The sequence below is a fragment of the Mya arenaria genome, chromosome 1 (assembly GCF_026914265.1).
Source record: "Mya arenaria isolate MELC-2E11 chromosome 1, ASM2691426v1".
In the NCBI taxonomy this organism is placed as follows: domain Eukaryota; kingdom Metazoa; phylum Mollusca; class Bivalvia; order Myida; family Myidae; genus Mya; species Mya arenaria.
The window spans coordinates 51,086,063-51,332,968 of record NC_069122.1 but is presented as its reverse complement, the minus strand read 5'-3'; the positions used below and the strand labels follow the sequence as shown (position 1 = coordinate 51,332,968).

Below are 246,906 nucleotides of genomic sequence, written 5' to 3'. Positions count from 1 at the left end.
AACGAACGTTATAGAAAGTAGTATGTTATGACAATGTCATTAATGCACAACACAAAGTGAAATACTTAGAACAGGTAATTGATAATATTTGTTCAGGTGAATCATCTGCTAATGATACAATTAAGAAAGTGATTATAGAAGAATTATAGAAAATGCTAAGATTTCTGTACAGACAAAAGGATGTCCTGAATATTAACTTACGCCAACAATTACGTAACTCTATAATGCAATATGTTCTTGTTGTACTTTTGTTCTTCGTGGTATTTTGGTTTGCCTGCCGTGTTAAAATCAACACTCTTTGACCAGCTTAATTGCGTTCATTCCACGATAATGATATCAATCCCGCAATTCATTCCTTAAATGCCTTTAGCACGGAGTGCATATATATTTGCTCATGTGTGTCCTTCCGTCCGTACGTCCGAACGTGATTCCCTCTGTATGTGTATTGCGAACTTGTGTCATTCAAAACTCCAAAACTATTTGACCTAGAGTATTGAAACCTAAGGTGAAAGTTAAGTTAATAGGATTATGAAGTTGTGCACCTAGGGTTTCGTTTGCAGCATCACAAAGTAAGATGAGAGTTACTTCACTACTATTCCTAACAAGTAACATTTTCGAACTGATTGCTTGCAAATATGAGTGCCCAAATTAATTTCTATGGATAGACTTTCATTTTTGTTGGAAATAAACTAGAACTGCTATGAGCCTTTCCTGTGTCACGTTAGGCGAGTTGGTGTCATCCGTGACCTATGGACACAATTAGTTTTCATAGGTCTATAGCTATAACTCCTGTATCTATATAATGCATGGTCCGTGTCATGTTTTAAATCGTCAGAGTTGTCGAACATCCCCTGCTCCTGTTGGACAGACACACATGTGTGGATTTTGTAATTTCATCCTTCATTATCATGTGGTTATCTCCCTTTAACAGTTGAAGCGAAGCCACACATGATATGTATGCAAAAAACTTCCTATGATACTTTAAAATGCTGATCAATTGACACAATTGCAGATGAGAAACAATGTATTATTACATTTATTTGATCTCCAAACGGACTCCATTGGCTATTTCTTCTGAACTTGACTTTGGCGTTAGTACATGCATGCTAATGTGGCCTTTTCATATCATATAAACGCATAACCTTGTTTGCCCCATGGGATATTTTTATTCAACTCGAGTTTTATTCAGTTGATAACCACCATAGCCAGAAACTAACTATTTCATGGATTCCTTTTCGTACTACAGTATGAAGGTTTGGAATACTATTCCGGATAAAATACGAAATGCAAAAAAGTTAAACACATTTAAGCATAATTATAAAGTGCACCTCTTGAAATGTGCATAGGGTTAGTTTCAAAAAGGTATATCATCTTTTCATTACCTTAAAGATTGAAATAACTGCTGTTTTATAAATGTTTGTGTTTTATTGAGTGTCTGTCGGCGTGTACATGATGTATATTGAAATAATTGTTATGTTAATTAAACATGATTTGTACAGAATAATTATATTCAAAACATCAAAAGTTCTTGTATAGGAATGTATAAGTGCGATGCAGATGTTTTATGATTTACCAAATGCATTTTGTTTTTTGTTTGTTTGTTTGTCTTCATAGAAGGCCACATTGTAAATATGATGTTGTTATGGTTGAACCTGTAATTATGTCATAATGTGTTTATACCTTCTCTAAATAAAGATATTATTATTATTATTATTATTATTATTATTATTATTATTATTATTATTTATTGTCTTTGATATCCAGATCGACTATGGATATGTACGGATTTATTAGAATTGGACCTACCTATAAATGATGTGTTGCCGTCATTTATGAATAAGAGCAATATCATCTCTTGGTTTGAAGAGCCCTGTAATTCAATTAGTCACAGAAAGAATTGAATTCTTGCTAGCAATTATTATATAATGATAGCAACAAATAATTAAAAACATCTACAAATCTACTACAGCAGTCTTCGAATGATTTGAAGAGTTTGAAGAGGTTACTAATTATTCGAAGAAGTCTTTAAACATTTGAAGAGCTCTTCAAAGAATTGAGTTTATGTAGCTTTAATAGCGCAAACCCACTAGTGATGTACCGGTCAGTAGTGTTGTGCCGATGAACAATTAAAATCGACGATTGGTCGGAATAGCCTACGACGGCGACACTCGATAGTGAAATTTGAACAATCGATTATAGAAACAAGGGACGTAACCGCTACCGACTAATTTTATTTTTCTGGTTAATACTAGTTAATGTTGAAATGTTAAAGTGACCGTCTTATTAAAATTCAATAGCTACCCATGTATAACAAACATCAATTTTGACTGATAAACCTTTAACTTCTTACTAAATGATGCATTTATGGAACATATTAATTATTGATTACAAGATTGTAACCGTGTATTTAATAGCAGAAAGCGCAAAAATATTAAATGATTGGTGAATGCTATAAGATTTACTGTGGTCAACTATAGTCTCATAGGGTAGACATACCGTATGTTATGCGTATTTCTTTCAAATTCAACTTGGTATCATTCATAAGAACCATTGTTTTAGACTTTTTTTCATATTTTGGAATATTAAAACAATATCATTAATTGTGGTTAATCCTATTTTAGAATAAGAGTGCATCTTTAAGGTGTTACTATGTTAGGTTGTCTAGTCATATTTTTACTTAATCAGCAAGTCACTATAGTACCTTATTACAAATTGTATTTGTAATTTAGTTGCTAAAGGATTGGTTTTAAATTTCTCATGTTTTTGGTTTAAAAGTGGTTTTTAAAACATATGTTAACGTTTACTTCTTACCATGTAAGAATTTAGTTTTCTCAGTTTTCTGAAAGAAAATGTTCTTGTAAAGCATATAGAAAATTCATCTGCGTGTTACATACTTGTTACTGACTGATAATCATAAGAAAGAAAAAAGAAAAAAATGAATTGATAGCTTTCTTTGTTTTTATTTTACATATGTATACAATACTTAATGTAAGACAAACATTAGAGCCTGTGGTCTCATGTTTTGTAATAGTAACTTGTAAACACTAAAAGATAGTTGCGTTCTGAAAAATTAAATAATGTTATTTATACAAAAAAAAATGTACAAGCAATATTATAAGGGAACATTAGTGCTTAAAGTGGCGCATGTACTGTATACCTGTATGCATTTAATATGATGACCAAAGATAATTAAATAATGATCGATGATCGATTTCATAAACCGATTATCGATTGTAATTTTTCTGTTCGATTTTCAACACTACCGGACAGACCTGTGTTACTATGTACCGTGACGATTATCTCATCAATTCATTATTGAAAATAATAATTTATGGCCTTTTTTCTTTTGCACCGTTTTGACTAGCTACAATGACCTGAAAGAACAGGGGAAGTAACCAGAGCTAGAACTTCTGAAATAATTGGAGTGGAAAAAATAGAAGTGCTTACCTGTGCATATCATGATTGGTACGACTGTCATTGTAAACCAAACACTGATATTTAATGTTAGATGTATCAAGTTTAGAGACAAGTATAAATTTAACCTGTAAGTATTTTAATTTACTTTTTAAAAATTGACTGATTGACAATAATATTACATACATGATTACATAGATGATAGAAGGAGGGTTAAAACACAGTTACTTGGTATTTGGACTGCATTTTTTGGCCAGTCGAGCGATTGTTCCTTGGGGTGATCTCTTGGACGGAGAATCATAAAACAAAAGTGTTCTAGTACTCTATGATACACGTAATAAACAAATAATCAACTTTTGGTCGTTTATTTTTATACATTAAAAGATTATATATTTTGAAAATTTCATACATTCTTTATCATTCACAAGTTATGAAGGTTGGCAGATTTCGGGTTGAGACATATGTGTGGAAACGAGCTCAAATCTACAATAATTTTTCGATAAAACAACACTATACGTCGCATGCATGTTCAGAAGGAAGTTATCTCCAAGGTGCAATCGCTCAACAAGCACAAACTAGACGCGTGTTCTCTATTTTCTTTAATAATTCTGCCAAGAATACTGTTTATATACCGACTCACAGATCTTCGCCATTACTTTCGAGTATGCACATGATCCGAACCCGGCATGCACTTTGTGTCTCTACGCGCGGGCAGGTACCAGTCATGAGGTAAACATTACCCCGGTTCCCGTTCGCGCGTAAAGTTGAAAAGCGCATGCCGGGTCCGGCCGGTGTGCATGGTCAAAATTACTGGCGAAGATTTGTGAGTCGGTAAAAAAACAGTATTCTTGGCAGAGTTGTCAAAGAAAATTGCGATAACACTACTAGTTTGTGCTTGTTGAGCGATTGCATCTTGGAGATAACTTCCTTCTGAACATGCATGTGACGTATACAGTTGTTTTATCGAAAAAATTCTTGTAGATTTGAGCTCGTTTCCACTGTATGTCTCAACCCGAAATCGGCTAACCTTCATAACTTGTGAATGATAAAGATTGTATGGAATTGTAAAATATTTAATATGTAAAAATAAACGACAAAAAGTTGATTATATGTTTATTTGTGTATCGTAGAGTACTAAAACACATTTTTTATGATTCTCAATCCAAGAGATCACCCTAGGGACCAATCGCTCGACTGGCCAAAAAATGCAGTCCAAATACCAAGTAACTGTGGGTTAAAACTAGCTAAAGAACTTCAGCGAACACATTATATATTACCTTTTTGGATGTGTTTAATGTGTTGTAAACATCAAAAAAATATATATCAACATTAAAGTTATGGAAGCCAGAACTAGGTTAAAACTTCAACTGTTCAAAATGAAGTATTTATAATGCATAATAGCAATCGAGATGTTAATATGGAAGAATAGAGAACATGCATACAGTAGCAGTTATACATGATATGCAATATCAAAAGTTGTAACATTTCAAACTGGTATCCTTTCCGAGCCGTACTGGTATCATTATGCACCTGTCAGTTGTAACCATGCCCCCCCCCCCCCCCCCCCCCCCCCCCCCCGGTCTGTGGGTATACCGTGGATAGCGGAGGAAATGGGCCGTGTTTTTACCTTTCAGGTGGCTTGCAGTGCCGGGGGAATGCAGTGGTTTTGTCTTAGTGCTGAAAATAGCGGGGAATGGTCCTTACCTAGGGTCCCTGGGGTGCGAGGCATTTGGCAGGGATTTTACCAGCAGTTTGTTCCTGCAGGGCAGGGATTTTACTCTGGCTTGGCTGGATTGTAAGTCAAAGTTCCCGCAATTCCCCGGACCTGGGGGGCCGTGGTTACAATTAACTAGTGCATTACAAGCACATATATAGAGAATTATTCGTAGGCGCCGGAGCTGGGATGGCAGGGGAGGCAGTCCCCTTTATTTTGGCTGATTAAACCACTGGTGAAATCATATTTTTTGCTATTAAAGTATAGTTAAGATACAGCCAGGAAATTTATTGCCAATGTGTTAAGGGTGCAGTTGTCTGTGCCCATTGAAATGATTGCAATTAACAATATTATTATCGATATTGAATCAATCAGTGGTCATCAAAGATTAGTGGAGTCAAGTATAACAATGACAGAACCTGCAAACTGCAGATAACTGATTAAAAATATATCACATAAATTTGTCTTTAAGAGAAGATCAAAAAGGAACTATGTGTTTACTCAAAAACAGGTTGCAGCAGAAGCAGTAAAGTACAATATCATTTACATATTTCTATTTATAAACATGTCAGAGCCAAATCAACCTTGAAAGGAAAAGCAGTGTTAAGGTCATTCAATGCTCAGTGGTTGATTTACATTTTTGGCTCAACTGATAATGATCATTGGGTTAAAAACATACTTACGTATAATTTAAAGCTGTCAAAAAATAATCAAAGTAGTTGAAAAAATTGGTATAATCTACAGTTTTCGTTATTTTTAAATCTATTTCAAACAGTGACAAACTATTGTTGAGAGTCCTGAAATAGGGTTAAAATGTGTCTTTTCCTATATGTATGTTTTAAAAGAAAAGATGCTCAACAGGGATTTTCAGACTGATATTTTGTAGTTAATTAGCATATATACTAAGATATCCGTAAGTTCAGTATTATAGTATATAGGATGGGTAATAAATTAATAACGAAAATAATATTTATTATTTGCAAAAAAATAAAATTAGAAAAATTGTAATGAAATAGATTTCTTTGCTATCATAAAATTATATACAGTAAAAGTACTGCGGTCGCTCGAGAATAGGCGGTCCCTCGAGGTCGAAACGACTAGTTTATCAGCCTGAAAAACAAATTCAAAACACGTTTAAGATTACGTAGTGCTTGGTTCGATCAATATTTCGTAAGTGCTTGGTTCTAAAAATGATTGTAACATTATTTCGGAAACATACGTACGTTGCTGTGGAAACAAAACTTAGGGCATACCGATAGGTGTTCATGCAATGTTTTTAAATAGCTCTGTAAACGAAATTGCGTATATTAAGGACAACATTTAAAAATAAATGACAGTTCTTGCTTGGTTCTAAGATTTCCGAAGCACATTTCGCCTCGATTGAAAATTTGTGACACGCATTCCAAATAAACTACAGAACTGTCTAACAAAATAAAGGTACCAAATAACGGGGAAAATTGGGCGCTGGAACATGGTCAATGTTACGAAATTTAATTGTTTAATTATTGAGAGAAACTAAACAAAAATACACACCGTCTCACTGGGCGCTGCCATTTTTTAATGCTTGGTATCAAAACAATATACCACGTGATTACCGCCTCTGAAAATAATAAATAAAAAAAAATATAAATACATAAGAATTTGTGTGGAAATAAGTATTCTGGATAAAATAAGATTCATGTTGAAGATAAGATTTATGGTAAATATAAGATTCAACCTTTAAATAAGTATAATGAAGTCTTATGCATGTTAAAACAAAAAATGCTAATCTATTTTAAAAGATAGATGGTGATTTTAAAAGTGCATAATTGTGTCGTTAGCATATAACAACATTTTTTTTAAAGAATTGTGTGCAATTATCAGTATGAGCAGTATTCTGAATATCTCCACCTCCATTAATGATATTTTAGGAAGAGTATGTAAGTGTTTTGAAGGGCAGTGGGGAGGTTTGCCTCATGGCGGACATCAATGTTTCTTGAAAATTAGTTTATTTGGATACATGGTATTACTATACCAGTGTTCTGTGTGAATTTAAGACATTTTCCATAGATATTGTAATTGTATTAATTTATTTCTGCCACATTCCCTGAGATCTCCCTGCTGTGTTAAAGGGGCTGTACTCTGTATGATGAAATAGCGAAAAAAAAGAAAATTGTTGAAAACAGACATAAACTTGGTATCGATGTGTACTGATTCCTATATAATATAAATATGTATTATAAATAATTGAATACATACAATGAACTTAAGGTCACTTCTTGTATAGCTTGAATAAAATGGTACTTTGACTTGAACATTGTGGTCAGAGTTATTGCACTTGAATACTGGCAAAAACTGTCTTTACAGTGTCTGCTCTCGTAAAATTTGGCTCAACATACATTTACCACTTATCATCAAACTTGGTGACCTAAAATTAGAATGGGGTATTTTGTGACAGTTGGTGCTCTTGTTAATAATTGTTTAACATCCTTTCAAGGCAACAACAACGCTACCATGGCTGTGACATGCATGAAAGACATTAGCGCTTGTAAGGTTCCCTTGAAACGAAAACAACACGATATTAAATCGTTTAAAAAACATTTAATTCAAAATTTGAGAAAAAACAGCAGGTCAAAAACTATACATGTTTAAATGACAAAACGTAACTGAACACTAACAATAGTCTCTTTCGTTGTGGTCTACTTAATATTGTGTAACCTACATATTTACCGGTACTACCACTGTTCATATTTTACGCTTTACCAGATTCAGGGTTCGCACAGACTTGGATAGTACTTGAATTTCATGGCTGCTGGAAAAAAATCCTTAAATCTGCAAACTTTGTAACTCTTTAAAACTACTTGAATTTTTTTTTTGCCTTGAAAACTGTTTGAAAAGTGCTTGGTTTTTTTAAATGTCCTTAAATTTCCTTGTTCGGCTCCAAATAAAGTGTCCGTAGTAATAATAATCCATCTTTACAAAAAAGTTTGATCATAAATGATACTTTGCTAGGTTTTATAAATGTGTGTTATTTTCATAGTTCTTATTAAAGATAACAAGTCTTTGAAAATGAAAGAAAGGTCCTTGTAATATCCATGAATTGGTTGCCTTGGTTCAGCTGTATGCACCCTGTAATTACAATCGGCTTACAATCAATAATGGCTGACTGCTGACTGAAATAAATTGTTTTCATTAGTCAAAATATTATGTTGACCATTAAAGTGACACTCCTATTCAATATCAATAAATACACAAAGTCATGTATACATGTATAACAAACATCAATTTTGACTGATAAACCTTTGACTACTTACTAAATAATGCATATATCAACAATATTAATTACTGATACTAAGATTCTAACCCTGTATTAAATAGCAGAAAGCGCAAAAATATTAAATGATTGGAGAATGCTAAAAGATTAACTGTGGTCAACTAGTCTCATAAGGTAGAAATACCATGTTTGATGCTCATTTCTTTCAAATGAAACTCTGTATCTTTCATAAAACCATAATTGTTTTAGACATTTATTTACCCTTTTTGGAATATTTAAACAATATTATACATTGTGGTAAATTTTAGTTGGGAGTAAGAGTGCGTCTTTGAAGCAGATTTGAGCTGTCTTTACAATCCATCTAGATAAATTGGTATAAACTTAACTAGACTATTGGACTAACTGGAGTAAAATTTTAAACCAGGTAAGTCGGGTTGTTTACTCCCGAGGTACGTGTACCTACTCCCTCATATCCATTATGAAATTTCAATGAAGAAAAAGCAAGGTTTTAGTTTGAATAAGCAGCTTCTTTCATGAATGTAACCTGATACTTTAAAATCATATTGTGTATACAAAAACACTCTTATCTAAAACAGACCTTACTTCAACGTTGAATAATATGTAGCATGTAACTGGTATCATGTTTAAATCGATGAAGGACGTTTATTCTGCATATCAGCAGTAAAGAAAAGGTAATTTAGTACAAACACTGTAATTGCTTGTTAATTTACGATACATGCATGTTTTGTTTTTAAATTTGGGCATTAATTAGGTAAAGCTTTTGAAATCAAACAGCATATGACATGTAAATGTAGAATGCAGTCTTTGAAAATATTGCACATAAAGGGTACTTCAAGGTTACAAATAAAGTTAAGTGCGGAACTTCCTGGTTTAGATATTACTAAGTCTCTGGATAAAAGTAAATATTTCAAGACAGATTTGTGTGTTGTTTTATCTTGGCTATTATTTACACAAAAGTAAGTGACACAATATTGTCTTTTTGATACCATGGAATTATATGATGAAGTAACTTACTGCTTGTCAAAAACTGGGTCATATTATGATTTTTGATCATGTATAGACCGCTTAATCTATGATATATTTATTTATCTAGCCATTCTGGCTGTCACAGATAGGAATTTCGGACCACTGGGACATCATCGACAATAAATGATTAAGTAAAAACGCCCAGCTATTTAATTTTTTTATAGATGGATCAACTAACCCTGTATAGAAGTTATTGCGGCTGAACTGCACAAATTGTACCCTCTAACCTGTCAGGCATAGGACTGCTGTGGACAACTCTGCCCAGATGCTAATGCTATATTGGAATTATTTATTACATAAAAACATTCTTCTTTTCAGAAAGGCATAAGCCATGATTGATCTACCCCATTCTGGTCAGATGTCTAGCCTATCACCGTGTTGGATGTCTCTCTTTTCCAAAGCATAACATATCATCCTGGGAATTGACATAAAATAAAATGTTCTTTTTCATTTCCCATTCCAACTCAATAGCCATAATTTTGAGCTCTTGTACATGGGCCACATATCTGGCCTTCTGTGGATGTTATCGTATATTATCGAGAAATTGTCATAAAAATAAGCTAGACAGATCGGACGCACTCACACTTATAGCCACTTAAAATTAGCCATGTTATACATGTATGTAGCAAACATCAAATGCCTGTGTTTATGCACTAAATGAAAAAAATATATGTTTGAAAGTTATTTTGGACAAAAGATCTATTAACACATGTTAATCATTTCCTACAGATTGACCAATTTGACCTGAAACATAAGTGAACATAATTATGTGCCCAGGCCTTTGACTGCTATGAGCCGCGCAGTCTTTAAATCACACTGTTATAAAAATGAGCACAATATCATACCAACTGTTTCCTCTTGCAGCTAGACCCTACCATCACCTGACTCTTGATTCCACGACTTATATAAGCCATGTTTGAGCTACCCTCCCATCTGGGTCAGATGTCAGGCCTTGGACTGCTATGGACATCTCTCTCGGGGGCCTATGTGATCCGGGGAATCTACCAGGCAGTAGCAGGGTCTTCTACCAATCGGGACTTTGCTGGCGAGAAAGGCATCCTGAGATTTTCAAAACAGTTAGTGCGGTTTGGTTTTGTTCACATCCTACCTTATATTTGGCTCAATTGTAAAAAACTAGTTCTGGCTGTTATATATTTGACTTCATTTCAAACTTTGAAACAATAAAATTTGTATTTGGCTCAACATATTTGTTTATATTTTTAAATCCTACTAGTAGGTAGATTAATTAAGATTGTGATATATATATAGGTAGATTAATTAAGATTGTGACTTAATTATGTAGTGTTCATGTAATGCCTCTAGTTAATGAAGAAAATTAAGGAAATTCTTATTTATTGTTATATTTCTTTAAGAAAAAATGTCAATAGTCAAGATGTAATTATATTTCTGCTTTTCTAGCCCGATCCGTCGCCATTTTATCGGCCTTGGTATGAATGGGGCAATCTGCATTGCAGCCTACAACTCTTACTGTTTCGGTATCTCAGACTTTGGATGGCTTCAGGGTCTGTTAGACAAGGTTTCCAATCCTGGGGTTGTCACCACAGGTGAGAGGTTAATTTATACCATTGTGTTAGAATAATGCTTTGACAACCGTCAGGGGCAGTATTCCAGATTTTTTCCTCTCCCTCTCCTTAGATATGCTAATTTGTGATTCCTTTCAGTCTATTGGCCAGTAATTTTTACAGTGCAATCAAAACCTTCAGATTATACTCGTAAACTTAAGTAGGATCTTCCCTAAGTTTGTTATTTAATTCGGCCCTCAGGACTGACTAGGTCAGTGACACTGAGAAGTTGTTAATTAACTGTCAAATTTGATTTATAGTTTCATTGAGGATTGATATATCATGCATTGTTTGCAATCATAAAAATACTACCGCAGAACATAAGCTATTTAAAGTAACAATAAATGCCTAAAAATACTACCGCAGAACATAAGCTATTTAAAGTAACAATAAATGCCAATCTGCATTGATAAAATGGACGTATCAAAAATCGAGGTACTGTCATAGTCATGGGGTGGGCATATTTAAAAACAATACCTACATGAACAGCAAAGTCTTTAAATCTGGCTTATTAATATATTTGAGTTATGTCCCTTCATTGATTAAAAAAAACAATCACCAACAAGCATTAGAGTTTTTTATCTGGCGCTGTTGTTTTAACGTATTAATAATGATGATGAGATTGGTCACATTTAAAACTTATTTTGCACAATATTGTTTCTGTAACATTTTATTTTCATATTTTCAGACGAGATGTCCTGCCTGGTCGGCTGCAGTCTGCTGTTCACCCACACACTGTTACGCTGGTACCAGAGCGTCTACATCAACGTATTCAGTAGTTCATGTACTGTAGGCCTACTTGATTGGCTCGCACCCAATCTCTACACCCTATTGGCTGGTTTAACACTTGTCTCTGATGCTCCACCTCTGGAGGGAAAAGGCTTTGGTAAATGAAGGGAATTTATAGTCAATATGAATTTATAGTCAATAATGTAGTGTTTATACTTTCCTGTTTTTTGTAATTTTTGTAAACGTTAAAATGAATATTGTGTGTTTGAAGCTGGACTACTCATAGATTTAGGCGAGCTTTTCTTCTCACCCTGTTGTCACCGTTGGCATCTGCATCTGGTTAAAGTGTTTTAAGCAAGTACCATTCATTCAATTGACATTATACTTCACACATTTGTTCAGGGCCGTTCGGCAATTAAGTTAGACAACTCAATATGATCCTATATATATACAAATAATGGCCCTCTATTGACTTGGAAAGAAATCTTTAGCAAAATTGAGCACTGAGGAGGCAGTCCTGTTATTGAGAATTAAACACAACATTCATAAAAGTCATCAGATTGACCTTGGATTGTTGAATTAAATCAATAATAAGTTATTGATATATTTTGAAAGAGCTTATATAATGTTTGCCTGCTTATAAGACACAATTCAAGAAGGAAAATCGAAAACTTTATCCACAAGACTCATTTCCTGCCAATCATAACAACATGTTTCCTGGAAAACCCCAATCATATTGTTCATACCATACCAGGATATTCAGTTCCAGCTTGCAGTTTTACTTTGTTTTAAGTTTCTTTAATAACAAATCTGTTGCATCTACAGGCTAGTTCAGTACGTCTGCTTTATCATGGAGACATACATGTATGGTTGGAGTCAGATCCTACAAAAATGTACATCATATATCAGGATGACAAACTGCAGTACAAAATTGCTTAAATTGGAACCCAGTCTTATACACTTATACCAAATGTACTCAATATATTATTACTGATTTTTTTATGTTTTTCTGTCTACAGATGGGTTCAATATGTCTGTTCTATTCACCTTATGGGAATTGAACTGTTTGTTGTCATTTCATATCAAGAATATGATCTGAAATAACTAGTATTATAAAAGTTCTGCACAATCTTCATATAATAAATGATGTTTTTCCTTGTACAGGCTGGTTCAACACATCAACTCTATCGTGGAGGCATGCTGTTGGTGTGGCATTGTTCACTGCAGTCTCCATTCATGACAGCAAGCTGCAATACCAGCTGGCAAAACTGAGGAAAAATAGAAATGGTAAACCAATGATGATAATTTGTGTATTTACTGATAATTGGTATCATTAAAAAAACACCAACTTTTAGGAAAGAAAATTAGTTAATGAAAACTACGTTTTCTTTTCAAGCAGTCTAACTTGTGCAGAAAGTTTAGTCCTAAACTAAACCTAAAAGAAATTATACTTAAATGGCCCTTTTCCATTTTGCAAAAAAAAAAGAAAGAAATATTATCTTTATTGCTACATGTACTATGTAACTGATTTTCAGTCTTCTGTGTGATTCTTCATTATTTGTATATTTCAAAGAGGATACATAATACATTGTACTTGATAGTTTTGCAGTCCTTACTCCTTATGAAATCATAATTAAATTCAATGTCTCTGCAGGACATGTTGTCAGTGAGGACCATAAAATGCCGAAGGGAGGAATGTTTGACATTGTCTCCTCGCCACAGTTTCTCCATGAAATTGTCCTCCATGCTTCTATTGGTAAGTTTAAAATCGAAAACAATAATACCTTATAAATTTGAATATAAAATATTGCATACGAGGAATCATTGACGTTCCTTGTACAGATTGTAATACAACCATTACTTACTTTCTTACATATCACCAGTGTAATTTAACTTGACATTGACATCATTTTGCCCTTCTAATTCTAAACGTCCAACTTTTTGCCCAAAATGAATAAAATCTTCGTTTTATGGCAATGAATGAGCCTTATCATTATGATAAAAGAATCTTACAAGAGTTGCGCTGTTTAAGACAAAAAAATATGAAATTCATTGGAAAAGATGTGAAGCAAATCCTCATCAAAGGCTTGCATTATAAGCTTCCTTAATACTTGTGTCATAATTGTTTCAACTCAAGTAAGATCCTATACATGATTTTTTTTTAAATGTTAACTTTATCTTCTCATATTGTCTCATGCCAAAATGAGGTGGTCTCCTCAATACTGTTTCTCCTAAATATCTCATTCAAGCTTCCACGGGTAAGGTTAAACACAACAGCACCATATAGATTATCTGAATTTGGTATTATCGGGCAGGTCCATAAAAGAAAGGATGTGTCACTATATCTTCATATGTTGTCTCATGCCAACAAAGCGATGAATGTTTAGCCACACGTTCTATAGCAAACACTTTGACATGCTGCTGTTGTGAGTTTACATTAACAGACCCAAAGTGCACCAGACTAAAACTTTACAGCCAAAAAAATCCAGCGCTACAGTCTGTGGCCTTGTGCTATTTTTGCATTACAGATACAAGACTGAAGTTCAAGAATTTCCTTCAGGCCTTTGAATTCAATCACTCCACACACTTTACATAATGGCCTTTAGCAAACTGCTGTGCAAAACATTTGCAAACCGATATGAAGCAGAGTTACCTCCTCTTGTACTTAAACTTTTGTTAATAAATGTTTAGCACTTTGGAACCCTTGAATGGAATTGAAAGACACTTTGATTGATAGTAATGCAGTTTTAATCATGGGCAATTTTGTGCAAAGTTTTCTCTCCATGTACTAAGATTTTCTTGAAATAAAAAGTATATCTGAAGCAATACCAAGAATCTACTGAATGGAATTAAATAATACATGAAGAATTTATAGATGGCATGATAAGTTGTGCGCATCCTAGAAATTATCGGCACTTTCTTGCAGTTATCTCCACTAATAATTTTATTCAATATGTTTTATCCAATCAACAAGACTAATGATTACTGGGGTCTTGGAAAACAGAAGTCCGGGTACCAGAAATAATAAGGCCCTTCCTGTGCATCATCACTGCTAAATTCTCCTGTCTTTGTTTTAAGTACAGCTTTCACCCTGGACTCTATGACATACCAGCACCATTTGCTGTGTTACAACACCATCACCATTAGCCTGATTGTACGAGGCCATGGGAGACTGGAGTTATAATGGAAAACAAAAAGGAGGCCCTTCCTGTGCTTCTTCAGTTCTCAATTCCCGTACATTTCAGGTCTGACCCTGGGATTCACTCATCAGGACTGGTGGCTTTGTACCGGCTATATCACCATCAGCCAGATTGTGCGAGGCCTTGGAAGACAGGAGTGGTATCGGAAAAAATATGAGGACCTTCCTGCTGGTCGCAAGGCTGTTATTCCTTATCTGCTGTAGATAGGAGGCCCACATCGGGGCACTTTGCAAATCATGAAATGCCTTTTTTGTGACATTTTATTCATCAAAGCCTTATATTAGATTGAAGGACAAAATCCAGACTCCATATGCTTATAAGCTGTTAATTTATGTTTTTTTCCAATTAAATTGTTATGAAATGAATATTTTACAATATTTATGAAATGTCTATTTTGGAGAATTTGGTTTGTCTATGATAAATTGGGAGGATTTTGTCCATACCACCTTTTTTAAGGTTTGTAAAATGAACATGATGTGGTATGATATGAGAGAATAAAATCATAGAACACCATTAAGTATGTATGCATGTTTATGATTGAGTCTATTTTTAACCAGGTTTTCACATAGTGAAACCTGGTTATTTTGTTTTATATTTGTCGGACATATGCCTTTTATGAAATTCACTGAATTTCACATTGAAAAGAACAGATGTTGTTTAGATGGATGTAATTTGGTAAATTGGAAGTTTATTGCAGTATGCATTGATGGTTGGATTTTTTTTTTTTTTATTCATTTATTTTTTAAATAGTATTGAAATTCCGCAAAATTCCAGATGTTGTGAAAATTCCTTATTTGTATTAACATGTTTTTTTGTGTGTAAAATTCTTCTTTTTCTCTGGCATAATACTTATAATATAAGCCTAAAGTAAGTGCTGTGATTGTTGGATATGTTATTTAGATATTTTATAATGACCCCACAATTTATTTTGATAACCGACTATTTGTCGGTTCATTCATATTTTTCATGTTTTTTCTTAATAGCTATGATAAGTATTGTGAAATTTCACACATTACAGGTTCTCTGATTTTAAACCAATACTTGTAAACATACATGTTCATCTTTAATAAAATTCTTTTGATTAATCTTCACATATGGATAGTTTACTAATAAGAACTTTGTATATAATTAAATATCTCAAATTGAAATATCTCAAAGACAACAATAAATGTTCATGATCTAACACCATCACTTGACTGCATGGCCCATATTGGCAAAGTTATCCTATTTGACTTATAACATGCATAAGTTGCTCCCCCTGTCATGTTAGCTCTCAAAAAAATAAATTCCAACGTCAGTCCTGGAATGTTTGAAAGCTGAATTTCAAACAGAAAGTAACAATCAAAACCTTGTATTGTATAATTGTGAAAGTATGTATATTTTCTATGAAAATACTGATCATTTTAAATTTATGAAATCAGTTACTACATATACAAGACATGACAGACTTCTTGTGTGGACAGTTATTATAGAAATAGGTATAGTCATTAGAAATGCATGTTTAACATTATACTTGTACATCTCCTTACATATCATGAATTACATCACAGTTGTATACAACATTCAACACATAATATATGAATGCAAATATAATGTAATCAGACTGTATTATTAATTGTGTAAAAGCTTTATAATTTCTAATAAAGACTTAAAGGATCCGATCTTTTTTATGTTTTGTTGGTTTTTCCCCATTAAATAAATGTTCATGAAGAAACATTGAAATTGATAAGATGCTAAATCAGATAATAGCTGCCCTTGTTGATAACTTTGTTTAACAAGAGAACATTTGTATATTAAATTCATTGAAGTCACACCATGCATTTAATGATTTATTTGCCCAGTGTTGTCATTTGCTATGACAGCATCATATTCATTCTCGTTCACAGGAGTGATGATGCTTTGCTTTACATTTATCATTATCAAACCTCTAATGAATGAGAATGAATCATACCTGGCAGTGTCTGGTGTTTGTTTTGAAAATTCAATGATCAGTCGATGTCATTTTCACATTCAATGCCAATGCTCAGTTGATGTCATTTTCTAATAGGTATTATAAGGGGCTGTCTTATGAGCATAAGACCTAATATCTCGAGACGAAGAAATGTTGTTAAAATTGCGTTAAGATTACACATTTATCTTATTGATGTGTTATTTGCAAATTCAAACCAGCTGTGTTGTATTTGATCAATAAAACTCAGGCCTCGTATTACAGCCAAAAGGCCAGTCCTGAAATAATGTTCAGGCAGGATTTCCGGGCTGCCTTGGGGTGAAGGGGAAACGCCCTGGTAGGGGGACCAGGGGTGCTAAGCACTGTGTGGAAAACAATTTTTAGTAGCTTCAATTGCTTTATAAAAGCTCTCAGAGACTTCCAAGCTACGATATCCAAACCTAGTTTCCAAGTCATATTGACAGCTGAAGTTTACAGTAACAGGCAGGCTGACTATTGCTTTATAGTTGTGCTGTAACTAGGGCATCGAGTGCTCTTAAAACATAAATAGACAATGACTATCCTCAAAATTATACTTGATAATGTGAAATCTGAAACTCGGCATCTTCTGAAGTATTTTAGTAACACACAGGAGAAACAAAATGGTAGCTTTTATCTAAGATATCTAACAACATCATACTATGTAAAGAAATGCATGTTTAAACACCAAAACAATGCAATTCACTGAAAGTAGACCAGGCTTTGAAATTCAAATTGATGTTCATATTTTTTTTATCGCGACGTTCACTGTTCAACGTCAGCCAGAAGCATTTAATATCTTAATAAGTGTTCATCTGATACTGATGAATTGATATTCAAAACACTGGCTGGTAAGGAGAGCCAATGAAAACACTTCTTATAGACTAATCTGGTTGAGAAAGTTTATTTTGCTTCACTTGAAGTCTGTTTCAAGGATCATAGGGAAAGCTTTTATAGGGTACCCCTCACCCCCAAAGTTTCTCATCGGATTCGCACATATCATGGGACCTCAAGTAGGAAATCCAGCCTAGGCTGGAAAAATACCATGCCTGAAATCCTTTGTTTAAAAAAAAATATACCTAGGATTTACCAATTTTATAAAGTGCTGTCACAGGAATATGACAAATGTCCTCCCGCCCCCTCAAAAGGCCTTATTGGATAGATAAAAAACATTTTTATGAATATATATATATATACTAATCCATTATTCTAAAGTGAATGTCTGACCTTGTGACTTTGATTCTTCAAACAAACTTCAACACAGGTTATTTACTCATTACTGTACTTCATATTATCAACATCCACATGAGCTTTAAAACTTCTCTGAATCAATTGTCCTCAAATCTCTTGAGTATCGACAGGTAAAATGACCATGTAGCTGTTAAATGACCCCTCAAGCCTTTAAAAAAAACAGAAATCTGGTATAAAGCCAAAAATATTTTACCCCTGAAAGTGTGAGTTTTCAGGCCAACCAGCATACTAATGGAAACCATAGTGTTGTATTTTTTGTAACTTACGCTCGTCTGTAATTTCCAAATATCTTAGCCAGCCTTACATGCGAACATTTGGACCATGTTTCATTTGAATATCTTGAACGCTTTTTGAGTAATGACCAGTTGGTTTTTGCTTGTGGTTACGGAAGGTGACATCAAGACTACAACATATTTATTAAAAAGGCAAAAAAAATAAACCAAAAAGTAAGTTATCTATCAGACATGTATTTCTCTTTGACACGTTTATGTTTAATGACACAAAAATAATGTTTTGCAACAAACATGTAACACTATGACCATTTGTTTACAAACTTATGCAAATGCTGGAACTTGTATAACACAGGAAACAGCTAACGCATGTGATTAAGTTTGAATACAAAATGTACACATGGGTGGTTCAACATGAACAAAAAAGACAGATAGTGATAAATATTTCAGCTTGAAAAACAGTCTTAATAATGTGCCCTTCATTTTAATGTACAAAAAGCACTCTTATCATTATGGCATTTATTTGTCAGTTAAATGGACTGAGCGGGCAAGTGAACCAAGAAAGTGTGTAAGGTATATAGCATTATGGCATTTATTTGTCAGTTAAATGGACTGAGCGGGCAAGTGAACCAAGAAAGTGTGTAAGGTATATTCCTTTCCATGAAGTCATGACTTTACACTCAAGTTTACATGTAGTTCTATCACTGTGATGGCTGGATCCCCTGTTGGTAATGCTGTGGTGCACGCACCATAAGTTCTACGGCACTGTTGTAGAGGTCTAAGCCTGAAAAATATAGCAAAGTACATTTGCACATAATTTTACTTTGTGTATGTCACAAATTAAAACATGATACTTCTGCTTCTCATGTTTTCAAGTTCCCAAACATTGACAAATCCCAGCTTATTTCAAGTGTTATGCTTTTAAGAATTTCAGATTACAATTGCATTTACCAGAATCTTTGTCATTTTCACGTTTTCAACACAAAAAGTAGTGTTGGATCCAGGGCTTGTTTAAATTTGAAGTAACAGTCTTATGCTTATTACTGTTTGCTACCATTTGCATTCAGCGTCTAAACAACATATTTTCTGAAGTTCTGTGACATCTTGGTCAATATAGAAAACTTACTGAAGCTCTGTGAGTTCTCATCTGAGAAGCTGATGTAGTTTTGACACTGAATGCTGTTCCTTCCATCCACCTGTCCATGGACCTCAGTCAGACCAGCCACATACTCGCTCAGCTGAAATAGTTCTATAAGATTGCCAGATTCCACTAGTCTTTAGTAGGGATGCAAACGAATGGGAAAATTGATATTCGAATATTCGGTTATTCTTTCGATCGAATATTCGAATATTCGATTAACAAAATTAAATATTTAAGAAATGTAGTTAACTACTATTATTATTCTCTACATTTATAGCCGGGGCTTTTGCCATAGCCGGTACACGCGACGGACCCTGATAAATCCAACAAAAAGCAAAATATTTTGAACAAATAAAAAGCCAAATTAATTTCAATTCCACAGCATTCATATTTGCAAAAAAAACATGATCGTAAATTCCCGGTTGAATGTCGTGATCACCAACGGAGGGTCTTTCCGTAGGACGAGAGGCTCGTTCTGGGATTGATCTCTACTTAATATATCTATGTAAATCCAAACCTAATCGGGGATTAGTTCAGTAATAAAACGAAAATAACCCTGAATTTTGACTCATTTATTGTACAACATTATCCTAAAACGCTATACTATACAGTTACATTTCATCGCACGAGCGACATATTGAAACATGGAAGATAGTCTAGAGCACATAACTAGCACATGTCATTCATATTATTACGGCGATTTGAGCTATATTGCACAGCTTAATTGGCAGCCATGACACCACTTTGGCTGCTGTTTCCGTATATCTTTTATTGGCATGGTCATTAAAATTTACCGAAAATAATTGTTTGATGTCACTTGTTTAATAGCCATTTTTCGTAAATTTACGGGTACTGTTTATATAGTCGCCGACGATATGTCCCTTATTAACATGTGACACGTGTATAGTGTCATAGCGTTCACGCCCCTGGCATAAGGGATCAGTCGTTAAAAGACAAGTGAATAAATACAACAACACAGTCGTAGGCAAAAGGTTTATTTGTTATCAAACAAAAAACATCGAATATTCGAATACCGATTTTGACATTCGAATATCAAACGTTCGATCGAATATTCGAATATTCGTTTGCATCCCTAGTCTTTAGCCATGTTGTGGTTTACCCTTACACTCTGAGAAGAAGCAGGATAAGAATGTACATGGTAGAACTTTTACTTTGAAAATGATATTTTATTGTGTACAAAGCTTGTTAATTTCCAAGAGTTCCCAATTTGAGTCGAAATGACACAGTTTTTACAATCAGCTAGGCTCCACACCATGGTGAAAAACACCATGAAATTAGTAACTCAATCCAAGAGTGTGTTTTTCACTGAGGTTAGTTAAATATGAAACTTACAGGCTCTTGCATTTGAATTCTGACATCTTTTCCATCACTTGTTGTGAGGGTGAATGAAGTGCCATTGGTGTCAACCTAAAATAGAAAATTATATTTATAATCATCATGAAACAAACATGTTTCAAAAAGCCAAGGAAAGAATGTGTGTGGTTATAGATCAGTTAAATGACCAAAATAACCAAGAAACAAAATTGATCTGAATTTTATTCAATTGTATTTTTTTCTTTCTCTCGGATAAAAACAGATCTGCAATTATGATACATTCCTTCCTATACACAGAACTGCCAGCCGTGTTGATTTATTAACTTAAGCTTACTGAATGGAAATTAATTGCCTTAGCCTCATTTCCCATGATTCCACTCGTAAATGTAACTAAAAACATCCTAGATGGTGGAATACCGGCTATAAATATTGCCGAAAAAAAACCCCTGATAATACAATTCAGTATTTTTTATTCAATTCTAAAGGGGAATCAATTACCTTTTTTTGGGAAAATATGACTATTTTTGGGGAAAATTGGACGATTTTCGGCGAGGGGAAACAGCTGTTATTCGGCGGTAAATTTCACGAAAAAAAATCACTGACATTTTGTTTATGCATTTTTTTACAACCATCAGTAGTTATTAAATTAATATTTTGATAAATTCTTGACTAAATGAATACAAATCTTTATATTTGTATATTCACACCTCAACTTCCATTCCTTAAATGAACTGCCTTTTGGTAATTGCGTTTATCAATCGATGAACGCAACATCTTCGGATATGTTCAGATCGCAATTCATGGCATAACAATATACATGAACATTTTTGATCTTGTTATTGTTTGTATTGTGTCAGCAGGTGCCATAAAATATAAATAAACATTTTAAAAAGTGTAAAAGTATGATATGTTAAATGTATCATTGCCATAAGTGTTTCAATTTTACATTTAAAAGTGATTTCAAGTGGTTGATCTGTTATCGTGACGTCATATAATAAAATGTTTACGGTTACAGTCGGGTCGTTCCATTTACAGAATGGGTGAGAAATTTAACCTAGTGGTGCAACGATTCACTCTGATGCATCGAAAAAAAAAAATGGTTTTAAACTCGCCGATTCGATTCGATACAGAAACCCCAAAATTTTATTTGATCCGCATATTAAACATGCATGCTACAAAATGACCCGGTGTATCCGCATTCTCAACATGTCCACTTTTGTTACACTGCGTGCAATTGGTTAATAGTAAATCTGGCATCCAATCAATAATAGTTTCACTCTTACTAGCCTTGTAACATGGTGTCTCCCTCATTGAAAGATGCTCCTAAAAAACTAAAATCTCGAGTGAGGGCACACTTTCAGGCCCCGCGACTGATTGATACAAAAAGCAACATGTAAAATTTGTTTCGATGACATAAGTTATCCAAAGTACAGCTGTATAAAATTTAAGTCTGTCAAATCGTAAAATTCGACATGTACTGAAAAGCACCACACATTTATAACAGAAACTATCAATTGATAAAATTTAAATGAATTACAAAACCATGTCATGTTTAGTGATACATTTAAATATTATCAACATTTTCTGTAAGTACAGTACACTCCACGCGGAACTACCACTTTCTGTTTTCCTCGGCGGATTTCGGTCATCGCAGACACGACTTCCAATTGATCATAATCCTCTTTCCTCGTTTTTACTCGTTCACCCACCGAGGCTGATCAGTGGACCGTATAATTACAATCGCCGCGTTACTCGGAGGTAAAAACACCGCGAAACTCGGAGGAAAACCGATAAGAATCTGCCACTGTATCTAATTTTGTTTAATTTATTTGATAATTTTTGCTACACCCGTAATTGTTTATAAAAATAACTTATTTCGCGTACCTAAATTTCGGACACCCAAAGAACATCAATCGTAACTTTCACACTTACCAAGTTTCACAGACGAAAATTATTGATTTTCATCTTTTATCCTGGCTAGATTACCTAACCGTATAGTACACCACTGTGACAAGTTAATTAGTAAATACCCATCTTAAACGATGTATTGCATGTAGAAAGAGAAAGTGTGAAATATTTATTGGAGGATTAAATAAATAACAATGGCAATCAAGGGATTAAGAAAACAAAGACATGACATTTTTGTAAAACAAACTTTAAAACTTATAACACACTTATAGACTGTAAGAAGCAATTATGTATGTACAGTTATACTTACAGTTATACTTATTGAATCATCAATAAAAGTCAACACATTCAATCATATAGGTAACTAATTAATGTGATGAATTAAAGATGGAAATGCAATACTCCAGTTACATTCGAAAACACCACTCAGACACATTAATCCTGCATAACAATATACATGCTCTCCATGAGATCCTCGTGGGTAAAACTGTGAGTTATGTGACGTCACACAGAGTGACTGTTTGATCTGAAGCTGATAGAATGTGTTATTCATTTCAATGCATGTATAAAATGGTGTTTAATGGGATTTTAATGAACTTGGTAAAGGATTTACACTTATATGCGTAATAAATAAGTTCAGAACCATTGATAACTACGGATAAATTAATAAGTCAGGTAAAATGCAAATTAGACCGAAAAATATTCACACTTACAACTTTCTCAACACCTTCATTACTCCAATCTAATTTAAGTTCTCAACACCTTAATATAGTAAGAGAAAGATAACAATAACAAACACAAACGCACGCCATGGTATATCTTTTAATTACATAATGTGAAAAACAACAGTTGTTAGACGATGCTGATGAAAATTGATATGGAAATTTTCGATAATTGTTTTTAAAAAGAAACTTACTGTACTTTGAAAAATTAATTATCTAATTATTTAATACTGTTTTAACAGAAGCAATGTACTGTAGTAGCTATGCACAACAAGCGGAGTTCCGCGATTAGGTCAATAAATCGATACGAACACCGGCGCTACCGGCAATAAAACCCTCCATAGAAAATGATTAACTCGGTGCAACTCGGCGAAATTTAGCGAGGAAAAAGGTTGCATACTCGGCGGAAATCCGCGATAAATTAAAAACACCTCAGAGTCACCGAGGAAAGTGGTAGTTCCGCGTGGAGTGTACTGTATATACTGTTTTTTTTTTGTTATTTACCTTTGTAAACAGAATTTTGTTTATTAAAAAAAATTCTTGATGAAACACTATCCTAGTTTTTCATAATTGCAATGATTTAACAACCTTTAAATAAACAACTTAATATTTAATAGCAACAATAAGTAAAACATGAATCAAATAAAAAATAATCAAATCAACATGTTTGATATCAGATTCGAATGGACCTTTTAGTGAATTGTTGCAGCTCTATTAATCCAATTTATATTTGACAAGGAAAACTCATGCTCAATTTTTTCTTCGGTCAGGCTCTATTAATATTTATTTTTACGAGTACAGTAGCCAAAGCCTTTGATAGTAACTGGGATAGAGGGTCTTAGTCTAATAATCAAGCCATTGAGATCCACCAATAAAGAAAGCAACGCATCTCATCAAACCTATCAACATCAGGGCTGTTTATTATTGCAGTAATTATAATGATAAAAGTCCCATGGAGGGGCAGCCCTCTCAATATTGATAACACATTAAAAGCAGTCATTGTTTTGATTAACATATATATATATATATATATATTTTAATGTTTTTCTTTATTTGTTAACATTTTGACTTATTTACTATCTAAACATTAGATAAATTTTCAAAATTAAGTGATGTTTAACCTCAACACAGTTATTCCTTTATATTATTAGTTGTTAGGCTAACCCAACTCCAGCAGTGACGTAAGCGATCCAAGATGGTGGATAATGGTAAACAAGTATGACGTTATGAAATGTGAGAGGTGTTAAACATATATAACAATTAACTAAACAGTTTTATCACCTTTCCAACTATTATTTTATTTCACTGTTAAGAGCCTTGAGCCCACAGAAAAAAAGTTTATTGTTACTAAAAGCATATTGATTTTTCTTTAGTATTAGTGAAATTTAAAGAAGCTTGCACATATCCTGGCATAAATTCCTTTATCGTTTCTTAATACACCAATAGTCGGATCTCCATGATATATCCAAACAAAAAATAAACGTCGCGAAAATATGTAAAAATGACAATATTACGTCTTTCGCCATGCCCATCAAGCAGACGTTCTTTCCTTGGTAGCTAGGCAACATCGCTGCATTAACGCGTGTAGTCTGATGCTCATCCATTTTTAATTTACTACAAATATTACAAAAAAAAGTAGAATAAATCTATTTCAGCAAATTTGGCGGGATCAAGCGCTTACTGAGAGAGATTTTGGTAAATGTTAAAACGGCCAATTAAAAACGGTCATATTTGGCTCATTCGGAGCTCATGGCCGAGGAGTTCCGAATGATATTTGGCTATTGCGGTTAGAGACCACTAAACATCATTCCTTTATATTATACTGCAGTATGATGATTTGACCAAATTGCACGAGACATCACTGATTTAGAATTTCTAGTGTTTCACGACCCTCAATATCATATGTGGGAAAAAGTTACTTTTCTTATAAGAAATTCGTAACCCTTATGCATTCCATAAATTACGGACATAATCATGCATTCCCAATAACGCGGTGCACTTGAAATACTTAAACATAAATATCTGACTAGCTAGAATTTACCCGAATTATATGTGTTTCTCCTGCCACATGTCATATGGATAGTATGCCAGAGTATTTTTAACAATATATAGACGGATTTGGTGATATGGACTCTGAAATGTAACTCATTAGAAGTATTTTTTTAAACTTGTAAGGTTAGTTACATTGACGCCATTCTAGTTTGAACGACGATAGATCAAATGAATGTGCATTGATATGAAACTATATTTATCTATATCCGTAACATAACGTTGGTAAAATATTTGTGGAAAAAAATCTAATGGCTTAATGCTATGACTTGTTTTTAAGAGCGGACTGGAAATTATGAAAATATTGATCGTTTAAAAACTATATTCTAGGCACAAAATGATCGCAACACATATACGAGTAGTATATGAAAGTATCTCACACAATATATACATTTCATAAGAAGTTTCTGAAAGGTTCGTTACTATTTAATTACGAACCTTACACACTATACGTATAACCTCAAATTCTAAGAAATTCCACCACAGTTTACTTGTCAAATTAATTATACTTGGAGCAAGTATAAATCACCTAAGTAGTTCAATAATTTTGAACTATGAAGTGAAAATACTTTTTTGAAATATATGGTTTAACCCAAGTAACAATAGGATGTAAATATTTCGTATACAGCCAGTGAGCCATTTGCAATAAATCTAACACATATACCATGATAACTGATTTTGTCATTTATGTGAATAAAACGATATTGAAAAAATATGCATGTAATGTGTGTTTATTGGTATTTTAAGCATTTCAAACAAAAACGAACCTTACATTACTTTGGAAATCCTTAAGTATGCTTCCAATGACATAAAACACGTTACCATCTTTATTTCTAAGCGAATGAGTCTTTTTGTCACACAATGGTATAACCATGTCATGTGTTCAAAGCGAGAATAAAACAAAACAAGCAAGTCACTTTCGATTTGGTGTTACTTTCGGTATGGGCCAGATGGGGGAATTTTCTACACCTATACTTTCTGAAACGATTTACCTTTTGCCATGCTTTGCCATTTGTTCGTTGGGGCTTTCCGGTGATGTAGTTTGTTTTATATTCTATCCATTGATTTCATAATAAAATAGTAGTTTTTTTAATATGTATACTTCTTTAAGAAATCAAATGTTAAATAACGATGCTTCAACCTTTATACATGATGAAATCGACAATCTCTGAATCACTTAAAACTTGGTAAAATAATTTGTCTTAACTGTTACTGCGTTAGAGCCTGTATTGTCTGTACGTTTCCAAAAACATTCAAGAACTACTTTTATTTTACATTCTTCAATTTAAACATACATGTTATAAGGACATATTTATTATATTCTTTGTTTTGCATTCCTTCGACCCGGGTATATTTCATATTAGTTGGTCGGTAGTTTTGACTACTGCATCCCTCTAGTTCTCATTGTATTATCTTAATTTTGTTATTATATTTTTTTTTGTAGATGGAATTAGATATTATAGTTTACATATTATAATATTTCAACGTTGAAAAATTGTCGACATTTCGATGTTAAAACGACGTTGAAATACGGTCGATACCTAAATATTGAGGATGGTTGAAAAATGGTTGTCATATTGATGTTGTCATGACATTCGAATATAGATCGATATTCTGTTCTGATTATATTAATATTTCCACATTCAATTTTTTATAGAGAGCTATTCATGCTTGACGAGTAGACTTCTTTTTTTAGGCTGAATGGCCATCTACCGCAATATACATTTGCAAAAGAAATAAAAAATGAGCAGCTTTCATAAAGAATAGAGCCTTTTCCCTTCATGCATTAAAAACACAACCTTAATACATTATAAATGTTTTAAAAACCCTTATTTTGTGCTTATTTTGATAGCCAGCCTGGTTGTTGTAGCCATAGAGGAATTTTCAAGGACAAGAACCAGTGCTGGTAAAACTGTGGTCTCGTGTGGTTTTCCATACCGGCTCTCGGCAAGGATTTTCAAGAAAGGAATATCATCTCCAAGTAAGAAGAAATTCTAAGCATGTCTGGTGTGAATGCTTTCAAAATGCATCTGGGTACTCAATAAGATGAGATTTACCTTTGAGTTGTTAAAAACATTTATTAAGGTTGTGTTTTTAATGCATGAAGGGAAAAGGCTCATTATATAAATGTCCTACTATACATGATTTTGGCAAGTACAGTCTTAAACTTCCATTATAAAATGTAACGTGCATGTGTTCTATTGCTAACCACAAAAACATGGGTTTATTCCCTTAAAAGAGTACTTTCTTATGTCCTTTCTTAATAGATGCTAGTACTGTGTTTCCCAAGAAATGGAATTGGGAGAGACTGACCTTAAATTTTAACTGTCTTCACAAATTACATTTTAAACATAATCAAATGCCACAAGTAAATATATGGTTGAAACATCATGGTATGGTCAAATTCATAATAATCATAAGGCGTAAAAAATATATTGCCTTGAGAAATATATTTTATCATTTGGTTGATTTATATTTACACGAGTTTATTTCGCAACACAATTGGCAATTATTTATTACAGACTCATAATGTACATAAAACTTCTTTTAATTATTTGTAGCTCAGGATTTATGTTGGTTTAGGCCATTTTACATAACAAACAACACCAAGCCCTTTGGTTATAATAAACACCATATGTCAGAGCAAAAAACCTATACGTTACAAGATTAGACAGAAATAAACAAGTAATATAATATAAAAAGTAATGATATTCGGCTTCCAAACAGCAGTATCACAACATGTAGCACAAACATTTGATTGGAAACGCAATTAAGATACCACTTATTACATTTAAGGTAAGAATCTACGACTGCTTGTTTAAAATTATAAACCAGAAACTCCATGCTACTTAAAATATCTTTATTCATTGAACTTTTTTCGCGCAGTGTATCTTCCTCAAAGCGGGCCAAACGTATCAAGTTTTGCTCTACTTCACTCTCTTGGCCTGAGTTTTTTACACAATTGAAACGAATTTTGAAGGAGTTGAACCAAATTGACACCAATTTGTTTTCAATCTGATATCATTTAAGTTGAAATACCTATTTAAAGCAAGTTTAAAGTTTTAAAGGCCCATTAGTTGCAATATGGCTGTATTAAGTACTTTTACAGAAAACAATGGAATTTAAATTAGTTCCATTTTTGGTTTATTGGATGAATAATGTTAAATGTGAAACAAGGTGATTGAAATTGCATACCAAGCCAAAATGATGTAATTAATATAATAACAAATTGATATCGAAGTTGAATCTAATGTGCAGTTTCAGATGATAATAATGGATTATCATAAAAAGGTCCAATAGATACAATGGCTCCTTACATTGCGTTAAGTGCCGTAAAACTAAAGCTTCAAAGTGAATTATATAACTTGTTCCAAAAACAGTTTATGTCTTAAATTATGCTAATTTATTTAGAATCGAGATTCCAGACTGCTTGAAAGCTGATATATATATCTGCCTACAATTTAGACGCAACTTTTGTATAAATGCATTCAAATGTCAAACATATTAGTGAGCGTGCATACTTGTTTGTTTTCCTTTTTATGTTGCCACATGTTTAAAGTTTTAACAATTGTTTTAAATTATTTTAAATGCGATCAAAAACTGAAAAACAATCGCATACCTGCCGTTTAAGATCGAACAAAACTTTAAAAAAAGTTCAAAATATTCAAGTATTGTACTGATATGTAAAATATATGCACATGAATATATATTTTTGTAACGAAAATAAACATTTAATTGCAATTTAATGATTTTAACAGGCGTCACTGCAATAACAGTTTTAAATTAATGAACTGTAGCTTATCGTCACTTGAATTATAAAGTGTGTTCAACTAGTTAAATTATTAATTATTTTAGAACGTGATGAAAAGTTAAAAGGTTAAAACTTTATAATGCCTTAAAAAGCAATAGTAAACAACAGGGCCTATATTGAACCGCAACTTACACACATGCCAATATATGAATTCTTGATCATTTAGAAAAAAACACAAAGAAAATATTTACCTACGGATAGCCGTGGAACCTATATCGATGTTTCTTGCACCTTACTTTCTTCAAAATTTGACAGAATCTAAAATGTTTTAAAATCATTAATGATTTTAATAAAAATTAAACACATTCTCACAATATTTTAGTTATACAAGGAAAAGTACAGGGACAAGCCCAGAAGTCGATAATTCAAAAAAAGATCCCTGTTTATAGGCGTAAGGCAATTGCCAAAAACGACAATGAACTATAGACACGAACATATTAAGATCACAAACACAAACACAAACGCCACAAACAAACCCTACCCTCATCAAAATGGATTAACCGTTGAGTGATGGGATTACCGCCTTGGAACGGTTAGTGAAACAGGAGGTTAATGGAACACGAGTCAACTCGGGGCTTAAGCTAGTTAGTATGGCCTTTTACTTGTACCATCATACATCAATTATTATAAAATGATAATGTATAAAACCAGAGTTGTGCGCATTGCTTATCATGTCCTCGGGGTCTAACAAAATGTAAACAAAATATGATTTGTACTATATCTAGTTATGGGCGGATTCTATTAAACTGTCCATTTCTGCTTTGATTTACTTTCAGTACCCGGTATATAAAAACCAAATATGTGCATGTACTTTCTATTCATTTCTATTCATATCAATAGCGACCAGCAGCCTATTATAATTGTATAGAACTGTTTATTTTTCCAGTTTGGTCAAAGTTAGCCGAAATGTTTATTGATTGGTCACTATTTATACAATTATTAGTAAAAACCGATCAAAACATTTAAATGTATAAGCTATCCGAAAAATTGTCATTCATATATTCCCGTTTAGCCGAGTGTCTGCCAAAAATCGCCAAAAGACTCTAGTAGGGGAGATGTTTAGCACTTGAAATGAAAACAAACTATTTTAAACGACACGATGGAGGCGGGATGCGATCTATTTAAATGGTAGTGTGTTTTATTCTATTAATATTTTCAGTGAAGAACGTTTTCAAGTGCAGTCTTTTATTTAATGTATAAAGTGAAGACCTAGCTGAAATTTGATATGTCATATCTAGTGATTGAGCTATGAGCTCTTTGGGCTTGTGCAACGAAATGTGACATTGCTTTATTATGTGATTTTATTCAGAATATTCAATACTCGTTTCACACAGAAAATGAAACCCACAAAAACAAATCTGTTTTCAATGAGAATTTGCAAATCGCCGCATCAATGACAATAAACTGAGTCAACGTTTTGCTGAGTCGTTTAAAGCTGGAGTACCCATGAAAAATATGTTAACCAAAATTCTGTTCATGGCTTTTCCATGTACTTTGATATTAGTTTTTAAATAATTATAGACTTCACCTTATGTGAAACATATAACGCAATGACGTTGAAGGTTGAGCAAAATGATTTATAACACTTTATTCCACAGTTTAATCTCTTTAATCCCGAAAATAAATCCCGGAGAATCCTAATATATGGGGTTATTAGGAATAGGTGCATAGTAAAACAACGCTTTCTCTTAATTGGCTCATTAAACAAAATAATTTGATACCTCATGTCTGTTTTTATTCATGTTTAGTGATATCTCAATGTTAATTCACATGATAGCAATGAGTCTCAGCTCAGGTATCCTTATGATCATGTAAACATACACTATATTGCACATTGGTCGTCCGACTGTTACTGAGTATTACTTTAATTATCCAATGAATCCGTTCTGATGTGTGTTTAGGACGTTGCTAACTCATTTCGGCCAAAATGTATTTAACAATCATTCTATTTTATGGTTTATTGTTTCTTCGTTCAAGCTACAATGCTTTTGGGGTCCAGGATAATTTAAGTATTTAGAAATAAATATGAAAATTTTCAAGCGATCTCTGACGTCACTCTTTTCCCATAAAGTTCTGATAGGAGGCGCTGTTTTAGCGTTTTAATTGTTAAAGCTCGCCGCCAGCCGAGCGGTCATTGTTTGTAGTTTAAATTTAAAATCGCCGCGCCCCCTTTGTAAAGTTGTTTTATAATTTTTGCCTAACTGTTTTGTTTCTAAACAAGCGTTCAAAGAGACGAGACACAAACACACATTCAATTTCGGTTATTCAAAAAATATTGGTTAAAGTAAGAAAGCAGACGGTCCTACTTTCTTACTTTAACTAATATTTTTTGAATAACCGAAATTGAATGTGTGTTTGTGTCTCCTCTCGTTGAACGCTTGTCTAGGTTTAAAGGGACTGTACTCCGTATGATAAAATAGCGAAAAAAAGAAGAAAATTGTCGAAAACTGACATTAACTTGGTATCGATGAGTACAATGCATTATAACTTACTAACTGAAGTAATACACAGTTAACAATTATTTTTTTCGCAGTTTTTTCGTATTTTGCCATTAAAAAAAGATTACTAGGTATGTCTACCCAGTAGAATTCATTGCTAATGCGTGATTGGCTAGTCGATGTTATCACGTGATAATACCAAGCTAGGTAAATAGCTTAAATATTCCAACTGTTTAAAGTAAGCCTTCGGAGCACAGTGGATACAACACTGGAGTCCAATTTTGGCAACACCGGTTCGAACCCGGCCTCCGACTCGACTTTTTTACATTTATGTATTTTTTTTTACAATTATGATATCAAAGAGTAAATCAATTTATTAAATAATTGTCCTGAGATTCGTTACAGAAAAAAAAACATTTTTGTTGTGCCAATCTGGTGTACAGTCCCTCTAAGGACATGGCCCTACAAATGTATACATCCTGTGTGTTTGTGGATTCATAAAACATTATCAACTAAAATAATCATCCAAAATAACAAAAAGGGATATCATCGGCTTAAGAATAAGAAAATGGATGGCATGTTCTGAAAATCAACTCAAATTTGCAATGATATCACTTGCATAACTTAAGACGTGCAAAGTTTCTATTGGCCATTAAAACTGGCAGCTTGCCAGGCCGGGCCACATAAAATTACTTCCTTTGACGGTCGCCATTTCTTCGGACGGATTCATAGATGGTAGACACGGTAAGTCTTTAAGCATTTTTTTAATCTTGGCAGATTTCTGGTTTTTGAATGTTACGTCAATGTGGTTATACCACTGTAAATAAATAAACTGGTAAATGCGCTTTGTGCCTACACCGAGCTAAGTTTGTTCTTTACTATGGATTATTGAATTATGTATTTACAAACAAGATCTTTGTGGGGGGTCTAGATTTATGTGTTGGTGAGCTCTTTTTTTCCTTACAGTCATAAGGAGGATATATATGAATCGTTTGAAAGTGTATGCCTAGTAGAATAAGATAGGTCATGTTCGGTTAACATGCGTTAATTTTAATTGAGTTCAATAGTATGTTATGAAAAAACCCTGATGACAGTGATTTTGAATGTCTAATTTTTCAGAAAACTATTCGCTAAACCTATATTTTAAGGCTGCAACCACAATTATACTAGGCAGTTGTAGATTTATTTGGCTTGATTTATATATCTATCATATGTTATTCTATTGATGCCGGTTTGATATAACCACCAGGTATTTTTCTGTATTGCACATGTGAGTAGTCAATGATTGATTAAAATGCACTCCGCCGTCATAAAATGAGTCAGTTGTCGTTCTAGCTCGTGCGTTACTCTATGTGTTTCATAGCAGAAGGGTTTCCGCCCATCGTCTTAATATTGAAATACTTTATAATTAGCAGTAGTGTTAAACAATAATTAGTTTTGCCTCCTAGACATGTATGTTTAGGAAGATATTTTCATCCTCAAAGAGACATTATATTGTGAAAAATATGGGAACCCAAAGTAAACACCCTAGTACTCTGTTATATTAAATTTAATTCATAAGTTACTCGAAAGCCACAAGAGAGATCACCTAAGTTTACATTGTGTATACAGGCGACGCTATGGGAAAGATATTGGTTTCAAGCAGACGATTAATTCAGCATAAATGGTTAAATACAGTGCAGACAAAATGTATAAACACAACTCAATTCTACTTCGTCTTTAAATCTGTTTAACGATATTTCATATTTCAAACGCCAATAAATAAACAACACAAAAAAACTTAAATGCTTAAACGTTATTTCTTTAAATCACTTGCTCTTAATCAGCTGTTAATCATTTCTGGGTAATATTTCCATTTCACAAACTATGACTATTTCGAATTTTGCCGCGACTTTTAAGCACTGTTTCCACCTTGCATGTATGATTGTCATCAACGTTTATTTTCTGCAAAGCGCTTTCATAAAATATTGCCTGAATGTATTCACCTTGCCTCGATGTCTCAAAGTGGACAATGTCCCTCTGTGGTAACGTTTATGTACACGAAAAACATTACCTGAGTAGGTTTTATCACACGCTAAACGCAATTCTTCTAAGTGTCTTATGCGTACGTAGTTTCCGACTTAAGATTTCAACGGTCACACTTTAGGCGATGATTGATTTCCTTTGGGGTTTTGCGCAAGATATGGAGACAATTGCACCTTTACCTGGTTGATGGTCTTCATGTCGGCGGGTCTCACTCCAATAGTTCCATGATAATTATGGTTGTAACTATCTGTGATGTCTTGCAATACGGACCTATTGCTGTTTTGTTTTTGTTGGTAAAGAAGCGATAAAGTTTATGTTGAATGGTCATAATTGCAAGCTTTAACGTCGACACTTTTGTTTCATTCTCTGTCGGAAAGTTATGCATTCCTGCATTTCGCATGAGATTATAAACCAGTTTAGCTTTAAACTGTTGTCTTGTTAAACAGAATGGGAATACAAGTAGACTATGTCTTATCATACAAATTTACAAACACAAAGCACAGTCTTACCAGTTGGCGTTTCAACACAGTTTGTTCTTCAACATTCCAGAAGCAAGCACGTGTAGACAGACACCAAGCACACACTTTATGGTGATAGCGGTGGTGGTCATTTTGTGCTATTGTGCATCTAATAGTTTGTTAACTGCTACAGGTCTTTTTAGGCCAAATCTAAAAAAAATGAACATCTGTTATGTATAGATATGTACCGGGGTATATATAGTCATCTGTTAAACTACAGTGCTTTAGAACGTGTCCCAAAGCTATGATCACTAGTATAGAGATATATGGTCATTTGATAAACTACAGTGCTTTAGAACGTGTCCCAAAGCTATTATTACCAGTAATTACCAGTATAAAGATATATGGTCATTTGATAAACTACAGTGCTTTAGAACGTGTCCCCCCTCTATGACTACCAGTTTAAAGATATATGGTCATCTGATAAACTACAGTTCTTTAGAACGTGTCCCAAAGCTATTACTACCAGTATAAAGATATATGGTCATTTGATAAATTACAGTGCTTTAGAAAGTGTCCCAAAGCTTTGACTACCAGTATAAAGATATATGGTCATTTGATAAACTACAGTGCTTTAGAATGTGTCCCAAAGCTATTACTACCTGTATAAAGATATATGGTCATTTGATAAACTACAGTGCTTTAGAACGTGTCCCCGAGCTATGACTACCTGTATAAAGATATATGGTCATTTGATAAACTACAGTGCTTTAGAACGTGTCCCCCAGCTATGACTACCTGTTCAGATATATGGTCATTTGATAAACTATAGTGCTTTAGATTGTGTCCCCCTGCTATGACTACCAGTATGGAGATATATGGTCATATGATAAACTACAATGCTTCAGAACGTGCCCCAAAGCTATTACTACCAGTATAAAGATATATGGTCATTTCATAAACTACAGTGCTCTAGAACGTGTCCCCAAGCCGCGATCACCAGTATAAAGATATATCTCATTTAATAAACTACAGTGCTTTAGAACGTGAGCCCCAGCTATGACTTCAAGTATAAAGCCAATTGTCATTTGTTTAACTACACTGCTTTAGAACCTGTCGAGCATCTATGGTCTCAAGTAATTAGTCATTCTAAAATGCCGTCCAGGTTTTTTTTAATGATGGTTAGCCTAGTCCAGCTTAACCATCATTAAAAAAAGCCTTGACAGCATTTTAGAACGACTACTCAAGTAATAAAATAATTATATGGTCATTTATTAATCTATACTGCTTTTGAAATGTTTTTAAAGCAAAAAAAATCAGTGTTTTAACCTGTCAGTGTATCATGGGTACATACATCAGTAAAATGGATCACAGTGACCCCTTTGATGAATCTGAAGACAAAAATATTTTAGGTTTTTTTAGGTTAAATGTCACAAAATTTTGTAAAGGTCAAAATTCAGCTCATTCCCACCAAATCACTGTGAAATGGATGTACTTTGCTGAAAAATTTATTTGCAAGCATCAATAGTTAAATAATGCATAAAATTATGGAAATATTTAATACCGTCTTCCCAAAATTCTTCGTACTAGAGTCAGGCACAAATTATCTTGCATTTCCAGCTCCTGGATTTTCCTTAAAGCCTCTTCCAAGGTTTTACAAACCAGCATTTTTGTTCGCTGTGGTGTATTCATGTGTTTTACACAGATATCAATGACGTAATTGTGTAAGCACGCACCTGCCTAAATCCGTACTGTCGTTTATTAAAATTCATACTGTAATAAAGTATTTAATTTTTACGAACAAATCTCTGGAACATTTTGGCAAAAAGAATTTGTTTTAACTGAGACTGCGTAAAAGCCTGTACTGTATTGTCTGTACGTTTCAAATACATTAAAGAAATACTTTTATTTTACATACATCACTTTCAACACAATAAGGACCAGCTAGTAGATCCGGGACCATTTTTCCAAAGAATGATAAATCAATAAAATAAAAAACGCAATATTCAGCAGTTTTCTAAAGATGATAGTTTTATTTAGCAGTTAAACTTAATGACAGAACTCTTGGGGAATCTTAAATATGTTTGTAATAATTAAAACACTTCACTGGCAATCAGTTTAAACTTAGATCAACAAATACAAGCTAAAACACTACATTTGATTAGTGACCTTATTAAAACATTTGCGAACTACTTCTACTGATGTACCGGCATACATCCATGGTTGTTTTCGAGAAAAATGGCTGAGGAGCTCCGAATGCTGGTATCAATGTAAACATAATGGGCGTCGTCTGCTAGTGCTAGAAGAAAATTTAACGAACATTTTGGTAAAATAATTGACTGAAACTGTTGAAGAAAGCAGCCCAAAATAGCCCCACAGACAATCTAAGAATCGGGGGTTGGGGAGGGGGGGGGGGGAGTCATGCCCCCGAAATCCCCTACAATATTTTATCATTCTAAGGTTTATTTGAGCCTTGACAACTATGTAAGACTGTACTGTATGGCCTTATAGACAGAGCACTCGTCCGCCTATGAAGTCCTCATTTAAAAGAACAAACAAACAAAAAACAAACATTCGTTCTACAGACTGCATATCACTGAAGTTTCATGGGACCAAAAAATATGAGTTTTAAAAATAATGTGTTTAATTTGTAAGCGTTTACACGCTTATAATCGGAAGTACGATCATAATACGTATGTAAACTTGGTTGGAAATATGCAAATTAGCAAAACCCGGGTTATGTGTGAATAGAGAAGTAAGTGTATATAAAAACCAGTGGACCCCTTCAGGGTCAAGCATGCTTTTCTCTGAAGGGATCTGCTGGTGTTTGTTTGGCTCGTATGTTACAAAAGTCTCTCTATATAATTGACATATTACATACAGGTCCGTATGTATTTTTTTTTTGTGTGAGAGTGTTTTCATCTTTTCCCTTATGTATTCGGGGTTCTGTTTGAACTTTTGTTTCAGATAAACACTTTGTGAAATCGCAACATAGCTCGTGTGAAAGGGTTTCGCATTCCGGTGTAGCCTCGCATTATGTAAAGCTTTTCTAGAACTTTTTGTTTTACTGAATACCTGTGGACATCTGGACAATTAAAGTTTCCAATAAGTAAGATATTTTCCGTTTAGAATCTAGGGAAGTCGTAAGAAGAACACAAGCCATATAGAAAGGAGGGGTCATCAACGGAAAGTAGACCGTATAAATAAGTTTCCGTATGAAGTCCGGTTGCACGTGTTTAAACCTTTGAAATACACTTGTCAAGAATATTTTCCCACACACTTTATTCCTACCAAACTAATAAGGGCCATGTAAGATAACCCTCACAGTCGTTGAAATCGCATTCTTTTCTTATCAGTTATCCACTTTGAGTGTCATTTGAGCATATCTTTGAAATACCTATCAATCAAAACGTCCACCAAAATTAGCAGCCTTACAAACGTAACAGTCATGTAGTGTGTGTCAAAAGTTTAATGTTTTGGGCGTACAATAAACAAAAGAATTTAGAACAATACTATCATTGTGTGAATGCTTTGCAATAAGGTACAATATGACAATAGCCAGATTAACTTGAAGCATTTTAGAATGATTTCATTCCATTTGACTGGTATCAATGCGTCGCTTGATTGAAGAACGATTCTCTTAGCAGGAGGGAAATACATTCCTTTGCTGTGTGCGATAAAATCAAATGTTATTATGCATATTAATAAAGAATATCTGTAATCTACCGTGTGCACAACTTTGCAGGTGACAAGCAGTTTTGAAGAGCTCATTGTAGCAATAAATGGGATGATGAGAAAAATAAAAAATAAAAAAGTATTAGAGAAAATGCAGAATATATTAAAAGGAATATGGAGGAAATAAAACGTATTGCACTGCCAGTAAATGAAGTTCTTAAATCCATAGATTTTATAAAATCATTTCCTATGAAAAGGAGAGGTTGTTGCAATTGAAAGACACAATGAAGCCAACCAAAAATAGTATAGAAAAGGTCAGTGAATGATTTCGATGGTGTCATTTGTCATACACCTTTCCTGCACAAAACTCCCAAAAAAAGTAACTAAATATAAGAAACACATAGAACAACTTAACTATGAAGGTATTCAGTTTTCAGTAAAGATAAAAATATCCCAAAAATAGAAAGATGTAATGATATTAGATCCATGCAGTTAATTGTACCAATAAAAGTAGCCCGATTTATTCATTATATATTTTAAAGACTATAGATTCCAAAACTGGGACTGGTGATCTTTTATTAATAGAGCACAATAAAGTATCCCATTATGTATGAATAACATGCGACTCAGCAGATTCAACCTCCGCATCCAGGAGTTCCATCTATGGACCAAAAAAATATCAGTTCGGAAACCAATGCCCTTCTAGCAAACGTCTCCCTTAGTAACAGCTTATCTAGCTCCTATCAACTACGGACCTCCTTGGAAACCATTTACTTACTAAGCGACCCATTACTTCTTTTACATACCAAAGCCTTCCTTAACTACCTTAAGCTTCCTTACCAACCTATGGCTTCATTAACAATCAGTGACTTCCAGACAATTATTCCCTGATGTAAGCTTGAGACTAAATTTTAAGTAACGTTTGATAGCACACTTCACAGTTGTTTTAACGTTTAATCTCACATCTTAATCAAAGTGCTGAAAGCACTGATGGACTAAGGCTTCAATTAGGGGAATGTTGACAACTATTATACCAATTAATTTACGTGGCTGACGTATGATAACCAAAGTACACATAATTCTTTATTTTCAAACAGTGTGCATTATAATTTATAATGTTATTGCATTAGTTTTACCTATCTGAAAACACATACATCCATTAAAGCACTTAAGAGTGCTGAATGCAGCCATCGCGCCCTTTCCTAAATTTGCCACGAATTGGACGTGGAAAATGGGTAGCAGTTGGTTGAGTATTGGAACGGGTGGCACTTGGTGTAAAACGATGAAAAACTGAAGAAAATTGGACTTTGATCTAATTGTTCACCAACGTTTTCCACCAAATGCCACGTGGCAATATTTTTCACCAAATGCCACCCAAACGTGGCAGTTGGTGGAGTTTTGAAACGTTTTCCACCAAATGCCACGTGGCAATATTTTTCCCCAAATGCCACCCCAACATGGCAGTTGGTGGAGTATTGGAACATTTTCCACCAAATGCCACATGGCAGTTGGTGGATTTTTTTCACCAAATGCCACCCAAACGTGGCAGTTGGCGGAGTATTGGAACGTTTTCCACCAAATGCCATGTTTCAGTTGGTGGCAAATTTTTCACCAAATGCCACCTCAACGTACCAAATTTTCCATCAAATGCCACGTTCAGTTTCTTTGATCTTTTTTTCACACAATGCCACCCCAACGTGGCACTTGGTGTAAATTACGTGGCACTTGGTGGAAATAAAATCACTGGATTATGAAGTATGCATACAACAACCTAAGAACAAAAAAACAATCATTATTTGCAGTCATTTAGTTTCATGTGTACACACAATTACAAAGGATCACAGTTGATTGTGACCACCACCATCATCATAATCACCACTTCCACCACCACAATCATCATAATCACCACCACCACCACCACCACAATCATCATAATCACCATCACCACAATCATCATAAACCACAATCATCATAATCACCACCACCACCATTATCATAATCATCATCAATAGAACCACCAACATCATCATCATTATCAATAGAACCACCAACATCATAATCATCATCAATAGGACCAGCAACATGGTGAAGAGTAGTGGGACTATAGTTATAGTAGAAGTGGGAGAAATCCCCAAAAGTGGTATAACCAGTTAGTTTTAAATAGTAGCATAATTATGTAATAATGCTAAAACAGCAGCATGAACAGCAACTGAATGCTATTCTTATTCCATGATGATAATTAATGGTGAATTCGGCTGAGTTCCATCTTACAGAACTCTTGAGATTTTCTAAGACTTTTCACCAAATGCCACCCAAAAACATAACTAAGTTCAGTTTTTCACCAACTGCCATATGAAAAATTAACTAAGTCCAACTTTTTCACCAAGTGCCACATGAAAAAAACAACAGAGTTCAATTTTAGACCAAATGCCACCTCCAGATGGGTTGAAATTTCATGGCAGTTGGTGAAATTCTTGATATTCCACCAAACGCCACCCATTTTCCATCAAATGCCACCCAAATCCATGGCATTTGGTGGAAGTTGGTGGCAAATTTAGGGAAGGGTGCCTTTATTTAACTGACATTCAAGTTTTTTTAAATAAAAAATGTAATGAAACATAGATCCTCAAAAGTTGACAGTAACAATGAAGTTTCATAACTAAATTAATTGGAAAAGAACATTTTTAAGCTTACGTATTCAAATATATAGAAAAAAACTGGGCATTGGGCCAGGGCAAGATTCAACCAAATCTTCATAATAACGAGCTCGGTAAAGGGCCTCTTAATGATATTATAACGGGATGGCAACGAGTACCCGAGTACTCGATCGATCGTCTGAGTACTCGAGTACTAAATCACTACTCGAGTTCTCGGAAATATTTTAAAAAAATCTATAAAAATCACCAAATACACGATTTACAGACGAAGTGACAGATCTGGTTAATTGCCAAGAGGACAGAATACGGTCCCTCTAATCCCCGCTGTGTACACAATTGACACTAATAAATTAGTTGAGATTTGCAAACTGTCATCAAAGGGCCCCTATTTCCAATTAGCACTGATGTCTATTAGCGAAGTTTTGATAGCGGAACTTTCACCTACACAATTCTTTTGTTTAACAATTAGAGACCTTTCGCCAAACAATGGATGCTAACGAGCGAACGAGTAGCGACCGTTACGAGCATTGATTTCTTAATGGGCGTATTTTAACTATTTTTGTGATGATTATCACAATTGACTGGTTGATATCTGAAATCAAGAATTATGAATATTAATGAGGTAAACAACAATAATACAGTACTAATTGCAAAATGTATCACGCAATACAGGCAGTTTATAAGAATGTGACTTGCTGCGTCAAGGTAAATGACATACTGTCAGAATGGCTCAACATAAAACTAGGTTTAAGACAGGGGTGTATTTTGTCCCCAATTTTATTTAATTGATTTATGAAATTCTGATTTAAAGAATGATGAAATTGACCAATAATACGACAAACGCACAATATACGCCATGAACGATACATGTATACACGATCTTGTCTTTCCCAAATACGAATTCATTTTTTTCTGAGTAATCGAGTACCCGAGTACTCGATCGAAAGATTGTCCGAGTACTCGAGTACCAATTTTACTTCTCGTTGCCATCCCTAGATATTATACATCATTATATCATTATTATCTCCATCTTAATTTGTGTTTGGTTTTCCATTCTAATAAAATGTTACTATGATAACTAAGAGCTGCTGATGAATATTAGGCCCTGCCTACTGTCTTATGTTACTCTATTTACAGCTGGAGACTTTTGAACATAGCAAAGACGTGTTGACTGTCATGAGATGTATATCTTTATTAAAGTATGAAACATTTAAATCTGCACTCTCACAGATTGAACGTTTTAACAACTTTTTTATTTTTTGTCTTGGAACGAGCCAATTTTTGCAAAAATCCATGGAAACCAGTTATATAAGACCGCTGACAAAAAATAGATTGCAGATATTTATATTTAAGTTGAAAAAAGTTTAAAATGGTGTTTTATGCATTTTTCTTAAACTGTTAGTCACGGTTTAAGCCATAAAACATTAATTTTCGAATGGAAATATGATAATCCATGATCTGATTTTTTTGTCTTATAGCATTGGTTTGTAGATATTTATGCAAAATTTTGTTCTTTCCAAGACAAATAATAATAATAGTGCAGCTTTAAAAACACTGACCATCTAATTTCATAATTTGGTGTCAGAAGTAAATCACACTGATAGTGAGAATAGAATACCAAACATAATAATACTCTTTATTATATACCCATCATCAATCCACATGCAATACAGACTATCGCAAAATACGGTAGTCCGTATTCATCTCCAGTGCAATTCATCTCCAGTGCAATACTGCCGTATTCCACTCGTGATGTCACTTCATAACAAGTATGATTGCGCAATGTTAAAATGACGTCTTCAAACCAAAGAGTGCGTCTGTAAAATGACATTTATTACGAAAACATGTGGCTTTTCAGTGATCTAACCTGTAACGTATATAATAAAAGGGTTATTAGTTCTGCGTTTTGATCCGATATATCATTCAACTGTCATGGATTTTTGCAGATTTTGATTTCACTCGGCTTGCGCCAAGTGAAATCTGAATCTGCAAAAATCCACTCAGTCGAATACAACCTCCTGGATCAAAATGCTGTACTAATAACCCTTTTTATATAAAAAACCTGTCACCCCTTGGACAGAGCATCTTTAAACCACAGGGCCATACTTTCAACAATCTTTGTAAAAGACAACTACATGTATGTCAGACTGAACACAAAATGCTAAGGAAGAAGTTTGGAAAAATGAAGAATTATTTTCTTCGTCTTAATTTGTATGCATCAGATGGCTCAATAAATACAAAGGGTTAGCCATTCTTGTATTGTCCTCTGTAACTGTCCTGATGGCTCCATACCTCATTAGTTGCAAAAGGTTTTAGGTTCATGATCCTCCTGGTCCAATGTGTCATACAGAAAGATTAGAGTTTAAAAGTAAAATCAAGTAGCTTTCTTCTCTGGCACTCCAAATTAAATAGTACTCAGTCCAGAGTTTTTGCCCTCCAAACTTATCATTTTGATAAAGGTTACCCAGGGTCAGTGTTTATTATCATCTCTGTGAGTTATAAATACTGACTGCCCAGCTGGTATTCAATTTCTAACACATGTTTCTGAGAACCGAGCTGTACATCGTATTTTCACTTGTTTTTGTCGTTCAGAACATTTCCGAACGGATTTAGTATACTTTAAATATAGAAAAAATAATTTTATTGCATTTCTTTATTATTAGACACTTAAAATTCACATACAACATTGAACACTTTAAGGTTACATGGAATGACCATTTCAAGGCCAGAGTATGAAAAATACCCCATTTTTTCAATATTTCATTTCTTCTTTTTAAGTTTGTTTAATTATTTGTACTTTCTTTGAGACTCATATGCTATCAATATGGATTGCTAAAATTATCACACTCTTATTTCAGCTGTTACTTCGGAAGTTAACATGCACATTCCTCATTCTTATTCATGATTTTAAAAAATCGTAAATACGTGCAGTTTAAATGTTTTCTGACAGGATATAATTTTTAATACTCTTGAATTACTGCAACATAATATCGCTAGGATATCATTTTTTATTTCTCTTGAATTACTGCAACATAATATCGCTTAGTGAATAAGAGTTGTAATAAATAATGATATTGATATCTTACATGATTGAAATTAGCTTCATCTTTATGTCTAATGTTCTTTTCAACACAAGCTAATGGCATTTTATTTAAAAAGACAATATTATCAATTACCATATAAACGCATTCAAAATAGACCACAGATGCAAATATGCATACGTGGCATAAAAACGCAACAAATCGTAAAGAATAGATGATATAATTGTTTCATGATGTACTTCATACGGACAAAAAATACTATGCATTTCAAAATGCAGAATGTGAAAATGCAAATACAGTAAAACTGCGATCGCTCGAGGTCGCCAGGGACCGAGCCAAAACCTCGAGGGAACCGATGTTTCGAACGAACCGATTTTCAATTTTCCAGTTTGATATGAAATATCTTTCAGTGTATTTTAAGTTTAAAGTCGTCAAACAGACTGTTTACTAAGACACCGATTATGTGTTGCGTTGTGGAAATCGCTAATATGTTCAAAGGTTGACGTAAACTAAAGGCAAATCGCAAAAGAAAAACCAATAAATTAATAAATTAAAATGTTTATTTTGACAAAAAAGCACATTTTCGTAACAAGCAAAATTTGAATGACAGTCCATATTGAGGCATAAGTCAGATTTAAGTTTCGCAAAATCAAGGATTGTTGATTGGTGCATCTTGTCGGTTTCGCGAAACTGTTCAGTCGTAATGTGACGTGACAGCGTACAAAGCTTCTGAATATCACGGTCAGCATCGGCAGTGAATTCAAAGAACCTTCTGACCACATCTAAAGCGTTAACTTCTCGTCGTTAACTTCTCATAATTATCATCTCAAATGCCCATATCAACTAATATCGGTCATTCGTTAACAGTGAAAAACGTTTTTTCACACCTTATCGAATTGCCTTTCAACTGTCATTGCAATTTTACAACTTGCAAAAATTTTAACACCTAACAATTGTTTGTTTATTTTGGAACACGCGTTCGGGAAAAAGTGTGAAATTATGTCCTCGAGGGAGCCATAAGGTTTTGTGCACAATTTGTGTACTTGGGACCGAGGATATTGCTCGACTGCTCGACATAATTAGGTTTCGATGCAGCGTGGGTATATTTTATATGAAAATAGAAGGAAAAAAGTTCGGGACCAAACTCCGACCTCGAGGGAACGCCGGTTCTCGAACGACCGCTTGTTTGAGGGAACGCAGTTTCACTGTATGCCCTCTGCATCCTTATTGTGGTAACAAACAAGCCGACTCATGATCAAACAAGCCCAAGACGGGCTCAAACAAGCCCACAGACGGGCTCTAAAAAGTCAAGCCAGGGCTCATCCATCCTCATTATGGCTACCATCAACCTATCACTGTCACCACAGACAGATTATTCTCAAGTCCACTGTGTGTCCAAAAAACATTTGGTGTCAAACAAACAATAAAGGGGCTCGTGTCCAATAAACATTTGGTACCAAACAAACAATAAAGGGGCTCTATAAGGCTCTATATATGAAGTGCCCAATTGACAATAGTTTTGTAATACTAGTACGTGAGACTAAACGTTGTGAAAAGATATAGCATTGCTGCTTGGCCAAAATCCCACATGATAACGGTGATTTTAAAAACGGTATACCGGCGAAAATTCGTGCCAAGCTAGTTCAAGCCAACGGGGTTCAACTGTATTGATACGCAAAATTTCGGAACAATTAAATTATACAAGTCAACTTTAAATCAGCCGAACAGCTGGTTTCATGGTTCTTTCATCAACGCTCTTCATATGAGAACATTCACCTTGTGTTATTTTTTAAATGGTTGGCTGTTGTTATGAAAAAGAAATGCAACATTATTGCAGATTTCATAGGTACGATCTGGATCAGTCAACTATAATCTTCTGATTACGTTTTTTGACAAAAGAAAGCAAATGGGTAAATAAATATTTACATGGAAATACTATGGGTTATTGTTTATGGAAATACAATGCATGAAAATCAAAGTGATCTACGAAAGTATTGCTTAAAGGCCTGGGTTAATCCTTCTATAAGGGACCCCCCACAAAAAAAAGAAACAACAACAAAAGGAACAAAAGAACGTGTATTGTACACAATGTCTGTGTATTGATCTTATCTATATGCTTAATTGTCTTATCAGATATCTGATGTGAATATCCTGCTGTGCAGTTTTGGAGGCTTTATTATAGAAATGGACCCTAAATGGCCCTGAGCCAATACACAAATAAACAGGAAATTGGCCCCTTAACGGTGACATCAGTGCAATTAGCATGAGATACACAGCATGGGATTGTCATGCCAAACATTCCTTAAACTAGGTCTTTAAAAGTAACACTGGTAACTGCGCTACATTAACTACTAGTATCAGAGGGAATGCTTTTCTTTTAATCTTTGAACGGTTAGATGCGTTACCTTTTTTTAAAGGTACATTTACTTTGAATATATCCCCAATGTCAAGTTCACAATAAACCATTGGTCGCATTTTATTCAAAATCAAAACACATACAAAGTGTGTCGGTTGGTTATGCATACATAATAACCTCTTAATCAAGGAATTGAAACAGTAAGACACTTCTACATCCAACTCAGTTCAAAATAATCACAAATGCAGCTACATTTAAGTCCATCATGTGTCAAGCAAACACCTAAGCAGCATAACAATCGGTATTCTTAACCACAGAAGTTGTCTACACGAACCCTTCCAGGGTCTGACGATTCCTTTTGTTGATACAATCAAGCATATTCATAGATAAACAAACTTCAGAGGGTCTTAATGCAAGCCAGTCCAGTTCTACATTATTTTCATTATGCCTACAATAAAGCACATATTGAGCCAAACAAACGCATGACCTTGAAGTTAGGGGCACGGATCTTGAGCGCGACACATCCTTGTGCTATGGCGTTCACTTCTGCCAAAAAATCAGGACATGAGTGAGAAAGATATAGAATCGACAAAAATTGGACGGAGTGACCGACTGTTGTACGGACAGATGTGATAATTCCTAAATAATTCCCATCTGCCTGACTGTAAAGCGGGAATATAATGAATACACTGTTTTCTGTGACCATGATAACGTCAACAAATCAGGTGCATTGGTTTGTAAAAAAGTGCAAACAAAAACTGCAGCAAAGTTATACATATTACACCCATTATCAAACTCAAGAACCGAAAATAAAACATTGTGAGTTAATGTTTTAACTTTTAATTCTCCAATTTGTGTAGACGAATGGGGTGGTAAAATGCTCTAGAAGATTTTGTGTATATACTTTTTGTATGCAAGCATGTACGGTACCTCCTTTTAAAGAACGTTTTTAGGATTGAGCTTTAGCTCAAGACTTTTGTAATAGACCACAAAAATCAACTGAGTCCATGTGGAGTTGAAAATCATACTCGAAAGTACCTAATTTCAATGAAAAGCAGTCTCTGAAACATACCTGAAATAATGTTTGATTTACAAAATAAATTCATGTACGAGTTTGTAATATTTTGCGTATATTAACAGTAAAACACATGTATACACACAGAGATGAATGGGAAAACTCCCATAAACAGAAAAACTTCTTGAAGGTCTAGTGTTGAGCTAATTGTAACTGTATTGCTTAATACTTCTACAAATAAGATACTACAGGGGAGGACATTCAGATGTACAATTAATTCAGTGCGGGTTTCTCCCTTCTGTCTGCACTGTTCTAGAAGTGAGACTAGATAAATACAAGTATCATTGTATGTGAGAGTGAAGAACATATAACCTTTATAGTAACCATTAATATATAACCCAGATTTCGCAAACATATATTGGCGTTCATACTCCAACTTCTTGGTAAGTTGGGTCATTTTCCTCTGTACATGTATGTTTTTGTGTGTAAGTTTAAACAATATCTACCCTTGCGCGTGTAAGTCATATACTTCTGAACATTCTAATGATTCTTATTTCCATATAGTGCTGTTATGGATAATTGGTTTAAATATGTACATTTGTAAATAATTTGTTATACTCTTTTTTAAGCTGTGATCTGAATTGAAATAGTATTTTCTATACTTATATTATGCAATTGTGTTCACATTCTCTTAAAATTGTAGTTGATAGGCATAATAGAATAACACACTAGTATAAAAGTTTAGTTGAATCTGAATACCACCTTTTGCTATGATGCCCGTTTTATTCTACAGCATATAGAATACACCGAATAAGTATGGTGGCTGGGGTAGGTTGTGATTGGGTTTTGAGTGGTGAGTGAGTGGATGAGCGGGTGTGTTGGCATGTTGGATGGATGGACGGGCAGGTGTGAGAGTGAGCGAGGTAGTGCCACGCTCATCCATATGTTGTTGTGTTTTATCTTATTATCACATAAAGGGAATCATCGTTCAAACCGTTCAGCACTATCAGTGCTTTGATTATACATACAGTTAATTCATACAAAACTCAATGCGAACATACTGAAATTGGTCAGTACAAGAAACATCTGGGAATACACACAGTAAATAGCCCAGCAGGATGACATGCTAAGTGGTCATTTATTGACTGGTTCAATTTCATAGACTGATAAGCCCTTTTCTCAAAATGAAGAGTTCGGGAGGCAATTTCCCTGGACTGTACTGTAACATTTGGATTGCCTAGAATTTGTTTAATTCCCAGGCAACATAGGCAACATGTATCAGGCATTGCAGTACATATTTTTCACCCGGCTTTGTAGACCTAAAAAACTTTAAATAATTTCCCAACAGTTATTCATATAAGGTTGCTAAAACAGTGTTTGAATAATGCACCTGTCATTATTTTGCCCGCATGGGGGGGGGGCGGCAGGCTGACCCAGTGGAATTTGACATCTTGAAATGTTTGAAGTCCAAATCCCCACCCTAGAGACAAGCATTTTTGTCTAAATCCCCACCCTTGAGCCTGCTTGGTGCATCAAATGCCCCGGGGGTAGGGGAGAGGGTAAATATCTAAAAGATCAATAAATAAATAAAGCTGCTATCAGAAAAAACAATGAAAAAATATAAGTACAAAGGCACATCATTAGGAAAATAATGAATCCAGAGTAATGGGCCTTTGAAGTAAGGTAGGTATAGTCCCAATGAATATATATATGTATCAATTTCAGTTTAATAACTTTGATAGTATTCAAATGATTAGACTTGGAAGAAACGTCCTATTTTCCTAGAATAGTTTAGCTACAAAATAAACCCAGTAACCTAGTTTCTGACTCCACATGACCCAGTTTCTATAGGGATGGTAAGCATGCTGACCAAGTTTAATTACGATTGAACCATATCTGTGGCCTCTTAGAGTGCTAACACTAAAAGTTGAGGACACCAGACTTGCGAAGACAGACATTGACCGATCACAATAGCTTCGTGCTCAGGTGAGCTAAAAAGTTACAACACTTGAACTTCTTATTTCATTTTAACAATAAATTCAACACAAAAAGTCACTAAAAAGGCCATTCTTCCTCCTCCTGTGGCCAAACCTGGACACTTCCACATTTATACCTGAAATAGAGGGAATTTTATAATCTTTAAGGTTTCAAACTTGATTAAGTTTCATTTAAATTGGACCAAAAATGTTCTAAGATTTGACCTAGAGACTTAATTTTTGACCCCTCATGACCCAATTTCGAACATGATCTAGATTTCATAGAGATGAACATTCACACTAAGTTTCATGAAGAATGGGCCAAAAGTGTGGCCTCTAATGTGTTCACATTCTTTTTCTAACATTTGACCTTGTGACATAGTTTTTGACCCCGCATGACCCAGCTTTGAACTTGGCCGAGATTTCAGCCATACATTCTGACCAAGTTACATGAAGATTGGACAATCATAGCTCACCATGAACACAAAGCTACAAAAAAAACTCACAATCTGGTGCACTCTCCTCAAGAGCCTGGATAGGAGCCGGAGCCTGGATAGGAGCTTGAGCCTGGATAGGAGCTTAAGCCTGGATAGGAGCCGGAGCCTAGATAGGAGCTTGAGCCTTGATAGGAGCTTGAGCCTGGATTGTTTAATAATTTGGTAGCACAACTTAACAAAGATTTCCAACATATATTTTGATAGATAAAACAATACCGGTAGGTTGTTTTTAATTCTATTGGAACAAAAATGGTACTGAATTTTTTATTTTTTTTTGTTTTTGTTGAAAACACATTATTTTCTCAAAAATCTGCTAGTAGTCTATCAAACTAATCTTGCAATCATGGTGGGGAATCACATGATATGGAGACCACATGACATGGTATCGCAGCAATTGATAATCTGTCAGATTCAGGTGTCCACGTGAGAATTTTAGTCAATATCTTTTGTTTAACAGAAAGTATTTTGTTAAGAGTATAACTGACAGGACTTTCAGTAGCCACCAGTGACATTGTAAACAGCATTGTACTTTTTCAGGAGAATCCACCAATTTTAAGTTTAAAGGAATATAATGCGTTTGTGAGTAAAATTTCAATTACTGAATAAACAGATCGTGCTCATCTCCTTATGGAAGAAAATGGCTCATTTTCGCATTACTTTTCTTCAGAAATTATTTTTTCATCCAAACATACCTCCAATTATTACACTTGCGATTACATTAGCGCAATATATTTATAGTGTATTTCGAAGATTTTCTTTCATGTCTTCAAGAAATCCAATGCAAATTTTTACATCAGAATTTTACTGGATGTCATTGGAGTGAATACTCTTTCATTTCAAATAAAGTTTACAAATGCATAATGTGACTTTAAGATACCATGTTACGTGGTCACCATGCCAATGATTCCCCACCATGTCAATGATAAAATACACACATTTAGACCACAGAAGTGCAATAACCCATATGTTTTGTATGGCTTTCAGAAAAAAAGAGATTTTTTGGCCACAGACTCATTTAACAAAGCGGGAATCAATGAAATAGGATTACCAATTCTACTTTCATTTTTTGATGAATGCTTATTTTTAGAAGTTTTCTGCTGTAATCGTTTATATTTTACAGGTATAGTGAACGTTCTTTTGTGGATTTAGTATTATTAATACGACATATCGTGAGTTTCACGTGACACCTCTCAGACTCCCAAAATAAATGGGTCTAATTCGCGAAAACAGATGACAAACATGAAAACGGCTCGGCCCCATGCATATTATGTCTGGGTATAGGTGAAAATAAATGGAGAATGTAATCCCTGTATACCTTTGAATATTGTTCCTATTTTTGGGGCAATCTTCTCGCCCTATCCCACAATTTTCTCGACAGAAAAATTCGGTAGGTTATCCATCATGCATGCGCTGTCTGCTACTAGAAAAACACGAATAAAAATATCGCCGTCGTCTTTCGACTTTTCGCGGTTACTCCCCTTTTTTATTTTGTGGCGTCGAAATTCCCAATTCCCGGGATGTAAAAACCGGCCAAAGTCTATTTTCCGGGACCCGGATTCAATAAGTTTGCCAATTCCCGCCTTTCAGGAATGGTGTTCTGTCTAAAGCCCCGTGTATGCCCGCCGCCCCCACCGGGCGGGCAAAACAATGACAGGTGCATAATTCTGATATCTAGATGTGCCTTTAATTGCAGCTATTAGAACTCTAGTCATGATGTCAATTGAGCTGGTTAAGCCATACAGCAGTTCCTGGGTGTGGGGATTACTTCATTTACTTGAATAAACAAACAGTTCTTGCATTGGAAACTACAATGTATAAACATTCCCAGACTCCATCCAAGTTCTTATCTTATATCAACATATACTTGGGGCTATGTGTTATATCAATGAGAACTACCGGGTATAAATTATGTTCAATTTAGTGCCTTAATTTATTTATGATATTTGATTGCACATAAATATTTCTAAACACTACATGTTCTTTAAAACCAATATCATTAATATGTTATGTTAAACTATGATATAAACCATTGCCAATTTGGCAATTTGAATTTCTTTCTAGACAGCTGGACTTGTCTTCCAGTTAGTTTGAAAATCTCTTAAAGCTAAACTGAACAAGGCTGAAGCATAAAACCCTTAATACCATACCATATCATAATATCATAAGGGGTTTTAAAACATACAAGAACATTCTCACATTAGCCATTAGTTCTTATCTACAAACTTAAGTCAACATAATAATGTTTTACATAAATATTGCAATAAATAAAACATATTGCAATTACCTAGCAATCAAGTTTGATCGCCATAGGCCTGGATATGAGATTTCAACATTTTCTTGGCAAACAATAAATAATTATACTATTAAATAAGCAATCTTAACAATTTTCTCATTATTAACACAAGCCTGAAAATGGTATATTTCTGAATAATTCACATATTCTGAGTAAGATGGTTTTGAAGTTCAAACTAACATTTTGCTTGTTGTTTTATTTCATTATTCAATGATTTTGTAAACATTCATCAATGATAGTTGAAATGAAGAAAATCGTGCTTATCGTGCCTACCATAAGCATAACTTATACATTGTAAATATTGTCATTAAGGCAAGGCCTGCCAGCGAAGCCAGCCGATTGATACCCAACTGACCAATCAGTGTCCAAAATTGGCAGGGCTTATTAGTGGTTCATTGTAATCCACTATGACCGTCCACAATCTGCACTGATGATATTTTGTGATTCATTAGTATTAATTAATACTTCGAAATTGGTATCCCTTAGTGTTCAATGACAATCCCAAGCATACTTACTTGTTCACTTTTAAGTGCAAGACAGGTCAGTTTATATTTAATTATGATCTAATTTATTATAATGTAAGGTCACATATAGGATATATTGTGCTTATTAAAAATTACATTTTTTCAATCAAATGATGCAGTGTATTATTGAAATTTGATAACGAGTTTAAAATATGACAGGGACAATATAAGTGAGCAATTTTTGTGATTTTTAGCATCAAAATTTATGAATTATGTATTTTAACAGACAGCGCGAAAACATTTTTTCTTTACAGGATATTGCGACGGGTAAACACTGAAAATTTACCTGTCGTACCCAATTTTTACCTGTTGCAATGTTACAAACCGTATTCAGTTTATACATCAGGGTAAACCTTGATTTTAAGCCTCTTATTTAAATAAGTTTTGTAAAAATTCCCCATTTAAACAGATTTAGAACTTCTGGCTTAGATGTGTCCTACCATTATAAATTGCAAAAAAATATGACTTAAGATCCGAAATATTGATTTTTTTACCTGATGTTTAATCAGGTAAAAAAAATCAATATTTCGGATCTTAAGACATAATTTTTTTTCCTTCCTTGCCACCCAACAAAAGTCATATCTAGTTGTTCTACCAATGGAGCAGCGAGATCTTACTATTTTAATTCATCTTTGAATTAAAGATACAGTACGGTGATAAAATATAACAAATTGTAATACAAGTCAAACTCAGACACAACATTTATACAAAAACGAAAGTAAAGTTCTTGATATTGGTAGTGTTGTTTACAGGGTGTAAAGAGTCAAGGGCAGTAATGTCAGGTGTGTCCATACTTCCCGGTTCATTGTTTTGAGTGATAAACGTCCTCGATTCGGTGTGTATTACCACTGTTTTCTATATGTTTCATCGATAATTTTTAGAAACGACCTTGTGCACCGAATGAAGAGCAATTGCTCGTTTACGAAGACGTTTGTTTTAGATCAAAATAATGTCTGTATTAAAATATAAACGGTATTAGATAGTTGTTTTGAAGCAAAAATGCATTGAGTGAGTCGGGAAGCCTAGTAAGAAAGTGCATTGTTTTCACGAGATATTTTAATACAAACATTATTTTGATCTAAAACAAACGTCTTCGTAAACGAGCAATTGCTCTTCATTCGGTGCACAAAGGCGTTTCTAAAAATTATCGTTGAAACATATAGAAAACAGTGGTAATACTCACCGAATCAAGGACGTTTATCACTCAAAACAATGAACCGGGAAGCATGGACGCACCTGACATTTATAACTGCCCTTGAGAGTCTGTCAGCTCGGTATATTCATCATCATAATTTAATTAACATGATTTTGTCACCGTGTGACTTTCTCTTTCAAATTCTGTTGTAAAATTTATTGTTCTTTTCATGGTTACATCTTATTTTTCTATAATATTTACTTGCATAATTTCTTACAAAGACTTTTGTCAGTCATTCTAAGGCCAGAGTTTTTTATTTTTCGTTTTACGGATTTTTTTTCAAAAATAAGCGCCAGGAGGAGGGAATAAAATTAAGAAAAAGATGTCAAAAAATGAGCGTCGAGGAAAATAAATAAAAAGAAGATGGAGTTTCCGTATTTTTTTCTTTTTTTTGGAAAAAATTATAGAATGTATGTTTTGAAGTTGTGCACTCTTGTTTTGTACTCAATACTGCCTGTTATATGATAGATCTGTATAATAAATTCAAAACAAGATGTCATTTTCACAAGTAGCCACAATAATGCACCGGTCAATTGTAACCACGCCCCCTCCTCCCAGGTCCGGAGAATAGCGGGACTTTGATTTCCAGCCAATCCTTGGTAAAATCCCCACCATGCAGAGACAAAGTACTGGTCAAATCCCCGCCAAATTCCCCCGCACCTTGAGGTTAGGCCCTTTACCCACTATTTTCGGCGCAAAAACAAAACCACCGCATTCACTAGGCACTGTGGGGCCACATGGAAGGTAAAAACACGGCCCATTGCCTTCATTATCCCCTATATACCCAAGGACCTCGGGGGCCATGGTTACAATTGACTGGTGCATTATCTGGTGCATACTGCATGTTTAAGGAACTTTTTTTAACATTTGGATATTCATTTTACTCCCTAAGCGCCACAAGTCTACTGATTCACACCAATGAAAATATATTTTTCAACTGTAACTCCACAGTATTTAACACTGCACGGTTGAATAAAAATTACACATAAATTATTATATACATGTATGCATGATTTTAATATGAGCATCTACATACATGCCATATTTCTTAGAGGCTTCCCAGGGGATTTTGATATAACATCAGGGGATTTTTACGCGACGAAAATTTGCGCAATATATGCATTTATAATATAAGAATAAATACAAAAATACATCCAAAATTACAATAAATTTTGGACTTAGTCATCATGGTCCTTCATGGAATTTCACACTCATAATATTATTGATGTTTTCCACTGTCAACCTTAAACAAGTTTTAAAAAAATAAATAAATTCCAGGGGATATGGATACCCCGGCGGGAGACCAGGGGATGGGTAGAAATTCTGGGGGATTTTACGCCCGCAGGGGGATATGGCATGTATGCATCTATACTTATGTAGTGTTTTTAATAGTCACTGAAACTCGCAATAGCAAAACATAAGGCGTCTGGCATATTGTTTGTGTCTAAAATGTTGATTAGTATCATTTTGGGTCCGTTTATTGAGATAAACAACACATATGAAGAAATTTAATGTCTTGGAGGTACAAGAAAAGAAACAAGGTATGTAACTCAAACTTACCAGATTTCACAGTAGAGTCCATTTTTTATAGTTTCTTAATCAACATACAAACAATCCATTTTAAAATGGGTGACATGAAAAGAGGAGCCAATGCTCATTTAAATGGTATGCGATATGTTGGAATAACTTTATTGTCTTTAGACAAACAAGCCAAATCCAATGTCACATTCTCGTCTTTTTCTGTTGTCACTGTCAGAAACTGTACAGCAAATTTGAATTATCAGAGTATCCCCGTGTTAACCGGTCAACACACAGAAATATTTAAGAAATTTTATGCTTTGGTAAATAGAAAATACAATTCCGTTCCGAAATATCACAAAATGACAAACGCACTGATTTTATGAACAACAGTGTATCAGTCTTCAAACTAAATCCACTTTCGTAAAAGGCGGCCATTTTCTTTACAGGCGCTTAGATGATGATCATAAGCAAGTTTCAAGTTTTATTTTCATCATGGTATATAATATGCATGTGATATCACCACAATGTCACATATTTCAGTTGACATCATAAGCACGAACCGCCGGCTTCCGCCATCTTGGAAATTGTGCGCGATAGTTTTTGTTGTTGTGAAATTAGCATTACAGTAGGATAAATAACACTAAATTTTATTTTCTATCGGAGATCGAAAAAACAGGCGGCGGAAAAAATAAAAATAAAGTTAGGAATTTGAATCTTTTTCTTTTGTGGGTTTTGCAATATTTAGGTACTGGTTAGCGACCCCTTTTTGGCCGGAATTGGAGGTTTTTCCTACGTTACTTTTGACACAAGATAGCTATTACGATAAAACTTGACACTCAGAGAGGTTGGCTCTTCCGACAAAAACTGTGTAATTTGTTTTTGAAAATAGCTAGGGATTCCGAATATTCCCACGCGCAAAGTACCCCATAATTTCGCTAAAATAAGCACCCTACTGTACCAATTATTCGCCCACCCAATTAATTCTCTATTCTTACGATGTTTTTCACATATTTCTCTCTAAACTATATCTTCAAACATTTTTGTTTTATTTGACCAGTCTAGCCACCGTTTAAAACGACAATTGATCAATAAATATAACATGTTTACTATTACATACTGTTAATGTATGTGTAAAATGATACAACACCTACGTATACTCGGTAATTCTTCTCTTAGCAGAAAATATAAGAAGCTGCTGGGATTCCTTATTGAAACATTACCTACATAATGTATGCTTATTTATAGACTTCCGAAGAGGGACAACGCATGTCGGTACAAGAATGTAATGATTAATTCAAATTTGAGTTGCTTCCCTTCGACGAAAAACTCGGCGATAACTTCACCGATTTGAGGTTTTACCATTTGCCTTTTCAAAAATTGAACTTAAAAGCAGCAATTTATGGTATTTGAATAATTTATCACCGGCTTTATACTTTATAATGACAAATCAATATTGTCGTCTGATAGTGCAAGGTATAAGGAAAATTAAAAAATCCTTACATGGCCTCATGCAAGCGAGCGCGCGCGTGATGACGTCATCCCCGCGTGCAACTAACAAGGTTAGAAGTGTACACAGTGTTTATTTGGGTCGAATTCCATATACTACTTACATGTTAACGCAGAAAACAGCTGATATCTGTCGAAAGAGATGACGCAATAAAATGCCATACTAATTTGTGTAAAATATTTCGTTTTGACTGGTTTAAACTGGGTGGGCGAAAAGTGGTACGAGCGAATAATAGGTCGCTAACCAGTACGGCGCTCCCGTAAAACGAAAACTAAAAAAAACTCTGGCCTAATTGCAATTGAGTGTTTTGATATTTCTGATAAGATTTTTACTGTTTCCTCTTCTTAATTTTTATCAGTTTAATTATCTCAGAACGTAATCAGAAACCTTACTCTTTGAGACTTTGACACTTCTCAATTATCTCAGACTTAATCTTATTATAAATTTTACTTTTTGACAATAAATTATTTTTGAGTGACACTTCCTCAAATCTTCATTATCTTTTTATCACTTAATTTTCATTGGTAACTTCTACTCTTTAAGTTAGTATAAGTCTGCATATTTTACATTTAGAGAGATAGAGATGCATATAGAGTGAGAGATAAAAAGAAAGCTTAACTAGGAACTTTGTACTTCTTCTTTTACTAAGGAAATATCTTTGAACTTTTTTAAACATCTTAATTGGACTTGAGTTGTTAATCGAAGTAAACCATTAAACCCGATCTGAGCTTAAACTGTGACTCGCAGTTGTGCCAGCTAATTCCCGAATTAATGGCCAACTGCACGTGCCCCTTAGACAGGGTGGCTCGGGCTTGGTGACCACCCCTACTATACCGGAGTGTATATACTGGCCCGTTCCCGACCCTGCATGACTTAACCTGGGTGGGCGGTTCCAATTGCTTGGAACCACTTCGCCGAAAAAAATACATATATAATTTTGTCTGAACTTTTCCTTAAAATTCTATAGTATAAGAGTACAAGCTCAAATCGGAACCGTACATGCTTTTTCGGCTTTTACGGAAACATGTGCCAAACAGGGTTTGCAAATAGTGATACACGGATTAACATGCTGAATAATCATGATATAATAGTTAAAAATAACTCATTTATTGAGAAACTGAAAGTCAATTTTCCAAAAATTAAACGGTGCTGACTGTAATTATTCACCGGACACAGTGACCGACCAAAACAAAAGTTTCGTCGGTCAAAATGAAAATATACCAGACATGTCTGAACGTCCGACGGACATTCGCATTGTCTGTTTTAAAGGTATTCTCACATTGCTCACAGTTAACTTTGTACTGTTTTGTTTTTGTATGTCTCAAATTAAAGCATTGGCTTCACTTGTTGTTTATTGAATTCTCTTTGAAGCAGTCATTTTAGCCGGCTCTTAATGAAAACCCTGTCATTTCTTTGCTATGCCACCACAATGCGCGATAGGGAACTTTTTGAAAATTTTGATTTTCATTTTGTTCCCTAAACACCGCAAGTCGACTGATTCATACAAATCTCAAATAAATATTCTTCAATTCTAACTCCACAATAGTCAACACTGCTTTGTTAAATAAAAACTCAAAATTACACATGTAAATTATTTTACCAAATACCTTTCTCTTGTAACGTGCGCCGCCAACTAAGCAAACACCAGATAGCCGAGCTTTCTGGCGAAATGAAACAAACACCAACAGATCCCTTCAGGGAAAAGCATGCTCGACCCTGAAGGGGTCCACTGGTCTTTATATACACTAACTTCTCTATTCTCACATAGCCCGGGCTTTGCTAATTTGCATATTACCAACCAAGTTTACATCCAGTATGAACGTACTTCCGTTTATAACTGAATGTAATTATGAACGCACATCCGCCGCCTACAAGCGGACCATTACATTACTTTCCCCTCCGAGAAGACTCGTCCCGAGTCTTAGACTGGGAATCTGGGTAAGGCAACTTCACACTAACTTCTCTATTCTCACATAGCCCGGGCTTTGCTAATTTGCATATTACCAACCAAGTTTACATCCGGTATGAACGCACATCCGCCGCCTACAAGCGGACCGTTACACTCTTAAATATTCCACAAATTAATATCGATCTATCAAAAAAATATACAGCTAATATATATATCAACAAAGCATTGCCATTTCTGATTTTTGCTTTTACATTCTTGGTTAGGAAACAACAATTGGGATATGGACCCATAGAGTCGCCAGAACAAAAACCTTATGATTTTTAAGAGATGAAATCAAAATTGAGCAGGCAAGACAGTTTTACCAATGGCGATAGTCCACCTTAATGGCCGTCAACGAGTCTTTTGACGATTGTTTTTACGATGGCAGACTCGTGACGTCCACCATCCCAGTAAAAGGTAGCAAACGGTCCTTGCGCAGAGAATCCTCGCGGCCACAATTTTGAAATTCAAATTTCTACGAAAGTAGTATTGCCTTCTATTAAACACATTTTTATTTATGTCATTATGCCAAAACACATGTTCAGATATCATAAAACACTAACATGTGTCGATTGGTTATCAAGTATCCCGATATCTGTAAATCTGGGACAAATCTGACAGGTTGTGTACATGAATAACGGTATGTGTGACCCAGAATATATTTTTGTATTATTCAACATGAATGCATACTATTACTACATAAACTTTCGCCCGGTGTTAAATGGTAGAGAGTTGTAGCGTTACAGGGATACCAGTACACAGGAAATGTCAAAAAAAGTATCCCTGATCGCTCATTATTGTAGCTACCAATGGCGATGGTTTATCACAATATCATTGAACAAATACAAATACAATGAATGAAGTAAATATGTACTTATACTGAAAATGTTTCCGAAGATTTTTCTATGCACCATTAACCAGCCATCATATAAATAAGCCATGTTCTATACACATATTCATACATTTGGCTTCATTAAGATAGAAACTTTATGAATAAGTATGCGCATATTTGATATTTCTTTATCTTATCTCCATTTCGCAAAATTAAAATTACATGATTTGGTCGGGATCGAACAATCTTGTATTGCATGTAATTTTACGTGTCAAACTCTACTGGTACATGCTTTCAGTGTAAGATGAAAATAATCCGTATGATGGCGGTAATCATTCCATGGCGGCCTTATTGATAAAATTCTACAATAAAACACGTAAAAAATTCACATCATCCACATCCGGAAGTAATCATGTACTGATGACATGTCTGAATCATTCAGCCTCTCTGATCAGAGTCAATGAGGTCAATACGGTAGACGGGTACCCTAAGTTACTTTCTCAAAAATATAACGATATACAGGTACGCGTACCTGGCATATGGTTATTAGTTTACATTAATAGTATTTGAACAAATAATACCCAAAAACATGTTGTAACGTTATTTAAAAAAAAGTGCTAAGTGCCATGCAAAGAATAGTTAAATATTTAACATTGTATCGAAAAGAAAGTGTCACGGGGACATGCAAATTTGGTCCAAAAAAGAACAGATATCGACTTCTGTACCCAATTGTATTTATAAAACTGGTTAAAGGTTCGGTTCGTTCACAGTTATCCAAAATGTTTATTGATTGGTCAATATTTATCCAATAATAACTACTAGCCAATTAATTTGTTTTAAACAGCCAACTAGCCAAAAGATAACATGTGGACAATTTATCAGAGTTTTATACAATTGGCTGCTGAAGTAATTTTATGCAACAATGGCCATCTTTTTGATAAAAGAAATACATTCGATACAAAGGATAACAATAACGTTTTTAAAATCAACTTTCCTGATTTTACTACTTAGACCGCAAGCTTGATTCGGTTTACGTATTCTCGAGACATTTCGAATGCGCGACGGGCTCCGGGGTTAGCTGATACTGGTCTCTTTTTGGATAAAATAGAAAGAAGGTACCAATCTATCAATACAGAGTATTGAACGCTAAAGAATCAGCTGATAGTCGAGATTATGTCAATTTTCGCAAAACCGTTGTATATCATTTAATCATATTGATGGCTTTCATTTTTATACACACAACTTGAATACGTCATTCATTTTTATAGACTTGCTGTCATTTCTATGTTGTTATTTTGACATAATCCATCAAATACAAAGGCTGCTTGATAACTATTTCTCACGTTCCTGAATATTGAGTGCTCAGACCATGTACTACTTTGATTATTCGAATTCGCATTCGGAACTTCTTGGCCATGTTGAAAATCGCTGACGTACATCCAATCAAAATAAAGCGAATGGATACATTACGTCAGTGAGCCCCTGTATTCGCCCTGAAGATACAGTTTGATCGTTTGACTACTACGAACTATAGCACAAGTGCCCTAGTCCAAAAACGTTTTAGAGCAAATATTATAATTTATTCACCTCCATTTCAACGTTAAAGAATGGAATTTTCAACGTAGTTGTGCCTGCCTGGATTATGAAGTATAAATACCCACCCGATTGACTTGTTTAATCGTCTCGGTGTCTTACTCACTCATTTTGTTTACTCAATATTGCAAATTACCATTTAAAACAAGAGTTTTCAGGAATCTTGTTTCAACACTATATTTTTCTTTCAACCATCGACGGTCAGTATAATCAAGGCATTGCCACATTTAGAATTCTCTTTGCTTTAAATATGTTTTATGTGAATGTGTTTTAAGATCTCTAGAACTAATGAACCAGCAATAACATACGTTCTCTATAATGCTCAATGTTTGGATATATACTTAATGTACAAAGGTTATGTCAGACGTGTGAAATAATTTTGAAATTCAAAAGAACTGTAAAGAGGGTACGGGTATTTAACCATTTTCCATGCACCACGAGTTTATTTTCGGCGATTCTGCCGTTTACGGTTCTGCTGCTCAATCCAGCTTATTCAACAATGTTCCCTTGTGGTGAAAGCCATTTATGTTTTTTAAGTGCTAAGCACACACACTTGTTATTTGCACCTATATGAAGGGCTAGTACATTAGTTTTCAGTATTCATTTTCAATCGAATTAATAACCGAAATTGATAACAATTTGTACTTGCATAATAATAATATCGATACAAGTTAGAGTTATATTGTTCCGTCTTGTGATACGCTTGTTTAGAGTTACGAATATAGCGCGGCTCATTTATATATCCTATTTGTAATATAAATCACGGTGCACAAAATATAGTCAATGAGTTATTATCAATCATTCGAAGTCAACAAAGAATATCGCCCGCTTTAAGATCCATTTAAAATTGCAATGTAATCATTTCGTGCAAAACAACTTGAAGCGCAAACGTTTTATTGGCTAATGGGATTGGTAGTTTGCCAGGCCGCGGCCACATTATAAAACGCTATAAGACTCATATGCTGTCGTCATTTCTTCGGACGCATTCATATTTGAAAGACGAGGTAAGCCTTTTAACAATTGCTTTTAAATTGGCAGGTTTATGTTTATAAACATTATATCGTTTGGGTTATAGCGCTGTAATTAAATTAACTGGTAAATGTACTGTGTGCCTACACCGAACATAATATGGTCTATGATATGGATTATATGTATCTTCCATGGCTGAGAGTGTTAATGGTGACAATTGAAGCAAAAAGTAATTAATTAGCATTCTAAATATTGCCAGAAGATGGTTTCCATAATGCTACAGACGACAATCTCCAACAAGGGAGGTAATTACAATGTGATGACTATTTAAAAAGAGTTCGATACGGGTACTGGTTGTATCTTTGCCCGTGGGCAAGATAAGAATTTCTAGCATGGTTAATTTTTGGATCTACTTATCTGAGGTGGGAGAAAATTGTATCATTTAGCTTTTTTAGCTAATATCATATAGTATTCGAAAGTTGTTTTATGCATTCTCTTGTTTTTAATAATATTTAAATGAACTAAAACATTCCTTCTTGCGTTATATTTTGTTATATATATATATTTCTTATAACATTTGAAGGATAACATTTAAAACCAATGTTTATTCTAGTTTATGTATCGTTGTATCATCTTATTTTTCTGAAGGTAAAAATAAGGATAAAGAATCATTTTAAATATTGTTAGGGCAGCATATTTCAATATTAAATGCATTTAATAGTATACAATACTACTGTTTATAATTCTGCCTGCAGATAATAGAACGCGGTCTTTATGTTCATAATTCATATTCATTGACATAATGCAACAGGCAAATACTATTTCATAGTTTTGATTCTACTTCTTTGAGCATTGATCATATTTTAGGCCTTAATGCCTATGTGTTCCTATACTGAGCTTTTTATTTTCTATATACACAAATGACCCCCGTTCGTTATTCTATGGGAGTCATTATTTTTTTGTTACTCCAGTACAAGTTCCAATGCACATCCTTAAATTTAAAAGCCGTTTAAGTCAGACTACTTTCATGCCGGGTCATCTGTGCTCCTGTGCCCCAGTTGTCAACATCATTAAATGTTATTCGTTACAAAGGAAAAACAAGTGGAAACAAATTGCTGCCGCAATGACCTTTTTGTAAATTTGGGGATAATTTGCTAACAGGGGTCTGCGTTAAAGTTCGAAGATATGTTAACCCTAGGTCCCCATGCAAACAGTATATGTCATATACGTTCGGCCCTCAGTAGGGGCACAGGCTAAAATGTTTCGCCCCTAAGATACGCCCTGTCTAGCTTCAATTCATGGATCCGCCCCTGGTGTTTGGGGTCGTGAAAATAAGGAAATGGGTGTCACTTGGCGTGGAAATTGTCCAATTCTCTTTAAAATATATCGGAGCTTAAGTAGGTGGTTTGCAACCTTTTATCAGCGCAAACTGTGGTGGCACTAACTTACTAACCGGAGGATCAACGAAAATATCTACGTCCGTTTAGTAGCTGTTCCTGCCTCGTTTAACTTCTAAGGCATGCACTATAACCTATACTCAACGTCCAATGCCTGTTATCCACATGCTATCCTGCATGCTTATACTAGGATGTTTACTATCATATATCCAAGACATACTAGGATGTTCACTCAATCATATATTTCCGGACTAGCTAGTCGGTTAAACGTTCATTATATATATCCTAGCGTGGTTTTCTAAAGGAAACCCAAACTGATCACACTTCAACTTTTATGTAGTATAATATCCATATCATGAGAAGTATAATATGACGTACTCTGAAAATACAGAAATAACAATCATAAGCATAATATAAAGAATTAATGCATAGTAATTCATATATATTATCAATAGAAATAAATTAATGACTTCTAAATAAAATATAAGTCATAACAACTATCCAACTCAATTAAATAGTTTAGCTGAGATAATCTAGTGGCCGTGATCATTGCTAAAATACATAGAAAACTATAAAACACATAAAGCACAAAACTAACACAGCAACAATACATTTTACATACCGATTGTGGATCGGGTAGTCTATTTCTACAACTCACTCTCCGTTCTGCATCATCCAAACTGTGCCCGTGTTAGTCTGTCTGGTTGTAAAAATAAGAATGTGATAAGTGCACAGAAGAATGTGGTATCTTCATGCCAAGAATACACAATATACATCTATATGCCGCCATGTTGAATTGTAAAACAATGCAATAACTACAATTTAAATACAAACAACAATTCAACTGCAATCATAAAGAACTAGAAATAATGCCATGACTAACCTCTTGAAATGTCTTGAAAGTTACATCATATAAAATACATCAGCTGTGCCTACCAGTAGTGGCTACCAAAGAAGTCTGGTGAACAATGACCTCAAAATCCCTCCAAAAACTAAGCAAAGAACTGGTCACACCTGATGACCGCAAAAGGTCAAAGGTCATTATACACTCAATAATCATGAATGGGCAAAGGGAGATAACCACAATATTAAAACTTACATATGTTACACATATATCTAAGACAAGTTAGGATGTTCACTCGATCATATATCTAATACATATAAGGATGTTCACTCGATCATTTATCACAGACACACTACGATGTTCACTCAATCAAATATCTTAGATATATTAGGATGTTCACTCGATCTTATATATAAGACATATTAGGTTGTTCACTCGATCATTTATCCAAGTCACACTACGATGTTCACTCGATCATATATCCAAGACACTAGGATGTTCACTCAATCATTTATCCAAGGTACACAAGGATGTTCATTCAATCATATATCCAAGACACACTAGGATGTTCACTCGATCATATATCCAAGACACACTAGTATGTTCACTCGATTATCTATCCAAGGCACATGAGGATGTTCACTTGATCATATATTCAAGACACACAAGGATGTTCATTCAATCATATATCAAAGGCACACTAGGATGTTCACTCGATCATGTTTCCAAGACACACTAGGATTTTCACTCGATCATTTATCTAAGGCACACTAAAATGCTTACTCGATAATTTATCCTAGACTCACTAGGATGTTCTCTCGATCATTAATCCAAGACACACTAGGATGTTCACTCAATCATTTATCCAAGACATAATAGAATGTTCACTTAATGATATATTTAAGAAATATAGGGCTGTTCAATCAATCATATATTTAAGACATATTAGGATGTTCACTCAATCATATATCCAAAACACACTAGGATGTTCACTCAATCATATATCCAATACACACAGGATATTCACTCGATCATTTATCAAAGACACACTAGGATGTTCACTCGATAATTTATCCTAGACATAATTGAATATTCACTTTATCATTTATCCAAGGCATACTAGGATATTCACTCAATCATATATATCCAAGACACACTACAATGTTCACTCGATCATATACCAAAGACATGTAAGGATGTTCACTCAATCATTTATCCAAGGCACACTAGAATGCTTACTCGATCATATATCCAACACACACTAGGATATTCATTCGATCATTTATCCAACACACACTAGGATGGCCAAACGAACATATATGCAAGACACACTAGGATGTTTACTAAATCATACATCCAAGACACACTACGATGTTCACTCGATCATATATCCAAGGCACACTAGGATGTTCACTCTGTCAAATATCCAAGACACACTAGGATTTTCACTCGATCATTTATCCAAGACACAGACACACTAGGATGTTCACTCGATCATTTATCAAGACACACTAGGTTGTTCACTCAATCATATATCCAAGACATTCTAGGACGTCCCCTCGATCATATATCCAAGACACACAGGATGTTCACTCGATCATGTATCTAAAACACACTAGGAGGTTCACTCGATCAAATATCCAAGACTCACTATGATGTTCACTCGATCATTTATCCAAGACACACTAGGATGTTCACTCAATCATATATCAAAGACACACTAGGATGTTCACTTTGTCATATATCCAAGACACACTAGGATGTTCACTCGATCATTTATCCAAGACACACAGGATGTTCACTCGATATTTATCCAAGACACACTAGGATGTTCACTCGATCATATATCCAAGACGCACTAGGATTTTCACTCAATCATATATCTAAGGTATATTAGGATGTTCACCCAATCATATATCTAAGAAATGTAAGGATGTTCACTCAATCATATCACTAAGAAATGTAAGGATGTTCACCCAATCAAATATCTAAGAAATGTAAGGATGTTCACCCAGTCATATATCTAAGAAATGTAAGGATGTTCACTCAATCACATATCTAAGAAATGTAAGGATGTTCACCCAATCATATATCTAAGAAATGTAAGGATGTTCACCCAATCATATATCTAAGAAATGTAAGGATGTTTATCCAATCATATATCTAAGAAATGTAAGGATGTTCACTCAATCTTATATCCAAGACCCAATAGGACGTTCACTCGATCATTTATCCAAGACATACTAGAATGTTGAATTAATGATATATTTTAGACATATTAGGATATTCGCTCGATTATTTATCCAAGACACACTAGGATGTTAACTCGATCATGTATCCAAAACTGACTAGGATGTTCTCTCGATCACATATCCAAGACACACTAGGATGTTCCCTTGATTATATACCCATGACATATTAGGATGTTTACTCGATCATTTATCCAAGACACACTAGGATGTTCACTCGATCATATACCAAAGACATGTAAGGATGTTCCCTCGATCATTTATCCTAGTCACACTAGGATGTTCACTCAATCATTTATCCAAGGCACACTAGAATGCTTACTCGATCATATATCCAAGACTCACTAGGATGTTCACTCGATCATTTATCCAACACACACTAGAATGTTCACTCGATCATTTATCCAACACACACTAGGATATTCACTCGATCATTTATCCAACACACACTAGGATGGTCACACGAACATATTTGCAAGACACATTAGGATGTTTACTAAATCATATATCAAAGACACACTACGATGTTCACTCGATCGCATATCCAAGACACACTACGATGTTCACTCGATCATATATCAAAGACACATTAGGATGTTCACTCGATCATATATCCAAGACACACTAGGATATTCACTCGATCATTTATCCAACACACACTAGGACGGTCACACGAATATATTTGCAAGACACACTAGGATGTTTACTAAATCATATATCCAAGACACACTACGATGTTCACTCGATCATATATACAAGACATACTAGGATGTTCACTCAATGATATATCCAAAACACATAAGGATGTTCACTCAATCAATTATCCAGACACACTAGGTTGTTCACTCAATGATATATCCAAAACACATTAGGATGTTCACTCAATGATATATCCAAGATATACTTCAGTGTGCGCTATTCGTCAGACTGAATTCATTGAATGAAAGGGTTTTAATATTGGAATGAGTTATTTAATACATTTTATTGTGGAACCAAAACTATTATATAGAGTATGCATGTTTATAGTTACATATACTTTATGTATATACATACACTAAACGATAATCCGTTTGCGCGGTCCATTGCCCAGCTAATTGTAGATAATGTGACCAACCAACCTAATAGCGCAAAATTTACACGACACCTTGTGGATCGATTTGTATGCAAGCGACCGGATAAATATTACTCTTAAGTAAATTCGTCAGTTAGGTTTGGAAATGTGATATCAATTGTTTTCCCTTAGAAGGACAGAATAAGCAACAAGGTCAAAGGTAATAATCTGGATGTTTGTGCTGTTTCACATCAAACGAACTGAAAATCCAGTTTGCAGTCTTGGAACCCACTTTTTGAGGAATTAATTTTTAAACGACAAATTTGTTACAATTTTGACAACATCCTTGATTCTTTTTGCAGAATTTCTAAAATGGGGGTCGATATTCAAACGTACCGAGTTCGCATTGGAACAAACAAATTTGCTAACGGGACTGACGTTGTCTTGCTGCAACGCTGTGTCAACTTCTCGGCGGGACTGAAGGCAGTTGGAGCAGTTACATTCATAGTAATGCTGCTTCTAATGGCAGGCATTGAACCAAACCCGGGACCTCCAAAGAAAGGTACCTCTTAATTGATTTCTGTTTGTTGTTCGTCATATTGCAGATCTTGTCTATTAACTTTATCACGACTGAAAGTTTTATATAATTTGATCCCCAACAATATAAAGTATCAAATGGCGACTTTGTATACTAGAATGCTTGATAGGTTTATAAATAAATTATTTAATATCACAATACGAAGTCATTGTAAGAGAACACATAATTAACTAGTATCTCTGCAAGCATGATGGTCAAGTTTTTAGCCTTTAAACCTGCACTCTCACGGGTTTATTGTTTTGACAACTTTTTTATGTTTTTGACTTTTTGCGTAAATATCAAACAATCAGTAATATAAGACTGCTGACAAAAACAGATCGCAAATTTAAATATTTCCGTTCGACAATTAATGTTGGCTAAAAGCGTTACTAACGCTTTAAGGAAAGTGCATAAAACATTTTGAAATCACTAAAGAGATAACCTGCTGTCTGATTTTTTTGTCAGCAGTCTTATATCAGTTGGTAGATAATTTATAATACTTTATATAAGATTACTTGCCATGTTTATTGGTTTTAAAGCTGAATGTGATTTAAAAATCACTTAATGTAGTGCTTGATAAATATTTTGGCGAAGTATTGTCGTTGTTGGCTATCTAGCTCAATAAGCGGTTTAAAAGAGTTGTCATGAATGCATGTTAACGTGACTTCTAAGATAATTGCGGTCATGCAATAAGTCTTGTTTCGACTCTCTGATTATGCACGTCTTTTGAACTTTGTTGACGATTAATACACAATTGCACTGACCATGCCTACAACTTAAGGAGCAATTGCGATACGTTGTTTATGTAGTGTCTAAGTAGTGTTGTTCTAACTGCTCGGAATGAAACACACATAATCTTAAAATAGTTCATATAATTCGGTAGAAGCCGCGGGTAGTAAAATCTCCACTTTATTATGATCAAAAGTGCCATTTCGTGGAGGGCTAAGGAAGATAGAATATGCGGCACTTCATAAATATGTAGGGGGAACGTGGTACCGAGACAAAGCGCCGGTTGTTTTTGGATGATTGAAGTGGTTGTTGATTCATTACTAATAGTTTTTTTCGTGATTCCCAATGATTATATTTAAATATTGCTTGATATCCATGGCTTTGAAATCATCTTTCGAAAAGGAAATAATTACATATTAGTTATTTATCAATCAGAAGCTCTTAAACAGCTCGGCAATTTAGCCATACGTTAACGGGTTCCTTAGATTCCCATCATGTACATTTGTCAGACGACTGTCAAACAATGGTCAAACAACCAAGCAAAATAAAAAAAAAATACGACATTACTAGATGAGAATGAACGTTGTATACACCTACTATATTCGTATCTTCATGGTTCTAAATGTAAATGATCATTGCACACTCTTACTTTTAAAGGCTTGCAATCGACATCTGTTAGTGTATGTTTTGTTCTACACATTTATGATCAAACCAACTGTCTCTTTAAAAGGCATGCAGACAATATCTGATGAAGATTCTTCAGGCGACGAAGAGGAAAGACAGCTCAAAGCAGAACGTGCACAGAAGAAGGAAATGAGACGCATACAAAGACAACAAAAACAGTTACAGCAGGAACAACAAACAGACAAAACAGAAAACATTTCTTCCAATATCGTTCGAGGTAACGTACCCTAATTAGTTTACTAACTTAAAACTTAACTTTTGATCGATTTTACATTTTAAAGGCACTTCCTATCGATGGCACAACTGCCTTGCCATGATACGCAATATATTCCATCGCTCTACTTTTCAGCAACCTGCAAGTAATAAAACTTCCATGTCGCAAAATTAGAATAGAAATCGGGATTTTATTTTCTGCCATACGCTTAAAAGGCAAACAATAAAAATGTTTTTCTAAGTATGGATTAATAGGAATTTCATGCATGTTAAATGACATTTCACTGATGAAAAAAGTGCTCTTATCCATCGATGTTTTAAGGCTTAAATAATAATAATAATAATAATAATAATAATAATAATAATACTTTCTTGTTTTCGAAAGATAGTAGTTGCTATATAAGCCGCCCATTAGTACGATCGTCCGGGCGAACATAAATAACATTTATGGTACATAAAAGTATTTATGTAGCTTGCTAGGCCATTTCATTATTGGTTTGGCAATTTTACCGTTTCGTGGTACCGACAAGCGTTTTTGTGCGTCGAGGTCATCACTGACAGACTTCGCCTGGCTTGATGGATACCACGTGACGTTAACGAACCAATAAAATTTCTATCGCCATTATCCTTTGTAGCCGTTTCTCTTTTGGCGGTTTTGGCCGCCAGATAAGTCATCAACATTAACCTTGTTTATACAAATGATGTATATTATTGTTACGGCATTAAATAAATGCCCATATATAAACTTATCCTGGTCGTTTGTTGATTACTTACTAGCTGGGGATATGAGAGTAATAGCCAAGCCTGGTATAATACATAATATCTCAAGAGGCTGTGTGCATTAGGGTTAGGAGGTATTTGGTTATGTTTTCTTAATAACCACAAAAAAACTACACATATTACGGGCTTTGTTTAAAGAAGGAAAATTAAGGTATAGCAGAAATGTAAGTACGGCCGTCCGTCCGTGCACTGCTTAAGTCCGCCACTTTTTGATGATGGAACTATTTCAAATAATTTTACACAATTGTTTACCAGTTTTACTCAGTTTTACTGAGGCATGCTCGTCAATGACGTGTTTCAAAGGTGTTCTTGAGTCCTATACATATAAAAAAAAATATATGGGCTAGATGGAACGGTACATGGGAAAGATGATCATTAAAATAGTTATTGTATGACCAAAAAGTGACCTTCTCTTTCATAAATGGCTCACATTTTTCTTTTCAACTAGTTGCTATGAGGTTTTGACAGTCGCTAAGGCCGAAATTTAAGATGACAGTTTTACACATTAAATACTTTGTACTGGTAAGGATGCCATCAATAAGTGTGTGTCTGCAGTTTTTCACAAAACATGTAAGTTTAGAGATACTATTTTTAAAGGCTAAGGTTATCACAAATGTAATGAAGATGTTTATCATTTTCTCTTTTCTGTTAGTCATTATAAAAATCTCCTATGCTGATGATTTTTTAAAAATTTATGAACATTTTGTCCAAACTACTAGAGGTATAATGTTCAAAGTCTGGATCAGACATCGAGGGTTTACGATACAAGCACAGATTACCCCATTTCCGCCTATGGAAATTACCGCCTCTTGAAAGACAACTCGTAGCACAGGCACTCAAGTTGATAATTTTTCAAGTCCCTGTGCCGTTTGGAGAAGAGATCAGCTCATGTTTATGCCATCAGTCCTCCGCCATGGCAGTTGCGATCTCGTCTTTCTAACTTATATCCGTCATATATCCGTACGCAGTGAAGAAGTTTTTGTTGAAACTCTCACCCAGTTTGGTTAAAGCAATTACGAGCAGATCAGAACGTTTATCATTTAGATTGTTTACGGATTTCATGGAATTTAAACCGTTTGCTGTTAAATTAAGGTAGTTTAGCACAGGACGTTTGTTCTTTTCATTTCTGAGAGCTTTAAGATTGTCAAATAAGAGTCTCTGTTTGTTTTACAAGATGAGACTGAATGATAGTCATGGGGGTTGTGGTGTCTGCTGTGGTGTCCTCGTAAGGTTGTAGCTACTCTTCTTCGGATCTGGAATAAGATGAACAGAGTCATTAACATCTACAAACTGTTTGAAACTGTCAGTTGGTCCATCTGGTCGCTGATTTGTTATTTTCTCGGGGGTGGGGATAAAAAATGAGTCTGAAAAATAAAAGCAATGATTATATTCAGTGCATATAGCACATGGAGGACATGCAAATGAGATATTTATGATTGAATATCTTGATAGTTTCTTTCCTTAAGTTGATAACACTTTTAAAGAATCCAGTGATGACGGTCAATGCTAATATGACCGCATGTTGACCAATGCTCGTTTTTGAACCAGTTGTCATCCCTAGTGTACTCATGTGTCGCTGCCTGATCCAAGATGGTGACACTAGCATTGATGAAACAATATATTAAGATGCACTCATGGTCTTTCAGCGTCTTTGATGGGTATTTGCCCTACTATGCTTGTCATAGACGAGTACCGAAATCAATCTGTGTTGAGCCGTCTTTGTTATGTCTTCGAAGTGGCTTTGCTTGAGTTTTCCTTGCAAGTTTTGCGAAATTATATTGGTTCAATGAACAACATTTCCCCATTGGCTATGCCAAGAACAGTAAACAAATCCACACCTGTAACCAAGACGAGTAAAATACAATGTATTTGTTATGCAGGAAGCATGAACTTCAATGTATTTTACTCATGTCTTTTAGTCAGGTTTGAGTAATCCGCGAAATTTATAGCTTCAAATGGTTTCTGGTTTAAAAACACAATGGAAACTTCAGTGAATAGCCCAGTAGCTACAATTTAAGCAAAGACATTCTTGAAACGTTTATTGAATCTGGATTTCACTGGGTGTTTAACTAACTTATGAAAAATCTACCCAATACAAGTCCACCATCTGTTAATAATAGCAAAGGTAAACGTAACACCCTCATTAATGTTTTAACACAAACTTAGGGTACATGATAGTAATTGTGGTCTTCTGCCAGTTTATTTACTTCATTTACGTATATGAAAGTGAGTCAAGCCTAGCAATACATTTTATATTCAAATACATGTCATATATGTAAAACAATTAAAAACGTGGTGTATAGCAACAGTATAGTTTACATCTTGTTAGAATATGAAAGGTGTTAGAAAGCATTTATTACAATACCCTAGCTATTTCTAGATAGGATTGTGCACTTTCGTTATTACAGCCACAACAAGACAACACACGGCACCAAATGGTCCAATTAACCAGCAATCCCCGTGTACGATTGGCGATGCTAACAACACTCAAAAGGTATTATTGAGTTCTTACTTATAAGAATAAAAAAAACACTTCTTATAATTATATATTTTATAATAGCCATTGTACATGGTTATACGTAACTTATTTCTAATGCGCTCTTGCAAGTTGTATACACTAGATTATTAGGCAGGAATTATTCCGGACATAATAACGGCAAATTGTAGAAAATATGTCTGCTTTAATTGATAAATATACCAGATTATGCTTTGTGTTTAACTTCAAAATTTGCACATATGTGTTACTTGCAAATTTGAAATACAATAACCCGTTTACAGGAGTCGGGGGAACCAGGTAATCGAATTTTCTTTGCCTTTAATCATTCATTTATTTAAGGATACTTGAAAGCATTTGCCGATTATTTAGAATTTTATTTTATTGTATTATTTTGGCAAAATGTACATTTGTATAAACTAAACTTTGATATATAATCGGAGATAATTCTTGACTGTAGTTTCATTATTCTTTAAGAAAGCATGTACATTAAAGGCTTATTATTCATACCATCTCTTATTTTAATAGAGTTACAATCGACGTATTAGTCTACGTTTTGCTCTTAACAATTTTCGATGAAACCCACTGATTTTTCGAAAGGTTTTGAGACGACATCTGATGAAGATTCTTCAGACGACGAAGAGGCAAGACAGCTTAAAGCAGAACGTGCACAGAAGAAGGAAATGAAACGTCTAAAAGGACAATTGGAAAATATTCAGAAGGATCAACATTCATACACAAAAGAAGATATTTCTTCGAAAATCGTTCACGGTAGGGTACCCTTATATTTTCTTTAACTTAAAATGTTTTTTGATCAATTGTTCATTTTATAGGCTTATCGTCACGATGCCCAAACTGCCTTGCCTTGATTTACGACACATTACATAGCTCTACGAGTCTTCAACCTGCAAGTGATTTAACTTCCTCGTCGCACAATTGGAATGGCAATCGGAATTTTATTTTCCATCATTAGTTTTTGAAAGGCATAAAATAGATATGTTATTCTATGTATGGTTCAATAGGAATTTCATGAAAGTTGAATGACATTTCATCGATGTTTTAAGGCTTAAAAATAGGAATATTTATTTCTTGTTAAGGGTAATTTTGTTAATACATAAGCCCTCCATTAGTCCGTCAGTAACATAGTCCTGGAAAATATAACGTTTTAAGAGCCTGTATGTATTATGGTTTAATCTATTTGGTAATGTTTTCTATTAAAAAGATACATACAACTACACGTTTTAGTTGCTTTGTTTAAAGAAGGAAAATAAAAAATGCAGAAATGTATGTGCAGTCATCCGTCCGTCAATCTGTTTTCTGCTATTTTCCGGACTACATTTACCTTTTGACTGTCTGATTGATTAAAAAGAAAACCTTGAGAAAAATGTTTGCTTTACCAATCGTACATATCACGTGTTTGAAAGCCATATCAGTTGCAGATCATTGTGACGCTTCAATGTCAGCGGACAATGCTGTTATGACCGCAAGTTGTCCATTTTACATTTATAAGTTTTCATCTCCAGTGTCACTGCCTGAAGGCGGAGAGACCAGCATTAATTAAACAGCGATATAATGATGCATCAACGACCTGTCAGCGTCTGTTATGACCAAGCCTTGTGTCATTGCTATATGCTCACATGTGCTTGTCCTTGTTGTTTCATTTTTTTAAATAAATTATTTCAATAAAAATACATTAAACACTGAGATAAGACAAGTAGCGTTTTGCCCTGGGCCGTCGGGGAAATGTCTTCGAAATGCCTTTGCCTCAGTCTCCCGATCAAGTTTCATAAAAAAATCGGTACAATTAACTTGTTTTCCAATTGCTATATTAGAAATTGAAAAAGAATCTCCTTTGGTAAGTATAAAACGAAGAAAAAACAAGGAATTGGGTATGCATAAAGCACCAACTTAAATGACTTTGTATTGTATTCATCATGTAAATTTGGTCAGATTTGTGGGGTCATATTTAAAATACAGAATGTTTAAGAATACAATTCAAACTACAAGGAATGTCCATCATTGTCTGTTTTGAGGCAAGTGGTTGAAGGTCTTATCGACTTTGTACGAAAAACAAATTAGGTCATAATACAACACATACAGATAACTCGTACAGTGAAATATCTTTAATATTTGAAGTTTCGGCCAGTTTCGGTTTGAAACAGAACTTGACTGATTTTTAAAACTTATTTACGAGAAATCTACCAAACACAAGTCGCAACATTTAACAATTATAGCAAAAGTTAACATAGCAGCTTCATCAAATTCATAACACATACGCTTTAGGTACCTGACAGTATTATGGTTGTCTTTCAAGTTTATTTAAGTCATTAATACTAGTACAAGTCTACTTGTCAACAGGATTTTGCACATTTATAATTGCAGTCACAACTACACAACACAAGGAACCGAATGTTCCAGTCAAACACCAATCCGCGTTTACAAAGAGTGATGTTTTCCCCGCTAAAAAGGTATTATTGAAGTCATACATATAACAATAGAAAAACACTACATTACATATTTATGAGAATACGCTACTGCCCTATGGCACTCATGCTCTCCTGTTAGTTGTATCAAGAAGTTTATTCGGAAGGGATTTATGAGTCATGGCAACGGTAAACGAACAATAAAACTGTGTATGTTGATGTGTTTTGAATTCTTAATAGACCAAATAAGCTTTTTAAAAAGCCTTGCATATATGTTAATCTTGCAAATTCACCATACAATCACTCGTTTACAGGTGTCAGGAGTAACAGGTGAGCGATTTCTTTCTCTATGCCTTCATTCATTAATTCATTTCGGCGACTTGAAAGCATTTACCGTATATGTATAAATGTTTTGTTCGATTTATTTTGGCAGAATGTATATTTGTACACAATACTCTCTAATATATTTTCGAGATAACTTCTTGACTTCAGTTTCATATACCTTTCTGTAAGCAAGTTCTATATGTATTGCTTATATTAGTGTATCTATCGTTTTAAAGGTTTAAAATCAATACTCTCTCTAAATTTGAAAGGCTTATAATAGACATATAATACTGTACGCTCTGTACTTCTCATTTATGATCACACGCACTTTTCCTCTAAAAGGCCTACAAACGTTATCTGACGAAGATTCGTTAGACGACAAAGAGACTAGACAGCTCAATGCAGAAATGGCACAGAAGATGGAAATGATTCGCCTAAAAAGAAAACAGGAAAAAATGCACAATGATCGTTCAAACATCGTTCAAGGTAACTGTTATGTTTGGAGTTATATAAAGAGATGTTATGTTTGGAGTTATATATAGAGAGGGTCCACACGATACGTGTTGTACTATGGTTTATTCTATTACAACTGCCAGGATGTTACTGTAGTGGCGGGATTATCTGTAAGGTTCTGGGCATGCGCACTGCATACACTATGATCATGTATATACATGTATAATATTCCGTTTGTTTTGAGAAAATCTTTAATACTGAATATATACTGAAAGGAAATTAAATACGATGGCCATAGTGTGAGTGCTTGCATTTTTACAACACTGTTGATGTTGTTTTGAGCAAATGATAAAATATTTCCAACATGTTTATTAACATGTCAAATTGCATTTATACAGAAAAAATTGACGGTTAAAAAAGTGTTGATATGTTGCTCGTATGATTTATTTTACGAGAATGTCAGTCTCTCATACAGCAAGTTTATTCAACCCATTCATTATTTTCGTACATCTCGACCTATTCTAGTGGCATAATGCTGTTTAGGGTTTGGGCGTGGAATTTCAGTGTCTGGTGATTCAACAGGCAGTGGGGGTGTACAGGGGAGATTTTGATCAGACGTTGTATTCAAATAATTGGCTCTGCTTTTGTTTATGAATTTTCGATTTAGGCGGTAGTTTGTGCCGTCCGCGCTCTGTAATGTGTATGATCTATTATTATACTGGGAAACAACTTTTGCGGGTTTCCAGATATCACCCTTTTGAAACATGACCTGGGTGCGATGTCGGTAAAGGCTTAGCATTTCTGTAATGGTACATATTTGATTATTCACGTATGGTTTGCATGCTTCTACGCGCTGATTTGATGTCGACCGGTTTTTCTGGTTAATTGCTCATTAGAAGTTCAGCATGACCATTAGAGCTAGCCATTGTAGGACTTGACGCCACGTGTTGAAAATTCCACTCTTTCGCGAATCTTTCCAATTCGTCAGATTTTAACTGTTTCGCATTATAATTTGCTCGGGACTACCGAATCGGCTAAAATGACCTTTGAGTTCACCATGTATTGTTTGTTTTCGAACATATAAAGGTCGCACGAGACATTTTGCCAAGGTCGCTCGGGAATTTCATGCGGTTGTAATGGTTCCTTAGTGTTTGCGGACGATATTTCTCGCAAAGTGGGCACGCTAAAACGTGTTCCGTAATCTGTTTTGTCATGCCTGGCCAGAAAATAATGTCGCGAGCGCGGTTTATCGCCTTCTGGCAACCGAGGTGATTTATGTGAACGGCCCTGATCATATCTAAATGTAATGCCCTTGGTATCACAATTTTAGGACCTCTGAATATGAGCCCATCGTCATAACCTAATTCGTCCCTGTGGTTCAGAACTCGGTGGCTAATGTGTTATACAATTTCCGCTCGCCTGGCCATCTCTTGAGAATAGCCTGCTTAACAGCCTGCAACTGTTCATCATATTGCGTTTTAATACGGATTTGTTCTATTTCATATTTATTCGGTAGCGATTTCACTGCATGTATGTAGGCATCCATGTTTGTGAACATTTCTGGGTAGGTTTCTGCAATATAATTTCCCGATAACGTGTCGCCGATCGGGATGTTTGATCCCTTTATGTGAATGACTTCTATATCAAATGGTTGTAATTGCATGATTATTTTTTGCAGACGCTGCGGGGCAACACATAGTGTCTTTTTCAGGTTTGAAATGACAGACTTGCAGTCACTCTCGACCACGGTCCGCTTGCCGTAGATGTAGTGTTTGAATGTTTGGCATCTAAACAAAATCACGGCTGTTTCTTTTTCAATTTGTGCCCAGGATACTTGATTGGCTGTCAAAGTTTTCGACGCGTACGCGACAGCCCCCCCCCCCGTAAGCAGACGGCACCGACGCCCTTGGACGATGCGTCCACTCGGAGCGTGGCGGGTCTCTCAGTATCAGAGTATGTTAGCACTGGTGCTTGAGGTATGACCTGTTAGACCGGGTCATACAAGGAAATTTGTTCAAGTCCCCAGATGCACTTCTTTCTTCAAGAGACTACGCATCGGACTCGTGATTTCTGCGAGATTTGGCGCGAACTTTGTTAAGTAGGTCACCATGCCTAGGAGTGTTTCTAATTCATGGCGCGATTTCGGGGTTTTCATTTTTACTATCGCGGCTTTTTTGTCCTTGTCTGCTGACAATCCTTTTTCACCGATCACATGACCGAAATAGCTTACTTCCGTTTGTCCTACAACTAGCTTGTCTGGGTTGAATTTGAGGCCATTCTTTCGCGCGCGGGTGAGAAGGCGTCTTAGGTTTTTGTCATGTTCCGGTTTCGTACGTCCCCAACACAAGACATCGCCTACAATTGATGCAACGCCCGGTAACCCCTTAAGGACATCTTCCTTTTTCCGATTGAAAATGTCTTGCGATGATCGGATACCCATTGACAATCGATTATATTTATATCGTCCGAAAGGTGTCGCGAATGTTGTAAGGATTGACGGCTCCTCGGATAGCTGACATGAGGAATAACCCTTTGTTGCATCCAAAACGCTAACATATTTCGCGCCATTTAGCTGTGATGTTATGTCTGTTATCTCGCACATAGGGTAATATGGTCTCTTGATGCAATCATTGAGTGCTTTCGTGTCAATGCAAATACGAAGCTTTCCCGAGTTTCGTTTATCAGCACATATTAACGCATTAACTCATTCTCTGGGTTTGGTGACCTTGGATAAAATACTTTGATCTTCCATTGACTTAAGTTCTGCCTTAAGTTTTTTCTGCAACGCAATGGGTACTTTACGAACTGGGTAGACTACGGGTGTGGCATTGTCTTGCAATTGTATCGAACATGTGCCCTCAAAGGTCCCGATTCCCTTGAAAACGTCGCCAAATTCAGATATGATTGCGTCTTTCTCCTGAAAAACTTGTTTGTTAACCGCATAATATGTCAATCGTATGAGACCGAGAGCAGACGCAGTTTAAAGATTAATCAATGCGGAAGCGTTTATTTTGTTTACTATATAAAATTGGAATTGTGTTTGTTTATCTTTGTACATGCACTGCATGCTGATTTTACCATGAACCGTGAGCTGATCACATGTGTATGAGGTCAATTTAGCATCTGGGGGTAACAGGGGCTCATGCAGACCAATTTGTCTGAATATTTGGTTTGGTAAAATGTTAACCTGACTGCCTGTGTCAATTTTAGCGTTTATTTTTACATTTTGGGGCCAAATAAAAGTTGAACAACAGCATTGTCATGTCGATAAGTAAAGCTACTTACAGTGTAGACGTAAAATTCTGAGTCGCTGGAGCAACTGTCTTCACTTGAGTAGCTGTTTGTTTTGTACAGTTTTGCGAAATGATTGAGTTTTGAGCACTTGTTACACACTTGTCCCATGGCAGGGCATTCTGTCAGTTTTGTGATTCGCTCTTCCGCATCTGGAGAATCCTCTGTCTCTAGGTTGTGGCTCGATCATCCGACCTACATCGCTGCTTTTTCTGGCGTTGGTCGTGGTTGTAGTGCTGCCTGTGGGTTTCGGTCTCGCACTGCGGCTTCGCACAAGATCAACGTCATTTTCCTGGGGATTCATCGCGTCCAATTGCTTTTTCTTGTACTCGTATGATTGAGCGGTTATGACTGCTTTTTCTTGGGTTAATTCACTATCCTTTTCAATCAGCCTCTACCTTACCTTGACTGACGATCATCCAAACAGAGTTTTGTCCCTGATCATTTCGTCAGATCTTTCTGAACCGGAATCACAGGCACTTATTGTTAATCGGGCTACAACTTCATCGATTGAGTCTTCGTTCTGAACTTCTGAGGTTGCAAAAAGTCCTTAAACTTTTGAAGCACTGTTTTTGTAGTTTTGTTTTTTTCATCCGTAAGTTTCCACTAAGAATGTATTGTTCTTCCGCGGTCTCCGGCCCAGAGCAGTATGTACACAAGTTGCTCCTTTCCACCTTTTCCCTTTAAGGGTCCGTCGAACATCAATTTGCAATGAGGCTCGAATTTCTGCCATGCGTCTGGCAGTTTCGTTGATTCCCATTCCATTTTGGATTATGGTAATCCACTCATTTCCATGGTTGATTTTGTAACACGTTTAATTTATCCCGTTTCTGGCACCATGTTATGTTTCGAGTTATATATAGAGTCCACACGATGCGTGTTGTACTATGGTTTATTCTATTACAACTGCCAGGATGTTACTGTAGTGGCGGGATTATCTGTAAGGTTATGGGTATGTGAACCTCATACAATATGATCATGTATAAACATGTATAACAGTCTTTTATGTTCCTTAACTATAACCACTTTTTAATCGAGTTGACGTTTTTAAAGGCACATCATTGCGATGCCCCAACTGCTTGTCATGACATACCACACATTGCACCGCTTCACTAGTCTCAAACTTGCAAATAATTGACCTTTTTGTCTCACCATTGAAATGGAAATCGGGATTTTATTTTTCGTCATTGCTTATATAAAGGCGTTAATTATATATGTATTCTACTGTTGGCTAAATATAAATTTCATGCATGAGGAATTGCATTTAATTGACGAAAATATGAATATGCCCGTATCCACCGTTGTTTTTAGGCTAAAGTAAAAATGGTACTCTGATACCTATGTAATCGAAGAGTAATTTAGTTATTACATAAACCGTACAGTTGTCCGTCTGCCCAACCGTCTGTCTGTTCACTGGTCGTTTCCGCTCTGATTGATTTTTTTGACTTCTTAAAAGATTTGAAATATTTACAGACAAATGTTTACTTATCAACCGTACATACCATATGTGTGTGAGTGATATCCCTTGCATGTCGATATGCTTAAATATCAACTGTCAATTTTCGGCTTTTATAACCGCATGTTGTCCATTGTGCGTCTGTAAAGAATGTTCAACTTCAGCGAATTTTTGTGACTGATCCAAGGCAGTGATACCAGCATTGTTGACAAAAATATATTAAATGTATAAATGATCTGTAAGCGTTTTTTATGACTATGACCAATGTAACAAGGTATTTGCTAACTTGTGCTTGTCGGTTTTGTTTCCATTTTAATTTAAACAAAATAAATTAATAAAAAATACAAATGTTTGAAATAGATTAGACAAGTAGCAAAATCATTTTGAATTGAACCGTCTTGGTTATGTCTTTTCGAAATGTTTTTGCCTGAATAATCTTTGCGAGTATTATTAAATCATTTCGGTACACTTTTTCCCATGGATGTACTAGGAATAGAAAATCAATCCCATCCAGTAACTGAAACAGGACAACAACAAGGTATTTGGTATACAGGAAGCATTAACCTAATTGTCTTTGTACTGTATTCACCTCATGTAATTTGGTCAGGTATGAGCGATCTGTGAGTGAATAAATTAATAAAAAATACAAATGTTTGAAATAGATTAGACAAGTAGTAAAATCATTTTGTATTGAACCGTCTTGGTTATGTCTTTTCGAAATGTCTTTGCCTGAATAATCTTTGCGAGTATTATTAAATCATTTCGGTACACTTGTTCCCATGGATGTACTAGGAATAGAAAATCAATCCCATCCAGTAACTGAAACAGGACAACAACAAAGTATTTGGTATACAGGAAGCATTAACTTAATTGCCTTTGTACTGTATTCACCTCATGTGATTTGGTCAGGTATGAGCGATCTGTGAGTGCTTAAAATGATTTCTTGTTTAAGAAAACAATGTTAACTTCAGGGAAAGGAAAAGTAGCCACAATCTCATCAATGTCTGTTTAAAGGCAGTTAGTTTAAGGTCCAACCGACTTTGAACGAGAGGAAAATAATAAGGTCACAATATATCACATACAGATAACACATACAGTAAAATATATTTAAGATTAGAAGTAACTACCTTGGATCGGCCATTGAAACAGGACTTGACTGCCTTTAAACTAACTTATGAGGAATCTATCAAAACCAAGTCGCAGCATTTAAGGATTGATTCTAATTTTTCGTGCGTTCGTGCAGAATTAACCCTTGGCCCGCGAGTTCACAAATCCATGAAGAGCGCTAGCGCTTCTTGGAAAATTCGCAAAATCGCGACCGAGCGTTCATACTGCATGTGAGTTGGTATTAAGAATGTGGTCACGGTGATTTTATAGATAACTTTCAGTTGAAGGTAAAAATAGGGTCATATTTTATTAACGTTTTCAAACAAATTTAAGTTTTATGATGAACTAGACTTCTCGAATTGACAATTGTTCGACGATTGTTCTTACTCGATAAATACATAAAACTTTGACAGTCTCCGATAATTTCATGCATTTAAATGTTGTTTTATAATAGGTTATGCAATTTCAACGTTATATAATAATATAAGAGCTACCAATAATAGCAAAAGTAAAAAAGATAGGATTTTGCACATTTATAATTGCAGTCACAACTAAAAAAAACCAAAAAACCTAAAGTTCCAGTCAAGCACCAATCCGCATTTACAGTCAACATATATTGTTTTTTGTTTTGTTCTACACATTTATGATCAAACCAACCGTCTCTTTAAAAGGCATGCAGACGGTATCTGATGAAGATTCTTCAAAAGACAAAGAGGCAAGACAGCTCAAAACAGAACTTGCACAGAATATTGAAATGAGACCCCTAAAAAGACAACAGGAAAAAATGCAGAAGAAACCACATACAGACAAAGCAGAAGATATTTCTTCAAACGTCGTTCAAGGTAACGTAATTTACAGTACCCAACGTAAGAAACCGAATGTTCTAGCCAAACACCACTCCACGTTTGCAAAAAGTGATGCTTTCCCCACGGAAAAGGTATAATTGAAGTCATAAATATAAGAATAGAAAAACACCTATTCAGTATATTGCATAATATCTATTATTATGAGTATACATTATTCAGAAGTAGTATAGTCATCTCCTCTGGCACTTATGCTCTCCTGCAAGATTTATAAGATGCAGAAGATATTTCTTCAAACATCGTTCATTAACTTAAAATGTTTTTATATCGCTTTGACCTTTTTAACGGCACATCATTGCGATGCTCCATTTGCTTGTCATGATATACCATACATTGCAACGCTCCACTAGTCTTAAACCAGCAAACAATTTAACTCCTTTGTCCAACCATTGAAATTGAAATCGGGATTTTAATTTCCGTCATTACTTATTAAAAGGCATTCAATACATATGCATATTGATGGTTAAATATGAATTTCGTGCATGACGAATTACATTTCATTGATGATAGTAATGAATGTGCCCGTGTACATCGATGTTTTAAGGCTAAAATAATAATGAATGCATACTCTGATACATATGCCCCCGAAGAGTAATTTAGTTGCTACATAAACCGAACATGTGTCCGGCTGTCCAACCGTCTGTCTGTACACTCGTCGTGTCCGCTCTGACTGAACTTCTTGGTTGCCTATAATATTTTAAATAGTAACAGACAAATGTTTACTTTATTAACCGTGCAAACCATATATGTGTTTTGATATCAATTGCATGCCGATTTAATGCTTAAATATCAACTGTCAATTATAGGTTATTATAGCCGCATGTTGTGCATTGTGCGTCTCTTAACAAGTGTTCAACCCCAGTGAACACTATTGTCTAATCCAAGGCGGTGAGACCAGCATTGATGAAAACATATATTAAATGCATTAATGATTTGTCAGCGTATTTTATGACTTGTCCAATTTAACAAGGTATTTGGACACATGTGTTTGTCGTTTTAGTTTCTATTTCCATTTTTTACAAATTATTTTAATAAAAAAAAATACAAGTGTTTACAAGAGGTTAAAGAAATAGTAAAATCGTTATGTCTTGAGCTGTTTTGGTAATGTCCTCGAAAGGTCCTTACCTGAAAAATCTTTACAAGTTTTATAAAATTTCTCGATTTATTGAACATCATTTTCCCATAGCTGTACTAGGAATAGAAAGCAAATCCCACCAAGTAACTGATACAACAATACAGCAATAAGGCATTTGGTATAAAGGAAGCACTAACTGAATTGTCTTTGTACTGTGCTCACCTCAAGTATATTTGTTCAGGTATGAGCGATCCGTGGGTTTATTGCTTAAAATAATTTCTTCTTTAAGAATGCAAGTTAAACTACAGGGAAATGCCCAGTACTCACAATCTCATCAATGTATTTGAGCTAAATGGTTGAAGGTCTTACCGACTTTGAACGAGAGACAAATTCGGTCACAATATAACAAATATAGATAACACATAGAGTGAAATATCTTTAATAAAAAGCTTTCTGACTTAGAACTGTCATTTAAACAGATCTTGACTGAGTTATCAGCTAATTTATGAGGAATCTACTAAACACAAGTCGCAACATGTAGCAATAATAGCCAAAGTCAAATTAACAGCCTCATCAAACATTTCAAAGCAGAACTTGTACAGAAGATGGAAAAGACTCGCATAAGCAGCCAACAGGAAAAAAAGGAGAAGAAACCACATACAGTCAAAACAGAAGAATTTTCCTCAAACATCGTTGAAGGTTACATACCATTTTATGCTCATTAACTGAAAACGTTTATAATCCATTTGACCTTTCTATAGGCACATCTTTACGATGCCCCAAATGCTTGTCATGACATACCACGCATTGGAACGCTTCACTAGTCTCAAACCTGCAAATAATTTAAGTATTTTGTCTAACCATTAAAATGGAAATCGGAATTTTATTTTCCGTCATTACTTATTAAAAGGCACTCAATACATATGTTATTATGTTGATGGTTAAATATGAATTTAGTGCATGACGAATTACATTACATTGCTCGCATCTATCGATGATTTAATGCGAAAGTAAAAATTATATCATACTCTGATACCTTTGTCCTCGAAGAGTAATTTAGTTGCCGTACATATGTCCGTCTGTCCACCCTTCTGTCTTTTCACTGGTCGTGTCCGCTCTGATTGAACATTTTGACTGTTTAAAATATTTAAAATAATTACAGACACTTGTTTACTTTATCAACCGTACATCCTATATGTGTATAAGTGATACTGCTTGCAGGTCAATTGTCATGCTTAAATATCAACGGTCAATGCTATAACCATCGCCTTTTGTCCATTGTGCGTCTCTAAACAAGTGTTTAACCCCAGTGAAATGTTGTGCCTGATCCAAGGCGGTGACACCAGTATTGATGACCGGGTTTATGTTTAAACATTTTGCTACTGAGCTTGTTTCTTTAGCTTATCGCATTTATATTTATAATACGTTATGCAATTTAAAATGTTTTTCTATAATATAAGATATACCATTACATCATTCTTATGATGGGAGAATGCGTTTCGACATTATTTATGTCATTGTATCAGTTGTTTATGTACATGTACCGAGCTATGTTCAGCAATAAAGTATATCGTAGTAAGATCTCTACGCACGATGATTCACCAGCGCCAAATCAGAGCGTTGCTTTCTTACCAAACTCCGCCCACAAAGTTCATGAAAGGTTGACAGGTTGATTCAAAATGAACTCATGTTTAAGTTCGAAAGTAAATATTTACCAATAATAGCAAAAGTAAAAAAGATAGGATTTTTCACATTTATAATTGCAGTCACAACTAAACAAAAAAAAGAAACCGAAAGTTCCAGTCAAACACCAATCCGCATTTACAGTCAACATATATTGGTTTTTGTTTTGTTCTACACATTTATGATCAAACCAACCGTCTCTTTAAAAGGCGTGCAGACGGTATCTGATGAAGATTCTTCAGAAGACAAAGAGGCAAGACAGCTCAAAACAGAACTTGCACAGAATATTGAAATGAGACGCCCTAAAAGACAACAGGAAAAAATGCAGAAGGAACCACATACAGACAAAGCAGAAGATATTTCTTCAAACGTCGTTCAAGGTAACGTTATTAACAGTACCCAACGTAAGAAACCGAACGTTCCAGCCAAACACCAATCCACGTTTGCAAAGAGTGACGCTTTCCCCACGAAAAGGTATTATTGAAGTCATGAATATAATAATAGAAAAACACATATTTTATATATTGCATATATGCTTTTATTATGAGTTTAAGTTGTTTAGTTTTAGCATAGTCATTTCCTCCGGCACTTATGCTCTCATTCATAAGTTGCAGAAGATATTCCTTCAAACACGTGTATTAACTTAAAATGATATACCATAAATTGCAACGCTCCATTAGTCTCAAACCTGAAAACAATTTTACTCTTTTGTACAACCATTAAAATGGAAATCGGGATTTTATTTTACTTCATTACTTATTAAAGAGCATTCAATACATATGTTATTTTATTGATGGTTAAATATGAATTTTGTGCATGACGAATTTAATTGTATTAAAAAATGAATGTACCCTTATACATCGATGATTTAAGGCTAAACTAATAATTATAGCATACTCTGATACCTATGCCCTCGAAGAGTAATTTAGTTGCTGCATAAACCATACATTTGTCCGTCTTGCCAACCATCTGTCTGTTCACTGGTCGTGTCCACTCTGATTGAATTGTTTGGTTGCCTATAATATTTTAAATACTAACAGACACATGTTTACTTTATCAATCGTACATACCATATGTGTGTGAGTGATATCAATTACATGCCGATTTTATGCTTTAATATCAACTGTCAATTATCGGCTATTATAACCGCATGTTGTGCATTGTGCGTCTCTAAATAAGTGTTTAACCCCAGTGAATACTATTGTCTAATCCAAGGCGGTGAGACCAGCATTGAAGAAAAAATATATAAAATGCATTAATGATTTGTCAGCTCATTTTATGACTTGTTCAATGCAACAATGTATTTTGTCACTTGTGCTTGTCGTTTTTGTTTCCATTTTATTTTTATCAAATTATTTTAAAAAAGAAATACAAGTGTTTATAAGAGGTTTAGCAAGTAGAAAAACCGTTTTGTCTTGAGCCGTTTTGGTAATGTCCTCGAAATGACCTTACCTGAAAAATCTTTACAAGTTTGATAAAATTACTCGATACACTGAACAACATTTCCCCATAGCTGTACTAGGAACAGAAAGCAAATCCCACCGAGTAACTGAAACAAGACAGCAATAAGGTATTTGGTAAACAGGAAGCACTAACTGAGTTGTCTTTGTACTGTAATAATTTAAACTTCAGGGAAATGCCCAGTTCACACAATCTCATCAATGTCTTTGCGCCAAATGGTTGAAGGTCTTACCGACTTTGAACGAGAGATAAATTCGGACACCATATAACAAATACAGATAATACACACATTGAAAAAAAATAATATAAAAAGTTTCTGACTTAGAACTGTCATTAAAACAGAACTTGACTGAGTTATCAACTAACTTATGAGGAATCTACTATACACAAGTCGCAACATTTCTGTTTTGTAATAAGTGATTAAAGGTCTTACCGACTCTGAACGAGAGACAAATTCGGTCACATAATATCAAATACAGATAACACATACAGTGAAAAATATTTAATATAAAAAGTTTCTGACTTAAAACTGTCATTTAAACAGAACTTGACTGAGTTATCAACTAACTTATGAGGAATCTACTATACACAAGTCGCAACATGTAACAATAAATAGCCAAAGTCAAACTAACAGCTTCATCAAGTTAAAAAAAAACACTTGAGGTAAACGACAATATTGTGTTTGTCCTCGAAATTTAGTTAACTAATTTATACTAGTACGAGTCTACTTGTCGATAGGAATTTGCACATTTATAATTGCAGTCACAACTACGCAACATAAGAAACCAAATTTTCCAGCCAAACACCAATCCACGTTAACAAAGAGTGATGCTTTCCCAACGAAAAAGGTAAAAAGAAGTTTATTCTGCAGGGTTCTATGCAGTCATATCAACGGTTAAACGAACAATAATACTGTGTATGTTGATAGGTTTTGAATTCTTAATAGACCATGAAAGCTTCTTTACTAGTAAATTTAAATGCCTTGCATATCTGTGAAACTTGCAAATTGACATACAATCACTCGTTTACAGGAGTCGGGAGTACAAGGTGAGCGTTTTCCTTTTTTATGCCTTTATTCACTTAAACATTTTAGGCGACTTTACCGTATATGTATAAGTTTTGTTTTTATATGGCAAAATGTATATTCGTACACAATACACTTTGATATATATATTCGATATAACTTCTTGACTTCAGTTTTATATATCGTTCTTTTAGCAAGTTCTATATGTATTGATTATATTGGTGTATCTTTCGTTTTAAAGAATTAAAATAAATATTTTCTCTAAATTTAAAAGGCTTATAATCGACATATGTTAGTGTATGCTTTGTTTTTCACATCTATAATCACACCCACTTTTCTTATAACAGGCGTACAGATGATATCTGATGAAAATTCGTCAGATGACGAAGAGACAAAACGTTTCAAAGCAGAACAGGAAAAAATGGACAAGGAGCCACATACAGACAAACCAGAAGATATTTATTCAACTTCAAACATCGTTCAAGGTTACATACCAATTTATGCTCATTAAATAAAAACGTTAATAATCCATTTGACCTTTTTATAGGCACATCATTACGATGCCCCAACTGCTTGTCATGATATACCATACATTGCAACGCTTCACTAGTCTCAAACCTGCAAACAATTTAACTCTTTTGTCTAACCATTAAAATGGAAATCGGAATTTTATTTTCCGTCATTACTTATTAAAAGGCATTCAATACATATGTTATTATGTTGATGGTTTAATATGACTTTCATGCATGACGAATCACATTTCATTGACGAAAATATGAATGTGCCCGCATCCATCGATGATTTAATGCGAACGTAATTATAATAGCATACTCTGATACCTATGTCCTCGAAGAGTAATTTAGTTGCCGTACATGTGTACGTCTGTCTTGCAGGCCAATTTGCTTAAATATCAACGGTCAATGCTATAACCACCGCATTTTGTCCATTGTGCGTCTCAAAACAAGTGTTCAAACCCACTGAATACCTTTGTCCGATCAACGGCGGTGACACCAGCATTGATGACAAACATATATTAAATGCAATAATGTTCTGTCATTGATTTTTATGACTATGACTTGTCCAATTTAACAAGGTATTTGCTCACCTGTGCTTGTTGTGGTTTTTGCTTTTTTTAATTTTAACGAATTATTTAATAAAGAAATAAAATTGTTTAAAGAGATAAGATAAGTTTGCAAGTTGGATGAACACCTGTGTCTGATCCATCGCGGTGAGACCTGCATTGATGACAAAAATATAATAAGATGCATTAATGATCTGTCAGCATTTTTATGACTATGACTTGTCCAATGTAACAAGGTATTTGCTCACCTGTGCTTGTCGGTTTTGTTTCCATGTTAATTTTAACATTTTTTTAATGAAGAAACAAACATATTTTAAATAGAATAGTCAAGTCACAAAATATTTTTGTCTGGAGCCGTCTTGGTAATGTCTTCGAAATGTCATTTCCTGGATAATCTTTGCTAGTTTTATTAAAATAATTCGTTACTCTGAACAACATGTATCTTTACTAGGAATAGAAAATTAATCCCATCCAATTACTGAAACAGGACAGCAACAAGGTATTTGGTATGCAGGAAGCATTAACTCAATTGCCTTTTTACTGTATTCACCTCATGCAATTAGGTCAGGTATGAGCGATCTGAGGGTGCATTGCTTATTTGATTTCTTGTTTAAGAAAACAATGTAAACTTCACGAAAACTTTGCACGAGAGACAAATTAGATCACAATGCAACACATACAGAAAGCACAAACAGTAAAAGGTCTTTAATTGTAGAAGTTACTGCCTTTAAACGGTAATTGAATCAGGACTTGACTGAGTTTTAAACTAACTTATGAGGAATCGTCCAAACACAAAGTAAATATAACAGCCTCTTCATATTCATATTATATAATCTTGAGGTATTGTGATTGTCTTCCAAGTGTATTTAAGTAATTTATATTGAGTTAAGACACACGTCACCTGATGTATAGTAATTCATTATTAAGTCAATACGTTCTTTAAAAGACTTGCAGACGATATCTGATGAAGGCTATGCAGACGTCGATGAGGCTAGACAGCTAAAATCAGAACTTTCCCAGAAGAAGGAAATGAGACGGAAGGAACCACATACAGACATAACAGAAGAGATTTCTTCAAATATCGTTCAAGGTAACAAACCCTCTTAGGTTCTCTGACTTTAAACGCTTTTAATTGATTTTACTTTTTATAGGCTCATCATAACGATGCCACAACTGCTTGTCATGTTATACCACACATTGGGACGCTTCACTAGTCTCAAAGCTGCAAATAGTTTTAACTATATCCGAACAATGAAATGGCAGTGGATATTTTTTTCCTGTCATTAGTTCTTAAAGGCATTGAATAAAAATGTTATTCTCTCGATGGTTTAATGTTAACATTGATGAAAAAATAAATATGCCCGTATGCATCGATGTTTCAAGGCTAAAGTTATAATCACACTATATTCTAATTCTTATGTTATCGAAGGGAAAAGTAGTTACTACATAACCCGCCAATGTATTATTCCACCACTCTTGAGAAAGTTTTCAAATAATTTCCGAAAAACATTTTCTTCATCAATTGCACATGCTATGTGTATGTGAGTCATATCAGGTTAATGTGATGCTTTAATAACAACGGTCACTGATATTATGCATGTTGTTGCAATTGTGCGTCTTCAAACAATTTTTCATAACCATTGAACTTCTGTGACGTGTCCGGATTCAAGGCGGTGAGACCAGCATTGTTGACAAAACATTAAAAATGAATAAATGATCTGTCAATTTCATGTATGACTTTGACTTTTTAACAAGGTATTTGCTCACCTGTGCTTGTCGTGTTTGTTTCTTTTTTTATTTAGTAATTTCAATAAACAAATAAAAAACATTAGATAGGATATACAATTAGCAAAGTTGTTTTGTCTTGAGCCGTCGTGATAATGTTTTCGAAATGTGTTTGCCTGAATAATCCTTCCAAGTTTTATTTAAAAAAAAATCAGTACAATGAGCAACATGTTCCCATTGATATACTAGGACCAGAAAACAATTCCCCTTCTGTAACTGAAACAAGACAGCAACGAGGTATTTTTTTAACCAATGCGTATTTGGTCACATATGAGCGATCCATGGGGTAAATTGCTTAAAATGTTTTTTTTTGTTTTAAAATAAATCTAAAATAACACGACAAGGCCCATTAGCCACAATCTTATCAATGTCTGTTTTGTAATAAGTGATTAAAGGTCTTACCGACTATGAACGAGAGACAAATTCGGTCACAAAATATCAAATACAGATAACACATACAGTGAAAAATATTTAATATAAAAAGTTTCTGACTTAAAACTGTCATTTAAACAGAACTTGACTGAGTTATCAACTAACTTATGAGGAATCAACTAAACACAGTTCGCAACATGTAACAAAAATAGCAATAGTAAAACTAACAGCTTCATCAAGTTAAAAAAGCATACACTTGAGGTAAACGACAGTATTGTTTTTGTCCTCGAAATTTATTTAAGTCATTTATACTAGTACAAGTCTACTTGTCGATAAGAATTTGCACATTTATAATTGCAGTCACAACTACGCAATCCACGTTAACAAAGAGTGATGCTTTCCCCACGGAAAAGGTATAAAGAAGTTTATTTGGCAGGGTTCTATGCAGTCATATCAACGGTTAAACGAACAATAATACTGTGTATGTTGATAGGTTTTGAATTCTTAATATACCAAGAAAGGATCTTTACTAGTAAATTTAATACCTAACATATCTGTGAAACTTTCAAATTTGACATACAATCACTCGTTTACAGGAGTCGGGAGTACAAGGTGAGCGTTTTACTTTTATATGCCTTTATTCACTTAATCATTTTAGGCGACTTGGAAGAATTTACCGTATATGTATAAGTTTTGTTTTTATTTGGCAAAATGTATATTCGTACACAATACACTTTGATATATATATTCGAGATAACTTCTTGACTTCAGTTTTATATATCTTTCTTTTAGCAAGTTCTATATGTATTGGTTATATTGGTGTATCTTTCGTTTAAAAGAATTAAAATAAATACTCTCTCTAAATTTAAAAGGCTTATAATCGACATATGTTAGTGTATGCTTTGTTTTTCACATCTATAATCACACCCACTTTTCTTATAACAGGCGTACAGATGTTATCTGATGAAAATTCGTCGGATGACAAAGAGACAAAACATTTCAAAGCAGAACAGGATAAAATGGAGAAAGAACCACATGGAGACAAAACAGAAGATATTTCTTCAACTTCAAACATCGTTCAAGGTAACATACCATTTTATGCTCATTAACTTTATAAAACGTTTATAATCAGTTTGGCACATTATTACGATGCCCCAACTGCTTGTCATGATATACCACACATTGGAACGCTTCACTAGTCTCAAACCTGCAAATAATTGAATTATTTTGTCTAACCATTGAATTGGAAATCGGAATTTTATCTTCCGTCATTACTTTTTAAAAGGCATTCAATACATATGTTTTTATGTTGATGAATTTCGTGCATGACGAATTACATTTCATTGACAAAAAAATGAATGTACCCGCATCCATCGATGATTTAATGCAAAAGTAATAATAATAGCATACCCTGATATTTATGTCTTCGAAGAGTAATTTAGTTGCCGTATATGTTTCCGTCTGTCTTGCAGGCCTATTTTCATGCTTAAATATCAACGGTCAATGCTATAACCACCGCATTTTGTCCATTGTGCGTCTCAAAACAAGTGTTCAAATCCACTGAATACCTTTGTCCGATCAACGGCGGTGACACCAGCATTGATGACAAACATATATTAAATGCAATAATGTTCTGTCATTGATTTTATGACTATGACTTGTCCAATTCAACAATGTATTTGGTCACCTGTGCTTGTTGTGTTTTTTGCTATTTTATTTTTTACAAATTATTTTAATAAAGAAATATTTTTTTAAAGAGATAAGATAAGTTGGCAAATTGGATGAACTCAAATTAGGTCACCATACAAGACATACAGATAACACGTAAAGTAAAATATCTTTAATATTAGAAGTTACTGCATTGGAACGGTCAGTGAAACACTACCTGACTGGGGTTTCAAACTTTTGAAGAATCAAATTACAAGTTGTAACATATATCAAGAATAGGAAAAGTATACACAATAGTCTCATCAAATTTGTAACACCATTACTTAGCAAACACAAGAGTATTTGTGGTTGTTGTCCAAGACTATTAAAGTTATCTGTATGGAATTAAGATAGACCAAATCTTATGTCTAGAAATAACTATATTCCAGTACAAATATTTCCAACGGTGCTGTTAGGAGTTATAAATCTCTTCGTGTGAATACTCTATTTACAAATTATATTTTAGAACGGCGCGAGGATATCCCTAAGTTGCTTCGTCGGCTTGGTCTAGAAGAACACTCACGACATAAACCGATAACGGTCAAAGAAGCAGTGGTTGTGAATACTAAAGAACTTAATACAGAAGAAATGCCCCTCTCCCAAAAGCCTTGGGTTATGCTCCGAGGCATCATTTCCGTTAATTCCAACGCTCGTGATAATAATTCTACAATGCATACAAGTAACAGCAGGGAATCCCCAGAGCCTCCAGCACACACCAAAGGCAATATACGCAGTAGGTTCGGTAAAGCTAAAACAAAGCCAGTGAGTAAGCCGGACGTTGTAAGTCAGATGGATATTTTTATGGCAACATATCTTTGTTGTGAACCGAAGCTAAGACAAATACTTTTTAGAAATATGTTTTTATGCAAACAAGCAATACCTTTTATTTATAATGAGTTACATTCAGCTAAGTATTCTGTCGCAGTCTGGCCTCTTAAACCATTAGTTTTTTACACAGGCACAGCTATGTTTAAAGAGGAGCATGTACTTGATATGAAAACCCGTGTTGTTTCTTTTGCAAGAATCGGCCGACCAAAAGTCTCGAAGTCTCAAATGCTCAACTGTATTATTTCTAATGAGAGTAATGCATATGCAACATTTTACGCACACGACTGCCCGGGCGGTATGATCCCGAGAGAAATTGTTGGATTTGTAGAAATGTTCTGGCTGCAACAGTCGACCAATACAGCTCTCCCAAATAACATTCCACTCACGCTTTTAAATATTCGCGGTGACATTCGAAATGACATTTCGCGGACGTGCGTTGATTTTATTGAAAGCATATCTGACTGCATTATTCTCTTCTTAGATACAACACAAAGGAAGGAGGTGTTAACATTTTTTAAACGCAAACTACCAGCATGTAGGTTAATATTGTATTTCACAGATTGTTTGTCCGAAAATAATAATGAGGAAACGTTTGCTGACATTGAAGAGATCCTTAATGTATTACATTTACCCGATGAATCAATACAAGAACATAGTCTTGACAAAAACTTCTTCCACAACACCACCGATCTAGTTAAGCACATATTTAAGTATGTTAGAACATCCGAAGATATTTGCGTTTTGAACCGTATCAAATCAGTATGTAATGCACATATTAAACTTGATACAGACAATGAACAATGTAAACAAGGAACCGAATTGGCATTGGAAGTTCTAAAAGTAATGAAAACAGAACTCATATGTAAAATTGAACAAGAGAAGACCTTATCATCCGACATATGTTTGTTTAAATATTGCAAGCAATATTTAACACCTGTGTCATATTGTGTCACGAAAAAGTTGTCACAAGTTTTAAAAGAGCGTAAAAGAGCACATGCCCTTGAGAACAAGTCTTCACTTGATGAAAAGGTTTTACAGTTGAGGTCAGAGCAGTTGCAAATAACAGATACGGTAAAAACATTCATTCTTTGCTTGAGTAAAGCTAATAGGAGTCCGATTATCCGACAATACTTCTTGGCAAATCTGAGGGCATTATTGTATAATGAGAGTAAAAGCTTTCTCCCTTCCATGAAAATCGAGAAAAGCAAAGTTCGATCAGATTACATTGATCTCAAGGCAAAAGACCCTGACAAAAAAGAAAATATTGAACGTCTACAAAACTGCCTTGCAATGCTTGATTTAGACATAGAAAACGCAACATTCGGAGTTGAACATTTGTTTAGAGAAGTAGGTCACATATGCGATTCATCACAGCATAATCAGACATGTCTTACTGACTTACCGTCCACTGAAGATATTGCCAGCACAGTTGCTGATCTAGTTCTGGATGGTGAAACTTTAGAAATAATTGATGGCGACAACGTTTTTCTTGCAAGTAAATGGATAGCAATGGTGTTTAATGAGATTGATAAAAAAAACGAAAACTGGACGAGTTATGACATTAAGTGTTCTCGGACTTCAGAGCTCAGGCAAATCAACTATGTTAAATTCTATGTTTGGAATTCATTTCACTGTCAGCTCAGGTCGCTGCACAAGAGGAATAAACGCACAACTATTGCCTGTTAATCAAAACCATACAACTAAAGTTCAGCATGTGCTCATTATCGACTCTGAAGGACTTCGAGCTCCGGAACTTGACAGCGCCACGAACGTAGGCAATCGTGATAACGAACTTGCAACCTTTATTACAGGCCTAGGTGATTTAACTCTTATGAACATAATGGGGGAAAACTTTTCGGATATGCGGGATATTTTACAAATTGTGGTTCATGCGTTTCTACGGTTGAAACTTGCAACAGGTGCATTACAGGGTGGTCAAACTTGTATGTTTGTCCACCAAAATGTAACTGATAAATCCGCAAGAGATAATATGAAAGACGGATTTCTGAAGCTAATACAGATTTTAGACGCAGTGACGGCTGAGGCGGCTGAAACTGAAGGTCAAAATGATTTAAAGAGGTTTACTGATATTATTAAGTTTAATGAAAATGAACAAGTATATCATATTCCAAATCTATGGCAAGGGAATCCACCCATGAATCGTGTGAATAAGGATTATAGTAAAAGTGTATCCACTATGAAATATGGTGTCCTCGAATCTGCACTTAAACTAAAACAAAGCATTCAGCCTTTATCAGATTTGGCTGTTCGAGCGGAAAACTTATGGAGTGGTATACTCTCAGAAAATTTTGTCTTTTCCTTCAGAAATAATTTAGAAATAAAAGCATATCGAGCTCTCGACAAACACGTGAGAACAAAAGAATGGGAAGTCGAGATAATAGTTCGTGGCGATACTTTGAAAACAATAAGGGAGCGGTTTATGTTAGCGTCAACAAAACGTGAACTACTGCAAACGAGGGACGATTCCACTGACCTGTGTAATGAAAAAATATCCAAATTAACTTTTGAATTAAAGGAAACGCTTGAAGATCATTTCAAAAGCAGTAATGACAAAGAAATTATACAGAAATGGAAAGTCGACAAAATAATGTGGGCACAAAAGCAGTGTGATTCTTGTCGAGATGATATCAAAACTGATATTCAAAAATATTACGAAAACAAACTAGTTCAAATCGAGTTATCATCCAATACAGAGCAAAGAAGGGAGGAACTCAGAAAAAAATCAACCGAAATTGCATCATCACTAAGAGATAAACGTATGACTAACGCTGACATCCAAAAAGCCTTTGATGAGATGTGGCGTCCATTTGAGAAAGACATACGATCACAGATCTCGTCAACATGCATGGGCAGTAGCGCTTTAATGAGGATATTTAGAGAGGAGTTGCGTGAATTGCATAAAAACGACATTAACCCTAATAGTATTAACGAGCTCATGAAACATGATTCTTCAGAAACAGTACTTAACAATCTCCAAGATTCATTCCCACTCATAAAGTTAAAGGCACAGGATTTCAGTTGGAAAAAAGGATATAAAAAATGGCTTGCTAATTTTACAGAATTTGATTTACTTGATGCTGCTGAAAAACAGACTAAAGTAGTACTTGAAACAATGCAAACAATGCTTGATGAGTTTCTACGGGTGTCCAGTGAAATAACAAATTCAGATGTTACTCAATTCGTTAGAATTTTAGAAGAAACAGTGATGTCAATGATTGAGAATTCAAACAAAATTACTTTTAGATGTTCATATAGAATGAAAGTTAATGTACATGTTTGTTGCTATGCCGCAACTGTGTTTGGGAAACACAACAATGCGTACGAAGAAACTCATGGAGCAAATGTTTTGCTAGGAAACTTTAAGAATGAAATGAGTCTAATTTTCGAAGCAGATATTGCAAATAGACGCAAAGAGGAAACCGCTGCCCATTTGTTTTGTTTAGGTGTCCAGCAGTCAGTTAAGACGGTGATAAATGATAACGCACCATTACAAGCGGAAATGATGCTTCGATCACATTTGCCGCAGGTAAAATACATTTTGCTGAAAGAAATTTGTAAAGATCTTGCAGAAAATGGAAAAATTGCAGATTTTATACAATATATTACCTATCCAAAAAATTACGCAATGGGTTGGCTCACTAAACGGAGTAACGCACGATTATTTGACGATGGTGGTTTCATGCAAATTGTATCTGAAGAAGCTTCAACTGCCTTAGACCAAATAAAATCGGCTTTAATTGCACAAAAGTCATCGTCAAATTCAGGCGATACTATTGATGGACGAACATGGCTAAGTGCATTTAATTCTAAGATGAAGGGATTTACATTAGACTCGTCTAATTTTAGCGCCTTTAAAACACAAGTGATTGAAGATGTCAATTTCTTCTCCGAAACATTACGACAAGAGCTTGAGACAATAGAAGTTGTTTCAATCTTCAGCGGCGTTAATGCGAACAATGTTGAATGGTCTGGTAATGATCCGTATACAACCATTTTTAAAAAAGTATGGGGTTGTGAGGCACATTGTCCATTTTGTAGAGAGCCATGCTCTCAAAACGATCATAATCCTTGGTTGGTAAAACACGTATGTAATCAACATAGACCACAAGCCTGTATCGGAACAAGATGGACGGGTACTTCAAAGGCTACACTTGAAGTGTGCAACTTTGCAGTAGATTCTGATCAAACACATAAATGTGGTGTTTTTGATTTTAAATGTAACAACAATAAAAAGAAGATTGCGTTAAAACGTATCACCCATACAAGAATTATACTGAATTCTATCCTGAATGGGATATACGACCAAATGATTCAATGCATAATTGTGCAAAATTTTGGCTTTGGTTTCTTGGACAATTTAAGGATGATCTACGAAACCACCATAAATATGATGTATCGAACTTTTTGAGTTCTTGGTCGAAAATAAATAAAATAGATGCCATAAAAAGCTTAGATGAATGCTACAACTAAACATTTCCAATAACATTAGTAATTTGCGGCGATTTCCCTTGGTATCGTCCATAAATTAGGATATTTCAGATGTGGAAATAGTAATGAGATGTCATTTTTGTTTTGATTGTGATTGGAAGTTTAACTTAATATGTTTCAATACGTGTCGATACGTCTGCCTGTGTGTCTGTTACGTGCCTAAGACTGGGTTTGTCGATATCCTAACCTTATTTTTGTTTGTTGTTATTTGTATTGATGTTCGTTATATGTTTTATCCTTTTTAAGTTTCTACTGTTAGCCTTGCCCTTTTAGTGTCTGTTAAAAGGCAAACGACATAAAAGTTAATATTTTGAGATACACTTATCCAAGTGATGAAAGTAATTGGTCATTAAATTGTTTGAGATTGACAAACAAGTTTAAACAAATTTAAGTGCGCTCAACCTCACACTTACCCCAACATATATGAATACGTGTAAAAATTAACATTTAAGTTATTAGGAACAAATGAAATCGAATTATTGTATATTGTTAGATGAAGTTGTTTTTTTCATTTAAAATAATGTCTTAATTTCAAAAAGTGTTTGACGGACCAATACACAACCATAAAAAAGAACATTTGTTATGTAGTTTAAATCTTCAATATTGAGCAAGCATAAAGTGTGAGTCTTTAAAATATATGTGCATGAGGTTTCAGGTTTGATATAATTTTATGTAGCAGATTTTATCGCAAAATTGTTACAACATTAGCAAAGTATTCTTTTTCAAGAAAGGTATTTTTTGTACCAAGAAGTGAGCCCCTTCTCACTCTATTTTATCATGAAGCACCCTTATTAAAGGGATATCATTAATACACCACAAGAAATAAACGTCTTGATCGTTTGGAACACATTCAAATTAAAACAAAGTCATATTGTTGAAAGACATTTTCCATAAAAATTGAAAATGTACCGTCGTAAAATTGACTCAACTTTCTATTGCATTCTAACATGTTGAAAATGATGTATGTTTTATTGAACAATCTTCTTAATCAGGCCTATGCAAAAAAATAAATATTGAAACGCTTTGGGGTTTTTGCCATAACATACTTTGTATCGTTTAAGTTCTTTTATAATCATATATGTTTCTTGTTAATTATTATTCAGTTTAGAAGTATCGAAACATGATTTCCCCTTATTGATTAGGAGAACGTATTGGTACGAGTCAAGAACATATATCAATGAATTTTGATATATTTGATCCAGATATCAATTCAAATCTTAAACAAGCCTATTAAAATAATGGCTCTGTAAATATTTTGAATATAGTTTTTATGACATTCTAATCATAAAAATCTACTGTATGATTCATGTATACCTATGTTTTGTATATTAACCGACATTCCATAGAACTGTTTGTCAGTGTTGTGATGAATGAGTAGTTTTGAACGTTCACTTATTTATTATTCCCGTGTTTTCATTTTTGCTTATAAAATAAATTGTATGTTGTATTCTTGTTTTCGTTTGCAGTAAACCTGAAATGAATCCTATGTTTAGTAATGAATAATATAATAAAATTATTTCTTTTAGCTTTAAATAAATCTATTTATATTGTTTTAAGCATTTAAAATGTAATTGTTATGAACTATTTAAGAGACTCTAAAACACACACAATATATTTTATGTAATAAGTTAGGAATCATATACCTTTTGTTAGTTTGTTCTTTGTTCAATGAAAATGTTGACATGAACTCGACTATATTTAGAGTTGTTTGAGCTACTGATATTTAACACATTTGCCATTATCTTCACAATTTTTGAAATTCTTTAAGCTACTGTAATAAAAATTGTTGCCACAAGCTTTACTAAGATTTTAAAGCTACTGTAATATGAAACTGTAGCCATAAACTCGACTATTTTTAAAATTGTTTAAGTTACTGTAATATGGATATATCATATTGTTTCGTTAAACTCGACTAATTTAAGAATTGTAATTTGAAAATGGTGACATAAAGTCGACTATTTTTAAAACTAATCTACTTTGCATATTTCTTTTAGTTACTTTAATGTTCGATATGAGCCCCGACGTGCAGAAATGGATCCCTTTGTATTATAACAGGTCTCATAGTTGATTTCTGAAATTTTCCGGCTTTCGAAAAAATCCAAATGCGTTTTGAATAAAGGGAACTGTAAAGATTTTTCAAATACATATTAACATTTAAATTCCTGGCGCCCTAGTTATTTTAACGTCACATCAAAATATGTGTTATAGTTCTCGCTCAATTAACTATGAATCCTAACTCTGCTAGTCGCGGCTCAAATACATAAAGGAGTTACAATTAATTGTAAATGCATATGTTGTTATGCAATAATTTGAATGAAGATGTCATAAAAAAATCAATATTGTGTAAAACTGTGAGTTTTGTTCATATTGTTTGCGATAATTCAAATGTGCGTGTTAAATGTAATCGGAAATAAATTAGTGTAATTACATATTTATATGTCTTTATTTGAATTCTATTTTACAGTTTCATTCCACATTATTTACAGATATTGCACTATTAATGGTTATTATCGCATTGTCTAACTTGTTTGTTTGGAAATGCTCAAACTAGGAGTTTAACTTCACACAGGCAAAATCTAAGTATGGGAATATTTTATGCGTAGAGATGCAAAGAAGGGGACATTTATTAACGAATTTTGAAGTTTAATCTTATAAATGTAACTTTTTACGTTTTTTTTTAAACAGAATATGTTTGAAAACTATTGTGCCCCATAAGCAGCACAATTTTATCAAAAACATTTGCTACACTTAATGAAAACAATTAAAAAAATAAATTGCAAAGCAAAATGCAAAGGACCTATTAAAGATGCACTCTTACTCCCAATTTAGATTCAACACATTCAATACAAATGTTCTAATATAAAAACCAAAATGATAAACAAATGTCGAAAGAATTGTTCTTATGAAGGATACCGAGATTAATTTAAAAGAATTTCGCAGAATAGACGGTATTTCTACCTTATGAGACCATAATAAATCGCAGTAAATCTTTAAGCATTCACCAATCATTTAATATTTTTTGCATTTTCAGCTATTAAATACACAGTTATAATATTGTTAATAGTAATAAATATTTTGCAGAAATGCATTATTTAGTAAGTAGTCTAGGGTGTATCAGTCAAAATTTATGTTTGTTTTACATGTGTATGTATTGATTTTGAGTAAGAGTGCCACTTTAAATTATCCAGCCCTAGGACAAACCGTGTTAGTGTTCCTTTGCGGATAATGTTTGTAATTAAGATTCTGAAAGCAAAATGGAACATCTTAAAGGCAGATATTTAAGAAAAACAGTGTCAGCCTGGATATTTACCCGTCACCAACTGATGTAAAAACAAATGAGTCATCTACTAGTTTAAGACAACCAGTGAATATCTACAGGTCTTTGTCAGTCCGTTTGTCATTACTTCCGGTCATAATTTTTAAACCATTTTGACCTTTGGTTCTGAAACAATGAGGAAATAGATTGGTCAAGTACAATATACACTAAAGTTGATAGGTCAAAGCGTGTATTGAGTTCTGAGCAGACAAATATGTCCAAACAACATTAATCGGGAATCAGCCGTTTGACGAATTTGTCATTTATTAAGGAATCGTCTATTGGTGAACGTCCAGTATTTGACTTATAAAATGCTATACTTAAAAAGCTGGGAGAAAACTGCAATTATTTTATTACTACTGAAGTCGTTTTTCCCAATTCGCAGTAAAGGTTTAAAAAATGAAATTATTTCGATGGGTAAAACGTATATCAAAGAAGGTGTGCGATATGGATGTTACACAACACGAAGGACTGTAACCCTGAACCATGATTTGTTATCATAAGATTGAGTCGGCACCGCCCGGAAATGAATTCGAAATGAGTTCATTATCTTAATTTGATAAGTAGATTTTTTGTCTCAAATTGCACGGGGTGTAGGAGATATGAAACGAGCAATAAATCCAGGCTCCAACATATTGTCATGCATGCTGGCACGAACTAGCGAGCTAACCACCATATGTTCGCATGCCGTTTTAATTGTTCAACTGTGAGCATGGTTTCCTTAAATTAAATCGTATGTATTAATAAGACTCGTAAGAAGACACGAACAAACGACTCAATGTCTTGACTTAGGTTAATAACTGGCCGTGTTTCGATAACGGTTACATCATTGATTTTTTACGCCGTAAATTTATCGTTTTCTGCAAAAGGTAAAGGAGAAGTGTTTCAGTCACACAATGAATTGAAGTTTCATTATCGTGTAGCGTTACCCTGACCTAGACCAATGCAATATCAACATTGGTCCTGCACATCATCTTGATAAGAACAAGATGTGTTCAAATTCCATTATGCTTTAATTGGCGTTGAAGATGTGCGTAGTTATTACTGACGAAAAGGACGACTGACTAACGTCTATTGTCATTGCTATCATATCCCCGTGTTATTGCAGGGGAATAGAAAAGGTGCCTAGTTTATCTTACGGGTAGTCTAAAATAATATATGTGTTATACGGGATTCTTCTAAACACAAACGTCTTATCGGGTTTGTGCAAAAACAGGATTCTTTTGATTTTTTTTTATTAAATTAGAGCATAATTGTATGTTTGAAATAGATAAAAAAAAAACCCATGTTAGTGCAACCTATCTGATAATGAGATATACGACTGAACAAACGGAAAAACATGTAATGTTAACTGGATAAAATGTATTTGCATATAAACGAAATAAACGATATATAGTGCAAACACTGAAGCAGTTACACTCATGAACGTCCGAACAGTGGCGACAACCCTAGCTTTTACCAGCACATGAACATAATAGATCAGAAAATAATTTAGTAACACTGAGGCATAGTATTTTGTTTTTGTAACCCTAATCAGTGCTCCAGCCAGAATATGGAAAGGACTGGGAGCTAGGTAAGAAAGGACACATTTGACGCACATTGAATAAGCCTTAATGGGGTACTTGCAAGGATAAATGTTCAATTCTTATTGTGTATGTGTTGTATGTACTATGTAAAATAATATTGCATAAAAATGAAATAAAATATATATTGTACAATAACATAAAAAGTAACTCGCATGCACGTCCAAACACATAGGCGAGCCAGAGGTTTTGATAGTCTACAAACAGAACAGAGCATATATGTAATTTAGACTTGTACAAAGTACATCGTATTTGTAACCATAATATAATACATATAAAATACACAGATATACAAAATATGAAATAAACAACAGATGATCAGGGAAGGCGAAGATAAACAAATTAGAACAAAGATATTTGATCAGCTCTTGTTTTATTCTGTCTTTTGTACTCAATAAATCTGAACAAAAAAACAAAGATGGAAGAATATACATGTAACAATATCGTTAAATATATGTTCATATTGTCAAAACATGGACAAAAACATATAAAATAAAAATTTGTTTTCTTGACCTCTTGAGTTGAAACAGAATATTTCTACACGTTGGCTACGATTTTGGGTATATATAAATCCTTTCGATTCTCTTTATCTATATACTCTTTATTTCAACACTAGAGTGAGTGATTGAACAGCCAATTACAATATATACAAGCACAAAACAAGCACATGAGTAACACTTACTATGTACATACAATAAAGTATTCCATTATCATGTTGAACATGGTAAACAAGTATGTGGTGAAATACAAAGACATACAGACTTGTAGCTTGTTTCAGTTTACACTTGACCTTGTGATTGCAAATACTTGTATCGTTATCGGGAGCAATGATGTACACAAACACTTCTAATATTAGAAAAACAGTTATTCTTACCATTCATACTTTCATGTGATTCTTGTATATATACACTGCGTATTATAATGATATCACTGTTGTCAACTTTGAAACAAAATTTCACAATTCCAAGCTCTCCATAAACTTTTGCACACGTCTTCAAAATTGTATTAGAATCTGTTGAACACATTCCGATTTAGCATACCCCCTTTTCGGAAACATATGATTAAGAACAGGGGGCAACAAAATCATAAACTAGTCCACATAGTATTTTTAGTTTGAGAACATAATCAAAATCATTCTAAATTTCGTCTACACTGGCCATGTCATCTGCAAATAGACATAAGTTGCTTTCAAAGAACTAAATCATAGAACTAAGAATGTATGACTGCAAACAGAAGAAGACAAAAATGAAGAAAAAGAGCAAATATCGTATTAAGATATTTGTAAATTTTCATATCACATTACAAAAACACGGTGTGAAAACACATGCACGTGACTAGGCTTTATCGATATTTATTACTTAACAATCTAGGAAGTCGCGAAAGTATGTGATCAATCCGATTATTTGCTTCAAAGCGTGGCATATTCTGTCAATTATAATACGAGATATGTTTTCTACAAGATTTGTTTTAGAATGTCTGTATCTTAAATCGCATTCCATAGCTGACAATTGATCATCTCGCATAAATTGCGCTCTGTTATCAACTATTCTATCGTAAAATATGTTGATGGTTTGGAAAAGTTATTTTCATTTCTTTCTGTTGACTTTGGAAAAAAAGTATTATAATGAAAAATGCTGAACAGGTTACACTGAACAATAATGTGAAGGACAACATGTATTTGTCTATATTTAAGTCTTGTCATTTAGATCTAAAGTAATTTGGTACCGGAGGACCCAAAATCAACGTTTTAAATCACTGTTTTAAAAATGCGAACCTCAGCCTTGCAGGTGCCCTTCATGTATATATCGTTATGTTTTGAAATTATGAAATGAAAAAGAAAAAAAAACAATATCAAACTCATAATAATTCGATGGAAAATGAATTTGTTTGTACGGAAGTAATATAAAATACCATAATCTGGTAATATCAAATGTTTTTATGATACTTTAGAGTCTCAATATGCTTTAACCCGGAATCCTGATCTGATAAAGCACCCACTTTTGGTACAAAACAAATTGTACGTGAAGGATTAGCCATATCATTAATCGTAAAAAGTCCGTCTACGTACAATTGTTTGGACTTATCTTACGGGGTGACATTAATACCGAGGAGTAAAACAATGAAGAACGCTCCGTCTTCAAGCAAAACTACTACAAGGTACAACTACATAGAGTTCTGGAAACTAGCCTGTGTAAACTGTACGGTCTAGGTGAATGTTATTGTCGTAAAAACGCATGTGCCAACGATACATATATAACTGCATTATCTAATGTATGAACATCTAAATTATATAATTATCAAATTCCTTTACACTCTATTTCTTCTGGTAAATAGGGTCTAACGAAAATAAACAAGACACAGGCAATCAGTTCAATTGATGGACATTACAAAGTGATATGTTTTCTATATTCTTCTTTCATATATGTTACGTACATCCTTAGACGAGGTGCATCATGTTATAGAGTTGTTTGTGCGGTGCTCGTTAATAGTATTCCTTATAGACAGCATTATGTACTTTTAGGAAATTTCAAGCCAATGAGTAATAATCTTCACTGAGAAATACACAAATAAATAACTTAATTAGATGTTCTTTTTTTCTCAATTTTGATAAATGACTAATTACAAATAAATCACCACATCTTGTTAATAATAAATCTTAATAAAATCGAGTTTACTTCTGTGTACAAATCATTTGGTATATAGTTGAACGTTTCAAGTTAAAACTATGTTTAATATTATTTAACATGTTATATAAGAAAGGTAAGCACATTTCGTTTTTTAAACGTTTATTTCGTTTATTTATTTGTATAGATATTGACCTATAATGATAAACAATTGATGATTGCATTGAAAAACGACATTGAGCCAAAAGGACCGCCCTCATCTGAGAAACGAGACACTTGGCAAATTCAAAGAAAATGGTAACATTTGTACAAAATACATATTCCATAACTGTCAGACACGCGAAAAGTTGATTTGGCAATTATTCATACCATTTACGGAAATAACACATGCAAACACCTACACTGTCCTTGTGCGTATTACCCGTTGTCTGATTTTCAATGTAGCAATGAAACTACAGTTATGAATATAGAAGTCGAAATTCAAACTAGTTTTGAAGTTTTCACGAGTCACAGGCGTAGTTGTTCTACGACCAAGGGTGTGGCACATAGCCGGACGCATGACGATTATATGCTCTGTTCGTGAACAAGAAAAACTTGTTAAAAATATTTATGAATACATTGTATATAATTCTTCTGTCAAGAGAACGACTACATTTATCAAACAATACTTTGCACTGTGATCCAAATATATGTTTACGGACTGAACAGTCGGATTGAGGATAATATATGGATCGAAGTGTCGTAGTGAAATACTCGAATAAAAGTAAGTTTTTAACTAACAAAATAACATGCACTTGAAATCTGGATTATCCGCTCATTATCACCAAGAAGCTTGGAACAGCAACTGAAATAAAGACGATTTTAAGCGAGCCTTTAATTAAGACCGATAAATACAATGAATATATATATCTATACTTTTTCAAAGTTGGAATAAAAGATAAATGTTTCCTTAGTAAAATATGACCGTTGCATTTATTTGCGAGGAAAAGGTTGCAAATGGCCAAGCTTGCCTTCACACAAATGTATTGGTGTTATTATGTATTGAGTTTCCAAATGTTATTATATTATACGAATTCACTGTCGTTTCACTATAAATCATTCCATAAAGCTATAAAAAAATTGTTTGACATTATTACTTGCTAATATGAGTGGATTTGCAGACAATTATTCCCCTTAATTTGATGCGAAAGCTATATGATTGATTGAAATAAATTAAACAAACTCAACGGCATATTGATTATACAAGGTGCATTTATTTTAAATATCGTCTTTAATGTTCAGGAAACTAATGTCATTGTTATTTATATTTTCAATTCAGAATCATACAATAGAATAACACATACAAACCGCTGTCGATTTTTTAAAAAAAACGTCTAAAACTACTCGCACAAGTCTGATACCATAGTCCGGCAATGATTTTTTTAAAGCAAACAGCACATGGCCAAAGAGACAAAGACACAAAAGACACAGCTTGTGCTCACATTGGATAGATTGTACCGATTTGCATGCTAGAAAAACGTGGTTAACACAAAAGATATCAATAAAGATGGAATGACTTCTGGACTGTTCAGCATCTAATTTTGGGAAAATGTTAACACTTTTAAAGATTTAAAGCTGCACTCTCACAGATTAACCGTTTTGACAATTTTTTTTGTCTCGGAATGAGCCTTTTTTGCGTAAAGGTCAGCAAACCAATAATATAAGACTGTTGCCCAAATATCAGAACGAAGATTTTCATATTTGGGCCCGATAATTAATGTTTTATGGCTTAAACTGCTACTAACGGTTTAAGAAAAATGCATAAAACATCGAGTTTTTTAACTTAAATATGAAAATCTGAGATCTGATTTTTTGTCAGTAGTCTTATATCACTCGTTTCAATGCATTTTTGCATAAATTGTCTCATTTCAAGACAAAAAAATAAAAATGTTTTCAAAACGTTTAATCTGTTACAGTTCAGCTTTAAAAAACACCATCTTATATCACGAAAATGCATTATCGCTTTTTTTCTTTCGGAATAAAGTGAAAATGTGACCCAAACACGTATACAATTCAGCGCGATGATTTTAAATATTTTCACGTTATTTATTTTAAGTAGTATAAAACTGTAAGATGAACATTCGCGGCGTTTTCACTTTCTTAGTTACCCCACTCGCGTATCTAGCTCAGGCAAGATAGCGAACTATCTGCTATGTTTCAAGCTTTCAATTAAGTTGAACCGTTTTAAATTCAGGAACACGTTAAATCTAAGAAAACTCTTTTTGATTGACAGTTGACATATTCAGGGATTCATTTTTCCATCACTCATTTCAGAATCTTATATTTAGAAAGCAAGGATTTTGTTCAGCAAAGACGTTTTCTATATTTTTTATTGTTAGATTTTGACCATTTTTTTATTGGTATATTATCGACTTATCGACGTCTTAGGAAGCCACATATATATATTTCCATAAGTCGGAAAGTCGCCAAACTGGTTTTGAGCGACGAGTGTAATAACACTTAAAACTTTAATTGAAGTTTTCAAACTGGCGCGGGCGATATATTCACCTACATAATGAGACCAATTAAATATATTGAAATTATATTTTTTCTGTAAGCATATTGTAAAGAAAATATCCTGTAATTTTTATATTTCATATGACTGTTTGCGATTGCATTTTAAACAAAAGACAATGACCAAATGTGTTTGTGAACACTGAAAAAGGCATTTAATATTCCTTTGTTGCAATAGAAAAGTTCATTAACGAAATCTTGTTTATCTTCTTTTTGAAACTAGCGTATTATTTGTTGTTATACAATTATTCAATTTACTTCAAAAGTACGGGACCTCATAGCAGAGTCAATGTCGAACAAATTAACATTATACAGGATGACATTATACTTTTCTAGTACATCTTACTAATAAGGCTTTAAACCTACCAGTTAAAACCCAAGAGAAAGCTGCTTTTCAACTTTGAACATTCAACCCTGATAAGCACAAAGATGTACTATAAAATACAATAATCGGCATGCGGCACATCAAATTGCTTTTTTCGTATTGTCCAGATCACGATGATTGTTATAGGTCCCACATTGCTGTGGCTGAAAGCAGAAAAAACACTAGCTACATTATCCTGCCATCTAGCCACACCTCCACAGGCAGTGGTTTATGACTTTGCCCGTAACTTACATGACTATTGCCTCAACTGAGAGAGTGGCTACTATGAGAACGATACATTTTGTCCCGATATTTTTCATGGTTCTTAGCACAAATTCTTTACTTATTTCAAAAACTCTCGACTTCAGGAATTTGTGAGTGTCGGCTCTGAGCTCTGTGAACAGTTCAACAGCTTCGTCATTATTCTGAAGTAATTACCACATCAAATGACGCAATCTCATTTCTGTTCATATTTGCTGTTCTTTTTTCATGAGTGTATCAGGAGGAAAAGTTTTGTGTACAAAAGCAAGATCTGCACTGCATTAGATGTATTAATTGAATGATAACAACTTTGATATTTATAGAGACATATGATCAGCAATGTTCTTGGAAGGAGTGAATGTTATATATTACTCTCATATAGAATATGTATATACATATTTTATCATTCTCGTTATATTTACTGTTTATTTTTTTAATCACTTTTTATATATGTTTGGAAAATTATGTCATGACCATAAAGAATTTTTGTACGAGTCCTGTTGAGTTACAGTCTCTATGATATATGCTTTGTAAGGAATTTAAGACGGAATGCTTGAATACTTGGGCATCAAATGATGAAGGGGGAGTTGTTAACGAACTATTAAATAGACAAGCTAATGCCTAAGTTATTTATATTAGAATATCGTTCTAGTATTGTAATTTCATTTATGCGCAGATAAGTGATCAGTAAACATCTTTGTCGTAGAAAGGGGAGTCGTGCAAAGAAAATGAAGGTATTAGTTAATTATAATCGTGACGCGAACCGAGGTATTTCAACATTTTTCATTTAGTATCTGTAACACTGGATTAATTTCATTAATAAAAAACCTTAGTCATACATACATTCATACATACATAACATCATAAGGGAACAAACTAAGCCGAGTTCAACCTGTTATTTACTTATAATCGAAGTGTGTTAATGTTTTACTCTACATACGTACGATTAAACCCACTATTTCTTTAAAAAGAGCGGGACGATATCTGACGGAGAAGAGATTAGACAGCATAAAGCAGAATACAGACAAAACAAAAGATATTTCAAATAACGTTCGAATTTGCATTTTATAAGCATATTGTTCAGTGCCCATCGGCATTGCCATGATAAACGACAAGTTGCATCGCTCAACTAGACTTCAACCTACATGTAATTCAAATTCCTTTTCGCATAATTGATATGGACATCGGGATTGTATTATCCGGCATTACTTTTTGAAAAGCATTACATAAATTATTTAAGGTTTAACGAAATTTCATGCATGTTGAAACACATCTCATTGAGGAAAACTGTGTCTTTATCCATAGATGTTTTAAGGCTAAAATATAAATGATAATAATAATAGTATTAGTTTATTTCATATTTTCTCGAAAGGTAATGTTGTTACTACATTAACCGTCCATTAGTTCGATCGTCCGGGCAAACATAACGTTTCAAGACGATAAGTTCATTAGGGTTAGACCTATTCGGTAATGTTTTCTATTGTAAAACCACATAACACTTCACGTTTTAGGGGCTTTGTTTAAAGAAGGAATGTCCAAGAAAAGCAGAAATGTTAGTGCGGTTCACTGCACGTTTTCGCTCTACTTTTACTTTTTGACTGTTGTAACGATTTAAAAAAAAAACTCTCGAGTAAAATGTTTACTTTACCAATCGTACATATCAAGTGCTTGAAAGCCAGGTCACTTGAAGGCCAATGTGACGCTTATAGTCAACGGCCTATGCTATTATGGCAGCATGTTGTCCATTTTAAGTTTATAAACAAGTTTTCATCTCCAGTGAACTCCTGTGTCACTGCCAGATCCAAGGCAGTTTTACAAGCATTAACTAAAAAAGGGTTATTTTGGTGCAGTAAATGTCTGACAGCGTCTGTTATGACTAAGCCTTGTTACATTCAAAAAGAGATTTGCTCACATGTGCTTGTCCCTGTTGTTTTTATTTTAAACCACTCATTTTTGTAATTAAAATACTTTTTAAAGAGATGAGACAACTACCAAAATTGTGTTGTCCTGTGCCGTCTTAGAAATATCTGTTTTCTTACTGTTTTTGCCTGAGTCTATCTATCAAGGTTTTTGAAATTATAACGGTACAATTAACATATTAAGTCTTCTCATTGATATACTGGAAACAAACTACAAGGACTTTGGTATACATGAAAAGTCAACGTAAATGTCTTTGGACAGTATTAACCGTATGAATATTTGGACAGGTTGGAGGGATTCGTTGGGTTTATTGCTTTAAATGATTCTTTTTTAGGAATATAAAAGAACTACAGGGAGAGACCCAGTAGCTACAATCTTATCAATGTCGGTTTTCAGGCAAGTGGTTTAAGGTCTTACCCTCATTGAATGAGAAACAAATTATGTCAAAATACAACACATACTGATACCACATACAGTAAAATATCTTTAATAATTTAAATAACTTTCATTTATAATGGTTAATTGAAATACGATTTTACTGGGGTTTTAAACTCATTGTTAACAGAAGTAGCAACATATTTTAAAATAGCAAAACTAAACATAAAAGCCTCATCAAATTAATAACACATACAGCTTGGGTACACGAGAGTATTGTGGCTGTCTGTCAGGTTTAGAAAGGTCATTTATATAGAGTTAAAATGGACGTCACTTATATAAAGTAATTTATTGTATATTCAAGTGCATGTCGTACAATACAAACGTTTAAAACGTGGTTTTTATCTGCATCAAATGCTACATCTTGTGACATTATGAAATGTATTAGAAAGCACTTTCCACTGTACTTTCATCTAATTTCGATATGATTTTTCACATTCGTAATTGCAGTCACAATAGTACACGACACCGGATGTTCCAATTAATCAACAATTCACGTGTCCGATTGGTGTTGCTATCAACACTCAAAAGGTGTTATTGAAGTCATCATAATAAGAATAAAGAGCAACTTATTATAACTTAAGATGCTCTTTATTCTTATAATTATGACTCAAATAATATCTTTTGAGTGTTGTTTCAATTTGAACTGTTTGATCAATTCAATATTGGAAATTGGACCTTTCTGACACAGAAGGAAACGAAAGTCAGTCTCAACCGGCACTTTACTAAAACTTTACATACATACGATTTATATGATTGTTTTCTTTCTAGCCTAGGATAACTGAATGTAGGTCAAATGGTGATCATCCAAGTGATGCAGAGATGAGTACAATGGAAGAAGTGACAGACACTGTCCAAAAGTCATCCCATGGTGGGAAAAATAAAATATTCGGCAGCTTATTGGAGACCCAGCCAGGCCGGTAAGCCAGCCTATTGGATGGACAGCTTGAAGAAAATGTTGAAGCCCATACCAGTATTGCATTGAAATCATTTTACATCCTAATTGAATAAGTCATATTTTAAAACAGTGAACATATTCATTTCTTTTACATTATCATAATTATTGTTGTGTTCTTGTCCTTAAGGGTTAGTACTAGCTATCCAGGGACAGTGTTTTTGCGGGGTTATGTCGACAATCCAGATGTTGCCCTGTCTCCAGTGGTGAAATGCCCAAGCGAATTGAAATCAAAGACCTTGATGCAAAAAATCCTTTGCACCTGTGAGAGGAGACAACTCCTCTGTATAATAACAGTCTATCATGTTTAAAGACAGTTTCAAAGTCATCTAGTGGTGTTAGAAATAGTGTACTGTTTTGGAGCGTAAAATGTAGAAAAATCTAGGTTATTTCAAGAACAGGTTTAGTAATGGAAAAACTTGTCACCGTTAAACAAAATAATTTGTTTGCTGTTGTGCTTGTTTTTGTTGACTTGAAGATAATTTAGAACAAAGCTATTATTGTTGTGACTGTTTTTGTTATGAAGTTATTTGTAAGAAGTATGTCAAACAGTAAGAGAAGTTGCCACAGGATTGATTTAGATTGCTGTTTTTTTAAATATAAACAAACATAGTAAATGTATATTTTGGTGAAGTTGACATATAAAAACTTATCATAATTAGGCATTAAGTTTACATAAGTACATGTTGTAAGCTATTCTTTGTTGTTATGTGTTCGTTGTTCAAATTATGTATCATGATATATTCAATAACAAATATTTTCATATTGATGGAGGTTGCCAATATGAACTTAAGTCTACATTACAGAAGTGACATATTTAACTAAGATATCATACACATTTTTAAAGTGACACTCTTATTCAAAATCAATAAATACCAATGTATATCAAACAAATTTTGAGTAATACATCTTAAACTACTTACTAAAAAATGCATTTATGAAAAATATTAATTACTGATAACAAAATTGTAACAGTGTATTTAAAAGCTGAAAAGGCATAAGTATTAAATGATTGGTGAGAGATAAAATATTAACTGTGATCTGCTATAGTAGAAATACCGTGTTTTCTGCACCTTTCTCTCAAATCAAACTCGGTATCCTTCATTAACACCATTGTTTTTGAGAAATATTCATCCATTTTGGTAAATTAAAACAATGGTATTAATTGTGGTAAATATTTTTTGGAGTAAGAGTACATCTTTAAGAAATCAAACGGACTCATTTTGTTAGGCTTTTTTAACAAAATAATTACTCCTGACTCTATTTTATCAGTCTGTAATAGCTTTTGAGTGAAGAGCATGTACATTTGCCATACAAAACTTAAAATATATGATACACTATATACTTAGCTATTGTTTTTATATATATTAAATTCGCACAGTCCGTCCGTCCGTTAGTCCGGTCCAATTCTCGTGTCCAGGCTATACGTTTCTCTTGTTTGGACATATTTAAAAAAAATCTTGCCACATGTATTCGACATACCAAGATGACGTGTCGCGTGACTCGTATCCCTAGCTCTGAGGTCAAGGCCACACTTAGTGTTTGAATACTTTGTCATGCTGCATATAAGGACATATAGTATAGCTGGTCGTGTCCAGGCGGAACGTTTTGAAGTATTGACTGATTTTAAAATAACTTGCAACATGTGTTTGACATACCAAGACGAAGTGTCGTGTGCAAGACCCGTGTCCTTACCTCTAAGGTCAAGGTCAAACTTAGTGTTTAAATTCGATGGGATGCTGCATTTTAGGACAAAGAGTTTAGGTGAGTGTGTCCCAGCTGTAGATTTCTCTTGTATCGACATATTTAAAATTAAATTGCCACATGTGACTGAGATACCAAGAAGTCATGTGGCTAGCAAGACACAGTTCACACTTAGAATTTGAATACTATGGAATCCTGCAAATGAGACATAGAGTATGGGTGGTGATGTCTGGGCTATAACGTTTTCATGTAGGGACATATTTCAAAATCTTGTAAAACCTTGACACATGTTTTCGGTATTTCAGAACAACGTGTCGCACAGAAGACACGTGTGCCTTCCTCTATTGTCAAAGTGTTTGTATACCAAGGAATAGTACATATAAGGAAATAAGAGTGTAGATATGTATGGTATTTTGTGTTTTCAGAGGCAATTTAAAATAATGTTGTATTTGCAAGAGACCCACGCTGTATTGTTGTAAAGCATAGAGGGGTTTCAATCCTATGGCACAAGCAGAATGCTATGTGCTCTGACTAATGCATGAGCCATGTTGCTTAGACGTAATGCAATAGAGTCTTGCAAATGCACCAGCCATGTTGGTTAGACATCATGCCATAACTTTGGTCTTCAAATGCACCAGCCATATTGGTTTGTCAAAATGCCATGTAGTTTTGCAAACGCATCAGTCATGTTGATTATACATTATGCCATGTAGTCTTGCAAATTTACTCGCCATCTTGGGTAGACATCATGTCATTTGGTCTTGCAAATGCATTACTGATGTTGGCTAGACATAATGTCATGTGATCTTGCAAATGCATCAGCCATGTTTGTTAGATGTATTGCCATGTAGTCTTGCAAATGCGCCAGCTATGTTGGTAAGACATAATGCAAAGGGGTCATGCAAATGCTCTAGCCATGTTGGTTAGACATAAAGCCATGACTGTGGTCTTGCAAATGCACCAGCCAGGTTAGGCATTATGGACATTTCGTTGCTCTTTTTCTTGCATTTTTGCACTGAAATTGTTAAAAAATGTCAATGTCACATCTGGGGGCAGCTGCGGCAGCTCTATTGTGTTGGCAAAGAATGTAAACAAATAAAATATGAATATAAATGCACTTTCCAGAATGGAAAAAAACAACAAACGAAAACTAATCGATGAACTATGCCAAATATGCAGCAAAACGTGAATAGTTACGCTATGCGAAAACTGAGGCTCACATTCAATTTGAGTAAGGAAATATCGTGGAACTTCGCCATCCGATATTCAGTGGATGCTTATGGATTGGCAGCTAGGGACGCCTCGGACGATACCATTAGTAATGATTGGACAACGAGAGACGCAGACGACAACGACGAAAGCGAAGCAGACGAGGAGGAAACCAATGATAAAGATATCATTGTATTGACTTAATAATACGTGAGCGTTTTGATTTTGAGGACATCAAAGATCTAGTTATGCGATGTTTTTCAGTAATATATTTGTATTTATGTGCTGGTTATTGGTTGCTGTTTATTCTTTTATATTTATATAATAAAAGAATAAACAGCAACCAATTACCAGCACATAAATACAAATATTTTTTGTTTAATCACATATGCATCCCAAACTGTATTGACTTCCATTTCATTCGATTTAAAATATTTTAGGAAATATTTTATTTTGGAAAGGGAGGAATGTAACACAATGGCCCTCGCCAATATTAATTCATCTCTGTTTAGGTCATTATTCCTATTTTAGCTACTAGGTGGTCAAAATACAATAACGTTTATTTTTATTAGCTTCATTACCGTCCCCGGCAGGTTAGATATTCTGAGAATAGATGGGGCAGTCGATCGCTTTAGCATATGCTAAGATTGGCCCTAAGACTTGAATAATTATTATCAAAGAACCTGCCTTTTGCTAAACTCATATCTTACTTGGTACCGTCGAAGATCAGTCGACTTCAACCCTAGGTCAAGCGCTAATGGCTTATTTAAGTACTGTTCAGAAAAAAGTTTAACTACCTTGTTTTCTAAAGTTCTGTTAAAAGGGTTTGGCCTAGCTAAATTCTACGTCACTGAAACTATTAATTGACAACTCCTTTTTGTTACGATAGCCAGTAAAATCCTTTGATTATTGTCACGTGACGTTAAATTTATCACATGATAATATCCAATTTATGGGGATTAAGAAACACGTCTCAATGGTCAACTGCCATTGGGGTCAATTGGGAACTATAAAACACTTATCTGGAGCTTGATAGTAAGGAAGTTTATGAGTTGAGTCTGTCTCTGATATCGAGTGTGAGTTATAAACTAAAAAGTAGTTAAACTCTGAGAGAATGTAATTGGTTTTTTTTAATCTTCAGGTCTACCGCAGCCTGCAAAACATGTAGGTACCATATGGGCCCCATATAGGTTTTGGAACAGGGCTCGATTTAGGACCCATATGGTCCCATCATGGGTTGTTGAACAGGGCTTGATATGGAACCCATATGGGTCCCGCATGGTATATGTGGGCTGTATATGGACCCTACCTAGGCAATAAATTTGGGGTAAACCGTTACTTTTGTTATATTTGATCTTGAGTGTTCACCTATTGCATAACTATCCTTTCATTGGTTATCAAGATCGACAGCTATGTTCTGAAGTTCAAATGACATAATGTCAACATATTGTTTAATTACACAAATGCAATAGCAATAATGTTATTAAGTTTATTAACATTTAAACAATAGAAATGTAAAACAAGATGTTTAAACTAAAAAAGTAAAAATAAATAATATACTGACAATGTTTGGATTTTGCGTTATACTGGAAATATAAAAAAGGTACACACGAAAATATGTGACTATACTTTTGACACATTTTTTCAGTTAGATTTAACAATACCAAGCTAAAAAGATCTCTTGCATTTATATGGGAATTCGATTAATAACTTGATAATAAGTGTAAACTTTGGTTTATTGATTGTAGCTGTCACATGAAGCTGTCAAACTGAAAAAGCGTGTCAAAAATTACAAATAAGGAAACACACAATTTAAAGGCTTTAACGAATGTGTTAAAAATACACAAATCTAAAGAGCCACAATGCTAATAAACAGAGAATGGAATGCATCTACACATTCAAGTTATACAATATTGCTTAGACATAAAGCAGCGATTCAAACAAGTGAATTGCCACATTGGAATTCAATCACAAAATTCATACATGTAAAATAAAAATAAATAAAAAAGAATTTAAAAATGAGAAAAACTAAACACAAACCAGAACTTTTGACTTACACAATTAATGCACGTTGTAATACTGACTAGCGAACTGCCATGTCTGAATGTTAAAACATATATACTGGTATTCTTATTTTCTCCATGTATGAAGAGTTACATTACAAAATACATATGGAACAAAAGTAGAGCAACAGCATATAACAAATATTTACATAATAAGAATATATTATTTAGACCCATTTCATCGTTGTCCATCAAGAAGGATTAATTAATATATACACATTCACTCCATAGGTTAAAAAATGTAGCTTCCATGTCCAAATCAGGGATCACTGTTATGGCCAGGGAAATAAATGGTGTTGATATAATTATTGTCATCTGGCCCTAATTTCTCTCCTCTCCAGCATAACACCCTTAACTAGCTTATTTCATTCAGCCAAATTCCTTACTTCAACTTGATTTTAATATATACAAATAAGGTTATATTGAGTGTATCAAAGTGTAAAATGGTAAACCCTGGATCAGAAAATATTATAGTAAAATTAAATCAACATCATTCCGAGATATAATGATAAGTATTGAATGCCAACAGGTTTCGCTTACATTGTTCATCAGGGAAACAATAATCGAAGTAAAATATGACATTATTGACTTCGTAACTTGGGGAAATTATTGTGTTCACATGTGTACACGTGTTGGTAAATAAAATCTGACGTTGTCACTTTTTGTTTAAAATTGGATTCAAAATGTTTATAAAATATATTTCATTAGATAACATACCGGAAACATCAGAGTTATGCAGTTTATAAAAGGGAAAAATTGAGTCTTAAGAGTCTCCTTTGAACAGTCATCCAAATGTAAACTCGACATATTTGTCTTGTTGATGGGTCTCTTATTTGTCATGGACAGTTCGTCTTATGTTTATACAAAAATGAAAAAGCAACATGGCTTTGCCTTTAAATATAGATAAGAAATGCTCCCCTTGCAACCCTTAACGATATAAAAATTTAGGGCAAAAATTGGGAGATATCTCATTATTACATTTTTATACATACATTTTGCATACGAACTACATAACATATGTGACACGACGTTGATGTGTATATGATAAAACAATAATTGCATAAAAATTGTATATAATCAATTTGAAAAGCAGTGATAAATATTCTGACAAGTTTTGTTGGTTAATTCTGAGTCATAAATCCGAATTTTTTGGTAAGTAAATAATTCAACATTCTACTCAGAAAGCATCAGGGTGGCCCTTGCTCTGTTTTTGCAGCCACCCTCACGACCTCGAGACCCGGAAAGCCACTTCTGGATTGCCCCTACATTTACTTGCGGTTCCAAGAGCGTGTTGCTATGTTCAATTGTAGACAAGTGTTAGTGGATAGATGAATGTTTTTTATGTATTTTTCTAACACATTGAGTCTTTCTTATGTATACAGAAAAGGGTGTTCAAAATAAATATTAACAGCATGACAAAGCATATATTTGTCACATTAAACAGTTGTTCTAAAAGTTAATTTAAAAAGTTAATTTAAAAAAACTTAATACTACTTCTGTACAATAAGATAACAGAACTCTGTTTGACAAAAAAATAATCGAATACACTTTCATCGGCTTTAAAAGGAGTCAGCATTTAATATATGTCACTGTCATAAGAAGCTACATACTACCAAGTTAGTTATCGCAAACACTTTCCTAGACACATATTTCATCAAATGTTTAGTAATAAATAAGCTGTATTTTATCGTCAACACTACATGATAATTTTACTTCATACAATCTTACCTAACATTACTTTCAGGATTAACTTCGTCCTACATATTAACCCGCTGACCGGAAGTGTGCTTTGTACCCATAACATATTGCGCACTTCCACTTAAAAATAAACATCCAATCAGAACCACCTTCCGGTCAGCCCACCAGAAATCACTTTCGTTCTTCAGCGTCTACATTTCGGACGTATATTTCTCGCTCTCTAATGTAGTTGGACATTTTCAGGTTTGTCATATGTACACCTAATAAGTGTTCATATAAGTGTCATTTATTTATTATGTCACAAAAGACTGCCAGACGCTGTAAAGATCGGGAAGACGGTGAAATTATCAGAGAATCGTCGCCGGGCAATTTGTCGCAAAATGGCGACTCTGAAATTTTATCAGTCTGTAAATGCTTTTGAGTGAAGAGCATGTATATTTGCCGTACAAAATTTAAAATATATGATACACTATATACTTAGCTATTGTTTTTATATATTCTAAGGTGGGCATATTAAATTCGCACAGTACGTCTGTCCGTTCGTCCGGTCCAATTCTCGTGTCCGGGCTATACTTTTCTCTTGTTTGGACATGTTTAAAAACAAAACTTGACACATGTATTCGACATACCAAGATGACGTGTCGCGTGACTCATATCCCTAGCTCTAAGGTCAAGGTCACACTTAGTGTTTGAACACTTTGGAATGCTGCATATAAGGACATATAGAATAGCTGGTCGTGTCCGCTCGGAACTTTTTGAAGTATTGACTGATTTTAAAATAACTTGCAACATGTATTTGACATACCAAGACGACGTGTCGTGTGCAAGACCCGTGTTTTTACCTTTAAGGTCAAGGTCAAACTAAGTGTTTAAATTCGATGGGATGCTGCATTTCAGGACAAAGAGTTTAGGTGACTGTGTCCCAGCTGTAGATTTCTCTTGTATCGACATATTTTAAATTAACTTGCCACATGTGACTCACATACCAAGAAGTCATGTGGCTAGCAAGGCACATGTCCCTACCTACCCCTAAGGTCAAGGTCACACTTAGAATTTGAATACTATGGAATCCTGCAAATGAGACATAGAGTATGGGTGGTGATGTCTAGGCTATAACGTTTTCATGTAGGGACAAATATCAAAATCTTGAAAAATCTTGACACATGTTTCCGATATTTCAGGACTACGTGTCGCACAGAAGACACGTGTGCCTTCCTCTATTGTCAAAGTGTTTGTATACCATGGAATGCTACATATAAGGAAATAAGAGTGTAGATTGTCAAATATGTATGGTATTTTGTATTTTCAGAGGCAATTTAAAATAACTTGCCGTATGTATTTGACACGCAAAGGCAATGTTGTATTTGCAAGAGACCCACGCTGTATTGTTGCAAAGCATAGAGGGGTTTCAATCCTATGGCACACACATAATGCTATGTGCTCTGACTAATGCATAAGCCATGTTGCTTAGACGTAATGCAATAGGGTCTTGCAAATGCACCAGCCATGTTGGTTAGACATCATACCATAACTTTGGTCTTTCAAATGCACCAGCCATATTGGTTTGTCAAAATGCCATGTAGTTTTGCAAACGCATCAGTCATGTTGATTATACATTATGCCATGTAGTCTTGCAAAATTACTCGCCATCTTGGTTAGACATCATGTCATTTGGTCTTGCAAATGCATTATTGACTTTGGCTAGACATAAAGTCATGTGATCTTGCAAATGCATCAGCCATGTTTGTTAGATGTATTGCCATGTAGTCTTGCAAATGCGCCAGCTATGTTGGTAAGGCATAATGCAAAGAGGTCATGCAAATGCTCTAGCCATGTTGGTTGGACATAAAGCCATTACTGTGGTCTTGCAAATGCACCAGCCAGGTTAGGCATTATGGACATTTCGTTGCTATTTTTCTTGCATTTTTACACTGAAATTATTAAAAAATGTCAATTTCACGTCTGGGGGCAGCTGCGACAGCTCTATTGTGTTGGCAAAGAATGTAAACAAATAACAGATGAATATAAATGTACTTTCCAGAATGGAAAAACAAAACAAAACGAAAACTAATCGATGAACTATGCCAAATATGCAGCAAAACGTGGATAGTTACGCTATGCGAAAACTGAGGCACACATTCACTTTGAGTAAGGAAATATCGTGGAACTTCGCCATCCGATATTCAGTGGGCGCTTATGGATCGGCAGCTAGGGACACCTCGGACGATACCATTAGTAATGATTGGACAACGAGCGACGCAGACGACAACGACGAACGCAAAGCAGACGAGGAGGAAATCAATGATAAAGATATCATTGTATTGACTTAATAATACGTGAACGTTTTGATTTTGAGGACATCAAAGAACTTGTTATGCGATGTTTTTAGTAATATATTTGTGTTTATGTTCTGGCAATTGGTTGCTGTTTATGCTTTTATTACTTATATGTATACTTTCGTGCATGTTTAATTTTGTTTAATCACATATGCATCCTAAACTGTATTTCATTCGATTTAAAATATTTTAGGAAATATTTTATTTTGGAAAGGGAGGAATGTAACACAATGGCCCTCGCCAATATTAATTCATTTCTGTTTAGGTCATCATTCCTATATTTAGCTACTAAGTGGTCAAAATTCAATAACGTTTATTTTCATTAGCTTCATTACCGTCCCCGGCAAGTTAGATATACTGAGAATAGATGGGCAGTCAATCGCTTTAGCATATGCTAAGAATGGCCCTAAGACTTAAATAATTATCAAAGAACCTGCCTTTTGCTAAACTCATATCTTACTTGGTACCGTCGAAGATCAATCGACTTCAACCCTGGGTCAAGCGCTAATGGCTTATTTAAGGTCTGTTCAGAAAATAGTTTAACTACCTTGTTTTCTAAAGTTCTGTTACACTGAAACTATTAATTGACAACTCCTTTTTGTTACGATAGCCAGTAAAATCCTTTGATTATTGTCACGTGACGTTAAAGTTATCACATGATAATGTCCAACTATTTAAGTGGATTAAGAAACACGTCTGAATGGTCAACTGCCATTGGGGTCAATTGGGAACTATAAAACACTTATCTGGAGCTAAATAGTAAGGAAGTTTAAGAGTTGAGTCTGTCTCTGATATCGAGTGTGGGTTATATAATGCAAAGTAGTTAAACTCTGAGAGAATGTAATTGTTTTCTAATCTTCAGGTCTACCGCAGCCAGCAAAACATGTAGGTACCATATGGACCCCATATAGGTTTTGGAACAGGGCTCGATTTAGGACCCATATGGTCCCCACATGGGTTGTTGAACAGGGCTTGATATGGGACCCATATGGGTCCCGCATGGTATATGTTGGCTGTATATGGACCCTACCTAGGCAATAAATTTGGGGTAAACCGTTACTTTTGTTATATTTGATCTTAAGTGTTCACCTATTGCATAACTATCCTTTCATTGGTTATCAAGATTGACAGCTATGTTCTGAAGTACAAATGACATAGTGTCAACATAATGTTTAATTACACAAATGCAATAGCAATTATTTTATTAAGTTTATTGACATGAAAACAATAGAAATGTAAAACAAGATGTTTAAACTAAAAAAGTCAAAAAACAAGAGCTGTCACAGTATGTGACGTATGCCCCCGAAAGTGACATTGACCTATGAGAATATCAGTACATGAAAAGTTGATCTTGCCTTTACGTGTCAAATACATACGGCAAGTTATTTTAAATTGCCTCTGAACATAAAAAATACCACCCATACTTGACAATCTACACCGTTATGTCCTTATATTTAGCATTCCATTGTGAATAAACTCTAAGTGTATATTTCACCTTAGAGGTAGGGACATGGGTCTTGTACGCGAAACGTTGCCTTGGTGTGTCAAACACATGTGGCAAGTCATTTTTAAATCTGTCCATACAAGAGAAAGTAAAAGCCCGGACACGCCAAACTATAGTCTGTGTCCTTATTAGCAGTCACTAAGTGTGACCTTGAACTTAGAGGTAGGGACATGGGTCTTGCACGCGACACTTCGTCTTCGTATGTCAATCACATGTGGCAAGTCATTTTAAAATTTGTCCATACAAGAGAAAGTTACAGCCCGGACACGACAACCTTTACTCTATGTCCTTATATATGCAGCATTCAATTGTGAATAAACACCTAAGTGCGACTTTGACCTTAGAGGTAGGGACATGGGTCTTGTACACGACACCTCGTCTTGGTATGTCAAACAAATGTGGCAAGTAATTTTAAAATCTGTAGACAAGAGAGAGTTACAGCCCGGACATGCCAAACTATAGTCTGTGTCCTTATTAGCAGCATTCCATTGTGAATAAACACTAAGTGTGACCTTTAACTTAGAGGTAGGGACACAGGTCTTGCACGATACACGTCGTCTTGGTTTGTGGAACACGTGTGGCAAGTTATTTTAAAATCTGTCCTTACAAGGGAAAGTTACAGCCCGGACACGACAACCTATACTCTATGTCTTTGAATGCAGCACTCCATTGTGAATAAACACTAAATGTGACCTTAACCTTAGAGGTAAGGGCACGGGTCTTGCACGCGACACGTCGTCTTGGTATTTCGAACACATGTGGCAAGTTATTTTAAAATCAGTCCATACAAGGAAAAGTAACAGCCCGGACACGACAACCTATACTCTATGTCTTTATACGCAGCACTCCATTGTGAATAAACACTAAGTGTGACCTTGAACTTAGAGGTAGGGACACAGGTCTTGCACGCGACACGTCCTCTTAGTATGTGGAACACAAGTGGCAAGTTATTTTTAAATCTGTCCATACAACGGAAAGTTACAGCCATGTCTGAATGTTAAAACATATATACTAGTATTCTTATTTCCTCCATGTATGAATAGTTACATTACAAAATACATATGAAACAAAAGTAGAGCAACAGCATATAACAAATATTTACATAATAAGAATATATTATTTAGACCCATTTCATCGTTGTCCATCAAGAAGGATTAATTAATATATATACATTTACTCCATAGGTTAAAAAATGTAGCTTCCATGTCCAAATCAGGGATCACTGTTATGGCCAGGGAAATAAATGGTGTTGATATAATTATTGTCATCTGGCCCTAATTTCTCTCCTCTCCATCATAATACCCTTAACTAGCTTATTTCATTCAGCCAAATTCCTTACTTCAACTTGATTTTAATATATACAAATAAGGTTGAATCGTCGCCGGGCAATTTGTCCCAAAATGGCTACTCTGAAATTTTAGGCGAAAACGCCCCCTAAGAAACGCCGTTCAAGATATGGTGAACTTGATAAAAATAAATTCAATAAAAAGTTCGAATCTGTAGATTCAAAACTAGACCTGTTGTGAACATTGTTCAGTTGAAATAGTACTTCCCCCCACGTGTCACATGGGGACGAACATTATGGGAACGAAACGCATTCGGTTTACGATGACATTTTATCCATTCAGGATAAGAATGACAGGGTCTTTGCTGACTGTGCTTCTGACTCGGATTCAAATATAAAATTGAGTGAGTCTACAAGGAAATGTTTGATAGACATTTTTGGCGAGGATGCCAAGGTAAAGTTTGAGAAAAAAACAAGTTGGCATATCCATTTACAGTTCACAAAAAGGTGTGCTTGAAAATGGTTACAGGACTGATACTCTGTCTTTTTTGAGCGCATTTAGTGAAAAAGTAGATGATTTTTTTCCAGTTGATCAGGATATGGAGAAAACTCTGCAAGTACCACCTATTGACCCATTGATTGAAAGTTGTCTTATATTCACAGCCCATCAAAATTCTAGAAAGAATTTCTTACAAAGGGTCTCATGCAGCTCGGTTAGGCATAATCATTCAGCTGTATATTCAACAAAGATTGGGAAATTTGTTACAGACTATACAACCAGACTTTTTCGACAAAAACAAAACTAAAAAGCAAGTGAAAGATTTATTTTCCATGGCTACTAAGTGTCTAGACCGAACTGGCAGGGCAGGTGCTTTTCACCACATAGTGAGGCGTGCCTTCGCAATGACTGATACTGCTCTGTATGAACTCAATGATGCAGTTTCAGAATTAACCTTTGACAAGAAATGGTTTGTTTGGCTCGAAACTTGAAAATCTTTTGAAAACCAGAAAGGAACAAAAGAAACAAATATACGATTTAGTTCCTGACATTGAGAAATTGGACAGTTTAAAGCGCAAAACATATATCATAGCTAGTCGTGAGCCCTCTAACAAAAGGCCATGTTATGATAAACCCTCGGCATCAGCATCAACATCAACACAAGGTGTTGGTATTGTTCGTATTCCCAAAACACCAAGGTTAGGGGATAGGTACAACAAAACTAGCACGCAGTAAGACAGAAGGCCAGGCTTCAAATCAAGTCGTGCAGAGGCACTCTCGCGTCCTGTTGGCAAGGCTAACAGTCTATTTGCTGACAAACTGGAGTCCGAGGAAAATATCACACATCAAATTCCATATATTCACAACCTGAATTCACATTTTCATTGTTGGTTACTGAGGAAGTGAACATTCTCTAGGGTCGCTGTTTTCAACAAATTCAGTCAAATGTTGTACTGTCCACAGATGCCAACAGTACATGGGGTTTGGTGTCCATATAAACAACCTTACTGTGCAAGGCCGTTGGACATCACTGCAACAACCCCAACACATCAATTGTGTGGAGATGTTGGCAGTGATACCGTAGGTGAAACATGTTTTTACCCCATCTGAAAAACAAAAATGTACTGATACGGTCCGACAATACTTTGGTAGTCCAGTATATCAACAAACAAGGGGGTACACTATCCCTCCGTCTCTATCACCAGAGTTGGGATCTGTAGATGATGGCTTTAGAGAACAAAATGAGGCTGAAGGCAGCCCACATTGCAGGGGCAACAAACATATTGGCAGACTTTTTAAGCAGACAGTCAGTCAGGGAGACGGAATGGTCTCTGAACAGAACAGTTGTGTGGAAAATATTCCTACTTTGGGGTCAACCACTGATGGATCTATTTGCCACTATGGAAAACAAAAGACTCAACTGTTCTGTACATGGATCCCACATACACAGGAGTATGCTATGGATGCCCTATCAATTGTATAGCAGAACATGTTTGCGTATGCGTTCCTACCAATAAAGTTAGTTCCAAGGGCCGTGTCTCACATAGAACAGTTCAATTGTACTCTGATACGGATATCCCCGAATTGGCCGAGACAGCATTGGTTCCCCCTCCTGCTGAAGATGCTGATAGCCAGTCCGTTAAAACTACTGCAGTCAAATCTGGTGTCGGCAAAGGGCAATCTATAACAACCAGATTCACAGAGTCTAGATTTGACTGCATGGCTCATATCAACAAACGTCTCGCAGCAGAGGGATTTTCAGAGAAGTCTCGAACTTTGCTTACAGCATAATGGAGAAAGGAACATAGAAAGATTATATATCTAAATTCAGATTGTTCTCTAATTGATGTAGTGAACAACAGATTGGTCCGTATGCAGTATCTTTAAAAAATTGTGTGAATTTTCTCACATACAAATTTCATCAGGGAACTGCATAAAGAACTATAGCTGGATATAGATCCATGATGTCATCTGTGTTACCTCATGTTGATAAAATTCCTGTAGGTCAACATCCATATGTTATAAGGTTACTCAGAGGTTATTTCAATGAAAGGCCACCAGTTAAGAAACTTGTGCCTGACTGGGATCATCCTCTTGTTTTAGGTACACCGAAAAAGGCTCCATTTAAACCCCTGCGAGAAGCGTCCCTGAAGCACCCGACGAGGAAGACTTGTTTTTTATAGCTGTTACGTCATTCAGACGCTGCAGTGATCTATAGTCTTTGAGGATTGGTGAAGGAAACGTGAAGGTTCAAAAGAATGGTGCAGCATTTATAAGACAAGGTCTTTCCAAACAAGATAGGCCAAACTATACGCCAACACCAGTGTTTATTTCATGTTTTCCTGATAACAAATACCTTGATCCAAAAAGATGCTGAGCTATATATCTGAAAAAGACAGAAAAATTCAGACATAAGTCTGGGACTGATATAACACAGTTGTTTTGTCAACAAAAAGTTCCACATCAGCCAATTTCAGCTCAAACTATTTAAAATTGGATAGTAAAAACTATCAAGTTTGCATATGAAGAAAGTGACAAAGCAGTCAAGAAAGTAATTGGACATTCAACCAGAAGCGTTGGTCCATCATGGGCCCTTTTTTTAAGGGGTTTCTTTGAAAAATGTGATGAAGTCTGCTGATTGGTCTTAAGAGACCACATTTGTTAGACACTACTTAACAGCAATGAATATTGACTTCTTAAAGTAATATGCAACAGTAAGTTGCCAATCGTTCCCGGCGGGTTGCTGAGTGATATTTTTTTTAATTTGTGTATGTTCCACTATAGGGATAGTGTATTACATACTGTATATGCAGTATTTCATAGCTTTGCTATACTGATGCATCTATAGAAAGATGATATACAAAATACTGTTTATTACATACTTGTGTAAATGCAAGGCAGCATTTTTTGTAAATTGAAACAGTTGATATTTGTGAATAGAACAATGGACATATGGGTATACAGTACATTGTGTTGAATGCTATGAAGAATTCATTCTTAGCAAAGATATGAGGCACTTCTTATGGTAATTGTTTTATTTCTCACAACTCTTAAAAGGGATACCCATTGAAACTTAATATCCCACCTCCAAGAATAAAGCTAGTAAATCAAGTAATGTTAGGTAAAATTGTATGAAGTAAAATTAAATAAATGTATTCAAATACTAATTTTATGAATTTACAATACTTACATAACATTACATGGAACCCTCCCAACCAACCCTACGACAGATATCAAGTTTCCATGGCGATTTGTAGTCGCTGAAGAATGGAAAGTGATTTCTGGTGGGCTGACCGGAAGGTGGTTCTGATTGGATGTTTATATTTTTACTGGAAGTGCGAAATGTAATATGGGTACAAAACACCATTCCGGTCAGCGGGTTAATATGTAAGACGAAGTTAATCCTGAATGGAATGTTAGGTAGGTATTGTAAATTCATAAAATTAGTATTTGAATACATTTTTTTTTTAATTTTAGCTAGGCAGTTAAATTTACATGAGTATCTTTATAAGTTTGTCACTTTTGATACTAATACACTATTATATTTTAACAATATCCATTTATGTATATGCACAGCTTAGGTAGATTTATTTAGCACACCTTAATATAACAACAAAATCACCTACTGAAAAAGATGTTTATCAAGTAGAGTCCGTCCAGTTTCCTTTTTCGTTTGGTTCCCGTTAGGTTGTATTGTCGGGACAGATTTGTGCTCAACACCGTCTTCATTATCCGTGTCCACTGTGTCACTCCGACCATGTTCTGCTAAGTATTTTACCTTAAACGAAAAAGTTGTGCCTGTAAATCCACATATAACTGCAAAACAGTAAAAACTTTCAAGCAGACCCATATTATCGCACTCAATGTTGTACAATTAAAAATCAAAATTTGAAGCACTGTCAGCGCCCCCTATATCTGGCTCGGTTTGTGTGCCTGCCCTTATATCGATCAGATCGCGTTTTAAAACAAATCTGAATGAATAATGTCACTTCAAAATGCAATGTTAAAGCATAAATATTGCATTTTTAAATTTAAAGACACAAAAAATCATCATCAAATATTAGTCAAAAATCATCAAAAAATATCAGTCAACTATGATTGGGAAACTTAAAACGGCTGTTGCAGCATTTGCTTGTGATATTCGCTCTTTGATAACTGTCAAATCCTCCACAATTTTGAGGGGGGGGGGGAAGATATCCCCTCTGGCAACTCACATGGAAACTGCATCTTGTGCCGAACCTCTCGCCAGCATGAAACGCAGGAGCCGCGTATGCTCTCTCAATTGCTTCTGCTGGTTTTCCAACAGCACAAAGATCCGGAGGTCCCGAGCTAGAACAAATAACATCCTGTCAAAAATACACTTCAGGTTTCATACAGTGAACCATTAAATCAATAATGTGATGGACTGCTTGTTGATGATTATAATAACAAAACGATGCAAATTATAAATCATAAATGTTTGGGGTGTTGGTCTTGGTTGCAATGAAGATCTTGAGGTAGAGAGGCCCTCTGATTAGTCATCCGGCCTCCGTGGAAACAAGAAAAATGAAGTTTGAGGCTTTTGCAGCTGCTGCTTTTCCTTCTGTGAAGTAACAGGGCCATCATCATCATCATCACAAATAGCAGCAGCGGCAGGTTGTTCACGCTCGCTGACATCCTCGTACAGCCAAGGAGGCTGCACTTTTCCATAAAACCCTACGACAAAGGCGTTGATTGTGGACAGAAACCCGATCATAAAAATTTTAGTGTGTTGAGTGAATTTGTGTAAAGTGATTTGGTATTTAAACATACCATTTACGGAAAATGAACAGACACAAACACGTGTCCTTGTGCATATTACCCTTCGTCTGATTTTAATATAATAATGACACTACAGACGTAGTTGAAGTAGGAGAACATTCAAATATAAGGTTTCAAGTTTCCATTAGCCCCAAGGCCACGACTACTAACGTCATTTATTTGAAAGATATTTAAGTAAACTCACTGTTATTAATTGGTTTATAAATTTTCATTCAACTTATCGGTTTTATACTTTCAGTACTTAATAAAAGTGAAACAGCAGCTGATTTAATGGCTATATATGAACCAGTCCGCATGCACATATATGTTAGCCAAAGTCACAGGATAACCACAGACTGACAGTACACAATGAAACTGTTACAAATATACTTCATACACGGAATCTTCTCCATTGGACGTGGATTAACAATCGCTAATATGTCTCTATTTGGCATTGAATATACAAAATGTTACAAGCTCGTGTGTGTTACCTGTTGGTCTGAGCACGTACCACAGTTGTTATTGTTGAGAAGGATAAATAAACAATGATGGCAAACTGAATAGGCAAACGTCTTGTTACTGAAGTGAGCAGTCTGTAAAAACTGTATATAGTTGTCGCCAGTGTAATTTTATATGTTTGAACCCGAAAGTGAGCGCTCATTGAAGATGTAACTGGCTGTATTTCCTTATCCTCTCATTATTGGATGATTCAGCAGTGAACATTTGCTGATTCAAAAAAGAAAGTTTAAATTCTAGCACCAGATGTGACACTTTGACGAAAGGGATCAACGCGGTATATTTCTGTATTCATTCATCTCACTTTGAGGACTGTGTGTATCGTTTATGAGTGTTTGTCGTTCAAGGCATGATATAACACTGAATACATAGCATATTGATTAAATATAGTTTTAGGTTTTTATGCACGTGGTATTATTTTAATTAAGCCCATTTAAATGCGAATATATAAGGTGTTTGTTTGTTGCATATCAATCACCATATACACAATGTAAGCAGTACGTGTCGAAAATTGATTCATTTAATTAAGTATATATACCCCAGTATTTATGCATATAATCAGTTTGTTTATAATATTGTATGTGTATTATTGGAAGTAGGGATAACCAATGTGGGAAATCATGACGGGAAATCGTGGCGGGTTAAGGATAGGTTCATAATGTCAATATCTCATTGACGGGAAAACCATTTTTGTGCGAATCACAACCATTTTGATTAAAGTTTGTAACCATTGTTTAAATATGAGTTATAATTTGGATTCATATGACTCGGACGGGAGAATGTTTGATTCTTTTTGGAATGAGAATGGTGGCATGTTACCTTGGACAAGAGATTGTGAAGCCTTGGTTATATACGAGTGAATGAAAGAGAGTCACAAGAAAACGGTAACATTTTTAACACACGCTAACAATTTTCGAGCAATTGTTGTTGAATTCAATAGCCGTCAACTTATTGAAGATAATCCAGATAGATTCAAATTTATACCATATTTAACAGTATACACTGGAATTAAAGAGGAACCATACGTACGAAACTAATAAACGTTCAAGACATATTTTCAGATTGTCAATAGTGGTATAAAACTAACCATAGAACTTGGATATCGTTAATAATCACCTTGTGAATAAACTTGATCGTAAGGGAATTAGCGGGTGAGGTGGCGAGGTAACACTTTTTCGCGGAAATCATGGCGGGTTCAGGATAGGTTTATGATGTCAATGTCCCCTTGATGGGATAACCCTATTTCGTGCGAATCACATCCATTTTGAAAGAAAGAGTGTGTGCTGCAACACTCATTAAGCTACCCTTATACAAAATGACTCAAGCTCATATATGTTTTTATGGTGAGTTGCAGACATATTTGAGAGGTTTTGGGTTCGAAAATGCCTTCTGGTCACCAATAAGAAGGGAAATTACTTGCGCACTTTGTCATAGATACACCATTGTTGTGCGAGAGAGACAAAGACGCATTAAAATTATAATCGAAAAAGGATAGCAACGTTTTCAAATACCGTTGGATATCTTTGAAACTCTCTGCGATATGAAAGAAAGTATATAGTTGTTAACTTTATTCTTGGTTTGACAGTCAAAATGACAACTTTTAAACTGTTAGAGTTTAAATATAGCTCTCCTAGCATGATACTTTACCAAGACAGACTTGAAACATTCGACATGTGGTCACCACAAATACAGCAAAACAAGTTTCAACTTTCATCAGGTGGATTTTATTATACAGGTAGAAATGACACAGTGGAATGTTTTTCTTGTGGTCTGCGATTGAACCAGTTTCTACAAGTGTTATGATGATGAACTCATATTTTGACTTTGTGTACGCAAAAGCCTTGTGTGAGGTAATGGTTAGAGAACTGTGTTATGGTTGGCAAATGGATCCTCTCTCTCAAAAGGATCATGACTGTATTATGCCAACAGATCCCCAAGATAATGATCGTAAAGTTGAAAACTGTGTATGAAAAAGCCATAATACAAAGTTGGGACCACCTTTTGCGCTTAGCGAATATTAGTCCCGAGATGGCCGATCTGCGCAAACTTGAGAGTAATTACTTTTTACAAATCAGAGCAATGGTGTTCAAAAATGAAGAAAATGGTGCTGACAATAATACGAATAGAAAACAGACTATTCCAATACAACTTACTTAAGACATGGTATCGCTACATCACTATTTAGTAAAGGATTGGTCTTCAAGTCGTGATGATGTCTAATGATCACACCGATGGAACTGTTGTGTACGATACTAACAATATAAATATTGAACTACAAAATATAAAGTGTAACATTACCATGATTAAAATAATAGTTGTAATTTTTCTGGTAACTTTTGGTGTTATTCCAGTATATGTTTTGCTTGGACAAGACCAGAATACCATTCGAACAATTCTACAGCGAGGACAGTATTCTGAAATAAAATAAGAGTCATTTTTTTATCACATGTAACTGAACAGTTTTCCTTGAAAAACAACATATTCTTTATCAATTTGTAAAATAAAAGACCAAATCCGTGATAGACTTAAGAAGGTTTGTGCAAGGAAATGCTGCAATTGTTGGTGTAACATTGAATGTTTCTCAATGGAATGCCTTCAAAAAAAAAGTTGTGCCTCAAATTGATGTATAATTTCAATTTAAAAGATGTTCAGCTATTTGTTTTTATTGACTTTATAATGTGGTAATAAACATTTAATTGTATTTATATATTTCTTATTTAACCCCCTCCCCCCAAATGGTTCTTTGGTATTTTGTCTATTTAAGCTGAGTAACACTTTAGATTTCCCTAAATATCCTTTTTGTACAGTTTAACAAATTAGAAAAGTCATAGGTAAAATAAAAAAATGAAACAAATGAAAAATGTATCAGTGAATACTGCGGACTGCGGTCTAAAATGTATGATTTTAACTGTGATCATGTAGACGGGAAAAGAGCAAAAGGTCTGTCGAAAGAAATTGCTAAAATCATTGTCTCTTTGTTATTATAAGCATGTATTATTTAATAGTCCTCAGATGTACTCGAAAAATGCATTTATTACGTAGTCACAACCATCAGATATTTCTTGAAAAATATTTAAATAAAGTAGGTTTGTCTTGTTTCGATGATAAGAGATACTTATTAGATGATGGAATTAACAGCTACTGAGGAATCTATGAAAAAGGTGTAATGTTTTAATATCATTTCGGTATGCTATTAAGCTATTTAAATTGAATTACATGTCTTATAAATATGTGATGATATTATTCAATTTTGTGTATGAATGTTTTAATGTTATACATTTTAATATTCTATTAAAGTATACAATTTAAACTACATGTTGTTATATATTTAAACACTAACTGTGATTGCATAAAACATTTCATCACCCCCTTCAAAGGTCTACAATACAAAATTGATTTTATGACGAAACCGATAAGTTCGTATTGTTAGAAATAACATGATTAAGACTGAAAATGATATTCAAAACGTTTGACTACATATATTTGCTTAAGTTTATACCAATTTATTTTAGCTCAATTGTGGAGACAGCTGCAAGTCTTGAATTCGTTTTCTGGCTTTAACCAGTACTAGTGCCCTGGTAGGGTTCGAACCCAAGACCTCCAGGTCGGTAGGTGAACACAGTAACCATTGCACCATTCCAACTCCTTAAATACATTTGCTTTCTATAAAATACTATTTATTTCACTAGACTATTAGAATCAACTTACCGCATCTGTATTGGTCACCTGCGTTGTGCTGAAAGTGACCACTGGTGGAAACAGTTGACCCCCCAGTGGGGTGGGGGTAACCGCTGTGGGGTGGCTAGTGGGCTCCCCGCACCCCCAATGCAGTGGGGGTCACCGGTAACCCCCTCTGTGGGGTGCCTAGTGGGCTCAACGTCTGCTGTTTCAATTTATTTGAACATTTAGAGTTGTTGACTATTAAAAACAAACTACAATGAACATTGTTTGTTTGCTAATATTGCACTATTGAGGTGATATATGTCGTGTAAAACAGAGTCATGTTATCTTGCAATATAAATATCAATCAATAACAAATTACTTGTAGCACTACTTAAGGGGTGTGAGCTCTTCATACTACAAACATAATTAACCCATTGTTTAAGCGGCGCCTATTTTTGCGCTAATTCTATCAGTTGCAAAGATTTTTTTACGATTGAGAATAACCAACATGTTGTGAATAATATTCCAAAGATTTGACTAAATTTGTTTTTGTTTCAATACTTACAATATTTAAAAAAGACTCACCGCAGTTTTTGTTCTGAGACTGACCTATAAAAATAAAATACTCTTTTTAAAAACATGTTGAACACTATTTTCAAAGGTTCTAATTTGTTGTTTTATACTGAAATTTTTTTATACTACAAACTATTATGTCAAAGTAATACTTTCCTAGACTGCATAAAAATATCAATTACGTACGTCAAATGCTTCAATGTTGTTGTTGAAGTTAGACAACTCCCTGAACTCGTTTAAACTTAATGAAATATTATTATTTTTATATATATAATTCATATGTATATATATATATATATATATATATATATATATATATATATGCTACCCCTAAATGGGGTAACATCCACAACTTTCTAAGCCGGAATTTTAACGGTTAACCTAGTGCTAATATCTGCCTATGTTTTCATGTCCTGATTTTTGAAAATCATTATACATAACACTTTATTCTTTGTGATAACTTAACTAATGTTATTGCTGGTACCACACTTTGATGTTAATGGTTAAATTAACAGCACGTCATGAAACAGTAATATTGGCAGCTGTACAAATGAGATTCCTTAAAGTTTTTCTGTGGGAGTTATATTCACATGCCTTTTAAATTACGAGTTATGATTATAGGTTGTTTAATATAAATTTTATATTTTATAATTGAGGTTTCCAAGTAATGCTGATAACGTTTTATATTATAAAACGTTATCAGCATTACTTGAAAACCTCAATTATCAGTAAGAAGGTAATGTTAATTAAATGACTTTGAAATGAAACCAACGGATAAGAAATGCGTTCATTTCTCAGATGTCAATTCATGATTTTGATGAATGATACATATCTACAAGAGAAATAAAAATTCTTATTATTATATACAAGGGTAAATTCTTGATTGTGAGAAAACACGCTCAGTCTCATGAGGTCATATTGAACCAATTCATAACTTCTTTCACCAAATTACCCTTATCAAACCTTCCATCAGTACACACGATGAGAAACTCTTGATTAGTAAATTAGTGAGTTTGTCTTCAAAATATTGTTTCAGTGGCATTTCTTCGCAATATCTAAAACTAAACGCTCTTATGTAACATGTTAAATAAATGTCTCATGAATAAACAGGCAGTTGTAAAATGGCGGCAAATATGACGCTGGGTGAATGATAAATATGCATGCATTGAGAGTTTTAACGGTAACTGTTGTATTATTCTGGAAGTTAGGAACGTTGTTTTTCGTCGTTTATTTTGGAAAAATATAGTCGTTTACAAGAATGGCACTGTGAATTTCTAAATAGAAAAAATATAACGATAAGACATCACACAGACTGAAACCTACCCTTTCAGATAACATAATAAGTGATAACATCTAGCAACATGGCTACGTCAAAAATAGAAACCAATAATAATTAATCTTCTCGTTCAAAATGGTTATCCCATCAGGGTGATATTGACATTATGAATCTACCCTAAACCCGCTACGATTTCCCGTCATGATTTCCCGAGATATCCCGACGGGATCATCCAATTTGGCGCGTGAAAGCATCAAACAAGGTGTCTGGATTATATCCCCTCGAGATATCCCGACGGGATAATCCAATATGGCGCCGGAAAGCCTCGCGGGATAGTAACCCGTCGAGATATCCCGACGGGACAATCCAAATGGCGCTGGAAAGCCTCCTTTAATCTACTATTGGAACATATGTATGGGCCCTGTTTAGAAAATCAAGCAGTGTAAAAGTGTAATGTGTAACTATCATTTCTGTTTATGTACACTTTAACACTGAAGGATAATTTTCAAATGTGTACATTGTTAGGTTAGTGGTTATAATGTTATGTCTGACTTATATATGTATCTTTATATATTAAATTATATAAAACAGACAACACTTGATTGTACTTCACGGTAGGTTAAAGGCAAACGGAATGAATAAGTGCTCTGTGCATGTAAAGTCATAGACATGTTCCCAATAGTTGGTCTCAGACTATTTTATGTGGCATAATGTGCAATGCATATACACAAAACAGTATACTAATAGTCCACACTACACTACACAGTACTCTACCCTTGAATTTACGTTATATGGCAATGCTTCTGACGTATAAATACCAAATACTCAACAATACAGGTGAAGGGAAAAACAAAATAAAAACAAAATATTCTATATGTAAGTCGTTTTATTTGACAATAGGTTTAATAGTTCTTAGTAGAACACTTTTGGAATAATACCCGTTGTTAAATTACTTTCAATACATCAGTCATATAAGGTGAGAGGCAGTATTTATGTACTCGTTTAAAATCCCATATATATGATGTATATTTTTTCATTAATAAGATTTTGAATAGATTTTAATATTTCCCTTTGTGAAAAGGGGGCATTGATTGTCTTACTCGTTTTTGATTGAAATAAGGTAGTGAATTCCCCCACCCCCTCGTTTTGGCTACTGTATATTTTTACTGTTTGTATTGATACCAAGAAGCATCTTCCAAGTTTGGTCAATGGAGTCTATTTTATGGAGTCTAAAGCATGCTTTATAACGTTTAATATGGAGACCAAGAAATGAATCAATGAATTGTTTGTGTAAGATTCAAGACATGTTCTCCATGAAATTTTGGGCTAAAGTCGAATGTATTTCCCTTCAATGACATTTAAAGGTCAAGTGTTTGATTAGAGTTCAAGTCCTGTTCAAGAACTTAAAAACATTAATGGACATACTATAGGTCAGTTGTATAGAGTCTAATAACTGTGTAGAGTCAATTTTGTAAATGTCCTATAAGGTCGTTTTGGTATATTCCAATTCATAACTGAAGATTCATAGCTATATACTCCGGTATATATCCTAGGGCGTCTGTAAAGAGTCCAATTAATGACTGTGTATAGTCAAATGTCTGTTCTATGAGACTGTTTATAGTACAGTATTTGCCATATGGACCGTCGGTTATGTGTTAAACGTTAAACGTGTTTATTTGATTAAACGCCTATTTCTATACATTATATTCAATGGCGTTGTACAATACATGCATACTCTATACATCCAACATAAAATTTGAGGATATTTTGATATAAAACAATATAAAACAGTTTAACGATAAGATATCAAAACTTGCAACATTCATTGGATAAAAGGTGACTGAAATAGTAATATATGTACATTAAGTTAAATTAAAATTGATCAAAGCAAACGATAGAAAATGTAAAAAACTCTAAGACACTTAAAACTCAAATATAATGTCAGACATTTCTTATCCGAGTCTGTTTTAAAACAAGTCATAGAACTGTGTAAAATAGTGAGTTTTGAGGTTTTTCTTGAACACATCTATAGACACTGACTGCTTAATATACAATGGCAGATTATTCAATAGATTTGGTCAGATTGTGCAAAAAATTGCTATCGTTAAACCTTGTTCTCTTGTTAAATGGTGCATCATACTTCATTCCAGGGTCACAAGCTGACCTTAATCCTTGTCTACGACTTACACTCTCAGACAATAACTCTGTCAAATAAGCAGGATCCATACCAGTACCACAGTCGAACAAAACTGTCAATATCTTGAAATTGATTCTAGCCTTGGTTGGCAGCCAGTGCAGATCATAGGGAGCTTGCTTGGCCCCGTCATAATTGCCTTGGTTATAAACTGATTTTGCGCACATATTTTGTGTAGTTCATATACGTAAAGAGTCGAACGTTTATCCTAAGTTAAGTATGTAAAGTTTTCAATTAATAACTGTTTACAGTCTGATGCCTACACTATGGGTCGTTGATAAAGTGTTCAATTATGAACAGTATAGAGTCTAATGTCTGTCTTATAAGCCGTTACTAAACTGTATAGAGTCAATGTCTGTCCTTTTGGCAGTTGAAATGGTGTCGTATCCATACCTAAGGAGAGTCCAATGTCTATCTTATTGACAGCTGATAAAGTTTGAAGTTTCAAATACAAACTGTATAAAGTCCAATGTCTGTGATATGGGGCTTCATATGTAGTGTTCAAATCATAACGGTATAATGTCCAATGTCTATCCAAATCATAACTGAATAGAGTCAAGTGTCTGTCCTGTAGGGAAACGTCTATAAATAGGCAAATTCATTACTGTATAGAGTCCAATGTATGCCCTATTTGCCGATTGTGTAGATGGAGTCATTTAAATTGGCTGAGTCCAAATATATGCATATCTCTTTGCAACATTTTTCTGTTTGTCTGCAATATAATTGAACTACTAAGAAATCGTGAAGAAAATGATGATGAAATGTTTAAGACATTATCTAATAACTGAATAGGGTCCAATGTATGTGCTTTTGGTATTGATAAAAGTCGACCATGCTTTGTTGATGCTAGTTCCAAACATCATTCTAGACAATAATATTTACATGATCAACTTCATCAGGTAACTTCTAGTCTTGATTATTATAACTTGAATCAGATATAAGCCTTTTTAGCAAACATACTAGTCCTCTTAAATACATTTCCCTTAAATAAAAGGTCGGACAATCACCATTTTGTGTTTTTTTTGTCATCTTGACAAACATGTCATCATCAAACTATAGACATTCAATTGAAAGAGCAGCTGTCATATAAAACAATTTGTTGGAGTTAAGTTTTCCTTTCAGTGGTCAAACAACAGTTCACCGCAGTAACCATATTTACTGAAAAGCGTCTGTTTGTTTCAAATGGTTTTCACAATGCTAAGCCGGATATTATCTAACAAACACTCATCTACAAATTGATCAATCGTCGTATTAACCACACCTCTTTATTTCCGAAATGCAAAAGAATTTTCAGAGACAGGTTATTTTTTGTAATAATTCTTGGAAAAGTTTACAAAATAAATGTTAAATATATACTTTCATTTTTTTTTACCAAAATTATGAGTGCCTGTTTGTTACATATATGCTTTGTTATCAAAAAGTAAATCTTCAAATGAACCTGCAAATGTCATCATCATCGTCGTTAACAGAAGAAAATTACGAATCGGAAGTAAAAAACAACAACAACATTTTCTTAAATACAACGTATTTGTCAAACTGACTGAATTGTGTTTTAACACAATTACCTGTCATTATCTTATTCTGTCAATATTTTCCTTTTCATACCTACTGATGTGAAGGTTGGTAATTATGGTTTTCCTGTTAAGCATAACGTTTAGCATCTTCAGCATTCATAACAATATTTGGATGTCAAACTACCCTGTTAAGGCTGGTGGAAGACTGGAAAAAAGCCCTTGATGAGAACAAATATGTAGGCGCAGTTCTAATGGACCTATCAAAAGCATTCGACTGCCTGCCCCATAATCTCATCTTAGATAAGCTTAATGCATACGGCCTCTCAGCCCCAGCATGAAAACGTATGCACAGCTACCTTACAAACAGAAAGCAACGTGTCAAACTTGGTCAAATTACCAGTGAGTGGGACTCCATCATGAAAGGCGTACCACAAGGATCAATACTAGGGCCTTTAGTTTCAACATCTTCTACTTTATCACTAATGCAGCTTTGTATAATTATGCAGATGACAATACTCTTTCTGTGTGTGATAAAAATCCTGATGTTGTTAAGACCACTCTTGAAGAAGAAAGTAACATTTTGATAAACTGGTTTACTTCCAATCAAATGCAGGCTAACCCAGGCTAATTTTCAAGCAATTTCAGTTGGCTCAAGGTCTGTTAAAGAAATAAAACAGTTCAATATACTTAATCACACCATTGTTTGTGAAGAGCAAGTGAAACTCTTAGGTGTTGAGGAAGAGTTTATTAAATACTAAACTTATTATCTTTAAATATTTTATCAGATCCAATTTCAACTACTGTCCTGTCGTTTGGCATTTCTGTAGCAAGACCAACACAGAAAAAATGGAAAAGATTCAATTCAGAGCTTTAAAAAATGTTTTTTAATTATTACAACTCAACTTAAGAAAATCTTCTTCATAGAGTTTAATTGCCAACATTACATTTGATCAGGGTAAGATACGTTGCTATTGAAACTTACAAATGTCTGTATGGTATCTCACCAGAATATGATCAAAACCTTGTAACTTTTAAGACATGTAATTTTAATCTGAGATATGAAAACTGTGTAGACGTTCCATCAGTAAGAACTACTAAATATGGAAAAAACTCTTTCCGCTTTGAGGCCAGTCAGGTTGTAACAGCCTCCCAAAGGAAATAAGGGTCTCCAAAAACTACCTGAAATTTAAAAGGCTGATCCGCACCTGGACAGGTCCCTCTTGTAAATGTTCAATGTGTAAATAATACCGTTTTGCTTTTAAAAAATACAAGAAATTGAGAACTATAAGATGTTCACTGATTTTTTTTATCCTTTGTCTTACTGGAAAAGGAGTTTTGTTTTCAGTGGGATGGCTTACACCCACGTACTGGACAAGATATGGCATTCAAATACCAGAAAAGATTTCAGCGGACTTCTTTGACTAAAATAACAACTTATTAAATTAAATTACATTGGCTAATATCTAATTATGATTGTTCAAATTCATATAACATCTTTTGAACACATAATATAGTATTAATAGTTTGCTACTTACAAATTTGCTTCTTCAATGTATATGATTACCCTGTAAGTAATACTTTTGAAACAACTAACCATTTTACAGTGGTATATCAACTAGTGGAACCGTGCGCGTGTGGACTGGCCATACAGTTGGGAAAACTTGTTGGTGTTATCACTGTTTTGATGCTCTAATCTTATTTTCCCATTGTATTTGTATGCATGTTCCAATATGAGTTCATGTTAACATATATACTTTTATTTCCAGGTCACAAGCTCATTGTTATTTTATTTGATATGGTATATATGTCTGTTATTCATGTCGGAAAATAGCTCATTGAGCTAATATTTCTTGTAAACACATACCCGACTTTAAATAAAGATTCTTGTATCTTGTATCTTGAGTCAGATCCTCCAAAAATGTACATCTCATATCAGGATGACAAACTGCAGTACAAACTTGCTTAAATATGAACCCAGTCTTATACACTTATACCAAATTTACTCAGCATGTTATTACTGATTTTTAGATGTTTTTCTGTACAGATGGGTTCAATATGTCTGTCTTATTAATCTTATTGGAATTAAACAATTTGTTGTCATTTCATATCAAGAATACGATCTGAAATATCTGAGGAGAACAATTATTATAAAAGTTCTACACAATCTTCATATAATAAATGATGTTTTTCCTTGTACAGGCTGGTTCAACACATCGACTCTATCGTGGAGGCATGCTGTTGGTGTGGCATTGTTCACTGCAGTCTCCATTCATGACAGCAAGCTGCAATACCAGCTGGCAAAACTGAGGGAAAATAAAAATGGTAGACCAATGATGATAATTTGTGTATTTACTGATAATTGGTATCATTACAAAAACACCAACTTTTAGGAAAGAAAATTAGTTAATGAAAACTACGTTTTTTATCAAGCAGTCTAACTTGTGCAGAAAGTTTAGTCCTAAACTAAACCTAAACTAAATTATACTTAAATGGCCCTTTTTCCATTTTGCAAAAAAAAGAAAAAGAAATATTATCTTCATTGCTACATGTACTATGTAACTGATTTTCAGTCTTCTGTGTGATTCTTCATTATTTGTATATTTCAAAGAGGATACATAATACATTGTACTTGATAGTTTTGCAGTCCTTACTCCTTATGAAATCATAATTAAATTCAATGTCTCTGCAGGACATGTTGTCAGTGAGGACCATAAAATGCCGAAGGGAGGAATGTTTGACATTGTCTCCTCGCCACAGTTTCTCCATGAAATTGTCCTCCATGCTTCTATTGGTAAGTTTAAAATTGAAAACAATAATACCTTATAAATTTGGATATAAAATATTGCATAAGAGGAATCATTGACGTTCCTTGTTCAGATTGTAATACAACCATTACTTACTTTTTTACATATCACCAGTGTAATTTAACTTGTCATTGACATCATTTTGCCCGTCTAATTCTAAACGTCCAACTTTTTGCCCAAAATGAATAAAATCTTCGTTTTATGGCAATGAATGTGCCTTATCATTATGATAAAAGAATCTTACAAGAGTTGCGCTGTTTAAGACAAAAAAATATGAAATTCATTGGAAAAGATGTGAAGCAAATCCTCATCAAAGGCTTGCATTATAAGCTTCCTTAATACTTGTGTCATAATTGTTTCAACTCAAGTAAGATCCTATACATGATTATTTTTTAAATGTTAACTTTATCTTCTCATATTGTCTCATGCCAAAATGAGGTGGTCTCCTCAATACTGTTTCTCCCAAATATCTCATTCAAGCTTCCACGGGTAAGGTTAAACACAACAGCACCATATAGATTATCTGAATTTGGTATGGTCCATAAAAGAAAGGATGTGTCACTATATCTTCATATGTTGTCTCATGCCAACAAAGCGATGACTGTTTAGCAATACATTCTATAGCAAACACTTTGACATGCTGCTGTTGTGAGTTTACATTAACAGACCCAAAGTGCACCAGACTAAAACTTTACAGCCAAAAAAATCCAGCACTACAGTCTGGTGCCTTGTGCTATTTTTGCATTACAAATTACAAGACTGAAGTTCAAGAATTTCCTTCAGGCCTTTGAATTCAATCACTCCACACACTTTACATAATGGCCTTTAGCAAACTGTTGTCAGTCTTCTTTTTATTTTTATTATTCAACCATCAAATTTTGATCACAGTAGAACTTGTAAAGTACTTGATGGAATTGATTGAAACTTGGCATAAAGATTGTTGTCGAGTTTTGCCATTGCAAAAATTATAATGGTATATTTATCATCATGTTTAATCTGAAATATTTCTTTGAATTTTAAAACATTTGCAAACCAATATGAAACAGAGTTACCTCCTCTTGTACTTAAACTTTTGTTAATAAATGTTTGTACAATGTTTAACACTTGGAAACCATTGAATGGAATTGAAAGACACTGATTGATGGTAATGCAGTTTTAATCATGTGCAATTTTGTGCATAGTTTTCTCTCCATGTACTAAGATTTTCTTGAAATAAAAAGTATATCTGAAGCAATACCAAGAATCTACTGAATGGAATTAAATAATACATGAAGAATTTATAGATGGCATGATAAGTTGTGCGCATCCTAGAAATTATCGGCACTTTCTTGCAGTTATCTCCACTAATAATTATATTCAGTATGTTTTATTCACTCAGCAAGACTAATGATTACTGGGGTCTTGGAAAACAGAAGTCCGGGTACCAGAAATAATAAGACCCTTCCTGTGCATCATCACTGCTAAATTCTCCTGTCTTTGTATTAAGTACAGCTTTCACCCTGGACTCCATGACATACCAGCACCGTTTGCTGTGTTACAACATCATCACCAATAGCCTGATTGTACGAGGCCATGGGAGACTGGAGTTGTTCTGAAACAAATTGGAGGCCCTTCCTGTGCTTTATAACTTCTCAATTCTCGTATATTTCAGGTCTGACCCTGGGATTCACTCATCAGGACTGGTGGCTTTGTACCGGCTATATCACCATCAGCCAGATCGTGCGAGGCCTTGGAAGACAGGAGTGGTACCGGAAAAAATATGAGGACCTTCCTGCTGGTCGCAAGGCTGTAATTCCTTATCTGCTGTAGAGGCCCAAATTGGGGCACTTTGCAAATCATGAAATGCCTTTTTTGTGACATTTTATTCATCAAAGCCTTATTTTACATTGAAGGACAAAATCCACACTCCATATGCTTATAAGCTGTTAATGTATGGTATTTCATTTGAAATTGTGATGAAATGAATATTTTACAATATTTATGAAATGCCTTTTTGGAAAATTTGGTTTGTTTATGAAAAATTGGAAGGATTTTGTCCATACCACCTTTTTTAGGTTTGTAAAATTACCATGATGTGGTATGATATGTTAGAATAAAATGATAGAACACCATGAAGTATGTATGTTTATGATTGAGTCTATTTTGTTGTTTTATATTAGTCGGACATATATATGCCTTTTGTGAAATTCACTGAATTTCAATGTTAATTTTTCATTGAAAAGAACAGATGTTTGTAATTTGGTAAATTGGAAGTTTATTGCAGTATGCATTGATGGTAGAAAATATATGTATGGTTTTTCATCATTATTTTGTAGTGTTGAAATTCTGCAAAATTCCAGATGTTGTGAAAATTCCTTGTTTGTATTAACTTGTTTTTTTTATATATTTTTGTAAAGCTCTTCTTTTTTCTCTGGCATAATACTTATAATATAAGCCTGAATAAAGCGCTGTGATTGTTGTATATGTAATTTAGATATTCTAAAATGACCCCGCAATTTAATTTAATAACCAACCATTTGACTGTTCATTCATATTTTTCATGTTTTTTCTTAATAGCTATGATTAGTATTGTGAAATTTCACACATTACAGCAGGGTTCGAATTTGGCACTTGCACACTCGCAAAATGCGAGCCAAAATTGAAAAATGCGAGTGGAATTTAAAGACACTCGCAAAAATTTGCAAGTTCAAAATTTGCAGAAAATATGCAATCCTCGAAAAAGATATGATCATAATCGGTGATCAATTCCTGCACAATATATATAAAACTAATTTTAGAAATGCCTGCTTTCGTTTTCAGATAATCACGCAGAAATTGATGACGTAGATTAACGTTATGGGCACAGACAGGTACTCGGTACTATGTATTTTTGTAGACTGGTCTTTCGTTTCCATTTTTGGTGGCGGTATTTAGCGATAATCGTATCGAGACACAGTCTGTATAATGATGACAATTAAGCTAAAAGATAAGTTTTTTACGCGTGTTGATTTTAAAATCGCCGACGGCTGATGGCAATGATCAATTAGTTTCAAAAAAGAAGCCAAAATGAAATAATTCGTCCGTTAAAACTGTTACTATGTGGAAGAGGGAGTGGAACATTAAATTGACCCTCAACACAGATGACGAAAGGAACGTTTTTGCACAGACCAATACTGGCCTGATCAGACTTCCGCAGTTTGTACTGTCAGTGTTACATATATGATGATATCGTTTATTGTACAATTACATGATCATTCATTAAAACAATTAAACTATACCTTAAGTCATTGTTTTCCATTAATATATACTTTTTCCTAGCAAACATAAAGGTTTGCCTTAAAAAATGCGAGTGAGTGTCTGGTTTTGCGAGTTGAAAATTTGAGCACTCGCAAAAATTTGCGAGTATCAAAAAAAGTTAAATTCGAACCCTGGGCATGAACATTTATTGTTGTTTTTAAGATATTTCAATTTGAGATATTTAATTATATACAAAGTCCTTATTTTTAGTAGTCTATCCATATGTGAAAATTAATCAAAGGAATTTTATTAATGATGAACATGTATGTTTACAAGTATGGGTTTAAAATCAGAGAACCTGTAATGCAGGGTTCGAATTTAACTTTTTTTGATACTCGCAAATTTTTCGAAAAAACTGTCATGAAACAAACATGTATCAAAAGCCAAGTTAAGAATGTGTGTGGTTATAGATCAGTTAAATGACCAAAATAACAAACAAAATTGATCTGAATTTTATTCAATTGTTTTTCTTTCTTTTTGGATAAAAACAAATCTACACAGAACTGTCAGCCGTGTTGATTTATTAATTTAAGCTTATTAAATGGAAATTAAATGCGTTAGCCTCGTTTCCCATATTTCCACTAGTAATTGGTAAAAAACATCAAAGATGGTGGCCACGGTTGGTAAACAAAAGGCAATTGGAAATGGTTAATGGTGTTTCCTGGTATTTAAGACTACTGGACTTCCCTTGAGTTGCGTCACTGCTGGTGTTGAGGTATTTTCATAATGATGTTTATATTGACAGGTCAACGACATATTTTTTTCATGCATTTTTTTACAACCATCAGTAATTATTACTTTTTGGATATATTCTTGACAAAATGAATAGAAATCTTCATAACTGTATGGACTACTACTACTAGCCTAGTAACATGGCGTCTCCCTCATTGAAAGATGCTCCTAAAAAACAAAAATCTAGAGTGCGGGCACATTTCGGAACCCGCAATGGATTGATACAAAAAGCAACAAGTAAAATTCATCTAGATGACGTATAATATTAGTTATCCAAAGTAAGGCAGCTCGACTAATCTCATGATGCAGCATTTGAAAAGGAAACACTCCATTGATATGTTCGAAATTGAATTCCGTCAAATCGTAAAATTCGACATGTACATAAAAACACCACACATTTATAACAGAAACTATCTTTTGATAAAATTTAAATGAATAACAAAACCATGTCATATTTTGTTATACATTTAAATATTATCAACATTTTCTGTTATAAGTATGTAATGTTTTTTTTTTGTTATTTACCTTTGTAAACAGAAAGTTTTGTTAATTAAAAAAATATCTTGATGAAACACTATCCTAGTTTTTCATAATTGCAATGATTTAACAACCTTTAAATAAACAACTTAATATTTAATAGCAACAATAAGTAAAACATGAATCAAATAAAAAATAATCGAATGTACATGTTTGATATCGGAATCAAATGGACCTTTAAGTGAATTGTTGCAGCTCTTTTAAACCCAATTTATATTTGACAAGGAAAACTCATGCTCAATTTTTTCTTCGGTGAGGCTCTATTAATATTTATTTTTAGGAGTACAGTAGTTAAAGCATTTGATAGTAACTCGGATAGAGGGTCTATCAAGCCATTGAGATCCACCACTAAAGAAAGCAATGCATCTCATCAAACCTTGCATCTCATCAAACCTATCAACATCACTGATGATCAGGGCTGTTATTAAGAATAATTGCAGTAATTATAATGATAAAAGTCCCATGGAGGGGCAGCCCTCTCAATATTGATAACACATATTAAAAGCAGTCATTGTTTTGATTAACAGATATTTAAATGATTTTCTTTATTATTTAACATTTTGACTTATTCACTATCCAAACATTAGATAAATTTTCCAACCTTATCAAATTAAGTGACGTTTAACCTCAACACAGTTAGTTATTCCTTTATATTAGTTGTTACTGTAGGCTAGCACAACTCCAGCAGTGACGTACGCGATCCAAGATGGTGGATACCGGTAAAAAAGTATGACGTTATAAAATGTGAGAGGTGTTAAACATAGGGATGAAACGATTATCAAGTATGCTATGTCGGCGACAATCGATAGCGGTTGTCTAAAATCGATGTCGCTAGTGTTACTTCCGGTACCTACGTATGTCTTTTGTTTTGTGGTAAAAGTCAAGTAAATGTCAATTTTTCTTTCCGGTAAGTTCTCGTTGATTCATTTTATTAAGGGTAGTCACTCTATTGCACAAATGCGGTGAATGTAAACACTTTTCCTTAAAAATGCAAACTCTCCCAAAATTACACTTTATATATATATATATATATATATATATATATATATATATATATATATATATATATATATATATATATATATATATATATATATATATATATATATATATATATATATATATTTCAGTGTAGTGGGTCCGGTCTTACCTGAAAATATCGGGGATCCTGGCTCGATGCATGTTTTTGAAATCTTTTTTGGTATTGTTTGTAAAATTAACTAATTTCCTTATTTGTGAAAGTTTTCTGAAATTTGAAGACATTATAATGAAATGTCCAATATAACAGGATATATGGATGGATAAAATGCGAAGATAACTTACTTGATTCATTTTGCAATTGATGTGCAATTATTAAGTATGTGTTGTGTTGTTATGTGTTTTCGTAAGTTATTAGACAGAACAGATTATGGAAATTTACTTACTGTTGCAAAAAGAATTCACACGAACTGATTCCAGGTTAAACCATTTAAATGATCATGATGATACTATGTATAAATCTTTAATGTATTCCTTACTGATATTATAAACTTTTGATTATTGTCCGATAGTAAATCGAAATGCTTGGTCCAATTCGATTCGGTTATCGATAGCAAATGGAGGCTGATTTTCAAACACTAGTTAAACATAACAATTAACGCAGCAGTTTTATCACCTTTCCAAGTATTATTTTATTTCACTGTTAAGAGCCTTGAGCCCACAGAAAAAGTTTATTGTTACTAAAAGCATATTGATTTTCCTTTAGTATTAGTGAAATTTAAAGAAGCTTGCACATATCCTGGCATAAATTCCTTTATCGTTTCTTAATACACCAATAGTCGGATCTCCTAGTCCAAATAATTGTACGTTGACAGATTTTTTTAAATTTTTGATATGGCAAATCCTTCACGTACAAATTGTTTAGTATCAAAAGTGGGTAGTTGTTTCGATCAGGATTCCGGGTTAAAGCATATAGCGTCTATAAAATATCATAAAAACAAGAAATATTACCAGATAATGTTATTTTACATTAGTTCCGTACACAAAAAATAAATATCGAACTTATAATTATGAGTTTGATGGCTTTTCTTCATTTCATTCTGTCAAAACATAACGATAAATACATGAAGGGCACCTGCAAGGCTTCAGAGCACAGTTTTAAATCGCTCGGAACATTTCGGCCATGGCCGAGTTGTTACGATTGTATAACGAGGTCTATCTCGAAGCTTTGTCGGAGGAGGCCGAGTTATTACAATTGTATCGAGTTGTTAAACTTCACATAATTGTTTTCTGTGTCAGTCAACTTTCGTTTTATTGGAAAGGTAAACAACTTGTTTTAATGCATTAAATGCTTGTTTAGTGCAAAATAACATTTCACTTACATGGTAAAATATAAATATAACTCTTTATGATCAATTTCAACCATAAAATACTTCACTTAAAAGAATTTCAATATTTTTAAAACACCCCCGTTTTTTGCACATTCCCGTTTAGAGGTTAGGGATTGGAAGAATCCCGTAAAACACGTCTATTATTTTAGACTATCGGATCTCCATGATATACCTGTAACGTGCAACCAGTGCTCCAGCTAGCCCGTTTTTCAATGGCGCCCATGCCCCTTTTCTTACTGCCCTGTCCCCTTTTTGAGTAGTGCCCTTTTCACAAATGCTCTATTAGCACCAAATATCCCGTTAGTGCCCTTTTTACTATTGAAATCATTATAAAAGATTGACAGCCCTTAATCCGCCGTCATAATTGAGACAAATTACGTAATACTTATGATAATAGTGTTCCCGCTAGGTCTCACCATCCCCCCATTGATTGCTTAAAATATGCCGTACTGCCCTTTCATCTTCCCATGTGCCCTGACAAAGTCATATGACAGCTAATTGTGTATTTGTGTAGTGAGCAGACGACCTGTGTATTCATAATCGGTCATCTACTAATCCGATAATTAGGAAGAGCCAAATAGGGAAACAACGGCAGGAGGCATGCCTATTGAATGTCAGTCAATCAGAATATACATTGAGAACTCGTTCAATCAATGATGAAAGTTCGTAAAATGCGATAGAAAATGCGAAGGGATGGTGAAAAATGTTGTCAAGCACAATTAAATCTTTTAAAATAATTGTTTATTGTATTGTACAGACGAGACTCGCCATTTTAAACATTGTTGATTTGAGGCAGACAGTCACTGCCGATATATGTAAATATAAGAAAGGTCAGGCGCTAACACAATCAAATACATCACTTTTTCAGTAAAATGTTGTGAAAGTTTATTTGTTAAATATTCATGATGAAAATTTCTTTGTCACCCATAAAAATATGTTGATTCCTTATGCAGCGTTTACCTATCATGTCGACGATCATGTCAACATTCGCCGAATACGCCATTTTGTCAGAACGATTTTCCGAGTTATTTTATCAATGTTATATGTTTTATACAGTACACTCAACGAGTTAGACCCACTTTCCGTTTCCCTCCGCGGATTTTTGCTATCGCGGCCAACACAATGTTTTTATCGACTGTCCGCGTTCCTCGGAGTTTGAATTTAAGGCCCTCGGAGGGTGATCAGTCGACCGAAGAATAACGAACTCGGCGTTCCTCGGAGGGGTTAACTCCGCGAAACTCGGCGGACACTAGATAAGAATCTACGCTACAGTAAAGTTATATTTATTTTATTAAAATTTTCAACCGATTACGACGGCTCCAGTAAATTGCTTTTATTCTTTTTCCTCTGCCTGTTTTGCATGAAGTTAGCTTACCACAAGAATGCAGTCGTATTTCACTAGTTGAACATGCATCTTATAAACGTGTTTTTGCTGGTAAACACATTTCTTTCGAGAAATTCTAGGTTACACATTTTCGGAAAATCAGGAGGTCAAACACATGGTCAAGGTTCACAGCGCATGGTTTTGAAGGCCTTCTTGCCTCGTTTTCTGTGGAAACTTCCATGAAACGTCATAGCTATTTTTAACCACCAATAATAAATAGTATATTCTACATTGTATTGATCACGGGCTTGACGTCAGAGGTCATGGTTCAGAATCTCATAAATAGTCTGCTGCTTTATGATGCAATAACTTAGTGGATATACTTTAACGATTCAATGTTTATAATTCAAGACAATATTCAAATGGCGTTTACAGACATAAATACAAATTAAACGTTGGTACATGCAAGAATCTTTTACGCTTAACAATGTGCATAAGCATAAAAATAAATAACTTCTAAACAAGAATGATTTCTTGCTTATCTGAATTAGACTCGGAGTTCCGCTGCGGGGTCATAAAATCGTACGATTCTCAACGCTATCGTTCATATTAAACTCGGCGGTAAGCCAGCCACTCGGAGGAACTCGGGGATTTTAGCGAGGGCAACAGATTAACCCTCGGAGGAAACCATCGATCATCGACTTTATCCCTCGGAGTGAGCGAGGAAAGTGGGTCTAACTTGTTGAGTGTACTGTAAGTTATTTTTTAAGCAAGGGCAGTGATTTTTATTGTCATTTTATAATAAAACATCAGCATATAATATTAAACATAATTTTACCAACGACAATTAAATAACAGCCAGGCTGAATATAATATTCGTACCCAATCCTGATCGTACCAAACTAAGATTTGTCCCCTAGGCCTACATTTTTGTGCATTTATTTATTTGATTGCTTCAAATGTTTAACTGTCTTTGTTTTTTTCTTCATTTTACATGATATTTAGTAGAAATATGTGACATTGCACGAAAGCAGACTTCAGAAAAGTACAATCATACTCACACAGACAAAAAGACAAATTTTAATTTTGATATTCATACACACCCTTCTAAATTTTGAGAGAAAAACAACCCATTTTGTTAGAGTCTGAAAATCATGGAAAATGATTTAAATTGAGTATGAAAACAAAACAAATTATATGGGGGGACCCCCCAAAACCCCCCTTGTGACAGGGGTGGACCCCTCTCACAACCACCCCCAATCGCCCCTATACGCCTCATGTAGCTTGCTCTTTTCAGAACTCCACCCTGCCCTTTTCAAATCCTGGCTGGAGCACTGGCAACACTAAACAAACACCAACAGATCCCTTCAGGGAAAAGCATGCTCGACCCTGAAGGGGTCCACTGGTCTTTATATACACTAACTTCTCTATTCTCACATAGCCCGGGCTTTGCTAATTTGCATATTACCAACCAAGTTTACATCCGGTATGAATTAACGTACTTCCGTTTTAAACAGAATATTAACCATCAGGAAAGCAGCACAGTTACTTGGTATTTGGACTGCATTTTTTGGCCAGTCGAGCGATTGGTCCATGGGGTGATCTCTTGGAAGGAGAATCATAAAAAAAGTGTTTTTGTACTCTATGATACACGTAATAAACAAATAATCAACTTTTGGTCGTTTATTTTTATACATTAAATATTTTGAAAATTTCATACATTCTTTATCATTCACAAGTTATGAAGGTTAGCAGATTTCGGGTTGAGACATATGTGTGGAAACGAGCTCAAATCTACAATAATTTTTCGATAAAACAACACTATACGTCGCATGCATGTTCAGAAGGAAGTTATCTCCAAGGTGCAATCGCTCAACAAGCACAAACTTGACGCGTGTTCTCTATTTTCTTTAATAATTCTGCCAAGAATACTGTTTATATACCGACTCACAGATCTTCGCCAGTACTTTCGAGTATGCACAAGATCCCAACCCGGCATGCGCTTTGTGTCTCTACGCGCGGGCGGGTACCAGTCATGAGGTAAACATTACCCCGGTTCCCGTTCGCGCGTAAAGTTGAAAAGCGCATGCCGGGTCCGGCCGGTGTGCATGGTCAAAATTACTGGCGAAGATTTGTGAGTCGGTAAAAAAACAGTATTCTTGGCAGAGTTGTCAAAGAAAATTGCGATAACACTACTAGTTTGTGCTTGTTGAGCGATTGCATCTTGGAGATAACTTCCTTCTGAACATGCATGCGACGTATACAGTTGTTTTATCGAAAAATTCTTATAGATCTGAGCTCGTTTCCACACATGTCTCAACCCGAAATCGGCCAACCTTCATAACTTGTGAATGATAAAGATTGTATGGAATTGTATCATATTTAATATGTAAAAATAAACGACAAAAAGTTGATTATATGTTTATTATGTGTATCGTAGCGTACTAAAACACATTTTTTATGATTCTCAATCCAAGAGATTACCCTAGGGACCAATCGCTCGACTGGCCAAAAAATGCAGTCCAAATACCAAGTAACTGTGGAAAGCAGAGCTTTCTCTAAAATATTGTTTAAGTTCCAACTTACTATGCCTCACAGGTCAGCTGAGCTTTCTAGCAAGCACATAGAAGCGTAACGCATATCCGCCGCCTATATCGGACCGTTACATACCCAAACAAAAAAATAAACGTCGCGAAAATATGTAAAAATGACAATATTACGTCTTTCGCCATGCCCATCAAGCAGACGTTCCTTCCTTGGTAGCTAGGCAACATCGCTGCATTAACGCGTGTAGTCTGATGCTCATCCATTTTTAATGTACTACAACTATTACAAAAAAGTAAAATAAATCTATTTCAGCAAATTTGGCGGGATCAAGCGCTTACTGAGAGAGATTTTGTTTAATGTTAAAACGGCTAATTAAAAACGGTCATATTTGGCTATTGCGATTAGAGACCAGTAAACATAATTCCTTTATATTATACTGCAGTATGATGATTTGACCAAATTGCACGAAAATCATCACTGATTTCTAGTGTTTCACGACCCCAATATCATATGTGGGAAAAAGTATCTTTTATTATAAAAAAGTCGTAACCCTTATGCATTCCATAAATTACGGACATAATCATGCATTCCCAATAAAGCGGTGCACTTGAAATGTTTAAACATAAATAACTGACTAGCTAGAATTTACCCGAATTCTATGTGTTCCTTCTGCTACATGTCATATGGATAGTATGCCAGAGTATTTTTAACAATATATAGATGGATTTGGTGATATGGACTCTGAAATGTTACTCATTAGAAGTATTTTTTTAAATTGTAAGGTTAGTCACATTGCCGCCATTCTAGTTTGAACGACGATAGATCAAATGAATGTGCATTGATATGAAAATATATTTATCTGTATCCGTTACATAACGTTGGTTAATATTTAGGGAAAAAATCTAATGGCTTAATGCTATGATTTATTTTAAGAAGCGATGGAAAATTATGAAAATATTTATCGTTTAAAATTATATTCTAGGCACAAAATGTTCGAAACACATATATACATATTTTATATGAATGGATCTCACACGATATTTGTGTTTATTTCTTGTGTCGCTATTCTAGCATATCAAAACCTCATTTTTGTGTAAGCCTTACTTGTTTATGTATCAATTGTATGATAGCTCGAACTCGAATATTGTTTTCTGCGCCCCGTATATCACATATCGGGTCACCTACTAACCCCGTCACTTATAATACATTTAACATTAATATATTAGGTTTTTAATAACCTATGCATTTGAAACAATAAGACGTGTGCTTCCCATGAGATACATACCTAGATGTTGACCTCAAAAATGACTCTTAGTTGATTTTGTTTGTCGAGGCGCCAACTATATTTGCAATGGTCAATTAAGATTTGGCTTAACTGAGGGACAAATTCATAAATCACAGAAGAATGGTGTTCATAATTTTCACGTTGCTCTATGTAACCGCGATGGACGGTGATTTAAAAACGTATAATTAAATTGATAACTATGACCCGTTTATTGTTTTATCGAAATATTGATTTTTGAATTCAAGTGGTCCATGGATTATTTCCGATGCTGAAGCTTCCTTACAATTTCCTATTTATTGCCCAATCTCGCACGCAGTAATTCCCCTTTGCGAGCAAAAGAAGATTCCTGAACGACAAAGGAGTTTTGAAAAACTTACATTATAACAAATACATTTAAAGACTTCCTAACATGGCATCTGTTCATTTTTATTCTTTATTTTTTTCAGAGTAAGTTTTCCATTTGTTTCAAATCGAGGCCGCATTCTCTAGGTGTTTTTTTATATATTTTTTGAGTAACAAGATGCAATAGTATGTAATAAAACTGAACAAAGACTCTTAGATATGTACGTATATTAACGCGTTATATACACTTTCTCAGATCGGGTACTGAGTGACTGCGTTTATCAGATGTTCAAGCCATTATTAATTCACATAGTTAAGAAAACCGTCTGAGACGGATTTAATGCGGTATAACTTATATTGCATACGCAACCTTCAATCGATGCGAAGGAATATCAACGTTTTCTTATGTTCATCCATTTGCTCACAATCTAAGAGGTTTTAAAGTCAATTATTAATACCAATCAGACACAAGATCGCCATGAATAGCAAGAGAAAACTGAATCTGAATACCAAACATAAACTCTCAAAGATTAGTTTTTATTCCGAAATACACACAGGAAAGGTACATAGATAAAACGCAATAAAAGTTGTCAAAGCAATATAATATACAACAAGCCAATTCGTTGAATTGATATCCCCGCCTGATAAGTTCATGGATTGGAAATGAAAAGAAGGTGGAATATTCCTATATTAACATGTAATATGGCTGCAGAGAAATTGACCGTTATGAACGTTGGATAAAAGTTTGAGTTTGTTTAGAATAATTATCATGTGTTCAGTCATACATGTATGAACATTACCCGACCAATCAATACCATGAAATGGTTTCGGACAAGATTTTTGTAAGATTTGACCTAGTGACCTAATTTTTTTATCACATGTGACTCAGTTTTCTAATTTTGTATCACATGTGACCCAGTCTTAAACATATCAAAGAGTTCATCAAGGAAAACATTCTGATCACATTTGATGAATATTAGACCATACATAATGCCTCTAATGTGTTCCAAAGATTATTCTAAGATTTGAGCTTGTAACCTTGTTTTTGACCCCATGTGACCAACTTTTTCAAACGGCCCATATTTCATCAAGGGGTACAACCTGACCAAGTTTAAACATAATCTGACCAATCATTACCATGATATTGTTCCTGACAAGATTTTTCTAAGATTTGACCTAGTGACCTAATTTTCGATCATATGTGACCCAGTTTTATACATGTCCATGAGTTCATCAAGGAAAACATTTTGATTAAATATAATGAATATTTGACCATGTATAATGCCTCTAGTTTGTTCCAAAGATTTTTCTAAGATTTGACTTAGTGACATAGTTTTGACTCCATGTGACCCGAATTTACAAGTGATCGAGATTTGATCAAGGGGAACATTCTTACCAAGTTTGAACATTTTCTGATCAATGCCTACCAAGATATGGTTCCGGACGGACGGACGGACGTAATGACGGACGGACGGACAACGCCAAAACAATATCTCCCTCCCGAAACCTTCGATTCGGCGGGTGATAATAAATACAGTATGTGTCAAACATATTATGTCAAATAGATCGCCATATCAAGACACACCCAAACAAACACGCAAAACTAATCTAATTCAATTCAACAATTTCTCTTAACCTGTTGACCTTGTAAATAAGCAGTCTAAAACTAAACTAACATAATTTTCAACGTATGTTCGATGTTCACTTATCTCCGCTCTGTTATGTTCGTCCCAATAAATTGGACGTTTTTTACAATGTCTATACATAATAAAACATTATGTCAAAAATATCATGTTCAATAGATCGTAAAATCCCGACACACCACAACAAACACAGCACTAATAAGTTTAAATCAAACAAATATTCTTTAAGATACACTCATACTCCCAAATAAGATTTAACACAATTAAAACAATTGTTTAAATATACCAAAAAGGATGAAAAAATGTCGAAAACAGTCATATTGTTCTTATGTAGGATACCGAGTTTAATTTGGAAGAAAGGCACAGAAATTACAGTATATCTATGTTATGAGACGATAGTGCAGCACAGTAAATCTTTTAGCATTCACCAATCATTTAATATTTTTTCGTTTTCAGCTATTAAATACACGGTTACTATCTTGTTATCAGTAATTAATATTTTCAATAAATGCACTATTTTGTAAGAAGTTTTATCACTCAAAAGTTTGTCATACATGTGTATGTATTGATTTTGAATAAGAGTGTCACTTTAACATATAAAAAATCTGTCTTAAACTAAACAAACATCATTTAAACGTGAACAAAAGCATTCAAAGATATTGCTTGTTTGCAGTCATCCGACTTACATACATGTTCAAAAAATGCACAGTTTAAGGAAATTACGGAACAAAATCCACACTTCGGCAAAAAGTGTAGTTTCGGGAGGAAAAATACGGTCGGTCGAGTACTTGGAAACAAACACTTTTTTCGTCTTACAAAATGTTCATTCAAGTTGTAGCAATTCATTAACATATATTTATAATATTTCTAATTGACTATTGTTTGAATGTTGTTGTGTAAGATATTTTCTAATTAAGTATGTCAAATCGTAAGAAATACAACTATTTAATTTCTTACACACGTATTTATATAAAAGAAAGCTTTGGTTAATACACTATAATACTATATACGATGCCATTATAAATATCATTATTAGTAAACATACTATTAGTAATATATTACTCTTAATTGAATGTGATATAGTAATGCACTTTAATAACAATACAAGAATAACATAAAATATAGAATAAGTAAATGTACACATAGTCGATAATTGTTTGTTCCAATGTGACATCGCAATACATTTCAACGACAGAGCACCAAACGTTATATTTTTATAAGTGGCGTAAACCATGAACTTTCCTTTTCACAAGGTAAAATCTATTGCGATCTTACACTGAAACAAACATGTTTTCTTGTCTTTATACTAGTATGCCCCCAAAAGATATACAATTACATTAAAATGTAGTCTTTCATAAAACCACGCCCAATTGTAAGTGAACAAAACATATTTGAATACATTTATATGCGCCTAGTTCTTTGCATAGATAAAACTTGACGTCATTGATAATTTGCGCTCCAATTGGGTTAGTGCAACGTCATTAAGCCAATAATATACGACGTTAAAATATCAGCTACTGTTTTATACTAACGTATGTTGTCGATTTCATTTCTTCGTGCTAATTTGTAATCGTAGTGAATAATTATTTAAAATGTAAATATAAGTATAATATAATACTTATATAATATATCGCATTTTCCTTGCGTTTATGCTGTATAATGCAATAGCACAGGCACGCTGGATAAAAGATAAAAAGGTTTACAAATTGTAATTGGTATGTGTTGTAATTCTGGTAAAAATCAATTCTTGTATTAAGCGTATTCTTATGGTAACTTTTCATCTTAAAAACGTTTCATAAATTCAATCAACATGTCCGTAGTCGACAGCATTCCACTCAACATACAATGCATTTCTTGTTGTTGTATTTGTTTTAGTTGTAACATTCGTCTAAGCTTTTTATTGCGCGATCATCCTTTATTTCCGACCACGAACTTATAAACTCTGACACGTCGTATTGATAATATTTTTCCAGATCAGCCTTGTATTTACCAAGAAACCACAGCCAGTATTCTGCGCAATTGTGCATGGAATCGTTCGGACGTATATCCCATTCAGGATAATATTTCGCATATTCTTTATAACTGTGTTGTTTTTCGGGACATTCCTCTTTTGTATTATTACATATGTAACCAAATAGGCGACACACATGGGTCAAATTAGAATCTACAGCATAATTGCAACAAACACAAGCAGCTTTATTTGATCCTGAAAAATAAACGCCGACACAAGCTTTAAGACGATGTTGGTTACAAACATGTTTATAAACTGCAGGATCATGGTCGTTTAAAGCGCATGGCTCTCTACAAAATGGGCAATGTTCTTCGCATCCCCATACACGCTTGGAAAGTGCAGATATTGGATTATTGCCTGACCACTGAACGTTTTTTGCATTAACTTTCTTAAAATCATATTCGAAACAAATGTCATCAAGTTTTTCTCGCACAGCATTGGAAAAGTATGCTACATCCTGAATGATTTGTTGTTCAAACTCGCCAAAATAAGAAGAATCTAGTATTAAACCATTCATCTCAGCATTGAATTGTTCTAACCATTTTTTACCACGAATGTTCTCGCCTGAAGTGCTCGTCATGTTGTTTGAGAGTGAAACAAACGCTGACCGAACAGACGCCAAACAAGATGATGCTTCCAAACGGACTATAGACATGTATTCACCGTCGGTAAACAGTATCTTGTCACATTTGTCTTTCATCCATGACATCGCATACTCTTTAGGACAGCTCAGATAACTTATGAAATTGATAAAAACATCCTTCGATGCTAAATCCTTACATATTTCTTTTAGCAAAATGTATTTTATTTGTGGAATGCTTTTTCTGAGCATAATTTCTGCTCGTAAAGGAATGCTTTCAAATATAGTATTTTTCAAGGATTGTTTAACCCCTAAGAAAAATAAATGAGCAGCGGTATCTTCTTTACGACGATTATCAAGAGCCGCGTGAAAAACAACGAGCATTTCTCTTTTACTCTCCTCTAAAGTAACATTTAATCCATATGTATTCTCATATTGTTCGTTATGCCGACCGAACACAAAAGCGGCATATCGACAAACATGGATGCTCAATTTGATATTATAAGACGGACTGAATAAGAGGAGTTCATGTTCTTTTGTTAGGTTCGGTACTATTCGTCCTAAACTGCTGACCAATTTAGCAACACCTGTATTTGTTATTACGTTTGACTCATTCATGATCTCGTCAATTACAAATTGGAGTTTTGGTAAAATCTTTAAATTAAACTGTTCTAGTTCTTTTGATTTTGAATGATTTTTAAAAATTCTATTTTGAAAAGACTTCCAACTGACATCGTCCTTTGTGATAGGACTATATTGATGAGACTGTTTAAGGTCTTCAAACATCGGTTTAGTTACAGGAATATTACAAGTATTTATCAAAAGGTCTTGGTGACTGTCATTTTGATGTAATTCACATAAAGCCGGAATGAACAAATTGAATAAGTGGTCTTTATAAAAGTTCTCAGAAGATATTTCTGAACGAATATCTTTCTCAAATGGCCACCAAATATCATTAAACGCTTTTTGAATTTTGTCCTCTGTCAAAGATTGACCTTTCAATAAAGTTGCAAGTTCTGACGATTTCATTCTTAGCTCCTCTTTCTGTATCTCAATGGTGCATGATCTTTCCATTTTAAGCAGTCTGCTTTCATAATATTTCTGAATGTCCGTTTTTATACCATCTCGAAGGTTATTACATTGCGTTTTAGCCCATTGCATTTTATCAAATCTCCATTTTTGTATCGTATCTTTTTCTTCACTTGGCCTGTCAAAGAATTCATCCAATGTCTTTTCTAAAGTCAATGTTATTTCGGATATGGTCATTTGACAGATACGCATACATTCGTCCTTTATTTCAACAAGTTTGGTTTTGGTCGTGGCTGAAGTAAATCGGAGTCTAATTGATTTCAAAGTATCGCCCCTAACCTTCGTTTCCACATCACACACTTGATCTCTCACATATTTGTCAAGGGAACGATAAGCCTTTATTTCCATATTATTTCGGAATGAAAACACAAAGTTTTCTGACAAAATGCCTTCCCACAAGTTGTCTGCAAAAGTTACTATGGTCGATAGATTTTGGAAACATGATTTTAAATCTAATACAGATTGGATTACACACACTTTCATGTCGGCTACACTTGTACTATAATTCTTGTTCACACGGTTCATAGGTGGATTTCCTTGCCAAAGATTTGGAATATGATATACTTGCTCATCTTCATTGAATTTAATGATATCTGTAAATCTACTGATTTCATTTATACCTTCCGTTTCAGCCGCATCAGTCGTTACTGCGTCTAAAATTTGTATGAGCTTAAGAAATCCGTCCTTCAAACTATCACTTGCAGATTTATCAGAAACATTGTGATGAACAAACATACATGTTTGTCCCGTCTTTAACGCACCACTCGCAAGTTTTAATCGTAAGAACGCATGTACAACTATTTGTAAAATATCACGCATATCTGAAAAGTTTTCTCCCATTATGTTCATCAGTGTTAAATCCCCTAACCCTGTAACAAATGTTGCAAGCTCATTATCACGATTTCCAACGTTTGTGGCGCTGTCCAATTCAGGAGCTCTTAGTCCTTCCGAGTCGATAATAAGCACATGCTGAACTTTATTTGTATGGTTTGGATTAACAGGCAATAACCGTGCATTTATGCCTCTTGTGCAGCGACCCGAGCTCACAGAGAAATAGACGCCAAACATTGAATTTAACAATGTAGATTTTCCTGAACTTTGTAGTCCAAGCACGCTTAATGTCATTATTCCTCCATGCCTTGTTTTTTCATCAATTCTTTTAAACACCATCGCTATCCATTTACTTGCAAAAAACACATTATCTCCATCAATGATTTCTAAAGTTTCACCATCCAAAACTAGATTAGCAACTACGTCAGCAATATCTTCTGCTGGAGGGAATTTAAATCGGCTTGCATCCTTTTGGACATGCTGTGATGAGTCACATATGTGCCCTACTTCTCTAATTAAATGTTCAACTCCGAATGATGCATTCTCAATTTCAAGGTCTAGATTTGCTAGACGTTCTTGAAGGTTTTTAATATCTTCTTTCTTGTCTGGATGTTTTGCTTTGAGACTAATGTAATGTGATCTCACCCGGTTTTTCTCAATTTTCATGGATGGTAGATAGCTGTTACTTTCACGTTTAAGAAACTCCCCCAGAGTACATAAAAAGTATTTTAGAAGAGTTGGACTACTATTGGCTTTAAGCAAGCTATGTATGAATATTGCTACCGTTTTCGTTATATGCAACTGCTTTGATCTAAGCTTTGATACTTTTTCGTCGAGTGAAGTTTTTTTATTAAAATCACGTGTTTTTTTTCTTTCTTTTAATACTTGAGACAATTGTTTCGTTAAGCTAAACGATACAGGTGTTAAACACTGCTTACAATACTTGAATAAGTCCTTTTCATTAGACTTTGTCTTACCTACATCTACACGTGTTTCGTTAAGTTCTTTTGTCATGACATGTAACACACTTAATGCCAATTTAGTTCCCTGTTGACAGATTATATTCTCTGTATCTAGTTTAATTAGTTCTGAAGTCGTCGTTTTAATACGGGTATATATGCAATCGTCTTTTGAATCATTAATAACGCCCAACACGTACTGCAGCAAATCGGTTGTGTTATTGAAAAAGTTTTTACTGGTATCGTACTCTTGTATTGCTTCTGGAGGTAGTCCAAACAGGCTTTGGAGTTTTTCAAGTTCATCAAAAGCTTTTTCATATGTATTATCGGACAAAGAATCAGTAAAATAAAATATATATTTTGATTTTGGCTGTTTTTCTCTCATTGATGTTACCATTTCTTTTAGTTGTTTTGTTTCCAAAAAAACAACAACACAGTCGGATATTCCTTCGATAAAATGAAAACAAGTACTTGGTTCGTCGGTTCGAATATCACCGCGTACATTTAAAAGTGTGATTGGGATATTATTTTGAAGAATTTGATTTGTGGACTGTTGTAACCAAAACATTTCTACAAACCCTACAAACTTTCTTGGGGTCATACCGTTTGGACAGTCATGTGTATAAAAGGTTGCATATGCATTACTCTCATTTGAAATGATACAATTTAGCATCTGCGATTTCGAAAAGCTCGGTCGACCAAATCTTGCAAACGATATAACATGGGTTTTCATATCAAGAGCTTGTTCTTCTTTAAACCTATTTTTTTCTGTGTTAAATGTTAATGCTTTTAGAGGCCAAACTGCTACAGAGTATATATCACGATGTATTTCTTTGTATAAAAATGGTATTGCTTGTTTGCATAAAAACATCTTTCTAAAAAGTAATTGTCTAAGCATGGGTTCACAACAAAGATATGTTGCCATAAACAGATCCAACTGACTTAAGGAATCCAGTTGAGTTTTTGTATTTGTTTTACCTTTACCAAATCTACTGCGTAAATTGCCCTTTGCTTGCTCTTGAGACTCTGGTGTCGTTCCTGTCTTCCTGCTGTCTATTAGAGAAGTGTAATCACGAGCGGTAGGGTTAACAACGATAATATTTTGAAGCATGATCCAGGGCAATTGAGTTAAAGACATTTCTTCTTCTGTTAGTGTTCTTGTATTCACAACCATTGCTTCGTTAACTGTTATTTGATTGTGAGATCGCTTCTGAAGTCCAAGCCGATGAAGCAAGCTTGAGATACCCTCGCTCAGTTCTGTGAGATGAATTAGAAATTTATAAACATAGTCGCATTGGCGAATTGAAACAGTATATTTTGTCATATACTACTAAGCATACAAAATAAAATGTGTGGATGCACACTACTGTAATTAATTAACTATTTTTAATAATATAATTCATTTTTAACTTGATTCGAAAAAAACTATTTACAATGTATTTTCATAATACCATATTCCTGAATATGTTATGCAGAATAAGCGCCAGAGGTAAGAACTCTTTTCAAAAATATATATATATATATATATATATATATATATATATATATATATATATATATATATATATATATATATATATTTGGTCTTTAATAAACGTGTATAATGGTGACTGTCTTAACATGTCATCAAAAAGTAAATCTGGTCAGTATTTCGACAACCGTGTAGATCATAATAAAATGGTGTTTAATTTGAAATTCGGGAGATGTTGAGTTTGTTGTTAATGTAATCCTTACAAACAATTGCAAAACAGCATATATTAAACATAGCATAAGGAAAATGTTGTCATGTTACTGTGAAATAATAACAGGACAGCTTAAAGTAAAATACTTATTATTTTAAATTTAATTCTTTATTTGTACGCCAGAATCCAATCACTTTGCGGATTTTTATTTAAAACACCTGTATCTGTCTAAATTTAACTTTATCAATGATTTAAGGTTATAGACCTTTAATTCATAAGTAGGAGATACATGGATAGAATAAAGTAGGAATTACTGATATATTACAGATATTGTATGTGGAGGGTCATGAGATGTCTGCACAAGGAGATAGAATTCAGCATCATGGAGGCCACACCAAATTTAGTCCCGACTTGCTCTTTAGCCTATGGAAGATTGTATGCCTTGCCTTTTTCAGATAATGCTTTTCTGAGCAGTTGATCATGATTAGTAATTCCTGATTCTTTTGAAATTTTAATTAAATTAATAATATAAAATAATTAGCAGACAATTTATTTTATATCGGTTACATATAAATTAAAACAAAACTTTCTGGCAGAGTTATTTACCGACAAAATTGAATGGTTGTCACCAGCTTGTTTTTTGTCAATAACTAACTGATAACTTTTTTGATAAACATATGTTTGCATCAAAACCTTGTTTGTTAGGTTTAAACATTATAGGTTATATATATATGTATGGATGTGTTGTTTGAATTTGCTTTTGATCCTCATAATACTGTATGCAGGTCAAATGGCGAGTCTCTTATGCAGAGACATTGGAAGAAGTGGCGGAAACTGTCCGAAAGTCACCCCGGTGTGGATACAATATCCCTCAGTTGGTCGATGACTTAGCCAAGCCGGTGATCTTCTACAATTGGACAATTTGTTCAGGACAATGTTCAAGTCTATTCCAGGGTTGACCAAATATCACAATTTTAGGTAAACACACCTTCATGATCTTCAGTTTGGACGATACAAAACCATGGAGTTCCTGAGCAAAAACCTTTATGAGCATTTAAGGTCATAGATGATAGAAAACATCAGAAATTTATTTGGTTACAGTTATCTTAAATTGCTGTGTAGTCATTATACAAGCTACATGAATAAATACTATTTATAAAAAAACTGTGCTCTTGTTTAATATTGTACGTATAACTATTTTGTGTAACTTGTCTTTCAGGATCCCTAGTAGCCATCCAGGGACAGTGTTAGTGCGAGAGCATGCGAACAATTAAGAGCTTGCAATATAATTCACCCGACCTCAAAGACAGCCTGAATACGTACAGCAGTGACATGCCAGGGATTGCAAACAGGTCTTGATACCTGTTTGAGGAGATCGTTCCTCTGTGCAAAAACAGCTCAGCATGTGCCAAGCCAATAGTTCCAAAAACATCTAGTGGTGTTAGACAATAATGGTATGACATGGTTATACATTGATTATAAATGATGGACTTTTAAAAACACACCTTTTCAGATTAGTATGTAAGAGTAAATTGAAGCTATGGTAACTATTTTGTCCATATACCTATCTTAACTTCATACATATTTTGATAATTGTCAACTGATTATTTTAGTGTTAAGAACATATATCGCATTGGAGTGAATGTTTGCCTTTCACCAAAATGATGTATTGTTACAAACTATAGAATTGAAGTATTAATTGATTACTTTCATCAACAGTACATGATTTTGTTTATCATCTTTGAATTCTCCTTCAACCCTTTATTGACTCGTATATGAGTAAAATGCTCGAAACAGTTATTTCTATAGTGACATGAATTTTGTCTTATATATTATAAATAATTTATGATTAGAAATTGCTTTTGATGGAAAAACAACGCCATTATTGTCTTTCAATTGTAAGAAAAAAACATTGTCATAGCAACAATGCTTGTATTATATTGTCACAAGAGAGTTCAAATTGTAACTTATCATTTTATCATTTTAAGTTCAATATACTATTATCTAGTTGCAGTAAAATTTTGCCTATCATCAAAATGTTGCCTTGTTCCAAACTTGAAAATGAAATGTTAAATTATCAATTTTATAATAAGTACACATGTTCCATATCTTTTTTTACTAGTACATTATTTTGATGTCTGAAACAAAGTTTTTACTTCAGAACATAAACTTTAATAAAATAATTTATGACTTAAAATTGATTTTTTTTTTAAAGTTTTTTTTTTAATTTAAGAAAACCGTTGCCATGGCAACCATATTTATAGTTTATTATCACCCGAGGGTAACAATTATAAGACTTTTTTATGAAGGATTTAATAGTGTGTCTTTAATAGGGCATTAATTGCTTTATATGTACAAATGTTTATGTGTTTTATGTATATATGTTGATAATTCTTAAGTGTAAACATTATCAAGAAACACAATGTTTTCTTGTTGTACCTGTTTTACGGAAACTTCCATTTCTCAGTCGAAAATTGGAAAATTATCAAAACATAAACGGATTTGAGTTGGAAACAAAATAAGCTTTGTGAATATGATAATAACTCAATTTCGCCCAGATACCTCATTTCGGCCCAAAAAACTCGTATTGGGTCATATATTGGTATGTATATAAAAATATTGCAAAGGCATTATCAAAGAGTAATTTGTATCAAAATACATTTTGGAAACCAAATACTCATAGATTTATCAATCTATGCAATGCTTCCAGTCTGCCTCAAATGAAGACGTATAGAAAACAAAATCAATTACCTGAATCTTCGGTCTCCTGAAAACGAAATAGTTCGTGTTGAAATTGCATGTATCACACATGTGCATGTTGCTATTAATAGACATATTTAGACGAAAGGTCAAATATTATATGTAAACTCTAACCTCATAAAGTTACAGAGAAAATAACGTTATGATCTAGTCCTATAAACAATACACGATATTATCCTTTTGCAAATATATAATGCTTGGTTTTAAGGGCCTGTCACGTATAGCCGATTGGGCGCACCGGAGCTATAACGTACAACAAATTAGGCGATTTTTAGGTATCGGTACAGTACAGCTGCACAACGGTATAACATCTTTAAGAACAGTAGTTCATAATCAGTAAAACGTCAGACTATCGACGACAAAATAAGAAACTGTCGGCCGCGGTTTAAAGTTTTTGACAAGCTCAAACATTTTGCCGATTGCTGCTTGTGGTGCGAGCAATGAGACTACAACGGTAGTACTTCCGTATCACTCCGCTTAAGCCCTGATCAACGGTTGCATATTGGTAAAACAACGGCGGCGCCTCGTTATAAAACTAAAGCGGCGGAAAAGTGGTGATTGGTCTTACATCGGGAGGACAATGGTAGAAAAACAAAATCACAATACCGGTGCTATATCGGTATTGCTATGTGCTTTCTCGATGGATCTCCACAGATTCCCTCACCGTTGTTAATTGAGTGCTCAAGTTTAGTCCCGGCAAGGTTCATCGGTTATGTGTGACAGACCCTTTAAAGTCTCGTTATTTATATTCAAACATTCATCAATCATACCTTTGTATTAGTATTAGAGTCACACATGTATTGTGTGTCTTCTGAAACATTCGGTTCTGGTTGCTTTGTTTTCATGGCTGCAAAACAAATATGCAAACATCTATACGAAGAAATAGTAGCCATTTTTGTGTCATTTTTAATTATTTAAATAACTTTCAAATTGTACTAAAATTAAGCCAAATTGTACCAAACGTTTTTTTTTTCTTTTTGCAGGTTCGACGTTGGTAATTTTATATGTAGCAATACTGTTAATTGAAATGCTCACAACTGCCTAAAATGAATGGATACAAAAGGAGTTCGCTTACCTTTAACGTTTGACTCCTGTAAACGAAAGTTGTTTTTACTTAATTTGCATTTATCAAACATTTGTTAATTTTACACATTACTTATTTAAATTAGAGACTATATCTAGTATTATAACATATGCTTCATCAACTCTGCTTTATAAGTCGTTCTACCCTTGTCATTGCCGTCTAAACTTGCACTCACCGGCAAAAGCGAACGTTCTGTACAAGAATAGTAGCAAAATCTATATTATCATAAAAACAACATTTTTTCCTCGTGCAATATCAATTTCTCATTAGCTTTACCTTTTTACCGGTGTAAGGGTCATTCATCATACATATTGATTGAGTATTTTCTAAAACATCCGATACCGATTGTAGTGTTGTAATGGCTGCAAAAAAAGAAAAAAAAATACTTAAGAAGAGTGGATACTAGTGTTGTTTTAACTGTTTGGCTATCATCTCTTCATCCCTTAAACGGAGTAATAGGTTCACTCATCGTACACAAGGATTATTCGGTTGTTATGGCTATAAATTAAACATGCAGAATGCCATAGACAAAGACGTCATTAATGTTATGAATTTTTTCGTATTACGTTTGTTAAGCTTATAAATTGAAGTGTATGATTAAATTTTAATGTAGCAAGAACTTGTACATATAATAAGTTTTATGGGCTATCTTTTTTTAAACCTCGCAACATTTTGAAGAACGGTGATCATATGAAATGCTTACCATATCCCTCGAAAGTTCGCTTACCTAAAACATCCGTCGCCTGAAAATGAAAGAATTTGTGTTTAATGTGCAAATATCACTGGTTTGCATTTTCATAATATGTGAATTTCGATAACAGGGCAGATTGGATATTTCATTAAAATAACCCCGTAAACGGATATGTATACAATCACGTATACGGTCGTTTACAAAATAAACACATAACAATATAACGTTTGCCTTTTCTAACATCAATGCTTTCTTTCTCAATTTTCCTTTGCGTTTTTGAAAGTCGTTCAATCGTAACTTTGCATACTGCCCTTGCAATAATTGGATAAAGGCTTGTCGGGTGATCTTGTTGATAAACCCGCAGTAGCATACGTGCGGCGTATGCATATTCGAATAAAACGTGGAATTGAGTTATGTTTATTAACAACAAATGATATACATACAGGATAAAGATATGTTTGTTTCAATGTAAAATCGCAATATATTTCACAGGATGAGTACCGTAAAATATATTTCACTAATGGCGTAGTTATTTATAAGGTTCGTAATATCGTTAAATTATACTGAAAGTCTTGTGATTTATAAATTTATAAAGTTTTGATAAAATTAGGTTTTTGATTATGATATCGAACTTACATAACTTTCCGGTTTCTCGTGTTGGTTGATTGAAAATGCCCCAATGATCTGTTCCATTTCAATACAAGATGACCCTGTTTCCTGCTCGCTGCCTTTAAAAATATTGTTTTTGTCAAAAGCATAGGATTTAGATGACTATTGATGGCTAGTCAGGAATGGAGATACTTGCCAAATGACATATTTAATTACATGATCATTATGTGTATACCCTTGATTAAGGATCACTCGTCAATGCGGGCACAATGGCCAATGCCAAACACAAAACAATCGCTACAATACAACACTCAGTATACAACTATGATATACCGTTACATGGAAAAGATAGTGTAATGTACATGCAATATGTTTGTTGAACCTTGTGCTTAATTACGATTGTGGCTACTGGGCTTGTCCGTTAATTTCCACTGTATTTATAAACAGGACACAATTTAAATATTTCTATACAGATGCATTAAACTCTGCGGAGTGGCCAATCCTGAAAAATATCGACATGAATTGAACACACTTTCAATATACTACAGTTGATTGAAAATGCATTTCAGAAACCTTGTCTTCTAGTCTCAAATTACTGGATGTATTTTTCTCTTTCTGATCCTTGTTTTAGCTACGGAAATTATTCTCTATATTGAACCATAACAATTAAGCAAAGCATTAATGTTATGACATTCGTTATGCATAAACATTTTACTTGAACTCCTTAAAAGAAGTCTCGATTGAATCCTGTTGCAACCGTTTAAATTCCTATGTTTAAGCAAAGGTTCAAAGGGGGAAATGAAGTAAGCGGTAGGTTAAAGAAAGGTTTGTCAAATGAAAAGTAAGGTTTGTCATGGAAATATGGGAACAGCATATATATTTTAGCACATGTAGACAAGCATCCCCTTCAATAAGCAGAACCAGAAAATGTTGTTTGGTCAGGTACCGAATACAGTGGAAACTCACTAAACCGGACAAGGTCCGGACTTGGCAAAATTTCCGGTTTAGTGAGGATTCCGGTTTAGTGAGGATATGATGTACGGAGTAAGTTTACTCAAAATATTAACTGAGTTATTCTTTTAAGGGAAGTTGATTTAATGCTTGTTAAGTATGTTTGATAGTTCAATTAACGCACTGCTCTAATTCGATTTAATCTTAGAAGTCTTTAGATAAAACAACCCTCCAAATTGAACACTTAATAAGCGTTTCTAGTTCTTTATTTTCAGCAACAAATAAATTAACGTGCAATCAATTTTCTTTTCACAAGTTTGATTATCGTTTGATTATCGCGCGGCAGTCAATCCACAGAGCAATCATCATTATCGATTATCGAGTTAACACAACATCACAGGTGCAATATTTAACGTCGCACCGGCTGTCAAAACAAAGTGACACGCGATTCGCGAATTCCTAATACACAAAAACATTTTGACATGTTTGGACAAATATACGTCCGGTTTTGTGAAGTAAAATTACATTGACAACGAACAAATTTTCTCGATTTTTTGTCCGGTAGCCGGAATTCCGAGATTCCGGTTTTGTAGGGATTATTTAACATTGAAAATAGAAGGGTGAAATCGGGACTCTGAAAAAAGTCCGGTATCCAGAGGATTCCGGTTTTGTGGAGATCCGGTTTAGTGAGTTTGTACTAAAGCTTTACACGGGTACCCACCAACACAAACCCGGTTATGCCCTATTTCTCAAAGAACTTAAGTACAGCTTACAGAGAGGATGATGTAACCCTCATATGTGTATCTATAAAACCAAATGTGTTCCATCCATTATTTGTATCTATAAACCAAAGAAGTTCCTAGCAATATTTGCAACTATAAAACCAAATGTGTTCCTAACAATATTTTCCCCATATAAAACCTTATGTGTTCCTTACAATATTTTCATCTTTAAAACAAAATGAGTTTCTTACATTCTTTTGTTTTAATATGATAATTCCCAGTAACTGTAAAGGCATTACTATCCAGCATTGCTCAAACGTTATCAGCCTAGTGTAGTGAGGATGAAGATCTCTTAAATTTGTATTTCTTAGATTGCATTATACCTGGTGTTATTGTTATGTCATTGCATTAAATAGCATCGTGAGTAAATCTTATTTCAAGCATAAGTATTATTTTCTATATTCAAATAAAGGATACTTTAATGTTTCAAAGTACATTTCTGGCAATATAAAACACATATATTTTCTTTAAATTTCTTCAAGGAAGGACATATCCTACCCAAAAACATTTTATGAATCTTCTTCTAGTGAAACTAGACTTACCCTGGGCTTTGAATTGTACATGAATATATTTGCGGATAAATTGTGCTTTGTGGTAATATATGTTTCCAGCTATACATGTATGTTGTTTTATCAATGATTGTCCGCAAACTGATGAAATTACAAATTATGCGTGCTTGCTCTTTCACCGAAGTCCTAGGCTCATGAAAACCGCGCCAAAATTCAGTTACAATTAATGTATGTCGGTCTAGTCTCTAAAATTTACACTGAATAATTTTGTCACAGATCACTAGCTTGCAGAAAGACTTAATTCAAGTGAACTGTTGATGTGTTCCGAATATCATATATTTATAATTCATTTTTGGAAATCAAATTAATGAACTAGACGCAAATGGAAATAAAAATACCTACCCGTATAGTTGTATTTGGCAGGTCAGTTTGACATTTCACGTAATTTCCGACCTCGTTTAAATTTCAATTACCACTACTAAATGTAACACGCAGAATACTTATTTTTCAGTAAAAAATCCTATTCATTAGATTTTACATTCGGTTTTGTTTTATTTTGTAATTGCAATAGATGCGTTTTTATATCATTCTGTGGTTTAAAAAATGTCAAAAAGGTTTAGACAAGTCATTTGGATATACATACAAACAAAATACGTTTACACCACTAAAACATAATGCCTTAATGAGACTTTAAACATAGATCGTGTGTAAGGATTATCTTGATTATTGGCGCAACCATTCCTCCTGGCTTCACGTTGAGGGATTTACGTGAAGAGTATATAGTTCTGTAGGCAGCCATTTATTTGGTCGATTATGTAGGCTAAAACGATTGAATGTTGTCGAATTTACCCACAGGTGATGAATGGAGCGGTACGGTATGGTTCGGCCGTTTTTATTCGACTATTGATATGTTTATACTGAGGTGAACTTTCAAGATCAGAGTGAACATCATAAATTACCTTGAACGATATTTGAAAGCATACACTTTTCCTGCTGTCTTTTTATGCGTTTCATTTTCTTCATCTTTGCAAGTTTTTCTTTAAGCTGTCTTGTCTCTTCGTCGTCCGAAGAGTCTTCGTCAGATGTCGTTTGCAAGCCTTTTAAAGCAAAAGTGGAATTGACCAAAAACATAAGTATGAAGATAATTAAGGCGAACTTTATACGTATCGTCATCTCCAGTATATTACCGACATATAGGTAGTAAACTGTTGTCAAGAATATCTGAGTTATAAACGCAATCAAATCAAACGTATCGTATTATAATGTATCAGTATGGATGAAATAAAACCGTTGTAATAGACTCATATGACTCAACACTATTTTTTCTCATACGGGCTCCTTTCCAAGTTTATGAGCAGCTAAAACATACAACAAGATCATATCATTTTCCAACTATCGCATCATTACTTTTTATTTGCATACGTTGCGTAGTGGTCACAGTTCTGGTGTCACAATACGTTTTACATATTTAAGGTTCGAATCCAATACGTAGCTTTTAAAACGATGTCTGCAATACCTTGCAAATTTATAGAGGACACTTTCAGTTAACGTTGGCATTGTTTTAATTGAAAAGCCAACATGGATTTATTTGAACCATTGACGTGCAAAACACATGTATCTTTAGAGACTAAAAACATGACATGACTGCTCCGCCATGTTTGCAAGGATTCAAGATAATATTGTAACAATTGTATATTTTTGTGATAAAAAAATATTTATTTATACACGTTGAAAGCATTCGTATGATACTGTATATCACAGGGGAATAATACATTTTAATGTTCAAGTCATTACTTAGTTGATAGGTATAATCTAAAAACAAACAAACTTTATAAACAACAAACTAAAATTATACCTTTCTTAGGAGGTCCCGGGTTTGGTTCAATGCCTGCCATTAGAAGCAGCATTATTATGAATGCAACGGCTCCAACAGCCTTCAGTCCTGCCGAGAAGTTGACACAGCATTGCAGCAAGACAACGTTTGTGCCGTGGGCAAATTTGTTTGTCCCAATGCGAGCGCGGTATGTTTGAATATCGACTCCCATTTTTCAATTCTGTAAACAAAAACAAAGGATATTGTAGACGGTAACCTGTATATGTGTTGCCATTGACAGTGAAATTGCACAACCATCCAGATAAATAATTGTCCATGTTTTAGGTTGTTGATTATGTCATAAAACCAGGGAAACAGAGACGCTTGATGTCAGGTTTTGAAACTTCAATGACGAATATTGTAGTATATTCGGTGTGGTTATATGATACTACCTGGTGAGAAGCTTCTATGATAGCAGTTTATGTTTGCGATGCAATGTTATATTAAATGTAAAGTAAAACTCTGTGGTTTGTTGATTCTCTTTGGTTCCAAGATATTACATATATATTTACTATAACTCATCCATATAGTCATGTTTTTATTCGCCTCATCTGCCATATCCTTTATGACATGTGAAAAGAAAAGGATAAAGGATATTTTGTTATTGAAATGGTCGCATGAGCTCAATTGTCATGCCCGTCTCGAAGAAATTTAGCATAAATGTTTGTCGGCTATGACAAAGAAAGTGGTAAGAAGGTCCGTAGACCTTGCTTTGTCCAAAAAATAATTCGAGAATGATTTGATTTAGGACCATACAACTTCAGAAGTAGGTTACCCATGACCAGTAGATGACCAGTATCTTTTAGAGGTCAATAGATCAAGGTCAATGGTCACGTTCAACATTCTAATACAAAAAATGTTCGTTAGTCAAATCTTTAAAAAAACAAAATAATAATAATACTCAATGCTTTTCTTCTAAAAACTATAAATTATATTAATTATTTATTCTTTGCATTTCAAACTAAGTGGCGCTAAGAGGGCATACAGAATCTTATCATATTTAAATTTATATCTTACAGCTACTACCTAAGTTTTTTTAATAATGTCATTTCTACTAATAAAACAGCTTACTTCGTGTAAAAATTAATTTATTATTTCAATGTGTTTTAAAAGAGTTAGAATGTATTCGTTAGTAGTGGTGTAGCCATGTGAATATTTCAACATTCGTAAATAGTATTTTCGGCTGCTTTTCTAATATTCTGTCTTGTCTGCTTCCCTTGATTGATATTCAATGTTGTGAGAATAGCAGTCTTCAGGGTTTTGGCGTATTTTAGTTCTTTGGTTTAACTGAGTTCTGGAGTCATTTCCATGTATGTATTAAATGAATTCTAGAAAGCTAATCTTTTAATTGCAATATGTTGTATTGGCTGTGCATTCTGTATTTTTGAAAGGTTTGGTAAATTATGTCTTTTTTCTCTATATTTCTAGATAGCAGCTCTTTTTAAAGCTGCCCTCTCACAGATTAAACGTTTTGACTTTTTTTAAATTTGTCTTGGAACTATTCATTTTTTGCGAAAATCCATGGAAACCAGTTATATAAAGCTGCTGACAAAAAAATAGATCTCAGATTTTTTGAATTTAAGTTAAAAAACGTTAGTAACGGTTTAAGCCATAAAACTACGATATGTATTTTTGTCAGTAATCGTATATCATTGGTTTGCAGTTATTCACGCAATGACTTCAAATGACTAATAAGTTACATCCCATTGGGTTAATGTACCATTCAATTGTTACCATGCCCTCCCCCCAGGTCCGGGGGTATACCGGGGGAAATGGGCCGTGTTTTTACCATTCAGGTGGCCCCGCAGTGTCGACTGAATGCGTGGTTTTTGTTTTCGCTCCGAAAATAGCAGGGAATAGGCCTTACTTAGGTAACCCGGGTTGTAAGGGCATTTGGCGGGGATTTTACCAGCAGTTTGTAGCCGCAGCCCGGGGATTATACCTGGTATTGGCTGGACCGTAAGTCTAAGTTTTTCCCCGCTAATCCCCGGACCTGGGTTGGTCGGCCGAGGTTACAATTGACTTGTGCATTACTAATACACAAAACAGTTCACATGGATACACGTACGGTGTCGAGAATTTGCCCATTCACTTATTTCGGGAAATGTGCCTTAGAATTAGATATTTGATGGACGACAGCACGTTGGAACATTCCAGATACCTTCCTATGAGGAATACAATAAGAGAATACCTAAACGGAATCAACCCGGAGTTGAATAGGTTCTGATTGTTGATGGAATAAAGATAAGTTTGTGTTACATAATGATGATTTGTGTGAAATTTGGAGATATGATTCAATTGTAAATTGATTTATTGATAATTCCGATGAAGTGGCTAGTAAATTTCAGTAGTGCTGATTGAATAATCACAGGAAATTGACAGATTTTGTGAAATAAAACTATGGTGTATGGTTGGGATACTTTATGAAGTGAATTGTGAATTTTGGAAATTGACTTTATTTGAAGTGAAATGTGAAATGAATAGTTTTGATAAATTAAGATCATAGTCGTTGCAGCAGTTGTGCCGTTTGGATTAATTTTAGCGAATTTTATGTTTTATTTGTGCTATTATAAGTGGTTATTGTGGAACAATGTGTTGTGTTAAGAGACTTAGTTATTGCAAGTGGTTCTAATTTTGTGTGATGAATTGGGTGATAAATGTATAACATGAATATTGTGATTAGTTGTAATGGAAGGCGAAAAGTGAACTCTTGGATTAAACCGTTGTTGGTGAGGTTGGATATTAACTGTGGAAGTTTGGCAAGCTAAGTAGATGTATTAAAATACTTTTGTTCATTGAAGAAAGGTGTTGAGGAATCCGTGTCTAGTCATTATGCAGGAGCTGAGTGCCTGTTTGATAAAGCAATAAAACTTGATAGATTCAAGCATAGTGATACGGTGATTTTAAAGAGAATTGTGCATAAGGGCTTAGAAAGATAAATGAGACATATATACTTCTATAAATTGGACACTTTGGAAGGCTATGATAAATTTGTTTTGGAGTTATGACGTCTTGTGATCGACTTAGAAAGAGATAGGAATGTGAATTCTGAAGCAAAAGTACACTGTAACTCAGCAAAGACAACAAAAAATTACTCTGAAGTAAACATTGGCAATGTAAATGAACTGATTGAGAAATTGTATAGTTCAAAAGAACTGAAAAGAGAGTAACTATTAGCAGGAAAAAATAATAAGGCCGATGTTATAGTCAACGGAATAACAGCAAGAGCACTATTTGAAGGGAAAATAAAATTCAAGAACGATTTGAGGAAGAGATAGTTATTGAACAGCCAAGGGTAGACATCCCAGTATCCAAAGGGAAAAATGAGAAGACAAAGAAAGTGAAGCACAGAAGTCATTGAGTTCCAGTAAATTATAATGAAGACCTAGATTAAGATGTGACAATAAATGAAGTAACTGAAGAAACATCAACTCAGAAAGAGGATGATGTACAAGTAGAAGGACCATCAGATTATAAGAAAGATGAAGAAGTAAAAGTAGCGAAGGTTAAAGAAAAAAGGTTTCTACACGCATAATCGGATTCCGATAAAGAGTCTGTGTACTTTTATGTTAGAACCACATCTAAGAAATGGGACGCCCGTTTACTTCAGATGACTAAAAGTGAAGGAAATATTGAAGAATTTGAACATGAAGGAGGAAATAGCGCTACAGATGAACGTAGAGGTCTGATAGAATTTGGGCCTGATGGAAAAGAGAGTGGCGGTAATCGACCTCAGCAAAGTGATGTTTAAGCTATACAAGAAGGTCAAGGGCACAATACTGGGCATGAAAGGCAAGATAGCCAAGAAGAACACAACGTACCTGTTAAAGCTGATAACAGTCAATCAGAAGTGCAACCAAGAGTTGACACATATGTATGAGTTGTTACAAGAGAACCAAGAGTTGACACTGACGAATGAGTTGAGGCGAAAGAACAAGAAGTTGACATTATGGAGCCAAATACAGATCTTAGAGAAGAAACTCGTCGAAAAATGGTTATGATGGTGGAAAACATAGAAGTAGAATCAAGCTTTGACGCTTATTTTGAAGCGGGGGAAAAAGCAGCAAGTATTTGTATAAGGCATCCTGATTTATAAAAAAGCAGTAAGTTATTGATTTACATTTTTGAAATTTTTAAATTTGTGTTTTTGTAAAACATAAAAAATACATATGATGATATTGAAAATGTTTGAAATATATTTGTATGTTTACTTGGTCATTCATTTGTAGTAGTTCATATGAGTTTGAGGAGTAGTAATACGATAGTGTTGACAGAGTTATGCGTGTAATGTTGTTTGAAGTAGTACTTGTTGTGTAGAAGAATGACGAGACGTCATTTCTTATGACCGGGCTGTATGTAGCCCTATGAATATTACATCATTCGTTCAAAGTGTTGTCTGATGCATTTCTTATATTTGGTGTTGTCTGTTTCCTTTGATTGATATTTGTTGTTGTTAGAAGAGCAATATGCAGGGTTTTGGCGCATTTAAGTTCTTTGGTTTTAACTGAGTTCTGGAGTCATTTCCATAGAACATTTCCATGTAAGGTAGGTATTTAATGAAATCTCGTCTGTTATTCTTTTAATTGCAATATGTTGTATTTGTTGTGCATTCTGTATTTTTGCAAGGTTTGGTAAATTATGTTTCTTTACAAGTTTTTTCAAGATAGGAGCTATTTTAAAGTAACCCTTGGCACGTGTTTCACTGTTTGCATACTTGTTTACAGAAGTAACCAGTTTCATAGCTATCACGGATGTGAGTTGAGAGATACAGAGGTTGCCACGGAGATCACTGATTTCAATAACTTTGTACGTGCACTGTATGTAGCTGCATATGTCATGTTTGTTTTGTTTTTGTTGCCATGTGTTTTACCTTTCTATTACATGTCATTTAACTCAGTAACTGTTTGTTAATACGGGCCACTGAGCACTTTACAATAGTGTATGAGATAAATCTATTCTTTAACATTTTGTATAATAACCAAATGTGATGTTGCATTTTACTTAATATTGTTTGTGTTATATTTCAGTGAGTTGACACAACTGTATTCAATCATACTGGGGTCATCGTTATATACGGACACTATGACCAGTTCAACTATAGAAAACATGAGTCTTTGTTAATCAACATCGCACAATATTGGGCAATTATTACGAACCACGGCTTGGTCTTTGCTCGTGATATATGGATTATTACAGACCTTCTCAAAGGTCAGGGTTAAAGGTCGAACCATTATAGTGGGTACATTTGTTGTCGGATGGTATTCTTTAACGTTTGGTGGTCTTATGACGGCCATCTTAAGTTAATGCCCACTGTAAAAAAACGATATTTTTAGAAAATCCTTTTGGAACCATCTGAGATCATCTGGGATCAATTTAACTTATCAACTAAGACTATCAAATATCGAATTAACATAATGACAATTTATATACATTTGAAGTCAATTTGGTTCTGGCAAGAAATCATAACGAATATCAAATATATAAAATGACGATTTACATTCTTTTGAAGGCAAGTTGGTTCTCGCAAGAAATTCAAACGAACAAACATTAAAAATATTACACATCAGAATGCATGCAATCATGTGACGGAAATGTAAAATGGATAGACTGGTAATAATGTTATTGCGTATGATGATGTTTTATAAAGTAATGTTATGTTTACCGAAATAGGTAAACCAATTACCTATTGATTGATTATCGCAAATAAGCATTTAATAAAACGTTTTGAAGACAACATTAGTATAATTTCATAACGAATATTCCGAGTTGTAATATATAAGTAAACGTAAGAAAACCTCAAACTTTTAAGATATGTTGAATTAACATGCCTCAGCTAATTCTATTATATAAAACTATTTAAAACTTGTTTCATATATCATTCTTTTAACTGTAAGGGAAAATGTTACGAAGTTATTTATGCAATAATACACTTCACTGGCAATCAATTTAATCTTAGTTATACAAAATACACATTAAAACACTGTGTCAACAATGAATTAATACTATTATTAAAATTTCACGATCTTCTTCTATTGATATACCGGCATACATCCGCGGTTGCTTTGATGGAAGATGGCCGAGGAGTTCCGAATGACCCAGCCCCTAACGGCCATGTTTATTTACAAATAGACATGAAGTGAAGAAATTTGATACAGGGTTACATAAGGAAAGTTTCTGTGAAAATTTGCTGAAATTGGGAAAGCGGTTATTGAGTAGGTTTTTTTTACGTTCGGATGCCATAAGAAATAAACCAGAGTTCTACATGGAAGCATTTTTTGAAAGAATCTGGAAGAGGACCACCCAAGGATTATTCCTTTGAATATTGGTTGTATTTGTCCAAATGGTTTATGATAAGAAGTTGTTTAAAGGAAAAAAAAATTTTTTAATAGAAAACATAACCAAATAGCTCCCGACGCTAATGGACACAATCCCTTAACCCCCGTAAATTTGCCGGGACGGACGGATGGCGACGGGCGACGGATAATCACCCTATCACAATAGCTCAAGCTGAACACTTTGTGATTTGGTAGGCTAAAATATACGATATGAATATATTGATCTAGAAAAAACGAACAGTTTTGTTTCAAACCATTTTTCAATTGTAATTTGAAATAATTTTTCTGTAAACTGGTTTCACAAGAATAATTAAAAAAACATGAAAAAAGCATCGATATAGGCACATGGTACATTTATCTGTTAATTTATTTACTGTGTTTTTATAACACACGTGCAATAATGTGTGAACATTTTAGCCTGCCAAACTGAACAAAATACTAAAAGACTTACCGCGTCTTGCGTCTATGAATGCGTCTGAGGATCAATCTGACTAGCAAATTCACGATAATACGAAAGCCGGTACGTGTATATGTGCATGTGTTTATCCGTAATTTTCATATTAATTATGCTTCATAAGCTAAGAGATAGAACCAGATAGTACATTGCTGTTTAAATCTAGAACATCGTTGAACTATCAAGTGCTATCTCTGATACTTCAATATGTATAAAGATAATTATCTGAACACCTGATATATCCCACGCGATAAAGTTTAAGGTTATGCACTGCCTAATTGCGGTGTATATGACTTTGGCCTAGACGTATGTGAGAATATCTTTTGCCACCAAGCTAGACAAGTGGTTTCTCATCGGGTACTCCGTGTTCAATCACAAAACATACTAATGTAAACAAATATTTCACACGTATTACAAAATGGCTTAGGTACTTATAAATATACACACCAATGAAATTTTGCCTTCGAAATACGTGTGTTTACAGACAAAAACTTATACTGTATATACGAAAAATGTGAATTCTAGAAGAAAGTGTCGTACTATTGTCTATAACAGAGTGATACGTTACTGCATCAAAATGTATATTGAAATAGCTAAATTGGCTTTAACTTGTATTTACATGAACGAAATGTGTGGCATTATATTAATGGAATTAATAACAAACACATTTTCTTGCATACTATTGCAGCTATCAAACTGTTCATTTCCTTAGATATTAGTGCATATTAAACGAACATCAAATCAGCTGGTTATCAGAGCCCGGATTCACGACGATCCGATTAGACGGTCTAATAACACGCACATCAGAAAGCAGAATGTTTGCATAGTTCATTTTATTAAACAAGGATTGCAACGTTAGCACAGTTGCGAACGTGACCTGCTAAATGTCAAGGTTTGAGTCCCATTTGAGTAAATCATTGGTGATAACTCTCCATATAAGCGACTACATTGATACATTTATATTGTACACCGTGCAAATAAAAGGGAGATAATATTTTAAATTTAAGCAAAACGCTTCATTTGCAAACGTTCATTTTCAAATATTCCGATGCAAACAATTATGTCTCTCTTCAGTATTGAACAGTTTTAGAACGGTGCAAATCTGAGGAAAATATTATGCAGAAAAAGCCTGAATGATACACACAGCGAAATGTATTGTGGTGATGACGGTCGAACTTGACAATGGTCATAAATTTAAACTGAGTGATTGTGCAGGGACCCTCTGCTATTATCGCTTTCAAAGTAACCAATGAGTGATCATGTGCCTTCAATTGTTTTCTGTGTCGAGTCATTTGGCGTTTGCGCATTGCCACTTAACCGGGTTTATGTTTAAACATTTTGCTACTGAGCATGTTTCTGTAGCTTTTTGCATATATATTCATATTGTTTGAAAGAAAGTTTATACGTAAGAAGTTATAACACATTATAAAATAATAACTTCATATCAACGTTGGTCTAATTTCATTTAAAATCAATTAAGAACTCGTTATTTGGACACTCATCATACCTTTAAATTATTGAATAACCGTTTTATAATAATAATATTTTCTTTATCTTTATTGTCTTATATTTCATTTCTCAAAGTATGCTTTCAGAACTAGTATCTTTTTGGAATGGTTGAAATGTGTGTGTATGTGTTCATAATTAATATCATTATAATATATAATGTACAGCATACAGTAGTTAACCATTCAAGACATTGTTTGTATTGATGAGCTTATTTTCTGCTGACTTTCATATGAATATATGATGTATATGGAAGACAAACTATTTGTTTAGATCCAAATAATGTACATTCTGACTCTGAAAACAGTTCATACAGTTTACAGTAGTTTAATAAATTTATTTTTGAAGACGTTTGTCTCGAACCGTAAACATATTGAAAAGGCAACATGTATTCTGAAATCAAAAATCAAGAATGACACAGTACACTCACTAAACTAAATGTTCATTTTGAAAAGGAAATTACCTTTCCCTGATATACAAATCTATGATAACAGTAATTTATTGTAACTGTAACTGAGGTTAGCTAATAATTCAGCATTGTAGAAGATGAAACGTGTTGCATTCTTTCTTTATATATGGTAGAGCTCCATTAATTCTGCTTTCGTTTTTAATCACAATAGCAATAACTTTCGGAATTGTATTCCCCATAAACACAACCCTTTGCGGCGCTCTGATCTTTAGAATGTAGGCCGCAAGGTCTGCCGACGCATTCAAAATCAAAGAAAACGTTATTTATTTTTACGTCGATGAGTAACAAAATGCATTATGGAAAGCAGAAAAATTCAAAATGAACGTGTCCTTAATAACAATAAGAATCGAAGTCCACGTAAATGTATGTATCTGTGTTAACATTTGAATACCAATCACTTGGCTAAATACTTAAAAATGTATGGATCAATTGCATATGCAACCTTATCTGGAACTTTGGTTTTGTTAACAATGCACTGATGCGGATAAAGCATTTATGCATTTTTTGTTTTATCTACACTAAACTTCACGCATGTGTCGTATTTAATTTATTATGCCCGCCAAACCAAATTCATCAAACACAATGCATTCGACATGTTAATAAAGTTTATGTTTTAGATATCTTGCTACAAGGACAGGATCTTCTCGTAAAAATCCTCTTGCTTGAGTCACACAAGTACTATTTATTCCCTATATGTATTTTTGTATCTAAATATTGCCCTCAACCTATGTCACTCGAGGATGAATTTAATTTATTCATATCAATGGTTTATTAGTATTTATATGCATCATGCTGAAGACTCCTGGGCTAAAATTAGTGATATAAACTGAGAAATCTTCCGACACTTTCCGTTACGTTCGGGTTTACATGAATATACTCACAAAACGTAGCAGACCGATAAAATGTCACCAGAATTCACCATTTTTTAATAGAAATTGCAAAAACAATAATTTAGAGAAAACGGAACACTCGTATAGTGGGTGCAATAGTTATCACTTATAACCGACCTATATATCAGAACGGTTTAACGGGGGAAGTCGGTCAGTTTTATCTTTATTAGATAATCGAGCGCTCGCAAGGTGACAGGACCCTCAAGTAGGTCCCGGCCGCCGTTGTTAACATTTCAATATCAAACATGTACAACGATATATACGGAATTCTATCAGGACTTTCGCAACTTTAAACCACACCCCTTGAAATGTCCGAGATTAAAAATGTAAGGTTTACTTGTTACATTTCGATCAATGTATGCAGGAAATCATATCAGTTAATTCATAAAGACGCGAAATTTCATATTATGTTCCGTGCATCTTTTTTAAATGTGTGTCATAGATAAACTTACTCCAAAGAGAAGCGACGCGTCGAGTGAAAAATAACTGTTTTGGAAAAAAAACCTGCTACCCATGGGACGCCTCTTACCCAAAGGTTCGATCGCTGATGACGTAGCTATCATTTCAACACTAAGGGCAGTAATATCAGATGCGTCCAAGCTTCCTGTTTCACAGACACGATTTTCATTTAAAGCAAGCGTCATCGTAGACAAGAAATTGCTCTTCATTCAGTGCACAAGGTCGTTTCTAAACGTATATTTGAAACATAACGAAAAAAACGTTTATACGATTTGAGAACGATACGATTTGAGGACGTTTTTCATCCCAAACAATGAACCACGAAACCCGGACGCACCTGACATTATTGGCCTTGAACACTGGCACGTGGACAAATAATTATCAAATACTGCTTACAGATAGTGATTTACTTGTGTGTTCAGTGCAAACAGTTTATTAACATTTTGTAAACAATTTCTAAGTTATTTTTATTTCCATAAGTATTTCAAACATATGCAACCTTTCTTGCTGTCAATGTATTATTTTTAGCTAATTGTTTGGTTCAAGTTTTATGTAACTACAATCGATTTTAAAAGTAGTCCTTAAAATGATATTTTCGCTTCTTAGTTTGAAGACTTCTGTTTTTCTCACTGATAAAACTCCATATCTCGCTGAGAGCATGAAAGAAAGGTGATAATTTTGGAAACGTGTTTAAACAATAAATGAAAGTGAGAATTTCTGGAATTTGCGAAATATCATAATTAAATTTAGAATTAAAACATTAAAATAATTTTATTTTATGATATTATATTTGGTTATTAAATGTATCCTGCAATTTACCATTCCTAATGAATACAAATATTACTGATTGTGAAATTTCTCTTTAAAGTAACATGTTGGAAAACATAAACCGAAATTAGAATTGCTAAAATGTTCAAATATTAAAATGAAGTTCAGCAACAACCTGTCAAAATAGCTGCATTTAATAGATTTAAAAAATGTGCTATAAAAAAGAATGCAGATATATATCTTATGTTAAAGCAGGCAATTTTGAGCAGTATGTCGCAGTAAATGTTATCACAATACTCAGAAAGTTAATGGGAAAGGCATGTACCATAGTATGGGAATTTTGCTGCAGCTATTTTTATGCGTTAAAGAAAACAGCATACCACCAAGGCTTGTCATTACCAACAGTGGATTGGTTGAACTTGGCAATAATTATTTTACTTATGCCTTTAGCTCACATAAAACATACATCAAGTTTGAACCTTCACCTGATATAGTAGCAGAAGACAGTACAAACACACTGACAAGTTATGGAGCACATCATGGCTACTGAAATATGACAAAGCATCCTAGAAATGGACCAATGCAAATGGTCGACGCTACAGGTGATAACTTTAGCTGTTATATAGAAGTAAGTATTCATGTATATGCAATATCAAACTCCAGGTGACAAACCGTGTATTTGGTTCATATTAGTATGTGTGAGTAAGCATAAAAAGCGCTACCAGGTTACCCCTATCATCACATTCGATCAACCCCTATGATGTATCGTTTATCAGATAATTAGTGATGAGCCTAAACAAAGTAATGGTAGGAGAATAATAATCCACTCAGGATACTTTTATACAGAAATTAGTTTTCTTGTGGCAACTGGAAACACAATGAATGATTCTTGGCTAGAAAAAGTGGTGTCCACTATTTACGGTGAAAACGCAGTATTAACAGAAAAGGCTGTTTCTAGGGCATAAGGAGGGCATATAATTATTCATATGGCCCGTCAATCACTAGTTTTAAGAGAGGCATTTCATTTTCGCCTGCTCTACATGGAAAGGAGAATTCCATGAGAACGCCACCAGCCCAGATGTTGCAATCGAGACAACTTTCTGCAAACTAATTCATAAAAGCACTGCCATTTATTCTATATTCGAATAAATGAACAGTTTAATGTATGTAAATAGATAATCAATTACAGTTATGCTATAAAATATTAAATGTTATAGCCACTTTTAGAAATATAATGTATGCACAAATTCACTCTTGAGCTATGAGTATCAACAGGGGTCGACACTAACCATTTTTTCAAGGGATCCGAAGGGACACCAACATTTGAAATAAGGTGTCCCTTCCTGAAATTAGGAGTCCCTTCGATTTTTTACATTTTTTTCATTACTTAACCTGTTTTAATAATAAATCTAACATGCACATACAGTGTCTTTTAAACACCATATTATACATGTTTTCAACAGCATGTAATGACAAGGTAATAGTACATATGAACCTCTGGCGATGGCAAGAGGAAGATATGGGTCTCCTAGTCAGTAGAATGGGTTCAAAAGCGGTAGAATGTCTAAGTCCCTTTTGTTTTCAGTCATAAACAAAGATGGATACAATGTAAACAAAAACTTGATGGTTGGTACTATTTTTAGATTTTCGTAAAATACGCATTAAATAAGTCATGGTTCAAGGTCTTGTCATATGTCAATGCTTTTGATTAAGAAACAGTTGGACTATTACATCTGGCTTGTGAAAACTCAAGTTTATATTAAGTAGTAGAGCTGCTGATCAATCAATCAGACTGCCCAACAGGTGTAGTGCATACTGGAAGAGCAGACGACCGAAAAATTGTGTATGTTAATTTTTGCGCCAAAATGTCGTAAAATTTTATACATTGATTGCATTAATAAAACTTTGGGAATTTTATTTCTATGTTGTTTCGATCAAAGCATAAAACAAAAAATGTTGAATAGTAGGATTCCGGTATTTGTGCCGTAAAGTTAGTGTAACAACTCGAAGGTCGCATCATTAAGTCATCACGGTCAGTAGTGTTGGCATCTTTTTGGGGCAGTTCTGACACATAAGCAAACTAATTCAACATAATTATTGTACCGATAATAACAGTCTGTCACCTCTGACCTTGTTGATAATGTAAAACGGAAGTGTTAACCCTGTTTATTTATAGATTCATGACGTAACTATAGTCAAAAAGTCAGCCACACTTTCGCTTTAGTGTGTGCAACGTATTAATAATAATATCATTTTTGCATGCACTTTTAAGAAATTTAGGGGGACCTAAATTTATGTTATAAATAAAAGAAACACTATTTATTTATTGATGTTTAGCTTTTATCGGTCAAAATTTAAGTGTCCCGACGGAATACCGGACTTTGAAGTTCAGGTGTCCCTCCCGAAAAATTGGTGTCCTCGGGATCCCGGGACCCCGTTAGTATCGAACACTGATCAAGAATTGTTATTTTATGTTTAAATGATGTTTACATCAAAACCACAATTTTTTATTTAATATGATATCATAATGCTATTAAATTTTATATTGCATAAAAACATGTATCTTATGTCATTTCTGTGACATAAATTGTTTAGTTTTTTATCAAGGTATAGAAAAATACCAGAAATTCACAAAGATTGTTGTCATTTTTTATGTATTTATTTATAATATTTTAATATATAATATTTAGTTTAATAAGCTGTTTGTATACTTTAAGTTATATATCTTGCAATATATCATACGTAAAAGATAGCTCTTTTGATAATTTGATATTAAGTTGAACTGGAAATTGACAGATTCCAAAAAAAATATTATTTTTTTTCTTATGTTTTACCCCAATAACCACATTTTATACAATGCGTTCTTCTAGGTTTGTCATACTATCTTAAATACAGACATTCTGGTAATTGATTTGCGAGATATGAAAGATGTTTTAAGCAAATTCCGGAAATTATCATTTTTACTTATTTTTTCCAAACAATTTAACCCCAAAAATTACATTTTGCACCGTGTGATCGTTCTATACTTCTAGTATTAAAATATATTAATTTCGGTGCCTGATATGACACCAAAACTATTTTTGCGACTATTTTCCTCACATGTTTTATTTTGACTGGACTAAATTTAAAATAAGTGGGTATCTATGAACGAGATACTTAGATTCAATTGTTTGGTCATTTAGTGGTCAATATTTTGCCATCTTAGGTGCAAAATGGGACTTATTTATAGTAGATAGGTTGGCGTCACATTATAACAAAAAAAAGTGATCGTTATAACTCAAGATAGTGGGTGGCTGTTACGGAAGCCGTAGATTTTTTGCGCAGAGTCAGTGGGGCTTGTTCGGTCTTGATGAATGTTTTAAACAAGATCACAGAAAAGTGAGTCATGGTTATGAATGTTTTGTGTCGTATCACTGCAAGACCTTTGTATTTCGGATTTTTAGCATTACAATGTGATATGCATAACATTAAGAAATTAATTCTTGCGTCCCGAATATATATTTACGTATTCAATTTATTCATCTATCCTGTACATGTTGGCGGTGACCTTAAGCTTAAAAACGGTTTCTACTCAATCACTTAAGAACACTTGAAGGAATCATTATATTTATATGAATACTAGATTGGTTATGTAGAACAATTATATAAAACAAATGTAGAAGGTGGTGGTAAACTCAACACTTCTCAGGGTTCTACTGTTTATTACCAGTATGTATAAATAACCAGTATGTAGAAAGAACCTATAAATATAATATATACGAAAATATAATATAATACAATAAGCAAATGTTTAAAATACATTATACAAGGTACAATACAATGGCCACGTGTTTGAACAAAATAGAAGCAAATACAAAACGGGTTTAATTATTATTTAGATATTAATTAATACAAACGAACGACTAATAGTAATCCATGTAATTATATATAATAACTCACCAGGCTGTGAAACGATACAATCGTTTAAATAAGATTCAGACAGTTATGTTGAAACTGAATGTATAAAGTTAAACTATATACGGACAACTTTGCAGTTCTGCGTTTAGGTTGGGAATGATTAGAGAAACCTAGAAAATTAGTAAGGGCGGTGGGATAAAAATAGGAGAGCCAATGAAACTGTTGGTTAAATATAAATATACCCGTTTGACCACTTTCATACATATCCTCATACACTCATTTACATAAACATGAGAATCACATGGACAAACAAGTGACAATAACAAACAGGACAGTTGGGGTGGAGTTATAGTTGAAATTGGCCTATTCTACACACTCCCCCTCTTAGTTGAAAATGTCTCCGACATTCCTAAATGAAACATTTTATTAAGAGGAGTGTTAACATAAAGATAAAAGTTGATGAACCTGGTGTTACCTGAAAATTCATAAAAAGGGCTTCACACTGAAAAATAATCTATCAATGTTAAACATAATATTTCTAAAAGATGAACATCTAATATGACATGAAAGTGAAATCACGTCAAGTGAAAAATATATGAAAACAATAACGAGAAAATCATTTATCACTGAAAAAGATGTATAGGTGAAAATTATTTTGCAACAATAAACACATACAAAACATAATAAATGATACTGATCCCATCGTAGGGTTGTCAGGCCTACGATCAGCACCACTGCCCAGTATCTGCCAAGAAATACATATATATGTGAAAACCATATGTAACTTAGCACAAAGCAAGAAAGATAAAAACAGTATAAAAACGAAATAAACACAATTGCAGCAATGAAATATCAATGGCTTCAGCACTGCAACAAAAAAAATTAAAAAAACAACATACCACTGTGTTCAGAATTAGAATAGTAGAAAACACTAAATACATATAACTACGTCTTCCGCTATCTGTGAAGATACCCACTCTCCGTACCGCTCTGGAGGACGCCTGGTACGGCTCGGCCTGGGAGTAGGCACCGGCGGGGTCACTGAAATAGAAGAGGGGACAAGAGAGGGGGCATTGGGACTATTTAGTGAGTTTATGGGGGATTGAATGGAGCGACGTGATGGAAAAGAAGCAGAAGATGGGGTATTGCCATAACTGACGCTTGTGGGTGGTTTAGGAGCGGGTTGGTGGCCTCTTCGTTGTGGAATGATGTAGACGGAAGTCTCAGATGAGCTGGAATCTGCGTCATACTCAGATGATGGGGACGGTGGAGGACGGGATGTTCTAGTCCGCTTCTTGGGGACAGGAGTGACGGTGACGTCTTCCGGTTCCGGAATGGAGATAAACGGCAACAACATGTTTCGATGTAGGGTACGTATGGGACCTTTTCCGGTTTCCAATTGGACCTTGAAGATCGGCTGATCTGGAAAGGGGATCGCAATTATGGAGTATGGATCCTTCTCCCATTTGTCTGCCAACTTCTGGCGACCTTGCAAATTGACTTTCCGGACAAGAACTACATCACCGACAGAAAGTTTATTCTCCCGAACTCGCTTGTCATACTGGGCCTTGTTCTGATTGGCAAGTTTCTTCGCCGCTTCACCAGCAACACGGTAGGCGTATTGGAGACGCTCTTGGAGGCGAGAAACATATGACGTATGGGACTTGGCACTTTCATTGCCAGGAGAAGTACCTAGAAAAGCATCGACAGAAAGACGGGGATGCCACCCAAACATGAGAAAGTGAGGGGAATAGCCCGTAGAACTGGATTTGGTGGCGTTGTATGCCTGAACCAAAGCGGGAACAAACTCCTTCCAATTACCCTTATGATCATCACTCAGTGTCCCTAGCATCCGCATGAGTGTGCGGTTAAAGCGTTCCGCAGATGGATTACCCATGGGATGAAAGGGAGTAGTACGGGTCTTCCGGACACCTGCGATGCGACACAGCTCTTTGATGACCCGGCTCTCGAAATTTCGACCTTGATCTGAATGTAGCTGTTCGGGAAAAGAGTAATGGACAATGAATTGCTCGTAAAGAGCCCGCGCAGTGGTGACAGCTTTCTGGTTTTTGCAGGGAATAGCTTTGGCATACCGAGTAAAGTGATCGGTAATGACCAGAACATCTTCATATCCACCTTTCGACCTATCCAGCTTTAGAAAGTCAATACAGACAAGCTGCATCGGTCTCGAGGTTTCAATGGGAACAAGGTTAGCCCTCGGAACAACTGGGGTCTAACGACAAACACATGCACGACAGGAAGAAATACGACGGTCGAAATCAGACTCCATGCCAGGCCAGTAGAAACGCTGACGAGCGAACCAAAGAGATTTCTCCTTGCCAGGATGACCAACGTCATCGTGAACACCACGAAAAGCTAAAGTTCTGTGAAAAGAAGGAATGACAAGCTGCTGGACTTCATCACCCTCCAAAGAGGCGGTTCTAAATAAGACACCATTATCTAGTGAAAGACGCGACAAGTCACGAAGTAGGGATTTGACATCTTTCGACGTCTCCTCCCCCCTCGGACGAGAACCGGAACGTAGGATGGAAATGACCTTGGAAATGTCAGGATCGTTGGACTGTTCTGCCTTCCAATCTACAGGATTCATTGCTGGAACAGGAGGAACAACATCTTCACTGGCCAGGTGAGGAGCCGTTACACCAGACAAACATTCAACCGGAGAAACTGAAACAGAAACGCCAAGACAAACAGCTTTGATCTCTTCTGAGGACAGATGGGGCTTACGACTTAGTCCGTCACAATCTGAATTAAGTTTGCCTGACTTATATACGATATCAAAATCATATGCAGACAAAGCTGCAACCCAACGATGACCTGTAGCGTCTAACTTTGCAGATGACAATATGTAGGTCAAGGGGTTGTTGTCAGTCGTGACTTCAAGTTTGTTTCCGTACAAATAGTCGTGAAACTTGTCGGTCACTGCCCACTTGAGCGCGAGGAATTCTAATTTGTGGGCGGGATAATTACGCTCACTACGACGAAGACCTCGGCTCGCGTAGGCAATGACCCTCTCGGTGCGATCTTCTTGCTCTTGGAGTAGCACTGCTCCTAAACCAGATCCACTTGCGTCAGTATGGTTTTTAAAGGGTTTAGAGAAATCAGCAAAAGCAAGAACAGGAGGAGAAGAGAGTTTCTCCTTAAGAAGATCAAAAGAAGACTGCTGGGCGTCACCCCAGACCCATACAACAGGTTTTTTACGTTTGATTTGGATTTAGATTTTGAGTGTGTATGACCATGACCTTCAAGAAGTGAGTTTAAGGGTTGGGCTATTTTTGAATAGTCTTTGATAAAACGGCGGTAAAAACCAGCTGTTCCTAAAAAGGTACGAAGTTGTGAGATATTCTCTGGAACAGGCCAATCAGTAATGGCAGAAGTCTTCTCGGGATCAGTAGCAATGCCTTGTTGGGAAATGATGTGACCAAGATAGGAGACAGAGGATTTGAAAAGCTCACATTTAGAACCTTTTAGCTTCAGACCATGAAAAGAAAGCCGTTGAAAAACATTCTCCAACCTGGTCAAATGCTCCTCGAAAGTCTCGGAAAAAATCAAAATGTCGTCTACAAAAACTAGACATTCCCGGAGAAGTAAATCGCCCATAGTTCTCTCCATCACACGCTGAAAACTAGCACCCGAGTTAACTAAACCGAAAGCCATGCGATTGCACTCGTAAAAGCCGAGGTTTCCAACGGAGAAAGCCGTAAACTGCTTCGAATCCTCTTCCATCTCCACTTGCCAGTATCCGGACCGAAGATCAAGTTTAGAAAAGAACTTAGAACCGACAAGTACATCCACCGTATCATCAAATCTAGGAAGCATATATGCGTCTTTCCTAGTACGGGAGTTAAGCATGCGGAAGTCAATGCAGAATCGAAGGGAACCATCTTTCTTACGGACAAGCACAACATTGGAAGAAAAGGGACTTTGGCTTTCACGAATAGCACCACAATCCAACATATCTCTGAGATGTTGCCGGACCTCTTCATACATCCCTGGAGGGATCTTTCGGTAAGGCTGCTTAAATGGCGTGTCGTCTGAAAGGACAATCTTATGACGGGTGATGTTGGTGCAGCCAATGTCTATAGGACCAGTTGAAAAAATGTTTTTCCAGTTCCCAAGAACCTGGCGAACACGAAGGAGCTGATCTGAGGACAAGTTCTCCGTGTCAATCTTCACACCAAAATCATCAACAGAACTGTCAGAAGGTTTAGATGAAGGAGAAGGAAAGGAAGATGAGAGATTATCTAAGACATTCACTTCATTGACAACGCAAATATCAGACTTGGGCCGAATGAAAATGGGCCTAGCAGTCATGTTACACACACGAACTGGGATCTTAGCATACTTGCCTTGCTGAGGAATAGAAACCACCTGAGGGCGAACGAGATATGATGAAATTGCACCAGAATTCTCTGTCACAATCTTCTGGGCCTTGTCTAAGCCTCTAGCAATACCATTGATGGTCACAGTCTCATATGGAGCTATCTCGATGCTGTGTTCATTTGTAGACTTTACAGGAATGGGATTGCAGACAAGTGTGTTAAAAACAAATTGCCAAACTTCTGGCACAGTGTTTGCGGAGGCGGCCGCCACCGAATTTAAAACACCGAATGATGTTTGTTCCTAAAATAATAGGACAATGTTGATTGCTCTGTGTATCAGGAACAACAAGAACAGGAACTGGTAGTTCAATGTTGAATTCTGGAATAACAACAGATACTTCACTGTAACCAAGTATATCAAGTGAATGACCACTGGCAACAGAGACATTCAAATCAACACCAAAGTCTTTTAAATTAAGCAGTGATGGCTTATCGGGTAAAGACTGGTAAAAAGAATTGGAAACTGTTGAGACCATGGATCCAGTATCCAGCAATCCTGTTGTATGAACTTTGTGAAAGATCACAGAACAAATGTTGGAATCTCCAACAACTCTATCAAATAAAGAGCTATGGTGGCCTTTCGGGGGCACCACCTCTGGTTGGCCAGTTGCAGAGGCAGTTAGTAGTTTGGGTGGTTCGTACTCTGGTTAACACCCTGTTGTTGTTGTCTCCCATTTCCATGTCCACGCCATTGTCGTCTGTTGCCACGAGCCGGCTGGTTCTGTGACGAAGTATTGGACTGAAAGGGCGGGGATTGAAATGAGGGTGGGGGCGTACTGAAAAGTGAGTGCGGGTAAGAGACCTCTGGTGTGGATGACACAGATAAACTGTCAAGTCGTTGCAAGAGAATGTTGAACTTCTTGTCGACGCTAGAATGGAGGCTGCTCATCTTAGAGTTGATACGGTGCTCTAAATCAACCATCTGTTGTTGAGTATTAGGAGAGTGAGAAGTAGAAATATGCTGAAGATTGGACTGGGGTTTGGACTTGGGATTGGGAGGTATTATCTCCCTTTCCACTTGCCGAACATCCCGTAGAAAATTATCATAACCTGTGGAAGCATCCAACTTATGACGAGTACTACTCTTGAGAGACTCAGAATATAGACCTGACCAAAGCCGTTCACACAGAAGTTCATTGCGCCCAGAACTAGGGACATGACCACCTGCAAAAGCTAATTCTAGTATTGCTTCAATGCGACAACCAAAAGCGGTAACAGACTCCTCTGGCTTCTGCGTAGCGTTAAAAAACTCACGCATAGACACACCCTGTCTAGCTGGATCCGCAAAATTGACCTCAAGTTTCCTGAAAATATCATCAGCATTGGCATTATCACCAAGTGATACGACAAGGCGTCTGGCAGTGCCACGAAGAGAAGCTCTGATGGCTTGCATTACTTGAGAATCTGGCAAAGACGAATCACGTCGAAGACACCGGACTTCATGCTGCCATTCATAGTAGCTGATCTCATTCTTTGGGACGGGATCATCACCAGAGAATAGAGGGATCTTTGGTGGTCGATCAGTACCAGCAACAGCAGGGCGGTATGTGAACAGAGAAGGGGTAGAAGTTGCAGTGACATTCTGAAAGAAAGGGGTGGATGGGGGCTTATGGTCAGTTAAAGTTGGAAAAAATGTCTTAGGCTTAGCACCTGTGTCAATCTTGGGTGAAAATGTGTACTTCTTAGATAAAATTTCCAACATGGCCTCTTCCGTCATCTGATGAGAAGGTTCTTCACCACCAGTAGCCTGCCTTTCTGGATCTGGATCATCATGATCAGACATGGTGGACAACAACAACCACAACAATAGCAACAACAACAATCAAATGGGGAAAAATAAAAAAAATCAATTAAAAGGACAAAATGAAATGAAAGACAATGACTTCAAATGTGTAAAATAAAATGAATGAAGTGTGTAATATGAACTAAGTTTAATTAAATTTTAATCAAACCAGAAAAAATCAAAGTTGGATTGAATTGAATTCTATTTAATTTATTTGAATTAATTTGTGAATTAATCGGGATTTAATATTTCAAAGTGATTTACAATGTGATAAATTGTAACCTGAAAATTAAAGTTTTATTTTTGAATTGAGAGGGCAAAAATATTTTATCAATTATATGAACACAAATAAATGAACAACAGCATACAATAACTTTATTTCACAAAGTCAATAACTGAAAATAACACTAAGTTAAATAATCAACTATTCAACTAATAATTATCTAAGTATAAAATACCCAAATATTAAATAAAACAACTGTAAAATGTTTCAAGTTGAAATCAGCAACCAATACACATCACATAGAATGTCACACCTGGGATGAAGATCTGTTATGTAAACAATGAATAGTATTTTATTGAATGGTCAATGAAATTCCCATGTATAGCAAACAGCTGGCTGTGTGAACACAATGTAGGTCGCTAAATTGAGATGATCAATACACGATGCCAGCTATCTAAAAAATAAATGAAGGAATGAATTGTTTACACACAAATACTGACAACCGGGATACTGATTACAATCTGGAATACAGTGTGTAATCTGGAAAAAATGTGTTATTAGAAAATGGCAATGTACATGTAAACAAAAATAAGCTGCACTGAAATGGGGAAAAAAATATTTGTCAACAAATTGTAACATATGCAGTAAAGTCTACAATGTACACAGTATATGACAACTGCAAAAGTTGTCTCTGGAGCTAAATAATTGAAAATATGTTATGACACCGGAAACTGTCAAATCTACATGTATATATCACTGACTGATATATGGCTCAGTGAAAATGCTGAAAATGAATAAAACTATGTTATAGTACAAATAAACACGGGAACATAACAGGACATGTACACGCAAACAAATATGTCTCAATCACACACACAACTCTCTCTGGCACCTGGAAATATGAGTTAATATATACTGATAAGTGCAATTTTTTTATGTACAAAATGACATGCAAAAGGAAAATGCTAGAAAAGGGATATATGCGAAATCAATGAACTTATATGTGAAAAATTAACCAGAACTAATATAGCACTATAACTAAGAAAATAACAATTCGCAACTTAGCTATATAATATTGTTAACTATGATAATGACACTTTTGGTTTATACTAATTAATTTATGGCACTTTTATAAGTCTAAATATATGTGTACATGTATCTAAATGGCATGAAAATGCAACCAATGTGAAAATGTCCAATAAACACTAAATAACCACAGCAAAAATATAGCACTATGAACTAACTAAATAAACTCAATATCTAGAAGAAAGTAAATGGCACAGAAAGTAACCTTATATATACTTGATATTCACTATTTTCAAAAAATGTCCAAAATGTTTGTGTAAAAATGTAAACAAACACAATATTTTAGAAAAAAAATGGATAGATGGACACACATTGGCACTTAAATTATGGTAAAATAGTAACTGGTGTGAACCACAATAAATTATTGAGAAAATGAAGATAACTGATATTCCTATGAAACTATTTCCAAATTACACAGTCGCGAAAATGTATGACAATGATATAAAATGGCAATAACTTGAAAAATATACTATGTCAACGAAAATTTACAATATGCTTGGTCAAAACGCTATGAAGTGGAATGAAAAAAAAACACAACAAAAATCTACTTGCTTAATGAAAAATTGACCTTAAACTGATAAAAAAACACGTACATGTCACTGAAGATGTTAAACAGCTGTTAAATGACCTAGATTAAAACGAAACTGAAAGTAGTTGACAAAACTATAGCAAAATTTACCAAAAATGAAACAAATAATGTGGTACTTACGTGGTTCACTCCAAAAATCCAATATTTATATAAAGTACTTGTAAATAAAAATTAACACAGAAAAATACACTTAATTATTAACACTAATCCATCCGCGAAGATCCAACGACGAAACACAGGAACAGCCAACCACACAACACGACACAGTCAAAGTTCAATTGCTCGACTCGAGTATTAAAATAGAGTTAAAAAAAAGGGACAAGGGCAAAAAAAATAAAAGGGTGAAAATGGGCGCTCTAGAGCAAATATAGTTATAAAATACACAAGGGCTGGGCAGGGTGGGGGATTTGGATGGGGGTATACCGCTCCAATAGTGGTGGAGTGCCGCGCGGCGTTGGACGACGTCTGGCTGCTCTTCTGGCGGACAGAGCCTTACAACTTTCCTACTACACCATGTCTCGGATTGACAGCAGCCTGGCTCACTGGTCCGCGTCGGGAGCCATTTGTAGAAGGTGGTGGTAAACTCAACACTTCTCAGGGTTCTACTGTTTATTACCAGTATGTATAAATAACCAGTATGTAGAAAGAACCAGGCTGTGAAACGATACAATCGTTTAAATAAGATTCAGACAGTTATGTTGAAACTGAATGTATAAAGTTAAACTATATACGGACAACTTTGCAGTTCTGCGTTTAGGTTGGGAATGATTAGAGAAACCTAGAAAATTAGTAAGGGCGGTGGGATAAAAAAAGGAGAGCCAATGAAACTGTTGGTTAAATATAAATATACCCGTTTGACCACTTTCATACATATCCTCATACACTCATTTACATAAACATGAGAATCACATGGACAAACAAGTGACAATAACAAACAGGACAGTTGGGGTGGAGTTATAGTTGAAATTGGCCTATTCTACACCAAATTAACAGTTTTGATATTTGCATTTATAAATTACTTGATTTGATCATATTCGAGATATTTGAAATGGAAGTTTAAACAAATGAACGTAAAATCAAGTTAATTCTTATCAATGGAGGTAATAAATATTGTCAAAAATAAAGATTTTAAAGGATATTGGTCCTATACAATTTCCGATATATCTATTACTTAAAACATATATCGGTCCGATACTGGACCTCTATTTTTTCCAATCGGTTCAAATATTCATCATTGTCTTGTTCCCCTGGTTCGAATATGAGGCAAAATAAAATGCAGGTTACACGATAATAACAATGTATTTTGCATTGTTAACCTAGAAAAAACAGATATTGTTTGCGATTCAATGTTATTAAAACCATATATGTCAGATGAAAATTAATTAAGACAATGGCCCGACGATTATCACACGTCGAGACGACATCGTAAATCCACGTCAAACGGATGTCAGAGTTTCAACGTCGCCTCGACGAGGGATTTTGGTCGACTTTGGTCGCCTACTTAATAGAAGTGTAAAAATAGCAAATACGCGGCCATCTTTGGCGGTTTACCGCGCTAAGCGGCCTTGTTGGACGGTTTCCCGCGCTTTAGCGTCATTTTCGACAGTTTCCAGCGGTTTAGCGCGCTTAAGCGGCCATATTTGACGGGGTCTCCATTAATTGACATTGATTTTGGGATGTGCATGAAGCTATAAAGCCAATGATAACTGAGTACCGATTTTCAAACCATAGTTGATGAGTACAATAGTCGTAGTGAATGGCAAGACCAGTGTAAATTTATATCATATTTATTAACATTTTTTTAAATTAAAGACACTAAAGGATTTATTCCCAGACAATAAAACAGATATCTGTATCACGGTGGATGAACAAAAAAGTCACGTGACCACAAATGCAAACGCAAGTAGTATTTTGGCTCGATTGATCGTCAATCCTGGTAAGTTTCGTATCGATATTTTTGTTCGATTCAAATAGTGTCAAGGAATATAATTGCACGTAGCTAATGTTAAAATGTTTAGACAAAAAGCCACATTGTTTTTAAATGTATTCCTTTTAATTGCTCAATAATGGTGTTTATTTGTTTTATGAATATTTTGTGCGATGCAATTTGTACAAAAATGCATTTTCTGAAGTAAGTTTGGCAAACGCACGTTGGCATTTTCATGAGGCAAACGTACGTAGTCTACCTAAAATTGCAAACGCACGTAAGCATCTTGTAATAAGGAGTTGACATATTTGTCGGTAGCCTTACTTAGTTGTTTTTTATTTCTTATATTTCTAATATCCATAACTATTGGGGTAAGATTTTTAAATTTATATAATATTATTATTTTCGTTATGCTCACGGCCATAAGCATTAGGGACAGTGAAACGCTTAATGTAGTTTTACTAAGCTAGATCAGCCATCATTTTAAGACTTTAATAAGCGTTTGTTTGCATGAGACATATTGTTGATGAAAAGCTTTTACAGATGATAATCTTTTAACAAACTACAAACTGTTTAATATATTTTGCGAAGTAAATATAGTGGCGCTTATTAATGAATGACATTGTCTATTTCAGTGAATTCATTTTTTACCGCGTTTAAGGTAATGCGTTGAAAACGGCATGTGGCTGAAATTGCATGAGCAACGACATGACGGTGTAGAAACACTAAAATTAAAGGTTTGCAATTCAAACTGCTTCATGTACGCCCCAAATATACGGTGGCGCGTAAGCAGAATGGTTAAGTATAAATGTGAGTTATTACAAACACCTTACATCAGCTATAATTTATGCTAATATTTTAACTGTAGTAAGCGTGTCATTCTGTTTAAATGTGAATAAAACAAATGTTGCAATGCTTAAGATATGGCTGTAAACGGTAATCCTTCATCCATTCCTAAAGTCAATGATAAAATCTTGCCTAACCTTCATCGCCATTGCGTTATATATTTCACGTGAAGAGAAGTCTATACATATTTTTAAGATCTAATAGCAAAGTACATGGGATAGCACTGAACAGGATTTTTGTTTACATATCGTCTAAATGAAATATATCAAGGGTATTATAGCTTTAAACGACCCAGTCAAACGTATTTTAAGTCTCCTTTTATTTTTTTTTGTCGTAAATACTTTTGTCGATTCTTATTGTATTGATGAGGCGAATTGCAAATTATCATTGAAACCATATTTGATTGTGTGGGTTTCATTTTCATTGTTGGATGTATCTTGGTATAGCATTGTCACATTTCGTTGCATATGACCAAAAGGCTCATAGCCAGAACATCAGAGCGAGGCTTATCAGCAGCTTAAGAACACCAGTTTTGTGTACGAGTCAATCAAAAAAACACTATTAAACATTATAATTTATTCTTGTTGGGAGTATTTTTATTGTATGTATAACTTCCATTACAGGCATTTCTTGTAGTAAAACAGTTCGTTTATTTCAGATAAAATTTTAAAAAGAATTAACGGATTAAAGGTTTAGATCTGGTGTACATGCCATGGCGCCATTTTTATGGCTCGGAGAATTTCCGGGAATTTTATTCCCATAAAACACTTTCCAACACAGAGTTACACGATCCATCTCGGACGTGTTCTGTTGTCATTGGCAAACCAATTCATATCCACAATAAAATGTCGCATATTACGCTATAATACATAGCGTTCTCAAATGTATTGAATGCAAATGCATTTACTTGGAAAACGACAGGTGATTTCTCCACAGGGTTTTATGTCGCCGTTAAAATGTGTTACGGCCACACTTAACATGATAAAATGACTATTAAAGGCACTGCCTAAATGGTGTTGTAACATTTTGGGGCCAAGTATTTAAAAACAGATGGCAGTTCTAATATTGTAAGAAATCAATTTATATTTATTCTTCTTCCCGAGAGGTCATTGCCAAATACGGCAAACTTATACATATGCATCAATTTTACATATGCTCAATACAGCATACGCATTGCGCATTGCTCTTTGTGTCACTTTCATGCTCGAAGATTACAGAGTTTTGCATATACTCGGCGAGTAGCTTAACAAGAGCGTGCATCTGCGCATTCTCATTTGCATATTGTTGTCATTGAAACGAATAAATGACGGCTATTTTTTAAACCGACAAAAAATAAGTTGCAAAAGTTGGTTGAATAATATCTTTTAAAAACATAAACACTCATTGTTACACATATTGTCATATTTACGATACAATCATGGTATTGATTCTTTCCGTTGCAGACACGATCTGTCAGAAAAGGAAAATATGTTCCCGGGGGCCAAAGACGGGGAGAATAGCCAAAAACAAGGGAGAGAATGCTAACAAAGTACAGGGGAGACAATCCTAGCGTCGTTCGAGAAAAGAATGGGCAAGCTGACGGACTTGGCCAAAAGTGTCAATTCCTTAACGAAAACGATGGGCAACATCCAAAATCATGTTGCAGGATTAAAAAGGAAAATACTGACGATTCTTAAACAAAAGCGTCAGCAAAACTGCCGAGGAACAAACCGGACTAGGACGATACGAATCATAGTAACCATGGTCACGATGAATCGTCGTCAGACGAAAATACATCCATTTCGGGAGCTGGCGTAGATCTGAATGCATTTTTTGCTCAAGGGAAAGGCCCAAAAGATACCCCGAGCCAATCGTCAATGATGGACGATCTCCGGGATTATTTTACAGAGGATTTGGAGGTAGGCGAAAATATCGATGAGGGTTTGGCCTCCCTCCTCAATGAAGCCATAAGAAACCGCCCCTCAGGGAAAAAATGAAAGAAATACAAGGGAAACACAAGCGGCCCCAGAATGCAGATAGGCTGCAAGTCCCTCACGTTTCAGACATGCTCTGGCAGGACATGAAGTCCCAACTAAGAGCTGCAGACTATCTGCTTCAGAAGCACCACGCGACTATGGCGTTGTGAAAGCATCCAGAGGCAAGCACAAAGCGACACCTGAACAGCATTTCGGCGACAAATTTCATAAAACGGTTAAAGGTTTTGAGACCTCAAAAGGGCACCTAATGCACTCGTCACCTTACGCTGCCTAAACACCAAAGCAGCCTTTTTTAGGCCAGCGCCAAGGGTCCTGCAAACTACAAAAAGGGGCAAAGAAGGCAGCCATACCCAAAGTAAATTTTAAAGCGGGAAAACTAAATTAGCTTTTAAAAAATGGGCTACGCTTACCAATGACAAATATTTTCTGGACACAATTTCTGGCTACAAAATTTACATATGCACATATGCGCAATACCTCGTCAATATAAAATTCCTAAACCATATCAGTTTACAGAATATATAAAACATGCAATTAATGTAGAGTTTGAAAAAATTCGTGACGCAAACATCACTGAAGAGGTCGAAAGTACACAGGAAATGAGGGAATTTATTTCAAACATATTTTTCAGACCAAAAAGCAACGGAAAATTTTAGAATAATTTTTAATCTGAAACTGTTCAATGAAAAATATGTTAATAAATGGCATTTTAAAATGGAGACATTAACTACCGCTATTGCATTAATGCGGAAAAAATGCTGGTTTGCGTCAGTACATTTGGCAGATGCATTCTACTCGATTCAGGTTGCTCAGGAGGACAGACAATTGTTAAGTTTCCAATTTCAAAATAAGAAATATCAATTTTGTGCACTAGTCATGGGTCTTTCTAGTAGTCCAATGTATTTACGAAGATCTTAAAACCAGCTTTCGCACACTTGAGAGCGAAGGAACATATAAGTACCGCATACATTGACGATTCCTGCTTGCAAAGTGATACTTACACGCAGTGTGGGAGTAATGTTTTCGAGACTGTCAAAACTCTAGACTCCCTTTGGCTGACGTTTAATTTGGAAAAATCAGTTCTAAAGCCGTGTCAGCAAATCATTTTCTTGGGATTTGTGCTTTGCTCAATTTCAATGACCATAAGGCTAACATAATCATGGTAAGCTGAATTTACAACAATATGTAAAACATATTTATCAAAGATACGTCTAACGGTACGAGAATTCACAAAACTGATTGGAAAACTAGTGGCCACCGAACCGGGTGTTGTATATGCTACAATGTACATAAAACCTTTCGAAAAAGTCAAAGAACAGAACTAAAGGAAATAAATGAAAAGTGCGGTGAATTTGACACATATTTTACGTTGCCTAAATCTGTGTTCTCAGTAATAACATAGTGGTTTGACAATATTGAAAACAGTTACAAAAAAGTGACTCGTGAGAAACCCGCTCTTGTCCAGTTTTCTGATGCATCGCAATCTGGATGGAGCGGCTATGACGAAACAAACAATGTCAAAACGGGTAGACAATGGTCAGATATTGAAGGAAAGCTACATACTAGCATTAAAAGCGTGCCATTTTACTATTATGGCGTTTTGTAAAAGCATAACCAATTCCCATGTAAAACTATTTATGGACAATACGAATAGCGTCTCATACATAGAGAACTACGGGGGACGCACGGAAACACTAGATCAAATAGCACGAGAAATTTGGATATGGTGCATAGAGAGATGGGAAATCGAATGGTACAGCGGACGACCTATCGCGAAAAACAAATGATGCTATTGAATAGGCATTAGACAATAATCTCTTTAAGAAAATTGAAATTCCCAAATCATAACGCAGTAGCAATGGATGCCTTTAGCATTTCTTGAAATGAAACTTGTTATTACACGTTTCCTTCTTTCAGTATCATTAAAAGAGTTCTACAAAAAGTGGAGGAGGTCATGCGACGGGCATTTTAATAGCACCGATTTGGCCAACACAAGCCTGGTGGCCGAGTCTACTGAAACTTCTATACGGCCCGTGTCAATTGTTACCACTTCCACAAACCATCTTATCATTGCCACACAAACCCAAGGCACAACATCCACTGCGCAAAATGCGTCTGGCAGTTTTCCCATATCAGGACAGCCCTCCGGTCCAGAGGCATACCGGAACAGGCTCAACAAATCATCATCGACTCCTGGCAATCTTCAACAAAATTATATACGACCGACATATTAAGAAATGGATATATTACTGTGGGGAAGACAAAGATCCCCTTGATCCCAATATAAACAATATTTTAAAGTTTGTATCAGAATTAATTGACCAAGGGCAACGTTAAAGCACACTCAACACAGCACGTTCGGCTGTCAGTACCTTCTTCAAAGTGTGTGCTTATATTTACATACATGGGAACGGCTCATTTGACGATTCATGAAAGGTTGTTTTCGCAAAAGACCGACTAAACCAAAATCTAAAGTACATGGATGATAAAACAGTCTTGATATATTTAAGGCAAATGGATGATGGCTCATTATTAGCACTTTCACAAAAATTGTCCATGTTATATTTGTTGGTTTCAGCACAGCGATGTCAAACTTTACATTTGCTTAAACTGTCAGATATAATATTTTCTCCACACAAAAGTTACGTAACAATTACACCTAAAGCAGTTTTAAAAACTACAAAATCAGGAAATCAATTACAGACCATTAAATTAGTAAAATATCCATCAGAAACCTTTTGCATCGTAAGGTTATTGGACAAGTACGTAAGTCGTACAGCCGGCCTTCGTATGGGAGACAAGCTGATGATAAGCACACAAAAACCACACAAAGGCTTTTCTCGAGATACCATAAGCCGTTGGGTTAAGACGATAATGATCAGATTTGGCCTGGAAAATAAGTATGGGCCTCATAGCACTAGGGCAGCTTCCACTTCTACCGCAAAAAGGGCAGGACTGGATCTTGGCACCATAATTAAAACTGCAGGATGGACAAATGCGCACACATTTGCATATTGTTATGATAAGGAAATTCTGTGTCAAAAGACTGTTCAGGAAGCGGTCCTGTCGAACTTGTAGATTTATAAGTTAATTTACTCTTGGTGTTGTATAATAACACTAACAAAAATATGCCAATTTACATTCATTGTATTGATGCATTACTTGTGTAAATATATCAAATACATGGGACATTATAACACATTAAACTTTCAGAGTATATTTCATGTGTTTTTGAGTCTTAACTATAAATTAACTCTAAAGTCTCTGTGGGACACATTATGGAGTTTGCAGGAGATGAAATTGAATAATTAACCAAGATTTACCTTCGAAGAGGGGAAGATGAAAGTTGATTATAATTTCATCGACTGCAAGCTCCTTAAGTGCTCAAACACCCTACCCAACCTACCCTTATATACTTTCAAATTTCGACGAGCCAAAATGTAACTGTTAATTTTGGCTCACTGGCTCTAAATACTGAAGTTTTGGCTACGGTAGCTGCGACCGTATCTCTGTGTGACGATGAAATTATAATGAACCTTCACCTTCCCCTCTACGACGGTAAGTCTTGGTTAATTATGCAATTATATAATGACTTTGTTTCAAATAGTTGCCAATTATGTTACGAAATATATTTTTGCATCGATAGGGCAGCGACTTCGCAGTACAACCCCTGCATCTGTTGAAGAAGAGGAAACGAGGATTGGCCTATGTAACGCTCAATATTTATGCGAAAAGCTAGGCCATATGCTAGGGTTACGAAACTGGTTTTGCGCGGCTTTGTATTTGTGTTGTTTGTGTCTCTAGTTTATTGTCGTTTTGGCCTTTGCCTTGTATCCCCCTAAACAGTGTTAATGATTTTTAATTTTGGACTACTGGGCTTGTCCCTGTACCTTTTATAGTATTATTGACCTGGAAAACGGTCCTCGCATTCTTAGATGACACTTTTGTGATGAGAAAAAACTTCTAAGATCCCTTAGAAAAATTGAGAGATACGTTGCAGCATTATATACCTTATGGTCTTAAACTTAAACTAAAGCAATATGTGTTATTTCAGAAAGAAGTCGAGGTTTTCGACAGTGGCATTTAATTTGGGAATATTACTAAATATTTGTGACTAATCCTAGTTTTTGATTTTTTTTAGAAAATCATCCGCATAAATAATACCGATAATTTGGGGAATATTCCCATAAATGTTGCACATCCTGCTATAACCTTCACCACAACACTACGAGTATGTAGTGTTTGTTAATATTCCCAAAATGTTTTTGTTATGTTACCAACTATTACAAGATTCAATTGGTAATATTTCCAGAAAACCCGGACATTACATCCAAGATGAATCTTAGAATGTTAGCAGAAAATGTTCATAATTTACACTGGGAATTTAACCAAACCTTTTTTTTTAGAAATACTCTCGGCATAATATTTATGATTATATTTTTGTTTCAAATCATCTGGAAATATTCACATAATGATTTGATAATGTCACCAATATTTCAAGATTCAGTTGGTGAAATGCCCAGAAAACCTGGACATCTCTTCGCATGATATTGATAATTTTGAGAATATTCCAAGACATGTAGAAAACACCACTATAACCTTCAGTACTATACTATTGGGTTGCGTTTTCCTTTTTCATTTTGCGGTTTGTTATGTATCAAAGATAGCAAACTATATAAAATATAAACATAAATTATACACGGTTGTATGCAAACATATGTAAATTAAAAGCACACAAGAGAAGTACACATACATATTACAATTAGACATTATCATTACAAAACGAACTGAAAAAGAAGACAAGAAAATAACAACGTATAAACATTAGGTTCGATTAATGTACAAAAATATATGCATTAACACTATTAGCCTGTAATAGCTTTCACAATTCAAACTATTCAAACGTGATAAAATTGTGTATTTTATGTATTTTGTTCTTAACTATATTGGTCTGGTTGTGAACAGATGTTGTAAGAGAATATTGAAATATCCTTTTGATGCCACATGTAGTTACTCTTATTGGAAAGCGGTAAATACAACACTGTCTGAAGTAATTTCTAAGGGTAGACCATCAATTTACAAATTCACACTTTATAATTAGCAACTTGATACTGCGAGAGAATATACGTATCTAGGCGTGATGTTTAGTAGAACGGGAACTTTCTATTAAAAAACAACAAATTACATGTTGCTAAGCAGGCAGCCAGAGCAACAGTTTGTCTCCTGAGAAACTCTAGTAGACTCAATTTACCAATAAATCTCCAAATAACTGAAAGTTAGGCATATTATACTATTTCTTTGCATGTACACGAGGATTGTTATGGTCAAGGGGGTAAATGCACAACTGATTTATATGATACTTTTATCAGGGATGAGTATAGTATATAAATAAAATGTCATCACACTTAGCAATAACATATTGCAGTCGGTGATGGAGAAAGATTCAATAGTTAGTAATACCGAACAGATGGATCTATCTTGAACTAGATTGTTGATTTCATATTTACACACACTTGTCATTTCATTGAGTCATTTGTAATAGTATGCCCATGTAAATGGGTCTTGTGTGCTGATTATTGATATACTCTCCAAATAAAGACGATTATCTTGCGCTGGTTGCAACCATGAACGATCATGTACAATACCAATATCTTCGAACAATTTAATTCATAAGCCAACTGCAACGACCCGTGATATTCGTGCATCTGTGTCTAGTCAATACATTTATTATCTCAAAAGCATGTACACAATCAAACATAATGAGGTATTTAATAAATGTTATTGTAATGCAAGGGTCAATTGAATTTTAGAAAATGTAAGATGTTTACTTACAACAATTAATTGACATATTTAAAATTTCAAAACTATAATCTGTAACATAATTGTTGAACAGTATTTCACAATGGCAGAGTAACTTGTTAACATTCCGAGCATGAAATACAGTATATGCGTTAGAGAAAATAAATGCATTTACTTAATACCATTGAATATTTGTAAATATTAACTAGTACAATGAACATGATGTATACTATAACATGTTTAACAAGAAGGAGTTATCGACGATTTTGTACCATAATAACTTCTGCCATGTTTTTACACATTTCGAATATCTTATTATTCGTACTAAACAATTTCCAGTTCGTATACGTTTGAAAATGACATTAAAAGTCAAATGCGTCAGTGCCTTAAACATGTAACGAAAGCAGATATTCTGACGATTTGGGACAGTGTGTAAAAGGATTACAGGACTGCGTTTGTGTACAAAGGGCATATATCGTGGGCTTAAAAGAAAACAAACTGATCGTGTATGTAACCCGGTGCTAATTTAACTGTTTATTGGTATAATGTTATGTTGTGAAATTAGCATTTTCATACTAGGGGATTTTCATGAGATGTTCTCATTCAAATATCACTTTTGAGAGACATCTTGAATTTTACATATTTAGCATAATGATATTTATATGTATCGATCCTTCATTTTTTTTTTCTGCATTTGGTGAAATGAGTACTGGTTGGAAAGTAGTAGCCGGCGGAAAGCAGTAGCCGGCAATCGGTTTATATTCGTGTTGTTTTATCTTCTTAAAGGCGAAAGAAACATCATTTGCATCGAATTCAACGGAAAGTTTTAACTTTTTATACCCCAAAAATATTAGAAATGTTAAAGAGTTCGCCAACGTTTTCGTGGGGGATGCTAAAATGAATGTGACTGCACATGCGCAATTGAATACATTTGCATATCTAATGATAGCACTGGCATTTACCAACAGTCAGGTGTTGGTTGTAAACAATAATTATTCGACCGACGGATCACAGCAACATGTATTTTTATTTCATTTAACCCGTCAATCGCTCTTACACAATTTTGAGATCAAACTAAAAAAATATGTTGCCATGGTATGGTTTTGACGCGTTTTAATGCGAGACTACTCTTAAGCTGTTAAATGCTTGATTACTAGTATTACTTCCCTGTTTATTATAGGCGCTCAATGGGGATACTAAAGTTAATTACTTCGTGAAAAGTCCACAATTTATTCATTTCATCTAGGATAAAATTTACAATTTACAATAATAAAAAAGGGAAAGCATTATAATGTAGCTGTGCACATATTGAAATAAAATCTAATCATGAATAATAATCGATGCACGTGATGATGTCAATATTAATTAAACATAGTGACTATAATTTTGGAAGGTTGGCGTTCCTCGGTCTTCCATGCACGAACATATTAAGGACCCGGAATAGCCACAAAGAAAGAATCAGGAAATCAGGTAACGGAACGAGAACGAACCGGACTGGTTGATTTCGCTCTGTAGCTTCCCCTTGACGCGCGACCAGGCCAGTGGTTATGTCCAACTTATAGCGAAACACTCAGGCAATTTGCACTTACTTCTATACAACAACCATATAATTATGTGTTTATACATCAGACCTTAAGCATGTGTATAAGAAGATACATCATAGCCGTGGCCTTCACTTCGACAACTCCGGCTGATGAAGCACTGTCAAAACGTAAGGTTGGAAACAGGTGTGTCGAAGTGTTTGAATCTTATCACCTAATCAAACTCCGGTAATAACACGAAGGCGGTGCTCTTCAGACCGCCCTTTGTTCCATTTAAAATGGTGAAAAAAGAAGCGTTATCTTTTTTTAAGTCTTCATTTTAAGCAAAATGTTGCCTTGCGACGCAGCATATAAAGTAATTTGTCACGTGGTATAGGCACTCCCAGAAATCGATCACTCCCGAATTACTTCCATTGAATAGTCTCCGCGTCGGCCATTACGGTACTGAAGAAATTTTCATAAGAAACCCGGTAATATTTTTCCAATATATTTCGATTATTTGTTATGATAGAAACACTAGACTGTAATAATGCCATATCGACGAAGTGGTGGTAAGCAATGTGTCGTAATTGGATGCACAATCAGTCAAAAGAAACTACACGATTGAAAATTATCCAAGTGTTTTGAACATGGAATTGAACACCAAGATTGTGCCTGCCTTGTGCCCTATAAATTCCACTGTATATCAGCCAATGAGAAAACATGGATGAATGCGAATCGACTTGTTGCAATAAGTGTCCAGATATGTGCATAAATCGCCCTAAAATGGTCGATCCTTTAACACAAACGATTGGCATTGTGGAACTTGACCAAAATTATGTGTATAGAAAAAGAACAAAAAATGCTTCTATACCGCATTCTGTTTCTGAACTTGTTGCAGAACATTTCACGACTGACTCAGATTCACGGTCTTATACTGGACTGAATATGACCTTTTTGCTCTCACTGATTGTTACATTATCTCCTTTTGGGTCTAGGTTACCATACAAAATAAAAGTTGCTGACCAACTTTTTTCTATGCTTGTAAGACTTAGACACGGATGTTGCCCGAAGACTGAATGTATCGGCACAACTTATGAGTGGCATATTCAATTCATGGCTGGACCTTATGGCTAAACACCTGTCAAACTGCGTAGACTGGTTACCACGTTAAACCATTCAAAGAACAATTCCATTCCACGACTCTTTCACACGAACAACGTGCATCATCGATTGTTCTGAAATCTTTATTCAACTCTCATTGATTGGAGTACATATAAAACTAACATCACAGCAAAATATTTAGTGGTCATGCACCAAATGAATTTATAATGTTTATTTTAAAGCTGTACGGAGGTCGAGCTAGTGACGTTTGTATTACCAAAAATAGTGGTTTCTTGGAGTATCTTTTACCAGGAGATGAGGTCATTGCCGACCGTGGTTTTACTATCAGTGAAGAATTGTGTTTCCGTCGTGTAAAGTAAACATACCAGCTTTTATGAAAGGGCGAAATCAGCTCTCATAATATGAGGTTATAGACACCCGAATGATTGCTTCAAACAGAATCCATGTAGAGCGAGCTATAATGCGCATGAAATCATATAGAATACTTGATATGAAAATGTCCAACAAGTCCTTTAAAAAAGGAAACAAAACTTTATTGGTAGTGTCAGCACTTTGTAATCTTAGAGACCCTCTGATTAGGGATGACACTAACGAATGAATAAATAATTTAAAATAACTTCAACATAAATTTGTTTATTTTTAACATTTTGACGGGCTCTTCAATGTTTGAAGGAATGCTTGGGATAAAGAATAAAGTATAAAAATGGAAAATAAACACAGCAAATAATTGTCATTACGTGTACAATAAAAACGTTTATTCTGATATCAATTTTATACAGGAAACTCTTTGGCTGAAATAATAATTTGCAATATTTTAAAAGGAAATACAACTAAAATATGAACATATTTTATGGATGTGGTGCGTTTCTTTTTTCCATTGGTTACAATATTCATACAATCATTCTGTAATGCACGTTTGGTTATTTTGTTGGTCAGTGGTTTAAATTGTATTTTGTGTGTTTTCTTTAGTTGTATATATGTAAATGTATTAGAACCAGGATATTTATCATACATATTTATTTCACATGTAAAACAGAATACATTTGTGAAATAACAGCCATCTTTTCTTGAGTTATTAATCATCAACACCAGTTATTATGGAATTATTCATTTTTCTAACACTGTGTAACGGGTATGCTTTATAAAATTAAAATTAAATAATAAGAGTGTATGTTGAATGACTTTAGTAGTATTCTAATTTTGATACATGTACATCATGTAAATACATAGAGAATTATTGTTTGTTTCAGTGTATAGTGTGTGACTTGCCACATATTTGTCTGGATTTCCACGAGCTGTCTAAGGTAAACTATGAACCTTACTTGCGGTTATTCTTACCTTTCGACTGTTCAGCCACAATACTGATGTTTGCTCAGATGTTTTTCTGTGTTTCTTTCCCCAATTTGAACAAATTTATCAAAAAACTCGTGACATTGTGTGTAGAAGGCAAGGACTTTCAGGATTGGAGATGTCATGAGGCTGTTTTGCTGCATTTTTTTCTGGAGCTGTTAAAATTTTGTTCAGGATTGATCCCTCATATTCCCAAAAGGCTTCATAGTACACTTCTTTGCAAATTATTGAAGGTCATTATGAGTCAGAAATTGGTGTGATTTGGGAACTTGATCACCAGACATTGATTTCCTAATTTAACAGTCTTAAACCACGTCTTCAAACTCCTGATGACTCTGTAGTACCTTAGAACCCCCTCTACCCCACACTCGGACCTTGTCAGTACATGTTTAGCCAGCAATGCTTGGAGACACAGTTGCCGTGAAGAACTGAAGCTCCCCTAATTTGCAGTCATATATGTCCCCAAGCTTTCCACATAGTTCTTTCCGTACAAAGATCTAAAGGTGGTAATTCTGGAAAATATATAGTAGTGTTATCAGGTCAGACATAACTGCTCCGTTAGCTCAATTGTCAAAGCACTGTGCCAGGGATGGTGTATGTGTGTGGAGGGGGGGGGGGGGGGGCACTAATTCATTAATCAAGTCGGTTTTGAAAATGGATGTAAACTGCGCACCTTAGTTATACGCCCTCTAACATCAAATCCGGGATCCGCCCCTGTTTATAAATAATGTACAAATATATATTTAAAACACTGAAAATTATAAACTACCTGTATTTTTATACACTGAATTAGAATTTTTGGACATACAAAGTTAGTAACGGTTTAATGCATCAGTCAATTGTAACCACGCCTCCCCCCAAAGGTCCGAGGACATTGATTTTTAGTGAAGCCAAGCCCGGGTAAGATCTCCGCCCTTGGGAGACGAACTGCTGGTAAAATCACCGCCAAATCCCCCCGCACCCAAGGGACCATAGATAAGGCCCATTCCCTGCTATTTTTGGCGCAGAAAATAAACAACACCGTGATAAAACACGGCCCATTTCCCCGGCTGTCCTCGGTATACCCCCGGACCTTGGGGGCCGTGGTTACAGTTAACTGGTGCATTAGCCATAAAACATTAATTTTATTTTTTTATAAAATCTGCAATCTGATATTTTGTCAGCCATCTTTTATCATTGGTTTGCAGTTATTTACACAAAAGATTGCTCTTTTCAAGACAAAAAAAAAAAGTTGTAAAAACGGTATATCTGTGAGAGTGTAGCTTTAACTAGATTTCCGTAAACTTGTAAACAAAACCTCGTTATACATTTAAACCCCTGACACGCTCAGGAATTCACATTTGTGTATCAGAATAATCACTAAAATACACCTTTTCATCAAACAACAGCTTTATCAATATTACAATCAACTCAAAACTAACCGTTTTTAATGTACGCAATCGATACAGTCGAAAAATTCGATAACCTGACTTTCCAATTCTATTTTAAATTTTTGCTCTTTTTTGTCATTCTACTATGATTCACTGAGTACAGACTACAGTGCAATTCCGTATTGATATTCAAACAAATACCAATCAGTCTATATTGCTATTCAGCTAATCCATTCCATGCCAAATTCTATAAAAAAATACTTACGAACACTGCGCGGATCGCCCAAAATTAAAGTTTATTTATGTTCCACTTTCGTTGTTTCAAGAATCTTCAGTACAGTAATGACCGACTGGTCACGTGACCAACAAAATGGCGGCGGTCACATGATCGATTATAGGATTGTCTATAAACACACTGGTACAGTTGAAACAGCTTTTATGCAATATTGCGGTGTAACGTATTATACGATATGGATATTATATTCCGCTATAACAATAGAAAACGCTGAAAGAAAATACTGTGCTGTCCTGCGTGGGTGACTCCGCTCAGTGTCAGTGTGCATCTTTGGATTGAAAGAAAAAAGAGTTCCTAAGTTTGACAGTTAGTTGTCGTCCCTGAAAACTCTTCCAAATTTGAGATAAAGGTGTGGGGTGTCGGCACACATTAAAATGATTCCCGGTCCTTCACGTTATTCTTAAAAAACAATTTTTCTCCCGACTAAGGTAACATTTAACGATGTAAACATTGCATTCTTGTATGTATTTTAAGGTTTACCTATGATTTATGTCAAATTTAAAGTCATTAATATGGTTTTTGAAAGATATTTTGCAGGACATCTTTTTGGTTGGATGGATTTCGAGATGACACCAGAGACGCGGCAATGACTTTGTCACATGGATGTTTTAGAAATTGTAAATAAATGATAATAACAATAAAAACGAAACTCTTAATATGATTTTCTGGTGTAAAAAAGAACAAAAAAGTGTTCATACTTTGTGGGAAAATAGTGTAAAATTTACAATACTTTCTGCAAATTTATAATTAAGCGGTGAAAAGGAGAAATTTTTCATATATTAAAGAAGATAATTTCATTGCGGTCCGACACCGTGAGAGAGGAGTTATCACTTGAGTTATGAATTGGCCACGTGCATATAATGGTAGTATTATAAAAGAACAGTTTTCTATAATATTTACCTGATTTCTTTTTATATACGGACGGATTGGTATTTCTGGAAAATAAGCATTACTCAATTTCGGTTAAAACGACCTCCAATTTGTGTTTGCAAATCCTAGATTTCGCAAACTCAAGTACCCTTTAAATACGGTGTTATCGAATACTGGCCTATACTTTAGTTAGAAGGCTTCATTAAGGTATGATTTTGGTGTTTTTTTGTTTGCGAAATGTTTGGAAGTTTGTCTAATTGACCCGCCAACTTCGGGCCCCAGCGGGGTTTTCGCAGAAAAACACGGGGTTTTTCACTATCCCGCGGGATTTTTCTCCCGTTTTTCAAAAGCTGGGGAAAAAATCCCGCGGGGTTTCAATAATACAAGATTCAAGTTATTTTAGCTCAAAACAACATCTTAAATTAAAAGGAGCATTATGCTTCGACACCGGAAGTGAAATAACGCGAAACAAAAAAAACCGCTTTTCAGTACGGGGTTTTTCTCCTGCGGGATACAACTCCAAGATTTTACCGATAATGCAAAATCCGTAAAAACCCCACTTCTAAGCTATTATATTATTGTTATGATGTTAATTATCACTTGTTTAAGGATTTTGAAATACTTGCTTTTTATTTAAAGAACAACAGAAATTTTATGAATGTTTTTTACGGGAGAAAAACCCAGCAAAACCTGTTTTGACTATTTATGATTTAAAACGCGATTATTGCACTTCATTTAAAGCAAAAACAAATGTTACTACATATGTATCTTATATAAACATATACCAACCATGTTAGTTATGTAAATGATATTATTAAAGGTAATTTAACTAATTTCGAAACTTATGAAATAGTGTAATGTAACCTTTAAAAAAAAACAAAATCTTCCTTTTTTAACCGTCTTTAAAAATACTGCAGGAATGAAAATTATACGTGACGTTAAAGAGTTGTAACGTTAAAAAGATGATATTGCTTAAAATTGTTTAATTATTGGTACTTAAAATTGTTTAATTCTTGGTACTTGAATCTGACTTTAAACCGGTTTAACACAAACATACAATTACAATAATCAATACCAGGGTACATGTATCATGCTGGAAAATTACGAATGTGTCAGACGAATTATTTTGTTTTTCATAGAAGATAAACAAAATCATCGAGCTTTGCAGAACGATGAATCAGAATGACTGAATGACACTAAGTTTTGCAAAATGGATATATCCCTAACTTCCATGGTAATTCATATATATTTTATTCTATTGCATTTTTGTGTGGCTTGTTGAATATGTATCAGCTAAGAGTAAGAAGTAGATCTACTTGACACAAACAATTTTAATAAGAATAGCTTAATACACTTATTCCATATATAAGGCGATTATTGATTATGTGACTTGCACCTGTGGCTAAGAAGTAGGACAACTCTTGGTTATGCACCAGTCAGCCAGTTAGTTATAACCGCCCCCCCCCCCGGTCCAGGGAATGGCAGGGACTTTGACTTGCCGTCCAGCTGAGCCCGGGCAAAGGCCCATTTTCCCCAGCTATCCCCGGTATACACCCAGTCTCGGGTAATCACGGCCTTCCCAGTTCCGGAGAATAGAGGGGACTTTGACTTTCTGTCCAGCCAAGCCCGGGTAAAATCCTTGTCCTGCAGGGAGGAACTGCCGGTAAAATCCCTGCCAAATGATCCCGTACCCCAAGGACCCTAGGTAAGGCCTCCGGTAATCACAGCCTTCCCAGGTCTGGAGAAAAGCGGGGACTTTGGCTTTCTGTCAAGCCAAGCCCAGGTAAAATCCTTGTCCTGCGGGGACAAACTGCCGGTAAAATCCCTGCCAAATGATCCCGTACCCCAAGTAGTCCAAATAATTGTACGTTGACAGATTTTTTTATGATTTTTGATATGGCAAATCCTTAATGTACAAATTGTTTTGTACCAAAAGTGGGTAGTTGTTCCGGGTTAAAGGCATATTGCGTCCATTTAATATCATAAAAACAAGTAATATTACCAGATTATGTTATTTTATATTAGTTCCGTACACAAAAAATAAGTATCCAACGAATAATTATGAGTTTGACAGTCTATCACGAAGCTTGTCGGAGGTGGCCGACTTATTACGATTGGGTCGAGTTGTTCCGTTTGGCATAATTTTTGTCTGTGTCAGTCAACTTTCATTTTATTGGAAAGGTAAATGTGTTTTAATGCATTAAATGCTTGTTTTGTGCAAAATAACTTCTTTTACATGTATGGTAAATTATGAATATAAACCTTTATGATCAATTTCAACCATAAAATACTGCACTTAATACAATTTCAATATTTTTCAAACACCTCCGGTTTTTACACAAACTCGTTTAGACATTAGGGATTGGAAGAAACCTGTATAACACGTCTATTATTTTAGACTTGTACCCCAAGGACCCTAGGTAAGGCCTCCGGTATTCATGGCCTCCCCGCCCTCCTAAAAAAACGTCGAGAAAAAACAACATTATTATTAAAAGTATTTATTCTTTTCATGAAAGTCTTTTGCCTGTAATTGCGCATTCAACATCCTAATGCAATATAAACTGTCATGATCTGCCCCCAGATTTCAGATTTAGTAAGTTTCTTATGACACAGACAACAGTTTTGCCTATATATATATGATCTGCAGGTTGGCGCATGATTATTATATATTAATGGCATATTTAGCTGACTGCAGTGGTCAAAATTGACACCAGCCCAAATTTTATTTAGCAGGGCTTGATAAAAAAATTAATGCCAAGCATTAGTGTTAGAAGTCGGGCTTGTACCTTCAAAAGTCTAATTGGATGACTGACTCAGTATGTGCATGTTTTGACATATTTTTGTTACTGTTTGGACTTTCTGGTAGCATAGTTGTGCTTGTTAGATGTAAAATTCTTCCCTCAGAAAAAATGTATCCATGGTGTGTGTTTTTCCATGTAAATGTCATTATAACTATAACTATAGTATATGTCACTGTTATATTGGTCTATTAATAACTGTTTCAAAGATGTGATTACTTTCAATGTACATGTCCTCAGAATTATTAATTTGTAAGTTGTATACATGAATGTAATGTCTTTTCGTGAATAACTGTTCCCATGGGATGTATCTCTTCATTGTACTAAATGTCCTTATAACTCTTACTATAGTATATGTCAGTGTAATGTTCGTCCTTAAATAACTGACCCCATGGCATGTGTCTTTGTAATGTACCATACATTTTAGAATGACTATTATGATTATTACTATATATTGAAAGTCAAATGTAATGTCCGTCCCTGAATAAATGTCACTATAGTGTCATTTTTTGTTATAAAGTACATTTTAGAATAACTATTTATACTATATTGTATGTAATTGTTATGCTTGTCCCTGAATAACTGTCCCCATGGTGAGATTCTGTGTAGGTACATTTGAGAATACCAATTTCTGGAGTGTGTGTCAATGTTATGTCCGTCCCTGAATAACTGTCACCATTGGGTGTGTCATCACAATGTACATGTCAGAATTACTATTACTATAGTATAATGTCATTTAGTCAATGTATGTTTGTCCCTGAATAACTGTCCCAATGGTTCAATTCTATGTAAAGTAAATGTCAGGATAATTATTAATATATGGTTATTGTCAAGTGTGATGTCTGTCCATAAATAAGTCTCCTCATGGTGTGTGTCTTTGCAATGTTCATGTAAGAATAACTATAACTATAGTGTATGTCAATTAAGTCTAGTCAATGTAACATCCGTCCCTGAATAACTCAGTCCTCATGGCGCTTGTCTTAAAATGTTAATATGTCAAAATAACTAGTACTTATAAAAGTGTATACATCAATGTAATGTCCGTCCCTGAATAACTGTCCCCATGGCATTTGTTGTTACAATGATAATGGCAGAATAACTATTCCTATAATGTATGTCAATGAAATGTCTATCCCTGAAATCCCTGTCCCCATGGTGTGTTTCTTTACAATTTTCATATCAGAATAACTATTTTTATAGTGTATGTCAATGTAATGTCCGTCCCTTATTAACTGTCCCCATGGGGTATGTCTTTGCAATGTTCATAAATTTCAGAATAACTATTTCTATATAGTGTATGTCAATTTAGTGTGACAGGCCCTGATAAACTTTCCCCATAGTGTGTGTCTTTGCAATGTTCATTTCAGAATTACTATTTCTATAGTGGTGTTAATGTAATGTCCGTCCCTGATTAACTGTCCCCATGTAGGGATTCTATGTAAAGTACACATCAGGATAATTAATTACTGTATTGTATATCAGTGTTATGTCTGTCCCTAATTAAGTCACCCTAAGGGTGTCTGGTGTGTGTCTTTGCAATGTTCATGTCAGAAATACTATTAGTATAGTGTATGTAAATGTAATGTCCGTCCCAGAGTAACTGTCACCATGTAGCGATTCTGTGTAAAGTACATGTCAGGATAACTAATTACTATATAATTGTATGCCAATGTTATTTCCCTAAATAAGTCTCCCCATGGATGCACCAGTCAATTGTATCCACGCTCCCCCCCCCCACCCAGGTCCGGGGGTATACCGGGGATAGCCGGAGAAAAGGGCCGTGTTTTTACTTTCCAGGTGGTCCCGCAGGGCCGGGTGACCGCGGTGGTTTTGTCATAGGGCCAAATTAAGCCAAGATTGGGCCTTATATAGAGTCTCTGGGGTGCGGGGGCATTTGGCCGGGGTTTAACCATTAGTTTGTCCCCGCAGGGCGGGGATTTTACCCGGGGTCGGCTGGACCGAAAGTCAAAGTCCCGGCTATTCCCCGGACCTGGGGAGGCTGTGAATACAATTGACTGGTGAATTATAATGTCAGTCCCTAAATAAGTCTTCCCATTGGCGTGACTGTCATGGTAATGTACATGTACCGGTAATTATTACTTTAGTATATTATTTTAAAACTAACAGTAGGATGTCAAAATGACTTAATTAATTACACCATGATAAATGATAATATATCATGAGTGGATGGTACTCTAAAATTGCAGACACTAATATTATTTTTTTTTGTTGAAAGATTTTACTATTGTTAAAGTGACTGGAATAAACAGAATTTATGATGAAATGGGTTTCATTTTCCTACATGCCTTGGCGAAACAAAATAATCCGCTGAGTTCTCTCCATTCCTTGAAGCTGTCAAATAAGTTCACATTTGGATTATATATATCTTAAATATATATGTCTAATGTCTACACTCATGCACAATATTTTGCTAAGAATTGGGCGCAAGTCCGCTAACGCGTTCACAGGGGGTACTTTAAATGACTGGGGAATAGCACAATAGCGCCCCTAGTGTGCCTTCTTGTTTTCAGTTCCTACTGAAAGATTACTGTTGGTCAGCCTTAGAGTATTTGAGGTTGGCTGATGTAGTTTTTTCAACAGTCAGAGACTTCTGTTCAGGATTTCCACTCCTTTATTCTAAGAATAGTGTTCCTTTTAAATCAGCGATAACAAATAACACAATTGCAATTGCAAATCCAGTATGATTTAAGTCTATTTCATGTATAGTTATATGAACTTTTCATATGTGGCCGGTCTATTTTAGAAGTCTTTTGTTTATAATTGTCTCTGTGGCTGCATTTATGCCACTCTGATCCTGTTGTTGTTGAGATAATGAAGATAAAATTCTCTATTAACAAAAAGTCCACAATTAGAAAATAGTAGGAGAGAACATAATTAAACTTTTCCAATAAAAAAAATCTTAATCAAGATATGGAAAGGGCCCTTATAATAACCCAATTAAACTTAAAATTAAAAACAAAAAGTAAGACTTGTTAATTGCTGTAAAATCTAGGTGTTAGATGACATTAAAGCTGCACTCTCACAGATATACCATTTTGACAACTTTTTGTTTGTTTGTCTTGGAAAGAGCAAATTTCTGCCTAGATATCTGCAAATAAATTTATGATTGCTGACAAAATCAGATCGTAGATTTTCACATTTTTCTGTTTGAAAAATTGATGTTTTTTAAGGAAAATGCATATTATATCATTTTTGGATTTTTTGTTAGTAGTTTTATTTATATAACTGGTTCCATGGATTTTTGCAAAATTGGCTGGTTCCAAGGCAAACAATAAAAAGTTGTCAAAACGTTCAATCAGTGACAGTGCAGCTTTAAGTGCACTGTACAAAGAAAGCTGGTAAAAATATTGAATAAACACTTAAAGCAAAATTATGTTTAAACTGGGACCAATAATATGTTATCTTACTCCCAGGTTTAAACAATTGCAAATAATAACAATAATTATAGTTTTGTCTGGCTTTTCTTACACAAATAGAAACTAATTTTTTAATCAAACAAAAGACATTAAAACTGCATATCCAGAATATCTTTGAAATAATATCAAATAATATCAAAATGCCAAGATAAAATGTACAAAAACCCCCCAAAAAACATCTGAATTAAATAACAATTAGCCACTTTAGCAAAATGGAGAATTATACATTTAAGATATTCACATAAAATTCACCTCAATTTTTCCTTTTTTCACAAGGTTATTTCTCATTTATATTGTGTTTATAATTATCATCATTGTATTCATATTCAATCTCATCATTTCATCATTTTATAAAGTTTCATGTTTTATCATGTTTTTAGGATCTCAAGATGTTTCATATTTTTAGATTTATGTTAACAGTATTTTATGTACAGTATCTTATAGTTACATAAGTACTGTCTGTGTTTAACCAAATTTCAATACTTTTAATCTCAAAGCAAATTGATTTTACAACTGAAAGGTCTGACTGACCATCTGGCCTTGACAATATGACATTTGTACAAATATTTCATTACTGGTCCAGACAACTATTGTATAACACTATTTAACATTTACTGACAAGTTATTACCTTATTATGCAACAACGTCTGTCTTTTCGAGTATTTATACTTGGTTTGAGCATAGGCCATCAGACTTGAAATATCAACTGTTTGGCTCTCTTCAAACCAGGTAAGAACTTTTCTTATATTATTCTTAAGTAACTTTGTCATGTTTTCTTACATATTGAAATATATAAGTTCTGTTCTTTTATTTTAAGTACAAGTTTTATTTAACATTTAAAGATAAATTATATTTTAAATATTGACTGTTAATATAAGTTTAACAAGTTATGTTCATATATTATTACAATTAATATTAGTTATGTACTGTTGTTTCATTATCATTTTAATACATTACTGGCATGTAACTCTGGCTAATGAACACATGTATGTTTTAACCAATTCCCTTTTTATTAAGTACCTCTCAACAAAAATGCTAAGCGAGTTTTATCATAAAAGATACTATTTTATAAGTACAATTTATCAGTGTTCATTTACCAGAAACTGCCAATTTAGTCATTATTGTTTTCATGTATATTCACTAGTAATGTAAAATAAAGAGACTTGAAATATCAACTGTTTGGCTCTCTTCAAACCAGGTACCCTCCAAACCAAGGCACACGTGGTCTTAACGACAATAATATAATAATCAGCCAGGACTTTGACATACAGTCAACAATAACAACAACTAAAAGTCGAACGGCTGAAAACTGGTGAAGAATCCAAAATCATAAAATTGACCACTTGTTGCACATGCTGAGGGTGCCACATACAAGATCACAAGGACCAGTCGAAGACACAAGACGCCCGTTGGTACAAGAACGTGAATCCATTCAAGCTCTCCCATCCAAGGAAGAAAACACTATGGCCGAACGAGGACAAGAAGTAGCCAGGCAAGCCGAGGCAGACCCTGGACTTCAAGCCGGGCCGGAAGGAGCTGCCAGAACACAAGGTAGGCCTCCTTTTAAAGTGGAGTTAGTTGGGAAATATGATCCCACTGTAGATGCTAAAACTTGGGTGGAAAGGTTCGAGTATTTTGGCCGTGTTACTCAAACCGATATGGCATCTCTCGCCAAATTTTTCGGCATGTATCTTGCAATAGGTACTGCCTTTGATTGGTTTACAACATTGTCCGATGACATAAAAAATGATTTTAATACATTAAAAACAAAATTTATACAACGTTTTGGTAAAAAGATAGACAAGGTTCAAACATTAGCTGATTTATTCCACATGAGGCAAAGGTCAAGACAAACAGTTAGGGATTTTATTTATGAGGTGCATACAAAAGCACACACTGCCGACATTTCCCAAGAAAACATTTTAAGTGCAGTGAGTGGTGGATTACTACCACATATTAGGGCTGATTTAAAGCGTAATCCTCCACAAACACTTGAGGGATTAATTGAAACAGCAGAATTATCTGAAAACGCATATGCAATTAATCCACCACAAATAAATTTCTCTGAACAAAGTCTTGCAGAAGTAGTCAAAAACGCAATAGGTAATGTCAATATGGCAGAACTGAAAGAACAAGTTGATATTTTGGCGGCAAATCAAGCAGAAATATGCTCAATAAACAGATACAATCAAAGCAGTAATCAATTCAACAATAGAAACCAATTCAGATACCAAAACGCCACCTCACAACATAACAGAACAACTCATTTCAATCAGGACTCAAGGCACAAAAACTACAACAACATCTCACCTGCATACCACCAATCAGAATGTAGAGCCTGTGGGAAGGCAAAACCTCATACTTTTGCACAGTGCTTTGCAAAAACCAAAGTTTGCCATTTTTGCGGCATTAAAGGCCATATTAAACCTGCCTGCTTGAAATTGAAGCAGCAAAATAGAAAATAGGGATACTCGCCTGCCGGTGGTAAAAGGGGGAACCACATGGATAGGCCAAATGTAAACAAGCTACAAAACTCTTCTACAAATAGAACTTTCAAAACAAACAAGATTATTCTAAAGCCTCAAAAGCAACAACACCTTGAGAAAAAGGAAAAAATGAATTCAAACACAATTCCATCTATAGCAAATGTGTCAAGTAAAACTTCTTTAAACAGTAATTCTATTGTTGTACAAATAAAAGATGAAGAAATTAAAACTTTAGTAGATTCAGGGAGTAGTTTATGTTGCATTAAGAAATCCCTCTTACAGAAGCTGTGTCCAGATCTGAAATCATTCAATAAAAGCAAATATTCACATGTTAAGGGCATAAGTGGAAGAATGATAAAAGTTGATGGTACTGTAAAATTGACAATCACGATAGGAGACAAGGACTTTGAACATGATTTTCACATTTTTGATGATATTCATCACTCTTTAATCATTGGAATTGATTTTCTCCAAAAACATGAATGTACTCTGAACTTTTCAAAGTCACAATTTGAAACCAACACTGGTGATCGAATAATAGGCTTTCTCTCAACCTTCAAAATTGGTCTAGTTAGACTAACTCAGTCTGTCAATATTGCACCAATGAGCGAATGTCTGGTGCCAGTTAGATTGTCAAAAATTGCTAATGGTGAGGTAGCACTTGTAGAACCAGTGAACTCTTTAACAGATAAGGAGATAGGATTAGCAAAATCGTTGATTAAATCAAAGCATGGTAGAGCTATGTGTAGAATTTTAAATCCCTTTCCATGTCAGAAATATGTTGAATCAGGCACTGTCATTGGCAAATTGGTTCCAATTGATGAAACTTCAATTAGTGCTCCTTTTCAAGAGGATGGCAGTAATGACAGTCATGTCAGGGACAATGACAATGTTGACATTGACAACAATATAGGAGTAAATTCAACCTCTCCAATTGACAGTAATGAAATATTAAAAACTTTAGGAATTTCATTAGAGGAATCTGATGTATCTCAAGACGAAAAATTAAAATTGAAGAGTTTTATTGTCCGGAATAGAGATATGTTTGCATTAGACACATCAGAACTAGGGTGCACCAAATTACACGCTCATAAGATAGAAACAGGAGACGCACATCCTCAAAGACAGTATCCTTACAGAGTAGGGCCTGATCAAAAGAAAGAAATTGAGAGTCAAGTCAATGATATGCTAAAACATGACATCATAGAACCTTCAGATTCCTACTGGGCTGCACCAGTCATTCTTTGCAAAAAGAAAGATGGAACATTCCGTTTTGCAATTGACTACAGGAAACTTAATGCAGTTACAGTTCCTCAAAATTATCCTTTGCCTAGGTTTGATGATGTTGTTGATTCGGTGAGCACCAATCAATCAAAAATTTTCTCAGTGCTAGATTTAAAAGCTGGATTTCATCAAATTCAGTTGGACCCTGAAACAAAGCACAAGTCTACTTTCACTTGTCACGTAGGAAACTATAATTTCAAAAGACTTCCCTACGGCCTTCGAAATGCGCCGATTGCATTCCAAAAACTTATGTGTACAGTTCTTAGAGATATCAACTTCAAATTTACATTAGTTTATGTTGATGACATTTTGGTGCATTCTGCCAATGTAAAAGAACATCTAGAACATTTAAAAATTGTCTTTGACCGATTGCGTGAAGCAAATTTAAAGTTGCAACCCAAGAAATGCAAACTTGCTACACATAGGGTAGAGTATCTTGGTCATTTTTTCTCAAGTGCAGGTATTGAAGTCAATCCAAAAATAATTGAATCCGTAAAAACTTTTCCAGTTCCTAAAAATCAGAAACAGGTCAGACAATTCATGGGACTATGTAATTACTACCGCAAGTTCATTCTCAACTTTGCAAAGATAGCTCAGCCTATGTATGAGTTGACAAAACTTGAAAATTCTTTTAACTGGAATGATAGGTGTCAGATAGCATTTGATACATTGAAGGACAAACTAACTTCAGCTCCCATACTTATTTTGCCAAACCTTGACAAACCATTCATTGTTTCAACTGATGCCTCGAGTTCAGCTATAGGTTTTGTGTTAGGTCAGGTTGACAACAAAAACAGAGAAAGAGTCATTTCATATGGAGGAAGAACTTTACATAAAAATGAGCAAAATTGGCCAATTTATGAAAAAGAATGTTTAGCATTGGTGGAAGCAATCAAACAATTTCGACCATATTTATCATCATCCAAATTTACAGTTTATACCGATAACTTTGGCGTCAAACACTTTCAAAAACTTAAAGATGTTAGTGGTAGGAAAGGTCGATGGGCAATGTTTTTGCAAGAATACAATTTTGAGATTATTCATAAATCAGGTACAAAGAATGCCAATGCTGATGCATTGAGTCGAAGAGACTATTTGCCTATGAATGAACAAGTTGACCATAACTCAGTACAGGTGAATTGTCTAGATTCAAAATATTTACAAGCCGAGCTATGTTTTGATGAAACTTCATTAATAGCTGCAATGGATATTGCAGATGACAACGAAGATTTTAAGTCTTTAGATATATCGAGCATGTTCAAAGAAAAAATCGACTTGTCAAAGGATCAGTGGGAATGTCCTGATACGAAACCCATTCTTGCCTATTTGGTAACAAATGAACTACCTGAAAGTCTTGTTGAAAGTAGGAAGGTCATCATTATGTCAGAGCAATATTTCATACGTGATAAAATTCTCTATCATATCTATGACCCAAGCTTAAAAAGACATAAAAATCAGTCACCTTCATGGGCACAGGTTGTTTTACCTAGGAAGCATAGGTCAAACGTCATGAAATCTTATCACGAACAACACGCTCATTTAGGATTTGAGAAAACATATCTTGCAATTAGGGCAAAATATCACTGGCCAAAAATGTACCGTGACGTAGAAGAACACGTGAGCAGTTGCTTAGAATGTCATAAAGCCAAACGCAACTATGACAACTCGACACCACCATTACATCCAATTCCAGTGCCTCCTCATAGCTTTTATAGAATACATCTTGATATAGTTGGACCACTACCTCCATCGAGTGAAAACAAGTTCAAGTATATACTAGTAGTAGTTGACTCATTTTCAAATTGGTGTGAAAGTTTTCCAATGCGAACTCAGGATGCTGTTGAAGTTGCAAAAAATTTATTTGAAGAGATCATTTGTAGATATGGAGCTCCTATGATAATTGTCACAGACCGAGGGTCAAATTTTCTTTCAAAGTTAGTGTCTGCTGTTTGCGAAAGATTTCAAATAACTAGGCACCATACATCTTCATTTCATCCACAAAGTAACTCAGTTGTAGAAAGGGTTAATGGATTCTTAGGACAAGCTCTTAGAACTCTGTGTATGGATAACCAAAACAATTGGGCAGAACTAATACCAGCAATTATGCTAAGTTTCAGGAACGCTGTTTCATCATCAACTGGGTTTACACCTTATCAAGTTTTGTTTGGTAGACATATGAATTTGCCTATTGATATAGCTCTTATTCCTAAGGAAGATTTGCCTGTAAATGTCAAGGAATTTGTAGACAACCTAAATGAACAGCTGAAGCTTATGAACTTGATTATAAATGCTAACAGATCTGGCCAGCAAATAAAACAAAAAGAATACCATGATAGGAAAGCAAAAGAACCATCTTATGTCAAAGGTCAACAGGTCATGTTAAAAAAGGAAAATGTCAAAGTGGGGCAATGTAGGAAATTGGCACCAAAATATATAGGTCCATATGAAATTATTGAGTTAGGTCCCAATTACACCTACAAACTGAAACTAGTACACACGGGAAAAATTGTGAAATCATTGGTCAATGCTTCTCGTCTGAAGAAATACCACATCCCATTTGATCGGTATTCAGATGAAAACATTCAAAATGTTAGGGAAAATATTATAGGTCAAACTGGAGACCCTGAAATTGATGTCAGTGGCGATAGTCCAGATGATGATAATGTTCCCACAAACAAAGTAGAGAGAATACTAAGATGTTCTCATCAAAATGGAAAGAAATGGTATAGGGTTAAGTTTGAAAACCTTGATAATTCGCACAACAAATGGCTTCTTGCGGATTTAGTCCCAGAAGAGATGCGCAATACCTTTCATTTTACATATACGTCTAAAAATAAAAGACGTAAGACGAAAGTATTTAAATATAGAAAGTGAACTGTCTTATTTTAAACAGTTATTTTAATTTTCAAACCATTTGCCTTTGGTTTGTATATATCATATAATTTATTACACATATGATGTAAGTTCACTACATTAAGCATGGTATTAATAATTTAGTAATCAACTCCCAGAATAACTGTGAATAGGCAGACATAAAAATGTCATATTGTGTAGTTAATACCAGGTTTAAAAATTTGATTGACCAAACATTTCATTATTTATATTTTAAGTAATGAGCAGGCTCATGAAATATAGTGCTAAATGACGTCAAATAATGATATGTAAGCTCAAAATTATTTTGAATATGGGTATTTTCTACTTGCAGGCTATGTCCTGTTTTTCCTGACCTTATGTCTGCTGTGGCCAAATTCACATGGGCTGATGATTGAGACCAGACTAAATTATGGGACTATTTTTAAACCCATGCCTGATTTGTTTAGTTCTTCTTGGCAACACACTTTTGTCATTGATTTAAAAATACCAAACTTTCAACATGATGATCAACCAAAATGTAAATGTCCTGAAATTGCTGCTGTATCAAAGCATTTAAGTTCAGTTCATAATGATACAATGTTATATGTTGATACGGTTACCAACAATATTTTGGATATGGTTCATGTTAGTGATAAACTACCCTCTCGTCGTAGACGCAGTTTATTACCTTTCGTAGGAAAAATTGCATCAGGTCTTTTTGGTCTGTCAACATCATCAGATGTTCAGAAAATTGCAAACAATTTAAACACTTTGCATAAAAATAACGATAAATTAGATGCATCTTTTAAACATCAAATTGATATAATGAGTTCATTTATGGCCACATCTAATGAAAGATTCAATAATGCTATTACTGGTTTGAAAAATAATCATGACATGATTGTTCAAATGGAAAACTCTTTTGAGTCATTTTCAGATAATTTTGAAGAAAAACAGTCTTGGCTCTTTGCAAAAGTCATTGACCAATCTTACAACTATAACTTTATCAGGAATAACTATCAAAATTTATATTTAGGTTTTATTACATTGCTACAAGGTAAATTATCTCCGCTTCTCATATCACAGTCTGACATGAGCAAAGCATTGAGACTTGTAAAGTATACTTTATTAGCGAATAACCCTAGTTTCAAACTTTTACATCAGAAACCTTCATTTTATTATAACCATGCTGATTTTTCATTACACAAAAGTAATCATGCTATTCTCATAACTGTGAAATTTCCTATTTCGTCATTAGCGCAACCTTTCAAACTGTATGAAATTATTCATTATCCACTACCAATTAATAACACTGTAACACACTCAACTATGATTGAGGATTTGCCAGCATACATAGCCTCCAATGAGCAACACTATATATCTCTACCAAGAAACATACTTTCAGAATGTGACAAAAGCAAGCACTTTACAAACTGTCACATAAATCTTCCAGTAACACCAATTACCAAACCTGATTGTGCTCTCTCAATACTAACATCGAATAAAACATCAGTCAAGAACAACTGCAATTTCAAATTTGTACCAAACGCTCTAAAGCCAACCTTCAGACAACTCAATCAAACTCATTTCCTAGCTGCAAACAATTCTCACACAACAATTCATTGTGGAAAACAAACACATGCTTTGGAAAAATGTCATTTTTGTTTATTCCAAGTTCCATGCAACTGTACAGTTACCACAGACACTGTCATTATACCACAACGAAACACAGGGTGTCATATATATTCAGGCTTCACAACATTACATCCAGTCAACCTTATCATGCTACAACACTTCTTTGATGAAAAAGCAATAGCAGACATACAGCCAAACACCACATTTCCTCAACCACTTAACATTACAATTAAACCATTCCACATCTATGAACATCAATTTCAAAACCTTATTGCCAAAGACAAAGCCAACAACTTGAATCTTGATAAAATGATTTCTGCTGCTAAAGAAGACAAAATAATATATAGTGATTTAGCTGAACCTTTTCTGCAGGACTTTACAACTGACAATGAAACTTCATTTTCTGCTGCAACTGCATTAGCACTTATATCCATAACATTCTCTGTTGCACTGGCCATAGCTATGCTATTTATGTACAAAAAACACAACAAACTTATAACAGCACTGTTACTTGCAAACAACGTTCCAACCGTTACCAGTTCTAAATTACCTTCATTTCACTACACCGACCAACCTGCTATAGCTACAACAACAACACAATCCCCACTTGCACATTTCCATGAACATTTTCTGGAATTTAATGAATATGTCATCTGCACATTGGCAATACTTGTTTTTGTATATTTCATATACAAACGTATCAAACCATTTAGTCGTCCAGTTCTATATCTGGAGATTTCAAATGGAAAACACTGTGTGTTTTGTCCAATTTTGTATTTACCAACATGTGCCAGAAACTGTGTAGCGACTAAATCTACACTTACCCCATCAGTTACCATTAAGTTAGGATTAAGGTCAGAACTCATGATCAACTGGAATAAATTACACATTCAGGTGACAAACCCGTCCATTCAACTCAATCTACCACATTCAGTCAAACTCAACCCAATCAATGCATATTCTGTTTACCGCATACTAAATAATGAAAACCCTTATACACTGTACTTATGGGTAACACATAATCAGTTTTGCATCCCAATAGAAATAGGAGCGAGTCAGGTCCCATCTGCTCCGATGGAGTCAAATGAGGCAAAACCATTGCTATACCCAAAAATCAGCGAATAAAAAAAACCAAGCCTATCTATCTACCATCTGTATAATTTTGTGCATTCATTTTAACATCAGACAATGTTCTAACCAATTACATTTTTTCTTTTTATTAATCAGTGTCATTTTTTTTTCGTTTATTATATTTTTAATTTTTTTTTATCACAGCCAGTTTTAGCATCGAGTCAATTATAATGTTCTCCACATGAACAAGGAGGCCTAGCCTAAACAACATTTTAATTTTAATATGCATGTCTTTAAATAATATGCATTTCAATTAACATTGTTATAGAATATGTGCTGAGTGCTGATGGTATAAGGCCATAGTTCTTAGTCATATTTTTGTGACATTGTATTCATTACTTATATTCAACATGTTGATTGTTGATACTTGCAGATGGAAATATCTTTATTTCTTCATATGTAAATATGTATAAAATTCTTATATTATTATTCTTTTGCATTTAACTCCCCTGCCCTGTAATTCATTTTACTACTACACATGCATTGTGAACTGTGTTCAATGCAGGAGCATTGCTTTACTGGGCCAGAGGATGTTTTCACAAGGTTATTTCTCATTTATATTGTGTTTATAATTATCATCATTGTATTCATATTCAATCTCATCATTTCATCATTTTATAAAGTTTCATGTTTTATCATGTTTTTAGGATCTCAAGATGTTTCATATTTTTAGATTTATGTTAACAGTATTTTATGTACAGTATCTTATAGTTACATAAGTACTGTCTGTGTTTAACCAAATTTCAATACTTTTAATCTCAAAGCAAATTGATTTTACAACTGAAAGGTCTGACTGACCATCTGGCCTTGACAATATGACATTTGTACAAATATTTCATTACTGGTCCAGACAACTATTGTATAACACTATTTAACATTTACTGACAAGTTATTACCTTATTATGCAACAACGTCTGTCTTTTCGAGTATTTATACTTGGTTTGAGCATAGGCCATCAGACTTGAAATATCAACTGTTTGGCTCTCTTCAAACCAGGTAAGAACTTTTCTTATATTATTCTTAAGTAACTTTGTCATGTTTTCTTACATATTGAAATATATAAGTTCTGTTCTTTTATTTTAAGTACAAGTTTTATTTAACATTTAAAGATAAATTATATTTTAAATATTGACTGTTAATATAAGTTTAACAAGTTATGTTCATATATTATTACAATTAATATTAGTTATGTACTGTTGTTTCATTATCATTTTAATACATTACTGGCATGTAACTCTGGCTAATGAACACATGTATGTTTTAACCAATTCCCTTTTTATTAAGTACCTCTCAACAAAAATGCTAAGCGAGTTTTATCATAAAAGATACTATTTTATAAGTACAATTTATCAGTGTTCATTTACCAGAAACTGCCAATTTAGTCATTATTGTTTTCATGTATATTCACTAGTAATGTAAAATAAAGAGACTTGAAATATCAACTGTTTGGCTCTCTTCAAACCAGGTACCCTCCAAACCAAGGCACAAGTGGTCTTAACGACAATAATATATTAATCAGCCAGGACTTTGACATACAGTCAACAATAACAACAACTAAATCACGAACGGCTGAAACTTTCCATATGATTATATATATTTCTTATTTTTTTCCCTCTTTGCTATTAGCCTATAAATCAACATTATTTATATTTTAAGCATAATTAAGGAACATGTATTTTGATCAATTAAAGTGCATAACTGCAGATTATGTTTATTATCTTAAATAAATTATAAGCCTATTCATAATCATATTTATAGCACCATTTTCAGAATAATGATTGTCACATTAACCAGGCTTTCCCTGTATAAAACTGTCATTCATAAAGAAACATTAAAAGGCAATTTTAACTCAGCCAATCAGATGTCAAAAACAGTGAAAGGGGCAATGTCAAGTCCAGTGAAAGGGGCGGAGCTAAGATAAATACTGACATGAAATGTAGATGGATCTTACCAACTGAGGAACTATTTTGATTTTCCTCATTTGCTTGTAATAAAAATTAAACTTTTACATTGATACAAATTTATCAATGTATTATTGAATATAAAAGTGAATTATAAAAGCAAAATAATGACACCAAACATGACACATCTTGCATAAAGATTAGCATTTTGATAAACTTCCTGGAATTGTTATAATCAAAATACCTTGCACCAATATATCAAATCCTACTCCCACACAATGCAATGTAATAAAGTAAAAATATAGTATAGTATGCAGCAAAACTGTCTTCAAATTAAATCCTTGATTAGGCGAAACAAATATTCTTAGTTTCTACTAACATCCCCCCCAAAAAGGGTAGATAGGTAGGCATTACTTTTTTTTGGACGACCATAATTCTTTAGCAAACTGACCTGTATCAGGGTATTATTTTAGGTCTCTGAAAAAACGCAAAAAAAATAGGAAGAAAAAAATAAATTCAGATGGGTGTAAACAAAGATTTGTATAGGCCTTATTATGTCCATGTTATCATATCAGTGATCAAAATAATCACAAGCCCTGCAAATGTAAAGTTCTTTCTTGGCTGTCAGGGACCCAACTCTTGATTTATGGTAGGTTCTGTTGAAAGTGTTTGAAGCAAAATACTAGTTTAAAAATATTGGCTTTAAAGGTCTCCATAGTAACACTTCTAAACCTAACAAATGGAGTGAATTAGGGGTTTAATTGGGGGTAATAAAACACATCTTGATAGTGACAATTTAAGTTTTAATCTTTCAAGTGGTGGTTCAACTAAGGAGGGATATATATATATATTCTGTGACATTCTAAACTTTAGCATAAAATGTTAACTTAAATTTAATAAGAAAAAATATAATTAAAATGTGAAACTTTTTTGTCATTTAAAAAAACTTGTCACAGCTTCACATTCTCTTATTTTTAAGGCCTTCGACATATTTGAGTGGGATCCTGAATTGAACAACCCCTGACACAACAACTTAATTTACAAGAACAACCCTGCGTATAAGAACTACAATACTTCTGACAAAAACAAACAAAAGCAACTCCAGATTTATGAACAACTCTGATTACTAGAACATGAACACCAACCCCATCTTCAAGAACAACAACTTCAACCCCAGAACATCAACACTTCCTGCAGGGACAACTACAAAAACATCGGCTTCAAGAACAAATTCATCCTAAACACAAACATCAGCAACAACAGCTACCTGAATAAAACTACTTGAACTACAAGAACACCAGCAACACACTCTTTAAGAACACCAGCATCATCATCTTCTTCTAGACTTGCAAATGCAACAAACACCAAAGACAAAGTTGAATGGTATGTATATATGAATGCAAAGTTTTGACATACACATGTATAAGATATAGTTATTTGTCTTATTCCATAAATATGACCTACTCATTAGAACGTCATTGATTAAATTATGTAATTGAATAAAACTAAACAATCAATTTGCTATCATGGATTCTTTAAGTCAATGAGCATATGACTTTTTTTATTGTCTTTTTATTTTGTTAATGTCTCAAAAAAGAATGACTACCTCAAGTTGGCTGATTTCCATTAGATTTGAAACATTATTGAAGTATTCAACAATATATTTTGAATAGGCTTTTTTTATTATAGATTATGTTCATGCAACATACCTACTTTATTTGTGTGCAATGTAGCCATAAACTTAAAGGGACTAGACACCAGGTTGGCAAGTAGTATTTCTACAAAATACAAGATTATGTTCATGCAACATACCTACTTTATTTGTGTGCAATGTAGCCATAAACTTAAAGGGACTAGACACCAGGTTGGCAAGTACAGTATTTCTTCAAAATAAGCCTAGAACTGTCGATGTGATCATTTAGAAGGCTGATAATACAAAAGGGTTATTAGTACTGCGTTTTGATCCGGGAGGTTGTATTTAACTTGAGTGGATTTTTGCAGATTTGGATTTCACAAGGCACAAGCCTCCCGGATCAAAACGCCATACTAATAACCCTTTTATTATATATACATTACTAATTTACTTGTAACATCACTTAAAAGCCACATGTTTTCATAATAAATGTCATTTTAAAGGGTCTGTCTCACAGATGATGAAATAGCGAAAAAAACAAATTGTCGAAAAATGACATAAACTTGGCATCGATGTGTACAATGCATTGAAACGTACTAATTGAAGTACCACATAGTTTACAATTTATTTAAGTTTAGCAGTTACTTAGTATTTTTCCATTAAAAAAGATTACTGGGTATGTGTTCAAGGTAGAATTCATTCAATCATGCGTGATTGGCTAGAAGGTGTTATCACGTGAAGTTGGACTTCAATTTTTGCGACGCGGGGTCTCCGACACAATCTTTTTTTACAATTATGACATCAAAGCGTAACACATTCTATTAGATAATTGTCCTGAGATTCGTTACAGAAAAAACTTTTTTGTGCAAATCTGTGACACAGTCCCTTTAAGGACACATTATTTTGTTTTATGACATCATTTTAACATCACGCAATGACACTTGTAAAGTTGTTGTGACGTGACGTCACAAGAGTTGAAAACGGCTGTAGTGTACTAGAGTGGAATACAGCCTACCATATTTTGCGATATGTATTACGTGTGGATAAATGATGGGTATATATATAATAAATAATTTTACATGATTAAAATAAACAGAGCAATCATTTGACTATCTCATTTGGGTTTCATTGTGTAAAAATAGTGAATTAAGTTTTCCAAGTTTATATTATATCCATTTATGAATACAGATAAATATACTGATGCTTTTTTAAACTTACTGGGATATTATATGTGGTAAACACACCCCAGAAAGTTTCATATCGACAATATGTGCAAAAGCTGTGAAATTATGTGTCTTAAGCAATGTTATATAGCTATTAAAGTAAGATTAAAAGTTATACACTAGTATATCAATCGTATGTAAGTTTTTGACAGTTATTTATTTTTTTGCAATTGTATCATCTGGTGTCTAGTCCCTTTAATAAACACTGTTAAATTCATACATTATTGAAAAAAATGACAAGCAGCAATTGTCATCACTTGATTGTTATCCTTACCTTGGGGTTAAGTTTTGCGTTCAGGTCAGTTAAATGGAAACTATCAAAGTTGTCACTTTGAAACTTGGGGAACTTGTACATCTTATACCCTTCTTCACATTATACCCTAAAGATATTGAGTCTCACCTGTTTTTAGGGTAAAAAACGTGAATTTTGGTTGATTTTGAGAAATGGACACTAAGCTTCTTCATAGAAAATGAAAGGATTATGCCTTCAATATATCAAACTCATTTGGAAGGGAATGGGGAGGATGGGGGATATTTTAGTATTTGTGGACTATAGTCTAATTTTTTTAAGTTTAATAAAATAATGTGCTTAGAAGGCGGCTTACAAGCAAACTATCAGAGCTATCACTTTTAAACATTGGAATATTCACTTTCAAATGTACAATATGAAATAAATTTACAATAAAAGGATATAATCAGACGAGGGTTCAGAACCCGCAGGTGGTGCTCTTGTCATATGCCAAATGTGCTGGTATAAACAAGTGCCATTTTTGTGTGAAATTTAAATTTTCCTTTCTTAAATTGCAGGCTAACTTCAATGGAGAGGACAGAGTAATGGCAAAAAGAGGATCATTTTAAAGAGAGGAGGAAGAGGGATATGTAAAGAGTGTTCTGAGGCCAGGATATCAGCAGTGCGTTCAGTCAGGCGAGCGTTGACAAAACGCTCGCAAACGTTTTGTTTTGTATCTCTGTTGCAACGCAGCGCATATACGTTAAGCGGGAAACCAAACAGCAAACGTTCGCCGCAAACATCTTTACTGAACGCGTTGCAGATTCACGATGGGGGAGGAAGGGGGGGTTGGGGGCGGAGGAACAATTTTCGGGAATTATTGACATTCATGTGTATAAATATATATATATCATGGTAGGAACTGTTTGCCTTGTCAACTGTGACTTAAATATTTAGTTCTTGTGTCAGCCTGTGCTTATCTCAAATATTTAATGACATTTTTTTGGTTTGTTTGATAGACATGATAATTATATAACTATTAAATATAAATGGCAACAAATATAGATAAAACATTGTAACTCAGGTTAACTTTATAATAGATAATTAATTGTTTATATGCAATATATATTTAAGGATGCATATTTCTTTTATTCTTTAATCTATTTTTTGTGTGTTTTTTTTCATATATATCGAAAACATTTTTCATGAATGTGGGTTTTTAATTCTTTGTCAGTCTCAGAAGAATTAAACAACTTGTGTTGAATTTATTTGCTAGACTGAAACTAGGCTGTTAATATTGGTCAGACTAATTGAATCAGAGAATAATATGTACAGCTATTCGGATTACTGACCAATAGAGTGAATTTAGTCAATGATGTATGACCCTAAGATTAAGATTGACTTAAAGCTGCACTCTCACAGATTGAAGTGAACTTCTTTATTTTTTGGCTTGGAAAGAGCCAATTTATGCGGAAATGCATGAAAAATAGTGTCATAAAACTGCATACTTTCTTATTTAAGTTCAAGAAGTGATGTTGAATGCCATTACACATTAATTTTCGAACAGAAATCTATAAATCTGCGATCTGATCTTTTGTCAGCAGTCTGATTTGAAAAAAAGAAGGTAGAAATTTGCTCATTTAAGACAAAAAAATAGAACAGCTGTCAAAACCGTAAATCTGTGCGTGTGCAGCTTATTTGCATATTTTGAACTTATGTTTCTTCTTTCGTTTTTTTCATTTTTAAAGTTATTATCAATTTAGATCTTAGAATATTGTTTTTATATTGATTTATAAATATGTAACAGTATTATACTAATATCAAAGTAAATTTGTACTGGTCAATTTTAAATGGACAGTTAAAGCTGTACACTCACAGATATACAATTTTTACAACTCTTATATTTTTTGTCTTGGAAAGAGCACATTTTTGGTAAATATCTGTAAACCAGTGATAAAAGATTGCTGCCAAAATATCAAATTGCGGACTTTCATATTTATGTTTGAAAATTAATGTTTTATTGCATAAGACATCAATTTTTGAACTGAAATATAAAGATCTACAATCTAATTTTTCAGCAGTCTTATTTAACTGTTTTCTATGGAATTTCGAAAACTATGGCTCCAAGACAAAAAATAAAAACATTGTCAAACGTTCAATCTTTGAGAGTGCAGCTTTAATAAATGGTTAAATGTTGTTGTTTTTTAATTCTGATTTTTATAATTAGTTGATGATCGCCATGTATCATTGATAAAACATGTAAAAAAAAAATAATCTTGTTTATTTTCCAACACTGTTTTGCATTTAAATTTGCTGACATAATGCTCTCCAAAAACTTCTGATATGTGGTTTTAAAATGTGTGTTCATCCTTTATTCAGCTAGTGGATGGAATTCATTAAACTACTGTATTCATTACACCATGCAGCTCTTCCAATTGTTTGAAAGCAATTATTTCACAGAATCTGATAATAGAGGGACCGGACTCAAGATTCTACATTGCAAGAAAAAGTGAAAATTGTCAAAATTTATCATCAAACTGTTATGTTTCAACAGTGTACAGTGCACTGAATCTTACTTATGTAATCATATAAGTCGAAATTAACTCACTTTGTCTACCATGTAAATCGAAGTAAATTTAGAAATAGCAATCATGTATTTATCTGTATATATGTTTATGTGACCTTTACATGCTTAAAGTAGATATGATAATACTAATAAGCGGGAAAATCAGTATGTGCTATTTTTTTAAAGATTACTTGTCTCAGAGAGAGAGACAGTGATGAAATCTTTTAAACACATTAAATGATGTAATATCAGTCTCATAATAATTGGTATTGATTCGGCTAGGCTTGTTTTGAGGTAATATTGAATATCTTGTTTTTGGATCATCTGGTGTCCAAGTCCCTTTATTGTATGTCTGGGTGGGAATCAGCCACCGGGGTCAGCCACCGGGGCCAGGTAGGAGACAATGCTAGTGCATTGTCTATCATGGGTTTAATCCCCATATTGAACACCCTTATCCATACTGTTTTACCAACCCTTTAACATTCAGTATAAAACATTGTGGACACAGGGTATAGATTACAAAAGTATTACATTAGTATTAAATGGGTCGTGTCACTTGTGTGTGTGTCTATGGGGGAAGATTTTTGTTAAGCAAAAAAAAAAATTGTAGTCATTAATGGTATTTTTCCTAGACAATAAAATAATTATAGATAATTATTAAAGCTGCACTCTCACACATTGAACGTTTTGACAACTTCTTTAATTTTTGTCATGGAACCTGAAAGTGCATTCAAACCATTCATATAAGACTGCTGACAAAAAAATAGTCACATATTTTTTCTTTATAAGTTAAAATTTTATGTTTCATGCATTTTTCTTGAACCGTAAGAAACGGTTTATAGAGATAAAAGATAAGTTTTCTGACTGAAATTTAAAAATCTGCTATCATATAGTTTGACAGCAGTCTTTAACCACTGGTTTCAAGATACCAATAATGGGTAATTCGAAGACAAAAAATCAAAAAAATCTGTTAAAACGGCAAAACTGTGAGAGTGCAGCTTTAAAATGTTAAGTGGCAGTGAAGGGGAGTGGGGTTGGGGGTTAGTTATCCATTATTTAAACGAAATTATATATCACTTGGTAGTTCTTAAATGAAATTTTAAAGCCTTGAATGAAAGTGATCATGTAGACAATAAATAAACTGGAAGATCACTGATGGCTATAACGGCTGTATATCGACGATGCCGACGGTTACAAACAACTAATTATTAAAATCTGACTTTTTTATTAAAAACACATGTTAACTTAATATTATTGACTCAATATAAATATGTAAAACAACTTCACTTCCTTAACAACATCCAACCGCTGGAAATTGAAATGGCTTTTGTCGGTGTTTTTTTTTCGTTAAATAGCATTCCTGATTTTTGCTGGGTTTTTCTCCCGTAAAATATGCATTAAATTAATAGATTTCTCAAATGAAAGAAATGACTCTAGAATAGCCATTCAAATTAGTATTTACATTAAAGTAATGTATAAAATCTCAAAAACATAAAGCTTGAATTGATTTTTTTTTCTTTTGTTAAAATGTAGGAATTTTATCCCGCAGGAGAAAAACCCCGTACTGAAAAGCGTTTTTTTTTGTTTCGCGTTATTTCAGTTCCGGTGTCTAAGCATAATGTTTCTTTTGATATAAGATGTTGTTTTGAGTTAAAATAACTTGAATCTTGTATTAATGAAACTCCACGGGATTTTCCCCCAGCTCTTGAAAAACGGGAGAAAAATCCCGCGGGAGTGTGAAAAACCCCGTGTTTTTCTGCAAAACCCCCGCTGGGGCCCGAAGTTGGTGGGTCAATTAGACAAACTTACAAAAACATTTCGCAAACAAAAACACCAAAATCACACCTTAATGAAACCTTCTAACTAAATTATAGGTCAGTATTCGATTACAGCGTATTTAAAGGGTACTTGAGTTTGCGAAATCTAGGATTTGCAAACACAAATTGGAGGTCGTTTTAATGAACGTAACGTGACCATTTTCCCACAGTAATTTCCACAATAGTTTACAAAACCTGTTCCGTTGAAAAAATCAAACTAGTATTTAATTACTTGTGTGATACAGTTATGCTATTCGTTTACACAGTGTATAATGCTATAAAAAGCACCACTGATCTTAGTATGACAGTATATATTATTGATTACATTTTGTATGTAATTTGTCGACTTAAGGCCCTTAATATAATATGATATGAACTCAATTCAGGTCCCTAAAATGACAGAGGTGCCGACAGCTTCTAGTCAAGTGACCAAGGTGAGCCATATATTGAGCAAAAATGGAATAAAAACTAAAAGAAAGCTTATATGCATTGATGAGGTTATTCTGTTAATGAGTTAAACGATATGAATATATTTTATTTGTAATTATAATTAAATAATTAGTGTCCCTTGGTTCCCTATTCAATAAAATATATACAACAGCGTATCTTCAACTCGCGAAACATGGCATGCACAACCTGTGTCGTAAGCACTATTTGCGTACAGAAGGAATGGTAGTGCAATCGCACTACAAACTTATAGTCCGTTGTAATGACCTTGGTTTTTGACGAGATCAAATTTGCTTAAACCTGAGACTTTTGAGTAGAAATAAGAATGCCTTCTACAATTGTGTCAAGTTTAATATGGATTCCATCTTTTTCTGTAGAGATTCAATTTCACTGAGTTTATTCTAAATAGCGGTAAAAGCCTTGATAAACGGATAAGGGCGAAGTCGTAGCTTCTAGTGGGGACTGCACGTTGAGGAACGCAGACGGCTGTTGTTGAGGTAAAATAAACTGGAGATGGGGAGCCATACACGGCGTACCGTAGTAGAAAGGTCCTATTACTGGATGGAATCCCACTAAGGATGGTCTGGGCCTCCTTGGTAATGGTTCCGGAAGGCGGCGGGAACTTATATGCTTGTTATTAGACATTTGTCGTGCTGATCGACAATAGGTCCCGGCAACGCCACTTTAATGCATTTTGACATGTTTGCACGCTTAAAACTGTTGCCTACATCTTCTACAAGTAATTTATCGCTCGAAATATCTTGCAAATGTACATAATACTTTAAAACCAAAGTTTTCTTCCATAATTCCCGACAATGGGACCCGCTCTTGACGGTTTTTGCTTTTTGTGCAAAAAAGCACACACAATATCATTAAAAACGTTTTTGGAAAGCCAAATACCTTCCTTGATGGTTTGGTCATATAGCCGGAAACAAATTGGTAAAAAATGTTCATTAGCGCAAGCGTTACATTATCACTATCATAATATGGTTTTATAGAGATTTTGTTATGGTAAATGATACTGTCGCGTTATCATCAATTTACTGTCGTGTTACCCTTAACTTACTGTCGCGTTATCATCATCGTACAGTACTGTTGAGTTATTTTTTTAGTTCTGTTGCGTAATCGTCATCGTTCTGGCAAGTTATCGTCACGTCGATATATTAATTATTAGATATGTTTATATCTTTTATAAGCAGTATGCACTATGATTATTTAATAAACTGATACTCCTAATGAAGTATTATCATACATATTGACTAACCCTAAACGTTATTGCTATATAATTAATACAAACAAACACGCGTTAGTCGAGTACATTCTCACATTAAATAAGACACAGTATTAAATTACTCTCCCTTGACGTAACATTAAAATGCCATATTAGATAAACAATGGCATTCGACAATCACCAAACAAACATTTTTTGCAAAATTAATACAATCTGCATTCAGTAAACTAAACACATTGTCACAGACCTGATAAACCCACTGACCTAAAAACTTTCAATGTAGACGATTTACGTGACTTTCTAGCACTTTGCCATTTATGACGTCACATATATGACGTCACAACGGTCGTAGAGAAATAAAATGTACGAGTTTATTTCACAACATAATTGGCAATAACTTTAAAAATAGTTTTCAATTATTTGAAGCTCAGGACTCATGTTGGTTTAAGCCATTTTACATAACAAACGACACCACGCCGTATGGTAATAATAAACAACATATGTCAGAGCACAAAACCTATACGTTCAATTTAACGTTACAAAATTAGAATGAAAAATACGAGTAATATATGGATTACGGCTTCCAAACAGAAGTTACACAATATGTAGCACAAATTTGATTGGAAACGCAATTGAGATACCACTTATATTTAAAGTAAGAATTTACAATAAAATAAGCACTTTCTAGTTTCTTAAAATTTCATATTTATTTCTGCTCTATATGCAGACAATATTCACTCTCTTATGCATGTACATTTTCTGTTTTCAGATAGCAGTCCAAGACTAGGCCAGTACTACCAAAGAAAAGGGCAGACGTCAACATGGAAGGAAAATAGACCGAGACGCCGGCAGGAGAGCCATTCCTCATGGCCAACGATGGTGAAGTGGAGAGAATCCTCGTCTTCGCCACAGACAACCTATGCCTCCTGTCTACTGTTGACACTTGATACATGGACGGTACCTTCTACTCATCACCGTCATACTTCTGCCAGCTGTACAGCATCCACGCGAAGGTCGACGGGTACATGTGTCCCCTGGTGTATGGACTCCTACCAAACAAACAAGAAAGAACATACACAAGGTTCTTCAACCTCATCAAGGACTTCGCTACTGAGAATAACATACCCCTGTCGCCAGACACTGTGATGATGGATTTCGAAACAGCAGCATGGCGTGCGGTCAGTGGTATATTTGATGTAAGTGTTCGTGGGTGTTTCTTCCACTTCACATGGAGCAAAGTTCAATCACTAGGTCTTGTTTGTGAATTTAGGGACAATTATGAGGTCAAGAAGTTAGTGATGAGTGCACTGCCTCTGGTGCCATTGGCGTCCGTAGAAGATGTGTGGTTCGAGGCACTCGATGATTGTGACGATGACTCAGCGCAAGTGCTAAGGTTCAAGGATTATATCACAGAGCAGTGGGTAGAAGGAGACCGGCAAGCCTGGAACCACTTCAACAACGACGGCCCTTGGACGACAAACCATGTGGAGGGGTGGCAACACAAAATTAACAATCAGCTGAAACACTGCCATCCCAACATCTACACCCTCCTAGACATCATCAAGAAGGAACAGGCAGCAAATCAGGCCAAAATATTTCAGCATGCTAACGGTGGTAAACAGCGCCAACGAAAGCGAGTATACCGCCAACTTGAAGAAAGGCTCGCCCGCTTTAAGGACCAACTGAGTATGGGTGATATGGACACTATGTCCTATGTTGATGCTGTCTCACACTTAGTTAAATTACATTGAATGTGCTTTATGTATAAAACTGTATAAATATTAGTAATAATACCTTGAACAATATGTTCCTTACTGACATGTACATATGTATATACTGTTGTTTTATTATGTTGTGATGTTTTTCAGAATGTTTAAAATAGAACAAAAATTAAAATGTTTAATGAATGAAATATTCAATATGTGCTATGTGCTTATATATTGATACCAATAAAATAATATACTAATGTAAAATGTCCATTGTATTGATGTATTGATTGAATTGAGTATTGTTTATTTAAAAATAAAAAATGAACACTCGTTGTGACATTGTGATTTAAACTCATTTTTTATGCATTCTGATACTGTATATGGTAGTAAAAATGCTATTACGGCTAAACTGTTTTAAAACTTTTTAAATAAAAAATGGGGTCAGTCTAGCATTTTCACAAATTAGCACTTATCAACTCTATTGTTACCAAAAACAATACACACCCAACCCCACCTACAATTTCTATAGGAAAATATATCGGTTGGCAAAGTGGGAACACACCAACCAAACAATGACTGAAATTTGTTTTCAATTTGATATCATTCAAGTGAAAACAATTTTAAAGCAGGCTTTTCAGTTAAGTTTTAAAGGCCAAATAGCTGCAATATTGCTGTATTAAGTATCAGGTAGAATGTTTCAAACAAGAAATGTTCGATAGTCCTACTATATAGCTCAATATTATTATTCGTAAATATGAACAAAGCACTGGTAAAACAAGAGAGTGTGGCTTTAAATAATTACGATACCCATACCAGGCAATGAACTTCAAATAAGTTCTTTTCAAACGTATTCAACATATGTTAAATGTGAAACAAGGTTGTTGAAATTTTATACCAACGTAATTTTATAATATAATGACAAATTGAAAATGAATTTAAATGTAATGTGCCGTTTCAAATGATAATAATGGATGATCATAAAAAGGTCCCATAGATACATTGGCTCCTTTCATAGTGAATTATATAGCTTGTTAAAAAAGTTTCTGTCTTTAGTTTTGCTAATTTATTTTAATTCGAGTTTGAAGACTGCTTGAAAGCTGATATATCAATCTGACTGCGATTAAAACGCAATTTTTGTAACAAGCTATTCAAACGTTAAACCTATAAGTGCACGTGAATACTTGTTTGCTTTCCTTTTTTATGATGGCACATGTTTTAAGTTTAAAAAATTGTTTCAATGCGATCAAAAACGGGATAAACAATCGCATACCTACCGTTGAAGGTGGAACAAAAGTTCAAGATATTCAAGTATTGTACTGATACGTGATTTTTTATGCACATAAATGTATATATTTGTAAAGAAATAAACATTTAATTGCAACATAAATTATTTTAATAGACGTCATTGCAATTATAGTTTCAAATTAATAAACTGTAGCGTATCGTCACTTGAATGATAAAGTCTGCTCAATTTGCTAAATAATACATTATCAGAACGTGATAAAAAATTAAAAAGTTAAAAGTTAATAATGATACTATGTTGAAAACTACAGATGACTAAAAAATCAATAATAAACAGCAGGGTCTATGTTGAACCGTAATTTATACACGTGCGAATATACGAATACCTGAATGAATCTAAACAAAATCTTTTCCGACAGACAGCCATTGAAACTAGTGAGTCTTGTGCCTTACTGTCATCAAATTGTACCAGATCTAAATGTTAAGAGCGATATTAATGATTTTAACATCAAAAACATAAATACAAACATCAAAAGAAATTTTACATCACATACACAAAAACAAACATCACAAATAAACCATACATTTATCAAAATTGCTTTACCGTTAATTGATTGGATTACCGCCTTTAAACGGTCAGTAAAACAAAAGTTCACTTTTAATCAAGTCTACTGGGGGCTTAAGCTAGTTAATATGGCCATAACCTCATACTTGTATCATCATTTATCAATCATAAAAACAAATAATATATAAAACCAGTTTCTTTAGGCATTGCTTTATTTGTGTTTATTGTCTTTCAGTGTCACATATGTAAGCAGAATATTATTTGTATATCTAGTTATGGTCGCGTTCTATGTATGGCAATGTATGGCCAACAATAGGGTGTATTTCTTCACAACAATTTCAACAACGCTAGAATTTGGACACCTAATACAATTATCTGTACATCACAGCACAGCCATACAACTCCTTTATATTTACTAATTTCAATTGTATCTGTCAATTACTGCTTTTATGTATCCGGTATATAGAAACCCATTCTGTAAATGTACTTTATATTCATATCAACAGCGACCAGCAATTATGATTTAATAAAACTGGGGGTGGGGGAGGTCTGTTCGGTCAAATGTGGCCGAAATCTTTATTCATTGGCCATTAGTTATGCAGTAAATACTAAAAACCAATCAAAAATGAACAAGCTATTTATCGTTCATTTATAGGTTCCCTTTTCGCCGAGTATCTGCCAAAAACTCGTCAAAAGACTCAAGTGGGGGAGATGTTTGGCACTTGAAATGCAAAAAAAAAAAAACATTTTTAAAAAAAACACGGTGGAGGCGGGATACGAACTAATGACAATTCTATTGTGTTTTATTTTATTAATAGTATCAGTGAAGAACATTTTGAAGTAAATATCTTGAATTTCTTAAGTGAAGACCTAGCTGGAATTTGATATGTCAGATCTAGTGATTGAGCTATGAGCTCGTTGGGCTTGTGCAACGAAATGTGACAATGTTTATCAAGTGTTTTTTTTTCAGAATAATCAATTTACATCTCACGAAGAAAATGAAACCCACGAAATTAAATCTTTTTTCCATGGGAATGGGGCAAATATCCGAATCAATGAACATTAAAGGAGTCTTAAAATACGTTTTGCTGGGATGTACGTGAAGTTAGCGGCCTAGCGCCGTGAAGTTAGCGGCCTAGCGGCCTAGTGGCCTAGCGGCGGGAAGTAAGCGGCCTAGCGGCCTAACGGTCTAGCGCCCTAGCGGCGTGAAGTTGGCGGCTTAGCGGCCTAGCGGCCTGTCGGCCTAATTTTTTTTTTCTATTTCCAAGCAATTGTTAATGCAGTTTTATTTCAACAATGATAAATCAAAGCTTTTTATTCAAATAGTTACCAAACGGCCTTTAATTGTTATCTATTCAGAATATTTTTCTCTACCTTTTATTCTAAAACAATTTAAATTAACTGTTTTATGCACAAATAATCACTCTGACAGTTAATATATCATTGTTTTAGAAAAAAAATGCATGTATACATGCTTTGAAATAGGATAACATTTTAGGCCGCCAGGCCGCTAGGCAGCTAGGACGCTAACTTCACGCCACTAGGCTGCTAGGCCGCTGAAGTGCTTGATCGACTTTTTTGAAAGAAAGTTAAAAACGGTTCAGGGTGATAATTTGTGCATAAAAACAGTAAAAATATCATTGTTTTAGAAGAACAGGCATGTTTAATGCTTTGTAATAGCTGACTGCTTTATCGACGCTTTAAAAAACAAAAAAAAACTGTTGATAATCGCTAATAGCTTCAAAGTGTAAATTCGTGCATAAAAACAGTTAATATGTCATTGTTTTAGAAGAAAATGCATGTATACATGGTTTGAAATAGGAAACCATTTTAGGCCGCTAGGCCGCTAGGCCGCCAGGCCGCTAATTTCACGCCGCTAGGCCGCTAGGCCGCTGAAGTGCTCGATAGACTTTTTTGAAAAAAAAAATAAGAAACGCTTCAGAGTGATAATTTGTGCATAAAACACTAAATATATCATTGTTTTAAAAGATCAGGCATGTTTAATGCTTTGAAATAGCTGACTGCTTATTCGACTTTTTTGAAAAAAAAAATATGTTGATTATCGCTAATAGCTTCAAAGTGTTAATTTGTGCATTCAAACAGCTAATATGTCATTGTTTTAGAAGAAAATGCATGTATACATGGTTTGAAATAGGAAACCATTTTAGGCCGCTAGGCCGCTAAATTCACGCCGCTAGGCCGCTGAAGTGCTCGATCGACTTTTTTGAAAAAAAAGTTGAAAAACGCTTCAGAGTGATAATTTGTGCATATAACAGTTAATTTAAAATTGTTTTAGAAGAAAAGGTAAAGAAAAATATTCTGAATAGAAAACAATTTAAGGCCGCTATGTAACTATATGAATAAAAAACTCTGATTTACCATTGTTTTTAAAAAAAACACATTAACAATTGCTTGGAAATAGAAAATATAATTAGGCCGCAAGGCCGCTAGGCCGCCAACTTCACGCCGCTAGGCCGCCAGGCCGCTAACTTCACGCCGCTAGGCCGCTAACTTCAAGCCGCTAGGCCGCCAGGCCGCTAACTTCACGCCGCTGGGCCGCCAGGCCGCTAACTTTACGCCGCTAGTCCGCTAACTTCACGTACATTTGGCTGGGTCGTCAAAAGCTGGAATACCCACGACACATTTCGTTTAGACGATATGTAAACAAAACCTCTGCTCAAGGGTTTTACCATGTACTTTGATATTAATGTGCGATAATGACATTAACCCCGCAATTTATTTCTTAAATGAATCTTTTCTTATGAGTGTTAAGGTCGTTGCTAACTCGTGAGATTAAATTTTGCCATTTTATTTGGCGTAATTTGAGGCTTCATGAATGCAATATATTTATATAATGTACATTACAGGGAACTTTTTCGGCCAATATGTATTTAATTATTATTTAATTTTTGTTTTTCTATATTCCAGCTTTAATAGTTTGAGCCTCAAGGATAGTTTTACTATTTAGAAATAAGTATGAAAAGTATTAAGTCATCTCTGACGTTTCTCTTTTCCCATAACATTCTGATAGTTGGCACTGTTTTAGTATTTTAATTGTTAAAGCTCGCTGCCAGCCAAGCGGTCAATGCTTTTAGTTTTAATTTAAAACCACTCTCCGTCCCCTTTGTAAAGTTAATCAATAGTTTTTTGCCTTATTGTTTTGTTTCTAAACAAATTGGATATTAAGGAAAGTACAACTGTCTGCTCTCTTACTTTAACGAATATTCAGTTTTTGTATAATCGATATTGATAACAATGTGTTTGTGTCTCGTCTCGTTGAATGCTTGTCTAGGTCTAAGGATATTGCGCTAGGAATTTATACATCCTGTGTGTTTATTTAATCTTGTCGATTCATAAAAATATTCAAATATAATAATCAATCGAAATAACAAAAAGGATATCATACGCTTTAAAAAATGAAAATGAATGGCATTTTCTGAAAATCAACTCATCTTGCAATGGTATCAACTGCATAACGAGCAAAGTTTCTATTCACTTATAAAATTGGCAGCTTGCCAGGCCGGGCCATACAAGAAGACTTTATTAAACCGTTGACTGTCGCTATTTATTCGGACGGATTGATAGATGGAAGACACGGTGAGTTTTTTAGCATTTTATTTTTCATTTTTCAAGGTTTCTGGTTTTGAACATAACATCATGTCGGTTATAGCACTGTATATAATTAAACCGGTAAATGCAATGAGTTCCTACGCCGAACTAAGATTGGTCTACAATATGGAATGTTAATCGGCGCCCTTCTGTACGCCGGCTTTATTTGATATTGTCCAACTCCAACTTAGGGACCGGTTCATTAATTGCAGGCAATGCTTTCAATACCACGTTACACGATACAATGTGAAATACAGGGTGTTTTATCAAAATATACACTTCGATTGATAATGATGTCATAAATTTTAACGACCCTGATTATTGTCTTTTTGAAAAGTATGATTTTATATATCAACTTTCTCCAGAAATGTGTGATTTTTTTACAGATTACTGATTGCAAATTACGGTTGAATGACACATCGCTCAAAACAATGTAGTATTATGTCTAGATTTATGTATTGGTTTACCCGTTTCTTTCTTATTTACAGTCAAAAGAGGATATATGAATCGTTTGAACTAATATACCTAGTAGAAAAAGCTAGTTCATGTTCGGTTATTTGCATTTAATAGTATACAATAACACTGTGTACATGTTAAAAGAAATGTAACGCTGTCCTTACATTACGCTGTGTGCATAACCGAGCTTGTCCTAGAAATATGAGACACGTACAGAGTAAATCTAGCTTAGAAGACCCCCTAATGACAGCGATTTTGAATGTCTACTTTCTCAGATAACTAATTGT

General features: G+C 34.5%; 4 protein-coding genes across 12 annotated transcripts; 3 read left to right on the top strand and 1 right to left on the bottom strand.

The window, feature by feature from the left end:
* The first annotated feature begins 3,385 nt into the window (after positions 1-3,385).
* Positions 3,386-16,598, top strand: LOC128229874 (polyprenol reductase-like). Of its 4 annotated transcripts, XM_052942042.1 has the most exons (8): positions 3,396-3,544; positions 5,049-5,209; positions 10,293-10,504; positions 10,848-10,993; positions 11,700-11,897; positions 12,905-13,027; positions 13,395-13,496; positions 14,986-16,598. In XM_052942042.1, exons 3-8 carry the CDS (start codon positions 10,341-10,343, stop codon positions 15,141-15,143), a joined length of 891 nt encoding a protein of 296 aa, XP_052798002.1. In that variant the 5' UTR covers positions 3,396-3,544; positions 5,049-5,209; positions 10,293-10,340; the 3' UTR covers positions 15,144-16,598. The 4 variants fall into 4 exon arrangements, with proteins under 4 accessions (XP_052797760.1, XP_052798002.1, XP_052797923.1 ...); XM_052941800.1 differs by lacking the exon at positions 5,049-5,209 and having other exon boundaries at positions 3,386-3,544; XM_052941963.1 differs by lacking the exons at positions 3,396-3,544; positions 5,049-5,209 and adding an exon at positions 8,920-9,073.
* A 2,010-nt stretch (positions 16,599-18,608) lies between these two features.
* LOC128231358 (uncharacterized) lies at positions 18,609-153,065 on the bottom strand. 2 transcript variants are annotated; one of them, XM_052944067.1, is made up of 4 exons: positions 152,920-153,065; positions 20,882-20,956; positions 19,514-19,625; positions 18,609-19,171 (listed from the first exon to the last, which is right to left on the bottom strand). In XM_052944067.1, exons 1-4 carry the CDS (start codon positions 153,007-153,009, stop codon positions 19,089-19,091), a joined length of 360 nt encoding a protein of 119 aa, XP_052800027.1. In that variant the 5' UTR covers positions 153,010-153,065; the 3' UTR covers positions 18,609-19,088. The 2 variants fall into 2 exon arrangements, with proteins under 2 accessions (XP_052800027.1, XP_052800016.1); XM_052944056.1 differs by lacking the exon at positions 152,920-153,065 and adding an exon at positions 25,008-25,163.
* Positions 32,466-95,654, top strand: LOC128231335 (uncharacterized protein DDB_G0286299-like). Of its 5 annotated transcripts, none has more exons than XM_052944017.1 (20): positions 32,466-32,535; positions 67,777-67,976; positions 69,451-69,621; positions 72,806-72,891; positions 73,176-73,191; positions 73,492-73,662; positions 75,274-75,359; positions 75,629-75,644; positions 75,981-76,124; positions 82,617-82,787; positions 84,475-84,582; positions 85,776-85,946; positions 87,790-87,875; positions 88,059-88,074; positions 88,399-88,536; positions 90,079-90,222; positions 91,650-91,702; positions 91,886-91,901; positions 92,235-92,372; positions 93,463-95,654. In XM_052944017.1, exons 2-20 carry the CDS (start codon positions 67,787-67,789, stop codon positions 95,508-95,510), a joined length of 3,969 nt encoding a protein of 1,322 aa, XP_052799977.1. In that variant the 5' UTR covers positions 32,466-32,535; positions 67,777-67,786; the 3' UTR covers positions 95,511-95,654. The 5 variants fall into 5 exon arrangements, with proteins under 5 accessions (XP_052799977.1, XP_052799968.1, XP_052799986.1 ...); XM_052944008.1 differs by having other exon boundaries at positions 84,472-84,582; XM_052944026.1 differs by lacking the exon at positions 84,475-84,582.
* Positions 153,066-239,988: 86,923 nt separating the features above from the next.
* LOC128227768 (uncharacterized) lies at positions 239,989-240,789 on the top strand. The gene has a single exon (XM_052938602.1). The coding sequence runs from the start codon at positions 239,989-239,991 to the stop codon at positions 240,787-240,789; it is 801 nt and encodes a 266-aa protein (XP_052794562.1).
* The last annotated feature ends 6,117 nt before the right edge of the window (positions 240,790-246,906 follow it).

Bases quoted from the DNA above. Each gene is read 5' to 3' on its own strand.
- LOC128229874 (XM_052941800.1), top strand. From the start codon at position 10,341: ATGTTTGAGCTACCCTCCCATCTGGGTCAGATGTCAGGCCTTGGACTG. The intron at 10,505-10,847 runs GTTAGTGCGGTT...CTGCTTTTCTAG, and splicing joins ATCCTGAGATTTTCAAAACA to CCCGATCCGTCGCCATTTTA. The intron at 13,028-13,394 runs GTAAACCAATGA...ATGTCTCTGCAG, and splicing joins ACTGAGGAAAAATAGAAATG to GACATGTTGTCAGTGAGGAC.
- LOC128231358 (XM_052944067.1), bottom strand. From the start codon at position 153,009: ATGGATGAGCATCAGACTACACGCGTTAATGCAGCGATGTTGCCTAGC. The intron at 19,626-20,881 runs GTAAGTTTCATA...GAACTATTTCAG, and splicing joins GAATTCAAATGCAAGAGCCT to CTGAGCGAGTATGTGGCTGG. The intron at 19,172-19,513 runs GTAAGTTTTCTA...TATATTTTTCAG, and splicing joins TGAGAACTCACAGAGCTTCA to GCTTAGACCTCTACAACAGT.
- LOC128231335 (XM_052944008.1), top strand. From the start codon at position 67,787: ATGGGGGTCGATATTCAAACGTACCGAGTTCGCATTGGAACAAACAAA. The intron at 67,977-69,450 runs GTACCTCTTAAT...TCTCTTTAAAAG, and splicing joins CCCGGGACCTCCAAAGAAAG to GCATGCAGACAATATCTGAT. The intron at 90,223-91,649 runs GTAACAAACCCT...TTATAATTGCAG, and splicing joins TTCTTCAAATATCGTTCAAG to TCACAACTACGCAATCCACG.
- LOC128227768 (XM_052938602.1), top strand. From the start codon at position 239,989: ATGGACGGTACCTTCTACTCATCACCGTCATACTTCTGCCAGCTGTAC.